The 222,206-nt window shown below is 49.1% G+C and overlaps 4 protein-coding genes across 9 annotated transcripts; 3 read left to right on the plus strand and 1 right to left on the minus strand.

Moving 5' to 3' along the window:
- The first annotated feature begins 304 nt into the window (after positions 1 to 304).
- On the plus strand, positions 305 to 55,828 carry Capn5 (calpain 5). Of its 4 annotated transcripts, none has more exons than XM_059270859.1 (13): positions 305 to 475; positions 16,224 to 16,418; positions 25,738 to 25,869; positions 41,831 to 42,039; positions 43,900 to 44,092; positions 44,999 to 45,192; positions 45,681 to 45,758; positions 47,661 to 47,856; positions 48,533 to 48,655; positions 50,799 to 50,995; positions 51,671 to 51,786; positions 52,165 to 52,301; positions 53,318 to 55,828. In XM_059270859.1, the coding sequence occupies exons 2-13, from the start codon at positions 16,254 to 16,256 to the stop codon at positions 53,498 to 53,500; spliced, it is 1,923 nt and encodes a 640-aa protein (XP_059126842.1). In that variant the 5' UTR covers positions 305 to 475; positions 16,224 to 16,253; the 3' UTR covers positions 53,501 to 55,828. The 4 variants fall into 4 exon arrangements, with proteins under 4 accessions (XP_059126842.1, XP_059126858.1, XP_059126832.1 ...); XM_059270875.1 differs by lacking the exon at positions 305 to 475 and adding an exon at positions 2,520 to 2,617; XM_059270849.1 differs by lacking the exon at positions 305 to 475 and adding an exon at positions 15,926 to 16,022.
- Omp (olfactory marker protein) lies at positions 31,728 to 34,199 on the plus strand. The gene has a single exon (XM_059270890.1). The coding sequence runs from the start codon at positions 31,922 to 31,924 to the stop codon at positions 32,411 to 32,413; it is 492 nt and encodes a 163-aa protein (XP_059126873.1). The 5' UTR covers positions 31,728 to 31,921; the 3' UTR covers positions 32,414 to 34,199.
- Positions 55,829 to 70,817: 14,989 nt separating the features above from the next.
- Myo7a (myosin VIIA) lies at positions 70,818 to 132,205 on the plus strand. The gene is made up of 47 exons (XM_059270903.1): positions 70,818 to 70,928; positions 75,315 to 75,467; positions 79,486 to 79,670; positions 80,110 to 80,231; positions 80,314 to 80,456; positions 80,641 to 80,754; positions 81,653 to 81,806; positions 82,488 to 82,564; positions 82,825 to 82,944; positions 83,588 to 83,730; positions 84,446 to 84,656; positions 85,180 to 85,315; positions 88,539 to 88,645; positions 94,116 to 94,253; positions 96,083 to 96,241; positions 96,511 to 96,603; positions 98,389 to 98,483; positions 99,610 to 99,694; positions 100,204 to 100,422; positions 100,805 to 100,912; positions 102,964 to 103,173; positions 103,294 to 103,497; positions 103,734 to 103,910; positions 104,242 to 104,331; positions 106,061 to 106,188; positions 107,512 to 107,638; positions 108,272 to 108,391; positions 108,747 to 108,920; positions 109,664 to 109,891; positions 111,087 to 111,257; positions 113,565 to 113,682; positions 114,351 to 114,477; positions 115,011 to 115,180; positions 115,956 to 116,146; positions 116,658 to 116,782; positions 117,157 to 117,314; positions 118,164 to 118,317; positions 123,325 to 123,480; positions 123,899 to 124,004; positions 124,641 to 124,754; positions 125,631 to 125,718; positions 125,899 to 126,005; positions 126,936 to 127,121; positions 127,519 to 127,635; positions 130,057 to 130,140; positions 130,990 to 131,109; positions 131,553 to 132,205. The coding sequence occupies exons 1-47, from the start codon at positions 70,830 to 70,832 to the stop codon at positions 131,640 to 131,642; spliced, it is 6,501 nt and encodes a 2,166-aa protein (XP_059126886.1). The 5' UTR covers positions 70,818 to 70,829; the 3' UTR covers positions 131,643 to 132,205.
- A 1,585-nt stretch (positions 132,206 to 133,790) lies between these two features.
- Positions 133,791 to 215,387, minus strand: Gdpd4 (glycerophosphodiester phosphodiesterase domain containing 4). Of its 3 annotated transcripts, none has more exons than XM_059270922.1 (18): positions 215,159 to 215,387; positions 200,837 to 201,036; positions 196,480 to 196,583; positions 190,136 to 190,229; positions 187,205 to 187,264; positions 184,056 to 184,154; positions 183,892 to 183,985; positions 183,049 to 183,126; positions 182,036 to 182,181; positions 181,608 to 181,690; positions 167,087 to 167,237; positions 159,103 to 159,324; positions 157,435 to 157,589; positions 152,486 to 152,633; positions 150,975 to 151,057; positions 149,965 to 150,020; positions 141,638 to 141,751; positions 133,791 to 134,679 (listed from the first exon to the last, which is right to left on the minus strand). In XM_059270922.1, the coding sequence occupies exons 2-18, from the start codon at positions 201,023 to 201,025 to the stop codon at positions 134,642 to 134,644; spliced, it is 1,914 nt and encodes a 637-aa protein (XP_059126905.1). In that variant the 5' UTR covers positions 201,026 to 201,036; positions 215,159 to 215,387; the 3' UTR covers positions 133,791 to 134,641. The 3 variants fall into 3 exon arrangements, with proteins under 3 accessions (XP_059126905.1, XP_059126897.1, XP_059126912.1); XM_059270914.1 differs by having other exon boundaries at positions 200,837 to 201,039; XM_059270929.1 differs by lacking the exons at positions 200,837 to 201,036; positions 215,159 to 215,387 and adding an exon at positions 195,944 to 196,104 and having other exon boundaries at positions 196,480 to 196,584.
- Between the last annotated feature and the right edge of the window lie 6,819 nt (positions 215,388 to 222,206).

The following is a 222,206-nucleotide window of genomic DNA, read 5'->3' on the forward strand; positions in this document are numbered from 1 at the left end:
TCAACATCCTCTGCCAGCATTTGGTAGGGCGTGCAGATCCGTCAGGGCCAATGCCACACTGGGCAGTCAGCGCCCCGGGAGGCTCTCCTACTGCGGACAACACTGGGGTGGGAAGGAGGGAGTGCCGGGGCCAGGGCCACCCTCCCACTTCCTAGCCAGCACTAGCGGGTGGCCTCTGGGAGACTGGCCTCTCGGATTCGCATGCGCATTCAGCTGCCGGTCCTCGCTCCCTCATCCCTTCCCGAGACCACGCCTCTGCCTCCAATGGGCGGAGGCTTAGAGGTTGGGCGGGCCAGAGCGAAGCCCCGGGGTCCAAGCTCCAGCTGCCGAGCTCCAGCCCCAGCCCGCGGGCCGCCGGGACAGCAACTCCTTGCGGAGTCCCAGGCTTCAGCGCGGGCTGGTCCAGCCTCCGCTCCAGTGCCTGCGCTGTGCCCTGTATCCCGGGAGTCCGGCTCCAGCTGCGGCGACGCGGCAGGTAGGAGGCGCTGCGCAGAGGGAGGCGTGTGCGAGCGCGTGTGTTAGTGTGTGTGTGTGTGTGTGTGTGTGTGTGTGTGTGTGTGTGTGTGTGTGTGTGTCGCGCGCAGGTGTAGGTGCAGGTGCAGCACGAATCGGAACACGAGCTGCACATCCCGCGGATTCAGGGCTGGGAGGTGAGCGCTGGCCTGCAGGCCTAGGAGGCGGAGCACCACCCCCCACCCCCTTTCCCGCCCCAAAGATCCGCCCGGACTCATCCCCACCTCCACGCAGTCCTGGGTGAGGGGCCTCCCTTGCCTCCACCTGGGTATTTTGATGCTGTACTCCCGGTGCAGAGGCGCTGGTGTGTGCTTATCATCGGGCTTAACTCTTTCTAATCTTCCTTACAAGTCCCCTTTCCTGTCTCCACCTCTGTAACCCTCAGCCCATTCAACCTTCTATCCCTTCTAGGTGCCTCTATGTCATGGCTTGGAGAAGGCATGAGGCCAAAGACCCCAGCTGTATGGTCCTGTGCCCCTTCTTGGCCATGGTCCCCAGGTTGAATGGGGGCCTTCTCCTTGGCTGCAGGGCTGGGTGTGTGGTGCTGGGAGCAGGGCGGGTCTAGCAGAGACTGGCGTCCCACCCCACCCCCAGCCCTCAGGCTTGGGGATGTAGGAAAGGTCTTCCTAAGGGGTTCAGAGTTGGAGTAGGACCGAAGATCATTAACAGGTGCTAAATGTTCCCCCAAACCTTTCCTGTGATGAGATTCAACCCCAGACCTCACACAGATGAGCCCCAGCTGCAGAAGGGAAGCCAGCTCCCCTCCAAGCCTAAGAGTCTAAAGTGACCCAGCCAGAACTGGCACCCAGGTCCCCAAGGCACAGGCCATGGTCTTCTCTCTGTGCCAGAGGGTGGAGCACTCAGCCAGGGCTGAGGGCAGCTAAGTGTTCAGGGAGCTAGGGAGACCTTCCTGGGAACCTCTGCCTTGGCAAGGGGTGGGGGTGAAAATGAGCCTTGCTGGTCCTTGCTACAGGCTTAGGGAGGTGAAGAAGGCTGGAGGGCTGGGTCCAGCTGCGGCTGCTGCCCGAGGCTGGGTCAGAGCTGAAGCCTGGGTGGAACCTGCCCTGAGAGGTTTCTTTTCCCCTTGAGAGGCTGGTGGGCCCACAGATAAGCCCCCTGACTTGAGTTCTGAAAAGAAGGCAAAGTCAGTCCCAGGCAGGGCCACCCTTGCCTGGGAGCTGATAGTTCATCCAAACAGGGATTGGGGAAAGTTCAGCAAGGTGAAGAAAGGACCTTAGAATTTAAACCGTGAAACAGGCCAGGAAAGAACACGAGAAAAGGACAGAGATGTGACGCTGCATGCAAGGGGTGTGTCTGGCAAGGGCTGTATTTGGCTACTCTGGGGGAGAGGTTACTGTAGAGATTCCAGCAGGGAGAGCCCCCACTTGCCCTCTGTTCTCCTCAGCACCTCACCTGGGCTAGGTGTGGCAAGAGAGGAGGGAGATCTGTTTGGAGCAGGAGTGGAAAGTCCAGGAGAAACTTTACAGGCCCCATTACTGGGTAAGAGCAGGGGGCCGCCTCTAAGATGGGGACCAGTGAGGGGGGTCTTGAGCATTGGTGGCAGGGAGCCTGTGGCTTTCGGTGGGACATCTGTGGGCTTTTCGGAGGCCTCTGCTGTCTCTATGTTCATCTCTACTTTCCCTGAGTGCTCTTGGGATGGCTCTGAGATCCAGTCCCCCCCCCCCCAAAAAAAAGAGGCCTCCCTTGGCCTCTCAGAGGGCATTGGGAGGCCACTCTCCACCCGCCTCTTGCCTGAGGGGCCCGCTTTCTTTCTCCTCGAGACTGGCTCCTTTCCTTCCTGCTTGCCCATGCCCTTGAAGCAGAGAGCTTTACCTGTGGCTCAGTTTCCCCTACTGAGGCTGAATGCTGCCTTGTCACAGAGACTTAAGGATGATGATGGTGACATTAGCTCTGGTCACTCGGCACTTTACTGTGAGGTGTTTGGTAACCAGTTGACAGCCATAGTCACTGGGTCCCTTCACTGAGGAAAGAGAGACCGGTTTTGAGGCAAGAGGACTAGACAGCAGTGGGTTGTTTTTTTTTTTCCCCCCACTGAAGTGGGAGCCCCCTTGGCTTTAGTGAGTGAGAGGACCTGCTGATCGCTGTAAGTCCTCTGCTTACTGTCCTCTGGCCACCCCAAACCCCCCTTATCCCCCGGGGAGAAGCAGGGCCACGGAAGCTGAGGTACACCTTACATACGTCTTGGAAAGGGCTCGTGGATGTGAGCCCTGGCTGTCCCCAGTTACAGACATCAGGTCTGTCACACCTTCTCCAAGCAGCCCTGCAGACTCACTGGCAGGCTATCTGTAGCTTGTCGTGCTGATTAGGCCTTCCTCTCCCTATCTCTCAGTGCATGAGGGGCCCCTCCCAACTGCCCAAATCCTCCAGATATCCTCTTTCAATTTTCCTACAGTCCCCTAAGGTCGCCAGGCTTGGCCTTCAAGGCCCCCACCTCTGTAGCCTGTTCTCTGGGTAGTGGTGCCACCCTGGAGTTACCTCAGATCAGGTGGAACTGTTAGTTCCCTTTAGGCCTTAGGCCCTGTCTTTCCTTGCAAACTAAAGGCAAACTGGGCCGCATGCCTTTGGGGTACCAGCCTGGACCTCATGAAGCCTATTCTTGAGCTTAGATATGAGGTTGTAGAATGTGGGTGTTTTTGTAGCCCAGTAAGGGCTGAGTTGCCACGCCCTGTAGTCATTGCTGGGACCATTGTCCTTGGGACCCCAGGCTTCCCAGAGTTGGTTGTGAGAGTCGGGTGGCCTGTGGATGTAGCCTGTGGTCTTATGTCTCAGTGGAGCATGTGGTCAGGTGGCCACAACAGACCAGGCCTGTTCCTGGGTACTGTCAGGTGTGCACAGGTGTGGGACAAGGGCTGAGAGTCTGCTCATGTCTGCTCCTGCCTAGTCAGTCCCTGTTGGTACCCTCTGACCCCTGCTGGGTAGGCCGAGGTAGGGACTCTGTGACTTCTCACTAGTAACTGTAACAGGGACCTTCATGTTGCATTGGGGGACAGTTCAAACTGTAATGTCATCCTCCTCCAAGCAGTGGGGAGCAGTTAGGCTCCATCACTCACCCCGCCTCCTGTTCCTCAGGGATGCTCTTCCTCATGATTGCTGAACCCCAAATGTCGGTGGTTTAAAACAATGTGGATTTATTTTCCTCTGGTCCGGGATAGCAGAAATGAGCCTTGTAGGACTAAAACCAGCCTAGATCCTTCTCGGGGCTCCAGGGGAGAATGTGGGCCTTGCCTCCTCTAGCTCTTGTGGCTGCTGACATTCCTTACGACTGAATCACCCCAGTTTCTACCCCATCTCGGTTTTCCTCTTCCGCACCCAAACCTCCCCATGCCTCCCTACCTTCTTGTTTGTATTTAAGTTCTATTTTCTTCGTTACTGTGTGTGCCCGAGGTTTGTGTCTGGCTGTCCATGTGCTGTGGCTGGTGTGTGGAGGTCAGGGGACAGTTTTGTGTGGTTGTTTTCTTTCTTCTACCTTTGCATGAGTGGTGGAGACGCGACTCGGGAAGTTAGAGGTGGGCAGCAAGTGCCTTTACCTGGTGAATGGGCTTGTGGGTGCCCCCTCCCCATTTTTCTGAGCCAGGGTCTCCTGTAGCTCAGAATAGCCTTAAAACTTGAACTCCTCATCCTCCTACCTCTGCCTGCAAAGTGTTAGGGACACCAGTGTGTGCTGTCACGTATGGTTTCATTCATTCATACATTCATTCATTCACTCATTCATTCATTCTGGGCAGTGGTGAGGAAGGATCCCAGAGTCTTATCCATGTTAAGCAGGTACTCTGCCACTGAGCCACGTGCCCAGCCCTGCCTCTCTCTTTCTTTCTTTTTTTTTTTTTTTTTTTTTTTTATTTATTACGTATACAGCATGTATGACTGCAGGCCAGAAGAGGGCACCAGATGTCATTACAGATGGTTGTGAGCCACCATGTGGTTGCTGGGAATTGAACTCAGGACCTTTGGAAGAGCAGTCAGTGCTCTTAACCTCTGAGCCATCTCTCCAGCCCCTCTCTCTTTCTTATAAGCACACTTGCGCAGACCATTAGGACACATCCAGGATCCTCTCCCCATCCATCTGCAAGCCTTTAGTGCTACGCAAGGCCCACAGGGTCTAAGGATTCCCATATGGATATCTTTGGGAGCCATTATCAGCCCAGGGAAGAAACTGATTGTTGTGTCTTTGCAGACACCCTCCAGCACACACACACAGACACACACACACACACACACACACACACACACACACACACACACACAACTCTCTGGTACCTACAGCAGGTTCCCTAGTCAAGGTCCTGGGTATCTCATGAGGTCACTCTCGGTGACTTAATGTGTCCTCTGCCTGCTTCCTTTTGGAAAGGCCCAGGGCTGCTTTGTCTCTGGCCCTGGTGCCCACCCCAGGCCCATGGGAGCCAGAACCTAGTGATATTAGGAGAGTGGACTGTGTCACCCTGTCCCTGCGGTCATCCCCGTGACTGGATCCCATCCTGCTAGCACTGTGCTATGGTTTTAGGGCAGAGTGTAGCTCACGTGAGATGTGCATTCAGTAAAGCTAGTGCATGGCAGGTCATTGAGCTGGGCGTGGTGGCTCAAGGCTTTAACTCTAGCACTTAGAGTGGCAAGTGGGGGCAAGGCAGAGCGGGGCAGAGGCAGGCTGATCTCTGTGGTCTATATAACCAGTTTATCCTAGGCCAGAAAAGCCTACATAGTGAGACTGTGTGTGTGTGTGTGTGTGTGTGTGTGAGAGAGAGAGAGAGAGAGAGAGAGAGAGAGAGAGAGAGAGAGAGAGAACTAAGGCTGAGAGAATACTTCTGGGTGGGAATAGGTATGAGGGTGAGGGGGTAGGTTGGGCCTTGGTTCATAGAGGTGAACTGCTTAGCCCTTCCTGGCCCTTCCTCCTTGTTTTAGGAGTGGGGCGTTTCAGGCCCAGCTCGATATCCTGACCTCCAGTTTGTCTCTACCTTGGCATGGGGAGGGGACACTGGCATCCAAGGCTGCTGTGGGCAAGAACTGAACTCAGCTCAAAGCAGTGCACAGGGCCTGGACACGTCACCAACACATCACCTTGACACCTGGTCCGCCATCCTAGGAGGCAGTGTCTCCAAGGAAGGAGCCCAGCTGACCCAGAGCACCCTGGCCTGTGGGCCATGGCCTGCTTTTCCTTCCCACAGCCGGCACCACGCCACGTCCGGTGCAGCCAGGTCTCCTGGTCCGAGTCCTGCATGGGCCCCGGGCCTCCTTTTCCCTTCAGGTCCCTTGTAAGTTGGTTTGCCTGCTCCTACTTCCCTCTTCCCCTCCCCCACACCCGTCCTCCAGCCTGGCCTAGCCGGCTTGCTCCTCTCAGCTTTCCTCTTCCTCCTCCTCCTCCTCCCACCTCTCTGAAGTCCTGGTCCACACAGGCCCCCTCCTTCCCAGAGCAGACTCATTGGCACTCCTGGGGTCTCTCTCTCTCTCTCTCTCCACCAGCTGACCTCTGGGGCACAGCCTTTTCTGACTCCTGCTGCCCTCCTCGGCCAGGCACAGAGCAGGGGCAGGGGCAGGACTGTGGAAGAGGAAATGGGCAGAACCGGACTCTGACATAGGACAGGCTCCTGCCTCTGCCCTGAATGTTCACTCCTCCTCCCTCTGGGCAATGGAAACAGACCAGTCTGTTTCTAAAGCTGGAACTTGAGTTGAGAAAGGGCACCTCAGTTTCTCCATCTGAGAAATGGGTACCGTTACTAAAACCCTCCATTTTAGAAGGAGGTGGAGTTAGGGTCCTAGCCTGCCCATGCAAAAAACCAGGTGAGGGAAGGTGGGGAGCAGGGGGGATGGTTGTGGGAGCAGGGGTATGGTTGTCCTGGTAACAGATCTACCAGATTGGAAATCAAGTGACAAAGCCTTCTCTACCCCACCATCCATGGTAAGAACCTGCAGGCCAGAGAGGGCAGGAGCTTGCCTGGGGTCACATGGCCAGAGCTAGCTTCCTTTCATCACATTGTCTCTCCTGTGGGGAGTGAGTGGCACCTGTGTCCTGGGCCTGAGCATCCCATCCCGCCCCTGCTCTGTTGCTGGGAATACAGGCTGCATCTGCCCACCCTGGCCCGCTCCTGTACAGTGTCTGCTCTGTCTGCTCTGCAGCCTATGGTGCTGGGCTGGGGGCCTGTGGAAGGGTGACCCGCTGCCCTCTGTTACCCAGGCTGAGGGCTTTCCTGGAAAGCGAGTCTTTGAGAACTCAATTGTGGAAGTTAGTCGCCAAGGCAGGAAGTCTCTCCTCAGGTTCTGGGCCACGTTTTCCGCTTCTTCCCGTCACTGCCCATGGCCCACAGAAGCCCAGGGCTGAAGGACCCTTCCCCCAGCCCATCCCCGCAGCCTCCTGGTTGCGGAGGCCTCCCAGCTTCTGCCTGTTTATGCCACCTTCAGCAGGACCTAAGTCCCAAATAGAGAACAGCTGTGGGGTCAGGCCTATGACTCAGGACCACACAGAGCCAAGAAAGAACTGTTTTCTCACTGTGTATATGTGAAGGCGTCCAAGCTCCTGGACCTTCATTCCTTACGGCTAGTTCAGATCTGCTCCGTGTGCCTGGCCCTGCCTTTTAGCCTTGGTGAGGGGGCGGGATGGGGGTGGGGGGCGGCATGGACATGACAGGGACATCACCTGGGTGGTGGTGTGTCAGAAGCTCGCAGTCTCACGGGTGGAGAGGGGATTGGACACCAACAGAAATGATAAGGGGAAGGGAAGGAGAAAAACAGGATTTCCCAGTGTGGGTGCCAGCCTGCCTGGCGTTGGCTGGGTGACTCATTTGGGCCTGGCTGCCTCAGCTCCACAGCCAGAAGTCTCTACTGCCAGAAGCCAGGAGTCTGGAACCCTGGGTGGCTTGAGCCCAGCTTTCCCTTCACACTTGCTCTGTCCCCATCCATCCGCCCTCCCTTCCTCGGCAGAAAAAGAGCTGGAGGCCTCGGGGGCCAGACAACAGCTTTGGCAGGACCGAGAACATAATGGAAGTGGGGGCTTGCCCAGCCCCCGCTCATCGTGCTGGGGATGGAACCCTCACACAGGCTGGTCACACACTCTGACGTGGAGACACATCCCATACCATCATGCTTCATCGAAGAGTAACCAGCATTCCCCCTGCCCTGCCGCCTTTCCTGCTCCTGGGAGCACTGACCAAAGTGTGCCCTAGTGTGCCATGTTCCCCTGCCCGGAGCATTGATCCCAGTGTATCTGCCATGCTGGGCCCCTCTTCACCTGTGTTGCCTGGAGGGTTAGCAGTTCTGAGTGCACCCGACTGGAAAGCCAAAAATAGTGCCATAGTTTGGGTCTGGAATGTTCCCCGAAGGCCATGTGCTGAGGGGCTTAGTCCCCAGCAAGGTGCTATTGATGAATGGCGGAACCCTGTGGAGCCCCGATTTCTTCCTCCTGCTTTCACTCGCAGCCACTATGGGTTGTGAGGTTCTGACTCACCTTGAGGTCCCCAACATTGCTTTCCAGCCCCACATTAGAGGTCTGAATGTCATGGGTTCACCCATCATGGCTTGGAACCACTTAAAGTGAGTCACATCAACCTTTTCTCTCTAGAAGTTGGTTATCTCAGGTGTTTATCACAGGAACAGGAAACTGATTGACACAGTAGCCATTATTGGTGAGTTACACCTGCTTTTTAGAAACTCATTAATATTTGTTTCGTCATTATTAGTGTGTAGGAGTGGGGGCATGTCACAGCAGGCATGCGGAGGCCGGAGGACAGCTGTGAAGTCAGCGCTCCCTCCCTCCCTCCCTCCCTCCCTCCCTCCCTCCCTCCCTTTATCTGGGAGTTGAACTCAAGCTGCCAGGTTGTACAGCAAGGTGCTTTACCCTGAGCTATCTCACTGGCCCTTGTTTGGGCTCTTTCAGACAAGACGTTATGGAGCCCAGGCTAGTCTTGAATTTCCTTTATTGTAGAGTCTGGCCTTAAACTCCTGATCCTCCTGCTTCTAATTCCCTCCTGCTGGGATTGCAGGCATACACACCACCATGCCCACTTTACATACCTCTGGGAGTCACACTCAGGGGCACTATACCAGCTGAGCTACACCCCCAGCCCCCGGTCCACAGTTCCTTATCCATTCGTCTGTTGATGGGCATTTGGGTTGTTCCCGTATCTGTAGTGAATTCTGCTGTAATGACCACGGCATGCACATGTCTCTTCACCGTGCTGATTTCATTTCCTCAGGATACGGATCTAGGAGTGGGATTGCTGGCCCAGGCTAGTTCTATTTTGGATTGTTTTGTGAGTCTGACCGGGTTTTAGTATATGGCTGAGACTTGCCTAGAACTTACGGCCCTCCTGCCCGGACCTCCTTAATGCTAGGATTATAGGCGCATGCATGTTTGCTGTGGTCCACAGTAGCCGCACATCTCCCCCATGCTGGTCTCATTTTTGTGAGGACTCTACCAGGTATGAGAGAGCATGTCCTTTTGGTTTTGATTTTCTATTTCCTGGTGGTTGCTGATGTCGAACGGTTGTTGGTGTCCCCGACGGCTGTTCATATTTCTTTTCTGAGAAACATCTCTTTTTTTTTTTTTTTTGAGACAGGGTTTCTCTGTGTAGCTTTGTGCCTTTCCTGGAACTCGCTTTGGAGACCAGGCTGGCCTCGAACTCACAGAGATCCGCCTGGCTCTGCCTTGCGAGTGTTGGGATTAAAGGCGTGCGCCAACCAACGCCCGGCTGAGAAACATCTCTTTAGGTCTTTTGCCTGTTTAACAACTGAATGTCTGCTCTGTGGCTGTGGAGTTGCCCAAGTTCCTTATCGCGTTAGAAATTAGTCTCTTATCAGAAGTAGGCTTTGTGTTCTGTGGGCTGTCTTCGCTCCGTGGACCACTTCCTGTGTGTAGAGGCTTTTCGATGTCAGCCTGTTTGCCTTTGCCCTTGTTTCCTGTGCCTTGGGGGTCATATCTGAAAAATAACTGCCCAGGCTAGTGCTGTGGAGTTTCCCTGTTTTCTTCTGGCAGTCTTACAGTTTCTGGTCACTAATACATTTGAGCTGGATTTTGCGTATTTGAAATTAGGGTGTAATTAATTCTGTTGCGTGTGGGTTTCCCCTGTTCCCACCCCCTTGACTGGAGTCGAGATCCTTTTCCCAAGGGGTGATGTTGAGACCTTTGCTGAAAAATCACTGAACTGTAAACGTGTGTCTAATCGTCTGGACTTCTGTTCCTGGCCTCATACCCCAGTGCCATGCTGTTTTGATGATCGTAGTTCTGCTGTGTGTGTGTGTGTGTGTGTGTGTTGGCTAGTTTTATGTCAACCTGACACAAGCTGGAGTCAATGCCTCCATAAGATCTGGTTATAGGGCACTTTCTTAGTGATTAATGTGGGAGGGCCCAGCCTGTAAGCAGCACTCCTCCATGGCCTCTGCATCAGCTCCTGCCTCCAGGTTTCTGCCCTGTTTAAGTTCCTGTCCTGACTTCAGTGATGAACAGTGATGTGGAAGTGTAAGCCCATTAAACCTTTTCCTCCCCAACTGCTTTTGGTTGTGTTGTTTTGTCACAGCAATACAATCCCTAACTAAGACAACACAAACACACACATTTGGACTGGATCTCATGTAGCTAAGGCTAGCTCTAAACTCCTCATCCTCCTGCCTCTATCTCCTTCATGCTGGGATTACAGGAACACACCTCACACTAGCTTCATTCCTGGAGTGGAGGATATTTATTTATTTATTTATTTATTTATTTATTGAGACACAATCTTATGCAGCACTTCTGGGTGGGCAAGGATGACCTTTAGTTCTTGATCCTCCCGCCTCTGTCCCGAGAGCCGACCATGGATCAGCACACTGGGCTTCTGTGGTGCTGAGGTGGGGCCCAGGGCATTGCACATGCTAGGCAAGCACTCTACCAACTAAGCTACATTCCTGGACCCGGTGGTGTTTTTTTTATTTTTAACCAACAATGTGATATCTCTGGCTTTGTCCTTTTTGTTCAAAATTGCTTAAGCAATTGAAGGATGTTTTGTGGTTTCCTATGAATTTTAGGGTCTGTTTCTCTTTCTGTGAAGAGGGTCTTCAGAGTTATGCTGAATGGGATTGAAGGGGGGTAGTATTTGCCTCAGCATCATTTCTTCCAGTGCATAAGCATGGAATATCTAGCCGTTCATTTGTGTCTTCCTTCATTCTTCTCGATGTTTTTTCAGTTTTAGTGTGAAGGGTTTTCATCTCCCTGCTCATATTTATTCCTAAGCATGTTATTTTGTTTTCTTTCTGTAGCTGCTGTGGATGGGGTTTCTCATCATTTTTGGATAATTTATTATTAGCACAGAAACACAACTGAGTTTTGCATGTTACCCCCTTTCATGTTCTTTATTTTATTATTTAGTTTTGAACATTACTCCTCTATCTGATTTGTTGAGGTTTTATCATTAAAGGATACTGAGTGTTCCGAAATATTTTCCTTACATCTAACAAGAGGATTATGTGGTTTTCATCCATCTTTGGAGACAGTGTCTCACTATGTAGCCCAGGCTGGCCTTGGACTCCTGTCACCCCTCCTGCTTCAGCATCTCGAGGGCTAGGGTCACACGTGGGAGCCATCACACCCAGATCACACTGTCGCTGCTGAGCTGTTCTATTTCCCAGACACTGGATCGCAGTGACTGTCCTTTTTAGGTGCTGGGGAGTCCTGTTCCTAGTCCTCTGCTGAAGCTTTTCTGTAGCATCTAAATCCACACGGTAACGCTGTAACACTGTGCTCCTGGACTCCAGGTTCTCTCTCTCTCTCTCTCTCTCTCTCTCTCTCTCTCTCTCTCTCTCTCTCTCTCTCTTCTTTTCTTTTCTTTTTTTTTTTGAGACAGGGTTTCTCTGTGTAGCCCTGGCTGTTCTGGAACTCACTCTGTAACCCAGGCTGGCCTCAAACTCACAGAGATCCACCTACCTCTGCCTCTCAAGTGCTGGGATTAAAGGTGTGCACCACCACCTGGTGGAACCCCAGGTTTTCTGTGTCTGTGTTCCTTAGGAACTTCTGGCCTGTAACTTTTTTTTCTTTTTATGTGTGTGTATGTGTGTGGGTATGTGCACCTGAGTGCAATGCATGAAGGGGCTAGAAGAGGGCATTAGATCTTCTGAAATTGAAATTGTAGGTGGTTTGAACCCCTACATGGGTGCTGGGAACAGAACTCAGGTCCTCTGAGAGAGCAGAAGGTGCCCTTAACCTCTCAGCCTCCTCTCCAGCTTCCCTGTAACTTTCCTTTATGGCTTTGGTATCAGAGTGATCTGGCCCTGCTTTGCCATTTGATTTAATGAAATCACGTAGTAATGTCTCTGTTTAATGTCATGCCTGTGAACTCCATCTGTGGGGATGTGTACAGCCATGAGTCTGTTTTTTATTATTTGAAGAGACAACAGCAAACCCCCCTCACACAGTCCTTTACTGATGGTCTTTGAGTATTTTCTCATTTTCAACATACCAGTTTCTGCTGGGGCTCCCATGTCTGGGATTCCCGCACTTGGGCAGTAGGATGAGGACCAAGAGTTCAAGGCCTTTAAAAAAAAAAAAACTTTAAAAAGAAATCTGTGCTGAACATTCTTGTGTTTCACTGAATCTGTGGGATACGGTCGATACATCTCGGAGCGAACTAACTAGACGATGGAGCATGTGTTGCTCATACTCAGCAGGAACTCTAGCGCTTTACAGAGTCACTGTGCAGATGTCCTCCCTTGCCAGGCATCAGAGTGCCACTTGTGGTCTTGATTGTTTTGTTTTTCAGGGTGGAACCCAGGGCTTCCTGTGTGCTAGCCCATGACTGTGCTACCGAGCTTCACACCCAGCCTGTGCTTGGGACATGTGTGAGCTAGCATGTCATGGTGCTTCTCGCGCTAGCCCTGCTGGTAGGATGGGCTGCTGTCTCACTATTACTTTAATTTGCATCTCCTTGCCGATCGTTGCCTTCTACTTACTGGATGTTTGGAGTTGCTCTTCCTTGTCTATTGCGCTGTTTTTGTTTGTTTGTTCTGTTGTTAATTTTAGTTTTAGTGTTATTTTATTTTATGTGTATGGGTGTTTTGTCTGCGTGTGTGTCTGTGTGCCACACACACACATGTCTAGTGCCTGCGGAGGCTGGAAGAATGAATTGGATGCCCTGGAACTGGAGTTACAGGTGGTTGTGAGCCACCTTGTGGGTGTCAGGAACCGAACCTGGGTCCTCTGCAAGAGCACCAAGTGTTCTTAACCACAGAGCCAGTTCTCTGGCTCCATGTTATACTGGTTGCAGGCAGCCCCGTGGCTGGAGTTCCACGGCTGTTTTCTTGGGATTGGTTCAGTGTGTAGTGTGAGGTAGGGTCGAGATCGCCCTTCTTCCCTGTGGAGAGCAAGGGAAACCATTGGTTGAAACTGTGGTTCTTTGCTCAGTGCACCAAGCCATAAATCAGGTGTCCTTATACCTGTGGACCGAGTAGACTGTTCTGTTCTGTTCCATCCCACTGATCTATCTGTTTGTCTACCCTGGCAGTGTCTCGGTGACCAGGACTTTAGGATAAGCTGCTTGCCTGGGGCGTGGCTCCTCTAGCTGGGCCTCTGTTGATGGCCAAGGCTGTTCTTGGCCTTTGTGTGGCTCCTGCTGTTGGACGCAGACTCAACCTGTTCTCTGATTGTCCCGGCTCCATTATTTCTTCTTCCAGAAGCTCCCACTTCTGACAAAGACCCTGTAGGCTGTGTGGCCTGTGAAGGCCTCCAGCCTAGTCCTGCCCTGGGGCCCTGTAGCCTGGAGTTAGTCACAGTGGCTGAAGGGCAGGGCCATAGCCAGCTCAGCCTGGACAATGGGGTGTGGGCCCCCGCTGGCACACAGCCATCAGGAAGGCCAGGAGGCTAGCGGATGCTTGGCCCAGCAGGCAGAGGAGGGCGGCTCCCGCTGGCCCGAATGCTGACTGCATGTATGTTTGGGTACCATGGGCATGGCATGCCTGGTGCCTGTGGAGGTAACAAGAAGGCTTTGAATCCCCGTTACAGTTGTGAGCCGCCATGTGGATGCTGGGAACTGAACCTTTATCCTCTGCAAGAGCAGTCAGTGATCTTAACCACTGAGCTACCTCTCCAGCCCCAGCCCCGCCTCTCTTGAGCTTGGTCTTCGTATCTGGGATTCACTGCCACACTCAACTTTTGTGGCAATGGTTCTGTGGTTGCTGAATCCCAGCGCCTCCCTGTTGGCAGTGGGGATGCAGAAGTACTTGATGTAGGCCCTGTCCTCAGAGGGTGGGCTGGGAAAATGGACAAGGGGTGACCAAATGGGCATAATGTAGCTGGTGCTGGGCTACTGGGGGCTCCAGATGGCCAAGGCAAGGGCTGGATTATGAAGGAGAGGCATATGAAAAGGCCCTGAGCTCACAGCTTGAGGGACCTGCAAGAAACGCCTGACACTGGAATGTAGGTCTCCAGGGTAAAGGATACAAGGGTGAGATTGGCAGAGAAAGGGAAGAAAGCGGACATGAGACAGCTGGGAAGCCCAGCCTGTCCTTAACATGACACAGGGTCTTGTCCAGCTGAAACACGGGCAAAAATGGCCACGCCTGGAGTACAGGCCAGAGAAGAGGCTGGTGTGTCAGTCTGGGTTTCCTGCCTTCCTGTTTATACTTTGCTTCCTGAGATGGTGCCTGGAGATGGGAGAGGCTGCAGTCTGTGACCCCTTGAGGCTCTGACCCCGTGTGGTACTGTGTGGTAACAACCTCTTGGTTGGTGCGTAGGGGCTGAGTATGTAAAGGCCAGGTCCCAGAAGAACTCCAGAAGTAGGCCAGGCCTGCCCGTCAGGGATGAGGAGGAATGACTGAGGCATGGCAGAGCCTCTGCTGGTGGCCCACCCCCATCTATTCATGCCCTCCTTCCCTGCCCACCCTCCTCACCCGGTTTCTCCTGGTTGCACAGTCTCTTTTTCCTGGGAGAGCAGATCCTGCCTGTGGTGTTGAGCCCTCTGTGGCCTGGAGAGCAGCCAGAAGCCTCATCTGCCATCCTGGCTGTGTGATCTCAGCCTGCTTGCTCTGCCTCTCTGGGCCCTCTGGGCTCTGAAATACTGGAATTAGGATAGCTGATTTCTCGGCTCCCTGATCTAATTCCTGTGGCTTAAATTGCTTCCCGAGCACTGACTGCTAACGCCTGCAGGGCTAATGAGCCTGCGTGGTGCCTAAGGGCCCTGAGGTTTTCCAGTCTCTCCTTTCTCTTTTTCCCAAGGCTCCAAGGCTGAGGGAGGCCTAGGGCCCCGAGGAGATTGACCTTCCTGGGTGGGGGAGAGGCCAGGGAAGTTAAATGGTTGGCTTGAGGCCCCAGAGCAACCCTGAATGGATGCAGAGACTGCAGATACAGAAGAAGGCATTGCCGGCCCATCACCTTTTCCTTGCTGTTTCTGCCCTTCCCTGGAGATCCCTCATCTTCCCGTCCTTTGGGCCGAAGCTCAGTTGAGGGTTGTGTGGGGGAGCTTGCGTACCATTGCCTAGCCCTTTCTCCCGAGGCCAAGGTAGGCCACCTCAACCTGAGGACCTGGGTTCCAGCCCACTGCCTCTGTGGGAACACCTCCCAGGGCCTCAGTCCTCAATCTGAAAATGGCAACAGTGTGCCCACCTGGCACTGTTCGCAACAGTGGACAACAGACCTCGTCCTCGGTGGCTTGCACACGGCGGGCTCCAGAGAACTGGAGTCTCTTTGGAGTGAGTGGAGACTTGACCCCTTTGCTCTCCGCCCTCGCCCTCTGCCCCCGGCTGATTAGAATGGCATCCTTCTCTTATTGAAGCAGCCTTGTTCCCATCTTGGAGGTGAATGAAAGGGGCTCAGAGAGGCCGAGTGACTTGTCCATGGCCACCCAGCAGATGAGTAGCTCGGCCAGGATCAGTGCCTACATCAGACCTGTTATCAAACTTTGCCCGGAAACCATTCTAAGAATTCTGCCTCAGTTTCCCTCATGGCCAGCCTGAACCTCAATAAGACCACAGTGTTGTTCCCAGTACACCCCAGGAGGAGTAGATTTGGAGAGGTTGAAGTGTGAGAGACCGTCTGTCAACCACGTGGGACCACGTCCCACGGGCTGCATCTCGCCCCTAACCCTTGTTCTCTGTGGCCTCTCCTGACAGTATTGGTGCAGGGTGTGTCCCTTGAATTGTTCATTGTACAAAATACAGGGTATGGGGTGATCTCCTGGCCCCCTGAGGAGTGAACAGAGCCCCAGGGGCCAGGGACCTGTTTCCTCCCTAAGTGTCAGGTGCACAGAGGAGGCAGAGTGCTGGGGTGGAGACAGAGTGACAGCTGGGGGCAACCTGGGCAGGAGTGAGTCAGGAAGAGCCCTCTGAGATGCCCACAGCTGAGACCTGTGGGCGTGACGCTGGCCACAAGCTGCTGGGGGTGGTCACTTGTATGATTCAGTCCAAAGAGATAGGGAGGGCTGGCTGAACAAGACAGGGAGTGTGAGGTGGGTGTGGCCTGGGCCAGCCCTGGACACACTGGTGGCCGGAGGGCCTGGTATCACCTTTCAGACACCAGAGAGGAGAGACTCTCCGTAGCTGAGGCAGGTGGCTTGCTCCTGTTGCCTCTTTGTCCTGTAGCAGGTACTAGCTGTGTGACCTAGGGCAGATCTCTGACCCTCTCTGTACCTTTCCTTGCCTGTGTTACTGGAATGTTTCTGGGAGGGAAGTATGTCCGGTGGTCGGAGCTCAGCAGGGACTTAAGGTGCCCAGATTGACAGTCTTCTTACCGTCCTCTCTTCTAGGTGCCTCCCCTTCTTGGGGACGTGGTCACCATGTTCTCCTGCGTTAAGGCCTATGAGGACCAGAACTACTCAGCGCTGAAGCGAACCTGTCTGCGCAGGAAGGTGCTCTTTGAGGACCCCCACTTCCCTGCCACTGACGACTCACTCTACTATAAGGGTACCCCAGGGCCCACAGTCAGGTGGAAGCGGCCTAAGGTGAGTGTCTGGCCCTCCTCCCTGGGGAGAATGGGCTCCGATCCCACAGGCAGCCACCCGCCTAGCCAGGCCCTCTAAGGCATGGTGTACGCAGGGACCTCAGCCTTCCTGCCGCGGTCACGTGGGGTGCATATGGGATGCTGTGAATGGGCCCTGTGTGCAGTAAGATTGAAGGGTGAGTTTCCTTCGCTGGTTTTAAAAGTCCCTTCCTGTGCAATTGGAAGCAGGAACTCCCATCCAGCTGTGAGGATGGACAGCCGATGACCCATGTAGGGCCTGTGCCCTGAGTGTTGGTGGCCTTGCCAACTCCCAGCCTGGTCTGGCTCCCGAGAGCTGCATGCTCAGTAGAAATAGTTGGCCCTGTGTTGTGACTTTTGGTTCCGAGTCCTGTGTGTGAGATGGACAGAGGAGCTCTGTGGAGTGGGGTTCCTGGGGCCTCAGTGAAGGGGAGGGTGCTGGAGGACACTGGCCCAGGCCCATTCCAGGCTTCACCCCTCTGCTGGTGGCAGTCACTGACAAGGGACCTGAGCGTGGGAAACAAGGCTCTCCCAGATCCCTTGGACAGGTCGTTAGAGCCTCCTCCATGCCCTGTTCTCAGAGAAGGTGCCTCTGGCTGCAGGGTGAAGCCGGTGGGTAAGGTGCAGTCACACAGAGACTGTCGGGCTTCCTCTGGCAATGGCAGAGCAGGTGGTACCTGGGGCCCATGAGGGAGGCACCCCCTGTGCCTGGCATTGTAGTTCTGAGGGCCTGTGGTGCCATGCAGGCCTCAATTTCAGCAGCAAAGAGCCGTCAGATTAGTACCGCCCCGTCTCTGGACCTTGGACATTTGGAGAAAAATGAAATTCCATATTCATGTCCTTCCCCACAGCCAACCTTGGGCATTGCTGTGAACTGGAGCTCTTTGTCAGGGAAGGAAACTGAGGCTGAGAGGAGAAGGGACCCCATATCCAGGAGTCCTGCCTCTGCACCACCACCCCCCGCACCTTCTACACCAGATAGAAGGCCCGGGTTCTTTGGCCTCAGGTCTTGGGGCTTTGGGGAGCATCTGACCCTGGCTTCCTTCTCTGACCTAGTAACAGAAACTTGGCTCTACCCTCCCATGTCCACTACTGTTTTCCTCAGCAAGGCGTGGGTGGGGTAGGAGCCGGCTCTAAAGGGCCTTTGTGAGATCCTGGTTCCCAGGAGAAAGGGTGGACACCTGAGCCTCCTCCTGCCACCACCCCCAGTGTACACTGTCCTTGCCCTGACCCTCTTCCGAAGACTCTGGGCCACAGCCTGGAATGGGCTTCCTGAGGCCCAAGGCTATGGTAGGGCGGGCTGGTGGCTGGGTGTCCACTGCCGTGTGACCTGATGGAGTCATTGCCCTCTCAGAGCCCTTTCCCCTGGGTTCAAGACTCGTACTTCCGCCTTCTTCCTCCTTCCTTGGCACCTGTCCAGCTGCCTTTCTAGCTCTAGCCGAGGAGGAAAGGTGAACGGCCTACCTTGGCTAGGTCACAGCATGGGCAGTTGGCATAGATGGGCACATCGGAGCAGGGCCCAGGACAATAGTCGGGCCTGAGTCCACGGGGCAGAGTGTATTCCCATGATGTGATGGGGACCTGAAGGGCTTCACTGTGGAGGGAGGGCAAGGTCTACAGTGGACAGAAAGTGGAGCAGCCTGGGTCAGGGGTGGGTTGTCCAGCTCCTGACTGTTAATGCCCAGCTGCTTGGCCCTCTGGCCTGAGGCAGTTCTGCTTCTGAGCGGTCCTATTTCCTGGGTCCTAGGGCCTGACGGACTCTTGGTAAGCAGAACAAGAGGCCACTTTCCCTACAGGTCATCCTGATCCCGCTTCCAGAAACCTCTCAGTCAGTTGGTCATTAATGGTGACCTCTCTGTTCGGAGAGATTCTCCTTAGACAGCCTCTAAGCCCGCCAAGCCTGCAGCTTCCCAGCCTCCCAGGCCCCAGGCAGTCAGCCTTCCTGTCCCCAAGTTTCTCAGTCCCTCCAACCTTCCTGTCTCCCAGGCTCCCCGATCCCAGGCTCCCCTCTTCCTAGCCCCAGCTCCCTAGCCCCTTAGCTCCGTAGCTTCCCAGGCCTGCAGGCCCTCAGCCATCATGCTTCCTGGCCTCTGAGTACACCTCTCCTGTCCCAGCTTCCCCGCCTGTCAGTCAGCCTCCCTTCCTCAATGGCTTCTTTTCTCCCAAATATTATTGGGCGCGCCTGCTTTTTAAGCCAGCCAGGCTTGGCTCCAGCTTGAGGTGCCTTTTGAAAGAGAGGTGTGGTCTTGGGCAAAGTGTCCCATCTTTAAGTGGGGAGAATAATTCTTGCTGAGTCTGGTTTCTGGAGGTTGAGGTGCTGGAGGGGTCAGACACATGGAGGCAGCAACAAGCTGCCCTCATCCTTCTTGTCGGCCCCATGGTGGGGAGTCAGAGCTGGCCTGGGATCCTGTCACTCATTCTGCAGGGGGCACCTCGCCCTCTTTGGCATCCATCTTACCACTCCCTCCAGCCTGCCACACGTGCCATCTTCCTTACTGCTGGCGAGAGGAAGAGGAGGCGATGGGGGGTGGTCTGGGGAGGCAGGGGTGTGGGCAGAAACCACTTCTGCTTCTCAGGCTGGGGCCCACAGCTCTCTCGTCTCCACCCCGCTCTCTGCCTTCCCCATGTCTGGCCATTGTCTTGGGGGTTCTGGATAAAAATGCATGGGCGTAGGTAGGAGTCCCATGAACATTTGTCACTATGGAGCCCCTGGCATCCCTCGAGGCAGCTGGTGTCCCCACCTGCCCAGGAACTCATCTCGTTTGGGGAAAGAAGTTACTCTCCTTGTGCTGGCCACTTGTCACGCTATGGAAAGGCCTCTGCCCTGCCTAACACTGAGCTTCCTGGGTGCCTTCCCTAGGCTTGTCAGAGCGCCAAGGAAGGGCCCTGGCGTTAGGGGAGGGGGAGGAGACAAGGGCTGGGTGGCTGACGAAGGAGATGGGGACTGGGGGAGGGGCAGTTGCAGAGGGGGCACCGTGTTCTGTGACTTTTCTGGTATGTCCCGGGCAGAGTCCCTGCAGGGGCCACTCTTTCGTGATCTTGGATTCAGGAGTGGGCAGGAGGAAGGATACAGACAGGCAGTGTGCCCCAAAGGTGCGGCTGTGTGCATGGATGCCCAGCTCCTATACCCATCGCTCTCCTGGCTGTGTTCCTGGCTCTACACCAGCTAGAAACCTGAATTTCCTGCTGAGCCAGGGGGCCGTGGTGGTTCAGGCCTGATCAGATCTGGGCCAGCTGGTCTGACCAGCTGAGGTGGGTGCAGGTTCAGAAGCCAGTGCCCTGGAGGCATGCTGGTCAGAAGTGTGGCACCCCGGCCTGGGGGTGGTTCAGTCCAGGGCTCACAGCAGGCCCTGTGCAGTCCAGTCTAGGGCACTTTGTTATCCCTCCATGCCCTATCAGTGGCCTCTGTCCCCAGCTTGCCTCCCCATGCCAACCACCTCCCTTGTCAGAGAACTCATTGGCAGATAGAGGGACCTATAGGCAAAGTGGTGCCCGGTGTCTCAGGTCCAGCTCATGGTTTAACTAAACAATCAAAACCAGGAGTCAGGAACCAACCAAAGGAAATAGATTCACTTACAGATTTGGCCTTGCCTGCTGCAGTGTTAAAATTCATACAGAATATGAAACAAAAGCCAAGAAATCTGCATATGCAGATGAGCTATCTGATTGGTGAGCTGTGCCTTTCCTAGGAGCTGGTTTATCTCTAGGGACTTTCTCTTCTGCAACCAAAGGGATTTCCTGGAATAATTAAACATTCCTTTAGAGCCGCCATTAGTAAGCTGATGTGGACAGGGCTGGAAGGTGCATGGGTGGCCTGGCACCAACGTAGGGTGTGTGTGTGTGTGTGTGTGTGTGTGTGGTGTGAGTGTGAAGGGTGGGGCAGTATTCCTCTGGCTGTGGCTAGACTGATTTCATCTTCAAGGCATTTTGGAGGTCCCTGTTCTCCCAAACTCCTGCCCTCACCCCCCACTCCCTCACCCCCCCACCCTCTCACCCCCCTCCACCCCCCACCCCACCCCCACTCCCCTACCCCCATCTTCCCCACATCTGCTCTGAAGATACCACATTCCTGGCCTCACTGGTCACATGTCATTACTTCTCCTCCGTTCACCTGGAGACTCAGGCCTGGCTGTGTAGTAGGGCCTGTCTCTAACTCGTTGTGGTCAACCAGTGACTCAGGAAAGGTGAGGAGCTTGGCTCACAGTGGTGGACAGGGATAGACATCTCTTCCTCCTTGGTCTTATTGACACACAAGGAAGGGGGTTTCATCACTTGTAGGACCCCGCACACCTAGATAGAGGCTGGAGAGCAGCCTGAGTTTGAATCTTAGTTCATCCTGCTGTGTGGCCCTGGACAAGTGACTTTGCCTCTCTGTGCCTTGCTGTCCTTGTCTGTGAAAGCACTGCTAGAAGTACCCTGTTCTCTACTCCTGACCCCAGCAGGGATCAGTCCTCAGAGCTGGTTTTTCAATGTTTTCTCAGAGGTAACTCAAGGTAGCATCCGCTTCCCAGGTACCAGTGTCCTAGGTCAGAGCTGGCAACCTGAGGCTTCAGATGCAGGCAGGATACTCCGGGATGGGATGGAAGCTGTTCTCTGGAACTCTACCTCTCCCAGTCTTCGTTCCAAGGCTGGGGTGGGCATGACGGAAGGGTGTTCTGGGGCCCAGAGCCAGGCTGGTACAGATGTAGTACAAGGAGAGCCCATGCTGCATGCCCAGCCCACCTGCTCTGCCCTGTCTGCTCACTCAGTTATGCTTGAACTTGGATATCTCTGCCTCATCTGGAGTGGGTGTCCTGTCTGTCACAGGACACTGGGAGGACCTGAAGTAGATGTCATCTCCCTCTGCAACCCTAGTGACACTGGGTGGTGGCTCTCTCAGTGTGGACTCCTGCTGTAGAGTCCTCTAGGTGTGAGGCCCCGCTCTTCTGCCTCCTTTCGGGGCCTCCGTGTAGAGACACCACTCGCTCTGTCTGGGAAGCTGGGCAAGAGCAGTTGGCTGGAAGATAAAATTAAGAGGAAGCAGGGTGGCAGAGCTCGGCTTCCGGCTGGAGCTTCCTGAGAGTGGCCGGGGTGACAAGAATCAGGCCTCCTGACAGGATTTCCTCTGATCAGAGATGGCAGGACACAGAAGCCGCCATGCAGCTTGCCCCTGGCTCCCCTGTAGCCCCAGTTAGAAATGGTCAGGTCTCCGACTCAGCTAGTGCTCTCCGGAGAATTACTCTTTCTTTTCCTGGCCCGATAATTCTGTTTCTTTTCTGGGCAGATGAGTCCTAAACACCGTATTGAAATCCTGTTTCCCCCTGCAGAATGCTCTGCTGCTGCCGCCACCATCTGTAGAGGCCACACATAGCCCTGTAGGGCCAGCATTTGAGGATGGGAGGAACAGACAGAATGAGCCTTGACCCATGTGTGCATCTCCAGCAAGTGGCGAGCAGGAATTGAGTTCTGCCTTCTAGGCTCTCCTGCCCTCTGCTGGCTGCCTGTGAAAGGGTCTCAGCTGCTGTGTTGTGACAGTTGGAGCCCAGGAATAGACCTGGCGACACCAAAACAGGCAGAGGCCTCTGCTCAGACTCCCGTTATGTGCCTGGGACATTGGAGTGTGGCTTTTCCTGGGAAGACAGAGAGGGCACTGACATACCAAAGAAAGGGTTCTGCCTTAGGCCACCCTGGGGGAACCAATGAGTGTAATGGGGCTACTTACAGTCCCACCCCAGTTAACTGCTGAATAGTAGTGATGAGGAGATCCTCATCACACAGAGTGGGAGGAGGGAGGAGCTCCAGAACTTCACAGCTGTGCCTGGTCCTTGCATCCTGTGCGGGCTAATTGCCCGCCCTGGACCCTGCAGACGTCCGTGCACAGGTGCACAGCGTTCAGATGTCTACATCTGTGAGACATGTAGAGGCAAGTATAATATAATGAGATCTGTTTACGGAGGTTGGCAGGTCCTCTTAAAGGTCTACTGCGTCCATTCCAAGTAAACACAAATTGATGGGGTGCTCCTCAGCTAAGGGGATGTTACAGATCAAAGCAAAACCAACACACAGAAACCTCCTGGGCCATACAGTGTGAAGAGGTGCCACCACATGTACTGTGGTTCCTTCAAAAAGATGAGGATGGGACCACCAGCAAGGCAGTTCAGCTGATAAAGCGACTGTTATTTGAGCCCGGGCCTGAGTTTGATCCCAGGGACCCATGGAAAGATGGAAGGAGAAAACTGACTCTAGGGAAGTTGTCTTCTGACCTCCAAATGTGTGCCAGTGCACACATGTGCTCCATCACACATGTGCACCACACGTGCACACACAGGAATGATACGAAGTTAATTAGTTATTTTTTAAAAGGAAACTATTGGCATGGGAGTGCTATCTGCCTTGCTGTTTTGTTTTTACCTGCCATACCTGGCTACTGAATCGGCTTTAGACTAAGTGAATTCTCTCTCCACCCTGTAGCCTCCCATTGTTCCCAGCCACACACGACCGCCTTTATAAGTCCCATCCTCAGAGCAGGGTGTGTCCCAGCCGTACACCCACCCCTACCTCCTTACAGGGAAGAAATGTGTAAGTCAAATCTTGAGCAGGTGTTAATTACAACCCACTCAGGACAAGTTTAGTCTCCATATTTTTACCTACATGGTTCCGTTTCCTGATCCATCCCCAGCCCCATGTTTTCAGAGGCTGCCATGAATCAAGGTGTATGTGATTCCACCAAGGTGTATGTGGCTCCACCAAAGCACAAGTATTCTGCCTATCAGCAGGGGAGCAAACGATCCACAGTTGGTTGTGGGGCCTCGGGTCCCTCTGCCTAGCCCTTACCTGCAGGGGATTCCCATGCCAGTGGACCCCCTTCCCCTGCAGAGTGGGTGCAGCAGGGAAGGCCTGCACCTCCCCATCCTTCACCCCTTTGGTGAATAATTGTTTGGGCTTGAAGCCTTCCAGGGGCTCCTGAACACAAATTGGACGTTGCCTCTTTCTCATCCTTTAGGCGGGCCAGTTTCCTCTGTGCGGACGACTCAGCCTCGGCTGCTTGTCTTGCCACTCCTAGCTGGGGCCCTGTGGCTGCCACCGCAGCTTTCTTGCCGGGGCCCTGTGGCTGCCACTGCAGCTTTCTTGCCGGGGCCCCGTGGCTCCCACCACAGCTTTCTTGCCGGGGCCCCGTGGCTCCCACCGCAGCTTTCTTGCTGGGGCCCCGTGGCTGCCACCGCAGCTTTATTACCATCTGCCCCACAGGTGCTACTTTCAGAGACTGCGACACAGCATCCAGCCAGTCCATCAGCCGCTTTGGAGGCATCTCACTGCCCATGTGGTGTGTCCCATCCAACAAGGAGGCATAGCATCCCTTACCACATCACATGGGCATGCAAAGAAATGCAGGCACCGGGCCGTGGTGGCTCACACCTTTAATACCAGCACTTAGGAGGCAGAAGCAGGTGGGTCTCTGAGTTTGAGGCCAGCCTGGACCACAGAGCGAGTTCCAGGACAACCAAGGCTACGCAGAGAAACCCTGTCTAGAAAAACAAAAGCAAAAAAAAAATTTTTTTTTAGTTAAAGAATTTTTAATTTTTTATCACACAGAGGTTGGTTACCCTGGGGTTTCCCCTCAGGGTATGCCTCAGCCTGATTTCCCTGGGCACAGGAAGCTCGGCCTCGGTTGTTATGTCTGAAGGCCCATGCCGCTGTCACCTCAGTTAGGAGGCATGTCCCTCCCAGAGTCTTTCCCAGGGATGCTCCACCCTACTCCTCTTTGGTTCCGACTGTTCTCTGTAGGTACCACTGCTTGTGTGACCTTCTCTGGGCGATGTGAAGAAACTTCTATTCACTCCAGATAGACAGGGCATGGGCAGATCAAAGAAAGGGTTTTGTCCAAGCCAAACGCAGTGAACCAGAGAGTTTAATGGAGTTATAGGGGCGGGGCAGTTCATAGGCAGCTACACCCCCAGGAAATCCCATCCCGGTCAACTGTTAGCTTAGGGCGCAGCAATTACAGTCTCGTGAGGATCATGTGATGACCTCTCAAGCTCTCTGAGGCTCATGACCCTTGGGAACCTCTCCCCAACCCGCCTCCCGAGGGAATGCTGAGAGGCCTGAGCTCATGGATTGTTCACAACTGCTTGACTTCAAGATGGAGATGATCTGGTCAAGCCGAGCAAACAACTGTATCACAGGCATCATGCTAAACCTCTCATCTGTGAAATGGGCACAGTGCTCAGTTCTCGGGGCCGTGGGGATTGAGTCACGGTACCAGCATTAATTATGTCTGAGTTATAAAGCTGTGTCTCAGTGCTGTGTGCCTCCCTCTGTGCCTTCTCACCCCCTCAGCTCAGCTCCTCTCAGCTCTGTGGAGTGAGACACTGACAGAGGAGGCGTGGGTGGGCCTGCTGAAAGCTGACATGCTCACAGCTCTGGGAAGACTTAATCGGGGCAGGAAAGGGACCCCTCATGCCTAGCCCTGAGGAGACTGGCCTATGAGGGTGTTTTAGGCTCTGAAGAGGCTGTGACCGTGTGCCTAGCTGCTGGGCTGAGCCTATGGTGCTATCTGCTCCCTCAGAGATCCAGCCAGCGTCCGGCTCCGGCCTGGGCAGGGTGTCAGGTCTGTGGGAAGCAGGAAGCTTTCAGAGCGTGTCTCTTGGTGCAGAAGCCAAAGTCGTATGTTTCTCACTCCACAGCACTGCCTCGGGCTTCTTTAAGGGCAACCATGAATAGTGGCGAGGTTGGAAAACCGGACCAAGCTGCCAGGAACTAAGAGGGGTGGGGCCTGAGCACTGTTAGATGGGGCTCTGCCCGGCAGCTGCCCCGGGCTGGTTCCTAGCGTGCCCTGTGCCTCTGTGGCCAGGCCTGCCGATCTCCATGGCAAATCCACAGGATTTCTGCCCCACTTGGGCGTTCATGTGTCCCGAGTTTTGACAGGTCCCGCCTCTCTCTGAGGTTTCATTCCTCATCCTTAGAATGCAGTAGCAACCCCAGGCGGCCTGAAGAGCCTCTTTTGGTACTCCTCATGAGTTCTACGGAGGCCTGTCACTTGACTGCCGCGGCTGGCCTTCAGGGCTGACTGGAAAGGGAGATCCACTCGAGGCAAGGAGAAGATGGTGGCCCAGGGTCCAGCACTCAGGTCTTTCTTCAGCCGTCAGCTCACCGTAGTGGAAAGGCTCTCTGGCCACGGAGGGAGAGAAACAGTCCAGGCAGGACTTGGGGTATGGTTGGGCTTGTACCTCCCTTCTGTGGGAGAGAGGGCAGCGAGTCCTTTTCCTGACTTGGAGAAGCAGCTAGGCCCTCAGGTCCTCATGATATCCTCTCCCTCCCTGCAGGATATCTGTGATGATCCCCACCTCTTTGTCGATGGCATCAGCTCCCACGACCTGCACCAGGGCCAGGTGGGCAACTGCTGGTTTGTGGCCGCCTGCTCGTCCCTCGCCTCCCGAGAGTCACTCTGGCAAAAGGTAAGGTCTAGGGACAGGCAGCTGCAGGGGCTGGTCGAAGAGCCCATGGCTCTCACTGCCTGACAGGTGCGGCATCAGTGGCATGTGGCGCTTCCTGAAAGCCTGGTGCTGGGATGGGCTGAGCATCAGTTAGCAGGTTGGCCTTCCCTCATCTCTTTAGCCTGGGTTCCTCGGAGTAATTCCCAGGGTGATCCTGAGGTGTCCCCTCTGCAACTACTGAGGGACAAGTGTCCATGGAGCAGAGACTCCCACTGTGAAATGTGCACACTGCCTGTGTTATCCTCGGGGTAGGGACACCGCTCAGCACTCAGTTACTGCTGCGTGGCATGGGCTAGTTGCTGATTTTCTGGACCTTGATTTTCCCAGTTGTTGAGCAGGGTGTGGTCCAGGCAGCTCCATGTTTCATGATTTCCGGGTTCATGCTGCTGATGTTTGGGCCAGGGGCAAAGGTTTGGGGAATGATGGAATGGGTCCTGGGCCTGCCACTTGGACCTGCTTGGCAACACTCAGCAGGAGACCTTAAATATAGTACTTAAAATTACCTTCCTGGAGAGGGAGGCCGTTTTTCAGTTACATAGTGCGCTCAAGAGTAGTTGGGATGTATGAGACCCTGTCTGAAAGCCATGAAGAAGAAGAGGAAGAGGAGGAGGAGGAAGAGACATTTTCTTACAGGACCCCTGGCAGTGTGGCTCTCAGTCAATGATGGCTACACTAACTTGTTTTAGAATAATTATTATTCCTACAACCTAAGAGTGTCTGGGCAGGGGAGGTGGCTCAGCAGGTGAAGACCCTGGGCTTCAAGCCTGAGTTTGATCCCGAGGACGCACGTGGTGGAAGAAAAGAATGGACTCCCACAAGTTGTCCTCTGACCTCCATCTGCGCCCCCCTGATAAACAAACAAACAAAACAGGACACAGGAATAGGGTAGGTTTTTCCTTGCTTTCCCAGGCATCTGTCAGCCATCAGAGGGAGCTGTGTCCTTAGCCAAAGCCAAGAGCTTGGCAGGTCCTCTCTTATCCTTTCCTGTCTCCTGGACAGTGTGGACCCCTAGCGACCCAGTAGGTACCCCGGTCAGGGTCACAGCAGCTGCACGGTGTGGGCCTTTGGTACTCAGATGGAGCCCACTGCTGTGGCTTATAGGGTGGGGAGTCTATGCTGGACAGCCTCAGACTGGAGGGTGAAGGAGGATAGATAGGTCTGTTGTGGGCATCAGGGGCCAGAGAGGATTCAGACTGGAACCATCCTCTGGGTGGAGGACTGGTCTCAGCACTACAGCCTCCAGCCCCGACTCTGAGCAAGGGCTGCAAGGCCTTGGCCTGGGGCTGGAGGGGCACATGGGCCCTGTGTGCTGCTCCGCTCTGCCCTGTAATTGCCTGTTTATCTGAGTCTCCCCTCTAGAGGTGAAGTCCCCAGGGGCAGAGCTGGCCCAGTCTGCCCCTTCCTGCTGAGCCTGGGGTGGGGAGCAGAGGGAGGACCCAAGAGCTTGGGAAACAGAGGGCTGCCCTACCTTGACCCCAGTACAGCCCCGTGGCTCCAAAGCTGACCTTGCTGCCCATTTCCCGTGGGTCTCTTGATGGACTGGAGGCCAACTAGGTCTGGCTATGCCCTGACAGGGAAGATACTCACCTTGCTATCTCACTAGCTTGGCCTCCCAAGCCCTGCTTCCTGTCTAGCTGGTGGAGAAGTCGGCCTGCTTGTGGAAGCCTGCCTCTCCTCATTGTGGAACCTCAGCCTTCTGCAGGGCTGAGACTCCAGCCATGGTGGTCTCCCAGGCTGATCTCCAGGAGTTTGGCCCCGGGGGAGGCTGGGCTGGGCTCTAGGCTGATTGCATTCCACCTCCACGTGCTGCTGTGGTGACAGTCCCTGGCTCATGCGGGGAGGCCCTGGGGAGCTCATTACTGTGCGGTACATCCCCTGCAGTCCCCACTGACTGGAACCTGTTTGTTGTCACCCCTCTGGTTCTGTCCTGTTGCCCTGCAGGGCCTCCCCTGCCTTACTCTGTTTTTTTCCCCTGGAAGGCCAGTAGGGGTGAGTCAGTAGGGGTGAGTCAGTAGGGGTGAGTCGTACCCTGAGCCCCGCCCACCTGCACTCTCCCTGTGCTGAGTTTCAGACGCAGATGTATCATGCCTGGGGCACTCTTGCCCTTCCTCTAGGAAGCTGTTCCTTTATTCCTAGACCTCAAGGTGATCTGGGGGCTGATGGGCACAGGAGTCAAAGCCAGCCAGGCTGAGTTTGTTCTGGCTGCTAGTCACTGACCTTGGCCTCAGTGCCAACCTGACTTGCCAGGCCCCATAGACAAATCCTGGGTGTTAAGAAGTGCCTTCCTTGCATGCTTTCTCTCCCACCCTTCCCTTGTGCGTCCCACCTAATTATCTGTTCTCTAGGGCTCCCTCTCTTATGGGCTCCCAGGTCGGTACGGCCTCCTCCAACTCAGAGGTTTATTCCCTAAGGCAGACCGTGGATTTGAGGTGATCAGGCCGCGTGAATTCACAATCAGGATATGATTAGATTAAATACTTGTCATCAGGCTCGGCTTAGGCCAGATCCAAGGCTCTCTGGGGGATGTCCTCTACAGTGCCTAGCGCAGCCCCAAACATGGGATGGGCCTGCTGCCTGCTCTCAGCTGCCCGGGACCCAGGAGTAGCCAGCCAGGGTGCTGGCTGGAAGTAAGGACCGAAGTGACCATATTACAAAGTTAGGGGCAGGGAGTGAGGCAGGGGGTTGTCGGTCCTGGGCAGTGCTGGAGACAGCCAGGGGTGTTGGGACCAGGCAATCTCTGTTTCCAGCTTAAATGTTTCCCAGTTTTTAGGGATTGCAGCAGGGAGATCTTGGATTCAAGGCTCGCTTGGGCTGTTCACTAAACCCTGTCTCAGCAACAACAAAAGCGACAACAATCAATGGAATGTGTCCCACTCTGTCCCAGCTCATGCCTCAGTTCTGAACTGGTTCATGAGAAGGGATGAGTGAAGGACTTAGCCGTGTCCTGTGTAGACAGTATGATCTGGGGACTGGAAGATGTGCAATGCACAAAAGGCCCCCGTGACCTTCACCGCCCAGAGGCTGCCGGGTTAGGGGCTTTCTTATTTTCCCTCTTCTCCGCTGAGGAGACAGTCCGTGATGCTTGCTTTGTTCTCAGGCACACTCTGCAACCACAGATGCCGCTTCAGAGCGGCCTTTCTCTCCTGAGTTCCCTCCTCCATCCAGCCTTGGGTGACTCCTCACAGGGTCTGTCCAGCGCTGGCTGAGCTGCATCCACCTCCTCCTTCCCCCGCTGACCACAAACTTATCACACAGCTCTTTACTGGCCCCTTCCACCTGCCTGTCTGTGGGTCCCCATGACAGCAGTCACTGCATTCCTCACCCTTGACCTCCTGCAAGGCGTGCCCCTCTCCCAGCCCCCCTAGAGTTTCTGTGACCCTGGATCCCCTTGGGGATTAGGAGAGGCTGACACAACCTCCCCGCCTCCTTCCCTCGGGATGCAGAAACCCGACTTCTTTCCCCTGCCTGTGTCCGTCTGTACAGATGCCAGCTTCCTCAGCCTCAGCCCCTGGCATTGCTGTCCTTGCCAGCCTGCTGTGCTGGCTTGTTGCCTGGCGCAAAGTGCTTGGCACCTCTAATTTCTCCTCCTTTCTGGACATCGTTATGTCCTGAGGTTAATGCCTGCCCTCTGCCCTTGACCCCCATTACTCTGATCCTAGTTTTGGCATCAGCCCTATCCATCTTCACCTTCAGCCACTTGTTACCGTACCCACAGCTTGTGTGGAGCCCCTTTCCAGGAGTGCTTCAGACCCTTCTCTACCTCACCTTCTAGGCCTCCGAGTCCCTTCATCACCTTTTGTGCTTGTCATTCATTCATTCATTCATTCATTCACCTAACGTTCAGCATTTCTGCCATTCACTCGGCTTTGTGAACATCCTCTGAGCATGGCAAGCTGTGTTCTCACTTACAGTGATGAACAAGACAGACAGACACACACCCGCTGGAATCCAGTTCAGTGGGAAAACGCCGGCCTGCCCTGTGCAAAGCTCAAGTTTCCATCCCCAGCACCCTCCTCACACACACCAGCTATCACGCCACACACTCACACTTTCACATATTCACACTCATGCACTCACACTCTCTAACACTTAAGCAAACACAAATATAAATTGGGCCTGCCATGATGCTTGGTGGGTAAAGGTGCTTGCTGCCTAACAATCTGAGTTCAATCCTGGAACCCATACGGTGGGTGGAGAGAACCGATGACTCACTCAGATTGTCCCCTGACCTCTACATGTGCCCTGTGGCATGTACACACACACACACACACACACACACACACACACACACACACACGCGCACACAAATGCAATGAAAAGAATTTAAGATCAGAATGTCGTCCTGGAAGCACAGAGGGTAATCCTCTTCAGAGAGGAACCGGATGCCCCTCACTAACAGCTCTCGGCCACACCGTCCTGAAGGCCGGTGAGTGAGCAGGCGGCTTGGCTCGTCTCTGACTATACTGTTTTCTGGAATTGCTGCTAGTGGCCCCAAGAACTCGCCCCAGGGCTTGAGGTTGATTTATTTTTCTCAGTTCTGGAAACTGAATCCAGGATCTGTCCATGCTAGGTAAGGGCTCTGTCACGGATACCACTGAGCTCCTCTTCCTTCAGCCTAAAATCCCCAATGGCAAGGTTGAGGCAGGAGGATTGGGAGAGTGAAACCAGTCTAGGCAACCTACTGGGATCCTGCCTTAAAGTAAAAGGAACATATATCGGGATGTAGTTCAGTGAAAGAGGCCTTGGGTTCGGTTCCCAGTACTGAAGAGACAAGCAACCCCAAATAAAAACATCCTGCCATGAAGGCTCACACCTGTAATCCCTGCACATTGGAGGCTCAAGCAGGAGGATTGCTGAGAGTTTGAGGCCAGCCTGGATGGCTACACAGTGAGACATTGTCTCAAAAAAAAAAAAAAAAAAAACCCAACCAAACAAGCATGCTGTCCATCATGGTGCCCTGTGCTGTTCCTCAGCCCAAGATCCCACTGGGTCCCTTGGCCTCCATGTGGCAAAGCAACATGCTTCTGTCCCCTGGCCCTCCCGACTGTTTCCAGTCACCACACCTTGCGCCATGCCTCTTTCCTGTGTGTGACAGCAGCATCTCTGGCTCCGCTGCCCCGACGCACTTCAGATTCCAGGTCTGCCATCTGTCCACATACACTGACAGGGTTCTGCCTCCCTCCCATACTCCTCGCCAGTGTGTGGGTCTCCTGATGCTTCCCTGGGGAGGTGGAGGATCAGTGTAGGTGGAATGGCCAGTGGGATTTTGATGGAAGTGAGAGCCGGGCCTGTGGCTGTGTGGTGTAGTGTGTGGTGGGATCGATCAAACCACGGCGTCCCGGAGCAGAGCCAGCCATCTGTCGGGCAGGTGGTTTGGGATTTGAGAGCCTGAGGGTTCAGATGGGAGGTGACAGCTGGGCTGGGTCCTGCTGATGTTATGGGAGAGGGAGAGGCCCAGGGCATTTGGAAAGCAGCGTTGACAGGACCTGGCAGGTAGCTATGAGGGAGTGAAGGGAGGAGGAGGAGGAGGCAAGAATGGCCCCCAGCTGGCTCGGCTGACTACAGAAAACTACTGATGGGTGCATGTTGGTGCTGCCCTGTCCCCTCTTCCCGGACAGTCTTCAGTTACCTCCACGTGTCTGTACCCCCCACCTCTCTCCATTCCTCACAAACAAGCAGGCCTCCAGCTTGCCACTACTACTGTAGTCAAGGTGGTTGCCACAGCAGTTGACATCAGTGCTCTGGTCCCTAAGGAGCCTGTCACCCTCCAGCCTGCCTGCAGCTCGGCATTACCACTTCTGCAAGGAACAGATAGGAGGCAGTTGGACGCACACTCACGGGTCTCCTGTTCTGAGAACTGGGTGGGGCCAGAGAGGGCCAGTGGCGAAAAGGAGAGGCTGGACAGGGAGGCGGGCCTTCAGGGGGCCTCTTCAGGCATCTGAGGCTCCAGCCCACTTGGTTCCTTGGCGTTGGTGGGAGCGGTGGCAGTGGCAAGAGCTGTAGCGCTTGGGCCATGGCAGAGGACGGGCCACAGAAGCAGCAGCTGGACATGCCGCTGGTTCTAGACCAGGACCTGACCAAGCAGATGCGGCTCCGTGTGGAGAGCCTGAAGCAGCGTGGGGAGAAGCGGCAGGATGGAGAGAAGCTGCTCCGGCCGGCTGAGTCTGTCTACCGCCTTGACTTCATCCAGCAGCAGAAGCTACAGTTCGATCGCTGGGATGTGGTTCTGGACAAGCCGGGCAAGGTCACCATCACGGGCACCTCGCAGAACTGGACGCCTGACCTCACCAACCTCATGACACGCCAGCTGCTGGACCCTGCTGCCATCTTCTGGCGCAAGGAAGACTCCGACGCCATGGATTGGAATGAGGCCGATGCCCTGGAATTTGGGGAGCGCCTGTCTGACCTAGCCAAAATCCGCAAGGTCATGTATTTCCTCATCACCTTCGGCGAGGGCGTGGAGCCTGCCAACCTCAAGGCCTCCGTGGTGTTTAACCAGCTCTGATGACCAGCCCTGGCTGCCCTGCTTCTGGCCCACAACTCTCCCTCGCCTGAACCTCCTTCCTCATGTGTATTTTGGGGACATTCTTCTAGCTGCTCCTTCTGTGCTTGACTTGGCCAGAGGCCCCCTCAGTCCTACATACCCCCCGCCCTTTGGTGCCAGTGCTGTGGCTCACAGGGATGTCCCCTGGCTCCATAGTCTAGAAGCTAGACACCGCTACCATAGACAATAGAGGCCTTTGTGGGCAGATGGCTGGGCATCCTGGACATGTGCCGTCTCTGCTTCATTGTGGTGGAGAGAGGGGGATTGAGAGACCAAGAGCTCCAAACAACCAGCCACTGATTTCCTTCAGGCACGGGAGACTGAGACACGACAGGAACTACCTTCTGGGGAACCTGGCAAGAAGGCATTTGCCTGCTGGCCAAAGCTGGAGTCGGGAGGTGAACACCCAGGGGCACTCTGGCAGCGGGAGGGTGCTGGCAGTGTCAGTGTCCCCCTGCTGTGACCTTGGGGCCTTCAAGACGCTGGGCAGGATGACAGCCGGGCTTGGTCTGTCTGGCAGAGGGTGGCCGGCTTTGGAGGCCTGGCCCAGGTTTCTGTGGAGAAGGTAAAGGACATGTAGATGCTGGCACAGCTCTAGCTACACACACACACACACACACACACACACACACACACACACACACACACACATATTGAGAGATGGCATGCTATATTTGTATGGATGCGTGCCCGAGGGTGAATACTAGTCAAGAATAAGGCTAACTTTAGTTCAGTTGGTACTGGTTCCTGGGCATGGTGGAGGTAACCCTGGCTGAGCCCTCCTTGGTTCAGGGCTTCCTGAACTGGGAGACTGAGGCTCAATTGGTGAAGCAGAGAACTGAGTTAGAGGGGTCCAGGGCTCTGAGCCAGGAACACTGATGTCCCTGTTAGGATGGCTGGCCTTTCCAGCTCGCTGGTCAGGAACATGGATGTTGTGTCCTGCGGTCACCTCTCTGGGCATTTACTGGTTCTGCTGGAGCGGAAGCACATGGGTGAGGCCTGGGGGCAGGTATGATGTCTGATTCTAGAGTGGGCTAAAGGTGTCCAGATGGGATGCCTAACACTGGCTTCGGAGGCTATCCAGGAAAACCCACTCACCAAACTGACAGGGAAACTGAGGCACAGTTATTGGCAGATTCAGTCCTGCCCTAAAGCCTCATTTTCCTTCACCCTGCACATGCCGAGAGCCTCCCTTTGAGGAGAAGCCTCACCTGCCACCTAGCATCAGCCGGGGGCACCTCAGCAATGCCACCCAGTCTGTCTCAAGGCTGCCTCCATCTGAGGTGCCAGTGCATCAAGATCTGAAGGTAGGAGCTGTTCCAGTGGGTGGGCGGCCAGGAGGGCAAGTCCAGCTCAGAGTCAGGATTCTGGAGGCAGGAGATAGGCTGTGGCACTGGCTCTGGTGGCTGTGCTCTGTCGCATGCTTGCAGAAGCACCTGCTAGTGCGTCTAGACTCTGCTGACTCTAGGGAGCCATACCTAGGCAGGGGCCGTACCTTTCTGCTTCTCTTTCTGACCCCTCCCTACCGCTCTCGAGACCCCTTTGGTTCACACTGCCTGTCCCCCAATTCTGTCTCACCCCATTTGCCCTGTGGGGACCTAAGTGTCTCTGCTGTGCCTGTCCCGTGTCCCCAATAAAGACTGTGTGCCCTCACCTTTGTAGCGTGCTGTGGTGTGCCTCTGTGGTGTGGTTTGCAGTCCTTGCTGCATGCTCATAACAGAAGTCTTCCCCATGGGCCCTTGCAGTTCCGACGAACCCCACCCTGCCAACCTTCAGGATGGGTTGAGCAGTGAGGTCCCGTATCAGGACTGGGTTTCACCTGTTAGTCTCCTGGCTGTCCTGGGGACCAACCCAGCCTCTGGGGCATGAAAGAGCAAGCTGAGGCCGAGCTTGGAGCAGGGACCTTGCGAGTGGCTCGGGAGTGGAATGGCCAAGATGGACACCAGTTTAGCCTGGTCTTGGTCACTGCATGGCTGTGTCCTCTAGGAGCCCCTGACCCTCTCCTGGCCTTGACCTTCAAGTTAGTCCCTGGTTCTGCATTGTCTCTTCAAAGCTGTCTTCTCTGACCCTGGCGCTGGGGTAGCTGGAGGGAGTGTCACCTTGGAGCCCCACTGCTCCTTCATGGCTCAGCCCTCATCATCTCCCATATTCCCCCAATTTTGGATAGGGACAGCTGAGGCCCAGTGGAGGAGGCCTCCATCCCGAAGCATGGAGGGGTAGACTGGGAATCAGGCTCTGAGCCCCTGGACCTTTGATCCCACAATTGTGACCTCCTGTGATAGGCTTGGGAAATACGTTCTCCCACCTCTTCTGAGGACCCAAGCATATTAGGATGGCTTGCTACAGAGAAAGATGTCAGAGGGCTCCGTGGGTTGGCTGGCAGATGCCCCTAGCTTCAGGGTGCTCCAGGGGCTCTGTCCTCAGCTCCTGTCACCTTGCTCCCACTCATAGCATTCAGAGACATTTCCCTATGCTGCCTTCCCCGGCTCAGGAGCCTGTGTTCCCGTGTGCACCCTCCCCACACTACCTCTATCCATTTTATCCTGCCAGCCTTAAAGCTGGCCCCTGAGAGGGGCAAAGTCCAGGAGAGGAATCCGGCTTCCAGCCCCCTGTGGACTGCAGTGGTCTGGCCTTGTTCCCAGAGCATACACACACAGTGGCTACGACCCATTTGCCATGGAAACCACTGGGGACGTGGAACAAGGAGTCCTGCTGTCCTGGAGCCTCTGCCTGGCAGAGAGCCAGTGTCTGCAGCGCTGGGGCCCTGTGCTGCCAGCCACTGACCAGCTGTGTGGCCTCAGGCAGCCTCTCTGAGCTGTTTTCTACCTGCTAGTCAGCGGTGCCTCCCTTACAGGTGCTGGGAAGGTCAAACGGAGAATGTGGGGGGAGCTGACGTCCGGAAGTCACTTGTTTGTCAATGGCCTCCGACGGACGCTGTAGATCATCGTGGGAGAAGTGTTGGGGGGTCTCTTCGCTGAGCAAGAACTTAAGGTTCAGAGAGGTAAAGGGTGTTGCCAGCAGCTGCACAGCAGCCAATGCTGATGGCAGTAGGTGCTGTGGAGGGACAGGCAGGTGCCAGGCCAGACAGACTCTGTGTCCCCAGAGAGTGGTAATGGGATGGATTTCCCCTCATTATAATCAGGCTCAGATGTCCCACTGAAGGGACCTCTAACCATCACACTGTGCCTCGAGAGTGGAGGACCAGAGTTCTCCTGCCCTATGAGCAGGAGTCACTGTGGCCCCAGCAGTGTGGCCCATCCTGAGCTCTGGACTGTTGTCCTGGGACACAGGGATGGTACATGACTTCCTGACCTCTCCATTCACTGTATCTGAAACCCGGGGGCATTGAGGCTTGTGAAACCAGAAGCCAAGTCGTGAGGAATCCCACAGCAGGGGGTTACTAGTTGGAGACACAGAGAACCCCCTGCAACCCCACCCTACCATTGTATCAGGGTTGCTCAGAAGTGCCCTAAGTTGGCCCTTGGGATCTAAAGCAGAGATCAGAGAAGCTCCTGCCTGTCCCTCATTCTTCACACTCACTTTCACACTTGCTCACACTACATACAGACCCTGGGGAGTGTCACCCTTCCTGGGCTCTTGACCCCCAAGCCCAGTCTAGGCAGGTGCTGCCCAAGAGGGATTCCAGCCAGGCTCTTCAGTCTGAGGAGTGCCCAGGAAACTCAACACCAGAGAGCGCTGTGGGGCACCCTCTGTGCGCTGTGTGGCTCTCACACACACAGACACAGACACAGACACAGACACAGACAGACAGACACACACACACATAGACACAGACACACACACACACACACACACACACACACACGGCAAGTAGTGTTGGAGGGGTTTTTTTGGTTGGTTGGTTTTTGTTTTTTGAGACAGGGTTTCTCTGTGTAGCTTTGCGCCTTTCCTGGAACTCACTCTGTAACCCAGGCTGGCCTCGAACTCACAGAGATCTGCCTGCCTCTGCCTCCCAAGTGCTGGGATTAAAGGCGTGTGCACCACCACCCCCCGGCCCATGTTGGAAGTTCTTGATGACTCTGGGAGGCAGATTTCTGAGGGGCTCTCTGCCTCCCTGCCCCTACATTCTTAGACTGATATGTCTGCAGATAGCACAGCCCTTTACAGTGTATGACGTTCTTATAGCCATCTGTTATCATTATAACAGTCCTGGAGGTGGGGGTAGGGAACTTAGGGGCCTCACTCTGACCAGAATTCACATTTTCCAGCCAGCTTTGGTGCAGAGCCAGGCCCTGTACTGGGTGCTAGGAATCCAAGGAGGAACCACATTTGACTGTAGCCCCATTAAGGAAATCCCTCCCAGTGGGTGAGGAAAGGGACTAGTGCAGGGGAGCCGGAGGGGCTGCCCATCTGCCAAGGGTTAGCCTCTCAAGGAGAAAGGAAGGGAGAGTGCAGGTAGAGCCAGGCACACAGGACGTGTCATGAGGCATCGTGAGGTGTTGTGCAGCCATAGTAGATTTCGGTGGGGCCTCCAAGGGGGAAATGTTGGGGCACGAGGTGACAAGATCAGCAGGTTCCTACTGCCAGGTCATGCTCTGGTGTCTCCGTGACATATAGGGACCGCAGAGCATCCCTTCTGAGCAGCCACTCTGTCTTATTACATCTGTACTCCTCTCACCTCCCACATCAGCTCATCCACAGATGCTGATGGGAACAGTCCTAAAGGAGATACGCAGTTATAGGGATAGAGAGAGGGCTCAGCAGCTAAGAGTGCTTGTTGCTCTTCCAGAGGACCTGAGTTTGATTCCCAGCACCCACATGGTGGCTCCTGGCCTCTGCAGGCACCAGGCAAGCAAGAAGTTCACAGACATACATACAGGCAACATACCCATACACATTTACTTTTCAATTGGATAGTAAATATATTTACTATAATTCCAATAAGCAACCAAAATGTTTTAAAATAATCCAAAATGTTTGGAACCCAAAATTCCAGATTTCAGGTTTTTTAGTATTTATATATATTTCACACGTTGAGCATTCCTAATCTGAAAACCCCAAACCCACAGCTCCAGACTCCCAAATCTTTTGAGCATCATGTCAGTGCTCAAAACATTTCAGATGTGGGAGTTTGGGTTTTCGGATTAGGGCTGCCTACCTTGAATTATTAAATACACAGTGCACTAGTTTCAAAGATACACAGGTTTGGCAGTTTGCTTAAGTGGGATCCAAACAGACATCCTTAATAGCCATGGCCCAATTGCCCTTTCTTCTTTTCATTTTCCCCTGCAATTTATTTATTAAAGAAACTGGGTCATTTGTTATGTGGATTTCTCACTGGGCGGATTTTCTTGGCTGCATCCTCATGGGGACATGTTCTCTGGCTCCTGCATTTCTGTAACCCAGGATCTGTCCCAGCTGCTTGATAAGGTTCATGCAGAAGTCACATCTTATCCTCTTGCCCCGCACCGCCCCCCACTCTCTCTCATGATGTGAAGTGACCATTGAATAATATTTTTCAGACAGGGTCTCATATATTAGGCCAGCCTAGAACTCGGTATGCAGCCATGTGGAATGTGGAAATTTCTGGTCTTCTCTCCTCCACCTCTTCAGTTCTGGGATTACAGGCATGAGATACCACATTGGGATTATTTGGTGCTGGCGCTCCAACCCAGGCTTCCTACTCGGTAGGCAAGCACGCCACCAGCTAGCTGCATTCCTAGCCCTTATTAGTTCTTTGGAACGAGGTGTAGCCCAGGCAGGCCTAGAATTCAGTCTTCCTGTCTCCAACTCCCCCAACCCCTGCCCCACAACCCAGTGCTAGGGTTTTATACCCAAACCCATGAATCCATCAATGGCTCCAAAATAAAAGTGCCTCAGTATCATCCTTTCTTCCACACTTATTACCTGGGATTTGTTTCTAGGCAGAGTCCCCCTTCCCTCGCTGCTCGGTTGCCCTCTGGTCAGGTATGCAGAAAGAGGCAGGGTAGTGAGTGTCTCATTCTTTCTGTCTGCATTTCCCATCTCAAGAAGTAAGTTGATTCGCTGCCCTTCCCCAGGAGTGACTGTTCTGTGTCTATGACCTCATGAAGTTGAACATGTTCACTGTTCAGCGAATTGCTGTTTCCTTCCTAAAGCTCAGGTGGGTCTATTTGCAGCAGCTTCCTGATTCTTTTGGCCTAGATAGGGAGGCTGCGGGCCTCCGTGACTTGTGACATAATCGGATGTGGCATGTGGACAGATGTGTTTGGACTGTCTCCTCCCACCCTCATTGCCCCGCAGGCAGCAGAGAGACTGGGGGTGAAAAGCTACAGTGGAACCCACCCTACACCAATTCTAAGGGCTATGGTGCAGGAGGGGAAACTGAGGCCTCCAGGGATCCTGACTCTGGATCTCCGACCCTGGAGCCTCATTAGCTGTTTCTCGGGCCACAGTGGGCTCAGGGCCAAACCCTGTGTTTGACTAATGATCCTCCCAGGTCCCAGCATACCTCCCCATGCCCTCTGAGGGCTCCCCCTCCCACACCCCCACCCCCACCCGCTGCAGTCCAGAGCACCCAGTGCAGTCTCAGGGGAGGAGGCAGCAAGACCGTGGGCCAGGCGCTTGGGCGTGGCTCTCTGCCATTGGGTATGATTCTGTATGCTTGGGCAGTTTCTCCAGACTTCAGCTTTCCATCTGTGCAGTGGGATGACCCCACCTTGTACAGGCCCCACTTTGTTATCCAGTGTTCTGCCTTCAAAGAAAGCTAGGGAGGTAGTGCAAGGGTCAGGGCAGAGGTCAAGGCTCACAGAGTTGGGTGAAGACAGAGGCCAGGAGAGGCCAGGAAGCAGTTGGCAATACTGGACCATGCCTGGTTACAGACCTGGCCCAGGTTGCTAAACCCATGTCAGAACCCTGCTTGCCCCAGCCTCTGCCAGTGACTTCCCAGGGCATCATCCTGCATAGGAAACATCTGTGTGCCTGGCACCTCACAGGGCTCCTTCCAGAGGAGGGTGGCAGTGCCTCTCCCCAGAGTTGGCATCTCATCTCACTAGAGACAGTTCTCCTTTGCTTGTGTCCCGCTGATAGTGTACGTTATGTAAACAACACATCCCTAGTGAGTGTGAGGTGGAGGCTCCGACCAGCACAGCCTCTCGGTTAAGCTGCAACTGTGTGCCAACCCAGCCTGTTTGTCTGGGCACTGCTATCGGAACCAGAGTGACTTTCTTCTAGAAGGAACTGCAGGCCTCCCTGTCAGCACTCCTCCCTCTCTGCAGTCCTCCCTCTCTGCAGTCCTCCCTCTCTGAAGTCCTTCCTCTCTGCAGTCCTCCCTCTCTGCAGGCCTCCCTCTCTGCAGGCCTCCCTCTCTGCAGTCCTCCCTCTCTGCAGGCCTCCCTCTCTGCAGTCCTCCCTCTCTGTAGTCCTCCCTCTCTGCAGTCTTCCCTCTCTGCAGGCCTCCCTCTCTGCAGGCCTCCCTCTCTGCAGTCATCCCTCTGCAGTCCTCCCTCTCTGCAGTCTTCCCTCTCTGAAGTCCTCCCTCTCTGCAGTCCTCCCTCTCTGCAGTCCTCCCTCAGAGGGCTGAGGTATTCCCCCTTCCCTGCTAGCCTCCAGCTGCTCAGATGACCCCTATATGTCCTCATGTCCTTGGGAGACACCCATGCCAGCTCCTAGGACATCTTCCCAGAGCTGTGGCCGGCTCCAGGGTACTCCCGGTTCTCCCTCTCCTCCCAACCAGGGGTGGTTTTGTGTCTTCCTCCCCCACAAGACTCGAGGCTTCTTGAGGGAATGCCCTATGTCTGGGTCATCCTGGTCCTCAATGTCTAGCACAGTCCAGGGTCCACACAGTAGTTCATACTGCTAAGTAACTCATCTGTAAACACACAGGCCTGGCTTTGAATCCCGGCCTCAAACCCAGATTTACCTGCCTCCAAAGAAATGTGCTTTTATTGTTGTTCTTTTCCTAACTCTGCGACTCTGGATGAATCACTTGCCCCCTCTGAGCATTAATTTTTTTCACCTGTCAAGCCAAGATGGAGCCACTGTGGGAATTATATTATCCTAATTTGTGTCAGGCCCAAGCCCTGGCATTTGCAAGATGCTTCATAAATACTAGATATTAGAGTCCTAATGGGTGTCTGTGTGTTTATCATTCAGTCAACATATGTGTAACACACATGCACCTGGACCAGGTGGATATAGAGCAAGTAAACAGGGGGCTTTGCCCACAGGGAGCTCTGACCATGGAGCTGACCCTTCACAGATAGTATCAGACCTTGAATGATGAACCATACAGGTCTTGATATATTAACCCAGCGAAAGTATGGATTTTAGAGGCATGCTTGGCCCGGAGGCTGAGGGCTAGGGGTCTTGTCTGGTCTACAGTTAAGGAGGGCTTCCTGGACAACAAAGTGGCCATTGAGGGAGGAATGTGAGGACTGAGGACAGGGACTGGACTGGGAACCATGAGCGGGTAGAGAAGTGAGCATGGGTGGGGAGGCGCTGTCATCATTTTGTCGCTTTGCTGCTGAGTGAGGGCCAGGGTGACCGTGGCTGTCAATGTTCTTACAATGTCTGGGAGCCAGAGATGGGGAGGGCAGGGTGGTGCTAGTGGGAAGTCAGAGCCGGGAAGACCTGCTTAGGTGGGGAGGGAGACAGTGAGGAGTCTGGCGTGGCTGCTGGCTTCCACCTGGAGTCGGCCTGGATGGCTGGGGTGGGTGGAACAGATGTGAGGGAGGACTGCAGAGAGGGAGGACTGCAGAGAGGGAGGACTGCAGAGAGGGAGGCCTGCAGAGAGGGAGGACTGCAGAGAAGGAAGACTGAAGAGAGGGAGGACTGCAGAGAGGGAGGCCTGCAGAGAAGGAGGCCTGCAGAGAGGGAGGCCTGCAGAGAGGGAGGACTACAGAGAGGGAGGACTGCAGAAAGGGAGGGCTGCACAGAGGGAGGCCTGCAGAGAGGGAGGCCTGAAGAGAGGGAGGACTACAGAGAGGGAGGATTGCAGAGAGGGAGGACTGCAGAGAGGGAGGACTACAGAGAGGAAGGACTACAGAGAGGGAGGATTGCAGAGAGGGAGGACTGCAGAGAGGGAGGATTGCAGAGAGGGAGGACTGCAGAGAGGGAGGACTGCAGAGAGGGAGGACTTCAGAGAGGGAGGACTGCAGAGAGGGAGGACTACAGAGAGGGAGGATTGCAGAGAGGGAGGACTGCAGAGAGGAAGGCCCGTGGGATCTTACAACACTGTGGCTGGAAGAGGCCTGAGTCTCTGGCTCTGACAGACATGGAACCCAGGTCCCAAGACCAGAGTGCTCACAAGTCCCCCAGTGTCCATGCGGTGATGGGATGGAACTCAGTACTCCTGTTTCTTTGGGGACATGCACCCCATTTTCCTCAGGAGCCAGATGCCTCTCAATGCCCTCGTGTTGTCCCATTTTCTCCACCTAGGTCATCCCAGACTGGAAGGAGCAGGAATGGGACTCTGAGAAGCCTGATAACTATGCTGGCATCTTCCATTTCCACTTCTGGCGCTTCGGGGAGTGGGTGGACGTGGTCATCGATGACCGGCTGCCCACAGTCAACAACCAGCTTATTTACTGCCACTCCAACTCCAGAAATGAGTTCTGGTGTGCCCTGGTGGAGAAGGCCTATGCCAAGTAGGTGTGGCCAGGCGGGGTGGCCAGGTGGGTTGACCAGGTGGAGCTGTCTGGGAGGGACGACCAGGTGGGTTGACCAGGTGGAGCTGTCTGGGAGGGATGACCAGGTGGGTTGACCAGGTGGAGCTGTCTGGGAGGGATGACCAGGTGGGTTGACCAGGTGGGTTGACCAGGTGGAGCTGTCTGGGTGGGATGACCAGGTGGGTTGACCAGGTGGAGCTGTCTGGGAGGGATGACCAGGTGGGTTGACCAGGTGGAGCTGTCTGGGAGGGATGACCAGGTGGGTTGACCAGGTGGGTTGACCAGGTGGAGCTGTCTGGGTGGGATGACCAGGTGGGTTGACCAGGTGGAGCTGTCTGGGAGGGATGACCAGGTGGGTTGACCAGGTGGAGCTGTCTAGGTGGGATGACCAGGTGGGTTGACCAGGTGGAGCTGTCTGGGTGGTCTGAACAGGTGAGCAGGATGACCAGACTGAGTTGCCAAGTCAGCATGGGCTGTTGCTGGGCTCCATGGGCCTTTAGGAAAGGCTCCTGTCACAGAGAGGTGAGGGGCTGGCATCCACAGCATGGTCAGAGCCTAGGCCCAAGGACTCTACCTGCTAGGTCTGTTATGGGTGGAGTGGAAACCTGGATTATGAGGAGGAGAAGAAATGGGAGAAGACAGGGCCCAGGCAAGCATCCTGCAGCGTTTGGGGCAGGCTGACACTCATGTTTATGGAAGTAGATCTTAACCCTCATTGTATATTGCCGAACTCCCCTGGGGACCTTTCCTGGTCTGGATGGTAGACTGTGGGCCAGATGCTTGTCTTCCTCTTGTAGGACCTGGCACAGAATGAGCATCTGCCCATTCTGCCACTGGACCACCTCCCCAGTTCTTATTTACTCTTTGAGTTGTAAAACAAGCCTGTGCCTTTGGGAGCAAATCCAAAAAGTCTTGAACAGTGACGGTCCTACCCTTCCTGCTTTAAACATCCACACTGTCTGCATCTGTGCCTCCAGCTACCTCTTTCATTCTCTGTGCCCCTGTCCTCTGTCCTGGAGGACACTATTCAGTATCATTTTTGTTGTTGTGCGGCAGGCTTTTTTGCAGGCTTTCCCCAGACTCGCTGTGTAGCAGAAGCTGGCCTTGAATTCCCAATCCCTGGGCTGAGGTTACAGGCCTGTGCTGCTAGCCCAGCTTCTTTTCACATCTCTGATGCATCTCTGTTCATAGACATCCTTACAAAGCATGGCACTGTTTTGTGGGTTTGTCTTTTCAGTGTATACTGAGGGTACTGCTGTGTATCTCTCTGTTACTCACGTTCAGATTCACTGTGTCACACATAGTAGATGCTTAATATCTTTTTAAAGTTTCCTCAAAGAAACTGGATACAGATCTCCCAATGCCACATACAGTTCATCTCTCCAGGCCAGAAGGTACTTTAACGAATTATTGCTTACCCCTCAAAACATCACTGGAATCCAGCTGTGTATGTATGTTATGCTTTTCAAACATAACAAATAAACACTAGCATTTTCCCATACCCCTAAGATTCTTTTCCAGCACTTTCTAGAATGTTCCAGAGCATAGGTACAGCATTTGTTTTTTAAACCAATTCCTTAGAGTTGTACATTTTATCATTGTGAATTATATTACTTACCCAGAATTGTTGGGAATTTGAGTCCTACAGTCGTGGTGTTCAGATGGACAGAGTGGGCCTGGGAGTTAAGACCTGGATGCCACTGTTGCCTGTGCTGTGGCTTGCTGTGAGACCGTAGCAGTTGGCTTGATTTCTAAGCTTCACACAGCTCCTGTATGAGGCAACAGATTGAGAGCTGCCTGGGAGCCTGAACTGGGAATTCCTTGCCTGTTGTTCCCCAGGCTGGCGGGCTGTTACCAGGCCCTGGATGGAGGCAACACGGCGGATGCACTCGTAGATTTCACAGGTGGCGTTTCTGAACCCATTGACCTGACCGATGGGGACTTGGCCACCGATGAGGCCAAGAGGAGTCAGCTCTTTGAGCGGGTACTGAAGGTGCACAGTAGAGGGGGCCTCATCAGTGCCTCCATCAAGGTAGGAGTGTGGGGCAGACCCAAGCCTGGGACGAGAGGGAGTATCATCACACTGACTCTTGGCCCCATGGGGAGACACAGCAGTTGGAGAGCACAGCTCCCCTTCCCCGGTGCTGAGCAGCAGTGCAAACCCAGCCTTAACCTTCTGCACCATGCAACGCCCCCAACACCCTTCAGACCCCTTTGGGCTCTTGTATCTCTCTCTGCCTTTGAGGCACATTGACAAGGCACATGGTATCCAAAGTTAAGGGGCCCCTGGAAGAGGGTAGGGAGTCCCTAGGGCAGGTAGCCTGAAGCTGATCTCCAAGAGGGTCCTCTGCTCGGTCACTGCTGGGAGAGAGGTGGGTCCATTGGTGGCAGGGTTTGAAACCAGGATAAAGGTTGCTGTCTGTGTGCTTGATCAGCTGGCTCTCTAGAAACAGGGTGCCCTGATTTGCAGTATCTGCCCAGTTCCGTGGAGTCAATACTCCCACCAAGGTTAGTTTCACAAACAGCTCTTAAAGTTGCTGAGTGTTACTACCAGGCATGGTGCTTGCACATCTGTAATCTCAGTATTTGGGACTTGGGAGGCAGAGGCAGGAGGGTTGCCCCAAGTTCAAAGTCAGTCTAGTCTACAAAGAGAATTCTAGGCCACTCAGGCCTATGTATTGAGACTTGAATAATTTTAAATATATAGCAATTGGCTTCACTGGGGCAGGTTGGCATCAATATACTCTGGGGTGACATCTGCAGGTGGTTAGTCCCCTGGGGTTCTGACCCCTTCTTAGCAAAGTAAGTTCTTTTCCCATGCAGCTGCAGTTCCCATCCCTACCTGAAGGGGGTGGTGTGGCTCCTTAGTCTAGCTCCAGTGTCTTAAGTTTGGATTCCTGTGTGACCCTCCTGCCTGAGCACCTTTGTCCTCCTGCAGGCTGTGACAGCAGCTGACATGGAGGCCCGCCTGGCATGTGGCCTGGTGAAGGGCCATGCGTATGCTGTCACTGATGTGCGCAAGGTGCGCCTGGGCCACGGCTTGCTGGCCTTCTTCAAATCAGAGAAGCTGGACATGATCCGCCTGAGGAACCCCTGGGGCGAGCGGGAGTGGAACGGACCCTGGAGCGACACGTGAGGCCCAGGGTTGGGGTGGGTACAGGCGCAGGGGCGAGGACAAAACGTGACACTGGACTGGGCCTTGCAGGGTGTGGGGGAGATGGCCTGAGGAAAAGACAGGACACTCACTTTCCAATGTGTGCGTGGTGTCTGGGGGTGGGGTCATCAAGGACAGTGGCCTGGAGAAGGGCGAGCTGACCTTGACCTGTGGGGAGGTGGGGAGGGAGGCCACCAGCTCCCTGCATGCTGCTGGTGCTCGGTACTTGGCCAGTGGCCCCGAGGCTCAGAGCCCCTTATCCCAGCTTTATCCCCGGACTTCGTAGCCATGGCATGAAGACAGATGACAGTCTCCAGTGGGAGGGCATGGAGGCTTCTTGGAGCTGGGCTGGGCATGAGCCCCAGTTTCTCTAACCACGTTGCTTGGCCCAGCGCGGTCTCTTGGGGAGGTGGTCCTGGCAGGCCACTCCTCTTATACTGTTTCCTCCCTGATACTCACCTTCCAGCTCAGAGGAGTGGAAGAAAGTGAGCAAGAGTGAGCGGGAGAAGATGGGTGTGACCGTGCAGGATGATGGCGAGTTTTGGTGAGTGTCCTCTTATCCTGAGTTTGGGCTGAGGCGGAACTTCCTGGGGCCTGACAGGGAGTCGGAAGCCAGGGCTCCATAGTCACCATCATGTGTGGCCTTGGAAAACGCACCTCCCTGGCCTGTTTCCTCCTCTGTAAAATGAGTTGTGCAGTGACGGCTCCTTTTACCCCGTGTCCTCTCTGCACACCTGAGGGACACTGGAACTGTCCTGACTCCCAGGCTAGTCCTAGCAAACAGGCCACAGGGCCAGCAGACGTCACCTTCGGGCATCCATCTCCATCATCCAACCTCCTGTATCTGTTCCCAGCATTTGTTCCTCTTGTGTCTACTCTGCGTCCATCCTGGGTCCATCCCCCTACATCCAATCATCTGTATCTATTCCCTGCATCTTTCCCCTGCATCCATTCCTCTATATCCATCCCCTGTGGTTGGTCATTCCCTGTATCTGTCTCACATTCCCTGCATCCATTTGCTGAACCCATGTCCTTCTGAATCCATCACCCTGTACCCGTTCCTCACATCCACCCTCTCCATCTATCCTACTGTATGCACCTACTCATCCCCCTGCATCCAGTCATTTCCTTTATCTGTCCCCTCCTCCATCCCCCATACCTGTTCATTCCCCTGTATCCATCCCCCTTCCATCCCCCATACCTGTTCATTCCCCTGTATCCATCCCCCCTCCATCCCCCATACCTGTTCATTCCCCTGTATCCATCCCCTCCTCCATCCCCCATACCTGTTCATTCCCCTGTATCCATCCCCCCTCCATCCACCATACCTGTTCATTCCCCTGTATCCATCCCCCCTCCATCCCCCATACCTGTTCATTCCCCTGTATCCATCCCCCCTCCATCCCCCATACCTGTTCATTCCCCTGTATCCATTCCTTCCTTTGTACACATCCCCTTATGTGCATCCCTCGAATCCACTCCACCAGTGGATTCTGCCTGGACCTTGTCCTGGTGCAGTCTGTTCTTCACAGCACCCTTGATAGGAGACTCAGCCGCCTATGGGAGGGAAGGTACAAGGTACCCGTGTGAGGTAGATACCATGCAGACCCCAGACCAACCAGGATCAGATGAGAGCTATACTAGTATCCTAATCAAGCTCCCTTCTGTGTGTGTGGGGTAGGCTAGCCAGGCCCTCCAGTCTGCACTGCTGTGGACCATCTGACTTAGGAGTCAGTTGAGTTAAAACAGTCACATTGCTCCTCTATGGAAATGGCTGCTTTTAAAGGCCTTCTCATGCATATTCATACCGTGCACTTCCCCTGGCCCTGCCCATGCTCCTTGAGGTGTGCCTGGCTACTGCCTGGTCACTGTCTCATGCTTACCATGGCAGGGATGGGGGTAGGGAGTGGTTGTCTACCGCCAGTTGATTCAGGGCTTACCCCAGCCATGGAAGATAACAGGTAGAAACAGACTACACATGATGTACACAGCGGGGCTGATGAGAAGGCACTTTTGATCCTGACAACCTCATTTCAGTCCCTGGGACCCACACGGTGGAAGGAGAGAACCAACTCCCGTAGGCTGTCCTCTGACCTCCAGATGCATGCCGTGCACACCTGTATCCTCCTCCCAACAATAAACTGTCAAAACTGCAATACAGTGTTAGAGGTGCGCTCTCGTTACTAACACGTGAGCAGCTGTCACAGCCGACATGCCAGCGGCTTTCTGTGTTCGAAACAATGCTGCACGCTCCCATATTGCTTAATCCCCTGCCAGCCCTGTGAGACAGGCAACTGTTGGCAGGTTCACCCCCATTTTACAGAAGAAGAAATGGAGGCCCAAGAGAGATTTGGGGTCTTGGTGGTATTGTGTCCAGCTTGCTTCTGTGGAGCTGTGGTTAAGGGCGTTATGGGGTTCGCCCAGCTCAGTGCCTTCCTACACACAGGATGACTTTCGAGGACGTGTGCCGGTACTTTACGGACATCATTAAGTGCCGCCTGATTAACACGTCCTACCTGAGCATCCATAAGACATGGGAGGAGGCGCGGCTGCGTGGCGCCTGGACGAGACATGAGGACCCGCAGCAGAACCGAAGTGGAGGTTGCATCAACCACAAGGACACTTTCTTCCAGAACCCACAGGTGGGTATTGGCGAGGACCCCGCCCCACCCCGCCCCGCCCCGCCCCGCCCTGCAGCAGCGTGAGACCTCATCACTGCCCTGCCAGGGGCCTGGCATCACTCAGGAGGGTCCCTGACTGTCTTTGAGCCTCATAAGACTACCTGTGCAGTGAGGGCCTGGTGGACACTGTCTGGGAACATGATGCCCACTGTCTGCACTGCACATGGTCACAGTGAAGACACTCGCTCTCAGGGACTTAAACGTGCTTGTCCGGAGTCTCAGGGACGGTTAGAGATGTCAGATCCCTTGCTTTCACAGTCGCACAGTTTGGCTATGCCCAGGAAATGTGGCCAGGCTGTGCCCCCCCATGGGAATTGTCCCCAGCAGCTTCCTCGGTCCGAGCCCACGTGCTTAGTCCTTAGACCCCAATGTGTCCTTATTGAGCACCTACTGTGTGCGAGGCTCTGAGGTGAGCGTTTACCATCTCATTGAGCCCTCCCTGTCTTCAGGCAAGGTGGCCACTCTGAGTTAGTAGGCTCACCTCCCAGACCAGGGACTGACTCGGAGCGCTGATGGGGGTGGCCCAAGCTCATGCTGCTGACATGGCTGAGGCTTAGCCCCTGGGTCCAGGCTCTTGGGAGCACAGGAGGCTGCCCCAGGTCTCACTGTGGGTCTCTTTTCATGGCCACACCTGCAGTACATCTTTGAAGTCAAGAAGCCAGAAGATGAAGTACTGATCTGCATTCAGCAGCGGCCCAAGCGTTCAACGCGCAGAGAAGGCAAAGGCGAGAACCTGGCCATCGGCTTCGACATCTATAAGGTGAGACCTGCAGGCCAACGTCACTTGTGGCGAGGGATACTAGCTGTTGGCTCTGGGAGGTCCTGGGTGCCTGATGGCCCCACTGCCCCTCCCCCAGAGTTGGGCCTCTCATCCCCCACAGCCTGTTGTATGGGAAGCTTTGGGCTTGTGTTGGAAGCTTCGCAACCTCTTGGGCTGCCAAGTAGACGACCTTGTGCAGAGACAGGTAGACTCACCTCTGGCCGCTCCTCTTGGATTGTGGTCCTCCACATGTGATGCTTAGTGTGGGGAGACAGTGACATGACAGGTCCCCACATGCATGTCAGATCTTAAGAACGTACTGAACGCACATGGATGTGAGATCCTGGTGCATGCTTGGTCCCCAGCATTGGATGGTTATGACAGGATGGTTTGCCCACTCCCTTGTGCTGGCTTGGTCATAGTGTGTGGACGTGCAGTGACACTTTGTGCCGTGGTATAGCTTGCACTGACTGGACTGTAGCACACAGTGCTTTTTCAGGAGTTGTCTAGGATGTCCTGGCAGCTGCTGGCATCATTTCATGGGTTTGGGCTGGGAGTTAGGCATGTCACGGTACGTAGGCCTCCCAAACCATGAAGGTAAGTTCAGAGACTCCCAGTGGGTGTCCCAAACCGTGGGTAGCACCACACCGTAGCCATAGCAAAGACAGCTCCTGAGCAGTTAATGCGTGGGCCCAGTACACAGTACAGTCCTGGCCAAACAAGGTTACTCATGTTCTGGACTGAGGAAAGTAAAATGGTGCAGGATTTCAGCATATCTGAAATTGAAAATATAGAAATTATTTCTGGATTTTCCTTTTGCTATTTTCAGAGCATGGTTGACTGTAGGTAACTGAAATCATGGGAAATGGAACTGTGGCTAAGCAGGGTAGGGGTGGGGGTGGGGGGGTGGGGATGGGTGTCAGGGACTACTGTGCTTGATGCCTCTGTGGTGAAACTCCAGGGTCAGGCTCGGTGTGGCGGCACAAGCCTGTAATCCCAGCACTTAGGAAGCTGAGGTAGGAGAACAGGAGCCCCAGGACAATCTCAATTACAAAGTGAGTTCAAGCCTGGGCTGTAAGAGACTTTGTCTCAAAAACGTAACAAAGCAAAAACAAGAGAAGGACCACCAAGATGCTCCTCAGGTAAAGGCACTAATGCTGAAGCCTGATAATGTGAGCTGGGTCCCTGGACTCATGTAAAGGTGGAAGGGTAGAATTAGCTCCACAGTTGTCCTCTAACACATGTGTGTTGTGGCATGCATGCCTCCCGTCATAGACACACACATACAAAAAATTTAAAAAAATTAAAAAACTTGTAGGGTCATTGGGATTACCAGGGGGTTTCTCACCCACCCCACTTTTAAATAATTTTTCCCGAGGTAAAAGTCATAGGTCACTGAACTGAGCATGTAACCTAGTGACATCATCACTAGATGATCATCGCCACGAAGAGAAGGTCCACTCCAGTAGGTTATCGCCTCCCAATCCACTAGACCCTTCCGTGGGGGGTCTCTGCAGACACCATGGCCAGCAGAGTGTCGATCCATGTGAAGCAAGAAGGAATTCCAGTCAACATGGCTCAGTAACTGGTGTTGGTTCAAACTTCGAGAGTCTGACACCGGGTGGTTTATTTTAGGCGTATTTAAGCACAGCACAATTTGGAAAAAAGTTTCCTGGTGATAATTAACTCAGTCTCTTGTGCATAATAAAGCTTAAGACATGACTACATGTGATAGCTTCCATAAAGACAAGTTCTATAGATTGGCTATATATGACATCTTAAGGGTCTGCAGGAGGACCTAGTGTGGTCTCAGTCATGCAGATAGTGCAGAGGTCACCAGGCTATTAACTGCCTCCACTCCCAGACTTCTGGGTGGAAAACAGGTTGTCCATCTCTCCCTTGAAGAGACAGCCCTGTGTGTTTGGCATTCCTGGTTTCCCTAGTGCTCGTCTGAGCACAAGGACCTCCGTGCTCCTGCACCCTCCTCTGCCCTAGCCCAACACTGACCTAATTTTGTCTTTATGCATTTGCTAGTTCTGAACATTTCCTACCCATGTATCCTCCTGACCTTTCCATGGTGGCCAGTGGGAGATGGGACAGACTCTGGGCTGCATGTGGCCCATCCCCTCCTGTCTCCACACAGGTGGAAGAGAACCGCCAGTACCGTATGCACAGCCTGCAGCATAAGGCCGCCAGCTCCATCTACATCAACTCACGGAGCGTTTTCTTGCGGACAGAGCAGCCCGAGGGCCGCTATGTCATCATCCCTACCACCTTCGAGCCGGGCCACACTGGCGAGTTCCTGCTCCGAGTCTTCACAGATGTACCTTCCAACTGCCGGTGCGCAGAGGCTGGGGCTGGTGACATAGTCCATGCTGGGCCTGGTAGAGCCTGCAGCCTAGCCTAGCTGTCTGCTCAAGACGTGGCGTCCAGGCACCAGCGTCCCCAGAGATGGGCACCCCTTGCCTCTCTCCTTCCCTGCGTGCCTGCCCAGCTTCTCTTGGTCCTGACTAGGAACAGTGACTCCGTTTTTTAAAGTGGCTTTCACGTATTTTATTTATCTCCCCACACCCCGAGCGGGAGGCCTAACCACTCCATTTTATAGATGAAAACAGGGACCAGCTCTAGAAAAGGGGTCCGACACCATGCTGTCTATGCCAATATGGGCTGAGCACCCACCCACCTGGATTTTAGGGTGGGCCTTGTCACTCTCTCACTTGTCCCATGGAGACTGATATCGGGGGGCAATGGGCTGCTAAAACCATTTTGAGGATGAGAAATAATATTTCTAAATGCCCAGCAGAGGTTGTGGCATGCATGTAGTGCTAAGTCCACTGTGGTCCCTCGAGGAGAATGGGACCCCGGGGGAGGGACAGAGAGGCTGGAAGCCCGTGCAGTGGATGGTTGGGTCTGCTGGGAGGTTTGGCTTAGAATTAATGGACGTCTGCAGTAAATACTGCTCCTTACTTTAAATCTTTCTGCCATCTGTCTGTCCCCCACCCTGCCCTATATCAGGGAGCTGTGCCTGGATGAGCCCCCTCGCACCTGTTGGAGCTCCTTGTGTGGCTACCCCCAGCAAGTGACCCAGGTCCATGTCCTGGGGGCTGCTGGCCTCAAGGACTCGTCAACAGGTGAGCTCACCTGGAGATTACCTCAGGCCCTGTCTCTTTCAGCACAGACCCCAGCCTCCTGAGACCCCCCAGCACCTACAGGACTCACTCTGCAGGTCCAGCCATCCAGGGTGTGATGTGAGCTTCTAAAAAGGTTCACCTCCTGAGTCCCCATGTGGTGGGGACATCAGACAGCCACTGGGGGTTCAGGAAGGCTTCCTGGGGAGCAGGCCAGAGGCCCCCTGCATTCCTTCCTCTGCTTGCCCTAGAAGGTAGAGGACTCCTGTCTCCCTTCCCCTTTGTGACTAAGACCAGGTTGGCGTGTCCCCTCCCGGATACCTGTCCCATTGGTCTCTGCACCAGCCCGTCCTCATCCCCAGCTCCCCATCCTCTCTCCAGGGGCAAACTCCTATGTGATCATCAAGTGTGAGGGTGAAAAGGTTCGCTCAGCTGTGCAGAGAGGGACCTCGACACCGGAGTACAATGTGAAAGGAGTCTTCTATCGCAAGAAACTGGCTCAACCCATCACCGTGCAGGTGAGGCCCTCTCACAAGCCCGTCCTGTCCCCTCCCGTGACCCCCAACTCCCAGGGATGGGGCCCAGGGTACAAGAACCTTCAACAAGGACCTGGTGGTGCTAGATTCTGTTGTCTTGCCCGTCCCCACCCCGCCCCTGCCCCCCATTCAGTCTGGGTCTGAGAGGCAGCAAGGTTGGTCTCCCAGCTGGAGTCAGTGGTTCAAGCCTTGGTCGCTATTCCTCAGAGCTCCCACCGGTGGATCCACCTGGGAAAGTGACACAGATCACATGTGGCATGCGGCTGTTTCCTAAGAGTTCTGAGGAGGGAATTGGAATGCCAGTGTCCTTGGGCACAGCTCCTTTCTCTCAGGTCAACGTGGCTAAGCTCATTACCAGGAAGCCCTCTGTCCCCAGGCCCAGAGCAGCCTCTCTCTGGGTGAGAAACCATCTGTAAACAAACGTCTGGCACCCCAGGGGATCTACTAGATTTTCCAAGTGTTCTTAACACTGGGTCCCACTGGATCAAATCACAGACTTGTAGTTACTGAGGCTAGAAGGACCCGTAGGGGCAGGTGATTCAACCTGAATATTAAAAATGAGCTGTTGAGTGAAGTGGTCCACATCTTTAATCTCAGCACTTAGGAGACAGAGGCAGACAGAACTCTGTGAGTTCAAAGCCAGCCTGATCTGCATACCTGCCTGCATAGCCTGTAGTTCCAGGCTAGCCAGGACGACACAGGGAAACCTGTCTCAGAAACAAAAGAAAAAGGGGCTCGGGGCAGAGCTAGGTCAAGTCCAAGTTTACCCCTAGTTCAAGTTTACCAGAGCTAGTAGGGAGAGATTGGGCTTTCTACGTGGTAGAGAGCTTTGACAGGAACCCAAGGCTCTGGAAGAGGGCATCCCCCAGGACACGGGCTTCCCCCTGGCTGGGCTGGTATTGAGGGAAGAGGGCTTCTAGGCCCTGCCCTCACTCCCCACCTGCCAGAGGCTATATTCCTGGTCTTGGACACACACACACCCCACTGTCTCCTCTCAGATTTGGAATCACCGCGTCCTGAAGGATGAATTCCTGGGCCAGGTGTGCCTGAAGACCAACCCGGACGACCTGCAGGCCCTCCACACGCTCCACCTCCAGGACCGCAGCAGGCGGCAGCCCAGCGACTTACCGGGCACGGTGGCCCTCTATGTCCTCAGCAGCGCCTCTCTCACAGCTGTGTGACACCGGCCCGCCCGCCCCGCCTGGCCCCACCAGTCCTCACCACCACCTGCATGTCCCCACCTGGCCTGGGACCAGCCTGGGAACCAGACCCTGGGGCCCCTCCCCCACTCTCCCACTGACCCACTGTGTGACCTGAGGAGAGCCCTGCCCCTCTTGGAGCGGAGCCTCGGTGTTTGGAGGGCCCCGAAGATTTCCCTTCTTGTGGGGGAGTTTTCTTGCCTAAGATTTGAAGTAGCTCTGCCCAGCGGGCACTGCTGCTAAGGGGCTACCTGTTGAAAACATTTCCCCAGGCCCCACTGTCTGCCGAGGAGTGCCAAGATGTCACTTGTTTACACACAAACTGCCATGTCCCAAGCCCCTTCCTCCCTGTTTCCTAGCTCCCCTCCCAGGTCTTTGCTCTATAGCTACGGTGACCTTAAACTTCTTCTCTTCCTGCCTCCACTTTCCCAGTGTTGAGATTATAGGCGTGTGCCACTACACCAGTTTATATGGTGCTGGGTATCGAACCTAGGGCTTTGTGTATGCTAGGCAAGCCTTCGTTCAACTGAGCTACGTCTCCAGTCCCACTACACCTTGTTTTTTGAGCCATCTTGAAAGAACCCTTGGTGGGCATCTGCTGGGAGGAACACAGGAGACATGTGCTCATTCCTAATGCCCTCCTCCCATCCACTGGGTTACTCAGCATGGGTTTGCCCAGTTGGCCCAAAGAGCCGCCCTAGGCCTCCCTAGCCTCAGGTCTTCGCAGAGGCAGATAACCTAACTTCACTCCCATCTCCCGAAGACGTGGCCACACCGGTGAGAAAGTGTTATTTCCCAGTTTCCACTTACGATGTTAGAGGAGTGGCCTGGCCCAGGCAGGTCGATATAGGGCTATGGTCCCAGGGGACATGCTCCCTCTGTTGAAAGACACTGGGGTTTCCTTAGAAGAAAGGACTCCAGGGTGGGTGGTGCCAGGCCTTCAGGGTTATGTCATCTGTTGGCTGTCACAGGCAGGGACTTGCCTCTCCTGACCAGAGGCCTCTCTATCAGCATCCCCCAGACAGCCAAGGAGGCCGCCATGCTCTTGCTCTCCAGACCACTAATGTTCCTTTCAATCCTCAACATTTGATAGTCTTAGCATTTTTAAAAAATCTCAGTGTAAAGGGAAGTCTGTCCCAACCTGTTGTTCTTTTTAAACTCATTTTGTGGGTCCTCTGCTTTTATTTTGACATTGAGCATGAAAGGACATGGGTGAAGTGGGACCTTCTCAGAGGAGTCTCCGAGGAAGGTAGAGATGAGCATGTTCGTTCCTGGGCATCCTCAGGCTGGTTGCAGACTGCATTCCAGAGGGACTCTTGTTCAGTCCTGGTTCTGTAGCTCACAGGGTCTCTTCTCTACCTTTGGTGGGCTGCCAGACCAGGCTTAGTAGATAAAGTACAGTTAGGTAAACAACAGCAATTCCTTCTGGGAGTGTGACTTTCTGTCTCCAATCCCTACTATGTGGTCCTCTTCCTGGCTGGAGGTGCTGGATTCTGACTGCCATCTTGCTCCGTGGTAGCTCTGCTCCTAGCCTGGGGCCTGGGCCAAGGGGAGGGCTAGGCACAGAAATAAAGATAAAGGATTCCTCCTGCACGGTTAGGACTTCCCTTCAAAGACCTGGGCCTGGGCCTGGGATTGTGCATGCCACCAGGAGCAAGTCACTTAAACCTCCTGTGCCTCAATTCCTCCCTCTGCAGCGTGAGGCTGGTGGCTCCTATTTGTGGGGACTCTTACAAGAATAAGAGCAAGGTCACACCACTTCCTCTCCGTGTCTCTATATCATATACTCCACACGTTCGCATAATCACTTCCCAATGGCTGTTACAAACAAAGACTGTAGCCAGGAATGGAGGAGAAAGCAGCGGCTAGGCCATCTTGGGTCTCAGGGCCTGACATGCGCATCTTAGCTCAGCCATATCCCCCTGAGGCGCGGGGCAAACCAGGACCAAGTAGCCAACTTGTATAAGCTTCTCCAGATTAGCCACTGCCTCCCACCGCCAGCAGAACTGGGCCAGCAGCCCTGCTCTTGCTTCCTCCCTCTCAAGCGAGGCCAGGCTGGCTCCTGGCTGTGCAGGGACCTCTGGTCCCCGGGAAGCCTTGAGGACTGGACAGGTGAGGACAGTGTGGAGCAGGGAGAGCAGTGGCTTTGTTCAACCTTTGCACCCGGGAGGCCTCACAGTGTGCCCGTTGCAGGCGATCAGCCCTGTAGCCCACACTACATGGACCACCAGGACCTGGCCTTCACTTCTCCAGGTCACCATGCCCTGGGGTCAAGGGCATGTTATCTTCTCAGAATAAATATTAACTGCCACTCTAGAAAGATCTCTCTGTGTCTGTTTCATCTGCCCCTCCCCCGGGGGAGGGTAAGGGAGGAAGGGACAATGAGTAGCTGACCTTGGGTCAGAGGGATGAACAAGGAAGGGCTTGGGAGTCCCAGATGAGGCTGGCTTTGCTGGTTGCCTAGTGAGCTCTGTGGGATCTTTCAAGTTCCCTACTGCAAATTGGTGTGGGACTCGCTTTGCTGAGCCCTGCCCATCCCAGGCCCCGGGAAGCACAGTCCCTGCTCCAGAAAAGCCTTCCAGCAACCGGGAAGACACACCGATCCGCTGATCATGACACTGCAGTGTTCTTGATAGTGTAGCGCGGAAGCCCCTAGGAACCAAGTCTCAGCCTGTCGGGTCAAGGCCCTTGTCCTGTTCCAGGAGAGAGGAGACAGCGCAGGCCACAGACAAGTGGCCAGAGCAGAGCAGAGATGCTGGGGAGGTCAGGTCACTAGAGACAGGAATTCATGGGCAGAGGGTGGATTAGGACTGTTGAAAGCGAAATGGATGGAATGCAATGACAGATGGGGTTTGAAGAGGTGAGAGGTGGGCGAGGGTGGTATGAACTAAGACCGGTTCTGCCACTGTTTGGATGTCGTACCCTAGGACGGCTCAGGTGCTGGAAATCCATGCCCCTTCTAGATGGTGCAGAAAGCGGGCAGAGCCTGGGGAGGTAGGGTGGAGTGTGAGGTGACGAGGAAGGGATGAATGCTTTCTCCAGAGGCAGGATTGCTCTGAGAGTGACCACTATGCTGGGACTTAGTTTCCTGCCTCCAAACAGCCAAGATGAGCATCCTTGACAGACCACCTGACCTCAGGTGTTTGGTTTTTTGGGAAACAGAACAGACTAAAATGGATTCCTAGGTTTCTTGGATTGGGTGTTGAGAAAGTATAACAGTTATGGTTCCAAGACTGCTCTCTCACCCACTGCCTTCCCACCATGCACCTCTGCCCCCAATGAAGCTCTGGGTGATCCAACCTGTGTCTCTCCGACTCTGTGTGGCCCCTGTGCTACTTGCCTGGCCCATAAGTATCAGCTGCATGGGTGAGGCCTGCACTGGGTGCCATTCGGGCTTGGTCTCTGTGCTGCCTTGCCCTGTGGCACCCTGGGGTCTGAGGAAGCTGACCTGCAGATGCTGATTTCTTTAGTTGCTCCCTCGACCTTGGTCTTGTAGCAGTTGGCTATGCCCAGCAGGTGGCGCTGTTGGGCCATTGAGCTTCCCTGACCCAACCTCCTACGGCCACAGACTTCCCCCAGCCCGTAGGCAGCTTCTCTGCTGGCCAAGAGCGGGCAGGTGAAAGGGCCAGGTCTTAGGAGGGAGTCCTCCAGCCCACCTTCCTCACCTATTACAAGTATTTTATATCCTTTTAAATCACACATTTTGTTTCACATTGGATGAATCTCTCTGACGTGTATGATGTTGCTCCCAATGGGGTGCCTTGGCAAACACACCCAAGACCCCCAGGACAAGCTGTGGAGGTGGGTGGAAGAGCCTCATGGGGTCACATCTTGGGGAGTCCTGTTTTGGGTGTTATGCCCCCTAAGGACCCAGGTGTTGCCTGCCCATCTAGAGGGTCTCTTGTAATGCTATGGAGGAGAGGAGCTGTGGGGAGGCCACTGGGAACTGAGGCCCAGCAAAATCATGACCAAGGTGGGACCAGATCAGGCGTCCCAGCCAGGCAGAGACAACAGCTAGTGACAGACATAACAAGCGGCTCCTGAGGCCCAGAGGGGGCCCCGGACCAGCCAGCAGGGCCTCCTGGGGCCTCCATGCCTTGCATCCCTGCTGGCTGGCCAGTGCTTCCCAAGGCACCTTGGGCGGCCTCTGGACCTTAGTCCCAGCCCCAGCACAGCCCGCCCCTCGTGCTGATGTCACCACATCCAGACCTCAGAGGCCCCCTCGGGCTCCGCCTCCTGGGAGAAGGCTTTGGAGTGGGAGAGAGGGTGGCCGTGCCGGCTGGACAGCTGCCCTGAGCAGAGAGCGTGACCCAGGGAGACGACAAGAAACAGAAAAGCCCAGGGGACCCCAGAGCAACCTCAGAGCCAGACTCAGGCTCCAGGGTCCTCCTGCCCTGTGGCCCCTGACCCCAGGCTGGGAGGTGGTGACTCAGAGGGTGCGGATAAGACCCAGGTAAGGATGCCTGCTGCCCTGAGTCTCTGGGACAGGGAGGAGTCATAGACTGGGGTCTCTTCTGGAGCCCCTGCTCCACAGCCTCACGTCCCTGCGACTGGACTTCCCTCAACCTACAGGGGCCTTGCCACCACAGCCACGGCAAGAAAATGTCCTGAGCAGGCCACATGGAGGCTTGTACCCTGGGGGAGGGAACAGCTGAAGAGGAAAGGAAGGGCCTGTGGAGTTGTGCCTGGGCTGGGACAGGGTCAGGGGCATCCAGGGGAATCCCCATGAGAGGGGAGGGCAGGGCAAGGCAGGGGAGGGCAGGGGAGGGGAGGGAAGGGGAGACACAGGAGCTCTTCTCTCCTGGTCTTCTCTCTCTTTGGATTGTCTTTCTCTGACAATCTTTCTTTCCTTGCACAAGTTATTCTCTGTGTGTGTGTGCCTTGATGCCTTACACTTCCCATCTGTGACCTGGGAATATGAAGGCCACCAGCCAGGGTTGCTGAGGAGACAAGGTAAAGTCAGACATAGTCCTAGAAAAAGAAATGATTCTATGCTCCGAATCTGAAAAACTCACACATGGTCTAGTTCTCAGTTTTGGAAACAGAATGTCCTGAGCCTCGTGCACTGGATAAAAGAGCCCCGTGGTTTTCCCGGATGCATGGGCCTTCGGCTCTGTCCTGCAGCACCTTTCAAGTCTGTCTCGGGAGTGTTAGCGTGGACGGGGCAGGAGCCCAGGCGGCCTCTTCAGATGGCAGCTCTCCCGCCCACTGCCCGCTGCCCGCTGCCCGCTGCCCATGCAATTATTTCCTTGCCAGGTACCCAGGCTGGTGTAGGCCTCTGGAAGGACCACGTGCCCATAGAGACCCAGGGCCTGGGGGCCAAGGCTCAGGTGTCAGGTAGTGTCGTGGGCAAAGGATCAGATGTCCCAGTGCCTCTGAATGGGCCCTTGTGAAAACTTAATGTTCACTCTAGGGACAGGCCAGGCAGGGCAGAGGGGCCTCACACCAGGGCCTATGGGTTAGGGCTGCTGCCGGGGACCATGCCCAGGGCAGCAAATCGTCCTTGAGCCAGTGTCCGGGCCTATGCTGTGCTGGCTGAGGTAGGAGAGGAAGGCCATGGACAAGTGATAAACCACTCTACCACATGACCTGTAACTCCTGGAGCAGCCCTGAACTGGGATGCCAGAGCCCAAGGCTTAGTCCTGAATCTTCCCTGCCCTGCTGTGTGACCTCTGAGCTCTGCCTGTATGTCTGGTATGGGGCTAAATCCGCTGCTTTCTAGAAGCCCTTGGGGAGTCCGGATGACAAAGCCTGAGAGAATAGCAGAGAGGCTTAGCAGCTCTGGGCAGTGGAGGTGATAACAGCACCTGAGAGACTGAGCTGTGGTCCCTCTGACCACAGGAAGGAGGGGCGGGGGGGGGGCGCTGGGGAGAAGCCTGGGCTGCCTGCGGGGCTCAGGGCTTGGTGTGGTCTCTTCCCACAGAGCTGTATCTGGTCACTCCGGTAGGTGCGCTGTCTGTCTGACGTAGGACCATGGTTATTCTTCAGCAGGTGAGTGCGCCTCATCTTTTCTTTCCAGAACTAGGGAGGGTCATGCGGGGTAGCTCCTCTCCCACCTTCCATGCTCTCTTCTCTCTGAGCTGTGGAAGCTGTCCCCAGTTCTTCCTCTCAGAAAACTCCTACCTAGTCTTCAGAACCCTGCTGTGAAAGTCTCTGGGGAGGCAGTTAGCAGGTTGGCTTAGGACCTTGGGCAGAAGTGAGTCAGAGGGACAGGGCCCCAGCTGGAGCTCCCTAGGGAAGAGTGATGCCCATCAGCTGAGCCTTCTAGTCCCCCTACCCCTCCCCAGGGCCACTCTGGTCTCTTGACCCTCAGCCCTTCCCCGTGACCAGCCTGAGACTCTAACGAGCTTCTCAGTCTCCTAAGTGGGAGCCTGGAATGTAGGCAGTTGGCCAGGTGGGCCTGGCATAGAACCTCAGGGCTGTGAAGCTGGGGGCTAAGGGGAGGGGGATGCTCAGCCACCAGTTTCCTGTTGTCCCAGGCTATGAGGCCAATGGAGCAGCGTGGCTGGAAGCCCCAAGGCTCAAGGGGCCAGTGCATTAAAGGCAAACTATCGGTGTCAACCAGGAAAACCTTCAGGGGCTGAGAGCTTGTTCAAAGACCCATCAGAGAACACCAAAGCCAGGCTAGAGAGGGCTGCAGGGTGGGGATTCACACAGACCCCCCGAAGGAGGGTCTGGAGGCCCCATGGCCCTCAGGAGTGTTCCCCCAGGGGCCTCTGAAGCAGGCCTTTATCTGACCTGAACCCCCCCGCCCCATGCTGTTTGCCTCTGGCTACCTCATCTTGCAGGGGCCCTGTTGGGAGCAGATCCTTGGGTGAATGGCAGCTCTACCCACTTTTAAATAGGACATACCTTTCTTTTACTTCTTTCAACCCCCAAAACACACCAGCTCTGGGTGCTGCCCAGCTCTGAAGGCTCCATCCTGGACCTCGATAATGCTGTAAGGACCTTGGGCTGAGCATGCAGGTCCCTTCTGTCCCAGGACCTTGGCTGTAAGCTCTGAGCTGCCGATTCTGTTCCCTCACCTGCCTGCTCCTGCCCGCCTCACCCTCTACCTCCTTCCCCGACTTGCCTTCCCTGTCCTGTCTGGTTACATCCTGTCAGGCCTCCAGCCTCCATTTCTCTTGGGAGTTTCCTCTCTGTCACCCTGGAGTCCGTGTGTCTTCTGACTTCCTGGGCCCCTGTAGAGCCCTAGAAAGAGGGGCAGTCTCCCCTTCTCCTCAGGTTCCCAGCCAGGCACCAGCCCGCTGTGAGGTAGGGTTCGGTGCTGAGTGACGCGCAGCTAAGAGTGCACCGTTTGGATGCAAGGGCTGAGTTGGATTCCTGGCTCCATGGCTCTCCAGTTATGATGCTGTAGGCTAATTGCTGCTGTCACTTTGTACTTCTGTGACAAAGGGCTGATGGTAGCTCCTGCCTACAGGAGGTTTGAGAGTATAATGTCATGCCGATACAATGCCCAGCCAGGGCTTGACATAGACTCCCACGGTGGTCAGCCGCCAAACACCAATGATAATGGTGTTTCAGTGTGTCTCCATGTTTTGTTTTCTTACTTTATTTGGATGAGGAAGTCTCAGGAGACCTCAAAGGATCCAAGGGTTCTTTGTCCATGCATAAGTCGTCCCCATGTGGAACAAATAATGGCAGATCATTCATCTGTCCTTTCTCTTTCCCTCTACACCTCAGCCTTCCTGAACCACAGAGTCAACTCAGGTGTCCTTCCTTCCTCCCTTCACACCTAGCCTTCCTGACAAGGTGACAGGCCCAAAGGCCACTTGCGGGACAGTGGGCTAATTACTCAAACCCCACTACTTTTGCTTTATGAAGGGCTCCCACTGTCCAGGAGTGGTCCCTGTGGCCACTACCCTAAGTGATCAGTGAAGCTATGAGATGGAGAACTCTGAGCTCATTTCACAGATGGCAAAGTTGAGGCTCGAACAGGGTCATTGAAACATAAGCTGGGCAGGCCTGGACATGATAGGGAGTGACCCTGATGGGAGACGATTGTCAAGAAGAGGAGGCCTGGGGAGGGGCACAGGGTAAGACGAAGAACAGGTACCGGGCCTGGGGGAGGGGAGTCAGACTGCCCCTGGGTGGCATTTGCAGGATAGGAGCTTTTCCCTGGAAAGCCTGTGGCCAGTCTGGGGGTACTCCCTTGTCTTCATGGCCTTATGAGTTAGAGAGGGTCCCTAGGGAGTCATAGGGTGTCTGAGGCTCCCTCTCCCAGCTAGTTATCATCTGCCTCCCCCCACCCCAACAAACACACACACACACACACACACACACACACACACACACACACAGAGCCCCACTGAGGCCTACCTCCATGCCAGGCTGAGCACCAGGTTGCACATCATTCCCTGCCTCCCTGGGGCGGTTTTCAGCCCACTGAGTGTCAAAGGAAGCGAAAGTGTGACAGCCAGATCCCAGGAGGACAGGAGGATGGGAGGAAGCCTGGGAGTCGGTGTAGTCAGTATCAGGAAAGCGTGCCACTATAGCGAGAATCCCTCCTAACCAACATCTCTGGAAGACGTCCCCAGAGTGGCCAGGCCCTCGGGGACAGGATGGAAACAAGAACCCAGGCCTCTGTGGTGCACGCGCCGTTCCTTTGAGGACCTTGAGGAGGCTTTTTTCGCTTCAGTCATACATGACTTTCCTCCCTGCTCTGTGGTAGGCCAGGGTGGGAACCATTGGAACTTGACCCAGATTTGCAGGCAGAGGGAGGTTTGAAGATAATTCTGGGCTGCTGGTGGCTAGGTTGAGACCTAATACAACATAATGCCTTCTTTGTCCCTTGTGACCGCTCGTGCCTTCAAATCTGTTGGGCCTGATATTGATGGGGATGCCCAGCTCTCTCTTGGTTATTATTTGCCTGGAATGCTGTCTGCATGAAGTCCTTGGATCTAAAGCGAGTCTCGCGCGCAGGCAGGCCTCGGCAGAACGCTGTGTTCTTACCCCTTCCTTTCCACTCAAGCTCTTCCTTTCCACTGGTGCGTTTAATCCACTTATATTTGAAGTAATTACTGTTGAGGACCGGTCTCACTTATCCCAGGTGGGCCTCTGACTCACTCACGGAGCCAGGAGTGATCTGGAATTTGCATTCCTGCTAGCTCGGCCTCCTAGGGCTGTGGTTGCAGGCATGCACCATGACTGGTTTTGTGTAGTGCTGGGTCTTGTAACGGCCTCTCCCAGACCCTTCATTACGACACCTTTGTGTTTAATTGATTTTCTTTCAATTTACTATTTGATTCCCCTCTCACCTCCTCTTCATGAGGTTTCTTCTTCTTCTTTGTGTTTTTAAAAAACTTTATGGGCTAGGGAGATGGCTGAGCAGTTCAGAGTGCTTGCTGCCCTCACAGAGGACTGGAGTTCAGTTCCCAGCACCCATGTTGGGTAGCTAAGTCACAACAGCTTGTAGTTCTAGCTCCAGGGGTCTAACCTGGGCACTCATAAGCTTGGCACATGTTCACACAGACACACACATATATACACGTAAATAAAAATAAATTCTTAAACATAAAATTTGTTTAAAGAAACTTTTAAAGGTTTATTTTTTTTCCTTTATGGTTCCTGTTAGGCTTACAGCTAATATCTTAAATATATAACAATATAAAGACCAAATTAACTTCAACAGTATACGAGACATGCACCTCTATAGCTCCACCCCTTTTCTGTTTTTACAACTTACATCTTTACATACTATGTGTGTCAAACATATTAACGTAAATTTATCACTACTTTATGTATTTCTAATCACACTGGAGAAAAAGGGAGAATTACATACCCAAAGTTCAACGTTGGCTATTATCATTACCTATGTAATGTTTTTTAATTTTTCAGATTTACTTATTGTGCTTTATGTTTGTGAGTGTTTTGCCTGCATTATGTATATGTACCACATGCATGACTGGCGCCGAACCCATGGAGCTGCAGATACAGGTGCTTGTGAATCACTTTGAGGGTTCTAGGGATTGAACTCAGCTCCTCAGGAAGAATAGCATCCTCTCCTAACCACTGAGCCACCTCTCCAGCCCTCAGTGTCCCCTTGGTGTGACGCTAGGCATAGAATTCTCGGTTGTAGCTTCTCTCTTCCTCTTTTGTTTTTTTGGCTTTTTGAGAGAGTTTCTCTGTGCAACAGCTCTGGCTGTCCTGGAACTCACTTTGTAGACCAGGCTGGCCTCGAACCCACAGAGATCTGCCTGTCCCTGCCTCCTGAGGGTTGGAATTAAAGGCATGTGCCCCACTACCTCCTGGCTTGCTTTTTTTTAAACACAGAGTCATGCTATGTTGCTCAAGCTAGCCTTGAACTCACTATGCAATGTAGGCTGGCCTCAAATTTCCACTCCCCTTGCCTGTGCATCTGTGGAATCACAGGCATGAGCTACCACACCTGAATTTTTTTTTTTTTTGACATTTGAAGAATACTCTCCTCCTCCATTCTGCCCTCCCGCCATGGTTTCTGAAGAGAAATCAGCTGTACATATAGTAAAGATTCTTAGCATACAAGGAATCATCTCTCTCTTAGCTGACCCTCTCAGTCTCTGCCACTCTGGAGAGGACCTATTTTCCCAGCACCACCTGCAGAGCCAACCTCCCAGCAGCCTGCTGGGGCTTCCCAGGGCCTCTCTCCAGCCACCAGACCCCCTGTGTGTCCCATCTCCTGTCCATTGCAGTTTCTCTGTGCAATCCCTCTGTCTGGGATCCTTTCCCCTCACGGATGTCTGAGAGATGGTGTCTTTAGTGGCCTCTCCTCTCATGATGCACTCACTCAATAACAGCCATCAAGCACACGGTGTTTGCTCACAGCACCAGTCAGAGTGTGGACCCCAGCTTAACCCATGAATCCCCAAGACCCTCTGTGGTGCTACCACCCTGTAACAGGCAGGGGAGGAAACATAGGTACCCCAGGTAAAGGCACTTGCCCAAAGAAAAAGCTTGTGGCCAAGTGGGATGGAACCTAAACTGTCTGGCTCCAGAGTCCACAGAGCTGATGTGGACTCAGCCGTGGCCCCTTATCGGTGTCTTCCTTTCCTGTGTGTACCCCGCTAGGAGCGGGGCGCAAGGACATGTTGTGTTAGCAAAGCCCTCTGTTCCCTGCTCTGTTCCCTGCATGAGCTCTGGGCTCATGCTCAGAAAAGTCTTCTGTGTGGAAGGATGGAAAATGTCAGAGTCCACATCAGCTCCTTCCTGCATTCTGTGGATCCCAGTGGGCAGGCAGGCAGGAAGGTGTCCCCTGGCTCTGGGCTTGATGGAGAAGGGTTCTTATGAGAGCAGGGTTCCTGAGGTGGAGTGGGTTAGTGCCTGCAGGCAGTCAGCCTGGAGCAGGGTGGCAGAGTCCTGGGTCCCTGGAGTGGAGACTGGGATGTGTGGGTAGAAGGAGGCACTGGCCTGGCCTGGCAGCCCTGAGCTGCCTGTGGCTTCTGTCTCTCCCGCCAGGTCTCCCTGACTCGGCTCCCTGCTGGTGTTTGCTAAGGGGGCAGCTGGGCTTCTGGGATTCCAGAACAAGGGGTTTGTCTGCAATGGAGACAGGTGGACTTGAAAAGAGAGAAGAGGAGGACAGAGAAGCAGACAGAAGCCGGAGGAGGGGGAGGGGGTGGCAGGAAGCTGGGAAGCATCCTGAACAGTGGCCCCTGGCCCCTGGCTCAGCGCTGACTGGAGCCCGGTGCCCCATCTTGCTTGGGAACACAGGAGATCTGCCAAAGCCCCTGTAAGTGAACTTAAGCCGTCATGGTGGCTCCAGGTCTTGGGAAGTCCACCCAGCCTCCGAGATCCAAGGCTACCCATAGCTGACCCGGGGTCCTGGGGAGGAGGACCAGACAAGGTCTTCAAGGTCCAGTTCCCCTAAGATGTCTTCCTGGGAGATCCTTCCTTCCTTCCTTCCTTCCTTCCTTCCTTCCTTCCTTCCTTCCTTCCTTCCTTCCTCCCTCCCTCCCTCCCTCTCTTCCCTCCCCTCCCCTCCTCTCCCCTCCCCTCCCCTCCCCTCCCTCCCTCCCTCCCTCCTTCCTTCCTTCCTTCCTCCCTCTCTCGCTCCCCTCCCCTTCCCTCCCTCCCTCCCTCCCTCCTTCCCTCCCTCCTTCCCTCCTTTCTTCCTTCCTTTCTAACCAGCTTTCATTCCCAGCAGCGGCCATGGAACCAGCGAGGGTCCTAAAACTTCTCGAAGTTTACACGTGCTCCCCTAGAGCTGTCTGACTTTTTCTTCTGTAGAAAACAGACCAGTTTTCTCCAAAACTGCAGCCAAGACGAGACTCTCGGAGGCCCTTTTCCTGACTACGGTCCCAGAGAAGCACCCTGGAATCTGGGGGTGTCAAGGTCCCTCCATGGGAGGGGTCGCAGCAGCGCGGTGCCCCCTCCCCACCAGGCCCACGGGCGTCACCTAAGCCGCGGTTGCCATGGGCCCGTGGCAGATGGCCGGGTTTAGGGTTCCCGAGCCGGTGGCGCGCGGGATTAGGTGAATTAGGAGCCCGCATCGCTTCGTGAGACTACTAGACCCTGTGCACCATGGAGTCCCCCGGCAACCCTGCCGACCCGGGCGAGGCTCCCGCCGCGCCGCCTGGCAAGTGGGCTCTGGTGCGAAGCTTGAACCAAGCGCTCAAGACCTTCGCGGTTATGCCGGTGAGCCCAGGGCTGGGAGGGGAAGGCTCGCTTGCCTGGGCCTCAATTTCCGGGTCGGTCAGAAGCCAAGCGGGACGCAGGAGCTGGAGGTGCAAGGGAGACTGCATCCCTAGGATGCTGCATGGGATTAGGGACTCTGGTGTGAACTTGGCTGAAGCCACACCTCCCAGGGTCTGGAGGTTTTGCCACCTGGAAAACCGGGGATGCCATCGGGGAGGAGCAGGCTAGCTGGACCAAGTGAAGAATAGATCCCCAGCTTTTACTGGTGTCCAGCTCAGGGAGCACTCCCAGGCACATAGAGGGGCATCCTAGGGTCCCCCTCTTCCACTGCCGACTAGTAACTTGTTACAGTTCCCGCTTCTAGATGCCGGCGGCCATCTAAGAAATGGCTCGGGGTGATTAGGAACACGAGTGAGGGGCCATGTTCTAACTCAGGCTCCTGTCATTCCACAGAGACCTAAGACCTGTCCCAGAGGAGGGAAGAGGCAGGAGGGGCTGAGAACCTGTGGGTTGGCGTTGATGTGATACTGACCCCAAGCCTAGAAGAAGTAGGGCAGACAAGCAGGCACAGATGGCATTTTTGCGGGTTTCTGGTTTTCAGAGACCCTGTCTCCTTCCATTCCAAGACTGCTGAAAAGCGAGGTCCGGCAAGGTTGAGTGCTACCGCCAAGTCACACAGCCCCGGTGGCAGGGCTGAAATCGGAACCCACATCTCTTGACTTCTGTGTTCACTGTAGCTAAATGCCTGAAAGGAACTGGGGATTGGGAGTATGCTTAAGAATATTAGATGGAGCCATAGAAAGTCGGTCTGGCTGGGTCTGCATAGCAGGTAGGGGCCTGGGCCTGGAAGGCACTGGTCCAGTCACTTGACAATGGACAAACTGAGACTTGGCACGAGTTCCACAGCCCCCTCTGAAACATTTCATGTCACAATGGGATATTTGCTGAAAGGTGAGGTCCCTAGAGGGGTACCTTTCATAGCATGTTTTGGGGCAGCATGATGGCCTAGTCTGGCCACAGGAAACGGGTCTAGTGGGTTGGGACTTGGAGCCAGGTCTTATTCATGGATTCCTTCTCTTGTGTCTACAGCCTTGTCAATCAGCAATCTGATGAGGGAATTCTCCCAGGTCCCTTTCTTCTTCACCTATAACATAAGTACCCTGGTGTCCCAACTGCCTTAGGCCTTTTTCTGGCCAGAGCATTATCGCTCTTAGAGACTGTCTGGCCTCAGAATTCTCCCTGAAGCCTCCAACTTGACATTTGAAGTTCTGGCCTGGGGCAGAAATGGTTGTCACTGCCCTCCTGGGGACAGCCTGAAGTTAGAAGAGTCTAGTCATTTCTGCTTTCTGTGTGTCCTGAGCGCCTCAGTTTCCCGCTCTGAGCCTCTATTTCTGGCTCACACAAGGTATCTTAATTTGATTATTCAATGTTCTTCTAGTGGGAAAAATATTTTGTGAGCCAGGCTCTGTGCTAGGCCAGGAGACACCAGTGAGTCAGAGACCTGGCTCTCGGCGGTCCTCAGTCTAGGTTTCCAGCTTGTCTTTAAGGTGGAGTCACTCAGCCAGGAGCCCTAGCCTGTCTTGCTTAGAGCTATACCTGGGAAATGTGGGGAAAGAGCCCTGGACTTGGGGTTTCTCAGGTCCTGCCTGGGTGACAGCAGGGACATTTTAACCTCTTGGAGGAAACAGGGGCTATGGAACTCTCTTTACGTGAGCGTATCATGAAGACTGATAGAACAGTTAATTTCAGAGGAGCATTTAACTTTCTGGAAGGTTCTGGGACTTCCATAGAGCAAGTCATCTGGCACCCGGGCCAGCAGATGTGAATCATCTCTGTTTTCTTCCCTCCTCCCCTCCCTCCCTCTCTCCCTCCTTCCCTCCTTCCTTCCCTCCCTCTCTCCCTCCTCCCCTCCTTCCCTCCCTCCCTCCTTCCTCCTCTCCTTCCCTCCCTCCCTCCTTCCCTCCTTCCTTCCTTCTTCCCTTCCTCTCCTTCCTCCCTCCTGCCCTCCCTCCTTTCTTCCCTCCTTCTATATTCTATATTGATCACTGCTCCCTCTAAATCAACCAGGACTTTGTCCTCAGGAGATGCTCAGTAGATGTTTCTTCCTTCCCTCCTTCCCTCCTTCCTTTCTTCCTGCCTGTCTTTCTCTTTTGTGGTGTTGGGGGTAGAGCCTATAGCCTGTGTATCCCGGATGAGTACTCTGCCTCCGAACCACACCACTAGTTCAAGATTCTGTTCTGTGTTCACTCTCTCTACCCTCGCCCCACATATACACTCTGCCATTCCCTCACACAGTCACATGTCCTCGCTTACACTCACACCACACACATGCTCACATCCACTCACACTCGCCTGGCTTCTCTCTCACTGACTCTTTCTGAGTCAGGCTCTGGGGAGCCATGAGTGAGAGGCTGGCCCAGCCCTGCCTAAGCTAGTGTGGTGTTGGGCTGTGAGGTCAGCAGACGACTCCATTATCCACACAGCTACCAGAGAGGATGAAGCTCAGGGGTAAGAGCTTGTCTAGAATGCACAAAGCCCTGGGTTCGAGCACAACTGCATAAATCAGGCATTATATGGCTCGCCCATAATTCAGCACTCTAACAGTAGAGAGGTCATCCTTGGCCATATATCAAATTTGAGGACAGCCTGGGCTACATGAGACACTGTCTCAAGAAAGAAAGTGACGACTATGCCATTTTCTGGGTGTGAGTGGTTCCATGTCATACTTAAGAGAAAATCCAACCCTTCCATGTGGTTCACAAGGCCCTGTGGACCTGGTACCTGTTCCTGTCATGATCTCAGGGTAGCCTGACTTGCTCCTCTTGGACAGCACCTTCTAGCTGCTTCTGCTCTGTCCCCAGAGGACAGGCAGCCTGCACACACACCTCTCACAGGTACAGAATCAACACAACCCAGCAGGGCTGAGGAAGCCTAGGCCAGGGAAAAGCCACTCCTGTGCAGCTGTGTGGACAGGCACAGGGGACCCAGGGGCTGGAGGTGAGGTGCTGAGCAGTATTGAGGGTTAAAAAGGCAGGCACTGGGAAGCAGTGAGGAGCCCCAGATTCCCTATGGATGATCAGTGAACATGAACTCTCCTGACCTCTCAGCTTGATCATTTTTCTTTTCTGGGATCAAGCAGGGCCTGGGACTGACTGGCTTGTGCTAACTCCCATTCACATGAGCAAGCCAGGCTCCATTGTGTTTCTGATGGGAGAAGGAAGCTGAAATAACTATACATCCAAGCCTTCCCCCTTACTGAGGGGCAAGGAAACTGAGGGTCAGGGGTCAGTGAGCAGAGCCTAGGACCCTGGCTCCTGAATCCAGCCCTGCGCTGTTCCCCCTGGGCCATGCCCATGGGTCCTCAGTGAGCCAGTTTACCAGGCTATTATTACATTTCCAACCACACTTGATGTGAAATTATATGCTTGTCGAGATGCTAAGTTCTCCCACCCTCCAGGACAACTTGGGAACACATTTTGGTAAGATTAGAGTACAAGCGTATGGTTTTACCTCAAGGCCACCGAGGAGCTTTGTGTCCTGGACCCCACCCACTTCTCTCCTCCCTGTAACCTCCTCCTTAATGTTCCCTCCTGCCCCAGGGCCTTTTCACGGGCCATGCCACCATTCTTTCCATGCATGGCTGCTTTTTGCCCTTCAGATCTCACCGTAGTGGTCTCTGCCACTGTGCGGCTCCTTGGCTGCCAAGTTGGAGTGGTCCCTCTCCTGTCACTGCTTGTCACTCTCCGTCACTTCAGGTTTCTTCCTTCTGCACTCTCTAGTGTCCAGGGGGATCCTGGGAAGAGCTTTCCTCAGCAGCGACCCATCTAATGGTCTAATGTTTTCAACCAGAAGAGAAATTCTGTATTGGTCACTGCTCCCTCTAAATCAAGCAGGACTTTGTCCGCAGGAGATGCTCAGTAGATGTTTGTTGAATACATCAGCATGGAATATAGTTGTTCTCAGTTCATTTCTCTGAATCTGGGTCTTTGTTTGTTTGTTTGTTGTTTTGTTTCTCGAGACAGGGTTTCTTTGTGTAGTTTTGGTTCCTGTCCTGGATCTCGCTCTATAGACCAGGCTGGCCTCGAACTCACAGAGATACGCCTGGCTCTGGAGCCACACCACCGCCCGGCTGAATCTGAGTTTTGATTCAGGTACCTGAGTTAAGAGCCAGGCTTTGGCCTGGATGCTGCAGGGGACATGGAAATGGAGGCCCTCCCGCACCACCTTTAAGTCTGGGCTCTCCTCACAAGCCAGGGATCGATGTGGCCTCTTGCCCCAGGCTCAGTAGAGAGTGGTGGACCCACAGGAACGCATTGCTAGGATGATTTGAAGGAATCTGCAGTGTTTACCACAGCCTGGTGGCCCCTGAGCCGTTTAGGGCAGAAAGGATGTGATTTGGTGTTCCTGCCTCAGTCCCTAGTCTGCCAGGTGTCTGTAGGCCCAGAAGCCATGGGCAGCACAGCCTTAGACAGGCCTGGGCTGAGGTTACCCTCAGGAGGCTGCTCCTCTTCCTGAGTCTGAGCCCATCACCTGAGGGGACCTGGAAGAGGCGTTGATGACACTGTGAGGCTCCCAGAAAGCAGGGGCTCCCCCTCCCTCTCTTCTGGCCCCAAGCCTCAGTGGTGGTGGGAGAGGGCTGCTGAGCATGCACTGGCTCTCCGGGCTCAGCAGCATCTCCTGCCCACAGGGGGACTACGTGTGGATGGACCTGAAGTCAGGCCAGGAGTTTGACGTACCCATCGGGGCCGTGGTGAAGCTCTGTGACTCTGGGCAGATCCAGGTGGTGGACGATGAAGGCAACGTGAGTGACCCTCTTTCCCCCAGCCCTACCTGGGAAGGCTGCAGTGACCGATGCCCACCCACCCCCACCTCACCCCACCCCACCCAACCCCATCCCACCCCCACACAACCCCTCCCCCTCTGCACTAGTGAGAGAGGTTCTCTTTTGCTCTGTTTGCTCATTTCCGAAGCCATCAGGCCATTCTGGGACATAGGGGTGAAGGCTGTGTGTGCTATGTTGGGGTACTCCTTGGCATGGCTCAGTGGTGCTCTGGAGTCAGATCAAGGTCCTTCCTTTCAAGCCTCAGTTTCCCCTTTAATAAGATGAGACCCACATGTGAGCCTTCAGGTGCCGAGCACCTCAGTACAGTTGGCGTCCATCTAGAAACACCAGGCTTTGCTCCGTTGGCTTGTGGACTTCATCACCCATATTGCCCTTAGGAAGTCAGTCTAACCTATCAGCCTATCACGTCTCATGGAAAGGGCCCCGGAAGTGCAGGCTTGGTAGGTCATAATGATGCAGGCTTGAGGAAGGAGGTAAAGATCAGAGGAAAGGGGCCTGCTACAAGGAGGGCAGGCAGGTGGTCTCTGTGAGGGCCCGGAGGGCAGCCATGGGGTCTCAGAGCAGAAGTTAGTTCACAGCAGATGATGTGCCTTTGCATGTGAGTGCATGTGCATGAGTGTGCCTATGTGTGTGCACATGTGTGTCTCTGTGTGCTCACATGTGTGTGCACCGAGGACATGCAGATGCAGTGCAGAGCCCGAGAATGTAGTGTAGTGGACACATTAAGGACCCGGGAAACTTCCCCTTGCCATAATCAGAATTGTGTCCAATGCAGTGACTGGCTCTGGGGACAGCCTAGCCTCGACTCCTGTCTCAGTCTCCTAGTCTGGGGAGAGCAAAGAATGACTAGTGACTTGAAGAAGGTCCTGCTGGGACAAAGGGAGGTAGGCCCAGGAGCTGTGAGCCTAGAGCAAGGAACCACTGATGTCCCTAGGGCCCTGCAGGGCCACCCCCCAGAGCTCTTGACCTAAGTTCTGTCTTTGGATTCTCATGGCGTCTGTGAAAAGCAGGACAGACAATAACTGTGACCCCCTCAGGTGACGACTGTGAGTCACAAAGTTCATGATCCATGGATCTGGGATTAGAATCTAGGATCTCTACTGCGTGTGTTCCCGCCGCCGCCAGCGTCTCAGCAGCAGCTACAGGACTCAGGTTGTAGGAAAGAGGCTGTGCCCTGGACTTGAGGCCAGAGTGCACTTCCCTTCCTTCTGAGGCTCTGGGAATCCTCCATGAGGCTGCGTCCCAGGGAGCTGTGTGCAGGGTGGGGTGGCAGCCGACAGGCAGGTGATGCTCCCCAGCCCTGAGCATGGGGACAGGGACTCTACCTGAGGGTAGAGTTTCACCTGGGTCAGGTTGCATGTCAGATGGTATCCCGTAACTCTGTGTCACTGGATCCCGAAGGTCCTCTCCCATCCTGCACACCACCCCCCCACCAAAGCCCTAAGGGTGGGGACTGCTGGAGGGGGAGGGGCGTGACCAGCTAGAAACATGGGAAACTGAGGCCTGGGATCCTTTTTCCTATTTCCTTCCTTTGATACTCTAGGCCATCGTCCTCTACCTCTGTCCTCTCACAGACACAGTAGCTGACAGTAGGGACCAGGCCAGTCACATGACTTGTGCAGAGCTCAACGGAGTGCTCAGAGCAGGCTCTCTGGAGAACACTTGCAGAACACACGGAAGCTCTGGCTTTTCCACCTCTGTGAAACCATTTCCTGTGCCTGCTGGGGGACCCCACCTCCTACAGGAGAACACCTGTCCCCTCAGCTTATTCCCAGACAGCTCTTCCCAGATGTGTGCCCCCCTCACCGCCTTCAGAATTGTCCATGGTATTTCTCTGTGCACCCCCGCCCCGCCCACTACCTCCCTCCCTCCTTTCTCTGTCTTCTGTGCCTTTTCTGTCCCGTCAGTCTTCAGACACTGTCTTTTCCTCTGTCTCTGTCACTGTCTCCTTCAGAACCAGGTCTCCACTCCCAGCCTTCTTACACTTTGACCCCTGCTGTGTACCGCGGACCTTGACCAGAAAGCCACTGCCCTCGGCAGGGTGCCCTCGCACACAGGAGGTAGAGCTCTTCAGCTTCTTAACCTGGCCAGTTATTTTACATTGAGTCTGTCACTGTGTCTCCAGGCCCCACTTCTCTGTTGTGGGTCGTGACAAGAACACACATAGTCTTTGTAACCTGGTGGCTCAGGGTGTCCGACCCATATCTGGCTGAGTGTACCCCAGGCCCCAGTGACCTGCACACCTCACAGGACTCTCCAGGCAAGATAGCTTTCCCCTCCCCCAGCACACTATTGTCCTTGCTTTCTGTTTGTGGATGAGGTCCTGGAGCCCCAGGAAGGTGACATGAGGAACCTTTACTCTAAGGACTTGGCCTCAGTCTGTCTCCCCTCCCCCAGCTCCATCCCATTCACCAGCCAGGCCTGTGAAAGACACCCTGGTGGGGCCAGATGCCTATCGCCACTGCCCCTGCTGACCCCTCACCTGCCAGGCCCACACAACCTGGGGAGAGCTGATTTTGCTGACCCCTGGGTCTGGTCTTCTCTCCTCAGTTCTCACAGAAACTTCCTTATTCAGGTCTCAACGTGAGCGCTGTTCCTTGGCGAAGTGGTCCTCAGCACCTGGCCCACAGAGTAGCCCTGCTGAACTATCTAACTGACCTATTTTGGGAGGAGTTGTGGACCAAAGGGTGCGGTGAAGGGCAGGTGGAGAGCTGCCCGGGTCCCTCTGGTCCCACTCAGGGGCCAGGGACAGGCAAAGGAATTTTCCAAATGGATCAGCTTATATCAGACTGTTTGGGAGAGAGGAATGTTCCACACGGTGCTGAAAGTGTAGACAGGTCCTTGACGTCACTACTGGGCCCCTTGTGCATTGGGAACGGCTGTGTAAGGGCCTGGGTTGGATTAAGTTTTCCTGCCGAAGTGCCATGGAATGCTAGAGAAGCTGGAGCAGGCCTCTGGCTAGCCCTGCCCTGACCCCACTGAGCAGGCGGGTAAGCTAACTCTCTCTTCACTCCTAGAGGCAGGGCTGAACTGCCAGAAAAGAGAAAAGATGTGGACCAGGGTGTGGCTGCTACCGTGGCAGCCACTGGAGGGCCAGAAGGGCAAGATCTGTTGGGGGGGAGGGGCGGGGGGGCAGCTGAGGACTGAAGATAGATTTTAGGACTTCTATCTGGGCCAGTGACATCTAAGAACAGCTAGTGTGCAGGGTGGTGACTGGTGTGTTACATCTATTAACAGACCTATAGGCTTTGAGGGCTGGTAGCAGAAAGGTTCCTTCTACCCTCAGAAACCATGTTTCTTCCTGGCTCAAGGTGATGGAAAGTGAGTGTGAGTGGGCTAGGATCATAGCCTAGAGCACAGGTCAGAGTCTGGGGATGTGAGAAGGTTCTTTTTTTTTTTTTTTTTTTTTTTTTTTTTTCCTTTTGGTTTTCTCTGTGTAGCCCTAGCTGTCCTGGAACTCGCTCTGTAGACCAGGCTGGCCTTGAACTCCGAAATCTACCTGTCTCTGCCTTGTGAGTGCTGGAATTAAAGGTGTGCACCACAGTGCTCGGCTGCGAGAAGGTTCTTGAACCCAGCAATCCCATTAAATTAAGGCTCTATTTGCCAGAGGAAAGAATTCATGAGCCTCCTAGATGCCCTCATCTGCCATCTGGTGGCTGCAGGGAATAGTGCAGGAAAGAGGAACAGGGAACTACATCAATTCCCACCTCAGCTCTTGGGTCCTGAAAAATCTCCTCTCCCCCCAGTTCCATACAGCTAGGCTTGTGAAAGACACCCTGGTGGGACCCTTTGCCACTGCCCATGAGCACCCCTCACATGCCACGCCCACACCTCCTGGGCTGGGCTGGTTTTGCCGGCCCTTAGGTCTGACCTTCTCTCCACACTTCTTACAGAAGCTTTCTCTTCACTCAGGTCTCTGCTTGAACGCTACCTCTCTGAAGAGGTGGTCCTCAGCACCCTGCCCACAATAGCCCTGTTGAACTCGCTAAACTTATTTTTATGTATTTGTTGACTGGAGCTTGGCCTTGAAGCCAAGCCCTTTAAATCCAGTCCTTTGCTTTCACTCTAGCCTTCAAAGTGTCTGGGGGTTATTGATAACAACAGGTGATCCCCTTAATGGTAACCACTGGTGGGGACAAAGTCTCTGCCTTGCCCTTCTTGTATGTCTGTGGATAGATTCTTCAAGAGGAGGAGAGCTGCCTTGCTGGGTAGAGACCAGTAAAACCCCCAGACTCAAGCCAGTCAGAGCCGATCAGGACCCTTTCACAGACCCAGGGCTCCCATCCCTCTGCACAGCCTGGGCCCAGAAGCGGCAGCTGACATGAAGGACTATGTTGCCTGCAGGAACACTGGATTTCCCCTCAAAATGCCACGCACATCAAGCCGATGCACCCCACCTCTGTACATGGTGTGGAGGACATGATCCGCCTGGGGGATCTCAATGAGGCAGGCATTCTGCGCAACCTGCTCATTCGCTACAGAGACCACCTCATCTACGTGAGTACCACCCATCGCTGCCCCTGTGCTAGACCCAGAGGCCCAGACTCCTGGGATTTTGTCAGCTCTGCTGTGGGGTGCTCCATCTGAGGCTCCTCCTCCCGGGCCCAGGCTCTGGGTTCTTTAGGACTGAGGTTGGGGCAGGAGCTGTTATACTGCAGGTTTACAGGGCTCATAGGCTTGGAAACTAGGGTCCAGGGCTGCCCAGGGACAGGCTCAGCATCTTGCCAGTTGGGGCGCCTGGAGGCTGCTCCCCTGCTGTGTTTTGGTGTGAGATGGGGCCTGGCCCAGAAGCCTCAAGTTGTGGGGAGGGGCTGTAAGTAGGGTGTGTCCCAAGAAAGGGAAAAGAAGGACCAGAGACCCTAATTAGAACCATCCAGCTCACCTCTCCCTGTGGGAACACTACTGGTTCTTAGTGAGCCGCAGAGAGGTGGTCCCACGGAGAAACAAATGCATCTGGGGTCCCAGAGGCAGTTTATCCAGGCAAGAAACTTGCCCTGGAGACACTTAGCGAACAGAAGCTACCATGATTTCATCATAAGAACCCGAAACGTTTTAAAATTATTGAGGGGGCCAAAGACTTTTGTTCATTTGGGTCATAGGATGATATTTGTGATATTAGAAATTAAAATGCAAAGTTTAAGATATTAATTCATTAAGAACGACAAGTTAGGACTATCTAGAAAGCAGTGGCCATACCTCCCACCTGGAGCTGCGAAGACTTGTGCCCCCCTACCCCCGCCCCCAGGGTCGTTTTGGCATTGCATCCCTTCCAGGGACATCCTCCCCACTGAAGACAACGGCTTTGTTTCGAGTACTGTAAAGTGAACTATTTATCATTTGTGTGCAGGTGCACACGTACTGCAGCGGCCACACGTGGGAGGCTGAGGATATTTTGGGGGGCTGGTTCTCTCCTCCCACTTCGTTTTGAGGCAGGGGTTCTCTTGCTGCTCTGCTGTGCAGCACACTGTAGGCTAGCTGGCTTGTGAGATTCCGGGCCACTCTCCTGTGGAGTGCAGGGCTTCCAGATGCGTATCTCTGCATTCAGTTTTTACAGGGGTTCTGGGGCTCAGACTCAGGTCATCGGGCCTGCACAGTGAGTGCTTTTAACTCCTGAACAATCTCACTGGCCCTGTATGAAATAGTCTCAACCAGATGTGTGTACCGTTGGAGTATTCCTTCTGACTGATTGCAATGGCCCATCTCACTGTTCCCACAGGGGAAGACTATGTGTGTCTGTATATATTCAGATGGTATATGGGTGTGTGCACATCTGTGTGTACACACAGGCACGCACATGTGTTTGACCATGAGTGCTTATGTATACATTCAAGTGTGGGATAGGCATACATATGTGTGCACACATGTGTAAATACCTTCACATGTATGCACACCTATGTGTGAACTTCTCCACAGACAAGAGTGTATCTATTCACAGCAGTCTGTCTTTCCCACCATTTTTATCCTAGGCCTCATTTTTGGTAATGTGCCTGGTGTAGTCCCGAGTGCTAACAGGATGTTCCATAGCCCCCTTCCCTGCTAGTCCCTGGAGATAATCCGATGCTGCCCACTCAACCCATTAATACCAATCACCTCATCACGTAACGGGCACTGCTGAGTGTGTCCTGTGTTCTGTGTTAGGCATTGGGGAGATAAAGACCTGGAACCAGGGCACCAAGCATCCAATAAAATGTACTGTAGGGAACATGGGGGGTGCAATGGGTTTCAGCCTGGTCCAGCAGGACGGTGAAGGGCTTTGGGCCACAGGTTCAGTGGAGGACTTCCTCATCTGCAAGGCGAAGAGTAACAGAGATGAATACCGTGTTCTGAGGCTGTAGGAAGCAGGGATGGGTGGATCCCAGCAGAGAACAACCTGGTTACAGCCTAGCGAAGCTGTAGGCTGCAGGTGGAGGAGAGATAGAGCACAATGTGGGAACAGGAGCCAGGTGGGGACGCACCACAGGAGACCAAGAAGGATCTGCGAGCCTGGACCAGGGAGCGCAGCTGAGACAGGGGGCTGGTGACAGGGAGGAGTGGCGGGTCCATCTGGGTGAAGGGCATGATGGTACTGGAGGCTGAGTTGGGCCGGCTGAGAGCAGGGCTGGAGGGGTGCTGGTTTGGGAGTCCTCACGGCCATCATGCGGTGACCTCCGGCGGGTGGGACACTGAAGAATCTTGAGCCCATGAGGCCCTTGGGTCGCAAGCGGAATAGAAAGAGCCTGGAGCAATGGTGGAGGACAGGCTTCATCCACAGCCTCAGGAGTACTGGGACGCTGTGACATCTCCACAATCCTTTCTGTCACTTCCCCTGCCACCGAGCTTCTCGGGGTGACTCTGTAGGCTGGGTCATTAGGGCCGAAAGGGTAAATGACGTCTGTCATCTATGGCTGCCAGAATGACCTTTCTCCAGCAGATCTCCCCAAATGTCATGGCCTTTGGGCCTCTATCCCTGCAGCTGGCCAGCCCATACCTCCCACTGAAGGATGCAGGGGCTCCTGGGAGCTCTGGTGGTGAGGGCTGGGGAGTGGCTTTGTAGGGATAGCCTCTTGCTGTGTTGGTGACAGATGTCACGATCTTGAGCAAGTATTAAGAAGAGATTAAGGTGGCACTTAAGCCCCTGCTACCCAGCAAGGATGCTGCCTTAGTCCTTTAGTCTCCACAGCAGCTCTGGAAGGAGGCAGTGAGCCATCCCCTTTCACAGATGACCAGACTGAGGCTGGCCAAAGGGATGCTCCTTGAGGTTGACTCTCAGGCGCGGACAGGCTCCCCATCTGGAGACAGCTGTGTGGGATGGAGCTGTAACGGGGTGGGGGGTGGTCATAGGGTCCTCACCCCATCGTTTAGCCTAGGCCTGGGCTCCTGGAGACGTCTCTGTGGCTTCTTTCCCATTGACTGGTTGTCTCTACCTGTTCCTTCCTTTGTAACAGACCAACTGTGGAGGGCGGGTGAGTGTGGGGCAGCAGCAGCCCCCGGGAGGCTGTGAGGCTGGCTGGCTGGGCTGGGCTGCTCCCCTCGGCCTTCTTCACTTCTCTTCTTACTCAGACTCCTGGCACTGAGCCAAGCCGTGAAAGTGAATCTTGGGTGCTCCTGGCTGTGGGGCTTGGGGGAGGTGGCTGAAGGGGAAGGGAGCTTCTGGAACTGGGATCGAGGCTTGGTCAGTGTTTCTCTGAGCAGCTCCCCTGGCCTGGGCTGGGTGCCACAGCTGCTTTCCCTGCATGCCACGCTGGGCTGAGCTGCTGGGGGATGGTGGCCGCTCTGGTGTCGCGCACTGAGTCCTGGAAGGGCGGCAGAGGTTGGGGAGACAGGCGAGGCTGCCGCCTCCCCTGTGTAGAGACATCTGTCTTCAGCCTGTCTAGGCTCCAGACATCAAACATCTGTCACCAACAAACAACAGGCAGGGCCTGACCTTTCCTAGCTTGGGGTGAGCTGGGAGGAGGGGGAGTAACTCCGCCTCCATTGCCTCCCCCTGCCCTGGGGATTCTCCTGTGTGATGGGACCCCAGGGCACGGCAGGAAGTATTGTTCATGCACCCGTACAGGAACAGAATGGAAACAGCCTCAGGTCCCCAAGCTCCATCCATGGGCTCGGCAGCTACCTCTGCCCTGGGGGAGCTGCAGAAAAAGTCTCTGCCCCAGCCCCAAATCCCAGCCCCTTCTGGACCACAGTCCAGCCTCAGCCCTTCTGCTCTTCATGACTTGACTAGGTCCCACTCGTGACTTCCTTACCGTCCCAGTCTCCCCTCTGAACACCATGCAGTTTTTGAAGCTTGCTTTAGAAGCCTTAGGTGCAGAGATCGGGGCCGAAGGAGGGAGCCAGTATTTGAGTTGTCCCTGCTTTGTGCGTTGAATCTGAAAATACACTGTCTCTTTCATCCTCACATCCTTTGAGCAGATAGGATCATGTAATCCCGGCTTAGGGACCTCCTGCCGTCCCCCTCCCTCCATCACAGGGCGGAGACACCCCTCCACCCCACCCTCGCCACCTGACCGTGTAAACTCCTGTCCCTTGCTGGTTGCAGACATACACGGGTTCAATCTTGGTAGCTGTGAACCCCTACCAGCTGCTCTCCATCTACTCGCCGGAGCACATCCGCCAATACACCAACAAGAAGATAGGCGAGATGCCCCCGCACATCTTTGCCATTGCGGACAACTGCTACTTCAACATGAAACGCAACAGCCGGGACCAGTGCTGTATCATCAGGTGGGCGGCCCAGCCAGCCCCTCCTGGGGCGAGCTCCAGCTCTCTGCCCTCCTGTTACGACATTAGCGATTGTCCCATCGTTAGAATGCCGCGATGTTCCCCAGGAGCTGGCTGTGCCCTCTGCGCTGTATCACAGTGTATAAAGTCGCCCCTACATTCCCAAATCTTACGTTCCTCTTAACACTACAAGGGCTGATGCCGGCTTCTGAGGGCAACATTGTTTCCTGAAGGTTCCTATTAAGCTACGGCAGCTGAAATCTGTCTCCTAAGCAAGAGGCCAAAGCTTCAGTTGAGCAGTTCACATGGGTCATGCTCGATGACCAGTAGGGATGGGGGTGTGGCGGAGCCCTGTGCTCCCTGAGAGCCAGACCGTCCTCAGCCTATAGTGAGACATATCAGCCAGGGCTGAGGCCCATCCTGCCACTCCCACCCTCTGCAGCGGGGAGTCCGGAGCAGGCAAGACAGAGAGCACAAAGCTGATCCTGCAGTTCCTGGCGGCCATCAGCGGACAGCACTCATGGATCGAGCAGCAGGTGCTGGAGGCCACTCCCATCCTGGAAGGTAGGGCCAGGTTTGGAGGGTGAGCCGGGTGCTGGCACTGTATTCTCACCCAGTCTCACCCGTATTCTCTACCACTCTACAGCGTTTGGGAACGCCAAGACCATCCGCAATGACAACTCCAGCCGCTTCGGCAAGTACATTGACATCCACTTTAACAAGCGTGGTGCCATCGAGGGGGCCAAAATAGAGCAGTACCTGCTGGAGAAATCGCGAGTCTGCCGCCAGGTGAGCCCTGCCTCCTAGTGTGGGTCGTCCCTGCGTTGGGTAGGTGGGCACCACTGTCCACATGGTCTGTGCCACCCTTTACCATGCTGCACTTATATCTGCTTCCCAAAGTGTCCGAGGTCCCCTATGAAATTCCTCCTGCCCATGTGTGTTCTCTGATCCCAACACTGGTGTCCTCTCCCAGGCCACTGACGAGAGGAACTACCATGTGTTCTACTGTATGCTGGAGGGCATGAATGAGGAGCAGAAGAAGAAGCTGGGCCTAGGCCAGGCTGCTGACTATAACTACTTGGCCATGGTGAGGCCCAGGTGACACCTGGGGGTAAACACCTGTCTCAGTCATGTAGACAAGACCAGACTCACCAGTGTGGCTCTGTCCCAGCTCCAAGCCTTCCCTTGTCCCTGCCTGTCCCAGCCTACCCAGGCTTGTTTGTGCCTTAAAGCCCTCCCTCAGTTGGGCACATGTCCCTAGTGACTTCTTACCAGATGCATTTCTCGAGGTCAACATAGGACATGGGGACACAGCACACAAGAGCCACAGATCTACATGCATGGACCTGCTCATACACATAGGCTGGGCCTTCTAGGATTGTGGGAGCTGGTTGCTGAGGCCTGGGTCTCCAGTAGCAAAATTACGGTTACGAAGTAGTAATGAAAATAATGTTGTGGCTGGGGGTCATCACAGCATGAGGAATTGTATTAAAGCATCGCAGCATTAGGAAGGTTGAGAACCTCTGCTCCAGGAGCTGTGCACACAGCAGGCTGGGTTGAGAACTCCACTCTACCTCCCTGGAGAGAGCCTGCCCAGGATTTAAAGGTGTTGTGGGTGTGGCAGGATTTCAGTATACTTCTGTAACTAGCTGGCTGGCACACACACACACACACACACACACACACACACACACACACACCAATGAGCAGGCTGTGTCTATAGTTCCCCTCTGTGGTTCACACGTGATTACAGTTGATAGGAGCTCCCCTAAGATTGGGCACCCTGGGGCTGTGTGGAGCTGGTGAGGTGTTGGCACTGTGAGCTGTGAAGTGGGTGATGGGGTGGGTCTGGTGTCAGTGCCCAGTTCTTCCTCGAGGCAGGGTGCCCTGGAGAAGCCCCTCAGGAGTATTCTAGATATCCTGGAGCCATGGCCCTCCTGACCTCCCCAGCACCCTTCTGTCCTCCTTTTATGCCCCACCCCCAGGGTAACTGCATCACCTGTGAGGGCCGGGTGGACAGTCAGGAGTATGCCAACATCCGCTCAGCCATGAAAGTGCTCATGTTCACAGACACGGAGAACTGGGAGATCTCAAAGCTTCTGGCTGCCATCCTACACATGGGCAATCTGCAGTACGAAGGTGAGGCCCCATGGTGCCATGCGCCACAGTGCCACACCCCATTCAGGTAGCATGGCACCTAGCTTCCAATGGTGCTGGTAGTGCTGTCTGCCATGACAGGTATACGAGATGCAGGCTGAGAGGATGTCAGCCTCAGGGGTGGTACACTGTGCGGCAATCCCACCACAGAGCTGGTGGGTGAGGTGTTCTGACGTGACAGGAACCCTGTGAGACAGACCTCTTCCATACTTGGTTTCTTCCTTAAGGCTAAGTGTCCTCCAGAGAGGGTAAATCTTTGAGATCATACTGTGGTGTGAATGACCAAACAGCTGTCTGTAAGGGGCAAGACAATGCAGAGCGTGCACACTTATTTGGCACCACTGCATACCAGAAGGTGGCCCATTGGAAGAAGGACTGGGGTCCACTTTGCCTTTTTGATAGTGCCCAGCATGGGTCCTGGGCAGAACTGAAGCTCTGGGAAGTTCATGCAGTGAATGAATGTCCTAATGCAATCTCAGGCTAGTACTACCCTCGTGGTGCCCCGGCTGTCATGAGAACATTCATCAGATGTATATTGGCCGGGGATGATGCTCTCTGTGGACAGGGCAAGTCCCTGAGCATAGATATGGCAGCCTGCTCCTCCTCAGAGTCCCCCTGCCCCTCTGCCTCCCTTCCCGACACTGTGCCCCTTTCTCCTGGCAGCCCGTACATTTGAAAACTTGGATGCCTGTGAGGTCCTCTTCTCCCCATCACTGGCCACAGCCGCTTCTCTGCTCGAGGTCAGTGCCAGCCTCTGCCACTCTGTCTGTCCCTCTGAGGCCAACTTCTGACTCAGTCGGGCTGGGGTAGGAATCGGCTGTGGAGCCCTTGGACAGGAAAGTTCTGTTCAGTTAGGGAACAGCTTTGTGCGGTCCTGGCCACTGTTCCTACAGTGGGTGGCACTGTGAGGTCTGGGCTGGGGAAGAGATGGGGAAGGGAGCCAGCTGGGATGAAAGACAGTCAAGGTGAGGCTGGGCCAACACCTGGGTGTCTGCTCTAGGTGAACCCCCCAGATCTGATGAACTGCCTCACCAGCCGCACCCTCATCACCCGTGGGGAGACAGTGTCCACCCCACTCAGCAGGGAGCAGGCCCTGGATGTGCGAGATGCCTTTGTCAAGGTGGGTGAGTGGAGTGGCTGCCTGTTCTCTTTGCCCCGCAGAGTTTGAGCTGTTGATGGACAGGCGCAGGTGTTTCCAAGCTGGGCCTTGCTTCGGCAGTCCCTGGGCTAGAGGCTAGGCTAGAGTCTCTAGTTCTCTGATGTCCAAGTTCCTTCTGTCATCTTCTGAGCCCGGAGGCCAAGCATCCCATAGGAGTTGGCTCTGCACTCCCCAGGGCACCCTGCTTTGTCCCCCCAGGCCTGCTTTGATCAGCTGTCCTCAGCCAGGACTCATGAGGTCTGGCTGGGTAGAAGATTCCCAACCCTCATGTCGCCATTCCCATGTACTTGCCAATCACAAAGTCCCTAATCTGTACCAGCCCTGTGCCGGACTCTGGACCCTCAAGGTGTTCAGAAGATGGGGAGATGTTCAGGTGAAGTTGCTGGACCCCAAGGTGACTCCTTCCAGCTTCAGGGTCAGGGGAGTTTTTAAGGGAGCAAATAAGTAGTTGCTGAGGCAAGGATGCTCATGCAATAGAAGGGACGGGCAAGTGAAGGGTGTTAATAGCATGGGCAAGGCTGGAGCAGGGACACAAAGGGTCTAGAATTGGGGACTGCCTCCCAGGAAGGTCTGACTTGCCCCATGGTTGACGGGTGCCTTTCAGGGCATCTATGGGAGGCTCTTCGTGTGGATTGTGGACAAGATCAATGCTGCAATCTACAAGCCTCCCTCCCAGGAAGTGAAGAACTCTCGCCGGTCCATCGGCCTCCTGGACATCTTCGGGTTTGAGAACTTCACTGTGAACAGGTAGTGTGAGGGACCCCACACCTGGGAAATTCCATGTCTTTTTATTCAGGCTGCATTCGCCTCCCTCCAAGAACAACCCCCCCACCCCCACCCGGGCCTGGGAAACTTGCTTTCAGTCATCCTGGAGATCCCTTTCATGCCCAGCCTCAGCTCAGCTGAGGCCAGCCCAGTTGGATACTGAAGAAGGCTAACCCTGTCCTGGGTTCTTGGGAGGTGGCCTCTGGTCTCTGAGCTTATGGCCGCAGTCACTATAACGTAGAGTATCACAGCGTCCCTGACTACCATACTGAATATGAGAGTCCAGGCTGCTGTTCACCTGGATTGGCATCGGGGCTCCCTCTCCTTGCTGGATCTTGTCAGCCTTGGCCTCTCTGTGATTCTGGTATCTCTCTAAGATCCACCTTCCTAGTGTTCTGATCTTTTCCCCCTTATTGGTGGACTCTATGTGGGGCCTGATCACTCAAGGAAAGAGCCCTGAGCTTGGCTTCTGGTCTAACTCTCTTCTGGCCCTCAGTGACCTAGGGCATGTCCTTTACCCTTGCCAGTCCCCAGAGTCATCTTCTGTCTGCATAAGGCTTGGACTTAACATTCCCACCCCAGCCCACCTGATGGGAGCCTTATGCCTGAGGTCACGCTGCAGGTAGAGGCAGAGCAGGGTGTGGGTGACTGGGCAGACGTTGGGTACCATGTGTCCATGGTCCTCTGCCCTTCGCAGCTTCGAGCAGCTCTGCATTAACTTTGCCAATGAGCACCTGCAGCAATTCTTCGTGCGGCACGTATTCAAGCTGGAGCAGGAAGAGTATGATCTCGAGAGCATTGATTGGCTGCATATTGAGTTCACTGACAACCAGGACGCGCTCGACATGATTGCCAACCGGCCGATGAATGTCATCTCCCTCATTGACGAGGAGAGCAAGTTCCCCAAGGTGGGCGCAGCAAACCTCAGCTTCCCCATCTGCAGCCTAGGACAAGCAACATGAGCCTGCCCAGGTGCCTTGGGCTGGTTCCAGGGTGTTGACATGGTGATCAGGGATTACCTGCGTTCTACTGGACCCTGGGCCAAACTCTCAACATCTAAGTACTCAGATGGTTCAGGATAGATGATGGACTATGGCTTGATTAGGGGAAAGGAAGATAGGATTGTCCTCAGGGAAAGAAATTGAAATTCAAATCTTGCTATATTGATCAGGCTGGCCTTGAACTCCTGGCCTCTAGCCATCCTCCAGCCTTAGCTGTCCACGGATTTTAGTCATGAGAAGAGATGCCATAGACTGGAGTGTGCATTCAGTGATGTGTGGTTCCAGTTCACCCACTTCAGAGGGGCATCGAGGCTGTGTGACGGGGGCAGCTACTGAGAAAGAGAGCGGAGGGCTGGGAGGACATGGGGAGGGAGCCATGGAAGGCCCACTGGAAGGCAGCGGCTTAGCAACGGCCACTCTGCTCCCTCAGGGCACGGATGCCACCATGCTGCATAAACTGAACTCACAGCACAGGCTCAATGCCAACTACGTGCCACCCAAGAACAGCCACGATACCCAGTTTGGAATCAACCACTTTGCCGGCATTGTTTATTACGAGACTCAAGGTACAGGTGATGGTGGGGTGTCTTTCTGCCTGTGCCCCAACCTTCTCTCTCTCTAGGCTAGGAGTGAGACCATATGGTACAGAGTTCAGAGGAGACAAGAAGAGGCCACAGGAAGCATGCCATCCTGTGCTTTGCTTTTTTCTTTATTTTTGCCTTAAGAAAAACAAAAAACAAAACAAAACAAAACAAAAAAAAACAAACAAAAAAAAAAAAAACACCTTTAATCCCAGCACTTGGAAGGCAGAGACAGGCGGATCTCTGTGAGTTCGAGGCCAGCCTGGGCTACCAAGCAAGTTCCAGGAAAGGCGCAAAGCTACACAGAGAAACTCTGTCTCGAAAAACAAAAAAACAAAAAAACAAACAAAAAAAAAAGACAAGTTCTCACTATGCAGCCCTAGCTGGCCTGGAACTCACTAGGTAGACCAGGAACACAGAGACCCACCTGCCCTGCCTCCTGAATTCTGGCCTTGTTTTTGCTTTCTTTCTTTCTCTCTCTCTTTCTTTTTTTTTTTTTTTTTTTTTAAAGATTTATTTATTATGTATACAGTGTTTTGCCTGCATGCCAGAAGAGGGCGCCAGATCTCACTACAGATGGTTGTTGGCCACCATGTGGTTGCTGGGAACTGAACTTGGACCTCTTCTGAGCCATCTCTCCAGCCCCTTGTTTTTGCTTTCTTATGATACTGGGGAGTCAAAAGCTATGCTACTAAAGTACCCAACCCCTGAGCTATATCCCCAGCCCTTCAGAAGTTGATCTTTTTAAACACATTTAATTGTGGGAAAGCACACACAATACAAAGTTTACCATCGTAACCGCCTTACACTATAATTCAGGGCATGGCACATTTGCAGTGCTGTGAGTCTTCACTACCACCCTTTCCATGACTCCACACAGAAGTCAGTCCACCCATCATCAGTAACTCCCATCCTTCACACCCGGCCCATCCCCTCCATCCTTCACCACCCGGCCCACCCCCTGCTTTCTACCTTCTGGAGCTATGATCCCACCACCTAGGTACCTCGTGCAAGTGGAGTCACAGGATTCGGCTCTTAGATTCGGTCTGTCTTACTCACTGATCACAGTCCCATCTGGGTTCATCCGTGTTGTGGCATGGGTCAATTCCCTTCGTTTTCATGGCTAATACTCTGCCACATGGATATACCACACTGTTTACTTCTTCATGTGCTGATGGGAACATGGTTGTTTCCCTTCAGCTAGTGTAAACAGTGCTGCTGTGGGCATGGGGTCTGTGTGAGTTCCTGCTCTGGGTTCTTTTGTTTTGTTTTGTTTTTGTTTTTGTGAGACAGGGTTTCTCTGTGTAGTTTTGGTGCCTGTCCTGGATCTCGCTCTGTAGACCAGGCTGGCCTCGAACTCACAGAGATCCGCCTGGCTTTGCCTCCCAAGTGCTGGGATTAAAGGTATGCGCCACCACTGCCAGCCTGCTCTGGGTTCTTATGAGAGGGCTCAGTGCTCTTTCTTATAATGGGGAGACTGAAGCTCAGAAGGAAACTGGACTGTTCTTCTATGACCTGGTACAGCCTAGTAGACTCGAAGAGAGGCCTAGAAATTTCCAGCAACAAGACCAGCGCATTGAAGGGAGTACCCAGACATCTTCCCTTCCCCCAAGGGCATGCAGCTGGTTCATTTGAAGCTGAAAGTCAGGGGGTAGAAAGATGGCCCAGTAGTTAAGTGCTCTCCCAGAGGACCTGAGCTCAGTTCCCAGTAAACAAGTTAGGTGGCTCACAATTACATGTAATTCCAGCTCTAAGGGGTCCAATGCCCTCTGTGGCACCCACTCACACATGTCATATACATACAGAAAGATAAATCTTGATGAGTATGGTGGTACACTCCGAAGGTAGAGATGGGGGATCTCTGTGAATTCTGGACCAACCAGATTGACAGTCTGTTTAAAAAGAAAAAAAAAAAAAGCTAGAAGCAGGCAGTGGTGGTGCACACCTTTAATCCCAGCACTTGGAAGGCAGAAGCAGGTGGATCTCTGTGAGTTTAAGGCCAGCCTGATCTACAAAGTGAGTTCCAGGACAGCCAGGGCTACACAGAGAAACCCTGTCTTGAAAAATGAAATATGAAATAGAAAAAAAGAAAGAAAGAAAAGCTGGTAGCGGGGTGAAAACCCAACTCACTCGGTCTGCAGTTCTGCAATTCCTGCAGCTGTGCAGCTTTCCTGCAGAGAGCCTTGCTGAACCTCCAACCCACCCGGGTGTGAAAGGCCAGCCCTAAGTTGGCATCCGCTGTGGGTGTAGTACACTGACATCCTGCCCATTGTCCTGAGCAGTCCCACCCAGGGCCCAAAGCCCCCGGCATTCGGAGCGGTCTAGAGCCATGCAGCAGGCTCCCTCATGAAGTGGCCCAGAAATCAGTGGTTATATGCATGCTACAACCTTTCTCCTCTCAGACAGGGACTCCAAAATCTTGAAAGGAACCTTCGTGTCACATGATGAAGTTGGCATATCTCTAACAAGAGATCCTGCCATTGTAAAACTCACGTGTCCGTCACCATGTCATGAGCAGGCCCGGGATCTGCCCTCAGGGGTGGTGGCCCAAGTCCTGTATTTAGCAATGTTCCACCCCTCAGGCATCTCTAGCCTGTGGATACCTCATCTCCTGCACCACCCTAGCTCCTCTGTTGCTGAGAATGGCAGTGCCCTCTGGGTGTGGGGAGCCTTCCTGGGTTGGCACCAGGGTCTTGGGTTCGAGTGTGAACTCTCCCATGGCTTCAAGGACATCAATTTGTCATATGGAGAAGGTAGTGAGTGCCTGTCCCAGAACGCAGGCAGGGATGACACTGTAAAATTCACTGTCCTGACTAGTTGGGAGGTGGTGGTCATTAGTTGCCTTACTGGTGGCTTATAGCATCTAGATGTGGTCTCTTTCAGGGGATCACGTACCCTGGCATCTTAGTTTAAAAGGCTGATAGTGGCTTCAGGATGACCCAGTTGGGAAGGGAGCCTCGCTTTCTCCTTGAGACAGAGACCTCCTGTACTTGTTATATAGGCTGCAGGTGGGGATATGTGTTTGAGGGATTGCTCCTCATTTTCTCTGTGATCTTGGGTAAGTCAGTGTCCCCTCCAGGCCCAGGGCCCCCCACTGTGGAATGGATGTGGGTAAGTTAGGCCAATGCCCAAGGTCCTTCTGGCTCAGATGTTGCGGGTTTGGGGAGCCCTTGCTGGAGGAGTTATGACTGCTCCCTGCCACTGGCAGGCTTCCTGGAGAAGAACCGGGACACCCTGCATGGGGACATCATCCAGCTGGTCCACTCTTCCCGGAACAAGTTCATAAAACAGATTTTCCAGGCTGACGTCGCCATGGTAAGGCTGTTGGATGTTCCTGTGGGGAGAAGGGGCCTTGGAAGCCAGGCCTGAATCTAGACCCCACCCGAGTCTTGTTTGTCCATGGAGCCCCTTGAACTTCAGCGTAGGAAGCGGGGACAGGGCTTAGCTGGGGCTCTGGAAGGGAAGGCCTGCCAAATGCTGCTGTCTAGTCCTGCTCTACTGACCCGGGATGTGACTGGGGCATGTGGGAGGTCACTTGGGACTTGGGACTGGCTTTACCATGGAGGTCCCCCAGCTAGACAGACATAAGGGGAGACAGGATGGGTGTGGCATGTTGGCCACTCCAGACCCTGAGCTGATACAGGGGACTGCCTGCTCTGCCCCCTGTGAAGCCCAGCGGGTGTCACTTGGCGTTTCTTGCTGTGCTGGCTTTTTGCCTTTCATTCCGTTCCTTTCTGGGTCCCTGCTTCCTAAGGTCCAGGGCAGGGGAGCAGGAAGGGCAGAGGCACCATTCTCTGGTGCCTGTGCAGGTGTCTGAGCTGCTTGGGAGGGTGGCCAGAACCTTGACCTCTACCCCAGGCCCACCCCATCCCGTCTCAGTGGCCTTCCGCCCACGCCTCTTCTGCCTCACCTGCCTGTGGTTCCCCTTATAGTTTCTCTGTGGTTATTCATCGGGCACTGTCGGCCAGGCAGCGGCTTCCGTGAAGGTAAAAGCCCCAGCCTGGGGCCCAGGATGACCGTGGCGGGAGAGCTCAGCCTTATGGGGCTGACTCCAAGGGAGAGAGGGCTGGATTTTTTTGTCTTTTGTGGAGTGTGGGGTTTTTTTGTGGAGTGGTTTTTGGAGTGGTTTTGGTGTTTGAGTTGTGTGTGCTGCAGTAGTCTCGGTTTCTTAAGGGGGAAACTGAGGCCCACAAGAAGGCTGAAGGAGGCTCCTAAGCCTTCTCTGCCCCTCCCCTGTTATTATGCCTCCTTCCACGTCCTTAGACTAAGAACTCAGGGGGACTCCGATGACACTTAATTGTAGGCACAGGTGATCTTCGGTTTTGCAGATTCAAGACTGAGGTCAAGAAGGGGGCTTCATTCACCTTAATGACACATCCTGGGGGCGGGGTCAGCTAGGAAAGCTGCCTTGGTTCCCACCGCAGGTCTTGGCTGCCATGATGCTTCCCATCCCAAAGGTGTTAGAGGCCCCCAGCTGCTACACCAGCCCACCTCCTCTTTGCCTCTCTCTTCCCTGTTCCCTCTCTCCTCTCTGCCCAATGCTGACCTCATATTTGGTCTGCTCCTGGGCCTTCCCAGAGCCCTAGGAGAGACCCAACATCCTGGGCATTAAGGGGAGGAGTATGGTATGTACCAAGCCTGTCTAGATAGGGACTCCCTTCCCTCCTGTGGATGATTCTGGTCCCTGTACCCGTAACACACACACACACACACACACACAAAGCATTTTCCCCCCTGGCTGTGATGCATATAGACACACTAGCAGTGATTGAATGTGACCTTGGACAAGTCCCTTCACCGTGCTGAGTCAGGTTCCAATGCTGATGTGATACAATATGTCATCTAGAATGGGTCAGCTGGCAAGAGTCTGTGAGTGTGTGTGTGTGTGTGTGTGTGAGTGTGTGTGTGTGTGTGTGAGTGTGTGTGTGTGTGTGTGTGTGTGCATGTATGTGTATAAATGTATGGAGGCCAGAAGGCCACCTCAGATAGTGTTCCTAAGAAGCCATACACCTTGTTTTTTGGGACAAGGTTTCTCACTGACATGGAACTCACCAAGTAGGTTAAGCTGGCAGCCAGCAAGTCCCAGCTCTGTTTTGCCTGTCCCGTCTCCCTGGCACTGGGATTACAAGTGCACACCACCTAACTTATCTTTTGGCATGTGGGTGTGGGAGGTTGAACTCAGGTCTCTAAGCTTGTAAGGCAAGAACTGTACCAACTGAGTTATGCCCCCAGACCAAGAAAGGCCTGCAAGTTCTGGAGACTTGTGGAATTGTCCCAAGACAGTGTCTTAGCCACAGCGCTTCTGTCAGGGTGGAAGACCACAGTGCTTGCTTACAGGAACCTGAGCCCTCAGCTTGGATCCGTCCCCAGCCCCTGAGTTCTCACCCTTTGATTCTTGGGTCTGCTACCCAAGGGCAGTTCAGGCTTCACGACCTGCCCTGACCTATTGGCATAGGGACCAGTGAGGTGGAGGAAGGCCACCTTCCCACATACGGGGTGCACCCAGATGAATGTCGTACCCCAGTCATGTCCACAGGACAGTTGTCCACTCCTGCCAGGTGCCTGCTCATCGGCAGACACCTGACACCCTGAAGACTTCTGTCTTCCCGCAGATCTGTTTTGTACCCATTTCACATTAGCCTTTGGACTTTGGGCTTCAGTCTTTGCCTCATCCCCAAACACCCACAGATGACCCAGGAGTCTAATCACCAGGAAGGAGGCTGTCCCCGAATAAAACAGAACCAGATGAGAACCCCGATGGCCGAGACAGGGAGAGCAAACTCCACATACTCATTCACCCATTCACCCACATGCGCTCACTCACTCACCCACTCAGTCATTCACTTGTTCAATCTACAAATGCTATTGAGTCCCCTCCATAGGCCACACATGTCCTAGGTCCTGGAACATAGCAGTGAACACATAGAAACAAAAGGAAACCAAACCGTGTACTTGCTCTTGTGTTCTAGCAGAGGGGAACAGTAAGAGAGCCAATGAATGAATAAAGCATGCTGTGGGGGGTACGGAGAAGGACAGGGCGTGGCGGCAGGCCCTGTCATTGTGCATGAGGCTCAGGACAGGCCTTACTTGGAAATTTATAGGAAAGTGAAGGCACTAACCCTCCCCCAGGGGGACTTTGCAGGGAAAGGGGTGTGCATGTGCAAAAGTCCCAAGTGTACCCCAGGCAGAACCAAGAGGCCAGTGTGCCAGAAAGGATACCAACAGATGGTGGGGACCAGAGGCTACTGGAGTAGATCCTGGGGCTATTACAGATCCTTGCAGGACCCTGGGCTTTCCTTGGTGTGAACTTGGATGTTTGAGTGAGGAGAGACGGGGCTGATTTCCTCACCCAGCCCCCAGCTGCTGTGTGAATGGAGTTGTTAGTGCTGGGTGTGGTGACAGGGCGGGGGGTGGGGGGAGCTGAAGTGCAGAAACGGGAGAGCTCGGCTGAGGCTGGACCCAGCTAATGGGGAATGTGAGCGACATCAGATCCTGGGGAGGACCTGCAAGTTTGTCCCTTATGAGAGAAGGGGAATGAGGGGAGTTCCTAAGGGTTTGGCTTGCACAGCTGGAAGGGAGACAGTCTATGCGCCATGGAGGACAGGTGACCAAGGTGTTGGTGTGTGTCCTGGTGAACATGTAGAAGTGAGTGTGCCCAGGCCCTGGTGACAGAGCAGTGAGCAAGGCAGACCCAGCCTGTTGTCAGAGGGGACAGCCTCAAGATGACAGAATCTTGAAGGGTGTGTGTGCCCTGTTCAGTGTTGTGTGTTCTCAGTATCTATGTGCTGTGTGTACCTGTGCCACATAGTGAGCATGCAATGTGCATGTTCTGCATGTGCATGCAGGGTGTGCTGTGTGGGAAGTGTGGTATGTGCTCTTAGTGTGTGCACATCATATATATGCATGAGTGCTACATAGTATGCTCGCTGTGTGTGGGTGCTGTGAGGGATGCATATGGTGCATGTATGCTCAGAGTATGCACGCCATGAGTGCTCTATGGTGTATGTTCAGCAAGTGTGCCGAGCGTTGTGTTCTTAGCATGTGTGTGTCATACGTGTGCATTTGTGCTGGATAGTTATGCATGCTGTGTGCAAATTAAATGCATTGTCTTGTGGGCTATGCATTTTGTGAGTGATTTGTGTGGTATATACATGCTTGGTATGGGCAAGTCATGTTTGCTGTATGGTGTGCATGCTGTATGCATGTTACATGTGTGCATGTGGGTGTTTGTGTGGTGTCTGCATGCTCAGATGTTGCCTGTGTGTATAATGCTGTATGCTGTGTGTGTGTGTGTGTGTGTGTGTGTGTGTGTGTGTGTGTGTGTGGTATGTGTGTATGGTTTGTGTGGATGTGTGTACTTGGTGCATGTATACACTACATGTGCATATAGTGTGCATTGTGTGTGCTCTGTCTTATGAGCCACATGCTCAGTATATGTGTGCTATTGCTGAATCAAGAACCCTGCTGGGCCAGAGCAGACATCACGCTACCCCTAAATCAATCCCCTGGGCAAAATTTTGAATGTTCTGCAGTGGAACTTAAGATGAAAAATACTTTATGTTTCAGAACGAAAAACATTTGCTTTCCTGTGGGGTTCATTAGATGCTATGACATGGCACCTGGATTTAGTGCTGGTTAAGCACCTTTACCCCCTCCCCCAAAACACCTCACACATGTGCTTCTGCACCCCAGATTTTAAAGTAGTTGTTGTATATGTATACATGTGTGCCTTAGCGTACGTAAATGCACCACATGTATGCAGGAGTCTTCGGAGTCAGAAGAGGCTGTCAGGTCCCCCCAGAGTTTTGATGCTAAAGGATGTGATTGAATTATAACTCTAAAAATATAAAATCTTACAGTGAAATCAAGTTTGCTAATGAGTTCTCACACAAAAATGGCCGGGAAAACAGTATCTGGTGCTACTGTGTTCTCTCTGAGTTCTGCCATGTTCCAGAAGGTTTATTTCCTGTTTGCTTGACCTCAGGTCATCCCTAGTCCCCCTGTTCCCTACTATTTTACAATGTCCTGAGAGGCACCGTGTAGGCAGGGGTTGCAGTCACACACACACACAACACACACGAACACGCGCACACACGCACACTCACACACACACATACACACCATGGCTCATACAGCAGCCAGGAGAACAACATCCTATCTTTGCAGGAAGATTATCCAGGTCACCCACACTGCCTCCAGCCTGCTGCTAATCCTACAAGCAGAGCGGGGCGGTCATGAGCTTTGCTGGCTCCTCCAAGGCTCCCAGAGGGTGTAGTGACCACCCCAGGGGGCTGCTTATTGCGCTTGAACTCTCCTCCCCATCCTGTTGGAGGGGTAGATGGAATATTCACTTAGGAACCAATGGAGACTCAGCATCCTTCAGTGGTCGGCCTGAGCCGTATATGGGGTTTGAATTTAGGTTTGCTTAAATCCTGTATTTAAGACGACCCCAGCATCCTGAGGATATCAAGTCTAAACTCCTCATTCATACAGGGAGGGCATAGACTCAGAGATGGGCCGCTCCTGGCCCAGAGTCTCCCAGCTGATGGTGGGGGGCCCAGAGGGACACTATTGGAGGTCTTAGGGAGCTCTCTGGAGTGGGTGTCTGAGGTCCACGCGCCATCCCGGACCAGGGGTGTCACAGGAAATCCCCAACTACCCATCTACTCAGGCTCTGACCTTGGTGACCTTCCCTGGTGCTTCCCTCCCTTTCGGACAGCTGCTGGAGGGTGGGAGGGGGAAGGCGTGGCCCCTCCCATCACTGTCTGTCTGTCCCCCGCCACAGGGTGCTGAGACCAGGAAGCGCTCGCCTACACTCAGCAGCCAGTTCAAGCGGTCGCTGGAGCTGCTGATGCGCACACTGGGCGCTTGCCAGCCCTTTTTCGTCCGTTGCATCAAACCCAATGAGTTCAAGAAGCCCATGGTGAGCCTTGGAGGGGAAGCGGCGGGAGGTGAGGGCGAGACGGTCGCAGTGGGTGGGCAATGCAAGGTCTTGTCCTCTCGCGGACCAGGTGGCTTGTAAAAGAAGGTCTCAAAGTGCTGGGGTTCCAGGGGCTCCACTCCACAGCCATGAAATCCCGCCTTTGCTACCTCCCAGCTGAGTGGTTGCACATACGTCATGCACTGCCCTGTGCCTCAGTTTCTTTGAGAAAGAAAACAGGAGCCATCACTGCCACCTCTTCCCTGAGATCATGTCTGAAGATTGCCGGGTGCCTATTAAGTGCTTAGTAAACAGCAATGTGGCTCACTGCTGCGGCCCCTCCTTGGAAAGTTCTCCCGCTTTTAGTTTAGCGTTCACCCCCTTCGGGGAGTCCCTCTGGACTCCTTTGCCTGGAGGTCCTTCTTTTTGACTCTTAGTGACAGCACTTCCATAGGCGGGGTATAGCCCCCTTCAGCAAGCTGTCCGTAAGGAAGCAACAGTCAGTAAAGAATTAGAATTGTCTCATGGGGTCTCAAAGATATTGAGGGGCTTAATTCCACAGGCTCCCTAGCCAGTGCAGGCCCAGAGAGGTATTGTGTATCCAGAAAAGGAGAGAGGGCCAGGGGAAGCTGGGTGTGGGACTTAGGGAGGGAGGGAAGGCTGGGGAAAGTGGCCCAGAGGGAGAGGAAATGGGCTGCGGAAGCTGGCCTTCCGCACACACTGTCCCCGCCAGGAAATCATTTCCCAGAGTGGGTGAGTCCTGTCCCCTTCAGACCTCGGGTCCCCCTCTGGAGCAGGGCGGGCAGGATGACAGGGCTGGGCGCTGGCTCCCCGGGACCTTTTCCTAGCCAGGCCTTTCGGTGTCTGTGGCCTCCCCCTTTTCAATAGCCTCCTTACCTGCCTCTCTGTCTCCAGCTTCCCACTGTCTCCCACCACCCGTTCACCACACTGATAATGACACCATTGGTGTTCTTTTGAGATATGATCTCTCTATGTAGCCCTCCCTGGCCTAGAACTTGCTATATTCATCAGCAACTGGGATATAGGCTCTCACAGGGATCCACTGCCTCTGTCTCCTGAGTGTAGGGATAAAAGGCGTGCACCACCACTGCCTGCCTTGGCATTATTCTTAAAGCAAATCTTGCCCCATATGCCACCGCTGCAAACCCTCCCTGGCTCCTGCCACTTATGGGACAAGGCCCAGACTCTTAGCCTGGTCTCAGAAGGCCCCTGGGTCTGCTTTCTCCATTTTCTTTCCATCTGAACCCCAGCTGTAGTCCTGCCCTGGAGCCATCGACTACCATGTGTCAGTTTGAAAAAACACGCCTCTTCCTAAAGGCACTTCCTAAGGCCAGCCCCTGGAGCATGGTTTAAATAACCGTGGATCTGTGGTGGAAGCCACATGGAGGACAGTTATATGGCATACCCACCTCCTGGCAGCCTACACTGTGCCCTGGCCTAGGCTCTTTAGCCCCTTCCACGTTCCCACAGCAAGTCTTGCACTTTCAAGCTTCTATCCCTTCCCACATGCTCACTCTCCTCTAGTCTTGGAAGGCCCTTCCCTCAGCATCCATGAAGCTTCTTGTGTCTCACAAGGGACGCAAACCTACGTCTTTTCTGTGATCTGATCCTTGAGCACACGGTCGTCCCTCCAGCAGGCCCTCACTTATGCTGCCCCCTGGGTTTGACTGACAGTCCTGGGCTCCTGCCTGGCTTTGCTCCCCACGATCCCAGAAGCCTTGGGTCTCTCCATCTGTGCTGATCAGCCACAGGGCAGGGCTTGCATCCCAGTCCTGGCCTTGACCTGATGCCCTTGGTTTCTGGCCCCGCAGCTCTTTGACCGACACCTGTGTGTACGGCAGCTGCGCTATTCAGGCATGATGGAGACGATCCGCATCCGGCGTGCGGGCTACCCCATCCGCTACAGCTTTGTGGAGTTTGTGGAGCGCTACCGGGTGCTGCTGCCTGGAGTGAAGCCGGCGTACAAGCAGGTACAAGGTCGGGTACCCCCACAGGGGAGAAGACACCAGTCACATCGGTACTGCTGCGGAGATGGGACAGATAGAAGGACGTATTCGAAGACCTCAGCTGTCATGGTGGTTGTCCTCTAGTTGAGGAGAAAACAGATGTCCGCAGAAGGCAGGGTCAGGCTGGGTCAATCGCATAGCCAGACAGGGACAGACATGACCCCCAATCTTGAGAAGGACATTTGGGGGCCTTTCTGTTGGTTATACTGTCAGTATCTTTGTCTTCCACCCAGGGTGACCTCCGAGGGACATGCCAGCGCATGGCCGAGGCTGTGCTGGGCACACATGATGACTGGCAGATCGGCAAAACCAAGATCTTTCTGAAGGTGAGCGCAGTCTGTCCTGGCTGCCACGGCTCTGCCATGGCCAGAGCCCTCCCCACACATGGGATGTTTCTGAGGGGGTTACAGGGTATCTTGATGGATGTGTGAGCATTAGCGATAATTAATGGGGCCAGGTGCAGGCCCTAGGTTAGAGTCAGATGACCAGAGGTGGGTTGCCTTGTCAGACCCATGGCAGGGACTCAAACTCTGGCCTGTGGTTCTTAGCCTGGGGGCTGAGGACACGTCTCTGAGTATTTCTGCCTACTCTTCTGTCTGTGACAGGCTGGGCCTGGGATGGTCTAGAGTGGACCTCAGGTCCCTTCTTGTGGTTTTCTGCAGGCAGGGTTCAGGAGGGTCAGCTGTACCCTATCGTCTAGGGCTCTGTCTCAGCACCCAGGTACAGCTAGGGTTCCTGGCTCCCACAGCCTCCTAGGCAGTGGTGAGAGAGAGCAAGACCTGGGCCTGAGCAGTCACGGCCCTGGAGAGCCTCTGCATAGGGACAGTGTGGGCTTCCTTATTTCTATTTCCTCTGTTCTGGTGACAGCAGGGCCCCTCCTCTGTGGGGGCAGGGCTGAACGCAGGGCAGCTGGGAGAAGAGAGGGGAGGAAGCAGCCTTTCGTGGGGTCTTGTTGGGGGGTCTTCCCTCGGTGAGGGCTTTGAGTCAGCCTCTGCATCCCCCATGTCCTTGTTTCTGCATTGGGAAACATGTTTGTGTCCTCTCTGGTTCCTGACTGCTGGCTGGAGAGTGAGTTCTGTGTGTCAGGCCTCCCTCCCACTGTCTGCTTGCTAGTAGTGTGGAATAGGAAGTCTTGTGCTCAATTTACAGGTTGAGAGAAGTGAGTGACTGAAGTCAGACTGAGGGATGCAGGGAACAGACTACTGACCTGGGATGGGCAAGTGCCAGGCATGTGTTGGCAGAGAGAACAGATGGAGTCATGATGTCATCTAGCACCAGAAGAATCAGAGGGACCCATCTGTACTCTTTAGGAATACTTCAAGAGCCTGCATGTCCCACCCCAGCCATCCATTCATCCATCCACCCATCTGTCCATTCATCCGTTCACTGAGAAGTCCATGGCTGAGTCTCACCCTGTGTCTGTGATTATTAGACGGATGTTTATCTTCCCCTCATGAGACTCAAAGGCCAGGCTTCCAGTGAAGGACACAACGGCCTGGTCTTTCTGTGGCTCCGCCACACCACCTAGCACTATGCCTACCCATGGACCATTCCATCTATATATGTATTGATGAACCAGTCACGTTTCAGCTTTCATCCAACAGGCAGGAGGACTGGGCTTGGGAATGAGGAGAAGGGCTGGAGATGTCAGAGGGGCCTGGAGTGATCTTGAGTGCCAGGGCGAGGCATATGCTGTGGCGTATGTTTGGAAGGTCATAGGAAGGTTGTCCGACTCGTGTGGAGGAGAGGGTCAGAGGAAAATGATGGACACCAGGAGAGTCCTGGAAAGGAGCGTGCCACCAAAATCCTGGAGAGAAAAGATTACAGAGTGCAGGGCTGAAATGGTGACCGGGGAAACCAGGATGTGACATTGTTGAGTCTCTTCCCCCAGTCTAGTGAAATGAGGTGCCTCTGGCTCCTCTGGTCCCCTCCCCCCTGGCCTCTGGGGAATAGCCATAATCTCTGGTGGCTGTGGGAAGTCACTGCACAGGTCCCAGCAGGGTTAGGTTCACATAGAGCCCTAAGCCTGAGTTATGGCAGAAAGAAGGCAGGTCCTACCTGGACTGAGCAGGTAGTCTTGGGAGACATTGCTCAGGAGCTCTGCCTTTCAGGACCACCACGACATGTTGCTGGAGGTGGAGAGGGACAAGGCCATCACAGACAGAGTCATCCTCCTCCAGAAGGTCATCCGGGGCTTCAAAGACAGGTCTGTGTCAACAGCTTCTGCTCCCTTAGCACCCCCACTGGAAATGTGCTTGGCTCGCCTCTGCTCCCACATGGACACAGGAACAAACGTGTATACCCACGGTGCACACACAGAAGCCATCACACACATGCATGGCATGCACACATGATCACAAGATCATCCGGAAACACAGGTTTGTACAAGGTTTACGAAGCTCTACCATGGCACATAAACCAGACCACACACACGGTAGCTGGTCCCTCCTGCACATGTGGAGGCAGGAGGAGCGTTCATCGATGTTTTATAAGTTACAGGGTGTAGCTCATATTCTACATTAAGGGCATGCATAGACCTGTGATGGTCCGTGCATAGGCAAGACCAATTCTAGAGTGCGGTTCAGGTGTGACAAAACCCCACAGTCTGCTTCCTCTGCAGTTCATCTGGTCCCTCCTTCCCTTCCTCCCTTCCTCCTTCTCTAGCAGCCTCTTGCTCTTCACCTTCCTTTCCTCCCGTTCTCGACACCATCCACCCACCAGCTGGCTCCCCGCCTCGTGTCTCCACCCACATGAGCACGCTGGCCCTGGAGTGCTTGCTGGCTTGTGCCACGACATGTCCGCCCTTCTCTCCTGTATTTCCTTATTCCCCGCAAACACTTGCTGTTGCTGTGTGGCCTCTGTCCCCATCAAGCCAGAGGTGACTGGTGTCTGAGAAGCAGCCTACTGTGTGCAGGAGAATAGCACCGGGCTCTTCAGAAGCAGGCGGTGATGGGGCTCTGGCGGCAGCCTCCCAGGTCTCAGCATCCTCACCTACAAAGTGAAGGAGTCGGACAGTTAAAAGCTCTCTCTCTTTCCCGTTTTCTCATTATTGATTCGGTCACACATCCACTCATTCAACAAGCATCTTTCTAATTTCTGCTTTAAAGGCCTCGTGTGCTAAGCCTACCAGGCAGGAAGGATAGGCACGATTGCTCATCTCTTGCAGTTCGGTAGCGCTGTGGTACAGAGAGGTTCCGTGCCTCACCCAAGATCACATAGCTTGGCGATCACAGGACGGGGGCTCAGTGTGCTGTCCAGGCACCCCTGGGCCCTGGCTGACTCTGGCCACCAGCTGTTTGCTCTGGAGTCACCCATCACTGCCTCCCCTTCAGGTCCAACTTCCTGAAACTGAAGAGTGCCGCCACACTGATCCAGAGGCACTGGCGGGGCCACTACTGTAGAAGGAACTATGAGCTGGTAAGCCCCCCTTCCCCAGATCCTACTGGCCTTGCCGGGGAAGGGCTGTGTTACCTTGGTAACAGGACTTGACCTGAATCCAGGGATGCCCCAGCCACCCTCCTTTCCCTTCAGTCAGAGCCCTGGCCTAGCTCTAGCGGCTCTCCCCGTGGTTTTTTATTGTTTTATTTTATCTTTTGAGCTTTTCTCTTGGAATATTCTGGTGGGTTAAAGCATGATGAGACTGAGACCTTTGGAAGATCCAGGAGAGGCCTGGTCACATGCAGCTCTGGGACATCTGGCTGCAGCCTGGACTCGGTTTAGGGGGGTGGGCTAAAAAGGACACTGGTTAATTAAGACTGGAGTTCCTGGAAGGAGGCAGGCCTCACTGTGGCGTCCTGTTTGAATGACACAGGTACCTTGGTGGATCCAGTCTGATGGAGGCTTGTGCACTGGATGTTGCTGCTGGCTTCATCCGTCTGGGCTGGAGCTCAGGTCTGAGCATGAACATGGCTTGCTGTTCTTTGCAGATGCGTCTTGGCTTCCTGCGGCTGCAGGCCCTGCACCGCTCCCGGAAGCTGCACCAGCAGTACCGCTTGGCCAGACAGCGCATAATAAAGTTCCAGGCCCGCTGCCGAGCCTACCTGGTGCGCAAGGCCTTCCGCCACCGCCTCTGGGCAGTGATCACCGTGCAGGCCTATGCCCGAGGCATGATCGCCCGCCGGCTACACAGGCGCCTCCGGGCCGAGGTGAGGGCTTTCCTGAGCCCCAAGAGTGGGTGGCTTGTAGGTGTGTGCTGCCCCACGCAGGTGTCTCCCCACCCCTGTCCTGGTGCTGGCTGAGGAAGTCAAAGCCAGAAGAGAGACTTTTGACTCTGCCTGATCTCAAGATGGACCAGAGACTGAGGCCCGGGCCCCTGGTGAATTTTAAGGAGTCGAGGCATATCTGGTCCGGCTCCGGGATCCACAGAGCCCCACCCATGTGTGATCTGGAGACCAACTCAGCTGCCTTGTCTCTTTTTTTGGAAATTCGCCCTCCATTTCAGAGCTTAGGGACGATGGGGGTGGGGTGAGGCTGGGCTGTGACAAAGGTTACACGTTTCTATGTCTGCACGGCTGCCTCTTTCCTCAGTACCGGCGGCGCCTTGAGGCGGAAAAGATGCGGCTGGCAGAGGAGGAGAAGCTCCGGAAGGAGATGAGCGCCAAGAAAGCCAAGGAGGAGGCAGAGCGGAAGCATCAGGTGAGCCTGGACCTCCGAGCTGTCCTGGGTAGCGGCTCTGCACTCCGACTCCACACTTCTCCTCGTCACCTGTCCCTGCTACCTTCCTCCCGCCTAGGAGACACTTCCAGCTCCCTCAGCACACAGCAGCTCAACTCTCACGTGGGCTTTGCCTTGTGGCTGGAGTCAGAGGGCTGTGCCCACAGCACCTTCCTGGTTAGGGGTGACACCCAGGGCAAAAGCCTGACGGGGGAGTGACCAGGGTCGTGTAGCCCGACACAAGGCTCCCAGCCACACGTGCCACTGAACACTGAAGTGTGGCTAGTCTAAAAGCCACAGCTAAAATTGGGAGGTGTACACAATGTTATGAAGATGTGGCTGAAGAGGGGAAGGTGTAAGGTACTTGTGTTATTTTTATATTGATTACATGCTAAGTTGGTATTTGGCAAGTATGGCCCAAATAATTAAAACATCATTAATATTAGTTTTATACATCATTATCATTATTGTTTTGCTTTTTAAGCATGGCTCACAGTAATCTTTTGGTCAACTCTCATACAGTTCCCAGCCCCATGGCCCAGGAGTTCTTGGGTTTCTGTGGCCTGGAGACAGGGAAGGATGTGGAGGCAGGGGTGAGCATGGAGGTAGGGGTGGGCATGGAGACAGGGGAGGGCATCGAGGCAGGGGTGGGCATGGAGACAGGTAAGCATGGTGGCAGGGGTGGGCATGGAGACGGGAGGACATGGAGGCAGGGGTGGGCATGGATACAGGTAGGCATGGAGGCAGGGGTGGGCATTGAGACAGGGGTGGGCATGGAGGCAGGGGTGGGCATGGAGACAGGGGTGGGCATAGAGACAGGGGAGGGCATGGAAACAGGGGTGGGCATGGATACAGGTAGGCATGGAGGCAGGGGTGGGCATTGAGACAGGGGTGGGCATAGAGACAGGGGAGGACATGGAAACAGGGGTGGGCATGGATACAGGTAGGCATGGAGGCAGGGGTGGGCATTGAGACAGGGGTGGGCATGGAGGCAGGGGTGGGCATGGAGACAGGGGTGGGCATAGAGACAGGGGAGGGCATGGAAACAGGGGTGGGCATGGATACAGGTAGGCATGGAGGCAGGGGTGGGCATGGAGACAGGAGGGCATGGAGGCAGGGGTTGGCATGGAGACAGGGGTGGGCATGGAGGCAGGGGTTGGCATGGAGACAGGGGAGGGCATGGAGACAGGAGAGGGCATGGAGGCAGGGGAGGGCATGGAGACAGGGGAGGGCATGGAAAGGGGGAGGGCATGGAGACAGAGGTGGGCATGGAAAGGGGGAGGGCATGGAGACAGAGGTGGGCATGGAAAGGGGGAGGGCATGGAGACAGGGGTGGGCATGGAGACAGAGGTGGGCATGGAAAGGGGGAGGGCATGGAGACAGGGGTGGGCATGGAGACAGAGGTGGGCATGGAAAGGGGGAGGGCATGGAGGCAGGGGAGGGCATGGAAAGGGGAGGGCATGGAAAGGGGAGGGCATGGAGGCAGGAGTGGGCATGGAGACAGGCAAGGGCATGGAGGCAGGGGTGGGCATGGAGACAGGGGTGGGCATGGAGACAGAGGTGGGCATGGAAAGGGGGAGGGCATGGAGGCAGGGGAGGGCATGGAAAGGGGAGGGCATGGAAAGGGGAGGGCATGGAGGCAGGGGTGGGCATGGAGACAGGGGAGGGCATGGAAAGGGGAGGGCATGGAGGCAGGGGTGGGCATGGAGACAGGGGAGGGCATGGAGACAGGGGAGGGCATGGAGGCAGAGGTGGGCATGGAGGCAGAGGTGGGCATGGAGGCAGAGGTGGGCATGGAGGCAGAGGTGGGCATGGAAAGGGGAGTGCTAGAGGAGGTGTTCTTCTGGTCCAGGGATGCTGGACATCTGTCTGGCGCAGATGGGGGCTGTGAACATACTCATCGTCCCCTGGGTCAGGATCCTGGTGGAGTCGGGGCTGCTCCTGCTGGTCTCTTGGTCTCCCTGAGGACAGCTGTTCTCTGAGGCCATGCTGCTGGCTGCTGGCTTACTTCTTCCGCATCCCCTCACCTTCAGGAGCGTCTGGCCCAGCTAGCCCGTGAGGACGCAGAGCGGGAGCTGAAGGAGAAGGAGGAGGCTCGGAGGAAGAAGGAACTGCTGGAGCAGATGGAGAAGGCCCGCCATGAGCCCATCAACCACTCAGATATGGTGGACAAGATGTTTGGCTTCCTGGGGACTTCAAGTGGCCTGCCAGGCCAGGAGGGCCAGGCACCTAGTGGCTTTGAGGTACTAGGGCTTTGGGGCAGGATTTCCCGAGGCATCAAATGCTGGTCTGCAGAGAAGGAGCGGAGACAGCTGTCTAGCTGGCTAGAGGGCCCAGCCTAATAGCAGGGATCCAACCCCCAGGACCTGGAGCGAGGGCGGAGGGAGATGGTGGAAGAGGACCTGGATGCAGCCCTGCCCCTGCCTGATGAGGATGAGGAGGACCTTTCTGAGTACAAATTCGCCAAATTTGCTGCCACCTATTTCCAGGGCACGACCACGCACTCCTATACCCGGAGGCCCCTCAAGCAGCCCCTGCTCTACCATGATGATGAGGGTGACCAGCTGGTGAGGCTGCCTGTGGCCGGGTCACTGCTCACAGGGCTGGGCTGGGGTGGATAGAGGCTACCCTTGGTGGTGGCCAAAGTCTGATAGCCTTTGGCCCAGCACCCAGCCTGGGGTCAGTCCACACTGCAGGTGGCTATCTGTGTCTCCAGCTTCCTTGCCAAGCCTAGGCCCTTTCTATGGCTTGAGCCAGGGCCTCAGTCCTCCCTGGCTGTCTGACATGTGTGCTCCATCCTCAGGCGGCACTGGCTGTCTGGATCACCATCCTCCGGTTCATGGGGGACCTCCCAGAGCCCAAATACCACACAGCCATGAGTGATGGCAGCGAGAAGGTCCCTGTGATGACTAAGATCTATGAGACCTTAGGCAAGAAGACATACAAGAGGGAGCTGCAGGCCCTGCAGGGCGAGGGCGAGGTGAGGCCAAGGTGCCCCCAGCTGGCAACTGTCTTTGGCTAGTGGGGATGATGTCTGCGTTGCCAGCCTCGGGGAATCGGCAGAAAGTGTCTCTACCTCATCCCTGTTCCAGTCCCTGGCCCTCCTCCATCTACTTGTAGGAATAATGTGTAATAGTTTGCCAACTGTAAAGTGCTCATCATCTCAGTGGGGGTGAGGGTAGAGAGTGGCTTGCACCTGGTGAGCATCTGTGTGGAAACACACACACACCACACACACACACACACACACACACACACACATCCCATAGCCCCACTGTCCAGAGGTCACATCCTTGCTTTCTGTCACACAGGCCCAGCTCCCTGAGGGGCAGAAGAAAAGCAGTGTGAGACACAAATTGGTGCACTTGACTCTGAAGAAGAAGTCCAAACTCACGGAAGAGGTAAGAACAGACCTCAGGGCCTGGTGGCCCTTCAGGGCTTCTTTGGGTAGCCAGACTGGGGGCCCTGGGAGTGGGATCAGGAGGAGGAGTGGACGGTGCCTTTCTCTTCTGCACAGCACAGCGTTGGAGCAATCATTGCACAGGAATGCATGGAAAAGCTTGGGGTGGGGGCTTCCCAGGCAGGAGAAAGAATGAGGAGGAGCCAAGCACACACATGACCAGAAGGCGACTCTTTGCTAACACAGGCACCATGCATCTCATCCCAGGACTTCTCAGCAGATTTCTGGGGGCAGATTTCTGTAATAGTCTTCTCAGTTTTGGTACTGCCATCCATCAGTCCATCCCTCACCTTCTGAGGCTACTAAGGCCTTGTACCAGGGGCTGACTAGCCTGGGGGAGCTGGGACAGACAGACATGGGCTCAGTAGATGTGAGGACCTTGTATGGCCCTCTGTCTATGATGGAGGTACTCTCAATGCATCTGAGTGCAATGTGGGGCTGCTTCTGAGGATGTGTGAGGCCGGAAGAAATATACATCTCCTGAGAACCGGATCTGAGGCTGGCTGTCAGGGCCAGGGGCCTTGGTTACCAGGTGGTTGTAAACCAGGGTGTACTTTGGTGTCATGGCTGTGAGATGGTGGTTCCGATCAGAGTCAGGGTTGGGACATATCCTGGCTGAAAAGGTTTCCCTAGGGTAGGAACTGAGGTTCAGGGGGCCAAGGAGGTCACGGAGGAGAATTTATCCTTGAAGCAGGTGGCCTCAGCCTGCTGCTCCCAGCATGTGGCCTAGTTCTCAGTCTTTAGGGATGCAGTAAGGACAGGCTCAGTGGCCGTCCTCACATGCGTTTGCTCCCTGTGGGTACCTGGCAGGGACAGCACCCCATCTGTACATCTGGCTGCTCCCTGTAGGGTACCTGGCAAGGGCAGCACCCCATCTGTACATCTGGCTGCTCCCTGTGGGGTACCGGCAGGGACAGCACCCCATCTGTACATCTGGCTGCTCCCTGTGGGGTACCCGGCAGAGGCAGCACCCCATCTGTACATCTGGTTGCCCCCTGTGGGGTACCGGCAGGGGCAGCACCCCATCTGGACATCTGGCTGCCCCCTGTGGGGTACTGGCAGGGGCAGCACCCCGTCTGGACATCTGGTTGCCCCCTGTGGGGTACCTGGCAGGGCAGCACCCCATCTGTACATCTGGCTGCTCCCTGTGGGGTACTTGGCCAGGGCAGCACCCCATCTGTACATCTGGCTGCTCCCTGTGGGGTACCTGGCAGGGCAGCACCCCGTCTGTACATCTGGCTGCTCCCTGTGGGGTACCTGGCCAGGGCAGCACCTCGTCTGTACATCTGGCTGCTCCCTGTGGGGTACCTGGCAAGGGCAGCACCCCGTCTGTACATCTGGTTGCCCCCTGTGGGGTACCAGGCAGGGGCAGCACCCCGTCTGTACATCTGGCTGCTCCCTGTGGGGTACCAGGCAGGGGCAGCACCCCGTCTGTACATCTGGCTGCTCCCTGTGGGGTACCGGCAGGGGCAGCACCCCATCTGTACATCTGGTTGCCCCCTGTGGGGTACGAGGCAGGGGCAGCACCCCGTCTGTACATCTGGCTGCTCCCTGTGGGGTATCGGCAGGGGCAGCACCCCGTCTGTACATCTGGCTGTCCCCTGTGGGGTACCAGGCAGGGGCAGCACCCCAGCCTCCCTGTTCTACCCAAGCCTGTCTCCACGGCCTAGGTGACCAAGAGGCTGCATGATGGGGAATCCACAGTGCAGGGCAACAGCATGCTGGAGGACCGGCCCACCTCAAACCTGGAGAAGCTGCACTTCATCATCGGCAATGGCATCCTGCGGCCTGCACTGCGGTCAGTACCCGACAGGCAATGGGCTGCACTGGGCACCTCTAGGCAGGGTCTGTTGCGGGGGGGGGGGGGGGGGGTCTCCAGGTAGCTGGTAATGGCTCCATCCCTTTAGACACAGACAAAGCAAAAAGGCCTAGTTTAGCTGTTGCTGCTTAGTCATGTGACTCTAACCTGTCTCTGCCATCTTTCTACGCCTTATCTGTAAAGGTGGAGTAAGCACGGTGCTTGGGGGAAGGCAGAGCTGTGAGGCAGTGAACGGAATAGCTGTCCATAACTAGTAGCTGTGGTCATCACGGCCCCACGTGAGCTTCCTGCTCTAACCCCCTTGCTGCTGCTGGCTCTCCTTCCGTGCAGCTGGCCCAGACCAAGGTCGGGGTTACTGTGGGGAGCACATCTTCTGTCTGTTGGTTGGATGGGGTCAGGCCAGAGATTCCAGCACGGGGTTCCCAGGACAAGATGGGACCTCGAGGAGCCATGCCAGTTTGACATACAGGCCTGATTGTTGATCTGAGGGCTGCCTGTCTACTTTGGGTATTTAAAATGGCCCTTGTTTTGGGAAGTGATTTGGGTCATGGGCAGAATGTGTGTATGTGTATGTATTATTTTGTCACAATGAAGAGATGGCAACTTGAAATTTCGTTGGTTCATGAACTCTCAAAATTGAGACGCTACTGAATTAGATAATCCTGCCTCCTACCTGGCACTGTCCTCAGAGAAGAGGAGCAATGAACACCTCTGGTAGTCACCACATCACTGTGTGTGTGTGTGTGTGTGTGTGTGTGTGTGTGTCTGTCTGTCTGTCTGTCTGTCTGTCTGTCTGTGTCTGTGTCTGTCTGTCTGTGTCCTGGGTAAGCCCTTTCAGAGCTCAAATCTCCTAGGATAGAGGAAATGCTGCTAAGAGCAGATGTTTTCGGCTCAGTACAAATGTGATCCATGCCACTTTAGTAGTCAGTACTGGAGAGATGTGACCGGAGAGTCAGTCTCTGCTCATGGCCCTGAGACACTCCCAAGTGCCTGGCTTGTTTCTGCTGCGTCAGTCTGTGGGGGTCCCTGCTCAGGCTACCTCGGTGGCTGGGGGCTAGGCAGGGCCAGGCTGGTACTTCTTATTTGAACTTGTATTAGGATACAGGTTACTTTGTGGATGGCGAACCCCATCAGGAGCTTTTGCTAGATCTGGGCCAGGCCTTATTCCTGATGACCCCCAAATCGAAAGAGCCTTCCCACTTGGCTCACCTCTGTCTCCTGACAAGCCTCGGACTGGATGGTGGGAACATCTGTGATATGGAGGGGTGACTGGGTGTCACTCTGAGGCACTGTCCCCACCAGGGATGAGATTTATTGCCAGATCAGCAAGCAGCTCACCCACAACCCATCCAAGAGCAGCTACGCCAGGGGCTGGATCCTCGTGTCTCTCTGCGTGGGCTGCTTCGCCCCCTCGGAGAAGTTCGTTAAGGTAGGGGTGTGGTCTGGGGTGGGAAGGGTGCAGGGCCACTCTATGCTGTGACAGACAGAGCAGGCATGTGGCATGTGCTGTCTAATGCCCCAAAATATTCCTCACGTGAGATTCTAAGACTTCTCAGAATAGGAAATGCCCACTGTAGGGAAGAGCCCCTCCCAGGCCCCTGAAGGTCTCACAACCCCTGCCCAGCTCCCTCCTCTCAGTTCCCCTTTGCCAGGTGACCAGCACTTGGCTCTGTCAGCCCTGCTCTGCAGAGGTCAAGTGTGACAGGGATGCATCCTGAGCATCCTGATCATGGATCTTGGGATAAGCACTTCAGTATCACTCTGTGCCAGGTTCTGGGTGCTAGTTGGGTGCCATGAGGGTGGAGGGAGGTGGGGGAGGCCAAATGGGGCCCTGGAGGAGAGCAGCAGCTGCAATAGAGAATGCAGGAGAGATGATTGACAACATGGCCTTGCCACCAAGCCGCAGGGCACGCACTTGATTCCAGGGGTGGCAGGAGCAGACCTAGAAAAGTGGGCTGCAGGTGACCCCGCTGGAGCAGCAGGTCTCAGGTGTGCCTGGATGGACTGTGGGCTGCGGCGGCGGCTAGGGTGGAGACTGCCTCATGGAGTCCCCTCTCTGCAGTACCTACGGAACTTCATCCACGGGGGCCCACCTGGCTATGCCCCGTACTGTGAGGAGCGCCTGAGGAGGACCTTTGTCAATGGGACTCGGACACAGCCACCCAGCTGGCTGGAGCTGCAGGTTGGCAAGACTCACGTGACATGCACGTGGGCACGTGTTCTCTGGCACCCCAGAAGCATGCTTCACGTGGGATTCTAGGGCGACTTGAGAATATGAAAGCCCCGAAGTGCCATTGACTCTTTCCGCCTGTCTTATGCCCACGGAACTTAGTCAAAGCCATGCTCCCGCAGTTCTCTCCTCCTAGCCTTGGGTCCCTGGCTCAAGACATCTAAATGTCCCCTCGGGGTGGATACCTGTGACAGATCCAGGTGGTGTCCCTGTGGGATGCTGGGGGTGTGGGGGTCAGCTCCAGCTCCATAGGCAGCCAGAGCATAGAGAGAATGAAGAGGCCACAGATCCCCTTGGTTATTCTCAGGCCACCAAGTCCAAGAAACCCATCATGTTGCCTGTGACCTTCATGGACGGGACCACTAAGACTCTGCTAACGGATTCAGCAACCACGGCCAAGGAGCTGTGCAACGCCCTGGCTGACAAGGTTTCGCTCAAGGACCGCTTTGGCTTCTCCCTCTACATCGCGCTATTTGATAAGGTAAGGTGGACCAAGCCTAGCACAGTACTGTGCTGCCACCTGCTGGCTCCGGTGTTCGCACGTGGGCTACTTAAGCCACGGGGAACTGGCGGTGTTACCAGAGTTATGGGAATGGTGTAAAGCTCTTGGGCATCTGGGTACCCCACGGTCTGAGGTCCAGGCTCGCTCCAACCACAGGTGCCCAGGGGGAGGCACCGTCTCTTGATGCTAAAAAAGGAGAAAGATGGGTTGGCGAGCAGGCCACTCGGCTTCCCAGGGTCACGCTCACTGCTGTGATGTGTAAAGGTTCTACTAAGCCACTGGTCCTTCCTTTCCACATTTTCCCAGCTGTGTGACTTCCTCTGGCTTGGGTACACAGTCTTTTCTGCTGATCTAGGCCTGGGACTTTGGAGTTTCCTCTGCCACCGGGCAGACTCAGGGACAGGACCTCATGGTTGGGCATAGTTTGCCTGGTTTTTTTCTCACCAATCGGCCCCTCCAGTGATGGTTTGCTTAACAGCATCCCTCACTCTGAGAAAAAAAGGACTCCCCTGTATGCATGCTTGATATTGAGCCTTGAAAGGCTGTCACTGTGCATGCCACATGCTGGCTGAGAACTTGTGCCTGGGATCAGCCTCCCAGGGGACCTAGGACACATTCCAGCCTCCTCTGGGCCTTAGGCCTCTGTCTACACTCATGCAGTTGACACAGAGGATGGGCCTTTGAAGTCCTTTGATTCTGTGTCTTCTCTCCTCTGCTCACAGGTGTCCTCGCTGGGCAGTGGCAGTGACCACGTCATGGATGCAATCTCCCAGTGTGAGCAGTATGCCAAGGAGCAGGGCGCACAGGAGCGTAACGCTCCGTGGAGGCTCTTCTTCAGAAAGGAGGTCTTCACACCCTGGCACAACCCCTCAGAGGACAACGTGGCCACCAACCTCATCTACCAGCAGGTGGTGCGAGGAGTCAAGTTTGGGGAGTACAGGTGTGAGAAGGTGAGTGGGGTGCACGAGCCACAGGAAACTGTGGCCACCTGTGTGCTCCCCACGGGCTAAGGGCTACCATCTGTTGTCACTGAGAATGGTATGATGGCAGTTGGACATTTCTCAGGCTCCTTTTCGATTCAGCGCTACTTAACTTCACATGAGTTTTGTGGAGAGGGCGCTTGGAAAGCGATCCTGGTTCCCCAGTGGAAGGGGTCTATGCACTCTGCAGCACAGGCCATGATACTTGTCCTCGCTGGTGGACGTACTAGCGGCGTGATCCTTAGTCTAGGAACTGCTCTGAGGGAGAAGGTCCTCTCATGTAAACCGGGGTCTGCGGGTGTGAATAGGTTTATCTCCTTCTTGGGACAGAATTGGGAGTCTCGGTTTTGAAGATAATGGTGATGCTGCCGGTACCTGTGGCTCTGTTGGTGACGGCAGGATGAAGATAGACATGATGTTGAGAGTGCTCCTTGTTGGTGATGATGGTAGTGCTGATGCTGCTGATGGTGTTTATTGGTGTTGGTGGCAAAGGTGGCATTGGTGATAATGGTAGTGGTGGCGGTGATGGTGTGTGTGTTGATAAGCTAATATCCAGAGTATTTTAAAGCCACCATACTGGCTACTAAACTCTCCACTCATTGGGAAATAGAAATTGCCTACAAGGCTTCTGAGAGCCTCCTCTATCACCCCTGCTCCTATATAGAAACCCCAGGAGCCCCAGGGAAGTCCTCCCCTGCTGCTGGGCACCAGCCTAGGCAGAGAAGGGCCCAGCCTACGCCAGATTCTCACCCGGCTCTCTGAAGCAGAGCCATGTTGTTACCACATTGAGCCTTCCCAGGGAGACAATGACGGTGACGGAGATGATGACAGTGACCGTGCTCCCCATCAGACCATCCCCAGCCCAAGTGGCTTTCATGCAGGGCTGAGCTGTAGTGTCTGGCCATCACCAATAGGTGGTGCTCTCTTTTGCTCGGTTTATGTGCCCCTGGACAGAAGCCAACTCTGTGCTGGTGCCAAGGGGACCAGGATGGGGCAAGAATGTGGTTGTGGGCTTCAGGATCTCACGGCTGCCCTGTGCAGAGAAGAACGTGACACACAGATAGCACAGGGTCCTGAGGTTCAGGGTTCCCAAGCTACTGGAGGCATGCCTGGGAGGGGGCCTGGAAGGGCATCCCCAGGGCTCTGACTGAGGCCCCCTCCTCAGGAGGATGACCTGGCTGAGCTGGCCTCCCAGCAGTACTTTGTGGACTATGGTTCTGAGATGATTCTGGAGCGTCTGCTGAGCCTCGTGCCCACTTACATCCCTGACCGCGAGATCACACCCCTGAAGACTCTTGAGAAGTGGGCACAGCTGGCCATTGCTGCCCACAAGAAGGTAGGAAGAGGAAGGGGCTCAGAGGAGGAGGAGCACTGAGCATCCAAGGCATCACAATTGGCATCCGATGTCTTCTGCCTGGGAGGTTGCTAGGGGCCAGGGCCTCCCGCCCTCCCCCTGCCACACTACCATGGACATCATTCATATGTGTCTTCTGTCACTCCCTCTGGGCTGGGTACATGGGACACAGAAGGCTCAAAGCTGGTCCTCTGGCCTCTTAAGGGATCCTTGGGGTCATGGATTCTGAGGGCGACCTCTCCAGTTGCTTACAATGCTGTGCTTTCTGAGTGACCACACAGGGCCTATAATGGGGATTGTCTAGGAACTGTACCCTCCTTTTTTCCTAAAAGCTACAGTACCTTTCTGCTAGGGAACTCTGGGAACAGGCTCCTGCCATGCTCCTTGTTTGAAGTCCCAGGCCATGACCTGATATGGGAAGTTCCCTCTGGAGCCAAGGGGCCTGCAGAAGTAGAGAAAAAGTAGTAGTGGACATGGGCTGTGGTAAGGCATCCAAGCACCTTTCTCCTCCAAGGACTGGCCATACCAGAGCAGACTAGGTCTAGCCTAAGCTACTGGAGGTCCCCATGGATATAGTTTCTCATACCGTACAGATACCTCATACCCTACAGATACCCTCTCCCTCACCCCGGTGTCCTGTGGTACCTTCCACTCACCCTCTCACTTTCTCTGGTCAGCTCCCTGTAGGCCCTCCTGGTCCTAAGTGCCCCCTACAAGGGTTTCCTCCAGGCTTGGCCCTCCATCCTCTGTGTGTCTTTTTCCTGCATCTCTCCATCTCCCAGGAGAAAAACCTCTTCTCCTTGGCCATCTCTTCTTGCTCCCTTGACATCTGGCAGGTTATGGAAGCCTGTCCACTTTGCCTCCCAGACAGCATCTCTGCCTCCCCGGCTGCCCCAGTATTTATTTCCAGCAAGGCATGTGTGTGTGGCTGCTTTGGGTGGTGTGGTGGTATTCATTTTACTTTGTAGTCAGGCCTTAGGGACACAGTCATGAGTGGGACAGACATGCTCTTCTTGCATCCACAGCTGAGTTCTCTTTCCCTGGATCACAGCACCTCTGAGTGTATGTCCCAGAGCCCCAGGCTCTTCTGCCCTAGACAGACATGAATGTGGATGCTTTCCAGCAGGTGGGAAGAAGCCACACTGCACATGGGAACTACAGACATTTCCTCGTTGATGTGGGGCTTGGGGCTGAAGTCAGGGTGCTTGCTGTTGGTCTGGGTTCCCCTGAGGTCCCCCACACTTGCTCCTTATTATCCCCTCTGTGGTCACATGCACTTGAGACTTAATTGCCTCTTCCCATGAGGAGATGGCCTGTTGGGATAGGGCCCTGTGAGAGACCCCATGTTAACCACTTCTTACTGACCTAATCTTCAAATGTGCGTCCTGGGATGAGAAGACTCGGACACAAGGATTTAGAGGGGGAGAAAGATCCTGAAGCAATACAGAGAAGTTGCAAGTTGAGGGCCCTCGGCTGCCATGTTTGCTTCCCCTGGACTTGCTGGTGGCTACCCACCTTCCGCTCTGTGGCTGTCTCTCCACACACGCGCACATGGTTGTTTCCCGAACACTTTGAGATTTAGTTCGTTGTGTCAAACTCTCAGCCAATGCTTACTGTCCTTGGCCTGAGATCGCATTGGCCACTCTGTGGGTGTCGGTGAACTATATGTGGTTGGCATAGCATTTTTATCTGGGGCTGGGTCTCTGTATTGTCAAGGCCATGTGTTCATTTGGATCCCTCGATACTGCTCCAGGACCCTAGAGTTCTTCCAGGAAACGGAGCGTTGATGCTTGCTCCGTGACAGGAGTATCGCAGCAGCTCTTGCTGATGGAACTGACCTCCAGGCCCATCCTTCTCTTATTCTCTGACTCTGCTCACTCCTCGACCTGCTTATCCAGCCTTGTAGAAACCCACTCTTGGGACCTGGCTTTCTGTGCCATGATGCCACATCTTCTCTCTGTTCTCATGCCTCCTCACACAGCATGTGCCTCCCACTGAGCCTGACGGTGGCCTCCCAGTGGCTCACCAGAGCCCTTAGCTGGGCCGCAGCACTGGGAGGGACTCCCTGAGGGCGGCAGCTATGTCCGCTGTGCCCCCCCCCCCCCGCCCCTTTGTGCCTGGGACCTGCACAGAAACAGACTTGTAAGAGCTCCGATGCTGGGTGGATAGGAGGAGGCAGTTCATCAGGGGTGTCTGTGGGCTGATGGGAGCAGAAGCCCCGGACAGGGTTAGCCTGTTCTAGAGCCTGCCCACTGCCCTTTGATCTTTATCCCACTCTGTCCCCTGCAGGGAATTTATGCCCAGAGGAGAACCGACGCCCAGAAGGTCAAGGAGGATGTGGTCAACTATGCCCGCTTCAAGTGGCCCTTGCTCTTCTCCAGGTTTTATGAAGCCTACAAATTCTCAGGTATCTGCCCATCTCTCAGCCCCGGCTGTGACCCCAGCCATGCAGAGGGAGGGTGGTTATCTTTCTGTAGGTGCCTGGTGTTCTGAGGTCCTACTGCTGAGGGACTATGGGGGGGGTGCAGTCGGTAATGACTAGTAGGTGATGCTCATGGCCCCCACTATACATAGAAAAGGGTAGCCAGGTTATAGCAGGGCTGTTCTGTTGGGCCGTTTCCAACAGAGGTTGGGTGGCTGTGGCTGAGCAGAAGTGACTGTGGCTGGTCTGGTTCCCATGGCCCATCAGCTCTACTTGTGTCTGTGGTCATTGCTGGGCATGTGCTCCGTGTGAGCCCTGAGCTGATTCTGGGCTTCCCAGAATTGCCAGGTGTCAGAGCCACAGGCAACCCTGGGGTTCAGGTGTGTGACTTCTCCTCACGTCTCACCTTGGTGCAGGACAGGGACCAGAGGGAGGAAGGGGACTGAGACCGTCCCTGGAGCCAGCCTCCTCTTCCCACCTCTTCATGGCTTTTACCTTGTAAGGCAGCCATGGTTAGCCTCACTCTCCCTCTTTGTAAGCCAGGAATCAGGACCCTCCTGCCAAAGACACCTCCCTGTAGTCATGAGGATTAGGGAGGAGCTGGGCCCAAGATCAGGGAGGCTACCCTTTCAGAGCCTCTGTCACTGTCCCAGGCCCTCCCCTCCCCAAGAGTGACGTCATTGTGGCTGTCAACTGGACGGGTGTCTACTTCGTGGATGAGCAGGAGCAGGTGCTTCTGGAGCTGTCCTTCCCAGAGATCATGGCTGTGTCCAGCAGTAGGTGGGGATGGCCGCCAGGGCACAGAGTGATGGGAGAGAGGTGCAGCACCTGGGGTTTGGGACACATCAGTGTTACCAATGGGGAGCTTTGCCAGCTGAGAAGCATGCAGAGGATGGTGGGGTCCTGGAATAGCCACTTTCCATGGTGTAGTGCAGTCCAGAGCATGTCTGGGGTCAGTGGGAATGCATACAATGAGTATAGGGAGGACTTCCTGGTGGAAGAGGCATCTAGGCTGAGCCTTGAAGGGTAAATAAGGACATAGATAGGCAATGAGCAGTGCACTGGACCAGAGTGGACACTTCTGGACCGGACCTGACTGTAGTCATGGCTTTGTCTGCCTCAGTGGGCCAGGCCTTGCCTGCTCAGGGCACTGTCGGGTGTCTGGGCCACTCTGACAGGCTGGCCTTGGTCCCCTTCAGGGAGTGCCGCATCTTGCTCTCACTGGGCTGCTCTGACGTGGGCTGTGCTACTTGTCACTCAGGCTGGGCAGGGCTGACCCCGGCTGGACCCTGTTCTTCGTGTTGGTCCTGTAGGGGTGCGAAACTGATGGCCCCCAGCTTCACACTGGCCACCATCAAAGGGGACGAGTACACCTTCACATCTAGCAATGCCGAGGACATACGCGACCTGGTGGTCACCTTTCTGGAGGGACTCCGGAAGAGGTCGAAGTATGTGGTGGCACTGCAGGACAACCCCAACCCTGGTGAGTGACCAGTGATGTGGGTGCTCAGAGGTGGTGGGCACGCTGTACAATCGGCCTGACCCTCACCATACGGCGGGTGGCTGGGCCTTATTATCATCTTTTCTAGACACCAGGCCCAGGTCAGAGCTGCCTTTCCCTGCGGTCCATGGAACACCGCCCCCTCCCCTTCTTCTAGGACTGTAACTTACCTCCCACCAACGGGCTCCAAGTCATAGGGGGTCCTCCATACCTGAGAATACAGTGGCACCCCTGCTGAGCAACATGGAGCCCAGCCTCAGTGGGGAGGGAAGCGGAAACAGTGGTGGCCCCGAGATAGCGCAGTGCCAGTGACAAAGGCTGTGGGAACTTGGAGGTCAGACTCTCCATGCAGCCTGGTCCAGGGAAGACGCATCAGTGAGCAGGGGTCTGAGGCAGAGGGCGGAGAAGACCCATGTGCAGAGGCAGGAGAAAGTCCGTGTATCCAAAACTACAGTTGCATTGGCCTGATTAAAAAAAAAAAAAAAACAAAAAACAAAAAAAACAAACAAACAAACAAGGGAGGAGCAAGGCCAGAAATGAGGAGGAAAAAGATGAGCTTTGAGGAGGAGGGGGACCCACTCTGGTGGCTAGAACTGGGTGTGGGATTTGCCCAAAGAATATGCCGAGTAGCCGCAGGGATAGAGCCTCAGTGCTTCTGTGAGGAGCGGCTGGTTATAGACCATCAGCCCAAAGGAAGATGTTCCAACCCAGCCCCATTTTCCGCCCCTATGTGGACCCGATCACCCCTGCTTCAAAGCTGGTGAGGAGTCGGGCTTCCTCAGCTTCGCCAAGGGAGACCTCATCATTCTCGACCATGACACCGGCGAGCAGGTCATGAACTCAGGCTGGGCCGGTGGTATCAACGAGAGGACCAAGCAGCGTGGGGACTTCCCCACCGACTGTGTATACGTCATGCCCACTGTCACCCTGCCACCACGGGAGATTGTGGTATGTGACCTGCCCTGGGAGTCTCCCCTGGACGCTCCTTATTCTCCTTCTCACATCTGGTGATGAGAAGGAAGGATTATAATGCACTAATGATTTGTATCTTCTGTGTAGATGGCCCTGGGGTCTTAGGGGACCACAGACTTAATGTATGGGTATCTACCAAACTTTTATCAGTTGAGGAGGGGCCTAGGGGTAGGGTTGGGGGATCGTTGTAACTGAAGGGAAATGGGGCCACAGCTGGGCGAGGGTCTTTTTTTCTGGACCACAGCTCAAGGATTCAGCCCAGCTCTCCAGGCGGCTCCCGCGAAAGTATCATGAGACTGGGCTGTTCTGAGTCCAGGATGCTTGAGACACAAGAACTGTAGGCATGGGAAGAAAAGGCTTGGTGTCTGCCCCCCCCCCCCCATGGAGACCAAGTCTCTCTGCCCTATTCTGGAAGGCTCCAGCTTTACCATATCCCAGTGGCCCTAGCTGAATAACTGACATGAACTCCCTGTCTCATGCCCCCTAGGCCTTGGTCACCATGACCCCAGACCAGAGGCAGGACGTTGTGCGGCTCTTGCAGCTGCGCACAGCGGAGCCAGAGGTGCGCACCAAGCCCTACACGCTGGAGGAGTTCTCCTATGACTACTTCAGGTGATGTTGGGGGTGGCAGGTCTGGGGCCCACTTTGAGATGCCCCCACCTGTGAGCAGGGCCAGGTCAGGGGCAGCATAGACAGTTTCTGTTGTCCAGAATGAGCCCCCCTCGTGTGGTCTCATCTCATCCTTCCTTCCTCTGGGTGGTTCCTGTGCTACCTGGAGCGGAGGCTGGGTAGGAAGATGGATGCTGTGGCTTTGGGTGCTCAGCTCTGGCTGGGGGTGTCCGGGAGCCGTGCAGAGAGGCTCCCAGGGGAGGTGGCATAGCAAAGGCACTGGAAAGAGCAAGTGGGGGAGGGGCTCTCACCAACCAGGGCCTCTCTATCCAGCTTCCTGTGGTGGGGTGGGTGCTGACCATCTGTGCACCTGACAGACCCCCGCCCAAGCACACGCTGAGCCGCGTCATGGTGTCCAAGGCCCGCGGTAAGGACCGGCTGTGGAGTCACACACGAGAGCCACTCAAGCAAGCCCTGCTCAAGAAGATCCTGGGCAGTGAGGAACTCTCCCAGGAAGCCTGCATGGCCTTCATAGATATCCACTGCTGGAGATGGGGCGCGGGGGGGGGGGGGGTTGCAGGGAGGGCATTTAGGGCAAAGCATGGCAAGGCTTTTCTCCACAGAGCTGGCTGGGTCCTAGGGACAGATGGAAGACCCTGTACATGGCCATTCACAGTAGGCAAGGGACAGCCTCACTCACCACCTCCTCGGATCTTGTCATTCTGTTGAAATATAAGCATTTTGTCCTGTGCTGGGGCAGGCACAGAGACAAAGAAGTGGCCAGAGGCAGCCCCTGGCCTCCTAAGGATGCCATGCTGGCCAGAGTCTGTGGTCATGGTGCTGGCCTAGGAAGTGGCCTGACCCAACCTATAGAGAAGGTTTTTCCTGAGGGGGGCGGTTGGCATACACAAAGGCCCTGAGGCAAATCAGCAGGGCTATTTCAAGAGCACACAATAATTTAGCACATCTGGAGGGCAGACACATGCTGAGGAAAGGTTCCCAGGCCCTGTTCAAAAGTTATGGTTGCTAGAGATATAACTGGGTGGTATAGTGTTTGCCCAGCAGGCCAGGCTCTGGGGTCAATCCCCAGCAACACACACACACACACTCAAATATACACACAGCACCAGATTAGTCTGTGTCCCATGAGCAGGGGAGCTACTGAGCAGGGGGAGGCGCGATCAGCTGGGTGATGCACAATGTTTTCTGGCTGCCCTGAACACTTGGGATGTAGGGCTTGGGGAAGGGTGGCCATGATGGGGAAGGGAAGAGAGGGGATGAGCAGGCCATATCTACTCTGTAACTCAGAGACTGGAGTTGCAGGGTAGAGAGAGTCTGGTCCCCTGCTTCCTAGGCCACCAGACCTTCCTTAACGGCCTCCCACCTGTACTCAAGTACATGGGTGACTACCCATCCAAGAGGACGCGCTCCATCAATGAGCTCACCGATCAGATCTTTGAGGGGGCACTGAAGGCTGAACCCCTCAAAGATGAGGCCTACGTGCAGATTCTGAAGCAGCTGACTGACAATCACATCAGGTGAGCAGACGTGGGCAGGGACCTCCTGAGGCAGATGAGGCTGTCCTCATCAGCCTGGCCTGGGGCCCAAGGTCCACCTGTCAAGAACCAAGAATGGGCATTCCTAAGAGTAGTCCTCCAAGTCCAAAGCCCAGCCCTCCCAGCGGCCATTCCAGACACCTGTCCTAACATGGGCTGAGGTGGCTGTCAGCCCAATGGTCCGTCTGGAGAGGGTCCTGGGCTGGGAGCATTGGGCCTACGGGAGATCCCTCCTTCTTCACTTCTTTACTGGGCCTGAGGCAGGAGTGGAAAGTCAAACCCAAGCTCACTCAGAGACTATGGAGAGCTCTACCTGGCTCCCTGGCTCAGCCTCATCTTCCACTCTGTGTGAGATGGTGTTGAGGGCCTGCGACCCAGGTAGGAGAAAAGTCCTTACCAAGACCAGAAAACAAGATTTATTGGCATATGCTGCAAGATGGTAGGGGAAGACTTCCCAGAGGGGGGTCACACCCCAGTGAGAAACCATCATGCTCTGTCTGTCCCAGGGTTGATACAGAGGCCTTCTAACCAAGACAGTCACAATTGCCAGCTTCTTTTTTTTTTTTTTTTTGGTTTTTCCAGACAGGGTTTCTCTGTGTAGCTTTGTGCCTTTCCTGGAACTCACTTGGTAGCCCAGGCTGGCCTCGAACTCACAGAGATCCGCCTGGCTCTGCCTCCCGAGTGCTGGGATTAAAGGCGCCACCACCGCCCGGCTAATTGCCAGCTTCTTAAGGTGAAGGGACAGCCTCGTGCCTCCAGATCTAATGACTTTGCAAAGATGAACAGCAGCACTGGGAAGGCCCTAGTGCCTGAGTTAAACCGCCTGGGAAGGAAGAGTCCCTTTTGCCCACATGCATATGGATAAAAGGGTTTAGTAAGGTCAGGGAGATCTAAGGCTGGAGCAGAGGTAAGTGCCTGTGTTTGGGGGTCCAGTTGAGCAGCCCCCTCTCTGGTCCCCTCGAGACTCACAGTGAGGTTTAGCTTACACAGCTGTAGATTCCATAGGAAGGTCCTTAGTTGTTGTTTGGTGGTTAGAATTCTGTCAAAATGAGATCCGAGTGCTGATGGGGAGGTTCCTGGGCCTGGAGTTCAGGTAAGGCTTAGGCGGCGGCGGCCCTGTCGAAAGGAGATTTGGTCTTTGAAGAAGTCTCGTGGCCACATAAAGCTAGTTTTTGAAGAGTAAGGACAGTGTTTTGATCTGCGGTGGCCTTGTGTGGGCTACAGTTTAATAAATTGTCAGTGCACTTAAGAAGCTGCTCCCAAAGCATAGATTTAAGGGATGGCAGGTCTTTGGTTAAAGCTTGTCCAAAAAAGTTGGGACTATCCCAGAGGCTCTGAGGTAAGGCAGTCCAGGTAAGCTATTGAATAACTTGGGTGAAGGGGTCTTATCATTTGAAAGCAAACCAGAATGGAGGGTCTGGGTGGGTGGGATGAGAAAGGAAATATCCTTAAGGTCTAACACTGTTACCAAGGAGGGGTTTCAGGCTGTCTGTCCCACGAGAGTGTAAGGACTGGGAACTATGGTGTGCATTGGGACCACAGCCTCATTTATGGCTCCATTCCTAGGGCAGACTGGGGACCATTCTGTAGGACGCATCTGACTTTAAATGCCAATAGGGGTGTTGCATAATGTGTGACAACTTATAAATGGGAGTCTACAAGCCTTTTTTGCACATGAAGCTTTTAAGGCGATTGGGACTTTCCTTTAATGAAAGTTATTGAGAGTCTCTAAGTGCTATTGTTCTAACAGAAGTGGCTGCTAGTGTCAGGAGGGGAGACATCCCAGACTATGTGGGGAACTTGTTGGGCTATGAGGCTAGTAGAGATTATAGGGAGCGTCTTTAGGGACATGACAGGACAGGGACTGTTAGGATAAGGGCCTCAAAAAGTCTTAGATGAGTCTAGAGTTTAAACACGAAGTCCCTAGCTAGGAAGGAAACAGGGCAGCTAGGAAGGACCAGGAGGGAATGGATGAAAATGCATTTATATATCATACATGTTAAGAAGGGCATACAGTAGGCTGACTGGGGCTTGCCATTAGAACCAGTGAGGATTTGAGCTGGAAGGTCAAACCAAAAGGGTGTTTGGGACAGAGAAAGTCGCTCTATACCTATAACAATTGTTGTCTGGGTCCCTGCCACTTCTAGAGTTATCTGAAGTTCATCGATAGAACTACATGGGAGCCCAGGTAGTGTTAGGGACTCTGGTCCTCTGAGGGAGAGAGACGTCTCGTTTCACTGAATACCTCAAGTCTAGGAGCAAAATCAAGGCCACCTGTCCCTTTTCAGGTTTGTTCTGAGTGTGAGATCCTTAGATGGAGGATGGATTGTCCCCTTTCTCGAGAGAGAGAGAGGGAGATGTTATTGCTTCTGCAGGGTCCCCAATCTACATTTTAGACATAGTCCTAGGGAAGACTTATAGGCTTTGGGTACACTGACTGAAATGTCCTAGTTGTCACAATGCCAGCAGAAAAGGAGCATTCATACAAGTCCCCATACACTGAAAACACGTAGGCATAGGTTCTGAATGGAGCTCTCACATTTTTTTGAGGTGGGCAGGGAATAAGTGAGCTTGTCATTCATACCTTTCATGTCCCAGTGTTGCCTTTCTAGCTCTTGAGGTCCCTTTTTGGTTATTAAATATCTTGAAGGGTATATCTGGTAACGTGGAGGAAAGGAGTCTTGGGTTCCTGGTCTAGCTTTTGTAGATGGTTATGGCCCTTGGGGTCCAGACTGGAATCCTTGTAAATGGTTTCTGCTAGCCTAAGTTGAGGATGGTGAGGTTCTAGGATGATCCCTGTGTTACCTCCTGCATCTTGTCATGGTTAAGATATTTGAAAATGACCTTTGTCATCATTCTATTAGACAAGTGAATATACAGTCCCAGCAGCCCCTTCCCCATTGTCTTGTACAGTGGTGTCCTGATTTGACCAGTTCAATCTGTATCAGGTGCCACAGTGGAAGCTGAGCTGGTTGTGACTGAGTTAAGAGCCTGGGCCTCATCAGCCGAGCTAGGCACATGCTAAGGCAGGTAACTCTCCATAGACACACAGAAAGTCATTGTTAGGGTGATAAATGTTTGCCAGGTTAGGTCAAAGCCATATGGACCCTTTGACTTCCTTAGGGAAGGTAAAGGATTTTGAGTAAATGATGGCAGTGCAGGCAGTATTTGGGACAGATCTGATGTGGGGAAGTGATGTTTACCAAGGTGATGCAGAGGTCCCTGTTAGCCACCTTGTGAAGGAGAAAGATTCCTTCTGAGGAGGGAATGTTCTCTGAGGGAGTGAAGGTGCTTTAATTGCTCCATGAGTTCCTTATATGGAGTTCCTGAGTGACTATGAGGAGAAAGCTCTGCAGGGAGAGAAGAAGGGAAAGGAGAGAGGAGTCGGGGGAGCAGAGTTGCCCAGGGGGAAGGGCTTGGATATGCCCCAAGGAAGGATCAGGGATGGCTGGGTTTAAGGAAGATGAGCCTAGTGTAAGTCCAGTGAGGCCCAAGTGACATTCCTCCTGCAGTGCAGGGTCCTGTGACAAACCAGGGCATCTTTCTGACTCCTGGAAGTGGAACTCAGCCTCACTCCAAAGCCAAACCCACAGGCTGGAGCAGCCCCAACAGGGAAACTCACAAGCTGCTCCTGGCCATGAATCAGTCCTGAGGGGGCAGGGGACTTGATGTTCAGGAGTGGTGAAAACCTGGGTGTCTGTGAGCAGGGTGGATCAGGAAGGCTGGACGGGCGCAGGGACTGCAGACGTAAACACCTTGTCACTCCCTGCTCGGAGAGCAGCAATTGTCGCAGTGTGGGAAGAAGGGTAGGGGAAGGGGAAGCCTTGTAATTGTGTACGAAGCAAGGCTTGTCCCCCTCCCCCACCCCACCCCGTATAGGCCACCCACCCAAATGCTGTGTCAGGTGGCATCTGAAGAGGCCAGTGATAGAGGTGGGTGAAAGAATTTACCAAGACAGAATAAGCAAGGGAAGGTTTACAGAAACACTGCAAGGTGACAGTGGCCGAGTTCCCAAAGGACTCATACCCGGGAAAGGGGAAGCTCTTTTTAGGGTAGTTAAAAGGAAAGTCATGGCCTTACCCTATGAAACACCTGTGTCTGGCTCACATCGGATGCCTAGCTGGACACTCGTCATTTTGCCGAGAGCTGAGTTTTGTAGTACATGCTGTTTCTTTTTGGGACTAGCTGTCCGTGTAAGACACCATGTGTCACCAGGGGTCAGTCTCTAGATGGTCTGGCCTGTGTGTAAAGTGCAGAATTCTCTGCAGTGGGGCCAGGAGGCACGAAGACAGATTGCAGCTGGGGCTTAGTGTGATCTACTTTCTGAAATACTGGCCTTGCTCCCCTTCAGAGGAAGCAGAGACCTTGATCCAAGTCTAGACCGCCCCAAGGTAGTGACAGCCTAGTTCTGGGACTGGAATAGCATATCCATCTGTATCAGAATGGCGAACACATTCTCCTCTCTTTGCACTCTGCGTTTCTGCAAGGTCCACCCTGGAAGCGAACACATCAGATCTCTTCACAGTGCCAGGCCTTCCCCTGGGCAGGGTCACCTTTCATCTCTGTGTGTCAGAGTTGGTCTCGCTCTCAAAGCCTACATTAATGCCACCTTGTACAGAGCCCTCCAAACCTCCTTGCTCCATCAGGTCCAGTAAACCGAGGGGTGCCTGACGGTGTAGGGGGGTCTGGCTTAACAGCAGAGACGAGTTTAGGAGCTCAGTGAGCGGATACACTGCACTTACTTCCTCGTCCCTGGGGATGTGAGGATGACATCTCAGCTGACCCAGACCGAGTGCTGAGCAACTGTGGGCTTCCATTCTTGTCTCCCCGTGGACTGGTGACTGTATGGCCTGGCACGGGCGCATGGCCACCCTGAGTAGCTCTGTTTGGTTCTGGCTGTCACGGATGCGTGTCTTCTGGTCCCTGGACAGAAGGTGTAGCTCCAGGATGCACAGGTTCCTGTAACTCCCTCTGCTCCTCTTCTCACAGGTACAGCGAAGAGCGGGGCTGGGAGCTTCTCTGGCTGTGCACAGGCCTCTTCCCACCCAGCAACATCCTCCTGCCCCACGTGCAGCGGTTCCTGCAGTCCCGCAAGCACTGTCCTTTGGCCCTTGACTGCCTGCAGCGGCTCCAGAAAGCGCTGAGGTGGGGGGGGGGCAAGTCTGAGGCGGGGGGGACAATCTGGTCACACCCAGTTGTAGGGCAAACCCTTGGGGGTGAGGACATGAGCACTCAGTGTGGGGCCTGTCCCTGAGTTCCCCAGCTTCACAGTGGCAGCAGCTGTAGCTCGTGCTGGCCACACTGGGGAGCCCGGCTGCTCCTTGAGAGGCTTCTGGAAGACTGGGAAGGTGGGCCCTGGGCCCCACTGTGGACTCTGCCAAGCTCACTCACACCCTTCGCTCTCGCTCCCTCCCCTCACTCCAGTCACCGTCCCACTTCCTGGGGTGGGAACTGAGCCCACTGTTGGGCATGAAGATGGGGTTCAGGCTGGGGCCAGTCTCTCGTTTCCTCTCATCCCCAGCCTGATAACATGCTTACCCTTCCCTCTCCCTCCACGTTTCAGAAATGGGTCCCGGAAGTACCCTCCACATCTGGTGGAGGTGGAGGCCATCCAGCACAAGACTACCCAGATTTTCCACAAGGTCTACTTCCCCGATGACACTGATGAGGTGAGGGGCCCTGCACGTGGGTCTGACACCCGAACGACAGCGTCAAGCTTCCTCAGCCTGTACATGGTGTCGCTAACACAACCCAGCACCTTCACATCTCATTCTCTTGCCCTCGGGTAGAGCCAGGACTTGATCAAAAGCTGACAGACAGACACCCCTCTGCCCCCACAGTCAGCCTTCCTGTTCTGAGTGTGACATCTTAACTTGGATCCTGGAGACTCAGAGATGCCACAGGAGGTTCTGTGGCAAACTCAGAAATTTCCCAGAATCCTCTCTCCTCTCTCCCTCAAACTCTACCCCCTCTCACATCTTCTTACAGTCTGGGCTGCTTTTCCCTTTTCAAGCCGCCCCCCCACCACACACTCACACAGACACACATACTGCCTGTGAGTTCCTGCCTCTGTTCTCACTATCCAGGCCTGGACCTGGAGGACAGCGCCAGGCCTGGTCCTGCTGGGCGGGCCAGCGACAATGAGATCTGGGAAGACCCAGGTGGGAGTGGCCTTTTGCTTTCTACACACAGCTCTGGATCCACCAGGGCAAACCAATAGGGCAGGGGTCTTGAAGGAGCGCGGGTAGGAGGAGAGCAGAGGTGTGGGAAGGGCCCTGCAGAAGTCAAGTGAGTGCTACCCCTAGGCTTTTGAGGTGGAGTCCAGCACCAAGGCCAAGGACTTCTGTCAGAACATCGCCAGCCGGCTGCTGCTCAAGTCTTCTGAGGGATTCAGCCTCTTTGTCAAAATCGCAGACAAGGTGGGTCTGCCCAACTTTTGGGGACTTCCTGGGGCCCCGGGAACCTACAGGGGGTGGAGAGGAGGAAGGAGGCAGGTGCATGGAGTATCAGACTGCCCACCTCCTTCTTGCACGGCTTGGATCCTGGCTTCTTGCTCCCCTTACATGGCACAGCTGCCCCTAAAGCTCTGTCCTCTGAGGCACTACACACAGCTGCAAAACTCTGAGAGTCACATGCCCAGGTGCCCCATGCTCTGGACCCACAGGGCTCATTGACTTTGTCCCGTCAGCAAATTCTCCCTTGAATTAACCTTCAGAGGGTAGAATGCCCATTACTGCTTCATCAGAGAGGTTAGGTAACTTATCCATGATCACACAGCAGGACCCAGATCCAGGTGTGCTCTCCCTAAAGGTCTCATAAGTCAGCTGTAATGCCTTCCAAAGGAAGGCTTCCTCAAGCATCCTGAGGGGAGAACTGGATGTCCCCTTCTACTGATCACTGACAGCTCTGTGTGTTCATTCTGTCTCACTTGTGACTGTCGCTGTGTCGAACATGGGGACCCAGAGACAATGTCTACAAGGTCCTTGGTCCAGAGCCTGTGGGAGGAGCTGTACACAGATGCCAGAGACAATTGAGGCTGAGACTAGATCTTGTTCTTGGCCATGTTGCTTTGGGTCTGGGCAGTTTTTGGTGTGCCAGGCACTAGGTGGGATGATGCCATTCCAGGCAGGAGGCCGGCGTTCCAAAGATACTGACTAGGCACAGGTAGTGTGGGTGGGATTGACACACTGAGCCCCGCTGGCCAGGAGTGGAGTCTTTCCAGAGAAGTAGCTGACAGGAATATCGGTGGGCAAATCAGAACCAAAGCCAATGTGCTGCAATGGCTTCATCCCCAGGTCATCAGTGTCCCTGAGAATGACTTCTTCTTTGACTTTGTTCGACACCTCACAGACTGGATAAAGAAAGCACGACCCATCAAGGATGGTAAGGGGCTGGGCTCTGCCATGCTAGAAGCATGGACACAGGGACATGCTGGCTCTGGGCCAGGCTGCAAAGCCCACTGGTTAGCCATGTAAGGGACTCCTCTGGGGCTGGTGCCAGGCTGGTAGAGTCAAGGAACCTTTTCTGCTGAGACTCCATGTGACCAGCTGCCCTGTGCCACAGGAATGGTGCCCTCGCTCACCTACCAGGTGTTCTTCATGAAGAAGCTGTGGACCACCACAGTGCCAGGCAAGGACCCCATGGCGGACTCCATCTTCCACTATTACCAGGTGAGCTGCACTGTGACCTCTGTGCCCTCTGCTTCATGAGTCACTGGCCTGGTGGCTTCCATGTGAGGCTAGCTAGTGCCTTTGACAGACAAGGCTTACAGCCGCTGCTTCAAAAGGCCACCTGTTGAGACCACTGAGTCTCCAGACAGTTGTATGAACTCAGACCCTGTCTCATCCTCTTCCAGTCCTGAAGGCTTGACTGAGTCTTCTTCTGTGGTCCTTGTCCTTGCTAGCTCAGGCTGCTCCATGCTCTGAATCCTCCGGATGCAGGTGTTTGCTGGTGTGGCTGAGTCCATCCAAGCCCTCTTGGGCTCTGTAGACACTGTCAGACAGGAAACCTGGAGGGACGCTCACAGGCAGAGCGTCTGCCTTTCGTTCCTTCTGCCCTTCCATTTAACCCCTTAAAATCAGCATGTTCCGATTTTGGAGGAACAAACAGACACAGAGAGTCCAAGTGATACAGTTGGGGTCACACAGCTGGAGGAACTGGGCTCCCACCCTGTGTGACTGCTGCTCAGTGCTCTGGGCTGCAGCCTGCTTAGCCTTGAGTGACAAACCAACCAGGGTTGCTGGGAGGTGGAGAAGGGGATGGTGGCTGCTGTGGTGCCGAGCATGATGATCTAGGAGCATGGACTGCCCTCATTCAAACCCGGGGTGCCTGGTCCAGGAGAGGAGGGATGTGGAATGCCTCAGGTTCATCCACTAGTCCAGCTCACTGGCTGTAGGAAGGGCGGTAGACAATGCTCCAACATGGCTCTGCTTTCAAACTACCAGGTGTTAAGACTGTGAAACATCTTTCCTGTCCTGTGCGTCTCCTGTGAGGAAGCAGGGTCAGCTGAGGCAGAGGAAGTGCTGGGCCCAAATGTAGGGGGACTACAGGAGCCCCTCTTCTGGTTTGGCCATGCCTGCCACCTGCTCTGTTTCTGGCAGGAGTTGCCCAAGTATCTCCGAGGCTACCACAAATGCACTCGGGAGGAGGTGCTGCAGCTGGGCGCGCTCATCTACAGGGTCAAGTTTGAGGAGGACAAGTCCTACTTCCCTAGCATCCCGAAGTTGCTAAGGGAGCTGGTGCCCCAGGACCTCATCCGGCAGGTCTCACCTGATGACTGGAAGCGGGTAAACACAGAAGAGCAGTGGGAATGGGGCCTCCCAGAGTGGGACCTTGGGTATCCCAGGCGTTGGGGCAGCAAGTTCTGGCCAGCAGCTAAGGGGAAGGCCCCTCCTGTGTGATGAGGGCACCCTTTATTCCATCTCTATTTGCTTCATTCTCTGGTCCCCACCCAAAGGACTTCATGGTCCTATGGTATTAGTTTGTCGCATCCTGATTTGTAGGTGACCTGAATTTAATTGATACCCTCCGGATGGTCTGCATGGGGTGGGTCAGAAGCCAATTGGCTGTGTTAAGTGGGGACCACGGTAGTTGGCAACACTGTCTATCCCATGCCTGGGTCTGACAGTGTAGCCAGGCAGAAGCAGAGCTGTGAGGGGTGCACCTGACTCACTTCCCCCACAGTCCATCGTCGCCTACTTCAACAAGCATGCAGGGAAGTCCAAAGAGGAGGCCAAGCTAGCCTTCCTGAAGCTCATCTTCAAGTGGCCCACCTTTGGCTCAGCCTTCTTCGAGGTGAAGGTATGTCTTCGGGAGATCTTCAGAGGGCAGGAAGGTGCAAAGGGTTGGGGGTGAGACAGCAGAGACTGGAATGAAGGTGGCTGTGATTGCCTTGAACATCTGGTACAGAAAGGAGAAGCTTTCTTAATTCGACCCACTAGGAAGGACCAGAAGCTTGGCCTACCAAGAAAGAGTCATACATATAGGCGAGAGTGATGAAGGGTGGCTTGTACTGTAATAGTGGGCCCTCGTGAGGTAGCAGATCTGGAGGCTGTGCCCGGGGTGAGGAGGAAGGAGGCTGTGCCCGGGGTGAGGAGGAGGCTGTGCCCGGGGTGAGGAGGAGGCTGTGCCCGGGGTGAGGAGGAGGCTGTGCCCGGGGGTGAGGAGGAGGCTGTGCCCGGGGTGAGGAGGAGGCTGTGCCCGGGTTGAGGAGGAGGCTGTGCCCGGGGTGAGGAGGAGGCTGTGCCCGGGGTGAGGAGGAGGCTGTGCCCGGGGTGAGGAGGAGGAGGCTGTGCCCGGGGTGAGGAGAAAGGAGGCTGTGCCCGGGGTGAGGAGAAAGGAGGCTGTGCCCGGGGTGAGGAGGAGGCTGTGCCCGGGGTGAGGAGGAGGCTGTGCCCGGGGTGAGGAGAAAGGAGGCTGTGCCCGGGGTGAGGAGAAAGGAGGCTGTGCCCGGGGTGAGGAGGAAGGAGGCTGTGCCCGGGGTGAGGAGGAAGGAGGCTGTGCCCGGGGTGAGGAGGAAGGAGGCTGTGCCCGGGGTGAGGAGAAAGGAGGCTGTGCCCGGGGTGAGGAGAAAGGAGGCTGTGCCCGGGGTGAGGAGGAAGGAGGCTGTGCCCGGGGTGAGGAGGAAGGAGGCTGTGCCCGGGGTGAGGAGGAAGGAGGCTGTGCCCGGGGTGAGGAGGAGGCTGTGCCCGGGGTGAGGAGAAAGGAGGCTGTGCCCGGGGTGAGGAGAAAGGAGGCTGTGCCCGGGGTGAGGAGAAAGGAGGCTGTGCCCGGGGTGAGGAGGAAGGAGGCTGGGCCCGGGGTGAGGAGGAAGGAGGCTGGGCCCGGGGTGAGGAGGAGGCTGTGCCCGGGGTGAGGAGGAGGCTGGGCCCGGGGTGAGGAGGAGGCTGTGCCCGGGGTGAGGAGAAAGGAGGCTGTGCCCGGGGTGAGGAGAAAGGAGGCTGTGCCCGGGGTGAGGAGAAAGGAGGCTGTGCCCGGGGTGAGGAGAAAGGAGGCTGTGCCCGGGGTGAGGAGGAAGGAGGCTGTGCCCGGGGTGAGGAGGAAGGAGGCTGTGCCCGGGGTGAGGAGGAGGCTGTGCCCGGGGTGAGGAGGAAGGAGGCTGTGCCCGGGGTGAGGAGGAAGGAGGCTGTGCCCGGGTTGAGGAGGAGGCTGTGCCCGGGGTGAGGAGAAAGGAGGCTGGGCCCGGGGTGAGGAGAAAGGAGGCTGTGCCCGGGGTGAGGAGAAAGGAGGCTGTGCCTGGGGTGAGGAGGAAGGAGGCTGTGCCCGGGGTGAGGAGGAAGGAGGCTGTGCCCGGGGTGAGGAGGAAGGAGGCTGTGCCCGGGGTGAGGAGGAGGCTGTGCCCGGGGTGAGGAGGAGGCTGTGCCCGGGTTGAGGAGGAGGCTGTGCCCGGGGTGAGGAGGAGGCTGTGCCCGGGGTGAGGAGGAGGCTGTGCCCGGGGTGAGGAGGAAGGAGGCTGGGCCCGGGGTGAGGAGGAGGCTGGGCCCGGGGTGAGGAGGAGGCTGTGCCCGGGTTGAGGAGGAGGCTGTGCCCGGGGTGAGGAGGAGGCTGTGCCCGGGTTGAGGAGGAGGCTGTGCCCAGGTTGAGGAGGAGGCTGTGCCCGGGGTGAGGAGGAGGCTGTGCCCGGGGTGAGGAGGAGGCTGTGCCCGGGGTGAGGAGGAGGCTGTGCCCGGGTTGAGGAGGAGGCTGTGCCCAGGTTGAGGAGGAGGCTGTGCCTGGAGTGAGGAGGTAGTCTAGGGTGGCTTCCTGGAGCAGGTGATGCTGGGCTTTCCAGGAAATCCTCTGCCAAGGGCCCTGTGTAGACAGAGCCCACGGGCCTGAGAGCTCAGATCTGGGCAGGAAATGGAAAAGGTTAAGTGTGGCTGAGGGTGGAGAGAGCAGGTGAAGGTCAGGGTGTCCTCGGGGGACAATGGGCCCTGGAGGTTTGGGGCTGGGACAAGAGCACCATACGGCTGCTCTGGCCACTGGGGAACTTTTGGATTGAGAGAAAGGACGTAGCCAAACCTCCCAGGAGAGCAAGGGGGAAAGGGTGGAACCTCTGCTGGGGACCCGTGAGCTGTGGGCAGAGGCAGAAACCAGGCGGTCACGGCAGGACTGGCAGGGCCTTGGTGCCTCTGGCTCCACACAGGCAGCAGGCCAGGTTGATTTTGTCCTGGCGAGGCTGGCCTGATGCCTGTCTCCAAACTCTGAACCCCCATCTGACGGTGTCTCTGTTTTCTTTGCTAGCAAACTACAGAACCAAACTTCCCTGAGATTCTCTTAATTGCCATTAACAAGTACGGGGTCAGCCTCATCGATCCCAGAACCAAGGTGAGCAGGGCAGGAGTGTGCAGGGTCGGGGGGACCAACCAAGGCCCCAGGCATAAGCCCTTTCATCCACTGTCCCCACTGCAGAGCCCCTGGGTACCCATCTCGAAAGGCTGCCTGTGCTTGCTCCATTGACCTGTTCATTTGCTCCACCAAAACTGTAATCTTCAACTTACCATCAAATCCTTGCTGCTAAGTTCCACAGAGTCTTTTTAATGCTCAGTTTCTCAGTGTCACTGGATGCCATAGACTGCCACCTCTTTCCAAAATGTTCTCGGTCCATCTGGTCACGATGGTAAATAGCGCATCGTATGCAGGAGTAGCTGTGCTCATGCACCAGAAAGGCCAGTCCCACTATGTCCCCCATGCTGTGCTCCTGAATAGTTGGTGAAAATCACTAATACAGTCATCTTCCACTAGCTGCATGGCAGCGTGGTCACATGGGCTCTCTGACTTCGTCACCCTTTTGCAGACAGTTTTGGGCTTCTGCTCTACACATTCCAAGTATACTGTCCTTCCAAGGTTCTTTTCTGTTTTCTTCTCTGTCCCACTTTCTCCTTAAACTCACCTGGGCTATCTCATTCAGACCAACAGCGGCCAGTGCTCTCAGGCCACTTAAGTTTCTGTATTGGGCCCTAAGCACCCAACAGTCTCCAGGGCTTCCTTGGGTGTCCAAGGCAAGGCATGGAGGGGAAGCTCCCTGGCAGCTGCACACACAGCTGGCTTCTCCCTCTTGTTCCTGTCCTCGTGTGAGGGCCCAGACTTCTGTGCGGGGGTGTGTGCAGGCTGGAGCAGGGGTTACTGAAGCCAGAGGGCCATGCTGTGCAGCTGTGTGCCTTCCTGCTCTCCCAGGACATTCTGACTACTCACCCCTTCACCAAGATCTCCAACTGGAGCAGCGGCAACACCTACTTCCACATCACCATTGGGAACTTGGTCCGTGGGAGCAAACTGCTCTGTGAGACGTCGCTGGTGAGAGAGCTTCCTAGTGCCTGGCACGGGTCCCTACCTATCCTGGTTGGGTCTATTTGGAGCCTAGTCTGGGGAAAGTGCTCATTCTGGGGTGGAGGAACAAATCGCTCATTCAGCTGCTGTTTTAGTATCTGGAGATTGAGCAGGTGCATGTGGGCTGTCAGCCCAAGTGTAACAGAGGAGCTGTTCGCAATGAGACCTCCTCCTAGAGGAGCCACACTTCCAAATGCTGGTAGTGTTTGCAGTCACTCCTGGAGGGGGGTGTCCAGAATTACAGGGACCACGAGCCCGGGGCTCACAACGGCAAGATGAACCCAGTCCCTCAAGTGTGTTGATGGGGACAGAGTTGCTTTGTTTCTGCACTGTGCCCGCTACAGTCATGTGTGTGAGGGGCTGGCACGTTCCTCTGTGGGCCCTGATTACTTCCTCACCCCTGGTTCCAGGGCTACAAAATGGATGACCTCCTGACTTCCTACATCAGCCAGATGCTCACAGCCATGAGCAAACAGAGGAACCCCAGGAGCGCCAGGTGAACGGAACAGGTGCTGGCGCAGGCCCTGGCCGTCTAGGCAGGGAGGCTCGGCTGGCCACATCTGCTGGGCTCTGACCTGTCTGCCATGAGGTCAGAACTTCCCTGCACCTCCTCTGCTGTCTGGGTTTGCTTCACCCTGCTTTGCTGTGGCCTCCTGGCGTAAGAGCCTGTGCTCCCTGGACACGGCTCCTGATTCACAGCAGCTCCGTCAAGTGACCTCGTCTGACTTTCTGTGTACTGCTGGGAAGAGGAATCAAGGACAACTCAGCTGTCTCCACCCTAGGAACAACCTAACCATATGTGCATTGAAATGATGCTCTGAAACTCAGGAAACTGGGATCAGAGTCCTCAGCACTGGCCCCTGCCATGAGCACTACCACTGAGGTCTGCCTGGAAGACTCCTTCATTGTCATTTGCTCCAGGAAGCCCTCCTAGACTACCTCCTGAGTCTGGACAAAGCCTCCTGGTTCTACCTGGATCACTTCTGGGTGTGACAGTTATATGCCGGATCCCCGCTAAAATCTCCCTGACCACCTGCCGGCATAAAGCATGTGTCTTACCCTCTGGTCTTGTGTTAGTCTTTGCGGCGGGAGAGAACGTGGGGTCAGGATACAGACCTGTAGGGGAGTGGCCTGTAGAGCTACTTCTTCCATCTGCCTGACCAAGCTGCTCTGCATTTGGGTTTTGGCATACTTAAGCCAAGTTGTCCTTGAGTCTTTAAAGAACAGTTGAGACCAGGGGGGGTTGGGGAAAATGATGGACACTGGTCAGAAAAGGGCAAGCTCAAGTATGTGTATAAAAGTATATGTGAGTGTATGTGTGTGTAAAAGTGTGTGTGTATGTGTGTATAAAAGTGTGTGTATAAAAGTGTGTGTGTGTGTGTGTGTGTGTATAAAAGTGTGTGTGTGTGTGTGTGTGTGTGTGTGTGTAGAGGGTAGAGTCTAGGAGAGGGATCACTTCCTGGTTCTTAACTAGGGCCAGTGGAGGCAGAATGGCCCTCACATTGTTCCAGAAGCTTCTCCTTGGTTTATCAAGACATACTTAAGAATACTACTACTTCCTTGGGTGAAATGCTTACATCCTGTGATGATGCTTTGTGACCAGAATGTGACAGTAAGGTCTGGGAGGGACTGGGTAGATCTGGGGCAGGGGTTTCAGACAGGACAGTGGCTGGAGTGAGTAGTTACAGATGTGACAGTGAGAATCCCTTTGAGCTCGTAATGTTTGGGACTTCCATCAGGATCTCTCTGAGACATCACCTTAAGCATCCAGGCCAGCCCTGTCCGTCTGTGTGCCCCCCCCCCCCAGGGGTGCTGCTCCTGATCGCTGCACTACACGTGAGGCTAGGGCAGCTGGCTATACAAATGGTGGTCCCGAACCAAGCAGCCTCCTTTTATGGAGTGATGCTGCGGCTGCTGGGGAGGAGGGAGATGGCCTGCCCTATAACATTCACATGGCTTCACGGGTAACCAAAATAAATCTGGCCCAGGGAGAAGTTGAGGGTATAGTTTACCCTGTATCATCATGATTAGGCAGAAGGGTGAGGTCCTTGGTGAAGGTCACATCATAAACTCAACTCACTGTTGCTAACATTGGGTGAAGGTCACATCATAGAATTCAACTCACTGTTGCTAACACTGGGTGAAGTTCACATCATAGAACTCAACTCACTATTTCCAACAGTGGGCTCCCAGACAGAGGGACTTCCGATGATTGTTCTCAGCTCTGTTTTCCTGAGAAGGCCAAGGCTGTTTATTTAGTGCTATGGGAGCATGAATTGTATGTTTGTTTGTTTGTTTGTTTTTTGGTTTTTTCGAGACAGGGTTTCTCTGTATAGCTTTGCGCCTTCCCTGGAACTCACTCTGTAGTCCAGGCTGGCCTCGAACTCACAGAGATCTGCCTGGCTCTGCCTCCTGAGTGCTGGGATTAAAGGCATGCACCACCACCGCCCGGCGGGAGCATGAATTGTAAACATTAGGAAGCAACCTACTGCATGCACATCAGAAAATGAGGGTGGGATTGAGAGCTTTGCCCGGCTCATGTCCTTGCCAATTCTCCTTCCATGGCTGAAGAAAATACCACTAAGGCACCAGTTCCACAGTCTTCATTAGCCTGGGTGACCACAGAGGGGGGCAAACAACACACTGGCTTCCTGAGAAGTTGCCTTTATTAATTTACAAGCTGAAGTGACCAGTCACTCCTTCAGCAGGAAATACAACAGAAGTATAAGATGAGACAACCTGCAAACCCAGAGAGCAACCAGCTCCAGGTTCATGGCCATGCATCATTGGTTGCCCGGGCCGGTCTCCTGAGGTGCACTCCTTATAGAGGTTGGGCTGGAGTGCTGCTCCTGAAAACCTCAATGGCCCCTGTGTGAGCCTTCCTGACCACACCCTACCATCACCATACTTAGACATAGAGAGGAAGAAGAAGAGGGCAGGGCAGGGTGAGGTTAAATTTTCTCCAGTGGGAGAAGGAAGACATGATAGAGGAGAAGTATAGCATATAAACAGATTCCTGAGAGGAGGAATTAGCTATAGCTGGGCTACCATGCTGTTCAGTAAGGATCCTGCTTAGTGAGCCCCTAAACAGGAACTGGGAGGGTTTTTGTTCCTTATAGGAACACTGGTTGTTTGATATTCTCCTTGGAAGACACGGTCTTTTTGGGGGAAGCATTAGTGATTTCACATCCCTTTTAGGGGACTTTGGTGGTTCAAGGTTCTTTTGGGGAGCCTTGACAGAGCAATGTCCTCTTTGGGGGGCCCTTGAAGTATAGTATTCCCATCGAGGTTACTGGTGGTATGACACTAACATCTCCTTTGGGGAGATACTGATGGTTGAGGTTCTTCTTGGCAAGTCCTAATGGGTCAGTGCTCTCACTGGGGAAAATCTGGTGGTTTCAGAGCCTCCTCTTTGAAGACTGCTGTGAAGTAGAGTGCTTGATTATCTCATTTGGTTTGATTTTTGCTCCATGATGGCCGGAAGGTGGCCAGAGTTTTTCTACAATTTTCCTTTTGTATTCTTTGTTTCCTTAAGTTCTGTGGGTGAGAGAAAAGATAAACAGATTTCTCAGCTGTCATCCTCCAGATTTTTGTTTGCTATATAGTGAGCTCAGTCATTGCTTGTATGTTAGAATTGTTTCCAACCCAACATGGACTTATTCTAAATTTCCAATCCCTGCACAATTTTGTGAAAATTTTACAGATAACCCTGCAGTTCCTCCAGACACAGAAAAATGATTGTGTGATCCAGGGAAGTGCTCAGAAGGCGGGACTGACATTGGCTTCAAGTGGCCAGCTGGGATGTCATACTCCTAAATTCCTAGCACTTAGGAGGCTAAGGTAGGAGAGATTACAAGTTTGAGGCCAGCCTGGGCTACAGAGTGAGGCCCCGTTTCAAACTATCCCTCAAAAATGGGAGTTTCTAGGAGGAACTTTGACTTGCTTACCATCATGTTCCCAATACCCAGAAAAATGTCACATTCTAGAGGCCAAATATATTCTTCTACTTTGCTGATGGAAAAACTAATAGTGGGGAGCCAGGGAATTCAGATCTACCTTCATGTAGAAAATCAACTTTAAACATGGGTTAAGTATAAAGAAAATACTTGTTAAAGTTATATAATAGCTAACAATATAGTAAGGAATTGTGGGACCTAAATAAAGAAGAATGTAATAACTCAAGGAGAGACGCTCATTTCCAACTGTATGCTTCCTGCAAGATGCTCATTTTAGATATTAAAAACACAGATAAAGGTAAATGCTTCTAAAAGATAGGTCATACTGACACTAATGAAAAGTCAGGGTTTCTATTAGTATCATATTAATTAGATTTCAGAATAATACTATTACCAAAAATAATGAAGGTTGTTTTACTATTGACTTAATTAATATTCATAGTACACCCTGTCCAATTACAAAACACATTATTTTCATATAAACACAGAAAAATCTATAAAGGTAGGCTATATTCTAGGCATAAAAGATCCTGTCTTTAAGATAGACAAACAGATAGATGGATAGATACTAAAATCATTCCAAGTATATTCTCTGGAAATATAAAATTAAATTAGAAAACAATAGCAACATGTCTGGAGAAGTTGGAGCTGTGGGTATAGCTCAGGACTAGAATGTGGGCTTAGCAAGAAAAAAACCTGAGCTTCAACCCCAGCCTCCACTAAGAACTCCCCCAAACACATCTGGAAAATCCTCTAATATTTGGAACAAACAAGTTCAGTTTTTTGACATATCAAAATAGTATATATGAGGTATACAGTCGCATTTTAATACATGTATGTGGTATGTAACCAGGTCATAGTAACTACCTATCTAGTACCTCAGATATAGTTCACTTTTAAAATATATTTTTATTTATTCTTTGACAATTTCATTCACATATAAAGTATCTTAATCATACCCAACCCAAATTCCCCATAAGACTCCCCCAGACCCTCCCCAATACTTCTTCCTCTCAACTTAATGTTCTCTTCTATTTTTTCAAAATAGCTCATTGAGTCCCATTAGTCTTGCCTGCAAGGGTGTTGGGGCCATTCCTTAGAGCCTGGCATCCTCCCTGAAGTCACACCTCCATTGTTATTAGCCATCAATTGTCAATATCTCCTCAGCTATGGGTGGAACCACCTAAGTCCCTTCTCTACACGTGCTGGAATGTTTACTGACTGGCTTGATCTTGTGTAGGTCTTGTACAAGGTAACCATAGCTACTTGAGTTCTGGACTGCAGTGGTGAGGCAGGTCCAGAAGACAGCATTTCACAGCTCTCTGCCCCATCCTCTGGTTCTCACATTCTTCCTATCCTTCTTCACTGGTGTTTCTGAGTCTTGAGGGGTTGAGACAAATGTCCCATTTAGGGGAAATCACTTAACAGTCACTTACTGTTAGCACTTTGACCAGTTTTGCATCTCTGCATTAACTATTGCCTGCTGGAAAAAAAATAATTTTTCTGCCCCAGCCTGAGGGTGGCACTAGTCTAGTGATATAAACTAAGTATTTAGAAGGACATTGACAGCATCTATCCATCTCAGGAAATAATGGTAGTATGTTCTTCCTTTGGGCCCATGAATTCTTCAGCCATAGGCTTTTGACCAAGTTTATAGTTTAGGTGTGTATTCCCTTCTGTGGAGTTGGCCTCCAATCCAATCACAGAGCAGTTGGTTACCCCAATATGAATTTATGTTAATCAGGGGTATTGTTATTTTGAATTTTTGTTGTTGTAGCCTGGTCTATCTTTGGATTCAGAGCAATGCTGGCCTCTTAAAATGAGTTTGGAAGGCTCCCTCCCTTTCAGTTCTTTGGAATAGTTCATGAAGAAGTTGTATTAGTTCTTCAGAAGTTTGATGAAATTCAGGAGTAAAGCCATTAAGCTGCCAACTTTCCTTTGGAGATGTGATGGTTAATCTCTACTGTCAACATGACTGGATTTCAAATCACCTTGGAAACACACCTCTGGGTGTGTTTGTCAAGGGTTATCTAAATTAGGTTAACTGAGGTAGGAAGACTTACCCTAAATGTGGGTGGTGCCATGCCATGGGCTGAGGACTCAGACTGCAAATCCAAGAAAAAGCTAGCTGAACACTAAAATTCATCAATATCTGCTTCCTGACCAGAAATGCAACGTGACCAGCTTCCTCAAACTGCATCCACCACACCTTCCCTGCCCACAGGGACTGTATCACCTTGAACCACATGCTGAATAAACCCTTCCTCCATTAAAGGCTTTTGCTTGGTCAAGTATTTGATCACAGCAACTAGTGAATTAATACAAGAGACTTACATTTCCAATTCAGTCTCAATACTCACTATTGTTTTAGGTTTTCCATGTCCTCATGGTTCAATTTTGGTGGTTGCCTATGCCCAGAAGTCTGTTTCTTTTAGTTATCCCAATTTGCTGTACATAATTGTCCATTATTGCCCCAATGATCCCTTTCACTCTGTGATGCTAAGTTATGATGTTTCAATTTTCATTGTTGAATTTAAAAACTGGGTCATTTATCTTTTCAAGAAGCTAATTTGAGCTCACTGATTATTTGTGTATTTTAGTTTCAGTTCTGCTCTGATCTTTTGTATTTCTTGTCTTCTACTAATTTTAGGTTTGCTTGTTATTGCTTTTCTTTCTTTCCTTTTTTTAAAATTTCCTCTTGTTAATTACTGGACTTATTCTATTGATGTCAAAGAAGATATATATTACGATTTCAATTTAAAAATTTTGTTGAGACTTGTTTTTGTCTAACTTTTATGAGCTATCCTTGAAAATGCTCTGTGTGTGGATGAGAAGAAGGCATATTCAGGAGCTGTGGTACATGATGTTCTGCAACTCCTTGGTCTGTTTGGTCTATTACAGGGTTTAATTCTTTTTTATTTTTTTTATTATTTTTATTTTTTGGTTTTTCGAGACAGGGTTTCTCTGTGTAGCTTTGTGCCTCTCCTGGAACTCACTTGGTAGCCCAGGCTGGCCTCGAACCCACAGAGATTCGCCTGGCTCTGCCTCCCGAGTGCTGGGATTAAAGGCGTGCGCCACCACCGCCCGGCCAGGGTTTAATTCTAATGTCCACTGATTTTGTGTGTGGACGATCTGTCTGTTCATAGATGAATGTGTGGTGGTGGTGTTGTATTACAGTCCATCCTCTTTCATAACCACTGTCTGCTCTTTGTAATTGGTTGCTCCAGCACTGGGTACATATATACATTTATGATTACACCTCCTTTTCTTGAATTGATCCAGTTATTATTGTTACTGTTAATATTATTGTTACTGTGAATACAATTAGTAACTATTGTTATTGTTAAAAAGTGACTTTCTTTTTAGTGTATTTGTTTAAGTAGTCTGTTTTATGGAACATAATTGCTCACCTTTTAGTTTCCACTTATATGGTAAGTCCTTCTCCATCCCTTCACTTTCAGCCTATGCATCTCTTTACCAGTAAAGATAATTTCTCATAGGCAGTGTATCTCTGTTTTTCCAGGGGCTGGAGAGATTGCTCTGTGGGTAAGAGCACCAGCTGGTTTTCCAGAGAGCCTTGTTTGATTTTTTTTTTAAATCTATTTAGTCAGTCTTTAAATTGGAGATTTCAATCCATTTGCATTCAAGGTCATCACTGATAATTAAAGACATTTTTCTGTTGTTCTGTTAACTTTTCTGGTTGTTTTGTATATCCTTTGTTCCTTTTTTTTTTTTTTTTTTTTTGTTTTTCGAGACAGGGTTTCTCTGTGTAGCTTTGCGCCTTTTCCTGGAACTCACTTGGTAGCCCAGGCTGGCCTCGAACTCACAGAGATCCGCCTGGCTCTGCCTCCCGAGTGCTGGGATTAAAGGCGTGTGCCACCACCGCCCGGCTCTTTGTTCCTTTCTTGTCCATCTTTGTGCTCTGGTGGGTTCCTGTATTCATGGGACTTGGTTTCCTTTCTCTTTCGTGCATCTACTCCACTGCTGAGTTTTGCACATTTTTGTGATGGTTATTATCTTTTGCTTCTGTTGTAGGCTCCCGTTAGCATTTCTCATAAGGCTGGTCTAGTAACGCTGAATGCCTTCAGGTTTCAGTTGTCTTGGGAGGTCTGTGTCTCTCCTTCACTTCTGAAGGGCAGCTTTGTTGACCCATGCTGTTCTTTGTTTGTCTTGGTTTTTTGGGACAGGGTTTTCTCTCTGTAGCCCTGGCTGTCCTAGAACTCGATATATAGATCAGGCTGGTCTCGAACACACAGAGATTGGCCTGCCTCTGCCTCCTGAGTGCTGGTATTAAAAGTGTGCACCACCACTGCCCAGATCCATGCTATTCTTACTTGATATTTTTTTCTTTGGGTCTTTGAACATATCCCATTCTCCTCCAACCTTTAATGTTTCTGTTGAGAAGTCTGTTGTTAATCTTCTAAGGTATTTAATGCTTTTCTTTTACTGCTTTTAGAGTTTTTTGGTCTTGGTCATTTGGCAGTTTGATCATAATACAAATCAGAAAGGATGTTTTTGTCAAATTTATTAAGGTGTCCTTTGAATTTCTTGGGCCTTATGGACAGTTTCCCCCATGATTTGGAAAGTTTCCAGCAATTTATTTTACTGAAGAGATTTTTCATTTATTTCTTTAAAAATATTTTAGCTTTTATTTTATTCATGTGACTACCTGAATATATGTATGCACGCCGTGACAACAGAGGCCAGAAGAAGGTACTGAATTCCCTGGAACTGGAGTTATGGATGTCCTAAGCCACCATGTAGAGCCTCTGCAGGAATAGTAAGTGCTCTTAACTGCTGAGCCATCGCTCCAGTCCAATGAAAAGATGTTTTTATGCCTTCCCTTAGCTCCTTTTTTGAAATACCTATAATGTATGTTTGCTTATATAATTCTGTCTCATAAATCCACAAAGTGTTCTCCATTTAAAAATTACTGGATTATTTCGAGACTTTAAGCTCAGAAATTCTTTATTCTACCTGATCAATTATGTTGAAGCTCATTACCATGCTTTAAATTTCATTGACTGAGTTCTTCAGATCCAGTATTTCTTACTGATTCTTTTTCATGCTATACCCCTTGATGAGTTTTTCATTCATATCATAAACTGTCTTCTTATTTCACTAAGTTTCCTTAAGCTCACTTTTCTGAATTCTTTCTAGGTAATCTGTTTATTTCCTTTTCTACTGGGGTCTGTTGCTAAGTGTTACTTTGTACATCTTGAGGAATTACATTGTCTATAATTGTTTTCTCATCCTTCTTATATTTCTACAGGAAAGAATGTGATGGGTCAATAGTTGCCTCTATCAACACTGCAGAGTGGCTTTTTGTTTTGTTTTTTTGAGACAGTGTTTCATTATATAGCACTGGTTGACTGGTTGACATAGGATTTGCTATAGAGACCACACTGCTCTCAAACTTGTTGCACTGACTGCTTCTGTCTCCTGAATACTAAGACTGCAGCTATATGCTACTACATCTAGCCTATAACAGTGGCTTTCATAGAAAATAGGCTTCATTGGTTGATCCATTGTGGATGCTTTGTATCTGTGTAGCTTCTTTGGCTGCAATCCACATTTGCAAAGACATTGGATATCTCTGCCTGGGATGAAGAGGTTGTAGGATTGTAACAATAGCTTAGATACAGTTTTCTTAAGCAGGAATATTGGTATCCAAGGGCTACACAAGTTGACTTAAAGGATCTTCCATGCTAACCTGCTCAGGTAACAGTAGGCAGAGTTGAGAACTGGATGTTCAACTGCATCTCAAAAACTGTAAGGGAGTGGAGTGTTAGACATGCCGTTCAGGAAGGTCTTCTTAGTTACCTTCAGGGGCCTCTGGTGGATAGAGCCATTTGGGTGTTTTCAGGTCTTAGAGGACAGACCCTCTCAAGCCTGGGTCACCTGGTTGCTTTCAGGACAATAGAGGGTGCCATGTGACTATTTGCTGGGGGCTTCTACATGGGGCCCCAATGCCTCCAGGACTGCAGGGTTGAGTGTGGAGCTGCGGCACAGCCCCATGACCACTTCATGGATCTGGAGGGTCAAGGTCTCAAGGCAGTCCTCTGTAGCAAGAACTTGAGTGGAAGGAAAGCCTGGTGTTGTCTGGGCTCTTTGTTTGGGGAAGCATGGCACTGTGACAATCTTGGAGCTCCTCCAAGTGGGCACAAGCCCTGAAAAGGCTGCAGGGTTCTACAGAACTAAATACTTTAGGTGTCTGAAGCATGAACGAGAACTTGAATGGGCCACCTGATTACCTCAGTTCAACCCCAGGACACACACGATGGGAGGCGAGAACCGTCACCCTGGGCTGGTCTTCTGGCCGCCACAAGCATGTTGCGGGGCATGCATACTCACACCCAACACATGTAATAAATAAGGTAAATGTAATGCATTTTCAGACTTTTTTTTTTTTTTTAAGGAAAAGGAAATTAGAAAAGACATCAAAATGAATAAAAATGAACCCACAGTGGTCTCTGTCCCTTCTCAGGGCTGTAAGAGAACATCACTGGCCAGGAAGGTTATAGACAACAGAAGCTTACCTTTCTTAGCTTTAGGGGCTGAACTTCCAGAAATGGGTGGCACATCTGGCTTCTGGTGAGGGACCTCTGTTTCCATGGTGGTACCTTCTCTTACGTTCTCCAAATTAAATAAACCTGAATTTGCAGGTGTTGGGGGAGCAGAAGGACAGAAAAGTATGAGGGCACCACATTCGGCTTCTTTTTTAAGAGTATCAAAGCCTCCCGTGAGGGTGAAGTGCTCATGTTTAATCTCTTCTCCAAATGCTCACTTCTCAATATGACCACACTGGGTATAGGTCCCAGCTCAGGAATTTTAGAGGGACACTCACACTCAAACTATAGCAGCAACGTGATGTGACCACGGGGTCATGGAAGCAGTATTTTAAAAGACTGTAGGAAAGAAGTCTCTAATCAACAACTCCAGCCACCACCTTAAGAAGTTAGTGGTGGCACACACCGTTAATCCCAGCAGAGCCAGGCAGATCTCTGTGAGTTCAAGGTCAGCCTGGTCTATAGAGTGAGATCCAGGACAGGCACCAAAACTACACAGAGAAATGCTGTCTTGAAAAACTAAAAAATAAAATAAAATAAAATAAATGAAAAGAAGTTAGAAAAGGAAGAGCCGATCAACCCTAAAGCAGGATAGAGAAAATAATGAGGATAAGAGAAAAACCAAAACCCAAAGCTGAGTCTTTAAAAAGATGCCCCCCCCCCAAAAAAACTGATTAAACTCTAGCTAAGCTGATAAATAAAAAAACCAAAAAGGCATAAAATACCAATATTGGGAATAAATTGGCAAAAATCAGAACAGATAGGACAGATATTAAAAGAGTATAAGAACTGAACACAGCAACAATTACGATAATCCCAGCACTTGGGAGGCAGAGGAAGGAGGGTTGGGAGTCTGAGCCCCTCTTGGGCTACATAGCGAGGCCCTGTGTCAAAACTTCCACTAAATTTACAAAGAAAGAATTCATAAAATGTAAATATACAAAAGGAGACTAAAACATTCTGTGCTAATTAATCTGAGTTTTTGGAATGTTTTTAAAATGTCCTTGAAAGACACAGACCACTGAAGAAATAATCCCATTACTTTACTATGAAGAAAACACCAGGTAAAGATGGCTTCACAGAGGAGCGGAGAGTACGTTCTAAGCAGCTAACATTAAAACAAAGAAATTACAAGAAAAATACACAACAATATTGCTCATGGAAACAGACACAAAACCCCAGAGAAAATTTTATCAAATAAAAATCCACATACATCAGGTACAGTCTGTTCCAAAGACACAAGGCCATTTCAACATTGAACAAATCAATGCAACTCACTAAAAGAGAACAAAGTACTTAAAAAGGAAACAATCGTATCAGCAGCTTCAGAAGAAGTATTGAAAAATCCAAAGTACATTCATGAATTTTTTTTTTCAACACATTAGTCACAGAAAAGAAGGCTTTTTTCAACCTGATAAGGGGTATTTATGGAAAAACTTCAGGTACTATCATGCCAAAGACTTTTCTATTGGCATGGACATCCACTCTTACCACTCACAAATTAGTTGTAGTTCTAGCCAATGTGATAAGGCAAGAAAAAGAAAACAAAGGCATCCAGACAGAAGGAAGTAAAATTTTATAGAAGGCATGGACTACATATGTAGAAAACTAGAACCTAAAATAAACTCATTAGAACTAATATGTTAACTTCGTAAGATTTCAGAATATGAGGATGATAATCAAATGCATTTCTAGATACTCAACAATAAATTGGAAATTACAATTTTAAAATATTATCTTTAATAGCATAAAATGTAATATTTAGAGATAAATCTGACAGTTATGTGTGGTGGTATTGTGTTCCCCAAAATATTGTGCACCCTAATAAGCTTATCTGGGGTCAGAGACAGAACAGCCACAATATTAAACATAGAGGATAGGCAGTGGTAGCACATGCCTTTAATCCCAGCACTTGGGAGGCAGAGCTAGGCAGAAATCCATGTGTTCAAGGATACAGCCAAGCATGGTGACTCATGCCTTTAATCCCAGAAAGCGAGCCTTTAATCCCAGGGAGTGATGGTAGAAGGCAGAAAGGTATATAAGGCGTGAGGACCAGGAACTAGAAGCATTTGGCTGGTTAAGCATTTGGCTGATTAAGCTTTCAGGCTTCTAGCAGCACAGTTCAGCTGAGAGCCATTCGGATATGAGGACACAGAGGCTTCCAGTCTGAGGAAACAAGACCACCTGAGGAACTGGCCAGGTGAGGAAGCTGTGGCTTGTTCTGTCTCTCTGATCTTCCAGCATTTCACCCCAATAACTGGCCTCAGGTTTGATTTTATTAATAAGACCCTTTAAGATTCATGCTACACTTATGTAAGGTGTAAAAATCACAAAGTCTCGCTAAAAAGAATTTCAGAAAGTCTAAGTAAATAAAGAGATGCATATCCAGCCTTCAATATCTTTACATTTCACAAGTGTAGTTTCAACTAGATAAACTACATTCACTAGATTACGAGACAACTGCATTAAAAACACCGTGCCTGTACTAAACATGCATAGGCTTCTTCCCTTTTGTCCATAAATAACACAGCATGACAACTATTTATCCTCCCTACATCTTACCTACACGGTGCTTGATGTTACAAGTAATGCAGAGACGATTTAAAGAACACAAGAGAATGGGAGGGGCTATTTCTTTTTGTTTGTTTGTTTGTTTCTGTTTTTGTTTTTTGAGACAGGGTTTCTCTGTGTAACAGTCCTGGCTGTCCTAGAACTTGCTTTGCAGACCAGGCTGGCCTCAAACTCACTGAGATACACCTGCCTCTGCCTCCCAAGTGCTGGGACTAAAAGCCACTATCGCCTGGCGTGAGGGGCTATTTCAAAACACTAAGACCTTCTGGAGCACCCACGGATTTTGGTATTTTTCAATTCCTTACAGATACCACAACTGCGCTCTACTCATGCACTGTGAAAATGAATATAATTAAGATACCATGCTTCTCTAAACTGATGTACAGATTTTGACACAATTACAGATAAAACCCCAGAATGCCTTAAAATATATTTGTTATTATTGTGTATATGTGTGCATGCACAAAAAGAATAGTAGAAGTTGATAGGCCAACAAGAAGGCAAAGTGTGTAAAGCTGCTCACTGCCAAGCCTGACAACTTAAATTCAATCCCCAAGACTCACATGGTGGAAAGAAAGAATTGATTCCTGCAAGCTTTCTCACCTTTTCAGACTTGCTTATGTCTGACAATGATACACATTATATACAAACATTCATGGCAATTTTTTTATGTCTCCAGATTGGAAACAACTTAAATGTCTGTTAATGTAGGACCAGATAACTAAATTTTGGTTTCTGCTGCTGCTGTAACAAAATACACCCTACTGGTACTACATTAAAATAAATTAGATAGATAGATGGATGGATGGATAGATGGATGGATAGATTAGATAGATAGATAGATAGATAGATAGATAGATAGATAGATAGATGATAGTACCTCCAGAGATTCAATCATCAACCTTTTTCTTAAAGGTTTCACTGTCTTCTAACCCCAATATAATGAGAATCAATATGATAACTTCTAGAGAATAAACTACATGCAAACCACAGCACAAGAAAGAAGAACTACTGACACAGCCAGCATGGAAAGTCTGAAGTGATTACACTGAATGAGAGGAGCTAGATGGAAACTACTATGTAATATTGGTTCTGTTTACACAGACTTCTGGAAGACGCGAGCTATGTGATGGAAGCAGGTCAGTAATAAGAAACTAATACGCCAGGCGGCGGTGGCGGCGGTGGTGGTCCACACCTTTAATCCAGCACTCAGGAGGCAGAGGCAGGTGGATCTCTGAGTTTGAGGCCAGCCTGGTCTACAGAGTGAGTTCCAGGACAACCAAGGCTACACAGAGAAACCCTGTCTTAAAAGCCCCCCCCCCCAAAAAAAAAGAGAGAAAGAAAGGAACTAATGCACGCAGCATAGAATTTATCCTGAATAAAACAAATAAATTTAAATACGTTAAAAATAAAGATTAACAGTCTCTAACAATCCATGTAACTGGAATTAGAACCTGTGAAGAGGGGGAAACAGGTTTTTGGAGAAAATAAAAAGACTAAAAATCTATCCAATTTGATTAAAAAAAAACTATACTGATAGATACAAAATTTTCAGCAAATCCTAAGCAGGATACAAATCTGTATTTGTATGTGTGTCCTCCACACAGAGATTAATTATAGTCTAATTACCAAAAATCAGTCACAAAAGGAACAATTTCAAAAACCAGCTGGAGGAAAAAAATAGGCATGTCACAGAGGACCAAAAACCTGAAGAGGTGAGAAATTTCATGAAACTGAAGACAGAGGTAGCAGATGCCCTCTGAGGGCAGAGGTGGCATCTTTTAAGCAGCTGTGATGTAAGATGTGGCACCCTGGTTGGTAGCTCACATCAGTGGTTATAGCATTCAGAAGGCAGAGTCAGGAGGGTCAAGACTTGAAGGCTATCCTGGGCTCCAGGGTGAGACCTGTCTAAGAAGGCTGTGACACTCTGTTTTGTTCCTCAGCCAAGAATGATCTGGGCTGTGGTTTTTGCCAACGTCTTGACTCTGTCCAGTCTTTGTTCTTCTCTGACTCTATATTTGGTCCTGTATCCTCTGGATATGTCGTGGAGCTCCAAAATGGCCTTTTATTACATTTACTTTCTGCTTAGATCAGGTAAGTTAGTTTCTGTAACTATGAACTATTTTAAGAACTGTGTAAATCTGAATGATAGAGGTTGCATTCATGCCTTAGAAAAATTACCAAGTTTGGGCTGGAGAGATGGCTCAGTGGTTAAGAGCACTGGCTGCTCTTCCAGAGGACCCGGGTTCAATTCCCAGTACCCACATGGCAGCTCACAACTGTCTGTAAGTTCAGATCTACAGGATCTATCTGACACCTTCACATCAATGCATATAAAATAAAGTTAAAATAAATTTTTTTTAAAAAAAAGAAAAATTACCAAGTTTAACTTGAGCCCATTCCATTGAAATGCTGATAAGAAAATAAGGTGAGTAGAAAATAAATCTAAAGTAATTGCTGTTTTTAATGGTTCAAATACCTGGCCAGAGGAAGTCAAGGAAGGAAGGGTTTGTTTTGGCTCATGGTATGTGGGAGACAGTCCATAATGGCTGGGAAGGTGTGGCAAAGAGAGCATGAGGCAGATGGTCACACTGAGACCACAGGGAAGAAGAAGAAGAGCGGGTTGGTTGCTGATGGCCACCCAGCTTTCCTGCTCCTTCCCTTCCTTCTATTCCGTCGGGCACCTAGCCCATGCTTAGGGTGGGGTTTCCCCCTCACTTAAACCTGTCTGGAAATGTTCTCATAGGCACACCCTGATAGGCACACACTAGGTGTGCTTCCTGGGTGATTCTAAAATCCTGTCAAATTGACAAGAACAATTAACCATCACACGTGGCTTCTAAAATTAGTGATTCACGGTGAGATTACTCAGCCTCTAAGAACTAAACACCAACTTCCCTTCCCCTCCCTTGCTGGGCCTATCTCACTTCCTCAGTGACTGATAGGTTCCAAACCTGGGCAAATGGCTGAGGTGCCTATTTAACATACTGAAGTGGACCTGGCTGCCAGGTTCTCCCAGCATCCCTCAGTCCCTACACATTACAGGACCCTCCTGGCTGCTATACCCTGCTCCCGACCCAGGGGCTGGGCTGCCCTTCCCCCTGCTGCCCTTTCCTATATAATCGAGCTATTTTGCTACACTGGTCCTTTTGGCTTTTTTGTCTACCCTTCACCCTCCTGGCCTCTTGGTCTGGCTCTCCCCTCTCTCCTCTCCTCACATGGCCTGGCTCAGGGTCATGTTCACTCTCGACTCTCCCAGATGTCTCTGCCTGTCTCTCTCTCCCTTTTAGCCAAAATAAACCATACCTAGGAGCAGACTTGTCCTTCCTTTTATTTCTTTTCTTCATTTCTCTGGTGCTGAAACCCAGGAGTGGCATAAACGAGTTCCCTCTCAAAGGACTGGTCATTCCAAAGCAAGCTGCTGACCCGACTCTCCTATGGCATGTATGAGTCATTTGTCTGTTTCTGCTGGCTTCTGCCACCACATAATTTGATTCCAAATTCTAGAGTCATATTCTTGAGCTGCTGCCTACCTCTTGCCTGCTTTCTAATTGTTTGCCTCGCTCATCTTTCTGGGCTCTGGCCGCTAGGCCTTCAACAAGGGCACCTCCATGTTTCTCTGGCTCCCGCAGCCTGCTGCACCTCTGGCCTGCTACACCCCTGTGGGCATCTCCTTTTCTCCTGCTCTCGTCCCTTGCCTTCTCTTGGAGAAGTGCCACGACAGAGCTCCTGCCTTGTCTACTTTTACTACAAAAGCCACACTAGTGGGCTGGGAGTTTCCTTTCTCCCCTAGTGGGCTCCAATAAAAAGGACAAGGGACGACGCCTTTCCTCTGTGATTCAGAACATTTTTCTCTCTGACAAGTTTCCCATCTGCTTGGGGAAACCTGGATGGAAATTCCTGTCACAACGACACTTTAACCACCTCAGCTAAGCTGGCTTTCTCCTGAAATATTTTTCTAAATAAACATTTTCTATCTGAATGAAAAAAAAAATGGGGACATGACTGCTCCTAGGAATAGCTGAGGAGAAGGTTCATTGTAGATATGAGGGAAAAAGCAGTCAGAGCATAGACCTTGATATGCTAATAGGCACTACAGGCATAGGTTAACAGAAGAGCCATATGTCCCTTTTGCCAGAGATAAAGAAAATTACTATTTTTAGCAAGCTAGGCATTATCTTCTTCAGTCCCTGAGGGAATGCTGGCTTTGGTCTAAATGCCAGACTCTGTGGATAGGAATTTCTTGAGACCTAACACCATCCTTTCCTAGAGATCTAGCTTTATCATTCCCTGTTTGAACTCATTTGTCATCCCCTATTGTTGGCAGCAGAGACTAGACTACAGCCCAACATTCCAGGGCCTGTAAAGTGTTCTTTATGTACTCTGCAACACACACCATGCACATAAAGCCCAATGAAGCACCCTTGGCCCTCACAGGCATGGTAGGTACCCTGCCCTGGACCTGGGCACCTGGTTGATTCACATCAACGGCAGCATTTGCTTGCTTCTTCACTGGCTGAAAGGGACAGCCCCTGCTCTCTCTTGGGCTACCCAGCACAGAGCATTTTCAGTTCTCTTCAACTGCTCTAGGTTTTCCCGGCACAAAGTAGGTACCCAATAATGTAACTCATGAACATACAAACATATGAGCAAATAAACATGTGTTCTAGAAGTCTCCCGGGGATATGTGCTTAGACATCTGCAGTCTGAAGTGAAGAGTTCTCCAGAACCTATTCTAGTTTATATAGTTCTGTCCCTTGGTGTCTGCAGGGGATTGGTACTGTGATTCCTTAGGGAAACAAAGTGTAGATATCCACATCTCTTCTGTAAGATGCATATAAACCCATGCACACCTTCCCATATACTTCACATCATCTTTAGATGATCTGAAGTGCCAAAGTGATGTAAATGCTGTATAAATAGCTACATTATGTTGTTTAGGAAATGCAGTCATGTGCCTTGTTAGGATGTTTCAGTCATCATGAGTTGAACTGGTTACAAAAAATCACAACAGAACTGAAAATTCTTATTTAGTGACACTGATGCCATCTTGACTTAGAGCACAGTGTAGTTAGTACACAGTTATGAGGATGCCAGCTACAGAACAGGTATAGTTTGTAATTTGTGGCCATGATAACACATGGCTGCACTGTCATATTTATGTATTTTATTGTTATTTTCATATGCTACTTAATCCAGGCAGCTAAATTTCACGTTGTCAAGTCTCAAGACTACCTACATCATTTTTCCATGGAATTTACTTAATATCATACTGTTTCATTCATCTTGGCCCTAGGCGCAATAAACACACACACACACACACACACACACACACACACACACACACAGGCTTTTATTAAATGCACTCTCTGACGTTTGCACAATGGTAAAATAAGGTGAGCAAGCTGCTTTTGGAAAGCACCGCATTCTGAAGTGATGAGGACTGACGACAAGAAGCTGTGTGTTCAATAACCAGCCCACCTCACAGGCCTAACTACATTACCATATCAGCAACAACTTCACTCTGGTTTCCACTGGTGCTTGGTTGAGTTTGCAGATGGGAACTGAAGAACAAGGGGACTGACTAAATTTCCCTGCTTCTCCCTGGTCCCCAACTCTCAATTCCCACACACCCTCGGCTCTCATCAGGGGCCTGAAGAGCAGGACCTGTCTTCTTGAGGCCATGGGGACAGAGAGGAAGGAAGGAGCAAGGCTTTTGACTTTACCTGTAGGTGCAGTAGTAGCTTCTTCAAGCCACCTTTCTTTTTTAAGCTCTTTTATCCTAGAAGGAAGCATACCATGTGTCAGCTCATAGGCCTCTTTAAACAGCACCATCGAGGCAGTGGCCAGAAGAGACTCATTACCCAGCCAGACTCTCACCTGAGCGAGCCCCTGTGCCTCCTCCCCTTTAGAAGGTAAGTTGCCAATCAGAATGATCGCTCTGAAGAACCACAGTCTACCCTGACTTTCATCCCTCTCCTGGGCTGTTAGTTCTCTCTTTCATCTCAAAACCACAATCCTGGGCTGCAGAGACGACTCAGTGGTCAGCTCTTAGCACTGGCTGCTTTTCCAGAGGACCCAGATTTGATTATCAGCACCCATCTGGTGGCTCACAACACATCTGTAACTATAGTTTCAGGGAATCTGATGCCATCTTCTGGCTTCTGTGGGTATGAGGCACACAGGAGGCACACAGACACACATGCAGCCAAAACAACCTCCCCCCCCCACATACACAATAGTAAAATATTAAAAACAAACTAAACCAAAATCCTGTATCTTTTGCCTGCAAGGATTCTTAAATGTCATTTTCTAGGCAGACATAAAAAAGAGTATGGTCCAGAAAGAAAAATCAATTTTTCTCAAGGTCACCCCTCAACTAAGACATGAAGCCAGGGCTACAACCCAGTGCTCCTGGTTTGTGTGCCCTGCCCTGCCAGGTCCTACCAGGAGGGAATGGAGGCCCTTGTTCTGGACAGTTTCAGTCCCTCCTCTTTCTCACCAGATCAACTGGATCCATAGGAAATGCTGACTGGGATGCAGTGAGAGTCCTCATTTGAAAAGGGGGTGAGGGAGGGGGCTGCAGGCAGAGTGAAATAAGAGGCTTGGACTACAAACCCACCTCGCCATGGAAGGCCTCAGAAGAAAGTAACCTTTTTCTCAATTTTCTGTAAGAACTCATTTATTACTTTTACTTAGAGAAACTTTTCATTTAGAATTATAAATATACACTTACCAGTGATAACAAAATACAAAGCCAATGATAATCGCAGAAGCTGCAACCATGAAAAGCCATATGAACGTATAGTTTCCTGGCGTCTACAAAACATAAACAAAACAAAGTCAAGGAACTTGATGGTTGGAAGGTTTGAAGTCCCTTGCTCATCACTCAGGCTGAGGGCCTAGAGGAAGTGGGGACATCGAGACTCTCTCCAGCTATTCTAACAGTCACCCACATACATGCAAGGGGTCTGCCAGGGCTAAAAGGTGCCATGCCCTTCATCTTCCTTGACTATCAAGGTAGACATCTGTAGCAATCGCAGAGAAGTCACACACCAAGTCTGCTCTGGACCCAGGACTCCACTCCATGCCATCTGACATCTTGTACTCTGTTTCTGTAACATGGTCTCCAAAATCTAGTTCACATCCATATTGTTTGGAAAGCCTTCAGTAATGCAGTTTTCTAGTGCTACCTATAGACCTAAGGGATCAAAACCATCAGGTTCAGCAGCCCCAAGTGGCAGGGAAGCAACTGGTCTATGAACCAGCACCTGGCACCACTGTTCTGACTTAACATTCTTCACAGAAATGCTGAACTATATGTAATTCCCTTTGACTCACACATTTGCCCCTCAAGACTCTGCCAAGACCAACTCTTTGCCCCAGCACTCTGGGAGCTCTGTCTCCTGTACTGATTCACACGGATTTCCTAATCTCTGGTTTGATTTTTCCCCTCTCCTCATGGCTCCCATCCAGTGCTACTTGATGCTACAGAAGCTGGTGCTGTTTAGTCTTTAAGTGTTTCCACTTTAATGCTTAACTTTCAAAGGAGCAAAATTAAACTTTTCTTTAAGAAAGTTTTATTCTTGCCACATGTGTTCATACAGGCTTCTGCAGAATCCGGAGGGGGCACTGAATCCCCTGAAACTGGACTTCCGGACAGTTGCAAGATGTCTGATATTGGTGCTGGGAATGGAACTTAAGTCCTTTAGAAGAGCAGTAAGCACTCTAACTAACGCTGAGCCAGCTCTTCAATTCCTAGACTGTTTTCTAGTGGGGGTGGTAGAGTATGTCTATAGTCCCAGCTTTCTTCCCATAGTATTTCCTGTGACTGTTGTTGCTCCTATACCTTGTGTGTGTGTGTGTGTGTGTGTGTGTGTGTGTGTGTGTGTGTGAATGTGCTTGCACATGCTCAAGCCTACAATAACAAAGCTCTAGAGTCAGACCCCACTGTGAATCTTACATCATGAGAACATGGACCAAGACACCTGTGAGCTTCAGTTTCCTCCTGGGTATAATAACAACAGTGTCAAATTCGGGAGCTTAAATTGCATGCAGCATGTAAAGCGCATTATGAAGATTCAATAAATAAAGAACCCAGAAGAGTCTGGTTGAAGAAGGGAGAAGGCACATCTCCATTACTCACAAATGTCTGTATTCGGAAGTAGTTTAACAGGGAACTACCCAGGGGTAGGGGAACACAGCACAATCATACCAGGCTTTGAGTGATCTGGACAAGCAGCTCACCATGAAGAAGAGAGGGTGACTAAGCTGATTCAGGACCTGGATGTTGTCTGTGGTCACAGAGTTGATCCTATAACACCAGGCCAATGAGAAGAGCCAAGGCTCATTGACAGTGTACACATTGATGCGGATTTTAGCTGCCTTATAGTGTCTGGAACAAAAACAGCCCACAGAGGATTTCAGCTCAGTTGTACTCTTAATAATGAAAGGGGAATAACCACGTTTGTGAAAAGCTACTGCCTAAACCACTGGACTGCTGCTCCAAGGACAGCCTAAGATTTACTGTGACAGACTAGGCTCAGGTATGGTCTGCTCTAGTCCTGGCCCTGCAGCCCCGGTTGTAGCACAGTGCTGGTGAACAAATTGTCCTAAAGGGTTGGGGCTGGTGGGATGCAGCAAAACAAAGAAAATGGAAAGAGAAAAAGAGAAAGAATGGGGGAACAACAGCAGACAGGAAATCCTTCTTTGCAACATTTACAAATTTGCAAATATTCCCACTACAGCCAATTTCAAGCTACGGCTGAGAAGACCAATTTGCAGAGGAGCACCTGGCTCCTGAATGGCTGATTCTACAAGCCGTTATCTGTCACCTCGGGTATCACTTCCCACCCTGACTGATGACCTGCTCACTTACCATTTTCTTGGTTTGACTTAAGTGAGTTACAGCAGAAACTACTGTCACCCCATGCTTGTCTGTGTATCCAGGCCTAGCTCAACACCTAGCTGTGTAAGTATAAGTATTCATTGAAAGAAGAGAGTAAACACTGTTGTGATGAACGCTTTAACATTTAACTATAAAGAACTTTTTTTTAAAACAAGAATTGCGTGGGAAAATCAAACCCAGCTTTTCATAAGACACTTCATGTCAGTGGACCTTTTGCCTGACCTATGGAGAAGGAAGAGAATAAGTAAAGGAAGGACTAGCAAAGTAAGGCTAGTTGTTGTTTCAGAGTTCGAGTTCTCAGAAAACACACCTGCTGCCACTTGGCCAGTGGGCTAATAAGATCAAGTGCAAGTGCGTCCCCAAGTCCTTTTGAACCCTGGTCCAGCATCACACTGCAAAGTATATGTCTGCCATACACTAGGTTGGCAAGCTCTGTGCATCGGAGCATAGACTTAAGATAATAACTATGCCTTTTGAAGGGGTGGCCAGATTCCTACACGCAGATAAGAACTGCCTCTAAGAAAGTTCTACAGGTCACCTAGAATTTTAGAAAGAACTTAAAGGGGAAAAGTAGTAAAAAGTTACTTTTCTGTACTATTTGAAACTATAACTCATAATTCAATGTTTCTAAATATGAATAAGGGATGTAGAAACTATAATTTAAAACATAATGCCCTTAACAGTTACTTCCAAGAAAATGTAGAGAAGCATTAAGGATACGGTCCTAAAAATGATGAAATACTGATGGAGAAATCGAAGAAGACAAGGCAACAGAGTGATGTTCATTCATAGACTGAACACTCAGTGGAGCAGAGCTGCCAGCTTTTCCCAAGCCGATCTGTAATGTCAGTGTGAGTCCTAGGAAGGCCAGCAAAGGTTAGTTTATGAATTAGGTCAGCTGATCCAAAGCGCATATGCAAAGGCACAACTCTAGGAAAATTCAATCTTTGGTGGGGGGTTGTATGGTGTGTGACATCATCTCACTCTACAGTGAAGGATGGTCTCAAACTCACTATGTAGTCCAGGCTGCCCTGTTTCCTATATGCTGAGGAAAACATACTTCAATCTGGAAAAAAAGTAAGTGAAAGCTACATATAACCATGTAATCAAGACAGTGGTACCAGAGCAAGAACAGACATATAAGTTAGTGGTCCTCAATAGAAACTCTGGAAATAGACCTATACAAATTTGTTCAAATAACCCTTGCCAAAGCTGTCAAAGTTAAGTGAGTGGAAGAGTAGATTTTCAACAAATGTCACAAATGATATGGAAGGCCAGAGACACTCTCCCAAAAGAACATTAAATTCTCAACCAAACCTCACACTATGTATAAAAATGAATTCAGGGTGATTTGCAGGCTTGAATATATAATGTAAGACCCCTAGGCAGGGGAGCTGGGACCTGTCCTTGGTGCATGGGCTGGCTTTTTGGAGCCTGGGGCCTATGCTGGGACACTTTGCTTGGCTTTGGTGTAGGGAGGAGGGGACTGGACCTGCCTCAGCTGAGTCTACCAGGCTGGGCTGACTCCCCAGGGGAGACCTTGCCTTGGAGGAGTTGGGAATGGGAGAATGAGGGGTGGATTGGGGGGAAGGGCTGGGGGTAGGAGGAGGGAGGACGGAGGAATCTGTGGCTGATATGTGAAATTAAGTTAATTATAAAATAAAAATATTATAAAATATAAAATATATATATATATATATATATATATATATATATATACATACCTTGGCCGGATCGTGGTGGCACACACCTTTAATCCCAGCACTCGGGAGGCAGAGCCAGGCGGATCTCTGTGAGTTCGAGGCTAGCCTGGGCTACAGAGTGAGTTCCAGGAAAGGCTCCAAAGAGATATATATTATAGAAAACACAGAAGAACTGTCAGGTCTGGAGTTGAGCAAAGAGTTGGGTCAGAACTAAATGCTCACTTCCTTAAAGGGAGCACTCAGAATTGAGCACTCAGGAGCCAGCCTTGTCAAAATAGAAACACTGCTCTTGCTTTGTGGAGACCTTGTGCCCTGTTAAGAAGACCCCATAAGTAAATCACAGATTAGGAGAACGTGCTCCATTTTTTCTTTTCTTTCTTTCTTTCTTTTTTTTTTTTGTTTGTTTGTTTTTCAAGACAGGGTTTCTCTGTGTAGTTTTGGTGCCTGTCCTGAATCTCGCTCTGCAGACCAGGCTGGCCTCGAACTCACAGAGATCCACCTGGCTCTGCCTCTCGAGTACTGGGATTAAAGGAGTGCACCACCACCGCCCAGCCACGTGCTTCTTTTTATAAAGATTTATTTTTATCTATTTATTTATGTATGTGTGTGCCTGATTGGTATGCAGAGGCGCATGGAAGCCTAGAGAAGGTGTCAAATCCCCTAGAGCCTCCAGCATAGGGGCTGGAGCTCTGGGCCTTCTGGAAGAGCAGTACATACACATTCTTATCCACTGAGCCATCTCTCCAGTCCCAGGAAAAATGCTGTCAAACCCTATCCAACAAAGGGTGAAAAGAATTCTCAAGATTCAATAATAAAGAAAAAGATTTTAAATTAAGAGCAAATAAACACAACATCATTAGCCTTTGGAGAATATATGTTTAAGCAAACTGATGTTACTACATGCCCATCAGAGTAGATATGATTAAAAAGTGAAAACACCAAAATTTATCAAGGATGTAGAAACTCTGGGTCATGGTGTTGGCAGAAATGTAAAATGGTACTGTCTTCCTGGAAAAGTCTGGCTGCTTCTTATGCAACATTCAATCACTATAACCCAGAATTTGAAATCACGGGCGTTTATCCCTGAAAAATCAAGACTGTTTGCATAAAAGTCCATATGCAAACAGATGGAAATAATCAGATGTCCTTCTGCTAGTAACTGATTAACCGAACTTTGGTATACACACCATTGAACACTATTCAGCAACAAGAAGGATCAAATTATGGATAAAAGAAACACCTTGGATAAAATTTAAGACAATTAGGATGAGTGAAAAAGTAAACCAATCCCCAAAGGTTACATATAATAGGAGTTTGTTCCTTCTTGAAATAACAACATTATAGCCATTCTATGGGGTTGAGACTTGAGGCTAGGGAGGAAAGGATGGAAGGACAGAGTGTGCAGTATCAAGGGTACTTGTGACGAAAGTGTGGCAGCTGTTTTCATTCCCATCTTCACTGCAGTCACATTATTCACACTGGCCACGATAAGGAAAGTATCTACCAATAGATGAATGGATGAAGAAAATAAGGTGCTTATATACAAAGGAATACTACTCAACTTTTGAAAAAAAGAAATTCTGTTCACTGCTCCAATATAGATGAACCTGGAAAACACTATACTATGTAAAATAAACCTGGGGTAGAAAGACAAATATTGTATGATCTCACTTAAACATGGAATCTTAGTCAGCCTTACAAAAGTGCAGAGAAAAACTGCTGTGGGATGGTTTGTATGTCAAATTGCTCTAATTGGTCAATAAATAAAATGCTGATTGGCCAGTGGCCAGGCAGGAAGTATAGGCGGGACAAGGAGAGAGGAGAATTCTGGGAAGTGGAAGGCTGAGTCAGGGAGTCACTGCCAGCCGCCACCAGGACAAGCAGCATGTGAAGATGCCAGTAAGCCACGAGCCACGTGGCAAGGTATAGATTTATAGAAATGGATTAATTTAAGATATAAGAGCAGTTAGCAAGAAGCCTGCCACGGCCATACAGTTTGTAAGCAATATAAGTCTCTGTGTGTTTACTTGGTTGGGTTTGAGCGGCTGTGGGACTGGCGGGTGACAGAAATTTCTCCTGACCATGGGCCAGGCAGGAAAACTCTAGCTAAAAAAAACATATATACCAAGTGTATAAAAATATGTGTGGAGAGGGTGGAAAGATGGCTCAGCTGATAAGAGCACTGTCTGCTCTTCCACAGGACCCTGGTTCAAATCCCAGCAGCCATGTGGAGGCTCACAACACCTGTAACCCCAGTTTGAAGGGATCTTATGCCCTCTTCTGGTCTCTGTGGGTACTGCACATATGTGATATACATACACACAAGGAAACCCACACATAAAATAAAATGGATCTTTAAAATATGTATTGAGTGGTGAGGAATTAGAGTACAAGGAAGGGGCATGTTCTACACATGGTAAATGTTTGTTGGCAAAAGAAGGAAGGGAGAAGAAGCAGTGAGAAAGCAGAGGATTCAAAGATGATAACCACAGAAAGGAAAGAGGAAGTTAAGTAACTTGGGTAGAATTGATATTTTGTAAATGTTATAGCAACAATGATGCCAGGAGGGGTGGTCAAACACTTACCTCAACCCACTGTAGAACAACCTCTTATAGTCAACATTTATTATACTCATATTCTCATTTGCAAGCTCCTCAAGGGTTCTTAAACGACCCACATGCTGAAAACCAGGAGCCATGGACCTGACATATTTTCTATCATGACCTGGCAACCAAAATATCTGCAAGGAGAAACAGATAGTCCTTCAGTGGATCGTCAACTGTCTTGGTACAAATAGCCCAGGGAGAACGAGTGAAGCTCCATTCTAGCACTGGCAGTAGTCTACAGGAAGCAGAGAAAGATTCTAGCCCTTGGTAAAGCAATCAAATTAGTTATATTGTTTAACAAACTCTTAAAAATGGGAAGGCTGCTGTGGAATTGAGTTTTCCCAGGTTTTTCCCATCCTTCAGGTAACAGTAAGGTTCAAGGCCCTAAGCATATAAAAAGATTCATACAAAAAAAAATGAAGGGCTAGAAATGTAGCTCAATTGTAGAGCACCTTCCTAGTATGTGCAAGACCATGAATTAGATACTTTGCAGAGAAAAAAATTGGTAGATATGAACATTAAAGAACAATCTCCACCAAGCAGTGGTGGTGCATATCTTTAATCCCAGTACTTGGGAGGCAGAGGCAGGTGGATCCTATGAGTTCAAGGCCAGACTGGTCTACAGAATGAGTTCCAGAACAGCCAGGATTGCTTCACAGAGAAACCCTGTCTTGAAAACTCAAATAAATAATAATTAAAAAAAAGAACCATCCCCAGTTGCTGATGCCAAAAGCCATCCTTGAGAGGAACTACTTAGGTATTTCCTGGTAACAGGGATGCTGCTGTGACTAACTCATCTGTGGAAAGAGCTCCATTTGCAAAGAGACACATATTTGTTTTACTCATAACATTGCTGTATTTTGAGAAACTAAGTGATTTAAAAAATAAATTTGCAAATAAAGAGAGTGATTCTAAAATAAAAACCAAAAATGAGGAGTAAATCTCTAGTCAACTAAGAACCATTGGCCTTTCTAGATCATTCTTTAAAGCTAAAGTCCTCAAAGCTGTATTGTCATGAAGCCTTATAGGTCTATGTTGACCATGGGGCAGGTCACATCAGAATTATTATATGCAAGTATGTGAATGTACATGTGTGCATATGTGCGTGCATACGTGTAGAGGCCAAAAGTTGACACTAGTCCTCTTCTTCCATTGTTTTCCACTTTATTTTTTTGAGACAGGGTCTCTCACTGAACCTGGAGTTGGCCAGTTCCAGCTAGTCTAGCTAGCAAGCTTGCCCTGCCCTGTCTCTGCCTCCTGAGCTGGAATGACTGCTGGCTGCCATGCCTGTCCAGCTTTTACCAGGTTTCTGAAGACCTCACCTCCCACCTTCATGCTTGTGTGCTAAGTGTGTCATGCATTGAGCTGTCTCCTCAACTTCTATATCATTCTTTCACAATGCACTAATACTATATTTGGTTTAGAATAGCAAACAATCTCAATGTTTCCCCCACGGGGATAATTTTAACTAGATCATTCTCAGATTGCCACCCCTAGCTGTATAGGCAATAATCTCCATTCCCAAAGGAAACAAAATCACTTATAGATCTCAGAGAAAAATTACATGGTAGGTTGAATTCAACTCCTGTGCTCCTGGACAGGCTGCCCACCTCCCAACCTTTGCCATAAATACTAAGAAAGACATACCAGACGCTGCTCAATTTTGGAGTCAAGGATGACCCTTACTACTCTTCGAACAAAAGTTTTTCTGAGAGGATGATTTGGTGGAGGGCCGAAAAGATCAAATATCACAAACTTTTTTTCATTTTTGGCAAGTTCCAATAACTCAGCCAGCGATGGAATTGTTTGGCTGCTTGCTCTTCTTTCATCAGCCTCTGATAAAGGGGGCATGCCAAAAAACGGCTTATGCTAAAATAATAAATAATATTTAAAAATAAATGTATCAAAGAAAACATTGGCTTTGGTCAAAAGTACCCCCCAGGTTTCCTGCTCTGTGGTTCTGCCTCCATATTGCTCCATTACCCTCAACCCACTATGCCCTCTGAATACGAACTCTGAGGCACAAGGGAAATACAAGGTCATCTCCATTGGTGATTCTAGGGTTTGGAATGATTTCTTTGATAGTCTAGACTTCTTTACATGTACCAAAGGCTCTCCATGTTCTTAACTTTCCTTTTTAGCCTTTTATTCTGTAACTCACAGTACCCACCCCTTTCTATCATACTGTAGTCTTACCACATAGGATCTTGCTGTCACAATTTTGTATAATGGAAAGAATGCATGCTTTGGTTTCAGGGTTCATTGGGTTTAATCCTAGCTGTACCACTTCATTTATTCACCATATCAACCACTAAAATCTTACTCTCTGCCTGTTCAAATGCTTCACCTTCTTGAAGCTTTTCTTAAATATTCCTGAACTAAGGAGACTTTGACAGCAAGAAGTCTGATGGCCCATTATTGTGCTTCTATAAATTTATGTCTTTGTTCTGACTTGATGTATTCATACACATCTTGGACCACAGTTTAAATCCTCACTCAGTACACAGAGAAACTCTGTCTCGAAAAACCAAAAAAAAAAAAAAAAAAAAAAATTCTCACTCAGTATGCTTCTTGCTGCTCATCATCTTTAAATTCAACCTTACTCAAGTTTTTAGGATGTTGGGATGCTGGCACAATGTAGCCAGTTCTTTGCAAGCATACCACATAAATAGCCTCTAGCCAAGTTTTGGATAAAGTCCTTGTTTCTCCCCGAAACCTCATGAGGTGCGCCTCCACTATCCATGTTTCTCTTCCCATTCTTGTCTTCCAAGCTTCTACCAGAATCACCCATTAAGCTCTTTGCAGCGCTGAAAAGCTTTTCTAGGCTGTACTAAAATTCTCCACAATCCTGCAAACCAGTTCCAAAGGCCTGAGGACCACATGGTCAGAGCAATGGACCCCACTTCTCAGTACCAATGTTCTGTATTCCTTTTCTCATTGTTAGACACAATATCTAGCAATAAGCAATGTGAAGGAGGAAGAGTTTGCTGTGTCATCATTGCGGGGAAGTCACGGCAGCAGGGGCTTGAGGCAGCTTGTCACATTGTGTCTGCAGTCAGCAAGCAGAGAGCAAGGAATGCCAGTGCGCATCTAGCTTTCTCCTAGCCCAGGGAATGGTGCTCCCCATAGTTAATGTAGTTCTTTCCAACTCAATTAACCTAATCTAGATAATCCCTTACAGGCATGCCCATAGGCTAACCTAATCTAGATGATCCTTCATAGCCATGTCAGGATGTTTATCTCTTAGGTAATTGTAGATCTTGTCAAGTTAACAATCGATACTACCCTTGTTTAATACTCTTAGTTTTAGTAGCCCAAATTGTAAAACAGGAAAGCAACATAGTAATCGATGTGTTTCTTAGGATTTTTTTTTGAGCCAAGATCTTACTATGTAGTTTAGACTGGCTTCAAACTTATAATCCTCCTGACTGCTGGGATTATAGATCTGTGATACCCCAACCAGCCCTTAGGATTATTTTGAAGATTAAGCAGGTATCTTATAGGCTTACTAGTAGACTGGATATACTGAAAAAGAATCTATGAAGTTGAAGGTTGAATGAGATAAACTTCCACAATCAAGAGGCACCAAAACCAAAAGGCACCAAAGACTGAAGCCTATCAGAACAGAACATCCAAGGACAAATAGGATATAACCAAGAAAGGTAAAGATATTTATATCCCCATGTTATTAGGAGCATTATACGGGATAGACAAACATGAAATCAATCTGTACCCATCAATGGCTGGAATACTATTTAGTCTTAAAAGGTGAAGAAATTATGTCATCTGAGATAACATGGATCATCTTGCAGGACATCATGCTAAGTGAAATAAGCCTGGCACAGAGTAACAGATGCTAGTTTCATTTATGTGTGGAATCTAAGCAGGTTTTACTAATAAGGACAGAAAATAAAATAGTGATTACTAAAAAATTGGTGGTGGTAGTGGTGTGATAGGGAGATGTTAGTCAAAGCATACAAATTTTCATCAAGACATTAATAATTTCAAGAGCTTTGCTTTGATATGTGCTGACTATAGCTTAAAAACTTACTAATTCTTGAAATAATAATGCTAGAGCACAATTTAATCATTCTCATCATACACAAAAATATTATGTGTAGTAAAACATAGGTTAATTAGTTTGATCTATCCATTACATATGCAGACATTATTTCAAAGCAACCTGTTGGGACTGAACATGAAGCTCAGTGGTAGAGCACATGTCTAGCATACATAAGGCCCTAGCTTTGATCTTCAGCACTGCAAAAGCAAGCAAGCAAGCAAACAAACAAAAACTGACTGTTATACACCAGAAGTATACACAATTCGTTTTTATTATTTTTAGTGTATGTGTGACATGTTTAGGTGTGTGGACATGTGTGCAGGTATAGGTGCATGTGTGGATGAGAATATTCATGGAGGGGTGAGGGGTGGAGGGGGGAATGGGTGCATGTGGAGACCAGAGGTTGATGCTGAGCATCTTCCTCAAATCTCTCTCCACCTTATTTTTTGAGGCAGGATCTCTCACGGACCCTGGAGTATGCCAGACTGACTGAACAACAAGCCTCAGGGATCCTCTTGTCTCTGCCTCCCCAGTGCTGGGACTACAGAGATAGTCACCCTCACATCTGGCTTTTTATATGATGCTGGATGTACAAATTCAGGTTCCCACACTTGCACCCCAAGAACTTTATAGACTGAGCTATCTCCCCAGCTCATCTTTAATACATGATTTTTGTGAGCTAAAAAGTTAATAATAACAGTAGGTTTGTGTTGTAGAATATTGCTTTAACTGGGTAAAGATGTGTTACATTTGTTTATGCTGTGGAATATTACTTTAACTGTGTAAAAGTGTGTTACATTTGTTTGTGCTGCACTGTTTAACTATGTAAAGATGTGTTGCATTTGTTTCACCTTGCCTGCCTAGGGCACCTGATTGCTAATAAAGGGCTGAATGGCCAATAGCTGGGCAGAGAAAGGATAGGCGAGGCTGGTGGGCAGAGAGAATAAACAGGAGAGAGAGAAGAAAGAAGGAGAAGAGAACAAGGGAGAAAGACAGGGACAGAAGCCAGGCAGCCACCAGCCAGCCAGACATCAGAAGCAGCGAAGATATACAGAAGGGAAAAAGAAGTAAAATTCCCGGAGGCAAAAGGTAGACAAAGAGAAACAGGGTAAGTTAAAAGAACTAGCCAGAAACTAGCCTAAGCTAGGCTGAGCATTCATAACCAATAAGAAGTCTCCCTCTTATGATTTGGGAGCTGATTGGTGGCCTGGTACAGGTTTGCTTGGCTTTTGAAACTGGGATTATACTGCAGCTAGCAATCAAACTGGTAACAACACTGAGTCTAGATTAATGAACAGAATGTGTCTCTCCAGTGGTTTACATCTTTGGATTCTTTCTTTTGTACTTTTCCATATACAAACCACATGCACATGTGACTTTTTATATTTATACACAAATAATTGATTTTTAGCGCCAGTATACTCCTATTTTATTAATTTGAAATTCCAATTCTTCATTACAGGATTATAGCAGTACAAATGATACTTGCCTATAGATTTTACATCACATGGCCTTAGTAAAATTATTAGTTCTAGGAACTTTCTAAATGTATTATTTTGGAACTCTACACAGGGAATGAGGTTGTATGTGAATAGAGAGTTTGCTTTCTTCTCTTCAGAATCCACTAGTCTGTTCGCCTTTCAGTTCTTTTTATTTATCAAATACACTGTACAGAATTTCTAGTGTGCTGCTAACAGGAGTGGTGAAGAGGGGCACTTTTGCTTAATCCCCATTTGGAGGCCATCGTTCATCTACTCACAATGGGGAAATGGTGTTGGTTGAAGGTTTTTTGAAGTTCTTTATCTTCTACTCCTAGTTCATTAATAGGTTTTCATCATAGGAACTGGGGGGATGGCCTAGTCAATAAAGCACATGAGATTCTGAGTTCTGATCCCCAGACCTCTATAAAGCGCCAGGTGTAGCAATGCACACTTTTAATCCTAGTGTGGAGGAGGCATTGACAGGAGGGTCCCTGGGGCTCACTGGCCAGTTCCAGGTTCAATGAGAAACCTTGTCTCAGATAAAGCGGAGACTGCTTTGGGAAGATAATCCAAACACAATCTCTGGCTGCTATATGTATACACACAGGTGCTCATACATCAACACACACATGAGGATTTTTTTTTACATAAATGGAATTTTATTGAATGCTTTGATACACACATTTAAGTGATCACATGGTTTTTCTTTAGATTATTACCATGGTAAATTACATTAAAAGAGTATTCATGCCAGGTATGGTGACCCACACCTTTAATCCCAGCACTCAGAAGACAGAGGCAGGCAGATCTCTGTGAGTTTGAGGACAGCCAGGACTATATAAAGAGACCCTATCTCAAGAAGAAAAAAAAAAGGAGTTTTACATTGACCAAGTGTTTATAGAATTGAGGAGCTTTTCTTTTTTTTTTTTTTTTTTTTTTTTTTTTTTTTTAGTTTTTTCAAGACAGGGTTTCTCTGTGTAATTTTGCGCCTTTCCTGGGACTCACTTGGTAGACCAGGCTGGCCTTGAACTCACAGAGATCCTCCTGGCTCTGCCTCCCGAGTGCTGGGATTAAAGGCGTGTGCCACCACCGCCCGGCTGAGGAGCTTTTCTTTGGTTGAGGTGTTTTCTGTCTGTGTCCATGTATCACTGTGATGGATGAAGAAAGCCGTATCATGATTAGTTCACTCTTGAGACAGGGTATTGCTCCAGCTCACTGGGGCTCACTGTAGCTCAGGCTGGCCTTACACTGGTGATCTTTCCTCCATCTCTTGAGTGCTAGGACTAGAGCACGTGCTGCCATACCTGACCATGATCAAGTTTGTATTACTACTATAACAAACTACCACAAACTCAGTGCCTTAAAAGAACACAGACCATTTTCCTGTTGTTTCTTGTTTGTTTTATAGATCAGAAGTTCTTTATGGATCTCATGTGGCTTAAATCAAGGTGTCAACCAAGTTCCACACCATTCCAGAGTCTCTAGAGAACATCCATGTTCAGTCACATTATTGGCAGAATTTAGTTCCCTGTGGTTGGGGGAACTTGTGTAAATTGAGGGTCTTTTCCGTCCTTCAGCGGTCATCTGGATTCCTTGGTTCAGAGGCTCTTTCTTCTATCTCCAAAGCTTGTGGTTGATGGTGAATCCGTGTCACACTTCACACCTCTCATCTCTCTCTCTCTCCATTGGTAAAATCTTTCTGGTCACATCTAAGAAAGCCTTCTTTAAGTACTAGCCTGACCAGATAGGGGTCATCTGGAAAATCAGTACAATCTTCTCCCCTGAAGGCCCATAACCTCAATTACAGGTGCAGAAGCCTTTTACCATGCTGGGTAACATATTAATAAATTCCAAGAATTAGGGCATGCACATCTTTGAGAAGCAATAACAATCTTAGATGTGTATGCTCTTAACAACAGAGTTTCAAATGATGTAAAACCTACCAGGTCTGAAAAGAAAAATAAACCAACAATTACAGTTGAAGACTTCACCATGCCTTAGTCAGTAACTGAGAATGAACAGGTAGGACATCCATAAGGACAGAGACAATTTAACCACTGTACTCAACTGGATCTAGTGACATTTTTTGTTTTGTTTTGTTTTATCAAGACAGGGTTTTTCTGGCTGTCCTGGAACTCACTCTGTAGACGAGGCTGGCCTTGAACTCACAGAGATATGCTTGCCTCTGCCTCCTGAGTGCTGGAATTAAGGGTGTGTGCCACCACCACCACCTGGCCTCTAATGACATTTATATAATATTCTATCCAATAGTTATAGAATACACATTTTCTTTCTTTCTTTTTTGTTTTGGTTTCAGTTTTTGTTTTATTTCAGGGATTGAATCCAGGGCCTTTCATGTGGTAAACAATCACTCTACCTCTGAGATACCCATTTTCATTAATTTTTTTTAAAAAAAAAAATTGAGACAGGATCTTGTTCTGCACCTGATCTCCATCTCTTCCTTCAGGTTCCAGAGTACTGGGGATATAGACAAAATTGGCATGCTCTAGGTTCAGTTAGAGACTTTATCTCAAGGGAATAGGGCAGACAGTGACTGAGAAGGACACCTGACATTCTCTTCTGTCCTCTATATGTGCAAATGTACAAAACACACACACACACACACACACACACACACACACACACACACACACACACAACTTAAACTTCCAGAAAACTCCAGGCCCAGATGGTATCAAACCATGAAAAATAATTATGGTTAACTTTTGGTAATAAGGACCGTAAAGTTCCAATAAGAACAACCCAAAAAACTTACCCATTAATTAAAATACCACCCAATCAACTCATGAACTCTACAGTTCCATCAAACATCTCAGTTTGATGAAACTTTGGCTCATCTTTAGGTCTATGTTTAATCCTACAAGTCCCAATAAGACTTTTAGGTGCAATGTTGTATGCATCCAATATATAAGAGCCTTTTCACGTAGAAGGTGCTTTGTTAAAACATTAACCAGGCCAGCAAGGTGGCTCAACTGGTAAAGGCACCTAAAACAAAAGGCCCCAACCATCCAGCCTCATGACCTGCGTCTGATCTCTGAGACCTACGTGGTAGAAAAGAACCAGCTCCTGCAAGTTGTCCTCTGATCTCCACACACACACACTAAATGAAATGTAAAAAAGAATTGATAAAAACATTAATTATGACTAACAAACCCAATGTGCATGCTAATGGAGCATTTAAAGTTTTGTGTACTCATGTATTTATGAATCAGGAGACACATCCCATAGCCATATAGAAACTTGTAATAATTTCATCATTACTATTATGATTGAGACGACACAAGGTCTCACTCTGTATCCCTGGCTTACAGAGATCCCCAGCCTCTTCCTCCCAAGAGTTGGGATTAATGGTATGCTCCACCACACCTTGGTTATCTCATTCTCCTGGAAATAGCACAGGTTACACCCTCCTACAGGGACAAACATTCTGAGGAGACATGGTTGTTACAATCTACTTCCAGCTATCTCTTACATGAATAGCAGTTAGAGTGTGACTCTGGAGTCTGTAAAGTTAAGTCCTCACTGTTTTTTACATGAAACATGATCAGGCAGCCCTTAGAATGCGTATTTGCTGTTTATCCTAGTAAGATGGTTATTTTCAAAATCAAAGCCTCTGATGTATATATCCAGTTGAGTAGAATGTACGCTTCATGAGTTTTCCCCAGTCATAAGACAAGCTGGAAAATATAAGTTACTTTCTTTATCTTGAGACAGTAGTCTTGACCTTTCATCAAGCTCTTTAACTTTTTTTTTTTTTTTTTTTTTTTTTTGGTTTTTCAAGACAGGGTTTCTCCGTGTAGCTATTAAAGACTATGAAATGCTTGGATAAAATAAATTGAACAATAAAGGTGGAATTTACAAGTTTATCATCAGCCTTTCTAGTAAATGCTGACAACATTCTAGTCAATGCTGATAGAGTGGTCTAAGCCCTGCTCCTAAACTAGGAGGGACAATGTATGCTCTTATACGCCTTCATCCTTCACCTTTATCTCCAGGAGCAGCGCATGAACCTGAACAGAGGAGGGCTTCCACACAAGTTCACAGAACCAGAGGATGTAAGTCCTACCTTTACAAACCATTGGCCAGCATTCAGAGTTGACAGGAATGTCCAGTTGAAGTTGGCAGTATGTTTATAAGCAGATGATGGTAGGACCTCTCTGATATTGGTTGTTCTACTCAGGTCATAGTCATGCATGAGGAAAGGCACCTCATCCCAACTGCAGACAGAAGGGGGAAAGAAGAGAAGAGGTACAGAGGATAAATCTAGCCACCATGGCAGAAATGATTCCCCAAAGCCCTTCAGGGCTGCAGGCCTTTCAAGGCCTTCTCATACTCTCCCACATCTCAGCAAAGGGCTAAGTGCCCGTCATTTATGCAGATGTCAGCATTTTTTTTTTTTTTTGCCCCAAATGAATCTTTTGTATATGTGTATTTATATCAGTAGTGCTGAAAGAGTAGCTTCCTTATTTAGAAGATTCCTGATACCAGGAAAGCAGAAGGTATAGTAATGGCCTAAGAATAAGGTAAATGGGAGTGAGTATAAGGCAGGGTACCTAGGGCCATTACACATGCTTCCCCACAGGCTTCCTGAGTTTTTCTGAACTTTTTTCCAGGATGGCACCTGCTTCTCTATACACTCTATATTGGATATTATCATAAAGCAAATTCCTGACTCCTCTACTTCCTGGTTGCTTTGTAGAAGCCCTGATTTTATGACTCTCTCTTCCTGTCTCACTAAAATAACCATCAAGAGAATATCTACAATGGTCATAAGGTAATAAGGGCTATTTAAACTTGTTCTAACTATAACACTGAACAAAATAAAGGGAGTACATAACTAAAGAACATCTGGGATTATAGTCTTATACCTCTGAGAAATGGAGGGAAATTAATCAATCTATACCATTACATGGGCTTCCTTCCTGTAAGTGAATAGTAGAGTTTTGTACAAGAAGGGAGAGCCCAAGGGGACCTAACTGTCTTGCTGCAATGGGGAGAAAGAGATCAGAATAGATAAAGAAACTTTCAATTTGTCAAATAGAGTCCCATGGAGGATTGAGCTATGCAAAAACAAAGCAAATCAGTTCCTGGGCAATGCATACAGAGAGCTCAAGTCCATGACTAAGTGTCAATCTACACACATGAAACTCTATGAAGCTTAGCAAGAATAACTTTTAAGCTGGAGACACAGCTCAGTGGTAAAGTCATTTACTGCCCAGCCTGACAACCTGAGTTCAAGTACCACAACCCACTTGGTGGAAGGAAAAAAACGATTCCCATTAGTTGTCCTCTAGGTTCCACACATGTGCTGTGGCATGTGTGTGCCCATGCACATACATATATAAATACACAAGTAAACAAATGTAATAAAAAAATTTAAGCAAAAATGTTGTGGGATGTCTTTCTGTACACTGTGAATATGTGTTACTCTGACTGGTTGATAAATAAAGCTGCAAGGGCCTATGGCAGGGCAGGACAAAGTTAGGTAGTACATTCAAACTGAAGACAAGACAAAGAAGGGTGGAGTCAGGGGAGACACTGCCAGTCACTGCCAGGAGAGGCAAGATGTGAAAGTACTGGTAAGCCGTGAAGCTGTGTGGTAAAGCATAGATTAATAGAAATGGGCTGAGTTAAGTTGTAAGAGCTAGCTAGCAAGAAGCCTGAGCCATTAGGCCATACAGTTTGTAAATAATATAAGCCTCTGTGTGTTTACTTGGGTCTGAGTGGCTGTGGGACCAGGCAGGGCACAGGAAAACTTCCGACTACACAAAAAACTTTCAAGAAAAGAAAAATTATGAGAATCTCCCAAATTACAGAACTCACATGAAGTGTGACTCAGTCAATTCCATCCAGCAAGAGAGGAGAAAACTCAAGAACTGCATGGGTATTCTTTAGAGACTCTAGAAGGCCACACCTTCTAGATGAAGATGACGTAGAACTAGAGCAATGTACATCCACTGAAGTACCTCCATAAGAGAGCTTATGACAACCTCCAAAGGATCAAACTAGTTAGAAATAGTTCATCTACCTGCTAAAAAAGTCCAATATTCTTTAAAGCAATACAATAAAACACGGCCCCCATCTGCATAAAATTACAATGTCTAGCATATATTAAAAACTTAGGGGCTGGAGAGATGGCTCAGAGGTTGGGAGCACTGAATGTTCTTCCAGAGGTCCTGAGTTCAATTCCCAGCAACCACATGGTGGCTCACAACCATCTGTAATGAGATCTGGCGCCCTCTTCTGTATACATAATGAATAAATAAATCTTAAAAAAAAAAACTTACTAGAGATGCAAAGATGCAAGAAAATGTGAATATATGCCAGTGAGATCCTTTGATAGAGGCAAATACAAAAATAAAAGGTGATAGAATTAGACAAGGGTGTTAAATAATATAGAGTAACATTATAAATTCTGAAAATAACATGCAAAAGAAACATGAATATAAAACACATATGTAGATATTGTTATCTGGTGGATAACAATCAGGAGGTTGAGCCAGATGTCAAGTTTAAGGCCAACCTTGCCTATAGGCAACAGCATGTGTGTGTGTGTGTGTGTGTGTGTGTGTGTGTGTAGAATATAAAGAAGAAATGGAAATTCTGGTGATGAAAACAAAAACTATAAAATCTGAAATGAAAATTCTAGATAAAATTTACAACTGCGGCTGGGGAGTGCCTTAGTTGGTAAAGTACTTGCTGTACAAGCATGAGAACCTAAGTTGAGATCCCTAGCACCCACATAAAAACCCCAGCACAGCACACGTTTGTAACTCTAGCACCAGAAAGTGGAGACAGGTAGATCCTGAGGGCTCTCTGGCCATCCAATTTAATCTAGACAATGAAATCCAGGTTCAGCAAGAGATTTGGTATGAGTCAGGACTGTAGAAAGTGATAGAGGAAGACATGCCAATGTCAACTTCTGCTCTCCACATTTGCCCACACAGGTGAACACTTCTACTACTACCACCTACAAATGTAAAACAGATCATTCAAAGAGCAGTGAATCTGAAGATGCAGTAATAGAACGATGCATAGAACCCAGAAGCTCTGGCCCCCAAAGCCAGGAGAATGGTTTATCTTTCAGCTCCAGTAACTGGGACTCAGAGCTAAGTCTGTATTAGTATATTTCATGGCTCTTGGAGTTTGTTGTTGTTGTTGTTTTGTTTTGTTTTTCAAAACAGGCTCTTCCTGTGTAGTCTTGGTTGTCCTGGAACTTGCTCTGTAGAACTCTGAACATTTTCACTATAAAGAAATAAATTTTTGCAATAAATATGCTTAAATTGATTTAAATATTATAGTTGTATATATTTTATATAAACATCACATGATTGTCCATATGTATGTACAATTAATGATGTAATGTAAAAGGTGAAGTCTGAATGAGAATGGCTCTCAGCCCAGTTGTGGGAAAAACTGTAAATGAATACATTTTCCCTTAATGTAAGCAAGAACTTGGGCTCAGAAGCAGGACCACTGGGTTACTGGGTATACCAGTAACTGTTTTCCTGGGAGACAGTGGAACCTTCAGGAAGTGGGACACTGAAAGTGTGGCCTTGAAGGTGCTATCAGAACCCCAGTTCCTCTTCTCTCTTCTCCCCTGCCATGAGGCAGGCAGCTATGGCCCCATATGCTCCCTGCCATGAAGGTCTGCCTCACCACAAGTCCAAAGGTAAGAGGGCTAAAGAACTGTAGGCTGACACTGCTCAAACCATGAGCAGGATGAAAGGTTCTTCCTTACTAATTTACCATATGTATTTGTCACAGTGGTGGAAATGTGATTAACATATGATAACAGATATTCAGTTTTAAGAAATTGCTTATTTATTTTTGAGGCTGGGTCTTGCAACACACGCACAGAAAAGATGCATGTAAGCTAAGGTGCTAGTATGGAGGTCAGAGGACAACTTTTGAGAGTCAGTTCTCTCCTTCCATGTGGTTTCTAGGACTCAAACTCAAGTAGTCAGCTTTTCTCTTCCTTTACCTGATGAGCCCTCTTGCCAGCTCACTATTGAACTATTTGTGTTCCTTATATATTCTGAACACTAAACCCCTTGTCAGATGCATAATTTGCAAGTATCTTCTGCCATTCTGTAGGTCATCTCTTCACTCCGATGATTGTTTCCTTTGCTGTGTGAAGGGTTTTCAGTTTTACATACAATTTGTTTTTATTTTTGTTTTCTACACTTTGGAGATCTTGTCCAAAACATTTTTTCAGATTCTGATGTCCTGAAACACTTTCCCCTAAGTTTTCTTCCATGGTTTCCAATTACATTTTTTAAAGAGTATAATATGTCTTATTATCTGTAAACTATATGTCACCCACCCCAGCTCTGCATAAACCATCATTCTTACATCCGATCTTTGGGCTTACCAGCTTTTGACATTTCCTACTAAACTACCACATTTTGCATCTGGTTCTTCCACTGAGTATAATGTCCTCAAAGTCAATCACACTGTAGCATGTGTCAGAGGCTCCTTCCTTTTTCATGGCTGAATGTTTGGATCCATTCATCCATTCAGATGCTTGTGCCATTTCTACCTTTGGGCAGTTGTGAATCATACTGTGGACATTCATCTGTGGTTTCTTTGTGGACATATTTTTATCTCCTTTACCACCAACCTGTTTCCTACAGCAGTTGGAAGCTGTCCTCTTTTTTGGCCATGTGTGAGGGCCTAGCATTCTTACTCCTCCCCATATGTCTGCCGAGCACCCTTTGGTCACAGCCATCTGGATGAACACAAGGTTATGGGCACTGATTCAGATGCATAAACAGTTCTTTAATCTATTTTGAGTTGGTTTTTCTAACTGGTGAGATACAGGCATTATTTTTTTTCTTCTGCATGTAGCTATTCAATTTTCTCAGCATTATTTGTTGGAAAGGTTTCCTTTCTTCATTGTGTTTTTAGAACCTTTGCTGAAAACCAGATATATATATATATATATATATATATATATAGATATAGATATAGATATAGATATAGATATAGATATAGATAGATAGATAGATATAGATATAGATATAGATATATAGATATATAGATATATAGATATATGGGTATAGAATATATTATGGTTCACTATTCTGTGGATGTTTTTATGCCAGTACTGTATTTTTGTTTTGATTTTTGTTTTGTTTGTTTGGGTTTTTGTTTGCTTATTTTTGTTTGTTTGTTTTCTGTTTTGTTTTTGAGACAAGATCTCTCTATGTAGTCCTGGCTGTTCTGGAGCTTGCTTTGTAGATTAGGATGGCCTCAAACTCAGAGATCCTTCTGCCTCTGTCTCATGAGTTCTGGGATTAAAGACATGTACCACCACACTTTGCTATCCATGTTATTTTGATTACCATAGCTTAGTAATAGATTTTGAAGTTGGATAGCATAATTCCTTCTGCTTTGTTCTTTTTGCTCTAAATTGTTGTTTAAGGGTGTGTGTGTGTGTGTGTGTGTGTGTAGTCTCATACAAGTTTTAAAACTCCTTTTTCTAGGTCTATGAAAAGTGTCGTTGGTAGCTTGAGAAGGATTACATAAATCCAGAGTCCTTTGAGTACTACGGACATTTAAATAGCCCTGAGTCTCTCATTCCAGAAATCTAGAATGTGTTTGCTTTGTGTGTCTTTTCCATTTCTTCATCAGTGTTTTACAGGGTTGAGAGGGGGACAGAGATCTTTTACTTCCTTTTTTTTTTTTTTTTTTTTTTTTTTTTTTTTGAGACAGGGTTTCTCTGTGTACCTTTGCACCTTTCCTAGAACTCACTCTGTAACCCAGGCTGGCCTCAAACTCACAGAAATCAGCCTGGCTCTACTTTCTGAGTGCTGAGATTAAAGGTGTGCGCCACCACCACCTGCCTGATCTTTTACCTCTTTAAACTTATTCCCAAGTGTTTTATTGTTTTGCAGCTAATATGAATGGTAATGTTTTCTTGATTCTGTTTGCTTAAGAAAGGGTCTTACTATGTAGTGCAAGGTGACCTTGAACTCATGATTCTCCTACCTCTCCCTTTCAAGGTTGGGATTTTAAGTGTGTATTACCATACCCAGCTCTTGATTTCATTTTTTATTTTATTTTTTTGTATGTGTATGTGCAAATAAACTATCCCATGTATTCATGTGTGGAGGGCAGAGGTTGACATCAGGTATCTTCCTCTAGCTCTTTCCATCTTACTCTTTGAAGTAGGGTCTCTCATGAACCCTGGAGCTCTTCAATTGGCTAGACTGGCTAGCCTTTTTGTCGTTACCCCACCCCCACCACCGCCACCCCCCTCCCCCCTGCCCGCCTCCAGAGCTGAGGACAGAACCCAGGGCCTTGTGCTCTACCACTGAGCTAAATCCCCAACCCTTGTTGTTGCTTTTGGTGGTGGTGGTGGTGGTGGTGGGTTTTGTTTTGGTTTTGGTTTTGGTTTTTCAAGACAGGATTTCTCTGTGTAGTTTTGGTGCCTTTCCTGGATCCCACTCTGTAGACCAGGCTGGCCTTGAACTCACAGAGATCCGCCTGGCTCTACCTCCCGAGTGCTGGGACTAAAGGTGTGCGCCACCACCGCCACCGCCCGGCATTAGACTGGCTAGCCTTTAAGGATCTTCCTCTCTCCGCTGCCCCGCACTGGGGTTGCAGATGTGTGCTACAATGTCTAGCATTTATGTGGGATTAGAACTTTGGTCTTCATGTTTGCGCAACAAACACTTCACCCATCCAGGCCCCCACCTCTTGATTTCTACTGTAACTACCTACTAGCAAATAGCAATGCTACTGATTGAGTGTGGTGCCGGGAATTGGACCTAGGACCTCACAAATGCAAAACATGTTCTACACTCCCAGCCCAGTGTTACAGATTTCTGTATGTTGATTTTATATTTTGCAATTTTGTGGAAGAAAGGAGGGCAGGAAGGAAGGTATTTAGAAAAAAAATCTGATATAATTTCAATTTTTAAAAATGTGTTGAGACATGATTTATGGCTTATCATATGATTATCCCAGAGAATGTGTCGTTGAGGATTTATGTTCTGAAGCTGTTTGATGACATGTTCTATAGCTGTCTGTTGGTTCCATTTGGCATGGGGCACAAGTGGGCTCTGCCATTTCTTTATTGACACTCTCTGGATGATCATCCATCACTGATAGTACAGGCTACAATTCTTACTGTTACGGTATTAGAGTCTATCTCTACCTTTAGGCCTATTAACATTTGTCTTATTATTTGAGTATTGAGATACTCAGTTGTATATTGGTACACATATATTTAAAATTATTTCACCTTGCTGAATTACTGATTCTGATTTAAAAGTCCATAGTATCTGATCTGAGTATGGGTACTTTTGATTTCTTCTATATTCTACTTGGATAGAATATCTTATTCCATCCCTCACTGATTTCAGTCTATGTGTGTCCTCAGAGGTAAAGTGAGCTCTTGGCAGAAGCAACTTGGAGGTGGGGAGTGTACAGTTATTCTGTCTTTTAACTGGACAATTAATCCATTTACATTTATGACCATGGTGGAGTACTGTTTGCTGATTTGCTTCTCCCAGTTGGTTCAGTTTGGGTTTTTTTATGCACCCGAGGACCACCTGCCTAGGAATGGAACCACTCATGATGGGCTGGGCCCTCCCGCATCAATCATAGTTTTAATGCCCTACAGACTTGCCTCCAGGCCAATCCTCTGGAAACATTTTCTCAATTAAGATTCCATCTTCTCAGATAGGTCTAGGTTTATATCAAGTTTACAAAAACCAACTGGCACACAGACACATGCAGGCATTCCCTTTCTTTCTGCTGTCTGACCCAGGATAAAGTAGCCAGCTCCACTGTGTTCTCATATTGCCATCATTGACTGGATCCCCTGGAACAGTGAGCCCTAAACCAAATCTTTCCTTTTCCAGTCTGTTTGGGCCAAGTATCGGTCTCACTGATGAGAAAAGTAACTAGTGCATTCATTCACCTTGGCTGTAGGTCCTCCCCGTTTCGCACTTAGAACTCACATGCTGCTCTCCAGGCCCACAAGGATAAATCTTTCCTAGGGACACCAGGAACTCTTGTTGCCTTGAAGATATTCTTTTTGCCTTTAACTTTTGAGAGTTTGATAACGGCATGCCTTGGGGTAGAGCTTGTTGAGTGACTGGTGAACTTTGACCTTCCTGTTCCTGGATGTTTGTTTCCTCCTGTGGATTTGAAAGTTTTTGTTTTGTTTTGTTTTGATTTGATCACTGACTCTCTGATAAGTTTCATAAACCATTGGAATTACTAAACCCTCTTGAAACCCAATAGTGTGAATATTTGCTCTTTTAATTCTGTTCTAAGGCTGTGCAAGCATTCTTCACGTTTTTCATCAGTCTTTATCCTCTAACTATATATTTTCCAATAGCCTCTTTGTGAGTTCACCACTTCTTTTCTGTATTTGGTCTCTTCTACCTTCTATATTTTTAATATGACTCACTGTATTTTTTTCCAGCTCAACTAAGCTTTATTTTAAAAAATGCTTCCATCTGTCAACTTTCTGTGAGTACTGAATCATTCTGTTTTCTTTTGAAGCTCACTTTTAAATGTCTTAACTTCACCATCAGAGACTACACTAGTTACCAGCTGTCCATCACCTTGTACCTTATTTCACCTTTCCGGGGAGGTTACAGTTCCATGGACGGTCTTGATGCTTATTAACATGTGATGTATTTGCTTCAGTTTTTGTACTCCGGCTTTGTGCTTGCTTTTCTAGACATTCTAAGTAGGCTATGTGTTTCCCTGAGTCTATAGCAGTTTCTGCAACCATGTGTGCTGGGATCACTGCTAGAGGACCGCCACTCTTTCAACACTAGAGGGTGATCCAAGCCCAGGCTTACTTACCTCAAATCCCCAGATGGTAATTTGTTCACAACATGAGCTAGAGCAGTAGCTAAAAAGGTTAGTCCATCTTCCCAACCCCTGCATAGAGCTAAATTAGTCTTCAAACCTCACCCAGTGACCAGGAGATATTCAGACACTGCAGGACTCTTCCCACTCCAAATAGAAGCACCATGGAGGGACCAGCCCCAGGCTTCTATGCCATCCTTATGTAGCATCACCAAAACTGCAATACTGTCACACTCGCAGCTGAAAGACTGCCAGGAGCTGAGGCCTGCACTGTTGCTGACTGCCTACTGCTAACTCATGGCTAGAGACTGCTGCAATCAGCCACAGGTGACACTGGGTAGAAGACCAATAAACCAGGACTGTTCTAGGGGTTTTCCACAGGCAGGCCTGAGGACAGGGGCTGTTAGGTTCTGCCCAGTGTTATGTTTCACACATCAGGATTGACCTCCAAGGCAAAGCCTTATGCTTAGTCCCCCATCCTCTCCCAGCATAGTCTTGCTACCCAAGGTTGGGATAGTGCTAATGTACACCATCCCAACTTATGATCCAGCTTTGGTGGCTCACCTCTGGTAGTACAGATATCTCTGTCCTAGTACTTGCAGATGGACCCTTTACATCTGCCATGCCATTAGTGATGTATACCCTAAGTCATAGCTGAGTCTTCCATAAGGACCTGCAAAGCTTCGGGGGTATATGCAGGCCCACATTACAGCTGCTGGTGAATCAAGCCAAAAGACAAATCTGTCCCACTGGGGTACAGATCTAGGGAAATTCTAAAGGCTCCATCTGTGAGTACTAGCCTAGGTATACCTGTGCTGTCCAAGGTTTGGGAACAGATATTACAGTGCATCAAGGCTGATGCACTTGAGTCTCAGCCACAGGGACCTGCACAGTCTGGGTGTTGAGTGGTAGTTAACAAGCCCAACCCAAGGCTGATGATGGTCTAAGCCAAAACTCGAGTCTGTCCTACTGACTTTCATGTCTCTTTCCTGACACTCAAGCATGCCTAGAGGCTTCATCTAAGATCTGGGTTATGTAGGGGTTTAGTTTCTACCTGACACAGGTCTTCTCCAAAGTAGGCAAAGTCATGTGGTAGTGTTTGTGCTCTGCTCCCAGAAAGTAGAATCTCGCTTTCTTCTCTGTTACTCAACTAAGGGAGAGGTAATCCTTTAGCCAGTTAACACAGTTCAAGTGGCTGAGCCCTGAGTGCTGGCCTGGGGACAGGGCTTATGGGACTTTGGTTTGGATTCCCCTGGCAGACCTGATACAAGATTTGAAGTCGAATTCCTTCCTTGAATTTTCTCCTCCCATCGCTCCCTCCCTCTTCTCTCTCCATGCTTCTTGGAGTTGAAGGAGGGCTGATGGGGCAACTCTTTTCTTCCTGCTTCTTCAATGCATCATCCTTCCTTATTATTCTACTAAAACCAGGTAGTATGGTCTCTTACCTGGCTTTCTTAGCTCTTGTAAAGAAATAGCTGTCCAAAAGGGTATGTCTATGGTAAAATTATCATTAGAGGATTTGACTCAGCTGCCATCTTGCTCCAGCTCCTATGACATTCCGATAGAGGAGCAATATTAGGACCATCTGTATTTTCCTAATGTCTAATAAAGTTGAAAATCTTTCCACATATGAATTTGTTACCTGTATATCTTCCTGTATGAAATACCTATATATGCCATTTGCTCATTTTCTAACTGGTTCGTTTATTTTTAACAAAATTTTGCACTCTTATAATGGTTTTTCTTTTTATTCTTTTAATTTAATTTTTTTAGAATTTCATACATGAGTACTATGTTTACATCATTTCCACTACTTTATCTCCCTTCTCCAACTCTTTTTATGTGCACTTTCTCTTGAATTCATGACATCTTCTTCTATAATTATTATTGATATTTATATAAATAAATATACTGAGTCTATTTGGTGTTGCTCACATGTACATGTGTTTAGGGACCACTGGGATGGGATAACCTATCAAGAGGCTTGTTCCTGGAGAAAAATGATTCTCCCACTCTAAATGACCATTGATTGTCTGTAGATCTTCATCTAGGAGTGGGACCAAAAGACTACAGGAAGAAAACAAAGTTATAATTACTGAAATATGAAATAGGACTAAGAACACAAACAGCAAAAAGGCAACAAAACAGTTATCAACACACACTTTTCAACAATAACTTTTAATATTAGTGGTCTTAAATCTATAATCAAAAGATAAAAGGTTAGATGAACAGAATGCAGAATGAGAAACAAAATCCATATTTTTGTTGTCTATAAGAAACTCCTTTTGCTTTCAAGGATAGGTATCACCTTAGAGTGAAAGACTGGGGTTGGGATAACCAGGAAATGAGCATTACTACCCTAATGTGTGACAAACTAGACTTTTAGCCAAAATAAATCCAAAGCATTAGAGAAGAACACTTCATTCTGGTCAGGGGAACAATTAACCAAGAAAATATTATAATCCTAAGCATATATGCACTAAACCCTGGCACATTCAATTTCTTTAGAAGCATTCTATTGGACTTCAAGATTCAGATTAACCCCAAGTCAGTAACAGTAGGTGACTTCAGTACACTACTTTCTCCAACATACTGGTCATCAGGACAAGAAATAAACAGAGAAACATAGGAATTGAGTGGCATCATACATCAAATGGACCTAACAGATGTCTACAGAATAGTCCACCCAAACACCAAACACTCTACCTTCTACTCACCTGCCCATAGAACTTTCTCTAAAATAGACCACATGCTGGGACACAAAACAAATCTCAACAAATACAGGAAATTTGAAATAACTACATGTATCCTATCTGACCACAATGTAATAAAGCTTGAAATCAACAGCAAAAGAATCTCTAGAATTACACAAACTCATAGAAATTAAACAACACACTATGAATGATGAGTGGATTAAACAAATCAAGAAGGAATAAAAACTTTCTTGAAATAAACAAAAATGAAAATACAACACATCAAAATTTCCTATGAGGGAAGCTTTTAGTTCCAAGGGCCTACATTAAAAAAAATAAAAAAATAAAGGCTAGAGAGATGGCTCAGAGGTTAAGAGCACTGGCTGTTCTTCTAGAGGTCCTGAGTTCAATTCCCAGCAACCACATGGTGGCTCACAACCATCAATAATGAGATCTGGTGCCCTCTTCTGGTCAGCAGGGATACATGCAGGCAGAACATTGTATACATTATAAATAAATAAATTTAAAAAAATCAAAAAGAGCACAAACAAACCATTCAATGATGCAACTCAAGAGTTTGGTAAAACAAGAGCAAACCAAACCCAAATCCAGTAGACAGGAAGAAATAACAACCAGGGAAGATATAAATAAAGTAGAAAAAAAAAACAATGACGCTGAGCTGGGTGTTTTAAAAATATACACAACTGATAGGCCCTTAGGCAAACTAACCAAAAGAAAGAGGAGTCACGAGTTATTCAAATCAGATATTAACAGGGAAATACCAGGTTTTTCTGTAAAACCTATTTTATGCTATTTCATGTAAAACCTAAAATTATGCTGTAAAGCATTCTGTTCTTATACTCTTTGGAATCCTCTTTCAGGACCTAGCAGTTCTTTATATTGTATTTTCCCTGTTAAAATTCCTGATATGGATTTCATGTCCTAAGTGGATCCTGGGTGACATGCAGTCTGGGGTAGTAGAAGCTTTGGGGATGACTATGAAAGCCATAGAGGCATTTGGAAGAGATAATCTTTGGGAAGAGATGTCAGCAAACAGAGCAATAAGCCGTTGGAAGGATCATCTATATTAGAGTCAAAATCACAGCAGAGAATAAAGACCATGTTTTAAGGGTTCACTGGGCCAGAACCTTTACCATATTAAGCCCATGGCCATCGGGTGCTTCCAGAAATGACACAAAGAACTCCATTAAAATACTCAGTTTCAATGAATTATGCCAAAAATCCCGGTTTGGGTTCTGGCAAGCAAGTGTTAATCTCTACTTTACCACGTACGTTCTAAGCCTCATGACCAGAGCTACATTTCTCTTCTTCTTCAAACCCAGGTTACTCCTCTGTTAAAACTGAGTGCTCATTTTTCTGTTCGTCTCACTGAATGAGTGTGACAGGACTGTAGTATATGTGCTTAGCACATACACTAATACATTCACAGTAAAACAAAGCCTTTCTACCTCCTAAGATGCCTAGATACATAAATTCTATAGCAATGCTTCTCTCTCTCTCTCTCTCTCTCTCTCTCTCTCTCTCTCTCTCTCTCTCGGTGTGTGTGTGTGTGTGTGTGTGTGTGTGTGTGTGTGTGTGTGTGTATGTGTGTGTGTGTGTTTTCCTGGTGTGTGTGTGTGTGTGTGTATGTGTGTGTGTGTGTGTGTGTTTTCCTGGTGTGTGTGTGTGTGTGTGTGTGTGTGTGTATGTGTGTGTGTGTGTGTATGTTTTCCTGGACCTGCTCTAATCCAAATATTCCTTTGTTTTTCTTTGGACCATTGCTTCACACTGCTATCCAACACTATAATAATTCTTTCCAAAGCATATAAAAAACAAAAACAACAATGGACTGGGGTATGGCTCAGTGGCAAAATGCTTTCCTGGCATGTATAAGGCCCCGAGTTTTATCTCCAACACTGTAAAATCTGAAATTAAAATTTATTTTAAAAAAAACCTGGACATGGCGGTATATACCTGTAGTCCCAGCACTCAGGAAGTAGAAGCAGAAGGGTCAGAAGTTTATATCATCCTTAGCTACATAGTGAGTTCAAGGCCATCCTAGCTACACAAGATCTGGCTTTCCCAAACAAAAAACAAACAAAACAAAATAAAAACCAAATACAGGCGAGATGGCTCAGTAGCCAATGGGACTGTCACCAAATGTAACAACCTGAGTTTGATCTTTGGAAACCACATGATGGAAGGAAAGAACCAACTCCACACTCCCATCTCTATACACACAACATGGCACACATGTACACATGTATAAGCAAGCAAACAAACAATAATATAATAAACTTAGAAAACAAACAGAAAGAAACAAATTAACAACAACAATAAAACAATAGGCTATCTAGTCTCTGTCACCTACCCTGGCTGTCCATTAAACATTTACGGAGCTCTATGACTTGTTATTGCTCATTAAGATGCCTTTGAATAGGTTGATGCCTTTGTCTGGAATGCCCCCATCTCTGCTTAACAAACTATTTTCCTTTAAGGCTAACCCAAACATAACTTTGAGTATATCCAGATGATTTCTTTCACAGACTAGGAGGTAGCCCTCTCCTCCACTGAGGCTCCTCTGCACTTGACCTACTCCTCTCTGAAAGGCTTTCGATCACAAATGGCCTTACTCTGTGGTCCCCTGTAACTATGCCACACCTCCTTTACTCACTGGGAAGGTACATATGACTATATCTCACCCAAGTGCATCTCCTGAACACTCGGACGGCAGCCTAGAATATAGCAGATATCTAGGGAATGTTAATAAGAAAGTTCCTAAAGTAGTACACAGGGTTAGGGTGCAAGCATGGCTTATACTGGAAACAAATTTGACTCACATGTGGTTTGTGAGCCTATGGTGAAGACCATGGGGGTAAAGGGGAATATTTTGAAAGGGAGATGTGGTTCATATATGTGGCATGTACAGATGTGCTATATAAACATAGAAGAACTTCTTCAAGGCTTATTCTCTTTACTCCTTGGGCCAAGCTGGTCCTTTCCCCTGACCCTAGACAAATCCCCTCTTGCCCTCCACCCTAGTCCCTATTCTCCTACCTTAAGTACACATCAGTCTCCAGGCCAGAGGCACCATGTTCAACAGCCTTCTCAAAGGACATCATGGTATTCTCTGGCGCCAACTACGGAAGAAAGGAACATCAAGCCTTGTGCCTTGGAGTCTCTTTTTCCAACATTTCTTTCATGGTAGGCATAGAGCTTGGGGATGAAAGGGCTTTGAGAAGCAGAGCTTGGCTCCTGGAGCTGTCTTTTCAGAGAGGCTGACTGTTCCCTTCTACCCAGTCGAACACTGGGCACAGTGAAGAGAAGCTGATAGGAGCTAGATGACCTGAGTTCAAATGCAATGTACACAGTTAACTCCTTACTCTTGTCATGTCAAGATCCCCTTTCCTCTCCAGGGTTCCTTCTCTGTCCCACATACCCCATACATACCTGCATTCATCCATGCTCATTATGATCAGACCTACCATGGGTGCACCTCTATGTCCAAAGAATTTAGGCTTAGGCCCTAAATTCTCCTTCTTCAGAATGCAGGGAGAATAAATTCCCAGTGGCATCAAATAAAGACATAAAAGAATAAGAAGGAAGGGCAATCCAGCAGCTATTTGTAGAGCTGAAAGGTTGGAAGGGGAGAAAAGTGGGTAAAAAGGAAAGGAGGGATGGAGAACCACTTCACACAGCTAACTACCCCAAAGTAGCAGCTGGTTTAGTTTCTATTTCTGTGACAACCTCCCTTCCAGGGGTTTAGATATAAATACACAGGACTGTTCAGATATACGGTTATTTTCAGTGCTGGGTATTGAATCCAGGTCCTACATATGCAAGGCAAGTGCTCTACCACTAACCTACATTTCAGACAAAGACATTATTAAGGCAATATTGCTGAAACTTGGAAGTAAAAATGGAAAAACTGTACAGAAGGTGGGTGGGAGGAAAGGAGGGAAGGCGGGATGAGGGAGGAGAAAGAAAGGAAAGAAGGAAATGTAAGACACAGCTTCTCAGAGGAGGAGCTTGGCTGGCTCTGAGAGAGCCTTGCTGACTGTGAAGACCATCCTAAGAAACCCTCTAACTTAGGGCAGAGCAGTGGACAGGGCACTGACAAATGTGAGTTCAAGGCTAAGCTCTACCACTTCTTGTTGTAACCAAGGACATGTGACGTAACCTCTTGGAGTCTTCATCCTTTTTCTGTAAATTAGGTCTGTCTGGCAGCTAACATTAACCTCACAGAGCTGTTACAACAGTGCTGACTCATAACAGCTGATAAATATTAGTTTTATTTTTCTCCTTCTTCCTATTCCTCACCCTACATACCTTCATCCACACCCATCTCCCACACCACACAACCCATCCTTAATTCCTATTATCAATTGCTTCCCAATACTTTCTGTTTCAGACCTCTGGGGATCCCACCCATTTGTACATTTTTAAGTTACTACCTATGTGCTTCAGTGACTTCCAAATTGAGACCTCCAGTTCTAACCTCTTAACCTTGTGAATATATTACAACTTTCCGGGACTTCGTGCTCGTAACCTGCCATCTTGTATCTTCTTATTCTAACTAAAATAAAAAAAATAGTTTATTATTGTTCCCTTTAAGCTCCTATCTGAGAAATATTTTCTAAAATTTACTACACACACACACACACACACACACACACACACACACACACACCAGCACCCCTATTAAACCAGCCCTTCACTAGCCTGCATCCTCCCACAAGCCAGGAAGCAAGTGCCTTCTATATGACCAATGGTGAAAAGGGAGATATAGGAAGAAGATCCTACAGCTTTCCATTTGCAAAGCAGTTCCGCATCCAGAACTCACTGTCTTGATTCCACCAACATTGCAAAAGAATAGAGAGGAAGTCAGCTGCAGAGGCAGCCATTCCTGCTTCTTTAAGTTCCTAGGTATGGCAGGGGTCACAGAGGACTTCTCTGAGTTACCTGATGTAACCAAAGATCACTGGACATAGTATTAATTGAAATCAGTGATGCTTGTGTAGGAATAGGCTAAGTCTTATAGTAGCACTCAGGTTAAAACAAAATTGGGATGCCCTCTGCTGTCCCCATCTGCCCTAGATAAATGATGTGCAAAGGGAAAATGATGTTTCTCTAAAAGAATCCTTCTTAGAAGGATGACTTAGTCATAGAAATACTATGGTAAGCCACAGGGGTTGGTAAGTGAGACTATAAAGAACCTGCCTACATAACACACTAAAGAACTTTCAAAGAGGCACATGGGTGGCTTGCTACCATCCTTGTTTCTCTGAGTGGAGTATACAAGCTGGGGAGATCAGGCAAGACTTCACTTCACGTGACATACCTTCTGATTCCAAGTGGGCCACACAGATGGCTAGAGGCCAGGAAATGATAATCATCACAGTTATGAGGGTCATGTGCACAAAGGGAGCAAAGATCTGGGGAAAAGCCAAAAGTCAGACTAGACACATCTGGGCACAGTGATAAGCACTACAGACTGATGCTTACCTTCAGTGAGAGCCCGGCTATCAGCCACTTGTCCCTCCAGTATTGGTTTAAAACAGCTAATAAGAAGGAGCACAGTGCAATTACTAGCAAAACGAGGACCTAGGGAAACAGAAAGGGCTTTTTAACTTCTAGCCACCATATTTGGATCAGAACTGTCCTTGTTAATTGCATGTGATTATTTATACTACCATGGACCCTTGTCTTTTCAATCTAACTGTCTTGCAGTCCTCAGTGAAGGGTGGCTCCAGTAACTCACCCTCATTGCTCCTAAGTCTTTGTTGTGTAGCATGGCTGGAAGGAATCACGTAACTGTGTTGCTTGATGCTACTACTAATCTAACATCTCCACCCTCAGCCAGGCCTTTTTCAATTATTTTGATCCTTAGCACCCAATTTCAATAACAGTCACTACAAACCTTTACCTCCTCTTTGACTTTTTTTTAAAGGAAGTACAAGCCAAGATCTCAAATACATTAAAGCAAAATTACTAGCCTATTAGGAAACCAAATGCATCACAACCTAACAGTTGAACTGTTGAATTCATCTCTTATCCAACACCAAACTTCACAAATGATTTAAAGAATAGAAGCAATCATAAGGTACAAAAAAAACAACAACCCTATTTTCTCTTGGGGAAATCTGGTCATGTTAAAATACAGCTACTCATGAAAGGTCTTTACTCTGCTGCATCTGTAAGGCATTCTGATTTTGAGCTCAGACTGTGAGGTGAATTTTGAGCCAAGTGTATAGAAATGCTGCTTCACAGAAGGAGCCATTTTGTGTATGGCACGTCCTTCTCTGTCACTCTATTAACTACACAACTCCAGCAAATCCTTTTGCCATCATAAAAACCTGTACATTCCAGGCTAATTTAAAGTAAAAGCACCTGAGATACATTAGGTCTATCTTGTTAGAAAATGTCACAGAGACATCCCATTATTGCTAGCTAACTATACCTTAGGGGGTTTTATAAGAAAGCCAAGTTATTAGCATATTTACAAGGAGTTTTGACTGATCACTGCAATCTGAAGTGCTCTCTGGGTATCCCTGGGTGATCAAGAGATTCTAGACCTGGTGCTAATCCTATCCCTTCTGGGTTATTCTGAAAAATGATAAAAGTAAACACCCAAGCTCCTAAGAATCTCCCTTGTCAATAGAAGCAGACTCCATAGGCCTTGTTCTTGCTGATTTGAATGCCTAACCATAGGAATTACCTTCCAAGGGAAGGTCACTTCCTCTCATAATCCCCCTCCATCTCTTCTCATTGTCTATAGATTCATAACTGCAAGTAGATCCCAAAATAATACAGGACAAGAAAGTTGAGAAAATAATGGCAAGATTTTATTAACTTGGAATGAACAAAAATTCCATTGAAGATATATAGGAATTAGTTTTAAGGATGATGCTAGACAAAAAGAAAGCATAATTTTAAATCAGTCTAACTTTACTAATATGGAACATATATCAGAGATTTTAGTTTCAGAATACCAGAATCTAATATTAAACAACATTTTGTTGTCTGAAACTGATTCAGTAATCATTACATGTATCCAAAAGAGGTAGGGTAGAATAAAAAGCTCACTAAAACATAAGACTTAATTGTACACTAGCATCCTCTCTTTAGAGGCTAACAAAATAATGTCTTGTTGATTGTGTATGGAAAGGGTAGGATCTGTGGCTAGGATTTAGCCGAGAGCTTAAGTGTCACTCGCTGTTCCTGACTGAAGATGGTAGCTGTGTTTAATGAAAGTGGGGTGCCAACAATTTCTTGGTCAAAGATTTAGTGAGAAGGGGCTGATGGACTAATAAGTTTCTTCCATCTTCTGGTGTTAATTCATAATAGTGTCCAAAGTCTAAAATAGATGATATTAGCAATAAGGCCTTTTCTTTTCTTTTCTTTTTTTGTTTTGTTTTGTTTTGTTTGTTTTTTGAGACAGGGTTTTTCTGTGTAGTTTTGGTGCCTGTTCTGGAGCCTGCTCTGTATACCAGGCTGGCCTCGAACTCACAGAGATCCACCTGGCTCTGCCTCTCGAGCACTGGGATTAAAGGTGTGCACCACCACCACCCAGCAATTCTTTTTTCTTTTCTATATACATTCTTCCCATGGAAGAGCTCATGATTTCAACTCCCATTTACTTTAATAATACTTAAATTTACACATCTAATTTGAATTTCTCATTTGAGTAAGAGGAGATTTAAGGATGCCACTCAAAAGACTTGACATGTTCCCAGTCTTGGAGAAACATTAGCATACAGTCACAACCATATTTGAGAAGGTCTATAAAAAAGGGGGTTATTCTACTTGAGCTTATCCAGCCCATGGTAAGACCAAGTCAGAAAGTCCATGTTGCAAGTATGCTGTTGGTCCACAGAGAGTGGAATATGGTTGCCTGTTCTTGGGGACCAGGTAAGAACTGTTTGAGAGAAGCCATGATGGAATCACTTCAAAGGGATTCAAACCAAGGAAAGGTCCGTCAGATCTTAAAGAAGTTTCAGGGAATCATGAGAAAGCAGGCACTGACCTAAAAAAATATGTCATTGGGAAAATGACTGCCCCACTGCCCTCTCCACCATCACAGGCATAAGCAAGTCAAGCCCAAATAGAAGAAGAAGAAGAGGTTTAGATCTGTAAGGTTGGAGATTGGGTTACTACAGTGAACTACAGTTCTAATGACTGAAATGAAAATGCTATTGGGATGGAAAAGGATTGCAAAAGTGAGATTTGCCTAAGATTTTACTGGGACAGGAAGAACAGAGCTGGTGTGTATGACCAGAAAGGGGGGGGGGGAGGAGGAAGAAGGAGAAGGAGAAGAAATTTACTAATTTCAGTTAAAATTGCAAACCCCCCCCCCCAAAAAAAAATAGCCGGGTGGTAGTGGCATGCGCCTTTAATCCCAGCACTCAGGAGGCAGAGCCAAGCTGATCTCTGTGAGTTCGAGGCCAGCCTGGTCTACAGAGCGAGATCCAGGACAGGCACCAAAACTACACAGAGAAACCCTGTCTCGAAAAAAAAAAAAAATTAAAAAAAAAAATTGCACAAGCAGGTCTGTCCAGGGAACAATGAAAGAAGGCCAGCTGCATGAGTAGGACCGGATGCTGGGGAGCTCCCGCCATCCTGTGTACCACCTCCTGTGCGGACTGAACACTTACCTTATGACACGTATGCAGATACAGTTCAATCCTTTCCCAGAGCAAAAAAGCCCCAATTAACTGCAAAGGAAAGAAGACAGGCGGTGTTTTGAAGTGACTAAATCCTGCCCACAGCGGTTCAGAAGCTCCAGCGCCTTTTACAATGGGTACCACTTCCACTTCCTGGGCTACTTTGTATTCTCCCTTGCCATGTTACTTCTCATCCTTTTTAGGCTCTTTTTCCCCATGCCACTGACCCTTGAAGCCAGTTCAAATGTCATTTCCTATCTGTAGCTTCCACCAACACCCTAGGAAGAATTCATTACTCTTTCCCCTGGGATCTCACAACCATTACCGCTGATGCTTCCTGAGTTCCTGCCATTTCCTTTCCCTGTGATGGACTTCATGCCTGCTATTACTTAGATTCACTTATAAGAGAACAGAGATTAAGAGCCAACTCTCTGAAGGGTCATTTAAAAGCTCTTTCCAAGGCTGGTGCTGATGTTGTGACTGTCATTAACATTGGTCTATGCTCAATACATTTGAGATCTAAGTCTAAAGCTACCAGGCTTCAAGTAGGTATGAACACAGAAACTGAGAACTCGAGTCCTCAGATGTTAACATATTAATGTACAAAGCACTTACCTTTTACTAAAATAATTTTGTGTACATGACTTTATTTTTTATTTAGCCCTATAAAAGTATCATTTTATTAAATATTATCATTCTCATTTGAAAATTAAAAAGCAACCAAGCATAGAAGAGGCATGTAACTTGACCAAGATTACTAAGTAAATAACCTTTTTGTTTCACTGCTGGGAACCAATGCTTGGGCTTTGCACAAGCATTCTCACCACTGAGTTTCACACTGAACTCTCAAAGTAAGAACTCAAAAGGCAAAGCCAGGCCTCTCTCCTTTTTCACGGTTGTCCAAAAGAGGTAGGCTAAAGTAGAGCGTCTGTTAAAACGGGGATGCTGCTGGACACTAGCATTCTCACACTGGAAGCTAACCATCCCATCTCCCACTAATTGTGTATATACATGGTACAATTCAGTGGCCCAGAATTTAGCCTAGAGCATATACTACATCTGCATCTTCCTCACTGAAAAGAAAGATTCTTAGCTGGTCTCTCTACCTTCACATCACAACTTCCAGAATGACTTTCCTAAAATGGAAACCCATGTTTACTAAGTTATCTTGCTCTTACTTTCAAAGCCTTTTGAAATCTGTCACAAGTTGTGTCTCCCCATTAGGCTATATTACTCCCTTCCTAACAAAATATCAAATCTATTTCTCTCTTGCTACTCTCTCACAATATGTTCTCTCAGTCCACAATGTTCCTTCACATTTCGGTCCCCCATGTCCAAACCCATGATCTATTCAAGATCCCAATCCCATGCTGCTATTTTGTGCGTGCGTGTGTGTGTGTGTGTGTGTGTGTGTGTGTGTGTGTGTACTTGTCAGTATGGATGTGTGCACATGTGGTCATGTGTATGCATGTATATACACATGCTCATGGACCACTTTTATCTTTGGATAAAGGTCTCTCACTGGACCTAAGCTTATTGCTTTAGCTAAGCTATCTGGTCAATGAGCTTCAGGGACTTGGCTCTCACTGCGCTGTCTCCACTGCAGCACTGGGTTTGATTCTGGAGATCTGAACTCAGGTCCATATGCTCACACAGCAGACACTTTCCTGACTGAGCTGTGTCCCCAGCCCTCCAATTCTACCCCTTCTAAGAAGTTTTATTTGATATTTTTGCTGGCAGTTAGCTCTTCCTTCTCAGAACCCCTGACAAGCTTCATTCAGGAATTGATAATGATAATTACAAAGTTCCATCTGTAGCAGTGACTTTCCGCTGTGATTCTAAACACCAAATGAAGAAGCAATCATAGCTTTATCTTACATCAATCTGTGATTACTTTTCATGGTCAATTTGATTTGATTTAGAATCACCATGGAAAGAGTTGTTACACAAAGGTCTAACTTAAGAAGGAAGATCCACTCTGAATGTGGGCAGCAACACTCCATGGGCTGAGGCCCCAGACTGAATAAAAAGGACAGCTGAGCTGAGGTGAGCATCTACCCTGGCTTCCTGACTGTGATTCAGTGGGACAGATGCCTCCTACATTTGCCTCTTGCCACCATTCCTTCTCTACCACAAAAGGCTACGTTCTCTCAAACCGTAACAAATAAACCTTCCCTCAAGTTGCATTTGTCGGGTATATTGTCCCAGCTATGAGAATGGAATGAACACATTACCTTTATCGAGAACTCGACATGAAGACAGAAACTACATGCTTTAGTTTTATTGATTTCTACATAATCAGTACTCATTACAATATTCTCATAATAATACATTTTTAGAAGAAAAACATTGCAATTGGCAACATATTCAAGGGCTGGACTCTTGTGTGTCAGAGAGGAAATCAGTGGAAACACAGAATTATGAAATCAAAGTAAGCACAAAGTTTTCAGCTAAAGTTATCTTTCTGTTAGTTTCTCCATTTCCATGGATCTTTCTGTCACATGTATTTTTCATGCAAAATGACTCTACCATGTCTGCAACAGAGACAGGGTCATACACAAATAATTTGCAACTGAGCTAAGTGAATAGCATTTGCATAGTAAAACTGGTTTAATGTATAAGTCCTAGACTGTGGGTGTAATGCTATGGGTGTTTAAATGATAATATTTAGTGAACCAATGGATAGAGTATGAAATGGGGGATATAAAAAAAGGGTGCTCTGTCACCCTCCCAAAGGGCCAACTTGATTAGACACATCCTCTAAACAGCATAAATCTCTTTCAGCCATTGCTTCTGCATAAAACCGAAGCAGTTAACTCTGACTCTACTAATATCAAAGACTCCAGATAGGTACAATAGCACAGGAGGGAGCAACCCATGAGGCTGCTCAAGAAACAAAAAATGAGAAGCATCATCACTCACCAAAAGCAAGGAAGTGTAGGCAGTCAGGATCCCAGCTGTACTCAACATAATAATGGACCACAAGAACCAGCGTTTTGTCCCTAGATAAACAACCCTGAAAAAAATGTTTCAATCCTTAAAATATAGTAGGAATCAGTAACAGTATCTACATTAAGGGTAGAGACAAAAACAGACTAAATGAGGCATTAAAAAATTGGAGGGACAAGAAGAGAAGCACTTTGTGAACAGATCTGTGAGTGCTTTGGGGATTTTTTTTATTTTAATTTTGTACTCTAAGCAACCAGCAATATTAATGTATCCTCTATAAGTGGAGAGATGTTATAAAGTTATTTATAATATATATCCAAATTTATATCATCTTCAATAAACAATGTGATGTGGAAATTCAGCACTATCAAAAAAAAAAAAAAAAAAAAAAAGAGAATCATCCCCTAAATTCATTACAACAGTATGACCACTCGTTTCTATCTCTCAAGCTCCTTGTTCAGGTACACATATGCCTTCTTACATAACTGCACTCATAACCACCATGTCAATTGCTCTTATGTGTATGAGAGCTATGTCCTAAGCATTCTGCTCCTAAAGTACCATCTGTGGGAAAACTACTTCTGTGACTCATTAGGGAGACAATGTTATATTTGTCTAGGCTTTCTATGTCAAAGAATCTATACTTCTCATTTTGAGAAAACAGAAATGACCTCCTTTCCACTCAGAACCTAGAGAAATACTTTAAAGAAATAAAATATATAGCATGAGCATATAATCACATTAAAAATAATAAAGGAAATGCTCATTTGGTAGGGTTTATAAGACACACCAAGAAGAAACAGACAAGTAACATTTATAGTAAGAAGCTTCTCAGGTAAAGATGCTATGAGGGAAGGGCACTCTGAAAAGGGGAGCTCAGGTAAGGAGGTGGGGATGTAGCTCAGTGGTAACTATATGTCCATCACATGAGGGCCTGGGTCTAATATACACTCTCAGAGGGTGGGTGGAGGTAAAAAATGGACCCAATGAAGCATTCAAAATAGATGAAACTGTGCCTAACAAAACACAATTAATAGAACAACCAGAAAAGATTCAGAAAAATATATCTAAGATCCATAACTGGTGAGATGACTCTGTGGGTAAAGGTGCTGGTCACCAGACATGAGTTTGACCCCTGGAACCCCTTTGGTGGAAGAAGAGAACTGATTTCTGCAGGCTGTCCTCTCACTTCCACACATGCACTGTGATACATGCACACACACACACACACATAAATAAATAAATATTTTTAAAAAGTTTTAAAAATTGATTTTCAGAGAAGATTTGGATTTACAGAACAAAAATAGCATCACTTAAGAAAAGACTACGCCCTGTAATTAAATAATCAAATAGACCTTGAAAAAAAGTTGAAATAAAAAGATCAAGCCAGGCGGTGGTGGCGCACGCCTTTAATCCCAGCACTTGGGAGGCAGAGCCAGGAGGATCTCTGTGAGTTCGAGGCCAGCTTGGTCTCCAAAGCGAGTTCCAGGAAAGGCGCAAAGCTACACAGAGAAACCCTGTCTCGAAAAACCAAAAAAAAAAAAAAAACCAAAAAAAAAAACCAAAAAAAAAAAGATCAAAGATGACCTTTGGTTTACATGAATAGTGGTTTACATGAAGCCAAATTATTACTCAAACAGTAATCAAATGCTGCTATTGACTGTTTCCAAGTGACAAAGAAAACTTAATTGATATTTAATGGGGTATCTTTCTTCATAATCATTTTGCTAATTATATTATTTATTTTTATTTCTTTTCAACACAAAAAGCTGTCTTTAAGGTATTTGATCACTTTTGAGTATCACTACCCACTTGACTGAGCAAGTGCAGGGGCTGCTCTCACACTAGACAAGTGCAGGAGATGCTCTCACACAGACAAGTGCAGGAGCTGCTCTCACACAGACAAGTGCAGGGGCTGCTCTCACACTAGACAAGTGCAGGAGATGCTCTCACACAGACAAGTGCAGGAGCTGCTCTCACACAGACAAGTGCAGGGGCTGCTCTCACACAGACAAGTGCAGGGGCTGCTCTCACACAGACAAGTGCAGGGGCTGCTCTTACACAGACAAGTGCAGGAGCTTCTCTCACACTAGACAAGTGCAGGGGCTGCTCTCACACTAGACAAGTGCAGGGGCTGCTCTCACATAGACAAGTGCAGGAGCTGCTCTCACACTAGACAAGTGCAGGGGCTGCTCTTACACAGACAAGTGCAGGGGCTGCTCTCATCTCTGCCATGGATGAACCAGAGGAAAGGCAGAACAGGGATCTTTCTCTCTCCCTCTTCTACCCCTTCTGTCTCTGTCATCTGTGCTCACTCTTCATGAAGGTGGTGGCAGGACAAAAGGAGGCAACATTTAGAATGAAGAGAAGCTTGCTTATGTGACTGCTTATACACAATGGAACCTGAAAAGGGAAGTCTCTCTTCTTGGCCACCACTTCTTCAAACTGGGACTACATCATGCTGACGACTGTGCAGTGGGCTCGTTCTACATGGATTGGCCCAATTTAAGCTGTTGCTTCCTACTTATGTTTTCTGAGAAGTTTTTGACTGCACTGGAGAGTTGCAGTCTGAGGAAAACATGAGTCTTCTTTTTGAAAATATTCTTTATATGTATTTATTTTGTGGGAGCGGGAGGTACATGTCACATCGTGCATGTGGCATTCCAAAGATAACCTGTGGGAGTCAGTTCTTTCCATACATTGTGTGGGATTCAGGGATCAAATTTATGTTGTCAGCCTTGGTGACAAGTACTTTACCTGTTGATCCATCTTGCCTGCCCCATATGAGTCTCTTAAATTAATCTGAATGACATTCTATATGCAGCCTCATTAAACACCAACCTTTCATCTAAAAATTTTGTACTCAAGTGAACATACCCCCCCACATATATACACAAACACCCATAAACATAATTTTAAAAAATAAATCTTTTTAAAATAAAAGATTGTACTTTCCTAGAACTGCTGTACTGCTGTAGGTATGTTCTGTGTAAATTCGTTCAAGGAAACAGAACCACTATGAGTGGTACAGAATAAAATGTATTATAGGGATTGTACCTCATGGTTATGGGAACACAGAGGGATCTGCATGGGAGATTGTTGCCCTGTATTTTCTGTTAGGTTTCACTTGAGTCACTATTAGTCAGACAGGCAGTCAGGAAGAAAACCATGAAATGAGAAGACTAAAAACAAACTAGAACTTCCTCAGATGTACCGGAACCCTTAAGAACAAATGCAAAGCCATGACTGACTCACCACCTCGAGCTTTGACAGCACTAGCAACCGAAAGAATCTTCACCACAAAGTTGTATAAAAACTCATACAACACTCAGACAAGTTATAGAAGGAGGTCTGGGCAAAGGTATGGGAGTGGCAGATCTCAGCATTCCCCATATCAACAAGGTATACAGATAGGTGCATATTAGTGATGCCAACCTTCGAAACAGAAAACTGGCTGTTGCCTCACACCTGCCTTCCAAACCATATGCCAATGACTTCTGAAACTGAAACTGTACAGTGAAGAGAAATTAAGGTACAGTTTAAACAAGCTGACAGTAGAAAGTCTCTACCGATAGCAAACTGCAAATTAAAGAAGCAAAGCAAGTTTAAAGCAGAAAGAAAACCACACATGCATATCATCGTAAAATTGTGGGAAGCAAAGAAAGAAAACTCTGAAAGCCAGACAGATTTTTCAAGGGCAGATGGAGTTCAAGAGACCATAGGCAGACAGCATACTTCTCAACATAGACAAAACAAGAGAGAGTAGGGCAACTGAATAACCGTGCTAAAAGAAAAACTGCAAATTAGGATTCTAAGCCTGTCTAAGATACCCTTCAAGGATAAAGATGAAACACAGCCATCTTCAAAAAAATAGGAACTTCCAGAAATAGTCCCCAGAAGATTCTTATTAAAGGAAATTCAAGGTGTATCACCATCATACAACTTTTGCTGTGCTTAGCTAAAGGACTTTGATCCCACTCAAAGGGTGGGGAAAAGCAAACAAAACAAAACAAAACAAAAACAAAAAAACAAAAAAAAACTGTGACTATTAGACATTTTACAGCCTTAGTCCTCTATAGATCTCAATGTCAGATATCTTAATATCCATACACAGACAGAACAATTGAAATACATGTGCTGAAGAATAATTCAGAACTATTCATAATAAAGATCGTGTAGAAACTGATAAAACTTGAACATGCTCAAAGCGTAAAAAGTACAAAGGAAAAAACATTTCTAACGAGAATATATTTTTTTAAAAAACTGCTTTGAAACACAATGACTCAAATTAAAACAAAACTACTCCATTAAGAAGACTTTTTTATGTCATCAAAACTGGGATATTTAATGCTGCCATTGGTAGCTTAAAACAGTTAACTGTCATTTACCTCTGCTGTAAGCGGAACTGGCCAAAACCTTTTGAGAAAGTACTTTAGCAAAAAACAGAACTGATTTTAAATGTTCATTCTTCTTAACTTAATGCCACTTGTATTAATCTATTCTGAGGAACAATAGTCAAAATATGAAGATATCACTGTATCATTATCTTATCAAGACATGAATATTAAAAATGTTCAGCCTAGCCCCAAACAAACAAGCAAACAAAAAGCCATGGCTGATTAGCCATGATGGCAGAGACTTGTAATCCCAGCACTTAGAAAGTGGGAAAGGAGACAATGAGGCCAGCCTGAACTTCATAGCAAGACTCTGTCCCTGCCCTACCACCCACCACATACAGAAAGCAAAGTTCATGCATCTTCATGCATATTTTGAAATCGTTTAAAGTAATTTTCAACATTAGTCTTAATAGTTTATTGAATATTTATGATTATTTTATGTAACAAGACAAAGCAAATTATAAAAATAGTATAAACCTAACGATATAAAATAAGCACAGGAAAAAGCTGGGTTGTGACTGTCACTTGAAAATGTGACTAGATATTTTCCAATTTTCTGCGTTTAAAAAATTATTACAGCCTAATCCCAGCACTCGGGAGGCAGAGCCAGGTGGATCTCTGCGAGTTCTAGGTCTGCCTGGTCTACAGAGAGATCCAGGACAGGCACCAAAACTACACAGAGAAACCCTGTCTTGAAAAACCAAGGGAAAAAAATTATTACAGTCTATTCATTGTGCAGATATGTTCTCATGTGTGAGGTCAGAGGACAGTTCGCAAGGAATCAGTCCTCTCTCTCCACCATGTGAGTCTCGGAGATCGAACTCAGACCATCAGGATCTGTGAGAGATGCCTTTATCCACTGAGCATCTCTCCAGCCCTAGTTTTTCTTTCTTTTTCTTTTTTTTTTTTTACATTTAAAATAACCAACTAGATTTAACTTTTATAAATAAAAATAAATTGCATTTCATCAAGGAGAAAAAAGGAAGCTGTAGCTAGAGTTTTCCTGCCTGGCCCACAGTCAGGACAAATCTCTTTCACCTGCCAGTCCCACAGCCACTCAGACTCGACCCAGTAAACACAGAGACTTATATTGGTTGCAAACTGTATGGCAGTGGCAGGCTTCTTGCTAACTGTTCTTACAGCTTAAATTAATCCATTTCTATAAATTTATACCTTGCCACATGGCTCGTGGCTTACAGGCATCTTCACATGCTGTTTCTCATCGTGGTGGCTGGCAGTGTCTCTCTTACTCAGCCTTCCACTTCCCAGCTTTATTCTCCTCCTTGCCCCGCCTATACTTCCTGCCTAGCCAATGGCCAATCAGTGTTTTATTGATTAATCAGCAGCACATTTGCCATACATCCCACAGCAGGAAGCCACATACCTAGACATGCAAACACCAAGTAATAGATAATGTTTACAACAATGTTGGAAGGCATTAGGCCAGAAAAGCTGAGCTGTCTGAGAGTGGTCGGGGAGTAGTTTAGCCATGAAAAGGAGCTGAGAAGGAATATGTGTCCTTCTGTTCAGAGTTCCAAGGGAGCCCTAAAGACAAAAGAAGGATGCAAAGGCTGTAGGAAAAGCAGAGAAAGCAGGGCTGAGGGCCATAAATCATGCAGAACAAGAAGTCTGGGCATCAGCAACCAGACAAAGAGACTCCAGAATAAAGATGACAGAGAACCCTTCTCTGAGAGCTGGGGATGTTGGAAGCACAGAGAAAGCTGCGAACACCATTTGGTCTGCAGTGTGTGACTTAGCACAGGTGGAAGGGAAGTGTAAGTTTGGATGCTGAACATTTGACTATTGCCCTAGAGTTACACCTCTTATCCACCATACTAAACCATCCACCCTACTAAGAACCCAAGTGACTACCCAACAAAGGAGCCCATATACCAATAGAAGTCCAGAAATTGAACTCACCAGTCAAAGCCGTTGTATTCATTGGAGGTTTCTGCCCACACGAACAGAAAAATCACAGACAAGACGAATGCAATTATCAGGCACAGATAAGAAAATTGCTCTTTCTGGAAAGAGAAAGAAATATAACTTAGCTCCATTTGTCCATATTATCTCAATAATTCTTATCTACATTTGTCAAAGGCCAGTATAGTTCTGGTGTTGGACATTACCCTCCCTAGGCTAGAATAATCTGAGGTTTTATAAGGAGTAGGAATAAAAAATAAGATTGCAAACATACATAGAAAGGGCATCCTGACAAGCTGAAGAGACCTTGTGGGCCCTGAGGCAGCAAACCACTACCAGGAATGCAGTTAGGTGATGAGCACAGGAGTTGACTCAGTCTTAGACACACTCCTACACAAAACCCGGGTGGACCTTTAAAAGCATGTTAGCAAACAATGTCTCTGCACTTCTTAAACCCTCCCAGAGCCTCCTCAGCTATTATATACCACCCCATCCAAAGAGCCTTCCGTAGCCCACAAGATGGTATAGGATTAGCCCTAACCCATCCCCCACCTCACATCTTCTCCCACTGACTTCCTTTCCGGAGGTCAGCCACACTAGCTGCTTTCTGTAACATATCAAATGTCATCCCTACTCTGAAGCCAGGTACTTATAGGTCTGCCTAGAGTGCATTTGTCCCAACACAAGGCTGGCTCTATCCATTTGGAGATAGAGCAAAAGACTTGTTTTTCATAGGTCTCTAACCACTCCCTTTTCCCAGTTTCTAACATATTTTTCTACTTTATCTTCAAAGATCTTATTATTATTTGAAAGCATTTCTTCATCTATTATTTATTGTATAACTTATCCCAGTGGAATTTAAGCTACTGGAGGCCAGAAGAAGACTTCAGCTGTCTTGGCTACTGTGATATATGTATCTGATAAGCTTAATATCTTTCTGCTAAATAAATCTGTTTCTATTCTTTTAATCTCATCACAACTCTGGCTTGACATTTTTCAAGGGTTCCTCTCTGTTTATAAGATAAAGCTCATTTTTTTAGTCTAATGTAAAGATGTTATAATTTCATCTAAATTTTGTTTTCTGATCCTAATTATTATTTATATAATGTCCCTAAATTCAGCATTGGAAATCTAATTTTCCTTAAACATACCATTGTGCTTTTCTGTATTTAGATTTTTGGTTAAACACACACACACACACACACACACACACACACACACACACACACACACTCAGAATCCTCTTCTATGTATTTATTTCTGTTTATCACTTTTCCAAATTGTAGCTGAAGAGTTTCTCTCCAGGTCCCGTCAAGCCCCCATAGTCGTGGGGTCCGTGGGTCTGGGCAAGACTGGAAAAAACTCCAGCTACACCAAATCAGTGACCCTAAGAACACTACAGTAATAATATCCATCAAGTAGTAACTGTGTATCATGCACAATTCAAAGTATATTCTACATAATATCTCTTCTATTCTCATAGCAACTCCCGTGGTGGGTTTTGCTGATAATATCTCCCTTATTCTAATAAGGATTCTGAAACACAGAGATATTAAGTGGTTTGCCTAAGCTCTTATAACAATGGGTCACTAATTTAGGGATGGTCAGTAGCAAAGCCATAAATTGAATCTAGTGGTCTTTCCCTTTATGTTATACTCCATCTGAGTAGAAAGGGGACTTGAAAATTATCTAGGGACTTTATTAATTCAATTCTTTAGCTACAGAGAGACTCTGGTATATTACATAACCATAAGTTACAGTTATAATTACAACTCATACATACTCCAAAGTTCTGGTTCAGTATTTTTACCATTATACTAGACTGCCCTAAATGCTACCCTTTTCAATACAGCTTCCCTTTATATTTTACTCCATATCCTTTGTAGATCTCAAGTGATTGTAACCTCATCCCCAAGTAATGAATAATCTGTCAGATCTACCCCTCTGTCTCCATACCTGCTTTCACCACTCTAATCCATCCACCCACAGCTCTTCTTTGGAGCACTGCCACTGTCTTCCCTTTGAACGCAGAGGCTTTCCTGCATTGGCCCTTCTCATATATCCTCCATACACTCAAATAACCATTCCAAAACATAGCCCAGGTCATATCATCAAATTAAAGTATCCCCCCTACTCTGGTGATAGAGATCAAATCCAGGGCTCCATACATGCTAAGCATATGCTCTACCACTGAGTCATATCCCCAGCCCTCTTCAGGTATTCTTTACTTCCTATATAACAGGGGTAAGTTATTAAAATCACATTATCTGACCCATTAATCTCCAACTTCGTTTCTCAGCACTTCTCTATTCATTTCTGCTCCCCCTAAAACAAACCTACCAATCCCGCACTCCTTGTGCACTTGGACTCCTCTACTATCATTTCCCATACCACCTCCAATTCTTTACCTAGCCAATTCTCAATCACCTTTCATGGTCTTTGGCCTCTCCCTGACTATATGCCAGTGTGTACACACATACACTTGTTGCTATGCTAGAATGTAAATGTATTTAACTTCCCCCAGCACAACATGAGTTCTTTGAGAGTAGCATACCTGAAGCACATTTGTGACTAGCATAAAAGCCAAATACCTGGGCATGAAAAATATAACCGACAGAAGAACATTCTTGATTACTCCAGGGAAGCCTCCCATTACCTACATTTTTTCACATATAACTACTCAAACCAGACATAAGAAATAAAAAATCCAGGACTGGAGATGTATGTAGCTCAGTGGTAGAGTACTTGCCTAGTATGTGCAAGGCCTTAGATTCACAAACATCAAAATCCCAAAGACAGACAGTTAGGTAGATACATACATACATATAAAATAAAATACAAGAACAAGAAATTAGAGATCTAATTAATGAAATTCTTAGACCTTAGCTGAACTATGTTTAACAATCAAGTGAAAGTGCATGACTTGTCCCTCTTTTCGCTGAAGTGTGCTCATCATTTGATCTCTTATACCATATTGCTAACCAGAGGGTTCCACGACATACCACTAAGAGAAACAAAGAGGCTTTTTGTTAGATTATGCTTCATGGGGGCTGGAGAGATGGCTCAGAGGTTAAGAGCACTGACTGCTCTTCCAGAGGTCCTGAGTTCAATTCCCAGCAACCACATGGTGGCTCACAACCACCTGTATCAAGATCTAGTGCCTTCTTCTGGCCTGCGGTCATACATGCTGTATACATAATAAATAAATAAATCTTTTTAAAGAAAAAAAAAGATTATGCTTCATGCTACCACCCACATTCACTAGAGCTCTATGTTAGTGAAAATCAAGGACTTACTTAGCCAGGAATAAAGAACATCCTGTTTCCTACTTATTAGGTTCCCTATCTCCCGCCCCACCCCTGCCACCAAGGAATATACTTTCCCCTTGGAAACTGACAGAGACTAGAAAATTAAAGATTTAGGGAGCTGGTGAGATCACTTAGTGAGTAAGGATGTCTGATGACCTCAGGTCAATCCCTGGAGCCTACATGGTGGAAGGACAAAACCAACTCCTGTAAGTTCTGATCACCACATTTTACACACACACACACACACACACACACACACACACACACACACACACAGAGAGAGAGAGAGAGAGAGAGAGAGAGAGAGAGAGAGAGAGAGAGAGAGAGAGAGGAATTTAAGATTCAGACAAGGATTGCTACTGATGAAAATTTTAAAATGAAAATTAAGGATTTGAGCATTCTTGTAATTTCCTATGAACATCTAGTTGCATCCAAGTCTTCAAAATTCAATAAATGTAAAAGTGAATGAAAGATGAACGAACAAATGAATGAATGAAAGAATGAATAACGTAACAAAAACAGCGTGAAAAAGAAAAAAGAAAGAAAATAAAATTGAGGGGCTGGCCAGGTGCATTGGCACATGGCTATAATCCCAGAACTTCAGAGGTGGAGACAGAAGGATCAGGAGTTCAAGGTCTGGCTCATTAATATAGTAAGTTCAAGGTCAGTCTGGGCTACAAGAGATCCTGCTTTAAAACACTGGGGAGCAGGGAAGGAAGCAAACAGGAAACAAACAAAAGGGCCTTCAGTGTGGCTCAGCATTGCAGCCCTTGCCTAGCATGCAAAAGATCCTCAGTTTATCTCCTGTAAAACAAAAGAAGGAAGAAGGGAAAGGGGGAAGAGGAGGAGGCAGGGAGGAAGAGGAAGACAGCAAGTATGTTTAACTCTGGCTCTAGACACAAGGACACTCTTGTCACAGTACTTTGACAGGAAAACTGGAGCTTAGTGCACCTGACTTGGAAATTCCAGTGAGTGCTCCGGTGCTTAGGGCCCCACCCACACCCACAGCTAAGAAAGTGCAGTCTAGCTCCTTTCCATCTCTGTACCCAGGAGCAGCAACAGGATCCAAGTTCAGCTGTCTCCCACTCTCTGTACTGCCAGTGGCAACTGTAGCAGCCAGTCAGGAAGGTGATGTAGCATTTGCGGTTGAAGCAGCGTTCTAGCCACTGACTGGGGTTCTCATCTGAGTTTCCTGTCTTCTTGTTCCCAGACTCAGCTAGGATGTCCTCATGCATGATTCACCGTTCTGCTGGAAGGACAAAGAAAATAATCAGAACCTAGTGTAGCCCCTGTTCATTTACTCTAGCCTGCCATCTACAGACAATTCTATCAATGAGAGACAGCTAAGAAAATTCATTTACAATCAAGGATGAAATGTGGGATTCCGAGAAGAGGAATAAAAACTGCATCCAAGCTTTCTGACTGACTTGCTGAACACTGCAGCCACTGCACCATCCTAGGTATAGCTCTCTTGCTTCTGAAGTGAGATCGCATTTCTATCCTAGGACACTAAAAGGTGCTCAAAGCAGCAAATTACATAGTATCTAACTGCAATGTTCTCTTGAAATAACCCAGAATGCTAAAGGCATAGGTGAATACATGAAAAATGCCATCTTCAACTAATATGTGATTCAAACCCCGCCTCTGCCCCTTTCCTTTCTTATTCTCTGTCTTAGTTGGAGTTAATATTGTTGTTATAACATACCATGACCTAAAGCAACTTGGGGAGGAAGGGGTTCGTTTCCATCACAGTTCCATATAACAGTTCATCACCAAAAGCAGTGAGGGCAGGAACTCAAACATGGCGAGAACCTGGAGGCAGGCCATGGAGGGATGATGCTTGCTGGCTTGCTCCTCATAGCTTGCTCAGCCTGCTTTCTTGTAGAACCCAGGACCACCAGCCCAGGGATGACACCACCCACAATGGGCTGGGCCCTCCCTCATCAACCACTAATTAAGAAAATGCCCTACGGGCTTGCCTATAACCCCATCTTATGGAAGTATCTTTCAATTGAGGTTCCCTCCTCTCAGATGACTTTAGCTTGTGTCAAGCTGGCATAAACCTATCCAGCACACTCTCTCTGTCTTAGTCACAGTGAGCTTCAACTGTGCATGGTAGAATATCAGCAACAGTTGAAAAAATACACTTTTGGTTTGGGTTTTGTTTTATTGAGACACTTTCTCTGTGTAACCCTGGCTGGCCTTGAACTCACAGATTCACCTGCATTTGCCTTCCAAATGCTGGGACAAAGGCATGGGCCACTACTGCCTAGCTGAAAAATACCATTTATTTTTTGGTTTTGCTAACAAAAACAGAGGTTATACAGTTAGAACAACGTATAAGCTGGGCATGGTGGTGCACACCTATAACCCAGCATCTATCTATTCAGGTTGAGGAGGAAGAAGGACTGCAAGACTGAAGCTGATGTGGACTACACAGTCAGATCATGTCTTAGAAATGAATCTGAAGAGAGAAAGAGCAACTGGGAAAGAAGGAGGGAGGGCGGGCATGTGGCTTCACAGGCATCTTACACTTTTCTGATCATCTTTCTCAACACAGAACTGCCTTCTCTGTCTAAAATGACTACTCAGCCTATAGTCATCACCCCAAACTCCAGCTAGCAGAAAACAGAAGAACAAAGGAGAGGACTCTGCCTTACTCTAAAGATTTTAGAGAAGCTAAACATGGTGTTTCACTCAGACATTTTCTTATTGGTAAGAAAAAGGGGAGCAGGCAGATGTTGAGGAAATAGCTACTAAATTTTCTCAGTGTATTATGATTGAGAATGCAGTTCTTGGGCTAGCAACATGGCTCAGCAGGTAAAGGCACCTGCCACCAAGCCAAGCACCTGAGTTTGATCCCCAGGATGCACATGGTAGGGGAACGCCAACACTCCCACACAGTTTTCTCTGACCACCACTCTTGTGCTGTGGCACATGTGCACACACACACACACACACACACACACACACACACACTACAAACAAAATGTAATTTAAAAAAGTTAAAAGTGTTGTTCTCATATTGAAAGGACTTTCAAATAACATAAAATTCGGGGTGGGGGAATAACACAAATATTTAAAAACAAACAAGAACAGTCATGAGGAAAACAAACAGAAAATAAGACATAATAATAATAATAGAACTCATTGTAAGATCTGATGCTAGGCAACAGCCTTGATTACTGAAACTTTCAGCCACGTTCCAATTGTTTTATGAATATCACTCTAGGCCTACACTGAAGAATCTCTAATCTAGGGGGCCTGGCAGTATGTCTCGGTGATTAAGACTTCTTGCTGCTTGTGGTGATATATTGTGTCCCCCAATATATTGTGCATCCTAATAAACTTATCTGGGATCAGAGGACAGAACAGCCACTAGATAGACATAGAGGCCAGAAAATGGTGGTACACACACCTTTAATCCCATCACTTGGGAGGCAGAGATCCATCTGGATCTCTGTGAGTTCAAAGTCACACTGTAAACAGTCAGGCATGGTGATTCATGCCTTTAATCCCAGGAAGTGATGGCAGGAAGCAGAAAGGTATATAAGGCATGAAAACCAGGAACTAGAGCTGGTTAAGCTTTTAGGCTTTTAGCAGCAGCTCAGCTGAGATTCATTCTGGATAAGGACTCAGAAGCTTCCAGTCTGAGGAAACATGATCAGCTGAGGAATTGACAAGGTGAGGTAGCTGTGGCTTGTTCTGTCTCTCTGATCTTCCAGCATTCACCCCAATACATGGCTTCAGGTTTGTTTTTATTAATAAGAACTTCTAACAATTCATGCTACAGCTGCTCTTCAAGAAGATCCAACTTCATTTCCAAGAACCCACACTGGGGAGGCTCACAACTACCCATAACTGCAACTCCAGGAGATCTGACATCCTCTTCTGGTTTCCGTCAGTACCTATACACATGCGTGTGTGCTTCAACACAAATGCGCGCGCGCGCGCGCACACACACACACACACACACACACACACATCTTTAAAAACAGACAAACAAACCAACAAAATCCCGGTCTGAACTTCTACTTTGATCAAAATGGAGTAGCAAGACTCATAGTGACCCTTCCACCTTAACTGACTAAAACCTAAGGAAATATATAAAATAATACTTTTCAGACATTATTAGAAAATAGTCAGTGATAATAAAGAATCCCTGAGGGAAAACAAAGGATGTATTATTAATTACCCATTTATAGTATGTATAGGATTATGAGGTCAAAGCACCAAGAAAGAAAATGGAGGTAGATGCTGGTAGCCTCCCAAAAATTAAGCAGACAAAAAAGAATCAGGAAGAAGAATGTGTTTAACTCCTGAGTCTACAATTGAATGCTGATAACTTCCCCTGAAAGAATGTAGATGATTAAAAGCAATGCAACCAACCACCTGACCCTAGATGCATAAGTCCCAAAGCAAAACAAAGAAACCTTAAAAATCAAAAACAATGCTGTAAGCATTGCAGCTCCTATGGAAATATATCCTGGCAGCCAGGAGCCAAGGAATACCACAGTCATTATAAGCATAGGAGCTTACAGCTCTGCTCCAGGAAAAGATTTCCCCAATGTAACAACTCTGCCCAGGCAGGGGAGGTTTCCTTAGCAAAGTTGTTACAATGTTCTTACAGCTCTGCTCCCCTAGGGAAAAGCTTCCCCAGCAAACAGGTAGGTTACAGTTCTGCTCTGCTCTGCTCTAGCGAAAATTGTTATAGCTGGGCTCAAAAATTGTTACAGCTGGGCTCCACTCGAGCAAAAATGTCACACCACAGAACGAACCTTACTCAAGAGATTTATTGGGAAGGAAGAATCTAGGAGGGTGGTTGCCTCTAGGGTGAGGAGAAGCACCAAACTGAACAGGGTACAGAGCTTATACAGGGTTTCTTGGAGGCCGAGCTTTCCAGGGTGGCTTGGGACTAATGGATTTTTGTGGTATGATTCTGGGGCAAGATCAGAGATTGGTGGGATTTCATGCTTAGGGGTTAGTGGGATTATGTACTTGGGGATCTCAAGGATTGGTGGGATTCTGCAGCCTGACTCTGGGGCAAACTCAGGGATTGGTGGGGTTTCAAAGCCTGGCCCTGGGGTCAAGTCAGAGTCAAGGTGTTTTCCTCCGGTCCAGGTCTCAGGTGTCAGGGGCAGGATGTGCTTTCCTTGGCCCTTTTAACCCTACAAGTGCAACTCCTCCAAAAATGAACAATTCACAAATTAATGGCCTCCAATGAGAGTGAATTAGACAAAATCTCAAATAATTAAAAAGAATGAATATAAGCATATTAAAAAAAACAAAGAAGACACAAATTTCTGAATGAATTCCTAGAGAACACAAACAAGTGAATGAAATAAGAAATTCAATATAGGATATGAAGGTGGAATCCAACAAAGACACAGAAATATTGAAGAAAACCAAACTGAAATAATGGAAATGAGAAACTCAATAGTTGAATAACAGTTCCATATGGGTCTGAGGAGACGGCATAGTGAGGAAGAGCAGTGCTCTGCAAGCAGGACTCAAGGAGCTGAGTCTGAATCCTCAGCACCATATAAAGAGCTAGGCGTGCTTGTGTGTGCTTGTAACTACAGCACTGGTGGGTATCTACCAAAAAAACGTGAACTTCAAGTTCAGTAAGAGATCCTGTCTTAAAGCAGTGAGTCTGAAAGTAATAGAATATATCTGGTGTCTTGCTCTGGCCTATGTGTGTGCATGCATGCACACCCCACATTCACATCCATGCAACACAAACACACTCCATGCAAAGTCTCACCAATGTAGTGGACGAAGGGGAAAACAGAATGTCAGAACTTGAAGACAATGTAGAGCAATTGGAGCATTCAGACAATGACCAAGATAAAGAAACTATAAACAGAGCGTTTGATATCTATAGAACACTACGGAAAAACCAAATCTGTGAATCATGAACACAAAGAAGGATACTTTCATGCTAAAAGCAGACAAAGCATTTTCATCAAAATTGCAGCATAAAATATCCCAAATCTAAGGGAAGAGACACCCATCTCGGTATAAAAAGAATTTGGAATACCAAAGAGACAAGAGCAGAGAAGAACCTCCTCAAATTACAGTTAAAATACTAAATAAACAGAGTAAAGACAGCATCTTAAACCTGCAATAGAGAAACACCAAGCCGGGTCTAAAGGTGTATTCATCATAACAACAGCAAACTTGTCAACAGTCAGGAGGGCTCAGAAGGAGGTATTTCAGGTTCTAAGGGACATCAACCGCCAGTTCAGACCACTATACCCAGCCAACTGTAATATCTGAAGGGAAAACAAAAACTTTCATGATAAAAAAAAAAAAAAAAAAAACCCACACAGGCTAAAGCAATTCATTACCATTAAGCCAGCTCTACAAAACGTACTTGAAGGAATCCTTCAGACTGAAAAGAAAGATAAATACACCCATGAGGACATAAGAAATCACAGTATAGTTAAGCAAATGAGGAACAGGAAAACATCAAACACTACAAGATCAATGAAGTAACAGAAATTAATACACACATTTCAACAATAACTCTGAGTATTAATGGCCTCAATTTCCTACTCAAAAGATAGACTAGCAGGTTGGATTAAAAAAAACAGGATCCATTTATTTGTTGACCTCACGAAATACACCTTGCCATTAAAAACAGATGAAATATTGGGATGAAAGAATAAAAAAATGTGTTCCTAGGACACAAGCAGCTGTCACTATCCTAATATTTGACAAAATAGATTTGAAACCTAAATTAATCAGAAGAGGTTAAAATTTTCACTGCTTAATCATTAAGAAAAGAATCCATTAAGAAGGCATTACAATTTTAAACATATATTAACCAAACACAGGCGCATCCAATGTTAGAAAATAAATACTACTAATTATAAAGACACATTAATCTCAAACACAATAATAGAGGGTGACTTTAATAACTTAGTCTCACCAATATAGATAATGTTGACAAAAAATAGATAAACATCTAATTAAATAGCATCATGGACCTAACATTCCAGCTAAACTGCAGAACACTCTATTCAAACACTTCAGAATGCACATTCTTCTAAGCAGCCCATGGAATATTTTCTAAAATAGTTAATATAATAGGTACAAATCAAAACATAACAAATATAGGAAAATTAAAATGATTTCTTATAGCTCATGTAACAGAAGAATTCTATAAAACAAAACTAGAAGTCCACATGAAGAAAAACCACAGAACATATACAAAGTCATGGATATTGCCAAATATACTACTGAATAACAAATGGGTCATTGAAAAAAAATCAAGAATAAAAATGTAAAAATCCCAAAATTGGATGAAAAATTACCTAGGACACAATGAAAGCAGTCCTAAGAGGCAAGTTTTTAGTGAAAAGTACTTAATAAAAAATTCAGAGATCTCAAATAAATAATGATGCACCTTAGGTAGGGCCTTGAACAAATAAAAACAAGCCAAACTCAAAATTAGTAGATGGAAAGACATAATTAAGATCAAGGTAGAGGGCTGGAGAGATGGCTCAGTGGTTAAGAGCACTGACTGTTCTTCCAGAAGACCCAGATTCAACTCCCAGCACCCACATGGCAGTTCACAACTGTCTGTAATTCCAGTGCCAGGGAACCCGACACCCATGGCAAAACACTAATGCACGCACACACACACACACACACACACACACACACACACACACACACACAAAAGATCAGGGTAGAAATTGATGAAAAGGAAAAAAATTAAATACACAAAATTAATAAAACAATTATGTTTTTAAAACAATATTGACAAACCCTTAGCCAAACTAACAAAAAGAAAACTCAATTTAATACACTTTGAGATACAACTAGAGACATTATAACAAATACCAAAAAAATTCAGAAACTCATTATGTAGATAACACCTTAAAAACTTACATTCTAGGGCCAGGCAATGGTGGTGCATGCCTTTAATCCCAGCACTTGGGAGGCAGGAGACAGGCAGATTTCTGTGAGTTTGATGCTAGCCTGGGCTACAGAGTGAGTTCCAGGAAAGGTTCCAAAGCTACACAGAAAAATCCTGTCTCAAAACAAACAAACAAACAAACAAAAAACTTACATTTGATTAAATTGGAAAATCTAGAAGAAATAGATCAATTTCCCAACACATATGGCCTACCCAAATTAAACAATATAAAAAATTTAAATCTATCTTAGTTAGGGTTTCTATTGCTGTGAGGAGACACCATGACTATGGTAACTCTTTTTTTTTTTTTTTTTAAGATTTATTTATTTATTATGTACACAGAAGAGGTGCCAGATCTCATTACAGATGGCTGTGAGCCACCATGTGGGTGCTGGGAATTGAACTCAGGACCTCTGGAAGAGCAGTCAGTGCTCTTAACCTCTGAGCCATCTCCCCAGCCCCGACTATGGTAACTCTTATAAAGAAAAACATTTAATTGAGGTGGCTTGCTTACAGGTCTGAGGTTCAGTCCATTATCATCATGGCAGGGAACAGGATGGTATGCAGGCAGACATGGTGCTGGAGAGGAGCTAAGAGTCCTACAACTAGAAGGCAATAGGAAGTAGACAGTCACACTGAATGAAGTTTGAGCAAAAGAGACCTCAAAGCCCACCCCTACAATAACACACTGCCTCCAACAAAGCCACACCTACTTCAACAAGGCCATACATCCTAATACTGCCACTCCCTTTGGGGGCCATTTTCTTTCAAACCACCACAAAATCTATTTATAAAAGGCAACAAAATTTAAGCATCAATAAAACAAAAAATTCTCCCAACTAAAAATATTCCACATCCAGATGAATTCATTTCTGAAATCTACCAGGCTTTTAAAGAAGAACTAAAACCAATGGTTCTCAAACTATTCATAGAGGAGAAAAGAAAGGATTGCTACCAAACTGTTTTTTTTTGTTTTGTTTTGTTTTGGTTTGGTTTTTTGGGTTTTTGTTTTTTTTGGTTTTTTGAGACAGGGTTTCTCTGTGTAGCTTTGCGCCTTTCCTGGAACTCGCTTTGTAGACCAGGCTGGCCTCGAACTCACAGAGATCCACCTGCCTCTGCCTCCCGAGTGCTGGGATTAAAGGCGTGTGCCACCAACGCCCGGCCCCAAACTGTTTTTTAAGTATACAACTTAAAAAAATTATAGATCAATCTCCCTCATGAAGAAAAATGAAAAAAATTCTCAACAAATTACTTACAAACTGAATTCAAGAATACATCAGACAGTTCATTAAGTACGATAAACTTGGCTTCATTCCAAGATGGAGGAATAGTGTAACATACACAAATCAACACACAAATGGACTCAAGGACAGAAATCACATGATCATCTCAAGAGATGAAGAATCCCTTCACAACAGAACCCATGAAGAGACTAGGAATAGAAAGACTATCTCAGCATAGTAAAGGCTTTATATAACAAACCCACAGCCAACATAATAGTAAACTCAGAAAAACTCAAAGCATTTCCACCAAGATCAGGAATAAAAAAAGAGAAGGAATAAAATGGATACAAGTAGAAAAACAATTAAAATACCCTTCTTTTCAGATGATGACTCTATCTATACATAAGAGACTATGAAGACTCTTGTGAAAAACGCTCTTAAAGCTGACAGACACTTGCAGCAAAGTGGCAAAATGCAAACTTCAACAGAAAGCAGTACCGTCCTACGAACCAATGACAAGCATGCTGAGAAAAGGAAAGAACTCTATTCAGAACAGCCTAGAAAATACCTTGGAGCAAACTTAACCCAGGAAGTGAAGACTGCTACAGCGAAAGCTTGGAAACACTAAAGAAGGAAACTGAGGAAGACACTGGAAGATGGAAAGACTTTCCATGCTCCTATATTGGGAGAATTAATATTGTGAAAAGTGTTGTCCTTCCCAAGGCAATCTACATATTCAATGAAAACCCTCCCTCAAAATCCCAACACTATTATTCACAGAGATTGAGACAATAATCTTAAGATTCCTATGGGAGCACAAAAGACCCCAGATAAACAAATCAATCTTGAGAAAAAAGAATCTTTCTCTTGTCCTATTATTCTAGTCAAGCACTATACCGAGTAGAATAGAGTGGACATCCTTGTCTCAAGGTAATCTATCTGATTTCAAGTTATACTACAGATCAGCTACAGTAATAAACCCAGCATAGTACTGACACACAAACAGTCACATCGACCTACAGAAGAGGATTGAGGACCCAGATCTGAGCCCACACAGCTACAGCCAACAAGATTTTGGCAAAGATGCTAAGAATGTACATTGAAAGGAAAGAGCCTCTTCATAAATGGGGATAGGAAAATAGGGTATCTACATGTAGAAGGATGGAGCTAAACACTTTTCTCTCACTCTGCAGGAAAATTAACTCTAAATCTTAATGTAAGGTCCAAAACTCTGAAACCGCTAAGAGGGAAAAGTACAAGATACAGGTATAGATAGGGGCTTTATGAATAGAACTCCAGTGCTAAGGAAATAAAGCCAGCAACCAACCTCAAATGGGACCTCATGAAGTTACATAGCTCTATACAGAAAAGGAAATAGTTAACTGAATTAAGAAATAACCTATAGAATAGGACAAAATCCTTGCCAGCTATATAATTAACAAAGAATTAATAGCCAGAATTAAAAAAAAAAAAACTTTTAAAAGAAAGAAAGAAAAGAAACAAGAAAACAACCTGACCCCCCCCCCCTCCAAAAAAAGGCTAAGGAACTAAACAGAGATCTCAAAAGAAGATATACAAAGGCCTAATAATTATTTTGTAAAAGTGTTCCACATCCTTATCTACCAGGGAAGTGGAATTTGAAATTCCATCTCACTCTAGTTAGAGTGGCTATCATCAAGAAATCAAACAACAACAATGTTCTTGAGGATGTCAAGAAAGGGAATCTTTATTCATTGTTTGGCAGAGCATAAACTGATGCAGTCACCATGAGAGTTAGTGAGCAGTTTCTTAAAAAACTAAAGAGAGAGCCGGGCAGTGGTGGTGCACGCCTATAATCCCAGCACTCAGGAGGCAGAGGCAGGTGGATCTCTGTGAATTCGAGGTCAGCCTGGGCTACAGAGTGAGTTTCAGGAAAGGCTCCAAAGCTACACAGAAAAACCCCGTCTCAAACAAACAAACAAACAAACAAACAAACAAACAAACAAAAACTAAAGAGAGAATTTCCATATTGACTCAGCTATATCAATCCTGGGCACATAGCCAAAGGACTCTATATATCCCACCACGGAGATACATTCATGTTTATTGCTGCCCTATTCACAGTAGTAAAGATCTAGAATCAACCTAGATGTCCATTAACTGATGGATGGATAATAAAAATGTGGTACATTTAAACAGATTCATAACCATTAACAAGATTAAAGCAGTAATCAAGTGTCTCCCCAACAAAGAAAAGTCCAGGACCAAGAGGATTCATCGCCAAATTCTACCAAATCGTTAAAGAAGAGCTGACACTCAAGTTTCTCAAGCTATTTTACAGAACAGAAAGGGAAGGAAGATCAAATATGATCTTAATTTATCCCAGGTTCTATGGTCTCAACACAATTCCAATTCCCACCAGGGCCTCTGTGGACTTTTTTGATAGAAAGCAATGTACTGATGTAAGATTTGTACAGAAAAACAAAGGGAATATAAGCCAAACTATATGTTTTGAGATTCAAACTGAGTTAAGACTTAAAGATAGAGTAACTATGATGTACAGAACCAGAGAAAAGGAAAACATGTGGGTTGATTAATCTTTGACAAAATATTAAGGTAATTCACTGGAGAGGGATAGTTAGGTTTTGGTTGGTTAACTTTTTTATGTTTTGGGTTTTCTTTATTTACCTTTCCTTTGTAAGCTGGAAACTTACACAGACAAAGGGAAGCTTCAAACTTGCTCTATAGCCAAGGATGGTACTGGCACATCTGCATAAAGCAGGCACTCTTCTATCTCAAAATCCTGCACATAATCCTATTTGCCATGTGCTTCCATGACAGGAGAGCACAGGACTTAGAGATTCTGAGGAGTAGGATGCAGGTATCTTTGGAGTACCAATAATTTAGACCACTATAGTCAATTTCTAGACTACTCAGTTTTTCTTCTTAAAGCCTGCGAATCCACAGAACTAACAGAACCCTCGGAGATGCTCTTGTTTCATAAGTTCATCCCCTGGCCACTTCCCCAGCTGGGTCCTCACCTAAGCACTCCAATAGCCTCCTAAACAATTACTCTATATTCACACTTGCCCTCCAAAATTTATTCTCTATTTCAAAGTAATCTTACTTCTTTGTTTTGCTTTATTCTTAAAAAAAACTTTTGAGATCATAATTACAACATTTCTCCTTTCCTTTCTTCCCTCCAAACCCTCCTATATACCCCTCTCTACTCTCTTCCAAATACATGGCCCCTTTCTTCACTGCTATTGCATATATATTTGCACACACACACACATATTCCTAAATATAACCTGCTCAGTTCATATAACGTTATTTGTATATGTATTTTCAGGGCTGACCATTTCACACTGGACAACCAATTGGTATGCCTTCTGAGACAGGGTCTTGCTACAAAGCCCAGGTTGGCCTCAAACTCTCAATGCTCTTGACTAAGAATTCTGAGTTGCTAAGATTATAGGCATGAGCCACCAGGCCCAACAAAAATGATATGTTTTGAATGTGTGCTTATTATATATAGTTATGATTCAATAAAGCTTTAAAAAAACAAATAAAGTAAGAAACTAGGAGCCCAGCATGGTGGTATACGCCTTTAATACAGGCACTCAGGAGGCAGAATCAAGTGACTCTGTATGTTTAAGGCCAGTCTGGTCTACAAAGCAAGTTCCAAGCCAGTCAAGGCTTCACAGAGAGACCTTGTTTTAAAACAAATAAAGAAACTAGAATTAAAAAAAAAAAAAATCAAGCCAAGTGGTGGTGGCTCATCCCTTTAATCCCAGCACTTGGAGGCAAAGGCAGGTTGATCTCTGTGAGTTTAAGGCCAGCCTGACCTACGGAGTGAGTTCCAGGACAGCCAGAGCTGTTACACAGAGAAACTCTGCCTTGAAAAAAATGAATGAATGAATGAGTAAAACAATCCAAAGGAAAGCCAGATTACAGTGAAGAACATGGACAACAGAAAACAAATAATATAATCTACCCTACTAAATGATCTTTCCCTCAAGCAGTAGCCAGATTTAAGCCTACAAATGTCAGTATTACTTTAAATGTAAATGTAGTGAATTCTTCCGTTTAAAAACAAGGCAAAGTTTGTTTAACTACAAATAGACAGCCAAGCACAAGTGTTTCGTTTGTTGAAACTGAATGGAAAAGAGGGCTGGGAATGTGATTCAGTGGTAGAGATGTGCAGGGCCAGAGGTTCAGTCTCGGCAACACACATACACACACACAAATAAAAATAAACCTTTCAAAGATGTGGACTCGACTGATGAAGAATTAGGGCCAAATGATACAGTCTACTCCACTAAAGATCAGCCAAGTAAATATGAGACAAAAAAAAAAAAAATTGGAGACAAAAAAGAACATAATGATGAAAAATAATTTAAAAATTGTTTTCAATTTACATGTACTTAATCACATAGTCTCCAAAAGAGAAATAAACATATCTATAGTCATGTTGAGTAGGAGGCGGAACATACCTATAAAGGACAGAATAAACAGACAATAACAAAAACGAAACAAAATTGTATGTGCGCCAGTCAGATGGCTCAGTGGGTAAAAGTTCTTGCCATGCAAGCCCGATGACCTGAGTTCATTCCTCAGAACCCATGGTGGAAGGAGGGGACTCTCAAAAGTTGTCCTCTGACCTCCATATACAAGCCATAGCAAATGTGCACCTGTAATCACACAATATTACGTATATACACATATACGCAGAAGGCATAATTTCTTAAAACTTGTATAGAGATGATTACAACAAACTAGTCTTAATTAACATTTATAGAACAATATATTCAGCTAAAAACGTAATTTATAAGAAAACTTGTTTTTAAAATTTTCAGTGATCACATGTAAAGTGACTATGTTGGAGTATAGCTAGGTAATAGAATACTTGCGTAACATTTGTGAAGTCCTGGGTTCAGTCCCCAGGACAGGAAAAAAATGAAGTTATATTAAGTCATGCAACAATGTATTTTTTTTCTAGAAGCCAGATTTAGTATATTTTAGTATCTTTTTCAACAATAAAAAACAAATGCAAACCCTGCATGCTAACACAGATGATGTATACAACCCTGGGGAGCAGTCAGTGAGGGGAACAGAGGCCACGGATGAAGGCTAAGCCTTGCAACGGGTAGAAGGATTGTTTTGTCCCCTTCATTGACACCTTTGCAAAGGGTGTGCACAATTGACAGCCATTTCAAGTTCCTTCTTCCTTTGATTTTTCTGTGCAGCTCCACTTCTTGCCTCTTGCATTCACCATATACATCAAGGAAGGTAAATCTCATTTAAAAAAAAAAAATCTTATTTCAAATGGCCTGTACCCTCAGATTGCTCTTTCGGAAATCAAAATGTTTTGTTTTGGTTTTTTAACAACAGAGAAATGTATCCATGAATCAGTAAGAAACAGATAACTAAGAATATTTTATATTTGGCAATTACATACATTTATAAAAAAAATCACGAGTCAACACACAATAATCACAATGGAAAGGAGAAACAAGTTAGTTGAGGAGACCACTGTGTGTGTGTATGCGTTTATATCTTGGTGTGACTAGTTGCAAATACTAGAAAATCTAATGGCAGACGTGAACAAAGGTTTTGTGATGGGAGAAGGGTAAACTGAACACTGAATAAAAAGAGCTTTTTACCCAGAATCATTACCACCAGCACTTCAACGCACCCACGGGTCCTCTGAGTTTATGCACTAGCCAGGGTAGTTGAATTCACATGAACCGCTAATACTTGGCAGGGGATCGACTAAGTTGTTGCCATCCCAGGCCTCTTGACTCACTCACTCCAACAGCCTGAAGAAATCTCCACTTAGATTTCTTACAGGTACTTCAAAATAAGTATGTGTAAAACTGAACCATGAATCACCCTCCCAGATCCTCCAGAAGTCCGTCCGGTCTCAGTCTAAAGGACAGCACCGTTCACCAGCTTGACTGAGCGGAACATCAGACTCCAGGGACTGAGAGCAGACCTTTCTCTTGCCATGACAACTAGAGATGACGAAGCATTGAAGGGCGGCATAGGAGTGTCATCCTCAGACAGAGAAACAAGCCTGCAAGGACTTCAAGGTGACATTCTGGGTAGCCAGCTTGGACACCCGTGGGCTGCAGAGCTTTGCAGAGCTTTGCAGAGCTTTGTGTCTGTCCCCTGACAGCTGTGGAGAGGAAACCCCTTCTTCCCTGGAGCTGTGGAAACACGGCGGGTAGGCTCACCTCCAGTGATGGGCAACCTGGGTCAGAGGCCCTCAGGACTGGCTGCGGGCTGTAACCCTCAGGTAACTTCCGGTTTTGGGTGATGTTTGGGAGTTCCACAGAGCTGGGTACTCCACTTACAGTGGCTTTACAGCCCCCAACGCAAATCTGGGTTTCACACCTGTGAAGACCAGCGTCCCTCAAGATGGAGGCCCCGCAAGGCAGAGCCGCTGACCTGAGGGTCACATGCGTGGGGGCGTGGCCACTCGCTGTGAGGGCGTGGTCACGCTCACACAGGGCTGATGCCTGGGAAAACCCAGTGAGGCCAGACCCCCAGCCTCAGGACCAAGCCCCGCGGTTGGTTTGTTGTTGTTGGGTGATGCTTGGGGTTAGAATTGATTTCCTCGGAGCAACATGGCTTTTGGTTGTGAGCCTAGCCTTTCAGGGCTGAGTACATCTCTCCAGCCCGGAGCAGCAAGTTTTAATTGTGCCTTCTAAGGTAAACGCTCTCTGATTTGTTATGATTGGTATAAAAATAAGCTTAGTTCTTATTGCTTGCTTAATTCATGGTAGCTAATTATTTTTGTAGTGAAATTATCCAGGTCGCCATTTAATTCTCTTATTGCCCCGTTAAAGGAAAACAAGCAAATCTGTTTCAAACATGACAATGGGCCATTTTACCTTTGGGTTGGTTCATTTTTTTATTTAAAGTATTTTTTGGTGTGTGTGTGTGTGTGTGTGTGTGTGTGTGTGTGTGTGTGTCTACATGCACCAGAGTGGGCAGACACACACGCACATGCAGAGGCTAAAAGCAGATTTCTGGTGTCTTCCTCTGTTACTCTGGCTTTATCCCTTCAAGACAAGGTGTCTCGCTCAATCAGAAATACTGGACTGCATCTTGGTTCTCCTCAATGGCGCGTTGTTGTATAGACTTCAGACTCTGTCTAGATTAAATTCATTTGCTTTCCTTTCAAATTTGTTCCATCTCCTGTGGCTCTAAATGATGGTCTGAAACCAGAGTCTCTTTTTTGATACCTCCCTTTCCTTCCAAGTCTGGCAGAGTGAGCAAATTTTGTTGTAATATTTTTTTGTCCACTTCTCTCCATTTTTGCTACTCACTTTCTTTTTTTGTTTTGTTTGTTTTGGGGTTTTTGTTTTGTTTTATTTTTTGTTGTTGTTGTTGGTTTTTCGAGACAGGGTTTCTCCATGTAGTTTTGGTGCCTGCCCTGGATCTCGCTCTGTAGACCAGGCTGGCCTCAAACTTACAGAGATCGGCCTGGCTCTGCCTCCTGAGTGCTGGGATTAAAGGCTTGCACCACTGCAGCCTGGCTACTCACTTTCTTGTGTTTCAAAGCCCACTAGGCCCCTAAATTTCTCAGTCTGCATCAACCAGTTAAGAGACAGTTAGTCATATTACTCACACTCTCCAAAGTCCTCCAAAGAGGGGACCATGCTGACCTTCTAACAACACTGACTGTGCTTAAAATACATCCCTAGAGTTAAAGTTTAGTCTTCTTCACTTGGATTCTGCCCCTCTCTCCATCCTTACCTTCCCTCTTCCGTTGACTCCCAGCAACACCAGACGTCTTGAACTGATCTCTTTTTTTTCTTTCTCACTTAGTTTTTATTCATAATCATAAACTTAACTCTACAATCCAGCAAGACTGGGAGGGGAATGAGGAGAATACGGAACCCAGAGAACTTCAGTGAGAGCAGAGATTAAAGGGTATTGCAAGCACATGGTGGGGTCATCCTCCTGAGCTACAGAAGGAATGGTCTGGTGGGTAAGACGCCTGCAAGTCAGAAAAATTAGAGTTGTTCACAGTCGGCAATGCTGATCTTCTTGCTGGTCTTGTTCCTGGACCCAAAATGCTCCATGGCTTCCATATTGTCCATGCCTTCTATACTTTATCCTGTTCTCATCCTCAAATGTTTCCTCATAGATGGCCCTGCCACCAGTGCCATTATAGTGTTTGAAGTTGCCACCATAGCACATGAATCCTGCAATGATTCTGTGAAAGGAGGAACCTTCTATCCAAATCCTTCCTCTCCAGTGCTCAGAGCATGAACGTTTTCTGTTGTCTTTGGAACTTTGTCTGCAAACAACTTAAAGCAGATGCAACCCAAGGGCTCGCCACCAGTGGTGATATTGAAGAACAGAGTGGGGTTGACCACGGCTGCAGCAAGCAGCAACGGGCGGGACAGTGGCGTCTGCAAAGTCTTGATCTGATCTCTTAGGCTGTCGTGTGTCTTTACTCGTTGTGTACTTACTGACAGACTTTCTTCCAGCTCCCAACTTTTACCCAGCTCTTCATTTTATACAGATACACACACACACACACACACACACACACACACACACACACACACACTCACGGGTATTTTTCTCAAACGTATGTAAGTGTACCATGTGCATGCAATGCCCCTGAAGGCCAGAAGAGGGTATCAGATTGCCTGGGACTGGAGTTACTGATGGTTGTGAGCTACCATGTGGGTGCCAGGAATTAAACCGGTATCCTCTAAAGAGCAACCAGTGCTCTTTACCAGTGAGCCATCTCTCTAGCACCTTTGGGTAAATCTTAATCCAAGGCTCAGCTCAGGAAAACCTTCTTCATTGCTATGCTTTGTCAACAGACTCAGTTATGTACTTTGTCCTAAATACCCCGTATCTCCCTCCAAATAAACCTTTTATTACTGTATTAGCCACATTGGTAGTAATTACTTATTTTGTTTGGTGAGGTTTTGTAATCTACTTGCTACTGGCTAGACCACTGTGATGGTTTGAATGAGAATGGCTCTCATAGGCTCCTAGGTTTGAGTACTTGGTTTCCAGTTGGCGCAACTGTTTGGGAAAGATTCGGAGGTGTGGCCTTAGTACTGAGCGGTGGTGGCACACGCCTTTAATCCCAGCACTTGGGAAGCAGAGGCAGGCGGATCTCTGTGAGTTTGAGGCCAGCCTGGTCTACAGAGTGAGTTCCAGGACAGCCAAGGCTACACAGAGAAATCTTGTCTCGAGACAGTCCCCTCCCACCCCCCACAAAAAAGATGTGTGGCCTTGTTGGAGGAGTTGTGTCACTGGGAGTACACTATGAGGTTCAAAAGCCCACCCATTCCCAGTTAGCTATCTCCAAGTCAAAATGCAAGCTCTCAGCTATTGCTCCAGCGCCAGGCCTGCTGCCACCATCCCCCACGTACGCCACGATAGTCACAGGCTCTCCCTCTGAAACAGCCCCCAGTAAACTCTTCCTTCTATAAATCACTTTGGCGGGGGTGGAGAGATGGCTCAGAGGTTAGAAGCACTGGCTGCTCTTCCAGAGGTCCTGAGTTCAATTCCCAGTAACCACATAACCACATGGTGGCTCACAACCATCAAAAGTGAGATCTGGTGCCCTCTTCTGACACACAGGCATACTGTATACATAATTAATAAATAAATAAATAAATAAATAAATAAATAAATAAATAAATAAATAAATAAATAAATAAATCTTTAAAAAATAAAAAATAAATCGCTTTGGCCATGGTGTTTTGTCATGGCAATAGAAAAATAACTAAGACATCTACTTATCTCTTTACTACAGTGTCAACTGAAATTCTTGGCAAGTGTCAGTTAATGGTTGTTTAAACAAGTTCCTGGAAGCTACAGACCCTCCAGCCCTTAAACTGCATGCAGTGGCTGCCTCTTTTCTGACTGCACTGAACTCCCTTGAGTATGCCTTCTAGTTGCCAGGTGTCAGGTGGATGGAGTGATGATTGTGCACATGAAGAAGTTTAAGCCTTGAAGTATTTACCCTTTTTTCTCAATTTGATTCTGAAACCCCCCATTTAGCCCTTGACACAGCAGGTCTAAGCTATTGGCACCCCCTGAGACTGGGTAGCTGTCAAAAGGTTAAGCAGTCTTTTGTGATATGCAGACTTTTTCAAAATTCCATTCTGACTGCTTCTTGGAGGCTTTCGCCCTCACCGCTCTTCAGGAGACACTGAAATGGGCTGTAGCTGCCGGTGTCTTGGGTGTGAGCAAAGACAGCCTGATCCTATTAGTCCTAATTTTAAAGATCTGCGGTCAAGCAAGACCAACAAAATTAAAACATTCAAAACAGATTGTATTTAACAAGTTTCCATGGGAGGGTTAACATTTGGCTGTTAGAAATCAGTAATGAATATATGAATATATATGGTTTTGTTTATATATATTGCTTTTGTTTATATATATTGTTGTTTTTATAATTTATTTAGTTAGTGCATGTGCAGGCATGTGCACATATATGTGGAAGTCAGAGGACAACTTTTGGAGTTTCAGGGACTGAACTCATGTTCTCAAGCTTGGTGGCAAGCACATCTCCTTACTGAGCCACCTCACTGGCTCTGGAGAAACTGTGCTTGTTTCTTTTAATTCTATCAAAATTAAAAACTGAAAGTCTGTCATTAGTTTCCTTAAAACTCCAGCTTCTTTAGCATCTTAGTTCAACGGTTTTTATAAGAAAACTCCAGATAAAACCTTTTCTACTGATCGTTGTTACATTATCTTTTCATCTTTCACTCATTTGTTTGTGTATTTATTTTAGCAATGCTGGGGGGTTTTAACTCAAGGTGCCTTGCACATGCTAAGAAAGTACTTTACTGCTGAGCTACATGCCAGCCTGCACACGATCCTCCTTTTGACAAAAAGAAAACACAAGATTTTTTAGTTTCCTGTTAATGCTAAGGCCTATCTATTTCAAACAGTTGGGAGACATAATCACAAACATGCAAACACCAACACATATTTAAACATCTACAGCGATAGACATTCCCTTGGCTTAGAGATTTCTCAGCCAAATATATGTTGGTAATTTTAAAACTGCAGCCAGTTCCCTAAGTTCCCTGTGGTTTGAAGTTGGGTGAGGTAGTTCTCCAAACCAGTTATAACTAAGCAGTTTTACGACTTAGTTCTTGGACTGAAGAATGAATAAACAGTCAAAGGTTGTTCTAAGTGGCATTTATCTAAATCAAAGAAGTGAGAAAGGTGACATGAAAAAAGGGATAGACTTGTGAGCACATATGCCACCTGTCTTGTGCCAGCTTCTGATTTTTCTTGGCAGCATGCTGAGGCTTGGTGCCAGACCCTACTCAACCACCCAGCAGTAATGCATCAAGCCCAAAACTCGGACAAAGCTTTTGTTAAGCATCCATAGTGTTCCTGCTTGAGAAGTCTTTTATGAAAAGAAAAAAATCTTTTATTCCTTTTTAATTTTGTGTGTGTGTGTGGGATTTGGAACTCATGTCAGTACATTGCACACGTCTTTACCTGATGAGCATCTTATTGACCTCTGAATCTTATTTATGTGTATGTGTATGTCTGTGTGAGTGTATGCCATGTGTGTGGATGCCTACAGAGGCCAAAAGAGGGAGTTAGATCCTGATGCTGGGAACCAAAGTTAGGTCCTCTGAAAGAGCTCTTAACTGCTGAGCCATCTCCCCAGCTCCCTCAATTTCCTTTTAAATGCAAGAACATTAAAATCAATCCTTTGATTTTTGTTTTGTTTTTCCAGACAGTTTCTCTGTGTAAAAGCCCTGTCTGTCTGTCCTGGAACTCACTTTGTAGATCAGGCTGGCTTTGAACTCACAGAGATCCTCCTGCCTCTGCCGGAATTAAAGGTGTGTGCACCACAAATGTTTGCAATTGTTTGCTTTTGACACAACCCTAATAAAGAAACTTGGACTCCAAGTCTAAAAGAGACATAAAATACTAATGGTAGGTGTTTCATCACTTAGCAACTCACCGGCAAAGAGGAGGCTCGGTTTTGTTTTTCTGCCTTTTTAAGTCTTGTCAAGCAGGCTTGATTATACACAATTTATTATTTTGGTTTTGGTTTTGTGACAGTATATCACAATGCAGCCCAGGACGTTCTCCTGCATCTGCCTCCCAAGGGCTGGGATTACAGGCCTTTACCACCATGCCCAGCCAGACACAAGTTTTTACCAGTGTTTAAGTGACTGTTGATTTTATGATTAGAAACCAGTATTGACCAAAGTGTCAAAGCATAACTGAGACTCCCAGATATAGATTCTTATGTAAGGCTCCTATTTTAGTGCCAGTGAGAGTCAGAATTAGCACGCAGTCTTTTGACAAACCAGGTCACTTAAAGCATTACAACATAGGTCCAAATTTGCCATGTTCCAGGGACTGTACCCAACGCTCTGCATAAATTTTATTTCCTCAGAAACTTAGAGGTAGATACTATTACTATGCCTACTTTACAGATCTAGAAGTTGAAAGTTAGATGATTGAAGTAGCTTATCCAAGGACATACATGTTGTGAGTAAGCCACACTAAAACATACTCAATTGGTTTCAGTTACATTACGCTACTTGTTTCCTCTAGAGCAGTGGTTCTCAACCTACGCCTTTACCCCTTTTGCAGGGGTCACCTAAGACCACTGGAAAATACAGATATTTATAATTCATAACAGTAACAAAATTATAGTTATGAAATAGCAATGAAAATAATCTTAAGGTTTGGGGTCAGCACGACATGAGGAACTGTATTAAAGGTTCCAACATTACTAAGGCTGAGATGTTTGCCCTCTAGGATGGAAGTGAGTTCTACCACCCACCAGTGAGCCTGGGAGAGGATTCCAAGCACCATGTGAAACACAGCCCCAGACCCTTTAACTGTACCCTGATGGCATACAGCCTGAACAGAAAAATCAAACCACGGCATGCCTAGATTTAGACCGACAGCAACTGTTATTGCATTTGGTCTCCTCAGAGTTATCTCTTTCAACTCAAAGCTGAGTCTGTGCTCATCTTAACTAAGTTGGAATATTGATCTGCCTAGCCTCAGCACTCCTAGTTCTTAGGCTAGACCTATATACAACTACATAGTTCTTAAAAACAGTCTTGAGGGGGAGGGGAAGACACCAACCCGGCAGAATGAGCTGCTGTGAAATATATCTGTATATTGTGAAAGTAAAGACATACGATTTCACCCAAGCATATCAGTGGTTACCACCCAGAGTGGGGGCTGGAATAAGGGAATGGCAAGATGGAGACAGTTCTCGGGTATCAGAAGTATTCTGTTTCTTAT

Source organism: Peromyscus eremicus, chromosome 1, assembly GCF_949786415.1.
Source record: "Peromyscus eremicus chromosome 1, PerEre_H2_v1, whole genome shotgun sequence".
NCBI classification, from domain to species: Eukaryota; Metazoa; Chordata; class Mammalia; order Rodentia; family Cricetidae; genus Peromyscus; species Peromyscus eremicus.

Coding starts and splice junctions, on each gene's coding strand:
- Capn5 (XM_059270859.1), top strand. CDS start 16,254: ATGTTCTCCTGCGTTAAGGCCTATGAGGACCAGAACTACTCAGCGCTG. Junction 42,040..43,899: donor GTGGAGAAGGCCTATGCCAA/GTAGGTGTGGCC, acceptor GTTGTTCCCCAG/GCTGGCGGGCTGTTACCAGG. Junction 45,193..45,680: donor AACGGACCCTGGAGCGACAC/GTGAGGCCCAGG, acceptor CTCACCTTCCAG/CTCAGAGGAGTGGAAGAAAG.
- Omp (XM_059270890.1), top strand. CDS start 31,922: ATGGCAGAGGACGGGCCACAGAAGCAGCAGCTGGACATGCCGCTGGTT.
- Myo7a (XM_059270903.1), top strand. CDS start 70,830: ATGGACCTGAAGTCAGGCCAGGAGTTTGACGTACCCATCGGGGCCGTG. Junction 127,122..127,518: donor CACCTGATGACTGGAAGCGG/GTAAACACAGAA, acceptor CTTCCCCCACAG/TCCATCGTCGCCTACTTCAA. Junction 127,636..130,056: donor CAGCCTTCTTCGAGGTGAAG/GTATGTCTTCGG, acceptor TTTCTTTGCTAG/CAAACTACAGAACCAAACTT.
- Gdpd4 (XM_059270922.1), bottom strand. CDS start 201,025: ATGCATGAGGACATCCTAGCTGAGTCTGGGAACAAGAAGACAGGAAAC. Junction 190,230..196,479: donor GAATACAACGGCTTTGACTG/GTGAGTTCAATT, acceptor CATTTTTTTCAG/GGTTGTTTATCTAGGGACAA. Junction 181,691..182,035: donor GACATAGAGGTGCACCCATG/GTAGGTCTGATC, acceptor TTTCTTCCGTAG/TTGGCGCCAGAGAATACCAT.